This window comes from Felis catus, chromosome C2, assembly GCF_018350175.1.
Source record: "Felis catus isolate Fca126 chromosome C2, F.catus_Fca126_mat1.0, whole genome shotgun sequence".
NCBI lineage: Eukaryota > Metazoa > Chordata > Mammalia > Carnivora > Felidae > Felis > Felis catus.
The window spans coordinates 3,469,150-3,675,491 of NC_058376.1; the positions used below are offsets into that span (position 1 = coordinate 3,469,150).

The 206,342-nt window shown below is 54.9% G+C and overlaps 3 protein-coding genes and 1 long non-coding RNA gene across 20 annotated transcripts; 2 read left to right on the forward strand and 2 right to left on the reverse strand.

Moving 5' to 3' along the window:
- The first annotated feature begins 37,876 nt into the window (after positions 1-37,876).
- On the forward strand, positions 37,877-39,248 carry LOC123379757. The gene is made up of 2 exons (XR_006584637.1): positions 37,877-38,664; positions 38,901-39,248. It is a non-coding gene; the product is annotated as an uncharacterized LOC123379757 (long non-coding RNA).
- Positions 39,249-47,877: 8,629 nt separating this feature from the next.
- On the reverse strand, positions 47,878-125,847 carry SLC37A1 (solute carrier family 37 member 1). 12 transcript variants are annotated; one of them, XM_045036561.1, is made up of 20 exons: positions 125,762-125,828; positions 122,140-122,201; positions 108,283-108,515; positions 98,774-98,855; positions 90,545-90,677; positions 89,769-89,847; positions 86,356-86,491; positions 85,054-85,130; positions 83,839-84,005; positions 78,910-78,947; positions 76,894-76,974; positions 70,148-70,279; positions 67,709-67,799; positions 65,364-65,426; positions 64,959-65,044; positions 63,952-64,000; positions 62,230-62,303; positions 59,545-59,623; positions 53,093-53,190; positions 47,878-48,833 (listed from the first exon to the last, which is right to left on the reverse strand). In XM_045036561.1, exons 3-20 carry the CDS (start codon positions 108,336-108,338, stop codon positions 48,012-48,014), a joined length of 2,343 nt encoding a protein of 780 aa, XP_044892496.1. In that variant the 5' UTR covers positions 108,339-108,515; positions 122,140-122,201; positions 125,762-125,828; the 3' UTR covers positions 47,878-48,011. The 12 variants fall into 12 exon arrangements, with proteins under 12 accessions (XP_044892496.1, XP_044892494.1, XP_044892495.1 ...); XM_045036559.1 differs by lacking the exons at positions 122,140-122,201; positions 125,762-125,828 and adding exons at positions 111,784-111,880; positions 112,514-112,672; XM_045036560.1 differs by lacking the exons at positions 122,140-122,201; positions 125,762-125,828 and adding exons at positions 111,784-111,883; positions 112,514-112,672.
- A 4,370-nt stretch (positions 125,848-130,217) lies between these two features.
- On the forward strand, positions 130,218-149,200 carry RSPH1 (radial spoke head component 1). Of its 2 annotated transcripts, none has more exons than XM_023238700.2 (9): positions 130,218-130,374; positions 132,688-132,801; positions 132,904-133,009; positions 139,887-139,977; positions 140,470-140,605; positions 144,082-144,153; positions 146,591-146,753; positions 147,603-147,758; positions 147,989-149,200. In XM_023238700.2, exons 1-9 carry the CDS (start codon positions 130,321-130,323, stop codon positions 147,991-147,993), a joined length of 897 nt encoding a protein of 298 aa, XP_023094468.2. In that variant the 5' UTR covers positions 130,218-130,320; the 3' UTR covers positions 147,994-149,200. The 2 variants fall into 2 exon arrangements, with proteins under 2 accessions (XP_023094468.2, XP_003991452.2); XM_003991403.5 differs by having other exon boundaries at positions 148,998-149,200.
- A 16,655-nt stretch (positions 149,201-165,855) lies between these two features.
- Positions 165,856-206,025, reverse strand: UBASH3A (ubiquitin associated and SH3 domain containing A). 5 transcript variants are annotated; one of them, XM_006935839.3, is made up of 14 exons: positions 205,868-206,025; positions 204,037-204,090; positions 201,064-201,250; positions 198,665-198,863; positions 195,065-195,234; positions 193,813-194,021; positions 185,364-185,490; positions 180,556-180,655; positions 177,548-177,670; positions 175,807-175,899; positions 173,186-173,330; positions 172,354-172,460; positions 169,707-169,813; positions 165,856-166,393 (listed from the first exon to the last, which is right to left on the reverse strand). In XM_006935839.3, the coding sequence occupies exons 1-14, from the start codon at positions 205,978-205,980 to the stop codon at positions 166,256-166,258; spliced, it is 1,872 nt and encodes a 623-aa protein (XP_006935901.2). In that variant the 5' UTR covers positions 205,981-206,025; the 3' UTR covers positions 165,856-166,255. The 5 variants fall into 5 exon arrangements, with proteins under 5 accessions (XP_006935901.2, XP_003991416.2, XP_003991417.2 ...); XM_003991367.4 differs by having other exon boundaries at positions 169,707-169,816; positions 205,868-206,024; XM_019839345.3 differs by lacking the exon at positions 165,856-166,393 and having other exon boundaries at positions 169,707-170,874; positions 205,868-206,023.
- Positions 206,026-206,342: the final 317 nt, after the last annotated feature.

The window sequence follows — 206,342 nt, forward strand, 5'->3', positions numbered from 1 at the left end:
TCTTTCTTTCTTTCCCCTCTTTCTCGCCTTCCTTCCTTCCTTCCTTCCTTCCTTCCTTCCTTCCTTCACTCCCCTCCCTCCCTCCTTCCTTCCTTCCTAATTCCTTACTTTCTACAGATGCAAGATACTCGGCTTATCTCGTGTAATTCCTGCCCTAGTCCTGGATCAGCCATTTCCCCGGGAGCCCTGGGGCCTCGGCCTGGAGGATGGTGTATGAGACCAACACCCGGGCTGGGTGGGCTCACTGCTTCTGGGCTGCGTCAACTGACAGAGCAAGAAAATATATGTGGATATACTGACCCGTGTGTAGGCACAGACTCACAGCCTCTGTATCTATATTGCGTCAGATGCGACCATACTGGCATCTTCAACTTTAACCCATTACCACACAAAGGGATCTTTCCGGCCCCTCCCCACCGGCCATGGTGGGAAATCTGGCTCCCGCCGCCCTTCATCCTTTGCTTAATTGTTCAAGTCCGGGATCCACGGGTCCTGCTGTTGGGGTGGGCGGGATCTCAGGGCCGGGCCACCCGGATGCAGAGGTGAGGAGGGGGACATCTGACCCTGCAGTGTCCAGCTGGGCAGGCTGCCAGGGTGACCCAGCACATGGCGTGAGCCGCCCGGCTCCGGGACCGCCCCAGGCTCCCTGCCCAGCAGTGTCTGGGGAGTTAGCCTTCTGCTGTGGAGCTCGGGGGCCGTGCGGCTCTTTGTCTGCACCGCGTGCGATGCAGGGCCTGGACGGGTGCCCTTCTCCTGCCCGGGCTGGGGCAGGACTCGGAGTCTGTGGAAAGACTGAGACAGTAGGAAGGATGTTCTCGTGAGAGCTTCCTGTGCGGGCGGCAAGTGGCTCCCATCAAAGGCTAGTGAGGGAATAAATAGACACGCTGGGAAGGGACCTGTCAGACCAGCCAGGGAAGGCCTCACACCCAGGCAGGTATAAAAATGAAGACGATGCTGGCCGAGAAGGAACGCGCACTGATTTAGAACGAAGCAGCGGACCTCTTGGTGGGAGGCCCAAGGTTGAAATGGCAACGTCAGAGCTCACTGTTGAAAGGTAGCCCTCGCCTTGCCCTTCATCCAAAGTGACCTGCCCCTCCTGCGTCCCCAGGCCAGACCCAGCTAGCCTAAGCGGGGCCCTTTGGAGCCCACCTGGTGAAACCCACGGCTTTATAAAAGTATGTGGGGCGGGGTCTGCTCCTGGGGCAGGTCTCCCGCAGGCCGGTGTTAAAGCCTTGCCGTCACTTTGTCCTCCTGGGACCCGCTGGGCCGCGAGCTTGGAGGAGGCTACCCTGCGGGCTGTGGTCGGCCCTCTGTGGGGGGCAGCTGCGGCCAGGAGGCAGTCTCTGTGCTTTGTAGGTCAGCAGAGCCAGCTTCAGGACTTTGCTCAGAAATAGCCCAACAGGACACCTGAGGGTCTTAGTTGAGCATCCGACTCTTGATTGCAGTTTAGGTCATGATCTCACGGTTCATGGGTTCGAGCTCCACGTCGGGCTCCGTGCTGACAGTGCAGAGCCTGTCTGGGATTCTCTCTCTCCCCCTCCCCCAAAAATAGCCCAACACTAACCTTCAGGGCATATGGGACGTCCTTGTAGAAATTAACCCTCAGTATTGGTTTTCTGTTGACACACAAGCTATCATTTGCAGATTGCCCAGTGAAGCCAGCTGTCCTCTGCGTTCCCCTACACCTGTTACAGAGCTGAAACATGGCATCCCCTTGTTGTCACATGCTCCTTTCCCCATCATGAGGATGAGACATTGCTTCTTAACAGAATTTGCAAGTGAGATCACAGAGCTCAGAGATTGATGGTTCTGGGAAGGAGACGTGGGCCATTAGAGGCAGCTTTCCTGTGTGTGTGTGTGTGTGTGTGTGTGTGTGTGTGTACATGTGTGCATGTACCGGAAGATCCTATTCCCAAGCCCATTTAGCACCAATGGGCAGTCGACACGTATCTGCCTTCTGGAGCATGCTGATTAATCTCACCCCGCCTAGAAAACACATACACCCTCCATGACCTACTCCATGAAAACCTCTTAACGGTGGTTTAAGAGAACACACAGTCCTTCAGGAGTCTGGAAACATTCATTTTTATCGTTTTGTAACCCAGATTGATTCCTTTAAGGGATGCCGTTATTAGGCACATGGGTATGGTAATAATAATGCACATCCCACGTTACCAACAAATGACGTCATTTGCCCTGTTCCATAAGGTGGCTTATATCCTGGCTTTCCGCTCATTTTCCAGCTTTGAGAAAGAAAATGGTGCATGAAATGCCATCTAACTAGAAAAGGCAAACATCTTTGGGAAGTCATGCAAGGCTTATTTAGAAATGCTCCTTAACTGAGTTATGGTGTTTGCAGAATGTTATTAATATGCTATGTAATAGCACATTATTAAGGTATGAGTATTACAGAACAAGAAAACCATTGCTTCAGTGGAAAAGTTACTCTGTGGAATAAATATCTAGTAATTTGACAATGTAAACCTTTCCACTGACAGATTTGATGTTCTGTAGACAGAACTTTAATGAATCACTGTTAAATCTACTTAGCTGCCTCATGGAGACAGGAAAAAAAAAGCTATCTTTAAGTGAACAAATAAAACCCAGACGATATGCCCCAGAGCTCTCTGCCTTCTATTCTTTGCTTTAACTGGGGGTGGAGAATAAGAAAAACTGCCACAACCAGTTAGGGCTTCCCTGCCTGCCCATCCCTTGGTGGGTGTGAAAGTGTTCATCCTGGACCCTTGGTCAGAGAGAGAGCTACTTTGCTTTAGTGTGGAGATGGGCTATGGTGACCTAAGAGGCAAAGCTTTCTCCAGGGTATCCGCATCTCAGTGTCATTTTGTGTGTTTCTTCACACAACCTCCAAGAAAAGAAGTCAGAAAAGTTAAAGATGAGGTTCATGTCATTAGCCACAGGCACCTGGTAAAGTGATGGTGGTGCCGAAAGGGATAAGAGAATATATCTTAAATGGGTAGATGGGTGGATGGATGAATGGGTGGGTGGATGGATGGGTGGATGGGTGGGTGGATGGATAGATAGATGGGTGGGTGGTTGGATGGATAGATGGATGGATGGATGGATGGATGGATGGATGGATGGAAGGATGGATGAATGGATGGGTGGCTTGATGGGTAGATGGGTGCATGGGTGGATGGGTGGATGGGTGGATGGATGGATGGACAGGTGGGTGGGTGGGTAGGTGGATGGGTGAATGGATGGATGGATGAGTGAATAGTTAGGTGGGTGGATGGATAGATGGATGAATGGATGGTTGGATGGATGGATGGAAGAATGGATGGGTGGATGGATGGATGGATGGATGGATAGACGGATGGATGGGTGGATGGATGGATGGATGGATGGATGGATGGATAGATGGGTGGGTGGTTGGATGGATAGACGGATGGATGGATGGATGGATGAATGGATGGGTGGCTGGATGGGTAGATGGGTGCATGGGTCATGGGTGGATGGGTGGATGGATGGATGGATAGGTGGGTGGGTGGGTAGGTGGATGGGTGAATGGATGGATGGATGAGTGAATGATTAGGTGGGTGGATGGATAGATGGATGAATGGATGGTTGGATGGATGGATGGATGAATGGATGGGTGAATGGATGGATGGATGGATGGATGGATGAATGGATGGGTGGATGGATGTATGGATGGGTGGATGGGTAGGTGGGTGGATGGATGGGTGGGTGGGTGGATGGATAGATGGGTGGGTGGGTGGATAGGTGAATGGATGGATGGATGGATGAGTGAATGGTTAGGTGGATGGATGGATAGATGGATGGATGGGTGGGTGGATAGGTGGATGGGTGGATGGATGGTGAGATGGATGGATAGCTGTATGGATGCTTGGACGAGTGGATGGTGGATGCTTGGATGGTTGGATGGATAACGGATAGATCATGGACACTTAGATATGTGGATGGGTCCTTGGATGAATGCATGGATGGATGGATGGATACTTGGTTATATCTATGGATGGATGCATGGATGCCTGAATCATGGATCACAGATGTATGGGTGGATGAATTAATAAATACAGATGTTTGGTTTGAGTTGGGCAAATGTCAGCACATTCAATCACAGAAGTCCTGTAGATAGGTGGACACATATTCATGGAGTACTTACTTTGTGGGAGACACAGTGCCAGTAGGAGGCTTACCTTTTAGAGAGTGGGGACCCCTGTGGTTTGTAGAGGGTCAAGAGACCGTCTGAGGAGATGGCAGCTGGTGTGAGCCCAAGTGAAGATGGAGCTGGCCTGGAGCAGGCAGGAGCCAGAGCTTTCCAGCGGGGAGAAGAACTGTGGTAACAATCTGGAGACAACAGCCTGGTGACGATACTGAGTGTCACAAAGACCTGCAAGTCTGCAGCATGGTGCTACAGGACAATGCCCTCTGAGTCCACTCTCTGTCCCTTTTCTTCACCTGTCCTGGGGCTGACCCATGTGAACACACCAGACCCCTTTCTCTTCTGGCTTCTGGTGGGGTTCAGCCAACAGGGAGTCCTTCCAGAAGCTCAGAGTTGGAGGAAGAGGTCAGGGCCTTGGTCTGTGTGACATTGCTCTCATCAGGCTGCTGTTTCCCATGACTGAAGGTCACTACTCGGCTCAAGGTGTCCTACTGTACATGGCTGTCTTCTTTCAGTCTCCTGCTAAATGCTTTCCCCCTCCTTATGACCCCTTTGGGACAGGGTGGTAACAGCTCCAGGTTACCCCCTGGGCTGCCCACACCTTTATAAATAGTCCTTTTCCAAATAACCCCCAAATTACCTTGATTCTGGAGTTGGTTCCTGTTGGGATCTTGACTGCTAATATAGTTAGTACAAGAAGGGGCCTAGAAAATAGATCCTCAAAGTGGGATCTGGGAATGGGTTGGTCATATATTCGAGGAACCCAGGAGCAGTCCCCTTGCCAAGGGAAACGACATAGGTAAACACAGGCACAGTGGCCTCTCGGCGATTCTGATAATCACTGGTGTCAGCATGGACTGGAGGACGTGGGGAGGGCAAAGCACTGGGACAGAAGCCCCTGTTAGGGCAACAGTGATGACTGAGGAGAGTTTAATCTCCTGGCTTCGTCCTACCTCCCTAGAGAAAGGAAAAACTTAGATTACTGGACACGCATGAGATAAGGGCCCTGGTGGGCAAAGAGAGGGACCCCAACACATGGGATGAAGACATGTAAGAGCTGAAAATGTTGAACTTCCAGGTTCCCTGAACCCCGTTTCCCCCTTGAGGCAATCCCCTCCCTTGTCCGAGGACACCAGCCCTGCTCTGCTCCAAAACCTTTCAAGACTAGACTGGGCCAGGTGCCCCCTAAGCTGATGCTGAGTCTCCTTGTTCCTTCTCCCCACTCCAAACACCTCCATTCCCACCAGGTGCAAATGAAAGTGGGGTCAGCTCTCTTGTCTCATGCTTCAACGTGTGTGTGAATCTGTTAAAATGCAGATTCAACTCAGCAGGTGCAGGTCAGGGCCTGGGAGGCTGGTCCTAACAAGCTCCTGGTGCTACCACTGGGCTCCGGACGGCGGGTTGAGCAGCAGAGATGCAAGCTCAACACAGTCCTGCTGGGGAGGGAAGAGGCAGCTTACCCACGGAGCAGGTCAGGACTGTGACAGATGATCAGCAGGAACCAGGGGAGCAGGTGTGAGGGGACTCTGATGGTGTAAGGTCCAGTGGGGATATGAGGCTTACAAAGGCTCACCCAACCCACTGACCTGGGGCAGGGGCGGACGGCAATCATCTGCAGAGCCTGAGTGCCACCTCTAGAGCCTCTGATGTAATGATCTGGAGTGGTAGGGCATTAGGAGTTGTAAACATTCCCCAGGAGAATCTAATGGGCAGCCAGGGCTGGAACCACTGGTTACATGTGGTTAAATGTATTGTCTTCACCAGTGCTCTACTGGATTGCTCATCAGAGCCTGGACTCAGTGATGGCCTACAGAAGGGCCAGGTGAGCCTGTGACTCTGCATTTCTGAGAAGGGTCCTGGAGGGGCAGAGGCCAAGTGCTTACCCATCAGATACAAGTGGGCTCCACTTCCATATCCAAATAGGAAGGGTAGTCATTAGAGTGTTTGGACAAGTAGGATGTGCAGCAGTGGCTAACTGATGACGGAATTACTAGAAATGGAACAGGTGAACAGCCTCTCTCAAGAGGTATGTGTTTAAGGAGGGAAATTCTATCTTCTATCTATTATCTATCTATCTATTTATCTATCTATCATTTATCTATCTATCTATCTATTATCCATATTATCTATCTACCAACTAATCTATTATATCTATCATCTATTATCTATCTATCTATCTATCTATCATCTATCTACCTATCTAATCTATCATCTATATCATCTATCTATCTATCTCAATCTGTTTATGGAAAATTCAAATTCTAAATCGACTGGCAGAGATCCAACTTAAATGACCATAGTAGGGATGTGTGACCCATTACCCAATCTGGACCTAAAGTCAGTTCACAGATCTGGGTGTCTGCACTGATGGAGAGGCTGTCTTCCTTTGAAGAAGGTGTGTTGCAATGAGGCACAGGTGTGTATTGTGGCCCTTTCCTCAAGCCTTCCCTAGCAGTGCCCATGTCCTGGGGCTAGGGCATCGGCCAACCCTCTGGGTGTAATTAGATATCGATACGGAACATACACTGATCCCCAAGGGACACTGTGATCCACTAATAAAAGTGGAAGATTTCGGCTCGGCGATCATGGAGTCTTGGTCCAAGTTCACCTCACATGGAGTCCAGTGGACTTACAGATCCATTCCTGATTATTTCCCCAGACCCAGAATATATAGTAGTAGAAATAAATATGCTTAATTTCTTAGCTTGGGCTGCCCTAATAAATACTACAGACTGGGTGGCGTAAACAATGGACATTTATTTCCCGCAGTTCTGGAGGCTGGAAGTCTGAGATCCAGGTGCCTACAGATTCAGTCTGGTGAGGCCTCTCTCCTTGGCTTGCAGAGATGGCTGCCTTCTCACTGTGTCCTCACATGGCAGAGAGAGAACCGGTTCTGGTGTCTCTTCCTCTTATAAAGACACCAACCCCAGCATGAGGGCCCACCTTCGTGTCCTCATCTAAACCTAATTATTTCTTAAAGGCCCCACCCCCAAATACCATTGCACTGGGGGCTTAGGACTTCAACATGTGAATTTGGGGTAGCGGGGGTGGGGCACAGACATGCGGTCCAAGTATTTAGCAACTGGCCAAATGTCCGTGTTGGTAGAAGGGGGCCCATACCCTCTACACCATACCTCTGGGAAATAATGACTCAAACCCAAAACTGTATCCCTGAGAACCTGAAAAGTTGGGGCACCAGCAGACTTGGGAGATTCCAGGGTGAAGATTCGTACCACGAGCCCATTTAATATACCCGCTTAGCTGGTACACAAGTTAGATGGATCCTAGAGCATGATAGTAGGTTTTCACAAACTTGATTAGAGGTGATGATGACCACGGTTCAGATGTATCTTTACTGGAAGAATCAGCATAGCTACTGGCACCAGACTTGTCTCCGTTGCCTGGAAAATGCCCTCTTTTGTGTTCTGATCAATAATGAGAATCGTTAACAGTCTCCATTTACATGGCAGATTGGAGGACACGCACGGGGGCTCAGCCACATGGTTCTCCTCTCCCCAAAGCTGACCTGGTTCCTACCACCTGCTGAGTGCTGACCTGAGACCAGGGTGGTGTCCCCCATTTTCCCCACTGGGACAAGCTGACTACCTGGTGGCTGGCCGGTTACACCAAGCCCCGCCCCCAGTGCTTCTGAGCATTACCAGTCTTGTTCTGCAGGAAGTCCCAGCCACCCACTCATACTACATCGCCTCCAACGGCAACACATTTCGTGGCCAGCAAGTGCTGCTGCCCCTGAAAGAGAAGATCACCAGCTGGTCATGTGGCCCAACCGTGAAATTGGATACACACAACAGAATTCCATTACAAAATGGAAGTTTTCATGGGAGACCCTGGGCATGAGTAGACCACAAGGCATATAGAAACTGCATGGCAGAGAGCTCGGACTCTATGGGATCCATGAGTCCCTTCATCACCTTTCCCTTGGCCCACACCTGTGGCCACCAGGGGTGTTTCCTATGGCCAGTCAGTGGAGAAGGAGCAGCAAGGGCCTGGCCAAGGGAGGGTCTGCAAGTGGTGCTGGCACCAGCTGGGAATAGTGGCAATGTGGTGCAACCAAGGCACAGCCTTAAAAGACAATGATGAAAGTGCAGAGAGTGAGCTTGGACCACTTCCGTACACCATGCACAAAAATAAACTCAAAATGGATGGAACGCCTAAACGTAAGATAGGAAGCCATCAAAATCCTAGAGGAGAAAACGGACAACAACCTCTGAAACTTCTTACTTGATATGTCTCTGCAGGCAAGGTAAACAAAAGCCAACATGAACTATTGGGACCTCAAGATAAACAGCTTCTGCACAGCGAAGGAAACCATCGGCAAAACTAAAAGGCAACCACCAGAATGGGAGAAGATATTTGCAAACGACATATCAGATAAAGGGCTAGTATCCAAAATCTATAAAGAACTTATCAAACACAACACCCAAAAAACAAATAATCCAGTGAAGAAATGGGCAAAAGACATGAATAGACACTTCTCCAAAGAAGATATCCAGATGGCTAACAGGTACATGAAAAAATGCTCCACATCACTCATCATCTGGGAAATACAAATCAAAACCGCAATGAGATACCACCTCACACCTGTCAGAATGGCTAAAATAAACCACTCAGGCAACAACAGATGTTGGCAAGGAGGTGGAGAATGGGGAACTCTTTTGCACTGCTGGTGGGAATACAAAGTGGTGCAGCCACTCTGGAAAATAGTATGGAGGTTCCTCAAAACATTAAAATAGAATTACCCTACAACCCTGTAATAGCACTACTAGGTATTTGTGCAAGGGATACAGGCGTGCTGATTCGAAGGGCACATGCACCCCAATGTTAATAGCAGCGCCATTGACAATAGCCAAAGTATGGGAGAGAGCTCAAATGTCCATCAAAGATGGGATATATGTACACACACACACACACACACACACACACAGTGGAATGGCATATCACTCAATGTTGAAAAAGAATGAAATCTTGCCATTTGCAACTACGTGGATGGAACTGGAGGGCATTATGCTAAGCGAAATTAGTCAGAGAAAGACAAATATCCTATGACTTCACTCAGACTTTAAGACACAAAACAGATGAACATAAGGGTAGGGAAGCAAAAATAATATGAAAACAGAGAGGGAGACAAAACATAAGAGACTCTTAAATACAGAGAAGAAACAGGGTTACTGGAGGGATGTTGGGTGGTGGGGTGGGCTAAATAGATGATGGGGCTTAAGGAGGGCACTTGTTGGGATGAGCACGGGGTGTTGGAGGTAAGTGATGAATCACCAAATTCTATTTCTGAAATTATCATGCTATATGTAAACTAACTTGCATTTAAATTAAAAAAAAAAAAGACAATGATGATGGAAATCTTCCTGGTGGACGGAACACCACAAAACACATGAAACACATTTAGTTGCCTACTTCATGAGATGTAGAGCTCACTGAAGGTGACAGGTCTCTGTTGGCTCACGCGGAGTGGCAAAAAGTTGGCCAGTCTTCCAGAGATGTGGAAAGAACGCAAATAGAAACCTGATGACGAAGTGTGTCCTGGGGAGATATGTGTGGACCTTGCAGAAAGGGCAGAGTGTGAAGATATTTGTATCCGACATAAGTATCCACCGGGGGATGTGGGGGCATCCCAATATTCAGGGCTCATGGGTGACCCATCTTATGGATATCAGCTAATTTAATCTCCTTCTTCAACCAGCCTCGTGCTTGCTCATTGGATCCATGTAAAAGAGGCAATGTATTTTACTTACTTGCTTTTAAATGTTTGTTTATTCATTTATTTTGAGAGAGAGAGAGAGTCAGAGAGGGTCAGAGAGAGAGGGACAGATCTCATGAACCGTGAGATCATGACCTGAGCCAAAATCAAGAGTCGGACGCTTCACCGACCGAGCCACCCAGCTGCCCCAAGGCAAGATATTTTAAAAATTAAAATGCACAAAAATCCATAATAAACAAAGTATTGAAGTTTCAAATAAAACCTGGCGTACCAGCATACCATATTGGAGCCGGGGGAGGGGGATAAAAGGAACCCCTGGTGTATTACTCTCCTGGGGCTTCTGTGACAAGCTAGGTGGCTTAAAACAAGATAAATATTTTCTCTCCAGGCTCTGGAGGGAGAGTCCGAAATCAAGGTGTCAGCAGGGCTGGGTCCCGCTCCGGGCTCTGAGGGACAGTCTGCTCCAACCTCTGTCCCAGCTGCTGGCTGGGTGCTGGCAGTTCCTGGTGGCCCTCAGCTGTGGCTGTGTGCCTCCTTCTCCACGTCACTGTCCCCCCTGCGCGTCCCACCCCTCTCTTCTCTTCTAAGACACTTGTTTTGGATTTAGGGCCCAGTGTGATGCAGGATGCTCTCATTTCCAGACCTGTAATTTAGCCACACCCCCCCAAGACCCTTTTTCCAAATAAGGTCACATTCATAGGTTCCAGGTAGACCTATCTTTTCGGGGGATGAGACCACCATTCAGTGCACTGCACTTGGCTTTCCCGAAGCAAACGCATCAATAATATATCCAAAGTGGACTTGTTTGCTAATCTGATGTTTTGTTTTTTTTTTTTAATTTTTTTTTTCAACGTTTATTTATTTTGGGGACAGAGAGAGACAGAGCATGAACGGGGGAGGGGCAGAGAGAGAGGGAGACACAGAATCGGAAACAGGCTCCAGGCTCTGAGCCGTCAGCCCAGAGCCCGACGCTGGGCTCGAACTCCCGGACCGCGAGATCGTGACCTGGCTGAAGTCGGACGCTTAACCGACTGCGCCACCCAGGCGCCCCGCTAATCTGATGTTTAATGGAAAGAATTTCCCGGTTTGACAATTTCTCTTAGCTAAGCGGTCATCTTAAATCATTTTTAATTAACTTGATTTGAAATAGACTTATAATAAATTCTGTTTCAATCTAAATTTTTTTTAATGCTTACTTATTTCTGAGACAGAGAGAGACAGAGCATGAGTGGGGGAGGGACAGAGAGAGAGGGAGACACAGAATCGAAAGTAGGCTCCAGGCTTTGAGCTGTCAGCACAGAGCTCGATGCGGGGCTCGAACTCACAAACGGTGAGATCATGACCTGAGCCGAGGCGCCCCAGACGCCCCAAATTCTGTTTCAATCTAAATACACCAGTCGGGTTGTGACTTTTAATACACCTACTTTTCAGCTTTTCGTTGTTTTTCGACTGCTTTAGCGCTCTGGGGAAAAACAACCAGCTACAACTCCAAAAAACATGCGTGTGGGGTCCATATGCTTCCTTTTGTCTCAGGTCTACTCCAGGTTGGCACAGCACTGCTCAGGTATCAAAGGCAGGTGGGGGGCGGCCAGTGGCCGGGCTGGTGGCCCCCAAGGGATGAAGGCAAAGGGGGATGGGCCAGCACTGAGGTATCATTCGGATTAGACTTTCGGCCGCTGCCGTTCATAGTTTGGGGTTCTCTCATGGTTTTGGTGTCTTTCATGGCGGGCACATCTCGTGAAGGCTTCCCAGCTTGGCAGGAATCAGGATCTCACCACGGTCAGGGGCCTCAGAGGCCGTGGGAAACCAGCCAGCTGCCCATCTGATTCCCATGTGGGGCTGGGTGGGTTCCACATCAAATCACCACAGCCGAGGCCCTGACGGTGGCCCAGACAGGCAAGAGCCAAGCCCCCGAGTGTGGGCTCTTCCCCCAAAGCATCCTTTTGGCCGGCCGCCTGGGCCTGGCTTCCTGGGGGACCAGTGATGTCTTTCCCTCAGAGCATCACATAGATGAGGGCACCTGGGACAGACCGCGTGTCACTTCGCGGTCCTCGGGGGGGAAGGAACACATACGCCATTTTACACGAAAACGCGCTGAGAGAATATAATCTGAACAGCTTTCGACTTTGAGCTGCTTCTCTGCCGGATTTGTGAAGAGCGGGCAAATGCCTCCTTTCTGATTTCACAAACTGGGCTCCAGGCGTCAGCAGGAAAAGATCCTAGAAAGCGAAGTATTGTAGGTGGGCCTGGGGACCCCGCTGTGGTGACCTGTTCTGAGGCTCCCTGGCTCTGGTGGAAGCCAAGCTTCTGCGTGAACCCCAATGGCCCTATTTGCAAAAGCGTCTTTGCAGATGTCATTCAGTTAGAGATCTCGCATGGGATCATCCTGGATTTAGGGTGTCATTATAAGGAGGGGACACAGACACCCAGGGAGAATGTCACATGAAGACAGAGCAGAGGGGGCACCTGGGTGGCTCCGTCAGTTGAGCGTCTGACTCTTGGTGTCGGCTCGGGTCACGATCTCACAGTTCGTGGGATCGAGTCCCGTGTCAGGTCTGCTTGGGATTCTCTCTCTCCTTCTCTCTCTGCCTCTCCCCTGCTGGTTCTCTCTGTCTCTTAAATAAATAAACTAAAAAAAACAAAAAAAACACAGAAAACCCAACAACCCAGCCTGGGCATGCATGCGGTGCAGGGTCAGGTGGGCGACCGTCGTTGGGTGGGGCTGAGCCGTAACCCTAAGTGCTGGGCACTGAGGAGGTGTTCGCGGGACCGCGGGTCCCACTGCTTTTTGCAAAGCCCGTTAGAGGCAGGCCCGGCGTGAGGGCTTCCTCTCCCACTGCCCCCACCTGCCGGTCCGGCCCTTGCTTTTCCGGCCGCGGAGTATTACACACACAGAGCTAAGGCTTTGCTTCTTTCCCGTTTCAGTTATCGCCATCTGCACATTTAAAACTTGCCTAGAGCGTTCTGTTCCGTTGCCTGCTTTGGCAAAAATATTTCGCAAAAGCCTAAGGGCTCCACGCGTGTTGGGGGGGTGGAACTTCTATTGCCTCCGGGAAGATCAGCCCCTGAGCCCCTTTCCTCGCAGGGAAGCTGGGGCCACGTGACGGCAGGTCGGCCACGAAGGGGCCCTCACCTAGACCTTGGGTGCCCAGTGCAGGCCAGAAGCAGGGATGAGGGGAAGCCTTCCTGGAGGAGGAGGCAGGAGCTTGGGGGGCCGTGTCCAGGCCCGCGGGGGCATCCGCTGCAGCGTCCTCGGCAGACCACGTGTGGGGCTCCGGCTCTTGCCGGACCCTTGCCCGGTTCTGCCGTCTTCCTGCAGACGGAGCACGTCCCCCGACCTCCCTTCAACACCCCCCTTTCTGATCAGCTCGGCCAGGGTCGGCTGGCGTCCAGAGCCTGGCTGATCCGCGGGAAACAGCAGCCGCCGCTCCCCGAGGACGCGCCACCGCCACACCGTGCTCGTGCCCTGCCTGCGGTCTCCTTCGACACACCCAGTTTTTTCCCCGCTTCCCCCACTTTCTGGACCGCTAAACCGGGAGCCGGAAGTCCCTCTGGCCCCCAAGACCTCGGGAAGGGGCGGGACCTCCAAGCCCCCGCTGAGCGCCGCGGTGACCCGTCGTCTGGGAGCGGGGATCCCCGCGCCAGGGGTCACTCGTGGGGAGGACCACACCGGATTCTCTAGATGCCCACCTTCATTAGTCAGCAGAGGCGCCCGGCCTAGGTCTGGAATGCGCCCTCAGGGTGGATATGAGGGCAAGGCGCAACCAGAACCTTCCCGCACGGCTGGTGGGGGGCGCGTAAGCTGCCACGTGGCTCTGGAACACGGGCCAACGGCACGCAGCGAGCCCGGGAGCCCCTAGGACTCAGCCGTCCCTCCCCCCGATACCTTATAAACCCACGGAAGCCGCGCTCGCGTGGGAGCCGAAGACGTGGACACCGTTCACAGTGCCACGTCCATCTTAGCCCCGAGCGGGGAGCCGCCAAGGCACCCGTGACCGGCGGCATTAGGGACCGGGCCCGTGGCATCGCGGCGGCGGGGTTGACAGGTGCGTTCATGGGGCGAGTTCACAAAACTAGATTCTTCGGAGTTGTGCGTTAGCTTTATGCAGGTTAGACTTCAATAAGGAGTTAAAAGAAGAGAGGACATGAAACTGGGGATGGATGGGTGGGGGCGTGCGGGGAGCTGGGTGTGGCTGGAGCTTGAACTCAGGTTCCCGACACTGCCACCAAGAAGGCAAGGGAGGAGGGAGAGGAGGAGGAAGAGCAGGAGCAGGGGAGAAGGAGGAGGGGGAGGAGGAGGGGGAGGGGGAGGAGGGAGGGGGAGGAGGGAGGGGGAGGAGGGAGAGTGAGGAGAGAAGAGGGGGGAGTAGGGGGGAAGGAGGAGGGGGAGGGGGGAAGGAGGAGGGGGAGGAGAGGGAGAAGGGGGAGGAGGAGGAGGAGGGGGAGGAGTGCTGCTTGCGGGCCCCTGGGCTTGGCTGACTCGGGCCTCCCTCCCTCGGGTCTCAGCCTGGACCCTGGACGGCAACTGGTGACCCTGCTTACCCCGGGGGGTGGGGGGGCCCTCCGCTGCTTCTCCAGCAGGTGCAGCCGACGTCCCGTGGTGCAAGATCCCAGCTCAGGCCCCCTCCCCTCCCCTGCCTTGCCTCGGCCACCTGGTGGACAGGGAAGATGGGTGGCCTCCTCCTGCTCAGCCTCGGATTCTGTGTTTGACCACAGTGAGGACTGGAGGAATAGTGTGCGATTCCCAAGCACGGGCAGGGGAGAGGTACAGCGTGGGGCGGGGCAGCAGGATGGGGAGACGGGGGTGCTCAAGCTGGGGGGGCCGCAGGTGGGTGGCAGGCAGGGTGCCAGGAAAGGGCCCATGAGCGGGAGGGGCTGAGGAGGCCCGGGGAGCTGGGCTGGTGGCAAACGCACTCACTGAGTCCCGATGAAAAGCCCCCAGCCGGGCCCCCCAGTCCGCATCAGCTCTCGTCGAGGGCTCCTGGTCCGAGCGCGTTCACAGTTCAGTGCGTGGCTGGCTCCTTCCTGCATTTTCCGTCTTGTGTTAAATGTGAGGGATTTGGCACTCCCGAGGCTGGCTTTTATACAGAAAACATAATTCAGAAACTGCCTTTCGTTGAAAAAAAAAATCTTCATCTTATCAAAGTGGAGAATTTGAATAACTAGCTTCTATCTTTCGGAATTTAAATAGCTTATATCCTTATATCTAAGTTCAGCTGATAAGTTGGGAAGTAATTCCTTTAACTAGGCCCTTGTTTAATATGAACTGACGTCAAACACCTCTGAATGCACGTGTCAGTTTAGCAAAGTGGCTTTTCTTGCTTCAGCTATTTGATTAACAAACAAACCAAACTTACCTGCTGATCTAATTAAGTAAGAAATTAACCTTGTAGACGCGGAGATTCTCAAGTTCTCTTGAATGTTCCCATGCTGGAATAAATTTAGTAAAATTTCTGCCTAATCAGTCACTTTTATTTTAACTGAACAAAATAAGCCAGGCAGCCCTTGTATTGCAATTACGAACACGGCAAACCCCAAATATCCGTAAATTCTTTAACGTGACCATATGGACTATGAGTTTGAGTTTCTTAAAATTCCTGTACGTGATTCCAAACGTTTCAGCTGTGAAAAGTCCTAAGAGGTGAACCCCTAGAAGGCCACCAAGGAAGCAGTGGCATATTCCCAAACCACTTTGGGGACAGAAGGTCGTGTCTCCATGACGATAAGGATGCTCACTGCATTTGGACATATTGAGCTCGTAGTCTATAAGAGGGGTGGTGTCGTAAAAAAGATCCCTTATTTTATTTTATTTTATTTTATTTTATTTTATTTATTTTTTATTTTTTAATTTTTATTAAAAACATTTTTTTTAAGTTTATTTGTTATTGAGAGACAGAGAGACAGAGCATGAGCAGGGGAGGGGCAGACAGAGGAGGAGACACAGAATCCAAAGCAGTCTCTAGGCTCCCAGCTGTCAGCAGGGCTCAAACTCACAAACTGCGAGATCATGACCTGAGCCGAAGTCGGCCGCTCAACCGACTGAGCCACCCAGGCGCCCCAATTTTATTTATTTTTTAATGTTTACTCATTTTTGAAGGAGAGAGAGACAGAGTGTGAGTGGGGGAGAGGCAGAGAGAGAGGGAGACACAGAATCCGAAACAGGCTCCAGGCTCTGAGCTGTCAGCACAGAACCCGGCGCGGGGCTCGAACTCATGATTTGTGAGACCATGACCCGAGCCGAAGTTGGATGCTGAAGCGACTGAGCCACCCAGGCACCCCAATTTTATTTTATTTTTAAAATGTTTAGTTATGAGAGACAGAGAGCAAGCTGGGGTGGGGCAGAGACGGGGGAGGGGGGGGACACAGAATCCCAAGCAGGCTCCAGGCTCTGAGACATCAGCACAGAGCCCAACGCGGGGCTCGAACTCATGGTCTGTGAGACCATGACCCGAGCCGAAGTCGGACCCTCAAGCGACTGAGCCACCCAGGTGCCCCCATGCATCACCCTTTCTGAACGATGCTTGGGCTTCATAGATTCCCAGTAGCAGCTGCCTCTATACTGTGACCGTAAAGGTCGCACTGCTTGCAGGGACCTTTTAAACACAGGGAGAAGGTTGACTATCAGCCTTTCAGAAACTACCTGTAAGAGGACACAGGCTGGCCCGATGATACAGGGCCGCCGTCTGTATAAAGGTAAAGTCAACACCCCAGGCTTGCTTTTGATAAACAAAGGGAGACCGAAAGACCTCTTGCTGAAGCTTGTCCTTCACGGCTCGCCCTCCTCCTGCATTTCTTCCCTAACATCCACCGTGGGATTCTAGGTTCTGGGGGGACAGGGGCTCGGTCAACCTCCAGGCAAGGCCTTCACTGCCGGCCCAGGGCCTGACTTCACCACTTGGGAGAAACCATCGGCAGGAAGAGGCTAATGTGGTCAGGGTGTCTCAGTCTGCTCGGGGAGGCACAACAAAATCCCACAGACGGGGCGACGTAAGCAGTAGAAGTTTATTTCCTCACTGTTCCGGAGGCCGGACGTCCAAGGTCAACGTGCCGGCAAGTTGGTCCTTGGCGAGAGCTCCCTCTCCGCTTGCAGACGTCCGCACGTGGCCTTTCCTCAGCACGTGCACTGCGGTAGGGGTGGGGGAGGGACCGAGCTCGCTCTGTTCGACTCTCACAAGGACGCTAGTCCTGCAGGATCAGGGCCCCACGCTTAGGACCCCATTTAACTTATTGCTTCCTTTCTCCAAATGCGCCCACCATGCGGTTAAGACTTTAACCTACGAGTTTGGTGGGGGGACTGGGGGGACAGAATTCAGTTCACAGCCGGCTGGTAGTTTAGGAGGATTCACGGGCACAGCAGAGAGGGGAGGTAGTGGAGAAGAAAAACATTTATCGAGTACCTATTATATACCTGGAAGTGTTAGGGGTTTCGTGTACCTTTTTTTTTTTTTCATTTTTTTAATTTTTTTTCAATATATGAAGTTTATTGTCAAATTGTTTCCATACGACACCCAGTGCTCATCCCCAAAGGTGCCCTCCTCAATACCCATCCCCCACCCTCCCCTCCCCTCCCTCCCACTCCCCATCAACCCTCAGTTTGTTCTCAGTTGTGTACCTTTTTTTTTTTTTTAATTTTTTTTTCAACGTTTATTTATTTTTGGGACAGAGAGAGACAGAGCATGAACGTGGGAGGAGCAGAGAGAGAGGGAGACACAGACTCGGAAACAGGCTCCAGGCTCCGAGCCATCAGCCCAGAGCCCGACGCGGGGCTCGAACTCCCGGACCGTGAGATCTCGACCCGGCTGAAGTCGGACGCTCAACCGACTGCGCCACCCAGGCGCCCCTCAGTCGTGTACCTTTTAAAACATCATCCTTATTTACTCTTCTTTCACAATAAGGGAAACTGAGGCCAAGGTGGTTAAAGAAGTGCCCAAAGGTATACAGCTCCCACGTGGGACGTGAGATTCGACCCCGGGTGATGGCCAAGGCAGCAAGCACTGGAAGGGGACATGGCCGGGGGCAGAGGCATGAGCTTGCGGGTGCTCTGGGCACGCCAGGGCACAAGGGCAGGCGGGTTCAGGGTGGGCTGTTTTAAGGGCACACCCGCAGGATCCGGGAGAGGGCCAGGTCTCACCCAGAGAGACCCGGAGAGAAGCCTGAGACCGGATCAGGCAGCAATCGTTGCGTAGAAACATCCGGCTGCCGGGGGATCGCACGGTCTGAGCAGGTGCAAAGGTCTTCGTGAGGGGCTAGGAGGGTGTCAGGTGCTGCTGTCGACCCTTCTTTAGTTACGTGGCCGTGTTGGGGTGCCGTCAGAGTGCCAGAGGGAAGGGGACGTTTGTCGGGGGCCCGACGGAAGCGTCTACAAGGTTCCCTGTCTCAGAGAAAGGAGAGCGCAGGTGCCTGGAATCCACAGAAACTGGGCCCTCACCCCCTTTGTTAAGGGAGAACAGCACAGCCGTTCAAGTCCTTGGAAAACAAGGTGATCCGAGCACAGGCTGGAGCTTACGCAGGAGGGGGAGGGTGGGTTTAAGACAAAGCATTCCCCAAGGAGGCCGAGCCACTTGGCACAGATCTCCCTCCTCAACACAGGGCCGTATCTTCAAACCCAACCAACCAACTCCAACCCAGCATTTAAAAAACCTGTTGTGGGGCACCTGGGTGGCTCAGTCGCTTGAGCGTCCGACTTCGGCTCAGGCCGTGATCTCACGGTTCGTGGGTTCGAGCCCCGCGTCGGGCTCTGTGCTGCCGGCTCGGAGCCCGGAGCCTGCTTCAGATTCTGTGTCTCCCTCTCTCTCTGCCCCTCCCCTGCTCGTGCTCTGCCTCTCTCTCTCCCACAAAAATACACAGACATTAAAAAACCTGTTTCTCAGTCTTTCATGCAGAGGTCAAAACCCAGCATAAAATAATTCACTGCCCAAAGACCCACATACCAAAAGGGGCAAAAATTAAAAGGGGACCCGATCCTTCTGGACAGGGCAGTGAGGGCCTCACTGCCCAGGGCTGTGTCTCCTGTCCAACCACACTCTGGCCGCCACGACCTCCATCAGCCGTGATAACCCCCGCGGTTCAGAGAGGTAAGTGCGTCAACCGTGACAGAGATGCAAATTCGGGGCACTCGGGTGCCCCGGGGTTCCTGTCCTGATGGCCCCAGAGATGGGCAGTACTCCTGCCGGGCATTTCCATCCGCGGTTGGCTTGTTCTGTGAATGTGACACAAGCACCAGATGGGAGAAGGGAGCCGCTCCCGCCGCTCCCGGGCCTGGCAATCCTCTTATATTCATGAGCAGAAGCCGGTTTGACACTTGCTTCCCGGGGAGCTCTCTTCTGTTCTTCCTCGTGGAGTAAGAGAGGCAGACAGGCTTCTCCAACACCGCCCTGTGTGGGGCCCACCCCACAGGGTGCGGGGCAGGTCTGGGTCAAAGGCACATAGAACGGAGTCCGGGCAGGCGGGCGGATTCATCAGGGCTCTGCAGAGGGACAGATGATATGTGTTTAAGATAAGGAATCCGTGCACGTGATCACGAGGATGAGAAGTCCCTGAACCTGTGTCTGTAGCCTGGAGACACAGGAGGCCGGTGGTGAGATCCAGTTTGAGTCCAAAGGCCTGAGGTCCAGGTGGTGTGAGACCCAGTACAAAGCCAGGAAGTCTGATGTCTCTGCTTCAACAGCCAAGCAGACGGCAAGTCTGCCCTCTCCGCCCTTTGCTCTCCATTCAGGCTCCAACAAGCTGGACGGGCCCCCCAGTGCTGGGGAGGGGTCCCCCTGCTTTACTCAGTTCACCAGTTCGAATGCATATCTCATCCAGAAACACCTTTGCAGACACACCCAGAACGATGTTGAACCAAATACCTCTGAGTCCCCCCTGGCCCGCGGCAGTGGACGCACAGCATTAGCCCTGACAGTGGCCTTGAAGCCGGCGGGAGAGGCCCTTCCTGCTCACTGAGCCTGAGCCCAGGATCCATCCACTCCGTGCTGTTAAGAAGCTGGCACCAGCGTCCCGCACTCGGGCAGTGGGGCTGTAAGGGAAGGGGCGTGGTCCTCCCAGCTGACCCAAGGGATTGGGAGAGGATGGTGTGGTGGACCCCTTGTTTCTTGAAACGTGTGCATGTCAATTCACGATTGTGTTCACATGCTTGCCCGGATGTTGCTGCAACATGAACCAGCACGCAGATATGCACCAGAGAGTCATTTAACATCACTTAGGCTCAGGTTCCTAGTCTCAGCAATGGAGACCAAAAGGTGCCCCTTCCCTATGGAGACCAATGGGTGCCCCTTCCCAATGGAGAACAAAAGGTGCCCCTTCCCAATGGAGAACAAAAGGTGCCCCTTCCCAATGGAGACTAAAGTGTGCCCCTTCCCTATGAGGACCAATGGGTACCTTTTCCTTATGGAGACCAATGGGTGCCCCGTCCCAATGGAGACCAAAAGGTGCCCCTTCCTAATGGAGACTAAAGGGTGCCCCTTCCCTATGGGGACCAGTGGGTACCCTTTCCCTATGGAGACCAAAAAGTGCCCTTCCCTACGGAGACCAATGGGTGCCCCTTCCCAATGGAGACCAATGGGTGCCCCTTCCCTATGGGAACCAATAGGTACCCTTTCCCTGTGGAGACCAAAAAGTGCCCCTTCCCTATGGAGACCAAAATGTGCCCCTTCCCAATGGAGACTGAAGGGTGCCCCTTCCCTACGGGGACCAATGGGTACCCTTTCCCTATGGACACCAAAAGGTGTCCCTTCCCTATGGGGACCAACGGGTGCCCATTCACAGATTTGGTGACAGTGCTATGAGATGAGCTGCTTGTCTGTAGGACCCTCCTTGCCCATTTGGTCAGCACCCTTGTGTGAGGCACAACCTAGCCGGGTTTATGCAGTAGGCCTGGCTGTATTGCTATGGCAGAGCGGGAGCAGGGGAGGAAGGTGGTATTTCGTAGTGCATACTTGTAGGAAATTGGAGCTTAATAGGTGCTCCCTGAAGAAGGAGGAGTTAGGGGCTGGCCTCCCGCACCAGGTAACAGTTGAGGATCAGACAAAGCGCTAACAGTGACCAGAAGAGACCAGGATGCCAGCGCCCTGCAGGGCACGTGTCAGAGGCACCCTATCCAGACGTCAAATCTGGGAGCACGTGGGGCTATCAGCGGGCAACAACTCTCTGAGGGCCCCAGGGGACAGGAGCCAGCGGGGGCTGGTGCCCGACGCCAGGATGACAGTCAACCTGAGGGAGGGATATTTGTTTCAGGATCAAAAGGCCCCATCCATTCTCTTCCTTTGAGGTCGTGTTCTGTACGGGGAGGCTAATGACAAGGGAGGTGGGGGTGACCTTGGGAAATGGGGTAACACCAGGGTGTGTGTGCTGGGGACCCTGCTAGACACCACGCGGCTCAGCTTTCCTCTCCCTCGGGGTCAGCCTGTGCCCAGGGCCACAGTCATCACAAAGGACGGCCAGTTATTCATGAGTGTCATCAGCGAAAACAAGAAAAAATGGAAACAATCAATTCAGGGTGTGGAGAAGCCATGCTGGGACAGAAAGGCACACTGCAGCCTTGGCACCAAAAATGGCCAAGGTGGGGACATCAGTGACGTTCCAAATGGAATCCACAGTCTGACTCCACATCCAGACCTTCCAACTCCACTTTTCACTTCAAGGTCTCCCATCGTGTGTGTTTGGAAGGCTTTGGCCATCAAAGGCGTAGTGGTTTCTGTGCTCTGTGGCTGAGGCTGGGCTGGTCTCGGGACAAGGTTTTATAGGGTGCCATGGGGCACAACTCCTACATCTCCTTATTGTGCATCCCGCTCTGTGGGAGAGAGAGGTTTCAGGTTTCTTGTTCTGCAGATGTTGAAAACGTCATTAGGTGCCAAAGACCTTGGTTAATCTCATGTGTGGTATGGGTATCTGTTTTACACAAAATTTCACCTTATATGTCTGTCGATATGAGAAACAGCCATTTCACTATATTGTTTCCGGAAAGAAGTAATAGCTTCTCAAGGGAAATAAGCCAAATTAGTTCGAGAAGTTTGAAAGAGGGGCATCTGGGGGACTCAGTGGGTTAAGCTTCCGACTCTTGATCTCGACTCAGGGCATGATCTCACGGTTTGTGAGTTCGAGCCCTGTGTAGGGCTCTGTGCTGACAGCATGGAGCCTGCTTGGGATTCTCTCTCTCTCCCTCTCCCTCTGCCTTTTCCCTGCTCTCTCTGTCTCACAAAATAAATAAACGTTAAAAAAAATAAAAGAATTTCTGAAGAAGTCAATATTTTAATTCAAGCGAAGATGTTTTGAGACATGTGCTCCAGACCTGGGTGTAAGCTGAGTCCAGGAGAAGACAATTTGTTAGGGCTCAGGGTCCCCAGTGTAGGGTCTTCCAGAAGAGTGATGATTCTCAACTCTGGGTGCCCGTGGATATCTACTGGGGAGTATTTTAAAATGCTGATGCCCGGGCCGCACTCTAGACCAAAGGACCCAGGATCTCGGAGGGCGGGCCCGGGAATCTGTCTTGCAAAAGGCTCACCCTGGGTGGATGCTGAAACCCAGGGCATAGGATTATCTGGGCTGAAGACCAACCACATGGAAGGTTGGGTGATTGCCCCGCAGGGAGGTTGTAAAGTTGACAAACACTAACTGGGCCAATCCCTTCTCGGGAGCATCTCAAAGCAGACAGCTCTCATTAGCTCCTCTCCAACGTGACTCATTATCCAGCCGCCCCTAAATTAGCCTGAGCGCATCCGCATGCGTTTCAGGGAAGCAGTGAGTGGCAGCTTGTCCCAAAATGGAAATGCAGATGACAGAAGCTTAATTGAAATAGAATAATCAGTATTTTTAAGACCCCCACACTTGGAAGCATGGCTTGGGCTGGAATTGAAGGCGACATGGCCCCGAATCACAGCGAGCTGAGCTGAAATGATCGTGACTCAGTGGTACCGACGGAGCGGCTTTGTAGCCTCTGGACTTGTCTCTGCCGGTGTCCCCGACTCCGATCACATTTTACCCCCTTAGCGCACTGCACACGCCTCCAGCGCCAGACTACATCTTACCCATCTCAGAAATCTCCATGGCACCCGACGTGGCATCAGACTCCTGACAGGAACTCAGTGTTTCTTTTTTGAAGAATGAACGAATCATGTCACCAGTGTCTGGGATGTGGAAGATGCCACCAGCCTCCGTGAGGCTGACGGGAGGCACACCTCACCAGCGGCTGAAAGGTTCCTGCCGCCCCGGGATGACCCGAGGAGAGAGACAAATGCCAGTTGGCATTTTCAACATGGCGGCGATCCGTCCTTTACCAAGCTCAGTCACTGGAAGTAGGAACAAGGGAGCTAGGGATGTCATATCTTCAAATTCAACAGCAGTGAGCGTTACAGCTGCTAAGTCCTGCATCTAAGACCTACCTGTATGCAACATCCTTGGGAAGGATGGGGACTGACAGGTGAAGGCCCCATTGGTCCACTCACTCATTCAATCGGCAATGCTCTTTGGAAGGTCAGTGTGTGCTGGGCACTGACCACAGCTTGTCCCCGTAGAGGTCGCCATCTAATGTGGACACAGACTAACACAAACAATTCCAACGCCATTTGAGGGCCAGCAATGGTACACGAGAGGCACGGGGACCCTGAGGATAAACACAGGGCCTGGCTGGGAAGGAGAGTGCCCACAGATGGTGGGCATTACTAATCCAGAGAAATTAGGGCAAGGATAGGAGAGGTCAAGATGGGAGAGACCTTCTCTCTGGCGTTGTGACCACTTACCATCCTGTCTAAATGGTGCTGATTTTAGGAGGCCAGTGGTTTGTGCGACTGGGCCGTATGTCTTAAGGGTGTCTGTGCAGAACCGAAAACCATAGAATTGTCAAACAAGAGGACTGGACTCCTAGTTGACGATGAAGTAGAATAAAACACGTACCGTCTACGAAACTACCTGGAAATGCAGCGAAATGTTGAGTCCTAGGTAAAAGGAACAAGTAGGCTTTTCTTGGTTCCTGAGAGTCAAGAATGGTGGAAGCTGGTTGAGGACATGAGCGGGTCTCTTGCGACCAAGTCAGTCCTGTTTGCTATCTAATCCACGTCTTGTTTCCAGTAAATTCCCAAGAAATCGCTGGTGAGCCATGGATGGCTTGCCCAAGCAGGTGCCTGCCCTGCGCCGGGATGGTGGCAGTTGCCTTGTCAAATGTCTTCGGGTTTCAACGGCCAACATTTCTGTCGGTTTTTCATTGCATTTCACTGGAATGCTAACACCAAGGAAGATGGTCTGAATTTTTGGACGTGATTTAACTTGTCCATATGGAAGACGGTGTGCCTGACAGCAGCTGTTTACGTTTACTCCTCAGATCTGTTATTCCTACCAGATTTCTGCTGCCAGACCAGCGTCTTGTAATCTTTTAGAAGTAGGGCTGCAGAGCAGATTTTCCGCAACATTATACAGACCATAAAAGTACTAGGAAGAAGGCAGGAGATGGGAGTCCAAGGGCACAGCTATGTATTCTGGCACCGTTTTCAGGGAGGCTTTGGGTTAATTCCTGTCAATTCAAGTGGGCAATGATTCCGATGAGCGATGGCCAATCTGTCCTCACCCATAGCCTCCTTTGGACAAAGATGGGGGCTTTCTATTTCTGGAACATGTGCTTTGAATGAAGCACATTCCTGTTGGGCATCTTTCGGCAGGCTGCCCCTGTGACAACAGGTCAGCTCTGAGCACTGTTCCTAAGAGGACAACATTGTTCCCTGCTGGTGACGGGGCAAGGCGAGGGGTTAGACCTCACAGGGCAATGAGCGTTTTCCCCATGTCAGTAGTTGGAGTCAGTAAATGGGCCCGTTTGAGATTTGTGCTTATGCACACTCCTGAATCCCCCACGACAAGAAGTGAACTAAGCCAAGAGAGGGCTGCTGTCTGGGAGTGTGGAGGGACTCCGATCCCTGGAGCCCTTGACAAATGGTCTCCCGGTGGTGGAACCAAACTGCCACTTAAGTCCCCATGTCTCCTTCATAAACGTCTTTCAAGAGGTAACGTCCAGTGGAAAAGATGCGAGCATTGGTACCAAGATACTCTCTGAATGAAGGTCGTGAGCCACGAGGGCCGCGAGAGCGGAATGTCGCGTCCTGAAACCCGTGTGGAGAGAGAGTTAGGGGCACAGTCTCCCCCTCGGACCACGGCAGTGTCCCTCTCCGATGAGAAAAGTAACCGCAAGAAAACTCTTGAGTGACCAAAATCTCTTTAATAAATCCACTGAAGAGTAAAAGATACGAACCATCGTCTTTGGTTGGTCTGCAACCCAGAAATAAACACTTACTTCCGCACGTCGGCTGTGAAGCATAGTACAACCAGGGTGTCTAAGTAAGGAGGCGTGGTAAAGACCACTATTTTTATACTACTATTTAAAAATCCCATGGCCGGTCTTCATTAAATGTTCACTGAAAGAATGAATTAGAACATCGGGCAGTGAACAACTATTTTAGATACAAAAACATCGCCTTTGCACCTAGACCATGGATCGGCACCGTCCAAGTCCCTCCCACCACCTGGTGACGGCTTCCATCCCTTTTTTCCCTGGCTAACACACCTCAATTTTATTTGAGTGCCATTTTCCCTCACCCTGGGATTAAGTATTTTCTGACCCAAGCCAGCCGTAGCCGTCCTGTCCATTTGTCCCTGCGGGCATCTACGGGTTCCGAGTGACTGACTTGTGGCCAGTGAGAGATGCGCAGGGAGTCAGCTGGAGCATTTCTGGGAAATCGTTCTCTCCCTGACAGTAAAAAAAAAAAGAGCTTTGCAAAGATGCCTTTTGTTTCCCGTCCTTCATGCTGGGGACGCTGGGCATGAGAACGTGAGCCATTTTGTAACCGTGTGGGGGACACACACTGACCCCCCCGGGCACAGCAGACTGGAGATGGCGGTTGGGGAGGGGGCTCGGACTCTGGTTCCATGTGTGTGCGTGTGTGTGTGTGTGTGTATGTGTGTATGTGTTGGTTTTGACCTCGGTGTTAGCTGCTTTGCTGAGAGCTTATAAGTCATAGATTTACAAGGCTTCCCTATGTTAGGCTCACCATCTAGAATGAGCCTGGGACACATTTGACAAATATTTGCACGTTAGAGAAATGTCCGTCCCAGCTCTGGAAAGAAAATGTCCCGGGCGGGGGGCTCAAGCAACACATGTGTATCTCTCAGGGCTCTGCAGGCGGCTCGTCCCAGAGCAAGGGGCTGGGAGCTGGGGTTCTGGGTGAGGTCCTCTCTGGGGCCTGCCGATGGCCACCCTTCCGTCGCGCTCACGTCAACTCCTCTCCGTGCCAGGGAGCTGAGGGCTCCGGCGTCTCGTCCTCTTCTTATGAAAACACCGATCTCGTCGTGGGGCCCTGCTTCCAAATATCCTCACCCTGGAGGTCGCAGCTTCAGCGTGTGAGTTTTGTCGGCGCGTGGACGTGGGGCCCATAAGCGAGGGTCTTGAGTAGGAAGATGCGGCGAGATCGACAGTCGCCCCATCCCCGTTTCGGGGAAAACGACGTCGTGCACACGGAGCGTGGCGTCTCCGGCTGCGTTCTCTAGAAGCGGCGCCTGAGGTGGGGACTTCTGTGCAGGTGGCTGGTTGGGGGCGTGCTCCCAGGCACCCAGGACGTGACAGAGGGAAGCCAGGTGGGGTCTCGGCAGCTGAGGGCTGGCTCCGGCCTGACCCTACACAGGCGCCCTGGAGGGACACTGCTCCATAGGCCCCATCGCCCCTTGAGATGCGCTTCTTGGGAACCATCGGCCGGCCCCGCACTGTGGCTAGGGGACGGGGGAGGGCGGTACCCCGGGGTTGGGGGCGCCCCCTTCCGACGACAGACACCTCGCCCCTCGCCCCTCACCCTCCCCGTGGTGGTGGGATGTGTGCACCGACCCGGCAGGGGCTGGGGGTGCGGGGAGCGCTCTCCACCCCCCGCGCCCCTAGCACTGCGCAGACCTGATTGTGTCTGCCTGAGGCCTCTCCATCCCACAGAGCAGCTCCAGGGCCCAGATGGTCGCGGAGTCCGGGGACAGTTAAAGGAGGCTTCGAGGGACAAACTGTACTCCCTCTGCTGCTCACCCTGGGACTGGGACTGACACTCGGGGTCCCCTCCTCTACAGCCCGGTCCAGGCTCTCTGCCGTGGCTTGCATTTCTGCAGGGCTGGGTGGCTGGCTTGGTGGGGCCCAGAGTCACCCTTGAGGGTTTCTGTGTTTCCATCAGGCTGCATTTAAGCACTTGTCTGTTGGCAATGAAAACTGGTCATGAGAGAAGCAAGGCACGTCCCCGGGGTTGGTATGGGCCCCAAACACATTCCTTCCCGCCCCCCGTATATCAGCAGCCCTACACGTCGGTCAGGGTCAGCTGCCCCTCCCCGCACGGTGATGCCTTTGTCCTGCCTGGAGGAGTCTGAACAGTGGCCTGTTTTTCTGGGGTCCCGTCACCCTTTTTCTTATGGTTGCTAGGGAGCCGAGGGCTGAAGGAGCACTACCCACCATGAGCCCCGTCCTGCAGTGGGGGACTGCACTGGTGGGACCCCCCTCGTGGGCGCGTCTCTAGGGCACCTGGAATCGCCATCACCAACGATTACGACAAAAACTTGTCAGTGTCTGCGGCGCGTACAACGTAAAGACGGCGAAGCCGAGGACTCAGGACTGATTCATCAACGAGCCCGTGAAAACGTCTTCCACCTCACCCGTAACCCCGGGCACACAGATTAAAAGAACAATCCGACGCCTTCCCTCATGCTTCAGATTGGCTCAGCCTGTTAAGCGCCCGGCTTCGGCTCAGGTCACGATCTCATGGTTCACGGGTTCGAGCCCCGCGTCGGGCTCTGTGCTGACCGCTCGGAGCCCGGAGCCCGCTTTGGATCCTGTGTCTCCCTCTCTCTCTGCCCCTCCTTCACTCACACTCTGCGTCTATCTCAAAAATAAATATTAAAACATTTAAATCTGCAGGTTGCTTAAAAGGCTCCAAGAAGATTTCTGGATGTTGCCCTTCCGTGTGTGGCCGTGTCCTGGAGGGCTTTCTTTTCGCCCTGTCTCCATCATCCTGTTCCTTTCACGGCTGCCGTTTCGTGAGACTTGGTTCTTATCATTCACAAACGGTTCCATTTCATCTCTGAACTCATGTGTGGTGGCCAATATCACACCCTTTATTATACTACAGAACAGCCTGTGAATGGAAAGATAGAGTTTTTTTCCCGGATCAGAATGATAAATAACGACAAATTATGACCAGTGCAGAGTTGAACTTGGCCACAGACCGGGTGTGCGTGGACATGACTGTGCGTGCAATCACATGTGTGTGTGCGTGTGCATGTGTGTGCGAGAAGGATCATGTCCAGCCTTGGGACAGAGCAGCAGCAAGGCAGAGACCTGTCCCGGCTCTGCTCCCAGCTTCCCTGGACTTCTTGGCGGATTATTTAATCACTTTTTACATCTGACATCCCTAAAATCCCTTCCAGCTCAGGTCTTAGGTTCTGTGACACGCAGGGGTGGGTTGGCCCAGGCACAAGCTTTGGCTGTGGAAGGACTGGTCTGGGGGGACGTGTGGAGCCCGCCCCCAGTGTGGCCCCAGAGGCCATGCCAGGTGGCGCAGACCCGCAGGTGTGGACCGGGCGAGACCCATCGTGACATGGTCATTGCCACTGGGGAGCACCAGGGCCCTCACTGCCTGAATGTGGCCTCTGTCCACACACACAACACCTTCTCTCTCCTGGACTCCTGTGGAGTTTGCCAAGCTGTGTTCAGAAACCAAACTGTCAGGGCGTAAACTCTGTGCGGACCTGTGGTGGGTTATAAGTGTCCCGTAGCCCCTCGTCCCTGTAAGGCCCAGAGAAGTCCCTTTTGCAAAAAATATCACAAAGTTTGGTTGCCCCAAAATAGCCCCTTGGCGGCTGTGGTTTTCTACTGCAGACACTTTGATCAAACTCTGGAAACCATGAGAGCAGAGTTTTACGGACAGAGGGAGACAAGGCCGTGCAGGTGCCGAACTTGGATCGGTACCCGTGGACTGGCCAGCTGTGACCCGGAGGGACTCTGACTTCTGTGAGCCTCATTTTCTTTGGAAAGTGGGAAAAGCCGCACTGACAGGCCAGGGGCTGGTGAGGGTCACGCTTGGCTGGGCAGCTCTAAGGCTCTATAATGATCCTGTGCTCTCTTGTAACGTGTGCTCCTCTTGGGGCACAACAAAACTCGGAAGGCGCTCTGTTTTGTGGACGAATTGAGTGCAGTGGAATGGTCCACTAATGTAAAGCACAGGGAGGGCAATCCTGCCGGGAAAGAGAACTTGGCTTTGTTTGTAAACTGGTAACACAGAAGGAAAAAGGCAAGTGGCAGCATGGTGGGCCCCTAAACGTTGATTCATCCGAGGCGCGGAACTGAAGGGTGTGACTCCAGAGAATCCCAGTCTGTAGATGTGCGACTCTGGGAGCCCTGCCCTCAGCTGTCCCCCGTCTCCTGTCACCTGTCCCCTTTGATACGCTGATGGCACCCCACCCCGGAGCCAATGGAAAGACAGCCAGACTTGGAACTTGGAGAGAGTCCTAGGATTCGGAATTGAAAGGAGGGAAGGAGTTGGAAAGGGAGCACCGAGGTGAGGGAACCGAATAGTTACAGTAGACTCCTCAATGGCCTTCTCCCATTTTTCTCTCTCCCTCAAATAACTCCACCACATCCCCTGCAAGTTTTCTCTCTGTTACCTGGCCTGGGATGATGGGGTCACTTGTCACAACAGGTGCATCTTTAAGAACTTCAAATACAACAGGCAGGACATTAGTGTGCAGAGTCACTGGGGCTTCCTCCTTCCCTCCCTCAGCCCTGAACTGACAAGGCCTGCAAAGGCTTTGGGAGTTTTGTTATTGGGGGAACTATGAGATTAATTGGGCGTGTGGAGCACTTGGCGGGGGGGGGGGACAGGCTGGATGAGACTCTCCAGTGGGTACTGGGGACCCCAGGAAGGCACAGGGTGCCTGGGACCCAAGTGCTCAGGACAGAGGAGATGGACAGATGCCTAAGGCAGGTCCCGTTTACTGCCCTTCCCTCGGGCCCTCCTCCTGCAGGGTAAAGAGGGGACATGCCACACGTCTCTTCCTTGTGCTTCTCCGCCTGTCGGTGCCCCAGATTCCACAGCAGAGAATTCAGGCCACTGCAGGTGCCTCAGGGGCTCAGCCCCGCGGTGGCGCTCTTGAGGGCTAGCCTGTCCTATACGGGAACACACATTCAACCTTAGATAACCTATTTACAAATGAACTTTGGAACACAACCTATTCAGAGTTTTAGGTCAGCCTGTACTCGGGCTTCTCGAAATGTTTACAGAGCCTGAGTTTCCCCCCGTTTGTATTCAGAGTGTAGAACAACACAGCCAGGCTGCCAAAGTGAGCATATTTGAAGCTCTGATCTCTTGGTGTCAGAAGAACGAGTTATTATTGAATTTATGCCGAGAATAGAGGCGTACAGACTTCTGCTTCCAGTGATAGTGAGCTAAGCAATTTGGACCGACTCTCCCTCTGAGGACAACAAGACACATTTGAACAAAATATCTGAAAAAGTATTCTTGAATACTGATGAACGAATCAGGCAGTGAGAACCACAGGGCCAGCACTAGGGAGAAGATAGAAATTTGGAAAGATGAGCCCAGCATCTGGGGCATTTTTTCCAATAGGAGTGTTTGCCAATCATGGAAGAGGCAGCTGAGAGGCCAAGCCAAAGACAAAACTTAGAGTCCAAGGTCCTCCAACTATGGGGGTCCTTGGTAACTCTTCTTCTCTGAGGGGGGATGCTGAGGTCTTGCACCCAAAGAAAAAGGTGAACTGGAAATAAACAAACCCTCACAAAAACTTCAGCCCCGTTTTAAGACATCTGGATATTCCAGGAAAATCTCAGTCCATAAAATTAGATTAAGATGATTCCAAATTGTCAACACAACCAGGTGCCTGGCAGCCACAAAAATCCCCAGAGAAAGTTTTTATCAGCACATTATTGCTACAATTTGTCCCCAGTGCAATGTCTAGCACACAATTTAGAATACGTAAACACACAAAGAGAAAAGACAGTGTTGACAAGAACCAGCAGAAAAAAAGGACAATAAAATTAGACCCTCAGGGGCTCTTCCTAGATATTGGAATTATCCAGGCAAAACATTAAAATAAGTGAGAGTTGAAAGCTATAAAAAATGATGTAACATATATGAAAATATCTGAGCACAAGTTTGAAAGCTACAATTATACATCATTGGAATTAAAACCTCAGGGCGCCTGGGTGGCTCAGTAGGTTAAGCATCTGACTTCGGCTCAGGTCACGATGTCACAGTTTGTGGGTTCGAGCCCCATGTTGGGCTCTGTGCTGACAGCTCAGAGCCTGGAGCCTGCTTTGGATTCTGTGTCTCCCTCTCTCTCTGCCCCTCCCTCGCTCATGCTCTGTCTCCGTCTCTGTCTCTCTCTCAAAAATAAATAAACAATAAAGAAAAAACCCTCAATGGATGGGTTTAGGAGAACATTATTATATCAGCTAATGAGAAAATTAATGAATTTGAAAGTGGGTTAGAAGAAAATATCCAGAATGAAGCATGGAGAGAGACACAAGGACTGAACATACAAAATAGGGAGTCAAAGACATAGAAGGTATGCTATTTATCCGATATGCTACTTATCTTTTCAGACTCCAGCAGATATTTATGAAGAAGATTTAGTAAATATTTGCTGGAGTCTGAAAAGGAGAGGGAAAAAAGAATTGGAAGAAGCAACATTTCAAAAGATACTGGGTAAGAACTTGTGTAATTGAAGAAAGTCACCTAAGACTAACATTTTTTTTCTAAATGTTATTTTCCTATATCTCCCAATATTTGAAATATAAGGAGAAGAATGGCTTAAAACAAAATAGTGGGGGTGGGGGGGACACAAAATAATGGGGGAAATGCCATCTAAACACTCACAAAAAGAAAACTAGTGTATATATACAAGTATCAGACAAAATCGACTTCATGCATGACGTCGTTAGAGACACAAACTTGCTAGAGACCAAGATGGACAGTTTGATTTACCAGAAAGGTGTAGCAATTCCAAATGCACATGCCCTTGATCACATGATACCGAGATGTATTTTAAAAACATTTGATAGAATGAAAATAAATAGAAAAATTCACAATTGCAGTGACAGCGGGAGACGTTGACATACCTTCGTTACTTGTAGGTAACGTGAAAATCAGGAATGATATGAAATGTTTCAGAATATGAATAAACGACATAATAGACATATGTATGGCACACTGCACCAAGAGACTGCTAGATACCCATTCTTTTCAAGCACATGTGAAGTAGTTCCCAAAATAGACCATAAAGTAAGTCTCAGCAAGTTTCAAAAGCTAAATCATGCGGAGTAAGATTTTGGCCCGAATGCAACTAAGGCAATAACAAAAGAACAATAGAAAATCCCCACCCCTCCCCCCATGCTTGGAATTTAATTCTTTAAAAACATTTTTTTAATTAAGTTTATTTGTTTTGAGAGAGAGAGAGAGAGAGAGAGAGAGAGCAAGTGGTGTAAGGGGCAGAGAGGGAGACCCAGAATCCAAAGCAGGCTCCAGGCTCTGAGCTGTCAGCACAGAGCCTGACGCGGGGCTCGAACTCACAAACCGCAAGATCATGACCTGAGCCAAAGTGGGAGGCTTAACCGACTGAGCCACCCAGGAGCCCCTGGAAGTTAATTCTTCTAAAAGCTTAAAGTTCAGGGGAGACATACGAATGAAAAATTTTTAAATATTTTGAGTTGAAAGATAATGGCACAAGAAACCAGCGTCAGAAATAAAGAGGACATTCCTATGGGCACTTATAGATGTAAAAAAAAAAAAAAGAAAAGAAAAGAAAAAGAAAAAAGAAAAAAGAGAAAAGAAATAATGAGAGGATTTTGTGAAAAACTTCATACCAGTAACTGAAAATTTTAGATGAAATAGAAACATTCCAGAAAAATAACTTACAAAAAACGAACACAATAAGGGTGCCTGGGTGGCTCAGTTGGTTACGGTTCTGACTCTTGATCTCGGCTCAGGTTACTCTGCATTGGGCTCTGTGCTGATAGCATGAAGCCTGCTTGGGATTCTCTCTCTCTCTCTCTCTCTCTCTCTCTGTCCTTCCTCCACTCATGCTCTCTCTCTCAAAATAAATACAGATGCTTAAAAAAAACTAACACAATGAGAAATGGAAAATGTGGACAGTCTTACAACCATTAAAAAGATGGATAAATCGTCTCAGTACATGGGGGGGAGAACTATGAAAAATTCCAACAATCACTTGTGATTAGAAATAAAAAAGAAATGAGGGGAGTCTGGGTGGCTCAGTCGGTTAAGCATCCGACTTCGGCTCAGGTCATGATCTCACAGTTCTGGGTTCGAGCCCCGTGTCGGGCTCTGTGCTGACAGCTCGGAGCCCGGAGCCTGCTTCGGATTCTGTCTCCCTTTCTCTCTGTCCCTCCCCTGCTCACACTTTGTCTCCCTCTCTCTCTCTCTCTCTCTCTCAAAAATAACCATTTAAAAAATTAAAAAAAAAAAAAAGAAAAAACTAGCAAACTAGGCTGTGAGGGAACTTCCTGAATCTGATAAAGGGCATGCCAAGAAACTAGAGGGACCATCATAATCACAAGTGGAATGTTAGACTCTAACATTGGACACTGGAAGCAGGACGACGGTGGCGGCCCTCGTCACTTCCGTGCCGTCTCCTGCTGGAGGTCCTACCCAGTGCTGGCTCTTTCGGAGAAGTTGGGCGCCCTGGGTAATTCTCAGGAACCCCGCTGAGGGACTGACTGCGGCAGCTGGTCTTGCCCCTCAGACAGGTGCAGCTTGCGGGCCTCGTTGCTGTTGGTGGGGTCACGTGACTGGCCGTGCCCCACGAGTCATGGATGGAAAAGTGTCAGAGCCCTTATTCCCTCTGGTATGGTTCTCCCAACCTTTCAGGTGGTGGTGGTGGCTATTCCGCCAGCTTGGATCCCGGAGTGGGGGGGTTTGGAGAAAAGCCCCCAAACTACTGCAAAGGGCCCGCAGTAAGAACGAGAAAGAAATCTGTTACTATGAGTCAGAGACGACGGCACTGGGACAGAGGGCTCTGCAGCATCTTGCCCTCGCAATGAAATGCTCTAGCCAGATGATGCCCAGATGATCCACTCAAACACAAGGAGTCCCGGAAATGTTCTCTACAGAAATGAACACAGAGATGCACCCTGAGGTCCCATCTAACATGTTGGCTCCGATGGCAGCAGGTGGGCCGCTGCCTGCAACCCCTTCAGTGACCGTCTCGGCTGTGGGGAGACACCCGGCCCGAGGTCAAGCCTCCCAGGCAGCCCACGTTCCGGGGCCGATCGTGGCAGGGGCTGAAAGCCTTGGCCATTTTGGCCCCAGATGGGACATCGAGCTTCCCTGGGAGCTGGCCGAGACTGTCTTCAGGCTCACAGCTTCCCAGTAGGACAGAGAAAGCCGAGCCACACCCAGGACTCGATCATCACAACAGCCGAGCTCCAAAGAAGGTTAGATCCCCGACCCAACCGAGGCAGGTTGGCTATGCCAAGGCCAGGACCCTGGCTGGGAATAAGTGGGACCCTGGCACTTGGAAACCGGGACTTCCGGGTTGGAACGTCCAAAAATCCTAAACTCCCAATTTCCCCGGAATCCCCTGAGTCTGCGGAAGTGGGCCATCCCATCCTGGTACAGATGCTAAGACCCCTGCTTGCTTGAAGACAACGTAAGATGTCCCCCCTGCGTTCTGTCAAGAGTCAGAACGTCATACCCTGGCAAGGACCCAGGAAAGAGATGTCACCCACTTTGGACTAGGACGGTCCCTAGAAGCGTGGAAAAACACAGGCTCGCACTGAGCGTGACGGGACCCCACGGTCGCCACGGCAGATGGCGGACAAAGCAGTCCCTCCTCCGAGGCACGGGAGGTGTCCTAGGGACACCTGGAATGAGGATACCACCTAAGGCCAAATGCCTACCCGACGGTTCTACTCCAGGGAAGTCCTGGAGGTGACACCATCGACCGTGGCCACATGAAATGCATTCCTGGGAAGAGTACCAGGCTCACTGAGAAGCCAGTGGTGGCCTCCTCTGTAGACCAGGCTCACGGTGGGACAGGCCATTGCAACCAGGCTCACTGAGAGCCAAGGGAACAAAGACATCAGACCCACAGGGACAGGTGTCGGTGCTGGACTGTCAGAAGACAGCCGGGTGCAAACACTGCAGCGAGCGGAAAGGTCACCGAGGCAGCCAAGGGGGGCGTGGCCTGCGGCGCGAGGGACACAGTTAATAGAACACAGCATCCTTAGGGGCAGAACATATGTGCAGCCAGCAAGGGTACCCCTCAGCCCAGACCAGAGAAGAAAGTACGGGTGGATGACCAGAGGGGGAGACAGGTGCCCCCATTAAAGAGTCACGGTCCTTTGCCCTGTTTCCAGATCGGAGCCGTTTCAGACCCGGAACCTGTCGGCTGAAGAGCGGGCCGGATCCCCAGGGGAAAAGAACCACAGCACAGCAGAGCCAGTGAGCTCGGTAACAATGGTCCTCTTCCTTCCCCGAGGAGACTGCTGGTCATTTACTCGAGTAACTGTGCACTGCGGAGGGAGGGATATCCTAGCATCTGAAAGCCTGTTGGATAAAGGGCTAGAGTTTGCACGAAGGGCCCAAAGCTTCATCCCGACTCCCCACCAAAGAGGGGGTACACGGAGGCCAGGTGACAGTTGTGGTCTTGACCAAGCACTGATTTACGATAGGTCCACTGGGTCCCTACGTCTGTCCCAGCCGCTAGGACTTCCACCCCCAAATCATAGGATGTTCAAACTTGGCAGTCGGTAAAACTCACTGTAGGTCCTTGGCCTGTTGGATGAAATCGGCTGTCACGGGGGATGACAACGGAGGCCTCTGCAAACACCCCTGACCCTGGTCAAGACAGTAAATGAAGGCCCATACTGCGTACCCCCGGGTGAGAAGTGGCGTGGAAATCAGTTCCCAGCTTACGGACCTGGAGTTCGCATGGCTGGTGGGCGTGTCTTCTGGGCACAGTCTGTGCCCAGAGGCACCCACCCTGCAGCTGCCCTGACAGGTGTGGTTTCTTCTCCAGAGCAGGTTAACACGGCCTCGGGTACGTGGCTTGTCCCCAGCGGGTTGGCCAGTGCCCTCGGTCCCCACGAGGAAACCGTCTGCATTCACGTGGGCTGCGTAACGGGGCGCATCCCTGCTCTGCCACAGGCGTATGTCCGCTCGCGTGCTCTATGCCCTCAAGCAGCCTGGAGGGATCTGGGGGACCCGGGCGTCTCAAAGAACACGACATCGGTCTAGTACACTGATGACACCATGCCGGTCGGTGATGGGGAAGAAGTGGCAAACACGTCGGAAGTCTTGGGAAGATGTGTGAGCTCAGCAGGTGGAAGTTAAATCCCAAGAAGGCTCAGAGAGGGAGGGGCCGCATCAATGACATCCGTAGGGGCTCCACAACCAGGGGTGCGCTGGGACCACATCCAGAGGGAAGGACCGCCGATCGCACTCTGCCTCTCCCGCCGTGAGGAGCCGCAGACGACGCCTGGCATTTCTCTAGGGCTCCTGGGGGCCACGTGTTCCACACGTGGGCAGACCGCCCCAGCCCGAGGCTGACGGAGAGGCTACCAGCTTTGGGGGAGCCTAGAGCAGGAAGGGGCTCTGCCGTAGGTCCAGGCCGACCGCACGCAGCCCCGAGAGCCTGGCCGTGCGACCAGATAGACCCCGTGTTATCTCGGGCACACGCGGTGGCATCTACGGCAAGCCTGTGTCAGAGTCCCCATGCAGGCCCCCCCCCCCCACCCCGGGCTTTTGGAACAAAGCCACACCGTCCACTGGAGAGACGTCCGTGCCTTTTGAGAAAACAGCTGCTGATGGGCTGCTGGGCCCCGACAGAGACGGGCATCCCATCATGCATCTGGGCCGGCTCGGGGGGAGCTGGGTTCCGTCACATTCTCAGGTTGGAAGGAGCCCGTCATCGGTGGGGATATGCGCCTGCAGCAGGCGCACGGGGCCAGCAGGCTGCGCGTCACCCAGTGACCCCCCCCAGCTCGCTCGGTGGCCCGATGGGGGAGCCCTCCAGTGAAGCAGAGGCGGAGGGGCCCCGCGTGGGCAGACGGTGGCCCATTCACCCCGCGGGGCCGGCCCAAACTGCATGGCTACTGTCCTACAGCCTCCCTCACGGGAGCCTCGCTCCGGGAACGTAGAGATGGTTCTGGGGCGTGAACGGGGCCGGCGAGAAACACGTGAGCGGCTGGACGCACATGTTCCCAGTGGAGGTGGGACGAGGCGACGCCCTGCTTTGCTTTGTTTCTGCCGGTGATTCCGCGGTTTAAAATGGACCCTGCAGGGGCACCTGGGTGGCGCAGTCGGTTAAGCGTCCGACTTCAGCTCAGGTCACGATCTCGCGGTCCGTGGATTCGAGCCCCGCGTCGGACTCTGTGCTGACGGCTCGGAGCCTGGAGCCTGTTTCTGATTCTGTGTCTCCCTCTCTCCCTGCCCCTCCCCCGTTCATGCTCTGTCTCTCTCTCAAAAATAAAAAAAAACATTTAAAAAAATAAAAATAAATAAAACGGACCCCGCAGAGCGGGAAGTGGTGTTTGCAGTGCATCACCCGAGACGAGTGGATAAGCTCCTTCCGGCGTGAGCGCCGATGCCGTTGGCCGTGAGTCCCATGTGAACGCACCAACAATGTATGTGACGTGACATGGGGGTTTTTAAACAGAAGCACACATCCAGCCAGGCTGTGTGTTGATGGATGACGATGCTGTGACCGGAGCCTTGAAGGGACAACCTTGCGTTTCCCTCCCCCACCCCCCCACCCCCGGGAGCGATGGCTCAATGTTTGCTAATTCGGTGTCCACGCAGACTTTCTAGAAGCCAGCTACTGCAGATCATGAGAATTGACTATGTTCTTCCAGGTTTGCGGTTTCTTTGGGGGCGCCTGCCTCTTAAAAATGCAGGTGGCTCCTCACTGCGACTATGGAGAGAGATTCCTGCCCGTCTCTGGAGACTAAAAAGCTCGGGGGGAGAGCCACAGTGTCGCTCTCTGTCCCTGGGTCCTCCTGTAATGGTGCCTGCGGTCCGGGCGGGGGTGGGGGGCTGGGCGTCGCTCTCAGATCCGCTGACCTGGGCTGGCAGCTGTCCCCGGCGCTTCTCAATGTTTTCTTGCTGTCGGTGCGTGGGGAGAAAGCTTCCTTCTCATCCTGCAGGTTTCTGGATTTGTGAATTCCCTACTCCCTTTCGTCCCCGCTCACAAACCAGATCGTGTTCTGAGCCCCTCTTCTCCTTACGGTATCTTTCCAACGGAATCTAACAGCAAGCAGCACAAAGTGCTAAAATCCAGTTTCCGGCACCTCCCTGGAGCGGCCCCTGCAGCGCCGCGTCCTGAGGCGCAAGACCCGCCCCCCTGGGACTCCCGGGCGCCGGCGGTTACCCAACGAGCCACCGCTGCCCACCAAGGGGGACCGTCTTCCCGCCTCTGGTCGCAGTCCTCCCGCGGCCCTCCCGTGATGCAGGTTACACGCCACCGGGACCGTCGGGCTCTGCGTCATGTCCGGGCCAGACTCACGGAGCAGCCAGCCCCTCGGACGCCGCCAGCCGCCACGGCAGAAGGGAAAGAGGTGTGGAGGGCCGCGCTTGGGCGGTGAGATGCCCCAGCCCCAGAGGGACGCGTGTCCCCTCCGCCCACGGAGCGCTGTCGGAACGAGTGGGGGGCCGGCGACGCAGGGGGCACCGGTTGGAAACACTTGGCGGAAAGCACCGATGGCGGCTGTCGAGGACCAAAGAGACGAAGGGCTGGCCGGGAACCCAAGGAGCAGGTGCTTGATACGGTGCCCAGGGTGGGGTACGAGCCCACCGAGGGGCTGCACGGCGGTTGGGGGAGGGAACCAGGCGTGTTGTGCGGTCTGCCCCCTGTGCTGGCTCGTGCCGGCTGCGCGCAGTGGGGTCTGCTTCGCCCCTTAGCTCTCCAGGCCTGCTTCACCCTGGCTCACCCTGGTCATGGCCTGAACGCCCCGAGGGGTCCCTCTGCCGCCTGTCCTCATTCCGGGAACAGGTCCTGGGCTTTTGTCCCGGCTGGATCTGGGAGCCCTAGAAGTGCCACATCTTCCCCGCGGCTGCATTTGCGAGTGACCTGTGGAGGAGACTGGGATCCGTCCTGGAGGGCGTCATTAACACCGGGTCGATTTGTCACCGAATTGAAAGCCCCTCCGGAAGTTCCTGGACCTGATCAAAGCCTACCCCCCGGGCTCCTCTGAGTCATTGGCACTTGGATGGTTTTCTTGCATTTCATACAATTTGGAGGCATTGATTTGATTTATCATTTCCCCCTACTTGGTATTCCAGAGACTTTGTTTTTCATTTCATGCTGCCACTTCTAAAAATAAAGTTAGTGGTAATTTGAGCTTCTTACTCCTTTCTCTTCCCTTTCGACAGCAGGCGATTGGATTATAAAATCCTGCAGTTGAGGAGACGGGCGGGGCCCAGGCACCCCGGGCTCGGTCTTCTTGCTCGTGCCCCTGCCCCCCCATTTGGGTGCAGCTGGCACGGATGTGGTCCCGGCCCCTTCCCCTTATGGGCTGGGTCACCCGGCGGGACTGGTGTCCCCAAGCGGTCCCCAGACCCGGTCCTGGGGGACCTGCCTCGTGAAGTCGCTCGCCCTCTGGGGCTCCGATACTCTGCACGCTGGGGAACAGCGTCTGATATTCGCTCCCACACAACAGAGGGCTGAGGAAAACGGCTGGCTGAGGCACGGAAGGGCACAGTGACATGAATTTAGAATTTGCTTAAAGACAGATCACATTGTATATATATTGGTTTATCCTTTATTTTTGAGACAGAGAGAGACAGAGCATGAACGGGGGAGGGGCAGAGAGAGAGGGAGACACAGAATCCGAAACAGGCTCCAGGCTCCGAGCTGTCAGCACAGAGCCCGACGCGGGGCTCGAACTCACGGACCGCGAGATCATGACCTGGCTGAAGTCGGACGCTCAACCGACTGACCCACCCAGGCGCTTCAGCAAGTTGACTATTTTAAACAGAAGTTAGTTAAGAGACGGCCAGTGCGGGAAGGACACGCAGACCCTCCTCCGTCCCCTTAGAGCAGGAAATAAATCTCCCTTGTGGAAGGTGCCCTCCCTGTCCCAGGAGGAAGGGGCGCATCCTTGTCACCGGAAGTGGGACATTTGGAGCCCGGAGGGCTGTGCAAACAACCCTGGTCACCACCCCAGCCCAAATTCTGTTAGACTTCCTTACTGCCTGAAGCCCCCAAAGTTTTCTTTGTCCGCCAGTCCCTCCCGCGCGGATTGTCTCTTGGTCTAAGAGGTGTGAAAACTGTCCCCCTGGCTCATTCCGTCTCGAGACTCGTTCTCCTCCTGTAATCTGTCTCACGTCAGTTTTGCTCTGAGTGCCGCTGGAAGCCCTGAGACCGAGGGGTCCCCTGTCCTTCCCGGGAAGGGCGCCCCGTGCTCACCGTGGAGGCCAGGGGACAGGCAAGTGCAGCTTCTTATAAGCTGTTGTCTCACGCATTTCTGGGCCCCCCACGAGAAGCCCCCTACTGAGAAGCCTAAACAAGAGAATCAGAGAATCGCAAGGAGGCTGGGGTCAGAGGCGGCTGGCTGGCTGCAGGCTGGGCCCCCCCCCCCTCAGGCTGCCTGGCTTCTGCGGGGTAACCTCTTCGACCCAGTCCCCCCCCCCCCGTTTTTCAGCAGGAGGGTGACGAGGCCTCCGAGTGCCTGGCTGAGCCTGGTCAGCTCCCGCCTGCCCACCTGCGTGCGGGCCTTCTCAGGATATTGCTCATGCTGGAAGTGCGACAGGCAGCCCAGCCCCCCTCCCCCGCCCCCCCCCCCCCGCCAGGGAGGCGCCGGGAGGGGTCTGCAGGTTCACACCCCCCCCCCAAGAGGACCCGGACGCCCCCTGCAGAGGAGCTGTCCTTCCCCAGGTCCATCCCTGCATCAGCTCCGGGGGCCCTCTCGTGGCGGCAGAGAATCTGGGCTGAATTACAAGAAAGGAAACAAACCTGGGTCGCAGCCTTTGGGGCAGGGGATTCCGGGTCCTGCGTGCCCACCAGCCCCAGGCAGAGGGCGGCCCCTGAGTCCTACCGTTACCGGCCCCGCCCTGGTCACGGCCACATCTGCACCCCCTCCAGGGAGCCTGTGCCAGGGGCCCGCGGCCGCCGCCTCCTGTGTGCCCGGCCGGCCCCAGCCCTGCCCCCCCAGTCAGGGCTTCACCCACTGTCCGCTGCACCCTCTCTGAAGCCACTTGGCTGTCTCGGAGCTCAGGCCGCCCCCTCCTCGCCCCTCCCCATGCACCCCCTGCCCCTCCCCTGGCCCTGCTTGTCAAGAGAACCCCAATCCTGGGTACCTGCCGGCTGCCCTGTGTCTGTGAACCCTCTCTCGGGTGGTTTGCTCGTCACATCGCTGAGGTCTCTGCTCGGCTTTCCCTCCTCGAGGAAGGCCATCTGACAGCAGATAATGCTGTGCCCTCTGCCGTGCCCTCACCCCCGGCGACTTTCTGCCAGAGCCGGGCCTCCCTGAACTGTCACTGCCCACCCGTTTGCCCCTTGGGGTCTGTCACCCCTGCCAGAGTGCGGCCTCGGGGGTGCGTGGCTTGGGCTCACCCCGGTTGTCACTGTCCGTGGGCTCACTCAGCGCTTGGCGACAAAGCATTTTGAATGAATGAATGGCAGGTTTACAATCTTCCTCCAGGCTCCTGGGAGGAGCTCCTAGGACAAGGGACGCTGAAAAGGCAGCTCGTAGAGCTGGCGATGTCCCAGGTCCCTGAGGGTGTGGCAGGTGCCAGGCTCAGCTGGGCGGCTACAGCGTCGCCTCTCCAAACGCAGCCCTCCCGGGAAACAGTGGCCTGTGTAGCAGATTCCTTGACTTTCTAGTGTCGTCTCCTACTTTTAAAATTAGCTTTAGGGGCGCCTGGGTGGCTCGGTCGCTTGGGTGTCCGACTTGGGCTCAGGTCACGATCTCACTGTTCGTGAGTTCGAGCCCCGCGTCGGGCTCTGGGTTGACGGCTCGGAGCCTGGAGCCTGCTTGGGACTCTGGGTTTCCCTCTCTCTCTGCTCCTCCCCCGCTCGTGCTCTGTCTCTTTCCAGAATAAATAAACATTAGAAAATTAAAAAACCATTAAAATTAGCTTTTCTACTACTTCTCCCGATTATAAGAATAAGACACGTCCACCGCAAGACATGTAGACAACACAGGAAGGCCCACCTCCGGACTTAGAGTCAGCTCCTTGGAGATGTTCACACGCCTGCCAGGTGCCTCCCAGCAACGCCTGGATTAGCATCTGGCCAAGTGGGCATCGCGGCCCAGCCTCGCTGATACCGAGAAGCAGCCGTGACAAGTCTAGAAGGCGGTCTGCACGTCAGAAGGCAGACAACAAGCTGTGGGACCGGAGCACGGGCCCAGCTGTAGAGGGGATGTTGGGCCACAGACACAGAAAGACACTCAACCCCACTCGCTGACTTAAATGGAAACCACGATGGTCAGGATAACGCGGACGTTTAAGGGCAGGGAGGGCCCCCGGCCTATCTCTGGCGTGCTGGTAATCCTCTATTTCTTGCCCTGGATACTGATTACGTGACCGCACAATTGATAATTTCTGACCTGTACGTAGAGGCTGCCGGGGCTCCCAGGGCCGGGCTCTGGTCCTCACGGCGGAAAAGATGCATTTGTCTGTGGGGTCAGACAAGTCTGTGGAGTAAACACCGGCTCCCTGGCCCTTTAAACGGGCCGCCTGCCTCTCATCCGTCCACCGGAGCATAGGCTTGTCTGGTGCAGACGGCACGAACCCACGCGGAGGCCCAGTCACAACTGTTTTGAGGCCAAAGGACAGGTTTGGGCCAGAGTCATCTATTCATTTTAGGCCACTTGCTTTGTTTGACTCCCAGTAATAAGCCAACCTGTGTTTAATTCTGGTGGGTGTGGCCATGGGGACAGACATGCACGGGGCGTCCCCAGCCCTGACGGCGAGCCCGTCAGGCGTTATCAGGACATCACCGGTGAATAAAATCCAGCGAGAAGGTGGGGGGAAAGGGCCGCTGTGTCGAGGCCTTGGCCTGGGAGGGGAAGGGAGCGTGATATGTGTGTCCACGCAGAGAGAGGCTGTGTGTGGGCAGTGTGGGTGCTTCGCAGCCCGGTTCCTGCACACGTCCCTGCAGTTCCCTGCAGTTCTAGCCCCCATCGGCGCGCCAAGCTCAGCACTGGCTCACGTGTTTTCTCCTCCGCTGCCCCTTGAAAGGTGTGGGATCACTAAGAGCCTTCCCAGCCCCGCATCTCCTGGCCCGTCGACCCCCAGAGAGAAGGGAAGTTTGCGGGTGTTTGTACGGGTGCAGAGAGGCTCTAAGGAGCTCAGACTTCGCTTCTCTCTTCTAGACAGAGCAGCCTCCACCGGCGACATCCGGGGCTCCTACAGTGGCCCAGCAGCTCTCCCTGCAGGCAAGGTGCACACCGAGGGCTGTGTGCCATGACTCAGACAGCGTCCCCCTCCCCGGCCTCTGCGCCCCTGTGGGAGGCACACCGTCCTGCCCACCTGTGTGTCCCGCAGCCCCGATGGCAGCTTTGCCACCGGGGACATGGGGACGTGGGAGAACAAAGCCACAACGAAGGCCGGTGGGTGTGGGAAGGGGAAACCAAAGCTGACCCCACTCGTGGCCTACGCAGAACTCAGGTGTGGTTCCTGGGACAGCGACAGCTCGGGGAGGGCTTCGGGGTCAGCAGACCGGGGACCACTGTCCACGGGGAGGCCTCTCAGAGGAGGCCGGAGGTCATAGAAACGTAGCACTGTGCGTCCACTTAAGACACGATAAATAGAGGCAGTGCTGTTGTCCAGACACTTGGCTCTAGAATTTTGGTGCTAAAAGGTGCCCTGGCTTAAATACAAAGGGCTTGGGGGCAGAGGGGATGGGGTGGGATTACTTGACGGGCACAGGGGTGATGAAAAACTTTGAAACTAGACTGGTGTGGCTGCACGGCATTGCGTGTGCACCAGATGGCACGGGCGTGCGCTCTTGAAGATGCTTAAGTGCGTGTTGTGTGAATTTCACCTCAGTCTGAAACGTACAAATAAAGCGCGTGGGGCCGGAGCACATGCGCCCCTTCTGGTGGACTCCGAGACGTCCTGGGGTGGGGGCGCCACAGCCCAAGACCCCGAAACTCTCCAGGCCGTGGGCACGTTCAATGTCTCTGTGCCTCTACTCAATGCACATCTACCCACGGTGCCTTTAGAAGCGGATCGGGCACGAAATCCAACAGGTAACAGACTGTTGGACTCAGGCCTCAGGTTGGGACTTCACAAGGGGGCCGGGCCATCTGGGGCATCTTCCAGTCAAGGTGCTGCCCGGCCCCGCCCCACCGCCTGGGACTGTGCCTGCTGGCCCTCACCCCTGCCCACCTGCTCAGCTTCCGGGTGAGACCCCCCACTGCCCCCGCTTGGGCTCCAAGGACAGCTCATGCAGCTCCCAGCCGTGAGTTTTGCAGGTGACGCTGCTGTCACGGGATTGTGCCAGCTGGGACTGTGACTCACCAGTTTCATTGAGTCGGGCTTCACATCTGTCTCGTCTGCCAGCTCTGCTGTTTGGTTCGGGGCCCGATGGAGCCCGGCTTCCCGGTCTGGAGCGCCTCCATGGATGAAGGTTTCCGCTGCACTCTGACCTCTGCCCTCGCAAGGACATGGTGGAGCGTGTCTGCGTTAGTTAGCGTCTCTCTGCAGTGGCTGGAAAGGCCAGGCCCGGGGACGGCAGAATGGGGCCAGCAGCCCTGAACCCGCACATCCTAGGCGCACGTCATAAAGTATGAGCCTTTGGTGGCAATGACGTCACACTGACTGGCGAAAGGGTAGCGGAGGAGGATTGAGTGGCCCGGCTTGTGGAAGGCTCACAAGGTCGAACTCAGAGCCTCGAAATTAACCTTCGGTGGGAGGAGCACTTGGAACCCACCACACATAACCTCAACAGGCTGCACGGTTTCAGGGAGGCACCACCAGGGGAAGGGACACCCAATGGACACGCCCCGCCTTCCCAACACCGCCACCGATCGTCAGAGACAAGGCCAGGACCAGCCCATCCCCCCGCCCGCCTCCAGTCCCCGTGCTGAGTCTGGGTGCAGCGTCTGCAGGGCGACGTCACAGGCCTGTGACCCTGAAGCCGCACGGGCCCTGTGCTCAGAAGGGCCCACGCTTGGGGGTTCATGCCTCATGGTCGCTGTGCTCACGTGCTGAATAATGTTTCTGCACTGAGGTTTCTGAGGTCGCAGGTGCTGGGAGGCCCCACGATCTCACCTCCTACCAGCCTCCTCCCACCTCCCAGGGCAGAGGAAAGGAAGACATTTTCTTTAAAAAAAAAATTTTTTTTAACCTTTATTTTTGAGAGATACACAAGTGAGGGAGGAGCAGAGAGAGAGGGAGACATAAAATCTGAAGCAGCCTCCAGGCTCAGAGCTATCAGCACAGAGCGTGTTCGAGCGGGGCTCGAACTCGTGAACTGCAAGATCATGACCTGGGCTCAAAGTGGGACGCTTAGCCGACAGAGCCACCCAGGCGCCCCAGGAAGACACTTTCTATTTCAGTACCTTGAACGGCACTTTTTTCCTGTGTTTTGAACAAAGGGCCCGCGTTGGCTGAGAGATCGGCAGCCTGCACATCGCAGCCCCCCAACCAGGCCCTGCAGGGTTGGGGGGGGGCACCGGGCGTGAGGCTGCTACGGCTCCTTGGGGACACCCCACGGGACACATTGTGAGCAATTCACAGCAGTCCCTGCGTACTGTGCCCCCAGCCTCCGCACCACCGGCCCCCAGCACGTGGCTGCCCCAGTGCCTCCCTGCACGTCTCTCCTGAGGAAGTTCGCGGTATGCAGACCGGCGCGAGCATTACCAACTCCTACGACAATTTGGCACAGTGTCTGTTGAATCTAACAGGCGTCAGGACTTGGGTTTTCCCAGTCCATTTTTTTTCTAGTGATTTTTAAAAATTTTTTGATGTTTTATTTATTCTTGAGAGAGAGAGACAGAATATGAGCAGGGGAGGGGCAGAGAGAGGAGACACAGAATCCGAAGCGGGCTCCAGGCTCTGAGCCTTCAGCACAGAGCCCGATGCGGGACTGGGACCCACAAAGCACGGGATCATGACCTGAGCTGAAGTCGAACGCTCAACCGACTGAGCCACCCAGGCGCCCCATCTAGTGATTTGTTTTTATCGGGTGTCACAGCTGGGGAGGTGGTTGAGGGTGCACTTCCAGGCACGCTACTCCGGACAGGCTCTGCTCCTGCTCTCACCTCTCTCGCTGCCCGTCCCAGCTTGCTTGGCAGTTATCCTGCTGGGCATCCCCCCCCCCCGCCCCACACCCCGCCCTGGATTTGAACAGGAACATCTTAGTGACGCACAGGTTCTTGGAAGGCAGAGTCACATCTCCGTACAAAGGCGAGCATGCGCGCGTCGTGACCAGCTATTGGCGGAAGGACATCTTCTCAGCCGATCGCTCAGGAGGAAATGAAGATTTATTGTTATATTGAAATCGTATACCTTTTTCTTTCTTTTTTTAAATTTTTTTAACGTTTATTTATTTTTGAGACAGAGAGAGACAGAGCATGAGTGGGGGAGGGTCAGAGAGAGAGGAAGACACAGAATCTGAAACAGGCTCCAGGCTCTGAGCAGTCAGCACAGAGCCCGACGCGGGGCTTGAACTCACGGACCGCGAGCCGAAGTCGGACGCTTAACCGACTGAGCCACCCAGGCGCCCCCCTTTTTCTTTAATAGGGGCGGTGAGACCTTCCACTCCTGGGCCCAGAATGTTTCCGCTATGTGCGCTCCTTGCTTTCCAATGTCGATTCTGCATTTCAGCAGGCCTCCTCGGGGGGGGGGGGCCCTGCAGGCTCGGAGCACAGAGCAGCCGTCCTCTGTGGCTTGTGGGAGAATGTCTCGACTTCAGTCCCAGACTCGGGAAAAATAACGGCCCAAAAGCTTCCTGCCGCTGAACCACAGGTGATGGTGGCTGCTCTTTGGGGTGGGGGCAGAAGCAAAGAGGGTCAGAGGGTCTGCTGAAGGCCTCACCCGGGCATTTGACGGGTTCAGGCCTCGGGCAGCAGGGGGCCCCAGAACGTCACGGTGAAGGATTCTCTGTGCGTTAGTCACTATTGGCCCTGCCCGCCTCGGACACGGGCCGTGGGGCGAGCAAGAGGCTGTCCGGGCATAGCGAGCACAGGCCTCGGGGCCCCTGCCGCCCGGGCCAGGGAAGGAAGGCAGAAAGGAGTGACCCCAGCCGCAAAGAGGAAACACAAGACGGAAGGAACCGGAGGGAAAGAGAACCCCATGGGCGGAGCGAACCGTGTGTAAGGCACCGTGCAATCCACTCGGTGCTTGGGCAAGTTTTATTCTAGCAGGCTTTCGTTCTTGAGCAAAGCAAGCCTGTCTGGTGAGGACAACCGCCCGCAGGAGACCCCTCGTCTCTCTGGCCCTTCTCCGCAGAGCCCGCAGCAGAAGCCTCTGCCGGGGCCTTGCGGCCGTGGCCCTTGGCACTGTGGCACGGGGGAGGCCACCACACGGCCCCCGTCACGCAGACGGAGAAGGCGCCTGTCGCCTGTTGTTGGGGAGAAACTCAGAGCCGGCACCGGGCACCGAGCACCGGCAGTTTCAGGGGCGGCCCTGCTCCTCCCCGGGTGGCGTTCGCATAATTCGCAAACTGCCCAGACTCAGCCCCTCCCCCAGCAGGGCGGCCCTGGCTTTGCCACCAACAGCCTCTCCTTCCAGCTGCAGAGCTACGGACCGTGTCCAACCCCGAGAAAACCAAGAACGCACAGTGTTTGGAAGTTTTTTTTTTTTTTTTTTTTTTTTTTAACATGAGGGAAACGTGAGCAGACGTCATCAACATTCTGCTTGAGCTTTTTTTTAAACATTTTCTCTCGGGGCGCCCCTTGATTTCGGCTCAGGTCGGGATCTCCCGCTTTGTGAGAACGAGCCCGTGCTGGGCTCTGCGCTGACAGCGAGGAGCCTGCTTTGGGCTCTTTCTCTCAAAATAAGTAAATAAATCAAAATAAGCTTTAAAAAACCATTTTATTTCAAAGAGCAGACAAGTATTCTGCTAGGCAACAACTGGGAAGACAAATGGCCAAAAACAATCAGAGTTCGTCTTAATAAATAACAAAATGCCATTTATTTTCTTGGATTTCTAGAACACACAGCACATCTTAAATAAATAACCCCACGCTGGTGCCGCGGGGCTGGAGACAGTTCCAGGCGCCTGGCGTGTCGCAGGTGACTCACTGCACCAGGCCCGCCCACCCCGGCCACGTCCTCCCCGAGCCCCGCAGGGACCAGCAGCAGCGGCCACCGTGGCGCTCAGATGGGAGACGCATCCGGGTGTTCGGGCCTGGAGTTCCCAGGGCCCTCGACGGGCAGGCCGATGGCCTCGCGGCTGCCCACTCGTCGACAATTCTCCAGGCCGGTGAGGAGCCGGGGGCGGTGGCGGGAAGTCTTGTGGGACACCTGAGGGCCCCGAGGTCCATCCTGGTTTCTGACCCGGCATCGGGTTTCTTCCGTCCTCCCAGAGTCTGGGCTCCGTGCTGGCTGCGTTCTCGCGCCCGCTGCGGCATCGGGTCCCCGACACGGCCCGTTCAGGTGACATCAAGGTCCCTGCCAGCGCGACACGCGCCCGTTCTAAAGTCCTAGGCTGGAGCGCCCGAGACTCAGGCCGACCTGAGTGCCACCCGCCGGGGACCCGCCCGCCCAGCCACGTGTCCCCCGGCTCCGCCGTGGTGAGGGCACTTCCCACGCGCCTCCTGTCCGCGGTGCTGAGCCCCACGGCTCGCCTGAAACGGCAGCTGGACTTCTCAAGGCGGCTTTGTGTCTTTTCCAGGTGTGTGTGCAAAAGGCAAGGGTCAATCATTCTTTCCAACACAGGATCCTTTATTTGAACTTTCCCTTGACAGACCGTTGGTGAAGGACGGGCCCGCCTCCCTCCAGGGGACTCGGCGGTCAGTGTTCCTTGAACCTGGAAGAGGAGGACAAAGGAGCAGCTGGTGACACAGCCAGAAATGGCACAGGAAGGACGCACAGCCCCCCCCCCCCCCCCCCGAGCCTCTGGAGCCACCTGGGGGTGCAGCCCCGCCCCGCCCCGCCCCGCCCCACCCGCAGCTCTGGGGACGAGGAGGGACAGAGATGGGGCGGGCGGGGGGTGGGGCAGGCTGGCTGTGGGGGCCCCTGTTCTTGTCTCTAAGCTGCAGTTCAAAGACAACACAGAAGGCGATTTCCCTGATGTTTTCCCTCAGCTTCTGAGGAGAGATTAATTGCCACCATCAGCCGCCCCGAGGCATTTATTAGGAAAGGACAAATCAGCATGAACGAGACGAGACGTGGGATGATAAGACAGTGGGTGGGTTTTCTTTTCCTTCCATTTTGGGAGAGGCCAGGTGTGGAAGGCAGGCAGGCAGGCCCGTACTAGAGCTGCTCTCTGACCCCTGACCGGTGGCAGGGGGCAAGGGGAGGGGGCACTTACAGAACCTGGTCCCCGGCCGCTGACCCCGGGCAGCTCAGCTCCTTGTGAATGAGACGAATCAGGAACTGCAACCGGAACAAAGACCAGAGACGGAAGCCGTTACTGCGGGCAGGGACCCTGCATCGGCGCTCTCGGAAGCTCACTTGGGGGCGGCTGTGTGGGCCCCGGGCCCCAGGGCAGGGCTGTGGGCCTGTGAGCCGCACGGAGGCCGTGCTCCTGGAGGTAAGGACAGGTTTCAGCCTAAAACGTCCGGGATCAAGTAACGTTGCAAATGAAACGAGTCCAATCATAAAATACCCAAATTAGGGAAAGCGAATGTAGACCAGGTGACCCACGATCGCGGTGACTCTGGGTGGGGGCCCTGGAGAGCCGCACGGGGGACTCTGAAGGCCAGGTGAGCATCTCATGGGCCCCGGCACCCAGAGGCGGACCAGGCTCACTTTTGGAGCAGCCGCATTTTCTTAGGAAACTCCTGGGAGAGCGCTGGGCCCCGCCGGGCCCCTCGCCCGCAGCCTCCGCAGCCGCCGTGGGAGTAAACCAGGGACAGAGTTCTGCCCCGCACGCGCCCACAGGGCTGGGTCCGTTTACGGAGACAGACCGGTGACCTGGTGCCACACCAGCTAACCGGTTCTGCCTGTGTGGCTGCGGACCCGGTCTTTCCGCAAGCTGACCCCAGCCCCACAGGAGGGCCCCTTCCAAGGCCCAGGAGGGACCAGTGGGCCGAGAGAGGGCCGGCGTGGCCTCAGGTCAGAGCTCCAGGAAGCAGGGGAGCCTTCAGCGCTCGTGGTTCAGGCAGGAGCTCCGAAGAGAAGTGGCCGGTGAGGAGAACGGAGGTGACTCCTTCTGAGAAAGCGCAGTCCGGCTGCCGTGCCTGACCCTCGATCAGTGCGCATACGATCACAGGGGTAAAGCAGGGAAAGTGTCAGGGGCCAAGCATGGGGCTGGCGGTGAGGGGGACGTTCCTGTGGAGCAAGTGGACCCTGGCAACGTGAGCCTCCAGCAGCCCAGCATGGGCCTGCTCGCCTGGAGCTGGGCACCTGGTCGACACACGTCCCGCCGAATGTGCCGTGTTGAGCATTCGCAGAAGACCCGCCATCATCCAAAGCGGATCCCGGACATGAAGGGAAAAGGGAAGGAAGTGACGAGTGTTTAAGGTGGCATGAAACACTGCTGACAGTAGTAATGAACCTGAAGGACAAAGGTCACACTCTTGCCGGGGGGGGGGGGGGGGTGGCAGGACCTGGGCAGCTCAGTCGGTGAAGCATCCGATTTCGGCTCAGGTCACGGTCTCACGGTTCATGGGTTCGAGCCCCGCATCGGGCTCTGTGCTGATAGCTCGGATCCTGGAAACTGCTTCGGCTTCTGTGTCTCCCTCTCTCCCTGCCCCTCCCCTGCTCGTGCTCTGTTTCTCTCTCTCTCTCTCTCTCTCTCAAAAGTAAAGATTAAAAAAAAATTTTTTTAAAAAGGTCACATTGTCGCATGTGACGGAGAGCCGTGTCTGCAGGCAAGCCCAGGGAGGCCCGCCTGCTCTAAGTGCCTGCCCAGACGCCTGGAGCCCCCTGGCCCGGGTCGGCGGGGGTCAGCCCATGGGTGTGACAGCATGGCCACCGGGCTCTGCACACGTGCCCCTGAGAGTCCGGCAGGCCCCAGGTCCGACCCCACAGGGTGACCTGACCTGCTGGGTGCTGGGGTTCCAGCCTCAGACTTGGGGGGTGGGACAGGCCTCTTGACCCGCGGAGAGAAGACGTCTGTCTGGTGTTTAGGCCGCCTGCGGACTCCTCCCGCTGTTCGGTTTGGGTCTCACCTGGCCTGGCCGGTCCAGCTTGCTTCCAGTCACCACTTGCCTGTCTACTATTCTCACATCCTGTTCTCTGTCCTTTCTGAATTCCGACGCGCCACACGTGCCGTCTGGCCCGCAACCCCAGCGCGGCCCGGTGACGGCGGGCCGCTCACAGTCACGTTGGCACGCGTGCGCTCGCCCCTCTTGTCGGCCGCGCAGCCCCGCCTTCTGGGCCCTGAAGCTGTCGGCTGTTCCGTCTTCGACTGTGCTCGGCCCCGTCTCTAGGTTCCTCCCCGGGGCTCCGTTCTGTGCTTCATCCCTGGCGGCGGCCACGGCTTCCGCGCGCTGGGCTGTACCCGGGGACGTCCTTGTCTCTGTGCTCCACGGGCTCCCCTTCTTTGCTCGTGAACCCACGTCCTTCTCGGACGTCTTCAGTACTGCTACGTCTATCTGATAACCATGTTATCTGCAATTTTGGGGGGTCTGACTCTGCCATTTGTCGCGTCTGTCACCTCAGTCACGGTGGACCGTTTCTCTCTGCTGGGCATTAGTGGGGATCCGGCCAGCGGGTTGAGGTTTGCCCCTTGCAAATGGTTTTAGGGTTGCTTCTGCCCAAGAACCAGGCGTATCACGATTCCAGACCAATTTTACTCATTTTTTTGGGTACACATTATGTGTATTTACCTAAGTTCAAAAATCTAAGCTTACCATAGGCAGGTCCGTGGCTAAAAATCCTCAGGGACGACTAGCCCCCTCCAACCTGGTGAACAGGCTGAGGTGGACACAGATCCTTGTCTCTTGGACCCACGTGCTCGCTGGAACCCAGCCCACTGAGGGTCCTGGCCTCCTGCCCCACTCGTGCGGGCCTGAAGCCCCACCTCTGCTCCCCAGGGGGGCAGAACCAGCCGCCCCCCCGATTCCCGCTGCTCTAGCCCGGGTACTTGTCTATGCCGCTTCGACATTCTGGGTCCCATCCCGAGGATACCCTTCCTTTCCACGGGGTTGGCTGTGCATTTAAAAGGACGCATAATGTGTGTTCCCCCGCATTGCTCAGGGACAGTCTTCAGTCTCTAACCAGCCATGATGATGGAAGTCTCGAGGCCACTTAGTTGAAATGATCTGGGACTTAACTAAAGCCCTCGGGCATTTACAAAAACAAATGCTTTGAGGAAGAGCCTCTTAAAAACCTAACAGGCTCCCGAGTTGAAAGCTGGCCCTGGATCCTCTACGACATGGGGGGCTGTGTAACAGCCCTGGAATGAAAATACAGCTCTCAGAGCTGATATTTCCAAATCCTCGACTCACCCTTACAGGGATCAACCTCGGGGTTTTTTCTGGGGAAGCGAGAGGAGGCACGTGGCTTCAGGTCGGGGACCCCCGTGCGCAGGGCGGCTGCAGGTTGAGCGCACGCTAGCCACTCGGGTGAGCACGGCCCGCTTCTGACCGGTGCCCGGGCCTCTCTGTTCTGCAGGGGCCGCAGACGGAAGCTGGGGGCCGGCACCCACAGCCTCTGTTCCTTCTTTCCCACCCCTTTGGGCTCCGAGAGTCAGGCCGCTTTCCCCGGGGCTGCAGGGCGCAGGAGGAGCACTGGGACATGGGTTTCGGCCTGCCGGCTCCTCCAAGTCCCCTCGATGATCCTGTCTTGGGGTGCCATTATTATGCCTGTTTAACCAACGCGGGAGCTGCAGAACAGAGAGGCCAAGTCACCTGCCCCAGGTGCACACACACTCGGCAGAGGACGGGGTTGGGATCCCACGCAGGGAGCCCCTGCTCTCTGCCTCCCCACCATCCTGCCTAAAGCTGCAGAGTGGCAGGCCGGCTTCTGCTCTGACATTTGTTCAGACCAGAAAGAGGAAGGCCTCGGATCACGAGCACTCGGGAAAGCTAGGGTCTCTCACGGGCCAGGCCTTCCTGAGGACCGCACTTCCGTCGGAAAGAGCGTCACCGTGTTGGGACGACAGCCACAGAGACTTACCAGTAAGGCACAGGCGTCTGCAACCATCAACATGTAGAACACGTTGTTCCATCCAGACGGGGAGAGGAGCCCAGCCAGCAGGGGGCCCAGCGCGGCTCCTGGAGGGGGGCAAGCGCACACAGGAGCCGGGTGAGGAAAACGCTGGAAGGCGACTATCCGACACACCCAGGCCCAGCGAGCACACAGCAGGGTGCTCGACGCCTCCCTCACAGTTAAAGAAAAACACGCTGAACAGCACAATCTCATCCCCACCTCCCAGACCGGTGGGGGGAAAAGGCTCGCTCATGCTCAGTCCTGGTGAGGACGCGACGGGCATGGCCTGTTTCTGGAAGCAAATCTAAAAATATGTATTGACCTTAACACGCTCATTCTTTGGATCCAACAATCCCAATTGAAGACTTTATTAATGAAATCTGAATCTAATGCACGATCTCAGATACGCTTTGGTTAAGAGATGTGTCATTGGGGAAATATGAGGTTTGTAGATGCTAAGACTGTGTCAGTGTTAACTTCCTCAGTTGATGATGGGGCACTGTGGTTACGTCAGGGGATCCTTTGCCTTCAGGGAATGCACACTGAATACACAGTTACTGGTAAAGGGGCAGCCTTCCGCAATTTGCTCCTAAGTGGTTTGGGGAAAAGTATGCATATATATAAAGTATGGACGTATATGTACATTTCACTTCCACTGAGCAGGTGCCCACCCTCCCCGACAATGATGGGAGTGCTGGCCGCAGGCCCACACCCCGGCGGGCACTGGGGAGTCTCTGCCTCCAGATTCTAGTTGGATCCCATGACCACGAAGACCAGTGGTTGATGCATCATTCCGTGTGGAAAGGGCTTCTAGCAAGTGCTCGGTGGCTCATCCTTAAATACAAATATACGATGGGCCAGCCCAGCTCACCTGTGTCTGAGGACAGCTCCAAGGTGAGAGCAAACAAGTCGGAAGGAGGGGAACCGGGAGGGAAGAAACAAACTGGGGAGGAGGAAATTCCCAGGAAATTGTAATACCTTCAGATAAGTGACAGAAAATCGAGTTGAGCTACATGACATTCTCACAAAACCAGCAGCAACACTTCACGATTCAGTCTAATAAACGCTGCATCCAAGAAGTGAGAACTAACGAATGTTAACATGATGACAACCAAAACGAAGACTGGCAAGGAAAGTCAAGAACATCTCTGAGAAGGCAGAGAAAAGAGAAAACGACAGGAAGAAAGGAAAAAAAGAAAAAATGCAAGGATCAGCCCACAAGTGTTAATACCTGACGCATCAGTTTTCCGGGACTTAAAGACAGACAGCGGTAAGGGAAATGCGTGAGGAAGGGCACGTGTCTCCAGGCAGGTGAGTCCCCGGGTGCCCGGAGCACAGGGGACAAAGAAAGGCACCAGAGATAAAGAAGCGTGCCCAGAGGTTTTGGGGGGAAGCAGGCTGGGCCGGGGGGGACAACAGACTTCTCAACAGAGACCATGGAAGCTACAAGACACTGGAATCCTGAAGAAGGAGTTTTAGCTCGGGATTCGTATCCACAGGCTGCAGCAGAATCCAGACTGCATGGACTCCCAGCCCTCAGGCTCCGCTTCCCGTGGGCAACTGCTCAGGAAGCCACTGGAGGTCTCCACTAAAGAGGAGCAGACACGGAAGCTGGAAGATGGGTCCAACGCGGGAACGTGGCGGAAGCGGCTGCGGGACAAGGCGTGGGAGCGCTGTGGCCGGTGGCCCCTCTCGGCTGACGGGGGGAAGCCAGGGAGCAAGCATAACCACAAAAAGCTCACTTCTTGGCCTAGAGTGAGTGCTGCGACCCGAGGAGCGGTGTCGACTGAGGGGGCTGGGGAGGGGGTGAGAGCCGAGCCCCGGCCTTCTTCGCAGGAGGACAGCAGTGTCGGGCCGAGGGACGGAGAAGCGTGTAGGCTCGTACGCAGCTCAGACCACAGGGAAGAGCCGACGAGGCTGCATCTACGAGGAGGGAGCTGGCGGGGGCACAGGGACCCGCGTCCCACGTCATAATCGGCCCGTGAGGCTACCTGGCCTCAACAGTTGCATCAAGTGTTACTCTGATAAAATAAAACTTAGCAGGAGGAAACTCGGGGCGCTGTGCAGTCGCCATGTGTGAAACACAGAGGAACAAGGGCTCGCGCCCCACGGGGAGGCGACTCTAAGCCCTGGGAACGCACCATAAACCGTGTCACCGGAACCACAGGGCCGCGGTGAGCTGTGAGAAGACATTGGCCTAGTTACTATTCGCTGAGCTTTGCCCCCGTCCAAACCAGTATTTACCGCTCGGCGTGGACGCATCAGGGTGAGCACTCTGTGAACGGGGTTTTTTGCTGAACTGTGTGCGTTTCCACTCAAGCCTTTCTTTCTTCTGTCTAGTGGGCGGCACTTGGGGGGAGAGAGAAGGGCAGGGATGCGGCTTGCTCCGCCATAGCCACTTCCTGGGCCCGCGGGCCGGGAGCGAACAGCACCGCAGGTGCCGTGGGGGTTGAGGCACCAGGGCCCCGTGGCCGGTGCACCCCGCCCGTTAGTGGTGAGGTCGAGCCGGTCTGCTTGCCCTTGGCCGTCCTTTGTGGGGGAGAACGCGCTTAGAGCTGTGCCCTGGTGTCTCTCCTGGGGGCTCCCCGATGCACACATTCCACTCTCGGCACTTCTGCTCCCTCTTGTTTTGAGAAGAAAACCAAGAAAGATGTGTTTTTCACCTAGTTCACTTCTCCGTCCTGGTAAACTGCCATCCTCTGCTGCAGAAGAGCTGTTGACCCTTCTGGCAGAGCTGCAAGTTAGCCTCAAGATACGGCTTCACGGTGGCAGCTGGACGGACTCGTGGACCGTCCTCTGGGGACAGAAGGCACAGAAGGTGGTTCCAAGTCACACGGCTCATGTGACTGAGCTCAGCCCAGAAGCGTCCCGACTTCTGGCCGAGCATGTCCTCCAGGCCCTGGGAAGTCTCTCGCGGGCCATGGGAATGGGGACAGCGGGGGACCTGCTCCACGTGGGCAGACCGTGCTGCCCTGCAGACGACCGCCCTGGGCACAGCGCCCCCCCTTTCCTGGACGCGTCCCTGCGTTCCCCGAAGGGGAACTGTCTCGGTTTAAACACCACAGGGGTGACCACGGACACTGCCCAGCAAATTCAAAGTCACCCCATGATCCAAATACGGGGCAGGTATGACTTTGGGGAGCAACAGAGGCTCAAGCATGGCCCCCTCACAACGGCCACGTTGCCCCGTGCATCTTAGAACTAGCAGAACCTGCTGCGGGAAGCGAGCTGCAGGGGGCCCTGGGAAGGCGGCTGGAGCAGGGACCGGGGCTCCTGTGACCCAGGGGCGGGCGGCCCTGTCCTGCTGAACCGTGCAGGCCTCTCCGACCCGGCCCCTCCCCTGTGAAGTCAGCACCCCCAACAGGAGGCGGCCTGGCCCCGCGTGGGATTCCGGGTGTGGGAGCCGCCAGGCAATTCATTTTCCACCCGTTCACTGAGTGACTACCGTGCTCCAGGCACCGTCTCCGTGCTGAGAGTACGGCAGAGAGTGAAGCGACTTCCTGTCCTCGGGCAGCTTCCATCGAGGCGGAGGGTGAGGGGACGGCATGAGGCAGGCAGGTGGAAGGTGCTGCAGAGAAGACGCCAGGGTAGAGGGGCCCTGGCTGAGGGTGACAAGGGTCCTCCTTCCAGAGTGTGGGTGACAAGGGTCCGCGTTTCAGAGTGCGGGTGACAAGGGTCCGTGTTTCAGAGTGCAGGTGACAAGGGTCCTCCTTCCAGAGTGTGGGTGACAACAGCCCTCCTTCCAGAGCGCGGGTGACAAGGGTCCACCTTCCAGAGTGTGGGTGACGAGGGTCCGCGTTTCAGAGTATGGGTGACAAGGGTCCGCGTTTCAGAGTGCGGGTGACGACGGCCCTCCTTCCAGAGTGTGGGTGACGAGGGTCCTCCTTCCAGAGTGTGAGTGACGAGGTCCTCCTTCCAGAGTGTGGGTGACAAGGGTTCGCGTTTCAGAGTGCGGGTGACGAGGGTCTGTGTTTCAGAGTGCGGGTGACAAGGGTCCACGTTCCACACAGGCCGAGACGTCTCACTGAAAGGGTGGTGTTATTCCTGAGCAAAGACTCCCAGGGCACAGGGCACAGACATGAGGTTCCCCGAGGGGAGCTCCTCCAGCACGGGGCACAGCTCGTGCAAAGGCCCCGCACGGGGACATGCTGGTGTCTGAAAGCAGCCGCAGGGAGGCCGTACGGCTGCAGAGAGTGGTGGGGAGGACTTCAGATTCTGCATTAGTGAGACAGCAGTGGGCGCCCAGGACAGGACGGCGGCTGTTTCTATGCAGCTAGCACCCATGCCCGCAGGCACCACCAGGAGGGAAACCTCCCACAGCCACACAGAGGGGCGGCCCCGGGGGCAGGTGCAACTGTGCTTCTACTGAGCTGCCTTTGTCTGGCAAGAGCTCGGCTTTACTGCCACGAGACCGTCCCAGATGCCCAGATGCCCCTCCCCACCCAGCTTGCCCTCTCTCTCTCAGTCCCCCTGCTTCGGGTGCCTGGGGCGGCAGGTGACAGCAGGATGCGACCCAGGATCTTCCAGGGTGGCCGCGGGCGTCGCCAGCCAAGCTCCTGAGCGTCAGCTTCCCGCATCCAGCGAGGGACCAGCGCAGGAGGGCAGTGCCTGGAGCAGGGCAGGCCCGTTCAGGAGGCTGCAGGGTCCCTGGCAGGGAGCCATCCCTCACAGAGCATGTGCTCCCTGCACGAAGGCGGAGAGAGGTCAAGAACGCTGCCGTCAGCCTTCTGACTTGTGGGTAAGAACAGGCTTCATGGTTCACACCTGCCCGTCTCTGAGCGCAGGACCCACGCGTCTTGCAGCCCCTCTGTCCTCCAGAGCGTGCTACGGAATGCTCTTCCAGAACTGTAACGAGGCTGCCAACACCTCGATCTCTTATGCCTGGGCACCTACTAGTTTTCCTGCCACGTGCATTTAATTCGGATTCTGTCCATCTCCAAATGGCAGCGGTAAAGTCAGGAGGCCAGTGGCCCAGAGGCCGCGGTGTGCCAACGGCTGGCCTGGGTGAAAGCTGAGTACGCGTTGGTTCACACGGAGGGAAACCACTTCCAGCCAGTCACGAGCCCGTGTTTCCTCTGGAGCCGTCCGACCAGGGTGGACAGACGGCGCCCGCACCCCCCTTCCCCTGGGTCCGCACGTGTTTTTGACCTGCTCGTATTTGAAAAAGGCTGGCCGATCCTTTATTATTCGTCCTAACTCATTGATAAATATATACCATTTATCTGTTTCTGAACGGGGACTGAACCTTCTGAATACTGAAATTGATCGGAACATCATATTTTGGAATTACTTTCTTCTACTTGCAATTTTAAAAATCTGGTTGTGGAAATTCTGTAACGTAATGCACCTCAGATGTTATGGTCGTGCCACAGTGAATCGTCGCTCTGACATGTGTGCCCTTGACCCTAGACTGAGCGTGGGGATGCTCTCCTTACCCTCCTACCCATGACCTGCACCTTAGACCGTTCCTACAGCCTATGGGCTTGTGAGGTGGGCGTTTTAGAAAAGATCACTTTTTCACGGTAACTAATGGTAACTGTTAGAGCCTCTTTTCTCATTAAATGATCCAAACTTGTCAACAGCAATGATCTGAACTCTGTGGTAACAAAATTAATCAAAATGCCCTTAGTTGGTTTTTGCAATAAATTATTAACATAAATTCACACCTTTGCTGAAATACTAACTGAGCTTTAAGTGATTATAAATACCATATTTTTCCATTAGTAAAAATTATTAGTAATTTTTATTTATTTTTACGTATTTATTTTTAAAATTTTTTAACGTTTATTTTTGAGAGCGAGAGAGAGAGACCAAGGGAGGGGCAGAGAGAAAGAGAGGGAGACACAGAATCCGAAGCAGGCTCCAGGCTCTAAGCTGTCAGCACAGAGCCTGATGTGGGGCTCGAACTCACGAGCTGTGAGATCAGGACCTGAACCAAAGTTGTTTGCTTAACTGACTGAGCCAGCCAGGCGCCCCAATAATTTATTTTAAAAAGTTAATATTTTTTAATTTTAAGTAAGTACCACCTTTACGACAAGAGAGACATTCTCCATTTTGTCAAGACTTTGTGTAGGTCTTACGTATTTGGACGAAATTTTGGATTAAGTTCTCTTTGTGAAATTAACTGAGATTATTAAAAAAAAAATTTTATCAGCATCATTATACCACCTAACTAAAAAATAATCTTTGAAGGATTCTTGAAAAATAATCTTTCTTTTAGAATAAGCATTATAACAATACTGTAAAGAGTGTTTCATGCAGTAAAAAAAAACCCAACAACAAAAAAACCCCAAAAAAGGCCAGCCAATACTAGTATTATCCAGACACTTGGAATTCTTGGCATCTGTTAACTAGGATGTGACAATGTGGTTTCCCCTATGACCACAATTAACTTCTTAGCCCTAAAGATAACCACTCACCTACAGACCCGGTCCCGTCAATGATGGCGGTCACGGTGGCGAGGGCATGGGAGTTTCCTTTGAGACTTTTGTGCGTGCCCTAGAAGAGAGGAAAAACAGATGTGAGGCCCATCTCAGCCGCATCAGTGAGAAACCAGCCTGCCCCTCCTTACGATAATTTACCCAATTTTCGAAGCAATTCAAAACGTGGGGCGTTTTCCATCAGAAAAATCTAAAATCTAGTCCGATCCAAACTTACTTTGGAAAAATACACAAAGTTTAAGGGTTTTCCACAGTAAGACACCATCAGAGATATCTGTCCAAACACATTCTGGTTGAGAGAACTCTCAGAATTCTTCAATCAGCAACTATTTTACTTAGCACACCACACCTGCCAACGTGGGAAAGAAGGACACAGACTTGTCCCTACCCCGGAGGGGGGCCAGCATCAACGCCCACGTCCATGTTCCCGCGAGGGGCCTTCTGTGACACGTGCCGGTGGCTCTGCAGTACCTAAAACCCAACCCGGGTAATGGCAAATGCCAGGGAGGATGGGGAAGAGGGCAGGACCCAAGAAACCAGTGTGACGGTCACCAAGTCCTAAATGACAAACGGAAAGGAGCTTTGGTTTTCAAAAAGCAATACACACAAGGCTGGGGGGAGGGGGGAGCACAAACCGAGGCCAGTAAAAGAAAAGTAACTGATTGGGGGAAAAAAGGGCCTGGAAACCTAAAATGACACAAACCAAAGCCTGCAAAAACAGATGCTTGTGAGCGTGTGCACAGCAATATATAAATAAAGCACACACACCAAGTGATAATCACCCATAACCCATGTTTTCTGGAGTCTGGAGTCCCTGCTCTGTCCTTCCTCTGATCCCACAGAGCAGATGACTGTTACTGGTCTGCTGTGGCCCCTCCCAGCATCTGCGCCCCATGCAGGCAGGAGCACAAAGGGGGGCCTGATGTTGGAGGGCCTGCCGCCTGGTGGGACTCCCCAGAGCCCTTCCTCTGCCTCTCTCTGCTGACCCGATGGGACCTCTGGTTGTCCCAGGAGCGGAAGGGCCTGAGGGGCCGGGGACAGCGCTCTGAGCCGATGGGCAGGGTGAGTGTCAGGCAGACACGGGAGAGGAGGGGAAGGGGGCGGGCATGGGGTCCGTGCCCTCGGGGGGCCTGCCATGGCCTCCAAGCAGGAGAAGGAGCGAGTGGCTGGTGAGCTCCGGGTCTGACTCTACGAGGACTGGACAGAAATGCAGAAGAGAAGCAGGGTCACCGGAGACAGGAAAGTTCCAGGGGCCTCAGGGGCCCGTGGGGGAGGGTTCACCGGGCCAGACGCCCAGAGGGCCCGCCATCCTGCCCACGAGTCTACAGGCCACTTCTGGGTTGCTGCTTATGGTCTTGCTTGAGAAAAGTCTTGGGTGCACGTTAGTTTTGCCAAGATGGCACACGGGCCGCGTGCCCTGTGCCCGCTTTCCCTGGGTCACCGCCTTATATGGCTTGCTGTCGCTGCCACAGTCAGGAGCCCAACACTGATGCGTTATGTTTACCTAACCCAAGGACTTTCGTCTAAAGTCTCCTTTGACCTCGTTCTGTGTGGGACACCACATGACTCAGCCGTCACGCCTCCCAGGGCTCCTCCTGCCCCGCAATTCGGCCCACCTTCCTGGGTTCTGACCCCGACAGCAAAGTGCCCTCTGCTGGCGTGTGCGGGACGTTTCCCTCCTGAGGAGTCTGGGAGCGGGTTTGGGGAGGGTGGTCTCAGAGGTGAAGTGACATCTTCACAACACGTGTCCAGGGTGCAGGCCGTCACGCGCCCTGTCACTGTTGGCACTGACCTTGGTCCCCTGGTGGGGCCGTCTGTCAGGTCCCTCCCTGTAGCTATGACGTCACCGTGCACAGCCCGCACCTAAGGACAGAGAGGGCGCTCCCCTCTCGGAGGACAGGGTATCCACAGAAACTCTTGTCTGCGGGGGATTTGTCTCTTCTCTCCCGTTTATTTAAGAAACAACTTTTTAAAGAGGATCTTGTATCTTGGTGTGGGTGTCGGTGCCCGCTACGGACAGTGTGGAATGTCCCTCGTGTCAGGTGCATGAGGGTGACCCGCCCCCACTGGGTCTCTACGGGCATGATCAGGAGTCCGAGATCACCTTGTCAGCAGCCCCCTCCCTCCAGGAAGGACAGGTGAGTTGTTCCTGTGGACCCTAAGGCCCAGGTGGCTCCCCCCTCTCCAAGGCACTGGCATTTCTCGCCATGTGCGTGAACGTGGGCTTGCTTCCTCTCTGGAACAGGTCCTCTGGGGCTCAGGTCCCCGTCCGGATTGGCTCTGCGGAGACTAGCAGAGGGCCAGGCACAGGGGGCCGGGTGAAAGGAGGGGCCGACCCCAGTGCACCTCAGATCTGGGCCCCGGGGGCGGGCTCAGGGGTGCATGGTCACCAGTCCCCGGGGTTAAGCAAGGGCGGCACAGAGGATCGAGCCAGCCGGACTGCTGCCTTCTGACCTCAGGCCTCAGACGGGCCTCTCAAACTCGCTCGACACCCTCGTTGATGGAACGGGGGCAGCACCTCCCTGTATCTGCTTCAGGAGACTCTCAGAAGCGTAGGTATCAGTCACGGGCAAAAAGCCCCGTCTCTAAGACACCGTTTTACTAACAGAGACCGTCTCTGACCAGCACCCGCCCCCGCCCTGCGCCGAGACCGTGGCCACTCACCAGGTCGGCGGACACGGCGGTCGTGATCAGGGCGTACGGCCCGCTGACCAGGGCCCCGCTGAGCAGCAGCATGGCTGTGGGAACCAGAGACCAGAAGGAGGGATTCAGCAGCGGAACGGTGCCCTCTGGGAGAGCCCCCACGGTCTCGGCAGCCCCCGGGCGAGCGCCCTGGTGTCACGCGCGGGTCTGGCCTGAGCGCGATGTGGGCGGGTGCTGGGAAGGAGGCCCGCACGCCTGGGGCGCGGTGACTGCCGACTGCTGGGGCCAGGTGGTGAGCTTCTTCCTTTAAACCTGCCCCAGGTACGCCTGTAAGTCCCAATCACAGGACCTGCTGCTCCGTTTCCTCGACCCTCAACTGGTGGCGACTGTTGACAGCCTGGAGGGACCAGAAGCCCGGTGTCCCGAGTACGGATGTGCCGGGGGTGTGCGAATGCTCCCTGTGGTCAGTGCCGGCTGGCGCTAACCCCAGCCTTGGCCTGCTTTGCAGTGAGAGGGTGTCTGTCTGTCTGTCTCTCTCTGTGCCCGCAGCTGTGGACGGCTGCCCCCGAGGGACACCCGGACACCCAGAGCCACTGAGCTCCCACGGGCAGGGTAACGTGCTTACTTCTAAAGGGCATGCTTTCTAAACCGTCCTCCAGGCTCACTTTTCCAAATTAGCCACTGGTTACCACTCCTCTGTGCAGAAGCTTCTGGACCAGTGGGTCACGGGAAACCCACAGCTCCTCGTGTCAGCAATCTGACTTCTGGATGACTTCTAACGGGATCACACACAGCCTGCCTCCCTCCCGATCACCACTGCTGGCTGCTTAAGACAGAAAAGATATTTACCAGGGCGCCTGGGTGGCTCAGCCGGTTAAGCATCTGACTCTTGATTTCGGCTCAGGGCGTGATCTCACGGTTTTCGAGACTGAGCCCTGAGTCAGGCTCTGTGCTGACAGTGCAGAGCCCGTGTGGGATCCTCTCCCTCTCTCTCTGCCCCTCCCCCACTTGCACACACACACGCTCTCTCTCTCTCAAAATAAATGTAAAAACTCAAAAAAAAAAAAAAAAGAGGGGCACCTGGGTGGCTTAGTTGGTGAAACGCCTGGTTCTGCTCAGGTCATGATCTCACAGTTCATGAGTTTGAGCCCCTCATCCGGCCCTGTGCTGACAGTGCAGAGCCTGCTTGGGATTCTCTCCCCCTTCTTTCTCTCCCCCTTCTCTCTCTGTCCCTGCTCTCTCTCTCTCCTCTGAAAATAAATAAATAAACATTTTAAAAAATCCTTCCCAAGTGTCAGAGCCATATCTGATGGTACTGCTTGCAGGAAGTAAAGAATCGTCCTCCGGCGTCCTGCACCCGCTCTCAGAAAGGCAGCTGGCGGAGGGCAGCTGGGAGTCTGGCCCCTGCCGGGCTCTGGCCTGTCCTCACCTGCTGGGGTGCAGGTCTCGGGGTGGAGCCCTGCCCTCTGCCTTCCGGGGGGACACGTGGCTTCTCAGAGTGCCTCCTCGCGGCCCTGGAGCGGGTGGCCCGTGCTCTCCCACGCTTGTTCTCAATCCTGCAGATGGCAGGCCTCGCTCCTGGGGCAGGAGCCCCCCCCGAGGGACCTGGGACTATCTGGGCCACCCCACAGGCTCTGTTTACACCAGCCGAATGCCTCCACGCTAATTTGTTGCTCTGCTTCATCAAGCCGTGTGGACAAAAACCGCACACAGAAGACAAGAAGAAAGGCCGTGGGGACTCACCTATCGTGGCTTCTAGGCCCATTCTGCTGATGGTGGAGAACATGTAGAGCTGTGGACGGTGTAAAACCAGGGGGACAACCGGTCACTGTGAGCAGCCGGATGCTGCCCGGGCCGGCGGTTCTCAGACAGCTGACCAGAGAGGGGGCCCCTAAGAAGAAGCGGGGGCCCTGCGGCCCTCGCCAGGTGCTGTGAAGCCTGGTGCCCTGTCCCCACGCGCGGGCTCTGATGGCACCTCCCGCTGAGCTCCCAGGGCCGGGCACACGGCTTGGGGCAGCTCTCCCTGGGATCCACGCCTCAGTCCGACTGTCCCCTCCTCGGGCCGTCTGCCTAAACGGGTGCACCTGCTGAGGGGGTCCTGAGGCAGGGGCCACGGGGCCACACTGACGTTTCCTCAGTGAGGTTCTCTGCGGGTCTGCGTCAGGCAGCATCCAGGCCCTGAGACGCCGGACAGCCGGGCCTCGTTCCGGACACAGCCCAGCCGAGTGGCAGGCGGGCACGTGTGTGCCGTGCAGGCCGATGAGTGACGGTACTATTGTTGTGACAATAGAGACAGGCACACAAAGGGAAGGTCACCTGCCCTAGGTCATTGTCACCAAATGCGTTGAAAGCAGTGGAAGCCAGCACTACCGTAGGCAGAGCTGCTGCTGCCTGGGGAGGTGGGGGACCCTAGAGGCTGAGCAGGAGCCTGTGGGGGAGGGGCCAGGGCCAGGGGAGGGGGCACCCAAAGGGGAGCCAGGGATGAATGAAGAGAGTGGCCCAGCAACGTGCAGAGGGCAGGGGAGACATCTGGGGAAGGAGGCTTGGCAGGCTCAGTGCGGGGACACGCTGAGGGGGTTCTGAGGCCACGGCCAGTATCCAGAAACCATGAGTCACAAATGGGGCTGAGCCCGGGCTGGAGGTGACGGTGTGTGTAGGTGGGGGGGGGGGGGGGGGGGGGAGGCGGCTGCCCCTGGAGGCTTGGGGTCCAGACGGGGTGGGGGGTGGGGTGGGATGGGGGCCCGGCTCACCGTGGGGGCCGCAAGCAGAAGCATCAGGCCACAGGTGGAGGCCCGCTTCTCCAGTCGATCTGAGATCACGCCCGCCAGGATCCCACCTGCAATGCAGAGGGGGTGCTTGGGTCCCCGGGGCAAGATCCCACGGAGAGAGAGTGGAATATGCAAGACGGCAGTGAGGAGAGAATAATCTCCCTCTCCACGTCCCTGTCCACCCTCGCCGTCAGCCACGTCCCCGTCCCTCCCCGAGCGGGACTGTCCTCCCAGAGTGACGGCCATACGTCCACTTGGGTGATCCGACGGTTTGGGGAATGCGTGCTCCTCCCGATAGGAAGTCAACTCAGAGGGAACACGGACGCAGGTGTCCAAATGCCACCATCCAAGTTTCCGTCCACGTGCTACAGGGAGGGAGGGACTCACCGAAGATCCCGCCCACGTCAAACAGGGTGGAGAGCTCCCCGGCTTGTCTGGCATCAAGGTGATCTAACAAAACGACAAGTGTCCCCGTGAGCAAGTCACAGCAAAGTAAGACCGTGCGTGGCGCTCCTGTCTCCTAGGCATGACCTGAGCCAAGCCGCAGTCAGGGGTGAACTCGGGGTAAAGGAAAAACAGCAGAGGCTGCTACGTGGGGAGACGCGCAGGAAGGACGAAAGCGAAACGCTCTTCGCCGGAATAGGAGGATCCGCGTGGCTCGGCCTAACTCCCACCCCTCTGGTCCAGTGTCCGTCCCTGGGGTAGCCACAGGTTAGGCGCAGCCCCGAAGGTGCAAGAACTGCCTGGCACAGAGGCTCTGGCACCTGGGCGCACCCTGGGACACTCGGCGGACCCCGAGGAACTCCTCAGACAACGGGGAGGGAGCCACGCTGGGCTCCAAGGGGATTGAGGTTGGCCAGTGCAGGAGAAACGGGCTTGGGACGCATGTGGGACCATCAGTCGAGTCCAGCCTTTCCTGGTGTCCTCAAGGCACATACATCCAAGGGACTTAGCTTCTCCTAATCACTCAGACTGGAAAAGCCAGCAATTCGTGACTGGAGTCCTAAAAGTGTCACCCCTTCTGCAATCATGGGGGAACAAAGGAAGAAAGAAGGTATGATGTCTGTCTACACAGCGTGCGGCTTGCCTGCCCTAATGGGGGTCTCCGGTCTACACTGAGTATGGCTTGCCTGCCGTAATGGAGGGGGGTCTCCGGTCTACACCACGTGCGGCTTGCCCGCCCTAATGGAGAGGGGGTCTCCTGTCTACACTGAGTATGGCGTGCCTTCCCTAATGGAGGGGGTCTCTGGTCTACACCACATGCAACTTGCCCGCCCTAATGGGGGGGGTCCCTCCAGTCTACACTGCGTGCGGCTTGCCCGCCCTAATGGAGAGGGGGGTCTCCGGTCTACACCACGTGCGGCTTTCCCACCCTAATGGACAGGGGGTTGCTTGACAGGGAGCAACTGCCTTCCCTCCTTCCCAGACTCTGTCCCCCATAACGTGGTGGTCCCCTTACTGCCTCATCTGCTGTCCCTCTAAAACTCAGCCCTCCTGCCCCGGGCTCACAGCCACGTCTGATGGACCTTGTGGCCGTGGGGAGTATGTGGTGCAGGGGCCCAGGGCAGGCAGCCCCAAGAAGGGCCACTTTGACCCGAAGACTATTTTGAGTTGAAAGCAATCGAAGCCCGGCAGATTCGGGAACGTTCCTCACCTCGCCCACAACTGCCTACATTCGTGCTGGAAGGCAGAGCCCGAGCAGGAAGCGAGCTCTCACAGACGCTCCTCTGCACCTAAGGGCCTGGTCTGCACAGCGGGGCGGACGCTGTCTCCAAACACCTCCTCTCCCCTTCCTGCTAGCGTCCTCCCCCTTCGGGACCCCCAGAGCCCACCCCCTCCCGGGCTCAGGACGTCCTACTGGCCTCCTGTTGCCTGTCTCTGGAATGTCCACGTCTTTGTGGATTCCCCGTAGGCACCAAACTCCATTTGATTTCCTCCTGCTCATGTGTCTCGTGTCAATTTGACTCTCAGCCCAGCCACAACGACCTTGAAGGGCAGAGAAAGCTCTTCCTCCCTGACAGCGGTCTGTACTCTGTGAACCCCCGGATTCCACATCTCCCCTCGCTGCCACACTCCCCAGAGCCTACATCTCCTGGGGACCCCTGCAAGCCCTGTCCCCCGGCCCCTCTGACGATCCCCGTGCCCTTTCGGCCGTGTCTGCAGCCCCCGCACTCAAGGCTCCTTTAAGAACTGTGGTCACACGCAGCACAGGGAGGGTGACGGTGCCACGGAGCTGTGGGTTCGGTCACATGTACAGCTTCGGCCGTGGCTGGACTTCAGGAACCCAAGACAAGTTGTCAGCTGTCCCTAAAACTAGAGCTCTTCCCCAAGCAGCCATTTCCAGGTCGGATTAGTCAGCCTTTATTATCTCAATCCCCAAGGCCTCCTCCCCGCGCCGCAGCTGTGACGTGAAGTTCCAGGCAGCCTAAATTTAAACGCAGGCCGCCCCAGATAGTTAGAGCCCCGTGGAATTGGCAGCTGCAGCTGGGCTATAACGTGGGCCCTTTAAGCCCCATCAAGGTTATTACGGCCACAGAGCTTTCGTACCCGAATTCTCTTTTTGTCTATACGTTTCTCTAATCACACGTTGTGTGGTTCAAAAGCACGTCTCAAATCCTCGGGCCCCACGCGTGCCCTTTCCTTCCGAGACCGCGGAAGCCAGCGCACGAGAGGGGCGCCGGTCAAGGCCCTGCGTGAACTTAACGTCTGTGTTTCCAGCCGCACACACTCACCCACACTGGTGATGTAGAGTGGGAGCCAAAACAGGAAGGTGTAGCTGACCAGCTTTGCAAACAGCAAACACAGAGAGAACTCGATCACACCCTGAACGGGAGACAGAGAGCCGGTGTTTACCCCAATGTGTACTCTGCAGGTTGACTTACACGTGCGACCGAATTATGAATGACTTCGTTCCCATGCCAACGGCTGGCATCTCTGGTCTGGGCAGCTGCAGACGCTGCAGGGAGAGAGGATGCGGGACCTATAGGGCAGGGTGCCGCCTGGGGATGGGGGAGCGGGGGGGGGGGGGGCGGTCAGCGCATGGGCCCGCGGCCATTCCTGCAGGGCGTGCCCAGAGTGCATAAGACACGACTACCACGCCGCACGGCTCCGGGAACTTAGCGGTGAGAGGAGCTCTCCAACAGCGTGCCTGGAGGGGCCATCTTGTCACCGCGCACCCAGCGCTCTCTCTCCCCGGACCGGAATCCACTGCAAACGACACGGCAGCCGCCCCACACGGAACAGCCTTCCCCCTGCCGCACGCACGGTCGCCCGCACCCTGCCCGTGCTTAACACACCGGGGGTGCTGGGAAGTCACCTGGAAGAGAGACGTAGGCCTCCCCGAGGAAACCAAGGCCTGCGGCCTGACAGCTAAGGGGAGACACCTGCTCGAGTTTAGGTCCACTTTTAGAAAGAGGTGGCATTTTGAGACAGTAATTCAGGGTATCACTGGGAAATCTGGGTGAGAGAAGGGGTAACCCTAAGGCAGCATGTGGGGTGCGTGCGGGAACACCCCCCAAAACTGGGCAGAGGACACAGTTCCCAAGAGATGTGATTTTGAGATTAAAAGAGTCAGGGTCTCACAGTGGCGACCCAATAATGAGGACGTGCGTGTGACCGGCCTCATGCTAACCAGGCGCCTGGCGTGGTGCTCACTGCAGAACGAATGGTCTCACGAAATCCTCAGAACATGAGGCAAGTCCTACACCAGGCGCTGAGCCCGATTCGCAGATGGGGAAGCGGAGGCTCAGAGTGGTTGCCAACTTGCCCGGGACGCCCAGGGCGTCCACAGCTGGGCCAGGGTCAAGCAGGCCGGGGTTCTGAGGCTGCTCCGTCCACAATGCCACATTTCCTATGTGACCGTGGCACCCCGCCCCACCCTCAGCCCAGCATCTGGACCATAAGGAGTCACAGAAAAGTTGCTTGTTATTCACAACAAAATTTTAAAGGTAACTTTTTTTTTTTTTTTTTTAACCGGCATCTCCTACAGGCCACCCACATTCTGGTGACTCTGGGAGTCCCGGCCTGGGCTTAAACGTTCCCCACTGGCTGGAGACCAGCCTCACCCAGTCACGAAAGGGCCTCTGGACCCGTGTTCCCCCTGCCCTCTCTCACTGAGGGCCCACGAGGGTGCGGTCTGGGCGTGAAATCTGCAGCAGCCGGTGACACCCGAGGGCAGGAGCCCAGACGTTTCTAGGTGTGGTCCACGAGGTCTGGCAGCAGCGAGGGCCTGGACATCCTTCCCTGCGTGGGCAGGGTCTGCTGTCTCCCCTCCGCACCTGCTTCTGCCCCGGCTCTGCCGTCCCCACCCACCACGGCTCGCCACGTTAGAAGAACACATCTCCCCTGTGTCTCTGCGAGCTCCCCGGATCCTCTGCTGAGGGAGCCCAGGACTTTAATGCAAGAAAAGTCTAAACCCACAAGAAATCGCACCCCTGCACCCCTCCCCCACCCGTCTGGGGTCACTTCTCCCCGGGCCCCCTTCAAGCCCTGATCACGTACCGCTGCGCCCGCCGGCAGGTGCCACGCACGCCCGTCAGTCTGGAGCCAGGGCCCGCCGCCTCCCCGCGGACCAGCGCACCTGAGCTTTAAACCCCAAACAGGTGCACAGGCTGCACACCGCAGCTGTGCGTCCTGGGGTGGCTTCCTGCCCTCCCCCCGGCTCGCCCTCCCCCTCACCCCTTCCCCAGTAGCACACGTGGCTCACGCGGACTAGCTGTGTTCTCCTAAAAGCACTTCAGAGGGTAGAGAAAATGGAGCGGGCCCACCCACACCACAGAGCGGAAGTCGGGGACAGTGCCTCCCCGGGGCTCTCGGTCAGGGTCTTCGGGGCCAGGGAGGGGCTGGGCCAGGAGGGGCTTCAGGCCCTGCCGAAGCCAGACTTTCTGGTTTTCCAAAGGGGGACGGGAAGCCCTACTTGTCCAGGAAGCGGGTCAACGTCTACTCGGAGGCAACTAACTTGAAACCTTTCAGGCACCGGGTGTGAGGCCGACCCTGCGCCTCACTCAGACCCAAGACCACCTGTTGGCGGCTTCTGGTTTACGCTGTAGATTTCTAACCCCTGGATTATAGAACCATGGACTTTTTGTTTAAAGCTTGATCCACAGGCCAGTTCTCTTCACAGCAGGCGAAAGCGGCCCTTTCAGAAACCCTTCCCAGGCACGCGTACTCACGGGGATTCTCAAGGCCCCTGTGAAGCTGATGGCGGCCATGCTGCCCCCGCCGTCGGCCGGGAGGACGACGACGTGGCTCTGATGGACCGGGTGCTTTCCGTCTGACAGCAGTAGGCACTGGATCTCGGGGTCCTGGCGGTGAAGCCCGTTGGGAAGAAAAGAGACAAGAGGGGTTAGCAGGCATCCGGCTGAAGTGAGGCTGCAAGTCCTAGGGCAGCCGCTGCCCCGCCAGGTCTCGGGGGTGGCCTGGGCCCCCACGTGTCTTTACAAAACGCTACAAACATACAAAATCCTTGGGCCCGGCAATCTAGGATTCTGCCCGTGAAAGACAGTTGGAAAGGCGGAAGAATACGATACGGTGAACGCCACGCCCCCGTTGGGAGAAACGGGTAAAGCGCATCCACAAAAACAACATAATCTGGCAGCAACGGTAAAAACAAACCAACAGCTTGTGAGGTTTTGATGCTTATGTCACATTGAGTAACAAAACATTCCGAACTGCATTTTCATTATGATCTTAAGGAACACTGAACACGTACCTATTTTTCTCTATCGGGGTAACTGGCGGGATCTAATGATGGGGGAAGAGCAGCTAACTTCTAAGCTGACAATGGTTACTGCCAGGTGACAGAATTGCATGTAATTTCTAGGGAGGGGTCAAAAATTCTTCACACGGCCCTGTGTTTTCTAAAGAGCTCACACTGGACCCAGGCGTGTTACCAGAAATTGCATTATTTTAAAATTCATAAACCACTTCCAATATCCTGTGAATCCCGCTTCTGGACATTCCTGCAGGACAAAGTGTGCCTTCACGAAAGCAAAGAACAGTGCTCCCCCGTTCGGGGATGGGGGCCCAGCCAGGGCCGGGATGACCTAAAGACACTCTTCATGAGTGAACCATGAACTGCAAAGACTTCCAAAGCAGCGTTTCTGTGCATGAACACTTTCCACAAAGTCGAACGGTTTTGTCGCGTTTCCCTCGCTATAACCTGTGCAAGTTGGATATTCGGGATTCTCTTCCAGTGAAACACAGAAACTGGAAGACCGGGGGTGGGAGGTGGGGGTGGGGACAGTCCCCGTGGGGGACAGTCCGACGCCCGCCGGGAGCCCCGCGCCTCGCCCTTGGCCCTTCGCCTCGGGACGGCCCAAGATCCACACCTCCGGGAGGCTGGCTTCCGGCCCTGCGTGGCCTGGGGACGAACACACTCACGCGTAAGCGTACAATCTGATGTTTCCGACTGGGGATGACAACCCCCGGTGTGACCGCACATCTTCCCAACCACGGTCCCACAACAGCATACGGACACAGAAGACTTCCGTCTGAGTCTGTGCTGAATACGCGTCTCTCTCCTGAATGATGCTGGCTGTCCAGTTTAGGCCACAGCAATAGCAACCACACGCTGCAGACTCGGGGCTTGGAGGGGCTCCGGCGCTCAGGCTCTTCCCCAGGCCAGTCACCGCAATCTCGGGGGGCAGGCCGCGGGTGAGTCAGTGTGCAGTCAAGGCCGAAAGCTGGACAGGTTTTTTTTTTTTTTTTAATTCTGAATTTTCAGGTGTGGATTATACACTCAGGAATCAGTCCCGCAGCGTGTGGTGTCACCAATTTCATGAAGACTCTCCCCAAACCTATACAATCTCATATATCTCATTAAACTGCTTCTTCCTCTAAAATTTAAAAAAATGCGTTTTTTTTTTAAATTTTTTTTTTACGTTTATTTATTTTTGAGACAGATAGAGACAGAGCATGAATGGGGGAGGGGCAGAGAGAGAGAGGGAGACACAGAATTGGAAGCAGGCTCCAGGCTCTGAGCCATCAGCCCAGAGCCCGACGTGGGGCTCGAACTCACGGACTGTGAGATCGTGACCTGAGCTGAAGTCGGAGGCTTAACCGACTGAGCCACCCAGGCGCCCCTGCGTATTTATTTTTGAGAGAGAGACAGAGCACGAGCGGGGGAGGGTAGAGAGACAGAGGGAGACACCGAATCCGAAGCAGGCTCCAGGCTCTGAGCTGTCAGCACACAGCCCGATGTGGGGCTCGAACTCACGGACCGTGAGATCATGACCTGAGCCGAAGTCAGACGCTTAACCAACTGAGCCACCCAGCCGCCCCGAAACTGCTTCTTTGAATAAAAGATGTAAAGCACTTGCTAACGAATGAAGACTCTAAATTAGAAAATGTATGAAAAAATTTTATAGGAGAAAATAAAGATTTTCAGATGAGTTAATACCTATGTGTAGCTGTCGATACAGTTACTATACTCTCTTAGTAAGATACTGTATGTAAAATTTTAACTCCAGTATCATGAACACAGTGTGATATCAGTTTCAGGTGTACAATGTGGTAACTCAACACTCCCACACGACACTCGGTGCTCATCACAGTAAGTGTCCTTGTCAATCCCCATCACCGGTTTCCCCCATCCCCCCACCCCCATCCACCTCCCCTCCGGTGACCATCAGTTTGTTCTCTATAGTTAAGAGTCTGTTTCTTGGGGTGCCTGGGCAGCTCAGTCGGTTAAGCATCTGACTCTTTTTTTAATTTTATTTTTGAGAGAGAGAGAGAGAGAGACAGAGAGAGAGAGAGAGAATGAATCATGACCCGAGCTGAAATCAAGAGGCAGATGCTTAGCTGACTGAACTACCCAGGCACCCTAAGCATCTGACTATTGATCTCACGGTCGTGAGTTCAAGCTCCACCCTGGGTTCCACACGGGGCTCCATGCCGGGTGTGGAGCCTATTTAAAAATGAAAAAAAGTCCATTTCTTGGTTTGTCTTTCTCTCTGTTTTTTTCCCTTTGCTCATTTGTCTTGTTTCTTAAATTCTACATGAGTGAAATCCTATGGTATCCGTCTTTCTCTGACCGACTTCTTTCTCTTGGTATAATACTCTCTAGCTCCACCCACATCACTGCAAATGGCAAGATTTCATCCTCTTCTATGGCTGAGTAACATTCCGTTGTATATAATACACCGCATCTTCTTTATCCGTTCTTCGGTTCATGGACACTTAGGCTGCGTCCGTGTCTTGGCTGTTGTAAGTAATGCTGCTATAAACATAGGGGTGTGTGTATCCTTCTGAATTAGTGTTTTTGTATTTTTTGGGGAAATGCCCAGTCGTGTGATCGCGGAGTCACAGGGTAGGTAGTTCTACTCTTAACTTTTTGAGGAAGCGCCACAACGCTGTTCCAGAGCGGCTGCACCAGTCTGCATTCCCACCAACAGTGCACGAAGGTTCCTTTTTCTCCACCTTGGCCAGCGCCTGTTGTTTCTTGTGTTGATTTCAGCGGTTCTGACAGGTGTGAGGTGATACCACGTTGTAGGTTTGATTTGCCTTTCCTCCATGATAAGTGATGTTGAGCATCTGTTCGTGTGTCTGTTAGCCGTCTGGATGTCTTCTTTGTGTCTGTTCATATCTTCTGCCCATTTTTTAATTGGATTATTTGTTTTTTAGGTGTTAAGCTGTATAAGTTCTTTATATATTTTAGATACTAGTCCTCTCTCAGGTATGTCATTTGCAAATATCTTCTCCCATTCGGTAGGTTGCCTTTTAGTTTTGACGGTTTCCTTTGCTGTGCAGAAGCTTTTTCTTGATGAAATCCCAATGGTTTATTTTCACTTATGTTTCCCTTGCCTCCGGAGACACAGCTACAAAGGAGTTGCTGTGGCCAACGTTAGGGACACATGCCTGTGTTCTCGTCTAGGATTTTTATCGTTTCAGGTCTAGGACAGGTGTTTTGTAAACACAAAAACAGACTCACAAGTGGATGAGATTCAGCCAGATAAAGAGAAAACATAGAGGGAACAGACCCTGCTCAGCCAAGAGAAGAAGAGCGCCTCTAACTCAGAGCAGGAATTGTACACAGAAACCCGCCTGGTCACAGCCCTTCCTGGTTCCGTAAAGCGTGTCTGGATTGCCCGCTGGGCTGGAGAAAAGTCTCGGATCTAGCCCCTCAGCTCTTTATCTAAGCAAGCTTGGTCTTTGTTGGGAAGGGCCTCCTGCCCACACCCACTCATCTTTAGTCACAGCCTGGGGGCTCCTACCTACCAAATTCCAGTCCTTGGCAGTGTCTGGAGGAGACAGAGGGAAAAAGGGAAGTCCTGGTGGGTTTTGTAAGACAAATCCGGGGGTGGGGCACCTGAGTGGTTCAGTCCCTTGAGCGTCCGACTCTTGATTTTGGCTCAGGTTTTAATTCCAGGGTTGTGGGATCGAGGCCCAAGCAGGGCCCCTCACTGAGCATGAAAGCCTGCTTGAAAGTCTCTTTCTCTCTCTCTCTCTCTCTCTCTCTCTCTCTCTCTCTCTCTCTGCTCTTCCCCTGCTTGTGCTCTCTCTCTCTCTCTCTCTCTCTCAACGTAAAAAACAGAAACAAAAGCAAAAAGACCCCACAACAAACAGGGGAGGAAATCTGCCTCCTCCTTATAGAGCCAGAGACCCACCGGGCGGACCGGACATGGGAAGCCGGGCACCAGGAGCCCCAGGGGATCTGACGGCACCAGCAGGGGCAGAGCTTCCTCAGCCAAGGCAGCCCGCTCCTAGGCTCAGGACTCAGAGGGCAAAAGGGCTCCATGCGATGAACACAGACGCGCACACACGGCGGGCGGAGGGGAAGCGTGCAATGCTGCCCCGACAGAAACCGAAGCCCACGGCACGCCCTGTGCTCCCGCAGCCACACCGAGGAAGGTCTCCCCCAGAGAGCGTGGATTCCCACTGGTGCGCCACGTGGAATCACCTTTGACATTAAAACGCCCACTCAGTGCTAAGCATTGGCTGAGCCCCAGACAGCCAGAAAGACCCTCAGAGAAGCTGAGGATGACGGTGACGTGGGCCGCCAAGGGTGACAAATTCCCACCAGCCAGCCACAAGCCGAGCATCACAAAGACCCCCATGGAAGAGGGTCCACCTGGCTCGTGATGCCTGAGCCTCTCCCTCTTTGTTCGAACTCGCCTCCCCACGCGCCCCTGGCTTCACGTCTTTTCTCGCCAAGTTGCTAAGAATCACGCGTGGCCCAGACGCCACGGTGATGAAGGTGATGAGGGGGTGGGCGCTGCTCAACTCTGGGCCCCGCGGATCCGAGCTCGGTCACTCCGGGAGAGGGGACAACAGGGTGTCCTGCCAAGCTGGAGGGACATCCTGCCTGGTGACCCAAGAGCCCCCCCCCCCCACTTCAGTGGGTGCCGCGTAAGGGACATGGGACCAAAATCTGCCCGGTCACGGGCACATCAAGGCCAGCCTGCGGTGTGGCCGGGCCGGAAAAGACCCGCCAGGGCCTCTAAACATGCCACTGTCTCTCTGGTGGCACGTTGGTCAACGGAAGGCAAGAGGGAAGTTACGCTCAGAAGACGTGGTTAGCCGTACCGGGTGGCACGCTGCCAGAACACGCGGGCTGGGGGTCTCGCCTCAGAGGAAGAGGGGAGTCTTCAGTAACAGCCAGAGGGGAGTCACAGCCACGTGGACATCGGTTAACATCTGGTGGTGTGGACCGACTGTATGCGTTCCTCCCAAATTCCCGTGTGGGACCCCGAGCCCCGAGCGGTGGGCAGAGAGGTCACGATGGGATCAGCGCCTTGTGAGAAGACGCCCCGGGAGCCCGCGTCTCTCCCCGTGCTCTGTCTCTGAGCATCCAGGGAGAAGGCGGGCGTCTGCGGGACCCCAGACCTGCCGGTGCCTTGATCCTGGACTTCCAGCCTCCAGAAACAACTGTTTGAAACGCGAGGGAAAAATGTGCGTCGTTTAAGCCGCCCAGTCCGCGGTATTCTTGTTCCAGGGGCCCGAACTAACACACCCAATTGTTGACATGCACACTCAGGAGAGAGTAGAGAGTTTACAGGACTCCAGCGGCATTTCCCCCAACTCCGAGAACCAAGACGTGCGAGACGTCATTTTTCCCTTTTCCGTTATCTCAGCCACCACAAATAAACTTCCTTAGGCAGTAAAGAAAAAAAAAGTAAGAAGCCCACGTGGAGCATGTATCCTTCTAGCTGTTTGATTGAAAAAGAAAACAGCTTGCTATTTCAATGACTAAAACGAATCCAAAATGCCCCTATGGCTCAGTGTGGTCAGTGAAGCCGAGCCATACGAGAAAGTTCTTGGCAGTATCCTGGAGGGAGGAGGCCCACCGGCTGCATCGAGGCTTCCCTTCTGAGGAGGACCAGGCAGGCAGCTGAGCACTCGGTGCCTCAGTTTCCTCCTCTGTAACACGGGAGTGGCAGGGCAGAGGGCTAGGAGATGATTTTACGTTATCTCTTGGGCCCACCTCACTCGCCAGCCCTCCCTGTGTGGCCCCTGAACCCCCTGGCCCAGGTCCGCTCAGGCCCGCCCCCCTTCACGGCTCTGTCCACGCCCCCTGCTTAGGGATGGCTCCCCACACGAGGCCTGAACCAGCGCCCGCTCACCCGTCTCGGCGGGCTCTGTGCCTGGCATTTAGCTGCTGCAGGAAACTGCTGGTTTCCCCTCTGTCCCCCACCCGCCCCCCCAGAACGTGAGTCCACGGGAGCAGCGGGGACGGTGTGACTGCCGCTCAGGGCGTGGCCTGACGCGGAGCGCGCCTGGGACACGGAACGCTGAGCACAGCCGTTGAATGAGGGCATCGCTTCCGAATTTGATTACAGACTTAAAGTAAGTCCAGCCTGTTGCCCAAAGAAATCGCGCAGGGGCAGGCTCAGGTCTCATGCAGGAAACTCGAGGCCCAAGTCTGTCACCGAGGCAGGGCTCGGATTTCCACAAGGCGGCGGGGGCTCGTTCGACTCACCAGGGGCTTGTTCTCGTCGTCCACGAAGACTTGCTTCTGCAGCCTGAATCTGTGTGCGCCGTTCTCGTGGCCCCTCGAATGCTGGGTCAGAAGAGCAGAGCGTTACAGCGATTCCCGAAGGGACAGCGGCAACCGCAGTGGCCACCCCAGAGCAAGGGGCACCGTGCAACACGTCCCAGGACAGGCGCCGGGGGGAGCAAGACACACGACTAAGATAAAGCAACAGGTAATCGGGGGCTCTGGACCCTCAGACAAAAGACGTGGAAAGAAGATCTTTCTTGAAGAATAAGCCAAGACTGAGGGATAAGGAAACGTAAAAATGCTGATTATGGCAACCTAATTGTCCTTACTGGCTTTGACAGTTTTCAATGACAGATGGAAAGGCCTGTAGAAACGATACAGGGCAGTGCCCTTCTCTAACGAGTGCGGAACAGAGGCCCTGCCGGGGTCAGCAGCGCGATTCAGGGCAGGGCGTTTTCACGGACACTAGTCACTGCACAACCAAAAACCGATCCTTACGAGCTTTGAAACGGAAATTCATGCTCGCGGCAGGAAAATGGCTTTTAAAATGTTTTACAATATCGGGGCGCCTGGGTGGCGCAGTCGGTTAAGCGTCCGACTTCAGCCAGGTCACGATCTCGCGGCCCGTGAGTTCGAGCCCCGCGTCAGGCTCTGGGCTGATGGCTCAGAGCCTGGAGCCTGCTTCCGATTCTGTGTCTCCCTCTCTCTCTGCCCCTCCCCCGTTCATGCTCTGTCTCTCTCTGTCCCAAAAATAAATAAACGTTGAAAAAAAAAATTAAAAAAAAAATGTTTTACAATATCAACTATAGGTTTTTTTTTTAACGTGTTAACCTTCCTGAAGGTCGTGATTTTCAAAATCGGGTTTGTTTTCATTCAATAAGGCACCGGAACCCCTCTTTTCAGATTGTGCTTAAAGACTCCAAGTATTAACAAGAGGGAGTCTCTGGCTCCCTCTCTTGCATGGCGGCGGGCGCTGTCCGGAAGCAGCGGGCCTTGGCCGTGAGCGAGAGGAGCTCCTGCCTGCGCGGTCACCTCCCACTGGGGAGACCAGCGGCAAGGGGTAAACGAGATGTACTGGGTAAAGCCGGGTAGAGTAGGAGGCGGTTAATCAAGTCAGTGATGTGCCCTGACTTCCCAGGCAAAGCGTGAAACACGGGTTTGGGAGGAGCAAGGGCGCAGTGTTTGAGGAAACTGATGAGCAGTGGCTCAGAGGGGAGAGGACGGCGTCGGGGGCCAGCCTGGTGGACGTGACGTCCCAGGAGCTGGCCTGCCCACAGGGGGGACAGTGGTTCCCCGACTGAGACGGGGACAGCCGGGGCCCGGCTGTTTAGGGGGTGAGGTGGAGAGATTGCTGGGTCGTGGCTCGTCTGAGACGCCTCTACGGGGGTGGCAGGCGGGCAGTGCCCCGTGTGACCGTGCTGCTCAGGGAGAGGCCCCGCTAGGACTCCACACCAGCGCACAGGGGGTGCCGAGGCAGGGCCCGAACGTATCTCCAGCAGTGAGAGCACAGAGGACGGGGGAAGGAAGAGGCTGGGGTGCTGACGCATCTGAGGCTGCAGGGACCCTGGCGGGCTGTTTCGACGGCCCAGCGTGGGCCGGAGGGAAGGCAGGAGGCGTGCACGTGAAGTCAGCGAGGGTGGCCCGCGGGGACTGCTCCACGGTCAGCGGGGAACTGGGCGTGAGGGCCACAGGGGCTCCACCCAGGGAAGGGACACCACCTGCCGGGCGCGGCAGAGGAGCAGGGGCCCGGCCTCAGGTCAGCCTCTGGGGGGGACGTCCCGGCCCGGACTGCTCCAAACTTCTCGTCTGGGGGTCTGTCGCCACGGTCATGACTAGCCCTCTCCTGGCACTGCCAATACATCGAGGGTGGGACCCTGTCCACACTTGGCTACCCACTGACACCGCACAGAGCAGCCAGACTGGCGGCGGTCGGCAGACACCTAGCCGACGGCACGCGGTCCTGGCAGACGCGAGGAGTGGAGAGGGAGTCCTTACCGCCACCAGGGAGGAAGAGCAGGCGATGTCCTTGGGATCTGAAACACCAAACAGAGCAACGTGTGAACCCAGGCCTGAGAGCTTCCACCGCAAGAAATGAGACCGCCACGAGCCATCTGATACTTGAAGGGAAAGACGGCTGCCCGGCGGGGTGAGGCTGCAGCTGGTCAACCCGCCAGGCCGCCCCACGCCCCCTCTTTCCGTCCCCGGGACCACGTGCTCCCCCAGTGCCTGTAGCATGGCAGAGGGAGCCACCGGCAAAGGGAGACCGTCACACGTGTGAAAACGTGGGACATATAAAAATAAGCAGAGCACATGTGTGCTATGATGACAGGCCATGGAAAAAGCACGTAAGGACAGGAATCAGAAGGAACTGTAGAGGTGGGACAAGCCTCTTTGGAGCAGCTGGTCACTTTCAACATATGTGATGGGCTCATTAACATTACAGAATGAATTACGAATAAGAGTTAGTGGGGACCAAACATCTATCGTGATTAGAGCAAAATGCCTTTTATCGAAATGCGAAGAAGGAAGGACAGGTGCAAAGCCACAGAGCCGACAGCCAGACTCACAGCCTCCAGGAGCTGGGGGACGTGGACCCCCTGCTTCGGAAGCCAGACGGCCGCCCTAATGGGATACACAGGTCCCTTGCTTCGGAACGGCTTTGAAACCCAGATGGCCGCCAGGACCCCCTGCTTTGGAACCCACACACCGCCTTAAACAGCCCAGCCCTTCCTCCTACCCAGAATCCGGGTCTTAGTGTAACTTTTGGTGAAACAGCTTCACTGCCTTGAAACACAAAGAGCGACGGGGCTTTCAACTTCCCACAGCTGAGTTCCCTCTGGGGACACGGGGGTGACAGCCACGGGGGGCCCCACCGGACTGAACACACATTCTGCTGGACCAGCAGCTCTTCCACGCCCGCCGTGCGTGGCCGCTTGGCACTGGTGGTCCTGGTGGCACACCTGAGATGTGCCGTCACTGCTTATAGAGATGTCAGCGGTGCGCAGGTGGCTTTCCCCAGGGAGTCCTCTGTGAGGTCCCCAAGGGTCAGTCAGGGGTCGCCACTCCTCATGAGGCTCGGCCAGTCCCCACGATACGGCCTTCACTGTACGGGGCATCAGCACAAAGGACACTCGGATGGGACACGCCGGAGAGTGGCTTCCCAGGCCGACCCAGAGGGGCCCGAGAACGGGGAACCGAGAGGGACCCCGGTCACGAGAAGGGTGGGGAGGGAGCGGAGAGAAACCAGCAAGGTGCACGTCGACTGGTCTCCCCTGTGTCGAGGGCTCTGCCGGCAGCATCGCCCGTCCTGACAGCTGGCCGTCATCACCGTGCACACGGAGCCTCCCGGTCACGGGGACAGAACACGGTCCCCCCTCCCCTGGCAGAAAGGCCCCAGTTTTGTTCTGCTGTGGGGGAGGGCAAGCGGCCTCCTTTAGGCTGACGTGCCCTGCGTCCACATGGACCCGGGCTGACGGGGGACATGCGAAGACAGGCCTCAGGCGTGAGAGCCCGGCCGGGGCCCGGGCGAGGAGGACGGGAAGGGTCTGAGCCTGCACGCTGGGTTCTCTCTGCTCACGCCAGCTCATGCGTGGCGCCTGGGGTCCCGGCACGAGGGAATGTCAGGGGACCACAGAAGCACCTTGTCCCACGAGGCCGGCTAGAGGCGCCGCCTCCAGAGGAAAGTCAGCGGTCAGCACACGGCAGTGCCCGTCAGAGCCGCGCGCACAGAGGCCCCCGACCACGGCTGCGGGGAGACAGGGTGCATGGCGGGGGCAGGGGGCTTCCCCAGACAGGGCGGCATAGAGTAGAGAGGCCCACTTGGGGGTCGGGGGGGCTGTACTGCGGGATGAGGTCCCCTGCCGATAGGTACGGATGGCAAGTCTGGCCCGCGCGCCGGAGCGATGGGGTCACGAGCCCTGTCGACCTCCTCCTGGCTCCCGTCGGGGGGCCTCCTCGGGGGCTCCGACATCCCCGGCAGGAAAGAGAAGGGCCTGTGGGGACAGGGGGGCCAGAGGCAGAGCGAGGAGGGGTGGAGGCCGCCTCACGTGCGCGGCGAGGGCGGGAAGGGGGGCTGCGGTCAGGGGAGTGCGCGTCCCACGAGCAAAGCCAGTCTTTCACTTCACCGGGAGAAAGGGGCTCACGTAATGGAGCGACGGTGGCAGAGAAGACACCCATGTGTGGCGTCTCTCAGACGCTTTCTAAGAGAAGAGTTCCCACAGCCCCAGAGATAATCTCTCGTCTCTGGGTCCTAGGGAACCCCGGTCTGACAAACAGACTTAAGAAAAACCTACACTCTCTGTTGCAGAAAACGTCTCTCAAATGCATATTGTCTCTGTGACAGAACATAGCGTTTACAACAGAGTTTGGTTTTTTTAATTATCACCTAAATGACAAAAAAACCCTTTTGAACCGTATCCACGAGAACACATCCCAGGGACCTAAGAGGTCTGTGGCCAAAGTGCGAGAAAGTCTGAATGGGTGAGCAGGCACCTGTTTCACCCCAACCTCACCGTCTACCGTGTGACCTGGGGCAGGGCACCCACGGCCCTGGAGGTCCACGCGACTATACCTGCAGCAAGCCTGGCACGGTGCCGGGGACACAGGAGGCACCTGCTGTACGGTGACACAGAATGGTGACACAAGAAGGGCCACTAATTACTCAGAGGGCGTGAAAGATGACTCAAGTCCAGGGCACAGAACAGGGTAAGCCTCGTCCGAAGGCAGTGCCGGGCGAGGCGGGGTGAGGGTGGGGACCAGGTGACTGATCTGGCTCTGGGGGCAGGGGGGGAGGGAGGGCAGGTTCCCCAAGAAACCTGCCCCAGACCGTGAAGGGTGTGGGAGCAGGAGGGCGGGTGTGGGGGGGCCGGGAAGGGGGAGTGGGCAGACACCACGGGTGGAGCAGTGGAGGGGAGGCACAGGGGCTCGGCCGAGGGCCCGTGTCGCCTGTGGCGAGGGCGCAAAACCGCCTGGACGGGGCCGGGGACACGGGCTCCGAGTCCAGGCCTCCGTCCCCCAGCACCGCCCTGCCCAGGGTGCCTCAGGCCGCCCCCGTGGTCAGCACGTGGCCTTTCTCCTCAGGTCAAGGACAACCCAGGAGCAGGAGAACGAAGTGCAGGTCTGTCCCCAGGGATCTGTAAGCCTCCGGACAACTTCCTGGGCAGGGTCCCCGGCCTCATGGCTCGGCAGGGCCGGGAAAGCAGCTCGGGGGTCACCGCAGGCGCGGGACCGAGAGGGGGCCCCCGACCAGGGCTGGTGGGAGGGCAGCTCCAGGAGAGCCCTGCGTGGACCCTCTCTGCCTTGTCCCGCCCCCTCGGAAGACACAGGAGTGGTGGCTCCGTGGGAAGGGGGCTCTCGCTTTCCTATGGAGGACGAACCACAGCTTCCTTGTTCCTGGAAATCCTGTCCTGAGTGGCCCTGCCCAGGAAAACCGACCCGAACGGTGCTACGATCCTGGCCGGGCTGGCAGATTAATCGCTCCTGCCACACACCCCATTCCGTGTCACATTTCCTCTTTCCCCCTAAACCACCCTTCCTTGGTTGGGGAAGAGAAAAAAAAGGTGCCGTGGACTCTAGACTTCGGGCAGGACACACCCGGGGGCCCCTGCGCACGAGCAAAGAGGACGCGCATTGTTCTCCAGATGACTAATGCGTAAGGGACACTCTGGAGAGCCCCGGGACCGAGCTCCAGGTGCCAGGGAGCCAGCGTGGAGGACAACAGGGGACACGGGGACCTTTCCCGGAACTCCGTGGTACCCAAGCTATGGCTGCCCGCCACAGGCTGGGTATGTGGGTGAGGCGGCTCTAAACCCCCGTCTGTCTCACGATTCACTGGTCCTGGCCACGTGGACGTGTTGCAAATAGTGTCCTCGGCCCCGGAGGAGGAGGAAGAGGGGGTGAGCCGCAGCCGCCCCTCCCTGCGCCCGCCCGCGGTGCACCCCAGGCCTCAGCGGACCACGGCCTCGCTCTCACTGACAAGGCTGGCCTGGAGCCTCACACCCGCACAGCTGATGATAGTCACTTTAAGACGGAAAGGTTACCTTTAGCACAAGAAACAAGAAGTGAGAAGCTGGGTCAAACAGACCTCAACGTCCCGGGTGACGAAGCCGGCAGCCCGAACTCAGAGCTGAAGTGACAATGAACGCCCAGCACGGAGGGCGTAGCCGGGCTCCTGAGGGTCCCTACCTGGGAGTCAACAGTGGGGAGCTGTGCTGCACCGTATGATTTTGTTTTCCCTGAAGCCAAATCAAAGAAGTAAATGCCAAACGTGACCCCTCAGAACAGCTCGTGGGACGGGGACGCCTCAACACCCGACACTTTCGGCAGCTTCTCTCCCACTGGGGGTACTGCCAGGACTCCTTGTCCCTGCCGGATCTCTACTTTGAAAACTGATTTCAAATTCAATCAAGTCAGAAGGGTGGTATTGAGTCTAGAGTGGGGCAAAGAATTTGAGTTTCTGGTAGAACACTCTTCACCTGATTAGGACATCCGGTCTTGGGTTGTGCCATGACTTGGTGACACTGTCTAAGGTAGATCTTATCAGAAGACAGACAAGCCGGCGAGGTACCAGTCTGCGTCGGCAAGACAGGTGAGCAGGTGCGGCCACGCGGGCTGGGCACTGCACCCCGGCAGGTGAGCAGCGTGGCAGGCCTCGGGCAGACGTGACGTTGCCGGCACCGGGCCAGCCACATGCACCTTGTGCCGTGGGGCAGGAGGGCAGGTTGGGATGGGAGGAATCTCAACATCAGTTACTCCAGAAATCAGGAGACCACAGAAAACCCAGCCAGACCTGAAGACAGAAGGCTGCCTGGCAAGGGGAGAGCCAGGGCGACCGCGGGCCCACGAGGGGCCAACACAGCCCGTTCTCTTAACAACTCGCCCCGTGAGGCCCTCCCGGGGCGCCATGTCCAAGGCCGGGGTACTTACGTTCGATGAGAAACAGAAAGCACACAATCCCCATCGCTGCCACGATGGCCCCGGGCACGATGAAGGACAGGCCCCAGCACGTGGACACCCAGTAGCCGGCAATCAAGGACCCCAAAATGTTGCCCACGGACGTGTGGGAGTTCCAGACCCCCATAATCAAACCTCGCCTGCAACACAACAAAACACAAGACGGCCAATGATGTCGAGAAGCTTCAGTGGACCAGCAGGTGGAGGACAGACGGTGCCTACGACGGGTGCGAGGAAACATCGAAATCAACGGGCAGCGCGGATGCCGCTCCCGCAAGGTTGTCTGGCGGGACACGCGTCAGGCCGTGGCACTGCACGCCCCTCTCAGAGCTTTGTTATTCTGTGCTTACGAAGAGGAAAGAAGCCTTTCCCTGACCTTCTTGGAAGGCCCCACATTTACATTTGTGCCTCCGTAACTGAAATACAATCATCTGGGGCACCCGGGGGGGGGGCTCAGTCGGTTGAGCGTCTGACTCTGGATTTGGGCTCAGGTCATGATCCCACGGCTCAGGAGTTGGAGCCCCACATCCGGCTCTGGGCTGACGGCTCGGAGCCTGCTTGGGATTCTCCCTCTCGCCCTCTCTCTGCCCCTCCCCCACTCATGCTGTCTCTGTCTCTCAAAACTAAAAATAAACTTTAAAAACAAATACGATCGTTTGAGGAGATGCCCCATTAGCAAAAGTTCACGTCGAGGACCCCACCGGCTGAAGGATCGAACCCGGGCTCACGGCGGTGGGTTCTGGCCCTGCTTCCCTGCTTTCCCCATGGCTCCCAGCGCTGTGTGCTCTCGGGCCTGGCCACGCCGTGCGCCATGCAGAAATCACGGACCGTGGGCCCATCGCCAAACACTGAGTGCAGCTCAGGACCTGTCACCCTTCCAGGTGCCTTCCTGTCTTGGGACGATATACTTATTGCTTCACAAGACCCGGGGCCGGGCCCTAAGCTCCGTGTTTCTGCCAGGCTCGCGGGTGACCAGCTGCGCAGAACGACACGCTCCCCCAGCCCGCGACAGGGACAAAGGCCCACCTGAATCTCAGAACCCCAGAGTGTCAATCATCTTTGAGAGAGCAGACTAGCAAAAGTGGCTTTTTCTGCAGCGGATCTAAAGAATGACTAAAAATGACGTGGTCTGGTTTGCGTCAGAATCTTAAAAAATAAATGGTGCTGAAAGCGGGTGCCTTTTCTCACCTTCCTTTTCCGAACCAGTTGCCGAGGCAGGTGACGACGCTGGGCCAGCCGGTGGTCTGCACCAGTCCGTTGATGATCTGTGGGCAGGGGCAAAGGAGGGCTGACGGCAGGCGGGGAAGCGCACGCGGCCGTCTTCAGGCCAGGCTCACAGGCGCTCGCTTCCCCGGTTCTTTGCAAGTTTGGGTGCACAGCGGGGACTCCCACAGCAGCAAGGCAGCAAAACCCTCCTTGATGGGAGCCTCAACAGCCACGGATGTGTTTTCAGCCACACACACACACACACACACACACACACACACACACACGTGCATGGAAATCATAGATAAGTGCTTTCACTTCTGTGGCCTGAGCCTCTGAGAGAAGAACGGGCTGGACGCAGAGCTCGGGGAAGCGTTTCTCCACGTTTCAACAGCGCCCGGGCTGACGCTCTCAGAAGGTTCAAGAAGCGCGAGCAGGTCTGCTTTAGTCTCCGGGGCATCCAGGGTCAAGGGCACGACAGGAGCTGCCCTCCTTTGCCCCCTACAACGTCCCTGGGCCAGTCCGGCTTGCCTTCCCTCTAGGAACAAGCTGGGACTCTGGGAAGCTCTTTTCCTTCCTAATTTTTTATTTTACTATAAAGTGTGAATCGCTGTTGTCATTAAAACAGCCAAACTTGTTCAAGTCCAACGGCAACAGTTGAAAAGCAAATTCCGGACAGTTGGCTTTGATGATTTGATGACACCCTCAGGCTCTGGAGAGCCTCAGAGACTGGGCATGAGCATTTTCATCATTTCTCACTTGTGGTCGATGTTTACCCAGGGTGGGGCAGGGCGGGGCAGTGGCAGACCAGGACAGATGGGCCGGCAGGAAGGGCAGAGCCCACGGCCTGGCTCTACTCCCCTTGGAGCGCGGTGAGGCTCTCTCCTCTCCGCCCTGCTGACCACCCGCAACGCCGACCTCCCGCCAGCAGCTCCAGAGTGCTCCCTTCCTCCCACCCCTGCCACCCTGTGTCCCTCCATCGAGACAGGTCAAATGGGCCACAGGACACGAAGTCTCCCACACTCGGGCGGCAGGGCTCCCAGGCTCCCTGCCTCAGTGCCCAGCGGGGGGCTCGGAGGGGGAGGATTTAAGAGGCAGGTCCCAGGACTAAGGGAGGCCTCACAGCTACTGCAAGGACAGAGCTTCCTGTGCCAGCACCGACCCCAACGGCAGACAGGACCCCGTGCACCCCCACCCCCAGGCAGCCTTCTCTCGTGGCAGAAAGGCCCAGTCCGATTCCTCACGGAAACCCCACCCGTGGGGAGCCGCGGACCCAGACCTCACCTGAGTTACCACGTAGAAGCCGAAACTGTGGATGTTGTAGAAATACCCTAAGCCAAACAGGGCGGTAAAAGCACCACTGGCCAGCATCCCAGAAGTCAGGTAATACCGAATGGGCAGGCGTTCCCCTATTATGCCACTGAGGACGGAGAAGAAAGTAGCGAACATGAGAAAACAAACACACCCACAACGTGAAGGGTCCGGATCTTTCCGGATGTTTTCACGCTGTTCTCCGAGCTTTCAGAACTCCTATGCGCTACAGTTTCCAGGAAGATTTCATCACAGCTGTCTCCAGTGGAGCACTTATTAACCAGAAATTGGCAATTGGCAACATCTCTTAGGACTTTATTTCTAGTAAAAGCCACTAACCGTCAAGTAATAAACCTCAAACACTATGACTTGCCTGTGACGGTTGCCAATTAAAACAACCAAAATCTCGTCCTGCTAGTTAAACGTGTTTTTCTGTAAACAGCATCCAGTAACTGTGCCTAGTGTTCAAACATCTGGAAGGGCAGATGTAGGCGTGTCATGAAAGGGATCAGTTGTGGCCTCGGTTAGTCGCTCGCCCCCGAGCTGTCACCGAGTCCCCTGCGTTAACACGCCGGGCTGGAGGGGCTCTGCCAGCTGCCTTCCGGCTGGCACCACCGTGACCTGGTTTGAAGACAGACAGACTGGAGCGTGAGGTCGGGGACAGGGGGCGCCACGCTCCTCTCCACCGGCAAGCTGGCCCAAAATGAGCAGCCGGCTGGAGAGCTCCTTCCCAGAGCCGTCTGGCGCTCCGGTGGGGTCGCTGTGGGTGAAGGGCCCGGGGCAGGGTGGCCTCTCACCGCCTTAGGGGAAGGGCCACCAAGGAGCAACGTGACAGTGTCGCTTGTTCGGTGCACAAAACCCAGAATAATCCCAGGTAACTGGGAGGCTTTTGCAGCCATGAGAAACCACGGGTCACATTTTCTTCCACGTGGCCGTTAAGGGATTCGGATACACAAGAAACTTAATGGAGAGTGACCCCGACCTGGCCGTGAACAATGCTCTGGGAACCATCTCCACGATTCTGTCTTTCATCTCAAGAACCAACACACTAGAAAACCTGTCCTTCTGGAGTCCCCAAATAAAGCCAATCTACCTAACACCACACCGGTGACTGAGGCAAATGACTAAGGCAGAGGAAGTAACTTAAAATTAGAAACAGGGGTGCCTGAGCGGCTCAGTCCGTTGAGTGTCAGACTTCAGCTCAGGTCATTGATCTCACAGTTTGTGGGTTTGAGCCCCGCGTTGGGCTCTGTGCTGACAGCTCGGAGCCTGGAGCCTGCTTCGGATTCTGTGTCTCCCTCTCTCTCTGCCCCTCGCCTGCTCACACTCTGTCTCTGTCTCTGTCTCTGTCTCTGTCTCTGTCTCTCTCTCTCTCGAAAATAAATCAACATAAAAAAATTAAAAAAAGAAATTAGAAACAACATTCAGGTCAGATTTTAAGCTGGGGAGAAACCGGTCACAAACTCAAGAGCATTCTAGAGCTAAGCAAGTTCTCTGCTTCAACCCGCTGACTTCAGAGGAGAGAAGAGGTGTCTCGGAGGGGCTGGCTGACCTGCCTGGCGTCACAGGACAGAGCTAGTGCCGTCGGCCAGGGCTGACACGTGTTCTCCAGTCTTGCTATATGACACTGGGCCCAAATTTAGTCTCTGCTTCCAAGTCACTAAAGAAAAGGCCTGAGGGAACGGCCACCATTCCACCTGACATCCGATTCATACCGGGACCAAAGGCCAGGGCGCACCTGCTAGGAAGGTCTGGGCTGATGGAGGCGCCCCCGTATGCGGTTCACGCGACATACAAACGATCCATTTCCTGAGCCACGTGCCGCAGTGTCACTAAAGGGCCATCCAAAGAAGCAGTGTATGCCTTTGTTACAGCCACGAGTCTACTCCGGATTCTACACGAGGCAGAGTTTTGTTAGTAAACCCTCACTGGTGAGTTTCATGACATGTTATCTTTGCTGATACATAAGCAACAGTAAGACCCTCTCATTCAAAGCCTTCTTAACCTCAACCCTCTTGACCCGTGGGGTCGGGTCACTCTGTGCCGTAGCATGCTCAGCGGCCCTGGTCTCTGCCCACTAGATGCCAAGCACCCCTTGTCGGGTTGTGACACCAACCTTGTTTCCAGATCCTGCTAAGTGTTGCCTAGGGGACAATATCACGCTAAGCTGAGAACTGCATTTAAATACTGTTTTCTAGTAACTGGGAAAAACACAGTCCAACCTTTGGGCTTTTTCTTTTTTTTTTTTTTTTCTTTTTTTTAAGCTTTATTTATTTTTGAGAGAGAGAGAGAGAGAGAGAGAGAGAGAGACAGAGCATGAGCAGGGGAGGGGCACACACCACAGGCTTCCGTATCCAACCTTACACATTCGGTCATTCAAACCCGTTCTGCAGGGCTACGCAAATGAAACACAGACGGGCCGTCCACTCCACCAACAGAAAGTGCCTGACGGGGCACCACCCCCACCCTGCACTGGGGTCCAGGGGCAGGTCTGGATGATGCCACACTCTGGGTGGATATCACAGAGAAGCTAACCGCTCACAGGTGTCCCCAAGATGTTCAAAGCTCTGAAGATCACTGGGTCTCTGAACATAAGCCCCTTGAGCTGAAGGCCTTTAGTCCCTATAATTTTTTTTTTAAAAGCCGGCTGGACTGACACGATACCAGTTTTTCATCAGCCAATCACATATCCTGTTACCCACATAACACTTCCACCTTCCTGGGTCGATGCAGGACGGGGTGAGAATCACATGTGACCGACGCTGGGAACACTCCACGGGCGGGCTCTGCTCTGCGCATTCTACACGGATTAGCTCATCCTCTCCTGCCATGATCCGGGGAGTTAACCACTGTTGTGCCCATTTCGCAGAGGGGAAACTGAGGCCCAAAGAGGGGCAGCACTGAGTCGGATTTATTCCCAGCTGCGTGTCTCTGGGGTCCGTGCCCCAACCACAGGGAGGACGGTGAGGTGCTGTTTGGGGCGAGCTGGGCAGCCAGGGGGACGTGCCCAGCACACACCCTAAACTGCGGTGACTCTAGTGATCTGGGTCACGTGAACAGATGGTGGCCCCAGGGACAGAGGAGAGGATCACTCTGCACACGATCCCCGGGAGCTACCAGCACCCTGTTCCCGGCGACCACCCCACGGCAGGGTTAACGGTGCCTCCGAAAGCCCGGGGCCCTGAGAGCCGTCCCCGGACGGCCCGCCCTGAGCAGCACAACATCCGGGGCGTCTACACGCACCGCTTGGCGGTCTCGTGTTGATCAGCCCTGCAGCACACTTTACCCTCCTCTCTGAGAAGAGCCGGGGTGGTAAGCAACTCGCAGACATATCCTGCGGCAAACGGACGAGAATGACGAACATCTTGAGAAGCAGGCAGACCTACCTCAGGTACATGCCGATGGCGTATGCGCACAGGAACGAGTAGTCCAGGGCCCCGAGCAGCTGCTGGTAGTTGTCCTGGTCTACACAGGGTGAAAATCAGCAGGAAACAGTGAGTATGGACTACTTCCACTAAATACCAGTCCGTGTTCTGGGGCCGGGTGATAAAGTGCACATGCCTGCTGTCTACACTTGGGCAGCAGACGCAGGAGAAAGGGACGGTTTTGAACACAGAAAGTGTGGCAGGACATCCGGTTGGCTTCTGGACAAAGGGAAAGAAAGTTGCCACATTCTCAAATAATCCCTAACTAGACGTCATCTGGATTAGAGAAAATCCCCCACTGTGCATGGGGAGCCTGTGGTTTTTTATTCATTTTGCCTCCCGAGTTAATCAGGCTTTTCTGCAGCAGCCCCGGGCCAGCCCCCGCCCCACACCTCTGGGGGCTCCGTCTCCCGTCCAGCACGGTCCCCGCTCGGCAAAGCCTGGATCTCAGCCCCGACAGATGCAAAATACAAGTCCTCTTGAGCAGACTTCCCCAGAAAGAGGATCTCCCGGGCGTCAGCAGGTGCCGCGGGCACAGTAGCTGCGGGAGGCGGCGAGCGGGTGACAGGACAGAGCTGTCCCCGGACAGGCAGTCACGTCCGGGAACATCGTTAGTGCCGCCCACATCGGTGAGGCTGCCTGTCGCTTTCAGGACTGGCTGTCTAGCCACGCGAGAGGCCGCAGGACGGCGCGCGTCAGGATCGGGATGCACGGGGGTGGACAGACGGAGAACTCACCAAACGGGGCCCAGCTGCAGTCAGTCTCGTTGTCTGGTGGCTGTTGGCGGGGGGTGTCACTGGCCCTCTGGCTCTGGCTGCTGAATTCGACGTCCCCCTCGTTCAGTGCGGTACAGTACCTGTGGAGCTCACCCTAGGACACCAGCAGAGACAGAGAGCGCGCTCAGGCCAGGTTCAGGGGCTCGCGGCATTGGAACAGCCGCCCCCTCCTTTCGGTCTTCCCAGGGCAACCACGCTCTGGGGGAGCGAGGCCCCTGCCGGGGCGGTCTGTCTGCACGACCCACCGAATGCCTGCGGTGACCGGGGCTGCTCGGGCCTCTGCCGCTCCCAGCCCCGAACTCACACACAGCCAACACGGGCCCGTGACGGTCGGGCGGCGGAGACGACCACGCAGCTGAGAGCCGCCTGCTGCCAGCCCGGCACCGCCTGCCACACTGCGAACACAGCCTCATCGTGCCAGATTTACACCCGAGTAAATGCCCCGCGAAGCCGGAGAGCAAGGCACAGGTCCAAGCAAAGAGGAGGATGAACCTCCCATCAGAAGAAGCCTGACGTGAGGAGCGCAAAGGGCAGACTCGGTCAGTCACTGGAGGACAGAACCTAGCCCCAGGTGGCAGCGGTGACACTCACTCACCGGCAGGAGGGCCGCGAAGGGGGCGGGGCACGCGGGGCCTGGAGCGGGAGCTGGAAGGGGCCAGACCCTAACCTGGGGATCGTTCGGGCTTGCGCATATTTGCCAGGCTAGACACTTCAGATCTGCGGGTGTTACCGTGTGCAAATCACGTGCCTCAGTAAGACAACAGCACAGCTGGGGCACAAGGCCACCGACCCACCAAGTTGTCCGCGGAGCCAGCATGCAGGCCAGGGGCAGAGGAGTGTAAGGCTCGGGAGCCCTCTGGCTGACAGGTGTAGGGGCCTGAGGAAGTCGCTCCCACCTGCCTCAGTGTGCCCGCCTACAGACAGGGCTGGCCCCCCTCAGCCGCAGAACTTAGCGGGACTGGTGATGCTGTTCCGGGGCATGGACGCACCAGGGAGGGCCGGAGGAGTGGGCACCGGGTCTGTGTGCAGGGCACAGGGGACGCGGGGTGCTCCTTACAAGAGGACCTCCCCTTCCAGAAAAGGGCCCGTCTTGCTACGGGGGAACCTCCACCTGTCTACCAGTCTGCCTTTCAGCCCCACAGTCCATGTCTCCCCTCCCCAGGCGCCCCTGCCGCCTGCTGTGCATTTTCTGGGTTTTTCTGCTTCCAGGGGCTCAGATGAAGTAATCCCCCAGGTGTGAGTGAGGGCAGAAAGGAGGCAACCACAAGGGCAGGGAGTGGCCCTTAGTGGGAGCAGGGCGCCAAGCGGCGTTCTTCACGGAGCCGCAGCGTGAAGGCAGGGGTCTGGGGTTCACGAGGAAAGCTGGCCCCAGAAAGAACAGCGGCCACACGTCCTGCCCACCGCCTCCTTCCCTGGCACCCGTCTCTTCCAGAGGAGTCACCAAAGAGGCTCCTGCGAACGGCTGCCCTTGCCAGGGCTGTGGTCAGCCTGGGCTGGACGCCTCCTGGCTTTGCACGGACACACGCCACCGAGGCCTGGCAGGGCACATGGGACTCAGCCACTCCGTGGTCCCGTGGCTTGTCATCAGCACTGGGCGTTCTGCTAGCATTCAAACCTCGCCCTAAAAGTTCTCCGCGGGCTCCGCTTTACCAACTCAGTCGAGTCTTTGCAAGACAGCTTTCCTCTCACCCTCCCGGGGCCGGAGGCCGGCTGTGCTGGCCTGGATCTCGGAGTCCCCCTGCCCTGCACACAGCAGGCGGCCCTTCCCCATTCCCCCGGGTTCATACTTGGCTCCTCCTCTCCCCGCAGAAGTCACCCTTCCCTGGGCCAGACCCCGTGCCTCACCGCCCTCGCTGTCCATCCGTCGCTGAGAGAGCTGCAGGCAGGCCGGGCGCTGACCCGCCTGCCGAGACGGAACGAGGGAGGAGGCGGCCGTGGGCCACGGCTCCAAGCGGGGCTTCCACATCCCCTGGGACCAAGAAAGATGAGGAAGGATCCCTTCCTGTGTCATAAACAAGCAGAAAAGGGTTTCATCTTGGTTGTCCTGTGATGAGGGGGACTCTGAGCGGGGACTCTGGTGCCACGGGGCTGGCCTCCCGCTTCTCCCCTGGACTCTCAGAGGGCACAGCGACTTCACCAAGGCAGGGGGCCCCCCACTCACTCCAGCCTCCGGCGGCCGCGCTGAGCTCTTCCCCAGCCCGCACCCTTCCCACCGGAACCGCGATCTCCACCCTCCGGGCGGCCGAAGGGCTGCAGGAGAGCCAGCAAAGACTTCACGCTGGTCTCGAGGATGCTTGTTTCTATCGCCACGTGCTGGCTGTCAGCCACCAGCTTTATTCCCACACCCGGTGTGTGAGGGAAAGGAAGGATGAATTAGGCCAAGAGGATCTGATCAGAAAAACCCTCAGCAGGGGAACGAACGGGTTCATACCCTGGTGTGACAGCGACGGGGGGCTAGTCCTTGGCCCTTGCCAATTTTTAAGCGAATGTTTCCACAGGTAACAAAATTAATGGACGTGTGACACCAGGCGGTCATTAAAAGCCAAGCAATCAGGAGACTTTGTGGCCTGGAGGCTCCAGGTACACGACCCTCCAGGTTATTTACCGCTGCCCACGTGCCACACGGCGGGACAGCAACAAAGTACACAGCAAGTGCCACGGGGATTGGAAGGTGGGGGCGGGGGTGGGAGGGGCTGGTGTCCGCAGGATGGGGGGACACGGCAAACAGCCACGAAAACAGCCACGGGGCCACAAGGCGGGTGGGGGTGGGGGAGGGGCAGGCAGGGGTGGGGTGCGGGTGCTCTCTGTCCCGTCTGCAGATGCATCTCCAGCCCTGGCCCCTCCCCCAGTGCCCCTACCAGTGGGCAACAAGAGGGAACCACGCGGGATCAGCGGGCAGCATGGCCTTTCCGAGGCACCGACGTTCTATGCGCGCTCACATCCACGCAGACTTAGGCACACATATCTGTACGTGGACGCACATTTACTGAAGACTGTTGTTTAAGCCTCAACTTGAGCCACGAGCCTCATACACTCATTCATCCCAACTGTGGGGGGGGGGCACCTCCTGGGTTCTCAGGTCTGCCAGGCCCCAGTGATGCTGCTGGTTCTGGGTGACTGAGCAGAAAACCAACCGGGCGGGGACCAGGGCGGGGACCAGGCCGGGGTCAGGAATTCAGGGCGGTGACGATGGGGACAGCAGGTCAGAGTGGGATGCCGGCCTCGTCAACGCCCCCAGGAGAGGGGTCGTGGTTGTGCCCCCTGTAGACGGCACAGTGAGAGCTTAGATTAGAGCACGAGTGCATGCGTGTACGTGTGAGTGTGGACGCAGTCCACATTCAGGGACACGTGTGGTTAGCTCTCTGTGGTCCACCAGGTGGTATGGGCCCGTTCACTTTAACTAGTCCTTTACATTCCTTTTATCAGGCTTTGGGTTAAAAGAACCTGCCAAGGCATTATCCAGAGGAAGTCCTAAAGGAGAAAGGAAAGTTCTGGTACCTGTGGCGGTCTGAATGCCTGTGTTCCCCCAAATCCCTGTGTTGAAACCTGCCCCCCGCCCCCGTGATGGAGTAGGAGCGGGGGCCTCTGTGAGGACGGCAGGTCCCTTACGTGAGGACACAGGGAGGCGGCCATCTGCAGGCCGGACCCTGCTGGCACCCCGATCTGGGACTTCCAGCCCCCAGGACTGAGAGCAGTACACGTCTGCTGCTGGTGAGCCACCCAGCCCACGGAACTTGCTAGAGCAGCATGAGCGCGGGGACAGGCTGACCGTGGGAAGGGCGGCGGGCCCTGCGTGTGCTCAGCTGGTCTGCGGGAACCACTGGCACCACAGGACTGCACCGCCAGCCCACACCCGCTGCCACAGGGGCACGGAAAGGGGGCGGGGGGCTTTCTGCTCCTGTGCATCCTCTAGTTTTCAGAAACGGAACCGTTCTATATAGACGTTAAGTACACCTTCCTCTCCCCTCTCAAAATAGCTCTAGAAATCTTCCTGTGTCACCTGGTCTGGCTCTAATTAATTATCGTTTTGTTTCTTAATACTTGTTTCTTTACTTTTTGAAGTTTATTTAAGTAATCTCTACACCCCACGTGGGGCTCGAACTCACGACCCCAAGATGGAGAGCCGCACGCTCTTCTGACTGAGCCGGCCAGGCGCCCCTGTGATTCTTTTAAGTGGCTGCGTATATCAGCTTATGGACTGGCCATAATTTACTCAGACTTTCTTCGCCTGCTGACTAGGGTCACATAATATGCAGGATTTTTCCTTTTTCTTTTTGAAATTGCAAACACTGCCACAGTAAAGACACATTTGCAGATTTTAAGTATGGCGGCGCTTTCGGTTAACGGGCAAGAGTCCCAGCGCGGCTGAAGGGTGCATACTCTATCTCGGAAGAGATACGGTTCACAAAATGGTCCCCAGAAGGCGGGAGCCCGGCGTCCCCATTGCCAGCGCCTGGCCGCCTCCCTGCCCTCGCTGCCGTGACGAGGGCAAGTGTTTCGACAGCGGGAGTGATGCGATCAGGGGCCACTTTCACTCGCCTTCATGACCGCTCTCGCCCGGCCACCGGGTGTCCGTGAACGACCCCACCCGCCATCCCCTCTGGCCGGCCGCCTTCGGGCTTGCCAACTCCACACTTCTAAGATGGACATACTTTCGCTCTTGGAATTTTACTTATTCTTCCCATTTAATTCTTTTTTTTTTTAATGTTAATTTTTGAGACAGAGAGAGACAAAGCATGAACAGGGGAGGGGCAGAGAGAGAGGGAGACACAGAATCTGAAACAGGCTCCAGGCTCTCAGCCGTTGGCACAGAGCCCGACACGGGGCTCGAACTCCCGGACCGCGAGATCGTGACCTGGCTGAAGTCGGACGCCCAACCGACTGCGCCACCCAGGCGCCCCCCCCCATTTAATTCTTTAATGTACCCATCTATTTGTATAAGACAGAGACCCCACTTCATTCTTGTAGCCGAGTAGCCAGCTGTGCTCATGCCTTTTGCTAAATACGCTACACTTTTCCCAGCACCTCCGTCGACCACGCCACGTTTCTATTCTCTTCTACTGACCTCTTGGTCTACTCTCAGGCGTACCATAAAAACTTGATCACGGTGGCTTAATTTTTTCCTTGGTCATTAATTCTTGCACATTTTTCCACATGTATTCTAGGGAGACTTGGTTCAGTTAAAAAGACACTGCGGCAGGGCACCTGGGTGGCTCAGTCGGTTAAGCATCCGACTTTGGATCTGGGCTCAGGTCACATAAGTTTGTGGGATCGAGCCCCACGTTGGGCTCTGGACTGACAGTGTGGAACCCGCTTGGGATTCTCTCTTCCTTTCTCTCCCCCTCTTCTGATCGTGCTTTTTCTCTCTCTCTTTCTGTCTCTCTCTCAAAATGGATAAATGAACTTAAAAAAACAAACGTGGGGCGCCTGGGTGGCGCAGTCGGTTAAGCGTCCAACTTCAGCCAGGTCATGATCTCGCGGTCCATGAGTTTGAGCCCCGCGTCAGGCTCTGGGCTGATGGCTCAGAGCCTGGAGCCTGTCTCCGATTCTGTGTCTCCCTCTCTCTGCCCCTCCCCCGTTCATGCTCTGTCTCTCTCTGCCCCAAAAATAAATAAACGTTGGAAAAAAAAACAAAAAACAGAAACAAACGCTGCTGTGTTCTAATGAAGCCCGCACACCGGGACACTGGCCGCTCTACCCACAGCGTGCACCGCGGCCAGCTTTCCCGGAGGTCTTCTGTCTGCTGCTGAGGGTTTCCCACCTTCCTTCCTACAGGCCCTGTGTGTGCAGGGAGGGCCGGATGCTCACACTCAAACCAGTGGGTGTCCCCGTTCCCGCGGGGCACAGGGCTCCCTGCAGCTCCCCAGAGAAGCCCCCTGCCCTCAGGTACGCTCGGGCCCACGGGGGCGGCGCGTTGGGGAGAAAGAGCCCCCAGCGGCACCCAGTGCCTGGAGCAGGCCCTGCCAGTGCCCAGCCTCGCGGCCTGAGGCCGGGCTGGGACAGGATGTGGGAAGGGGGAGGGCTGTGCCCCTGGCTCTCAGTCACTGTCAGCTTTGCTTTCTCTTTGCTCCACTAAAATCAGAGACAAATGGAATGTCTCAACGGTGATTAAAGGCGAGTCCAAACAGAGTAGCCTAAACCTGACATATGTCCTGTCACTCTACAGATGAGAACCGTTCTACAGAATGAGAATGAGAACCTGTCACTCTACAGAATGAGAACCGTTCTACCTGGTGACCAATTCCAGGTAAGCAAATATATTTTAATTTTGTGTTGCTTATAATGTGTTAGGAAATACAGGCTGCAGAGAATTCAAACTATTCTTTGTGTCCCCAGAATCATCCCTACTTCTCGTTTTACAAAGAAGAGGCCCAAGCACGTGAGCGCTTTGTCAGGTGTTATAAAGCTTAAGTCGCTGCAGGTAGTGGGACAACCTTATCCACCTGAGAAGAAGAAACCTCAGCTCAGCCCATCGAAGGTGCTAAGCCTGAAAATCCGCGTGCGAAAGAAAAGCCGGGTGCGAGGCTGCGGACGTACTCAGGTACTCCACACCCTGCGGGCCCGCGGCACAGAGGTCGAGAGCAGAGACCCTGCGGAATTTGCTGGAGCTGCGCCACCCTGCACGAGGGGACTGGGCTCCCGAGCCCCCAGGCCTGCTGCGAGGACTGTCAAACGATGAACAGGGCACCCTGCCCTGCCACGGGGCTCAGCAGGCGCCCTGACGGATGCAATGCTCACATAGGAGTTGATGGGACACCGGCTCATCAGTAAGCCCCAAGCTCCCGGCGGGGAAGCTGGGAGGGTGCCCCACAACAATGCTACATCCCTTCCTGGCTGAGCAGAACCCTTGTGATAGCACATCGAATCCAAGTGTCCTGTCCCGCCACGGAGGTCCTGTGGCGGCCGGCGCCCCCTCCTGTGTCCTCGCACGGAGCTTCTGCCCCCTAGGCGGGGCTTGCCGGTGAGAGCCCACCCTCCCTACTCTAGGCGTTTGCCCCCCACCCAAGGTCAATGCTGAACCCCCAGCAGCTCCTTCAGCCCCACGGCGCTCACCGGGACCCCTCCAATGGCCTCTTCCATTCTTAGAACTTGCCTTTCCTTGAGCCGTATGTGCGCTTCCCTAACAAGGAAGACAAGGAGTGAGTGGTAGCATTGAAATGTAGTGGCTGGTCCTTGGTATGATTTTAGAGTCCCTGGTTGGGTGCATCACATCCCACCATCTCTTGTCCCCCCACAGTCATTCAAACTTGGTATATCAAAAACTCCAGTGACGTGAAGGGCACAGAAGATTCCTGCTAACTGGGGGTCAAGGACGAACTGTAGGATCCTTTGAGTAGATGGATGCTGTTTAACTAACACCCACTGGGCGTTACTGGAGAGCAGGGAACACAAAACTGTCCACAGAACGATGGCCGTGTTCGGCATTCCCTGTCCCGCTGGCCTGAAGGCCTCTGGGCGGGAAGGGAGGAAGTGTGGCTACAAAGGTCAGAATCACGTTGCCCGATCTGCGTCCCTGCCCAGGACCAGAGGGTGAGGGGGCAGGCAGTCGAGTTCTGACTAAGCGATCTTTGGCAACAAACAATTTCCTGTTGCTTCTACAACCAAGAGTCAAAAGCCTTGACAGTCTATAGGCAAAATGATGTCGTTCCTGTGAGGGTAAGAAAATTATCTCGCTCCTTCCCCAGTTTAAACTGGCTACTACGTAGGACTGTCTACTTGAATCTTCTCTTCTTGAAGTCTAGTTAAGTGCCCTGCTGAGCGTCACCTGGTGCTCACCCTCACTCAAACAGAAGCTCGTGGCTCTAAGAATAGCGGGGCCACCACGGCCAGGCTTAGGATCGGAGCACAGTGACGGGAGAAGCACCTTGGGGAACGATTTCAGATTAGATGTGTCTGGAGGGAAAAATTCACGCAGGACAGAATAAATACTTAACGAAGTTTTAGAAATCTGCAACCGTCGACTAACGCGGCACCTCTGAAGTTACAAACCCTAAAAGCACTTCGAAGACGTTCATTTCAGAAAAGAGAAACCAAGGAGGATAACTTGCTTCTAAACCGTCTGTTTCCTCCACTTGTCTCACCACCACCTCCCACCCCCTCCCTCGCTCCCAAACCCGTTCCTAAAGTAACAAGTTCCTTATGGAAATCATAGGCAGGACATGAAACGGGGTGCTTTTTATGATTTCTTACCTTCACTATGCTGATAGGCTTTCGGGATAAGTGGAAACTGGCATACAGCAAAAATGTCAAAACAAAAATGAAGGCTCTGTACCTGAAACACAGAACAGAGGTGGGGGGTGACGTAAAATGATACAAGATGCGTTAAGAGTACACTGTGTTTCCCTTGCCTCCGGAGACATAGCCAGAAAATGAAGTTACTGCCTGTGCTCTCCCGGGATTTTGATGGTTCGGGTCTCATATTTAGTTTTGAGTTTCTTTTCGTGTCTGGCGTAAGAAAGCGGTCCGGTTCCATTCTTCTGCATGTCACTGTCCAGTTTTCCCAGCATCATTGGTTGAAGACACTGTCTTTTTCCCATCGCATATTCTTGCCTCCTTTGTTGAAGATTAATCGACCACACGTTACGATCGTGGATTTATTTCTGGGTTTTCTACTCTGTTCTACTGACCTATGTGTCTATTTTTGTGCCGGTACCGCACTACTTTGATTACTACAGCTCTGTAGTGTCTCTTGAAATCTGGGATTATGACGCCTCCAGTTTTTTCAAGAGTGCTTGGGTTATTCGGGGTCTTTTGCGGTTCCGTACACATTTTAGGAGTGCTTGCTCTAGGGCTGAGAAAAGTCCTCTTGGTATCTGATAGGGTTTGCGTGGAGTCTATAGATTGCTTTGGGTAGTACAGACATTTTAACAATGTTTGTTTTTCCAATGCATGAGCGTGGAATGGCTTTCCACTTCTTTGCACGATTTTGACTTTCTTTTGTCAATATTTCATAGTTTTCAGGACACAGGTGTTTCACCTCTTTGGTTAAGTTTATTCCTCAACATTTTGTTGGTTTGGGTACAACTGTAAACAGATTTGTTTTCCCAATTTCAGTTTCTGCTCCTTCATTATTAGTGTATGGAAATGCACCAGGGGCACCTGGGTGGTTCAGTCAGTTAAGTGTCCAATTCTTGATTTTGGTTCAGGTTGTGATCCCGGGGTCATGGGACCGGGCGCCACGTTGGGCTCTGCGCTGAGTGTGGAGCTTATTTGGGATTCTCTCTCTCTCTCCCCCTCTGCTCTGCCCCCTCCCCACCTCATGCTCTCTCTCAAACTAAAAATAAATAAAATGCTCTAATTATGCTAAAAAAAAAAAAAAGAGAAATGCAACAGTTTTCTGTAAATTGATTTTGTATCCTATGACCTTACTGAGTTCATTTATCAGTTCTAGTAGATTTTTAGTGGAGTCTTTCGGGTTTTCTATATATTCTATCATGTCATCTGTAAACAGCGAGAGTTTTGTTTCTTCCTTACCAATCTGGATGCCTTTTATTTCCTTTTGTTGTTGGATTACTGAAGCTAAGGCTTCCAGTACTATGTTGAACAACAGCGGTGAGAGCAGACATACCTGTCTTGTTCCTGACCTTGGGGGAAAAGCTCTGTTTTTCCCTACTGAGTATGAGGTTCGCTGTGGGTTTTTCATATATGGTCTTTATGATGTTGAGGTACGTTCCCTTTAGACCTACTCTGTTGAGGGTTTTTATCATGAATGGATGTTATACTTTGTCAAATGCTTTTTGAAAGCATTTTGACATGCTTTGAAATGATCTTATGTTTTTTATACTTCCTCCTACTGATGTAAGGTATCGTGCTGATTGTTTTGCGAACACTGAACTACACTTGCATCCCAGGAATAGATCCCCTTGATCATGGCGTATGATTTTTTTGATTTATTGTTGGATTTGGTTTGATGCTATTTTGTTAAGGACTTTTACATCTATATTCATGAGAGATACTGGCCTGAAGAGATAAAAATCCTTAAAGAGAGGGGTGCCTGGGTGGCTCAGTCAGTTAAGTGTCCAACTTTGGCTCAGGTCATGATCTCACAGTTTGTGCATTTGAGCCCTGTGTTGGGCTCTTAGTGGCAGTGTGGAGCCTACTTGGGATTCTAGCTCTCTCCTCTCTCTCTGCCCCTACGCCAGTCCTGTTTTCTCTCTCTCAAAATAAGTAAACTTAAAAAAATCCCTGAAGAGAGCATAGGCAGTAATTGCTCTAACATCGGTTATAGCAACATCTTTCTAGATGTGTCTCCCAAGGCAAAAGAAATAAAAGCAAAAATAAACTACTGGGACTACATCAAAATAAAAAGCTTCTGCACAGTAAAGGAAACAATCAAGAAAACGAAAAGGCAACCTACCGAATGGGAGAAGATATTTGCAAATGACATATCTGATAAAGGGTTAGTATCCAAATATATGAAGAACTGTTACAACTCAACACCCCAAAAATGAATAACCCAATTTAAAAATGGGCAGAAGACATGAACCGACACTCCTCCAAAGAAGGCACCCAGATGGCCAACAGACACATGGAAAGAGTCTCAGCATCACTCACCATCAGGAAAATGCAAATCAAAGCTACCCTGTGATATCCCTTCACACCTGTCAGAATGGCTACAATCAACAACACGAGAAACAACAGGTGTTGGTGAGAATGCGGAGAAAGGGGAACCCGGGTGCACTGTCGGTGGGAATGCAAACTGGTGCAGCCACTCTAGGGAACAGTATGGCGGTTCCTTCCGAAGTTAAAAATAGAACTACCCTATGACCCAGGAATCACAATACTATTTACCTCCCAAATACAAAAACACGAACTCAGGGGAATATGTGCAACCCTATGTTTATAGCAGCATCATCTACAGTAGCCAAATTATGGAAACAGCCCAAGTGTCCACCAACTGATGAATGGATAAGGTAGATGTGGTATACGTATACACTGGAATATTACTCAACCATAAAAAAGTGAAATCTTGCCACTCGCTTGCAGTGACATGAGCGGAACTAGAGAGTATAACGTTAAGTGAAATAAGTCAGTCAGAGAAAGACAAATATTATACGGTTTCACTCACATGTGGAATCTAAGAAACCAAACAAATGAATAAAGGAAAAGAAAAAAGAGAGAGAGTCAAACCAAGAAACAGACTCTTAACTATAGAGACTGATGGTCACCAGAGGGGAGGTGGGTGGGGGCAAGCGTGAGTAGGTGATGGAGATTAAGGAGGGCACTTATCAGGATGAAAATAAGTAAGTAAATAAAAAAATACATACATACTAAAACACTGTAACTATATTGTATTTTAATGTACTTAATGTGTTTTAATTTTGTAACGTTTTTATTTTATTTTTTGAAAGAGAGGGACAGAGCACAAGCAGAGAAGGGGCAGAGAGAGAGGGAGACATAGAATCTGAAGCAGGCTCAGGCTCCGAGCTGTCAGCACAGAGCCCAACGCGGGGCTCAGACTCACAAACCGCGAGATCATCGGCTGAGCTGAGTCGGACGCTTAACCAACTGAGCCACCGGGCGCCCCTATACTGGATGCATTTTAAATTGTCTTATGCTGCATATTGTTCATTCAGTCCTATATCATTATTAATCCTGTATGCAGGATGGCCATAATATCACATTTAAAAAATCTGCCACTTTTGTCCAAATCGAAGCTATTCAAATATTCGTTAAAAAAAAGACTACAAAGAGAAATCTGAGATGCGGAACACAAACAGAGTCCATAAAGTAGACAGAAAGAAACCGTCATCTAGTCCGTAACAGAATTAACTGCAAATTTCTTGTAAGCCTACTATCCCGGGTGTTTCAGATCCTGTCTATTTTTTACTTTTTTGTTCCTGTGCAACTTGGTAGAAGGACACAAGAAATGCAGGAATATAAATACCCCAGGCACCTCCACGAGAAAGTCAGCGATGCGGACATGCGACGATCAAGGCCGATGACGTAGGAAACCCTGGCCTAAAGCCCTGCTGCTCTTCTCGGCTTATACGGAAAGCAAACCGAGAGTAAGACTGAAATGAATCTGAATCAGAGACTCAAGAAAAGATAATTGTGTAAGAAGATAAAAGTTTTTCCAGCTTTAGAGTTTGAACCACTTTCTACAAAAGTATTTCTCAGAGAGGGAGACAGGTGAGCAGGAAGAGTATTCGGCAAGAGATGAGAGCAGGGGCCTCCACCTGCTCTCAGGTAGAGGCAGGCCCCTCGTTTCGGGAGGCGCAGCCCCAAGCCCTGAAGAACCTGCCTGTTTCTGGTCTGAAAAGGCCAGTGAGTTTCCAAAAGAGTGTCCACTTTGGCGGGTAGTGACCTCCGGTGGAGGCACGGGTGACAGAAGGGGGCAAGTCGGGGCTCCACCTCCACAGGGACCCTGACCTGCCCCCACCTGGGCACAGGGCTCCCTTCTCCAGTCTCCACAAGGAGTATGGACACCGGTCTGGGACTGAGTCAGCTCCAGCACCTGCCGGACCAGAGTCTGAGAGAAGCATCTGGAGCCTTTGAGGATGCTATATAACACCGGTTCACGAGCGTGTTATCAGCAGGAGAAATCCGAATGTCATCGTCATTCCGCTCAGGAATTTGACAGAGTGGCTTTTGGGTTCACGCTCTCTACTCTCCACCCAGACATAAATGGAATATTCTACTTACAAATACTTGATTTTTATTAAATACATTAACATGTTTATTCAATAGAGTAAAAAAAACCCAGACATAAAGAGCTCCTCGGTTCGTCCAGATAACATCTGAAGAGCCCGGGGGCCCTACCCTACCCTGCATTCCTGGATGGTGCAGTCCGTCCAGGTTATTGGGACTTACTGGACGACCCGGGCCTCCACCCTCCGCCTCGAGGCTGCTGTCCTCCCTCCCTGGGCCTCCAACTTCACTCCCCGGGCCGCTGCCTCCTTCCCTAACTGGCAGCTCTACAGTGGGCACTCCCCAGCGCAGGGCCTGGTGGGTGAAGGTCGTTCCCCTGACTGCCCCTCACTGGGGGATGCCCCCTGAGTACAGGGGCCACAGAGGGGAGCTGTACGTGCTTCCAGACCAATCTGAATTTTCCGTGATGCATCAGCGTCTTTGGGGAGGGGACATGCCGAGAGGCCGGCAGGGTTCTCTGAGAGAAGCTGTCCCGAAGTCAGGGCGAAGGGTGAACATACACGGCAAACTGGAGTTTTCTTGGAGATGGAAACTGTGTCTCCCAAAAAGGAAAGCCGTATCTTTGATTCAGCCAGTGTCAGGGCGGACGGTCCTTCCTCCCTCTCTTTCCTCCTCTTGTTTACGTGGGACTTGGGGAGGGGGAAGAGCCCGCAGCAGAGGTCGACTTTTCCCCTTCCAGAAGGCCTGGCCACAGCAGCCACGTCACTACGACTGTCCTGGAGAGGGAGCAGACGCTCGACTTCCTCGGGGTTACCCGGGGTTATGGGACCCAAGTCCTACGCGGCCCTCCTGATTCCTTTTCCCACTTTGCAGTTCTACCCTCCTTTTTCTGTCTTTATCGTTTACGAAACAAGATTGTGGATGGTTATTTGTTCTATTATCCACTTTGTACTGGGTTGAATAATGTCTCCCCCCCCCAGCCCTCCCTCCTCCCAATTCAAGTCCATCCAGAAACCTCAGAATGTGACCTTATTTGGAAATAGAGTCCTGGGGCTGTAATTAGTTGAGGTCACACTTAGCTCATGTGCGACCTCAAATCAAATGAGATCCTAAATCCAATGACTGCTATCTTTATAAAAGGCCGTGTGAAGACACAGGGACAGGCAGGGCAGAGGGCCATGTGACCGCAGAGGCACAGCCAAGCCAAGGACTGCCAGCAACCACAGAAGCCAGGAGAGGCAGGAGGGGGCCTTCCCTCCACCCTGCGGACCAGCCGACACCTGGATCTCTGACTTCCAGCCTCCAGGATGGTGGGAGGAAATTTCTGCTGTCGGGAGCCCTACAGTTTGTGGTCCCTTGTTACAGCAGCCTTGGGAGACGGACACCATCCCATGCTTTTATTTTTGTGTTGTGTTACACACAGGCCTGTGGACATTAAACAGGAACCCTTACAAATGAGCTGCCTGACACTTTCGTTCCTGGCTGTTCCGCCTGCTTTTCGTAGGGACGTCTGACGGTGGCCTCGTCCGCGTCTATCGGTACCACGAGAACAGCGTGCAGGTTAACACCACGTCTCTAGCAAAAACAGAGCACGTCTCGGCAGCGACAGCCCAGGACAGGTGTGCACTTCCAGAGTCTGCCTGGACACGTTCTTGAATATCGCAGGTGTCCCCAGATGGATAGCAGCCTGCTGCCACCTGAGAGATTCGGGGCAGAGTATCCGTTTCCTCCTCTGAGTGTTATCGCTCTGAGTTGTATGCAACTAATGACGCATACTTTAGACGAGGGTAACGGAGCAATTCGATTTGGCACAGACACCAGTCCACAGGCTTCATCTGGAAACAGTGAAACCGCGCCTAGCCGTGATGGGAGTCCTTTTCAGAGCATCCTAAAGCAGAGGCAGGATGTCGGTGTGGTGTTAGCAGTGGCCACTTGGCTAAGGGGCAGTCTGCCCCTGTCTGTCCCTCAGGGAGAGCCACACCTTTTCTAAGCGATTAACGGAGGAACCGTGGGGACATACGGGGAGACCACACGGCCGCCCTGTCCCTCCCACCTCCTCAACAATGTGTGCACGGAAGCTTCAGGCTTGAAGCAGTGATCCTGAGGGTCACGGGACGGCGGTGTGCCATCGCAGGCCCGGCTGCTCTACTTAGCGGCTGGCATTCCACTTGGGGAGGGGCTTCCTCTCTCCCGTTTGTGCATTCACTTACTCATTAGATTCTTAGTATATCCAATGGGCTATCATCCATTCCTAGTATCATTTATTTTCTTTTTTTTTTCTGGAGAGAGAACTTGGGCACGTGCGCATGAGCACGGGAGAGGGGTGGGGGGAGACAGAGAAAGAGAGAGAGACTGATTGATTCTTAAGCAGGCTCCATGCTGATGGACGGTGGACTCGCTGCATTTCAAGAGTACTTCTGCCCGAGGTTCACTCTACTCAAGACCCTCAAGACTGAATGTCCCGGGGGCTCCGGGGGCGCTCAGGCAGGTGAGCGTCCGACTTCGGCTCAGGTCACGATCTCACGGTCAGTGGGCTCAAGCCCTGTGTCGGGCTCTGTGCTGACAGCTCGGAGCCTGGAGCCTGGTCAGGATTCTGTGTCTCCCTCTCTCTCTGCCCCTCCCCTGCTCACGCTCTGTCTCTGTCTCTCAAAACTAAACATTTAAAAAAAAAAAAAAGTAAAAAACAAAAAAGACTGAACGTCCCAGGAGAGACCAAGAGCCCATCCTGGGTCCTACCCTGCCTCCCGGGGGACGTGGGCTGTGTGAGAACCGCCACGGGAACAGAGCCTCAAGGGCCTCCGCTGGCCACCATAACGGACCCGAAAGCATGAGACTTACCCACCTGCTGAGACGGGGAAACTAAAGGGACCCCATAAAAAACTGCTCTTTTCTGTCTTTTTCCTGTTTCTAGTTTTTTGCTAAGGCCTACACCCCCGCCTAACACACCTGTTACAGAACAGGTAACATATGTCCTCCTTGTCAAGGTCAAGGAGTTAATGACTTCTTTGGAGTCTTCTTCGAGCACAAGAGATGACATCTAAGGAGTGACTGGGCGGGTCCTCATCAACGGCATGAATGTTTTTCCAAGACTGCGGACTCACCAAGACCCCTGGCCCCAGGGCATCAGTGACTGGGTCTTTGTTCCCGGATTTTGAGAAGACATAGGCACTAGACCACCATCAATAAAAACCCCAGGCCCCAAGCAAACAGGAGACTCCCTCCTCTTTCCTCTCCGAGTCTCCCAAAAGCTCTGTCTGCATCCACACTCTCTCCGTATCTTTAATAAACTCTCTTTATTACTTCCTCTCGGCTCACGTTTCATTTCTATCCCGGGTGAAACCCAGAGCCCTTCTTGGCTGGTCCTGTGGGCCCCCCTCTGGGTCCAGGGACCCAGCCAGCCTGCGTCACTCCCACAACTGCACATGAAGGAGGGAAGTCAGGTCCCCAAAGGACATCAAGGTGCTGTCAGGAAGGGCAATGCGTGCTGGGAGAAAAACATAAAGCCCTTCGGAGCAATCTTAAAGCCAGCTCTCTCCTTTTACAGGGAAGGAAGCTGGGTCCAGAAAGGTTCAATAACTTTTGAAGGTCAGAGAGCAAGTCTGAGGCAGAGATGGAAGTGATACTCTATATCCTTGCTACCCCAAGTGCTGTCTACGGACTCCGCATCCCCTGGGAGACGCAGATTCCCTGGCCCCACTCCAGACCTCCCAAGTCAGCAACGCATTTTAACAAGTTCTCGGGGTGATTTACACGTGCGCTAAAGTGTGAGAAGCTCTGTTCTACCCCTGCCTCAACCTGAAAAAAGAAAAAGAATTTGTGACATTCAGGGGGTCTTCCAAGTTCTTTGTGATATCCTTGTAATTTTCCTCTGGGAGTTTAAACATTGTACCAAAAGAGAGCTACAAAACAGACAAAGAAACGGAAGAGAAGCACCCGGAAGATGAAGGGTAAGTGTGTAAAGCCTTGTGGCCGGGTTACTGGTAGGCATGAAATGAGTTGACACGGGAACCACTCTGGAAAGGAGGCAAATGTCCGCAGTCACACCGGAGACCCCGTGGGTGCCCACCAACCGGCAGGGGCCTGAGAAGCAGCGAAGAGTGCGATGCCACCAGTGGGCTGTCGTGGCAGAGAAGAAGCGTCCAGAATACACCGCTATGGCATAAGAACTATTTTGAATAGAAGGCATTTGAGTTTCCGAAATCTCTTACCCGCCCGAAAGCACAGCCACCTAGAACAACTCAAGTGTCACAAAACCCTCCCTGGGCACAACCAGGGGAGACGACCCTTCTTACTGGAAATGAGAAGGAGCCACAGCACTATCATATCTCTCACCTAGTCCCTAAGGGCCCATTTCACCCTTTCCAGAACATCGTTGGTTTTCCCGCACGTCTTCTCCTCCTCCTCTTCCCTTATTAAGATGGCAAATGAGCCCTTTTGAGTCACACCCTTCTGCAACCTCCCATACATATGTGATCACATTTGTCTTTTGTGGTTTAATTCGCATGCCCCCAAAGAAAGAACCTAAGAGGGTATGGGCAATCTTGTTCCTTCCCAATAGAGATCAGCAGGGAAGAGAAGCCTTTGAGAGGGCGGGCCAGACGATGCAGAGCCTGACTCTAGGCTGCCCTCACTCTCTTCTTCCTCCAAGGAGCCTGGGGTTCCTGAACCCACCATGAGAAGGACACGCCAGGAGAGGTCGCTCTCAGAACAGAAAGTGGTGTTCGGGTCTGCATCTAACTTGTTTGCGTCTCTTTTTCTCCCAGTAAGTTCTGCCCCAGCTAAGCCACTCGCTGAGTTTGGAGTTAATGTACTCATTTCACCCGCAGCCCTTTTGTTTTTATTTCGCTCCTGCCGGGAGCCAGTGGCCATTTTTCTGTGCAGACTGCGGTCATTACGGAAACTACCGAAGACCGTGAAGGGGTCCGAACACTGTCACCACCAGAAGCGAAGACGGAAGACGGTTTGGCAACGATCCTGGTCACGTCTGCACCACTGACAGGCCACTCAAAGGTCGCAGGGAGGCCGGTCGCCCACGGGACTTCCTAATGCCACCGGCCGTGCAGTGTCACCGGCACAGGGCAGCGGGCCTGGCTGGTGCCAGCACTTACCACTGGTCCCGGGAGAAGGAGATGATGAAGCGGATGCCGGCAGGGAGGGGAGCCATTTACGCCGCACTGACCACGGAGCTCCGGTCACAAGGCAGGATGCTTCCTCCACAGGCTCCTGACCCCGGCTCCAAGGATTTCCCTCCGGCCGCTGCGGCTCACGCGGACTGGAAAGTGCGTCGAGGCGTCCTGCTGGTTCTCGCTGGCCCTCTTCCGTCCGGCGGAGCCTCGGCTCTCTACAAGGAGGACGAGGAATGGAAAAGTCGGCTGTTGTGACCGGCGCACACCGGTGGGGTCCCGGCTGAAGGAACACCCTGGACGGCTGCCGGCCAGCCCGCGGCAAAGCTGGACGTCCAGCACGACGGGGAACTCCCGCCGTGAGCGCTACAAGGCGGACACAGAGCGTCCACACTCGGGACGGCTTGTTCCAAGATCACAGGAATGAGTTTCACCCGATGTTCTGATGAAGCCTCAGGCGACCCAGGGCTCGCCTCCATGTGGGAGACGTCTACAGATCAACCCCTTGGCTCTTAACCACGGTACTCCTCAGAGCTAATATCGGCCTTCACAGGAAGCCCGGTTGTGCCCGGTGGCTACACCACGTGCTCAATTACCAGGGCACGCAGGACCCCGGACACGCTCGATCCCGCCCACCGCGGACCAGGCCACGTCTGGGCCGCGCTAACAGAGAGGAACGCAGGCCTCGACAAGACGGCAGATCAGCAAACCGATCGCTGAACTGTGGCCGTGCAACTCAGTGGAAACACACCGAATGCCACGGGAAGGAACTCGACTGCGCATCTGCCTCTCCGTCCTCATCTCCTGTGGTCACCTCAGAGACCCCCGGCACCCCAGGGAGATCTGTCCCCCGTCCCAAAGCCAACCTCATGACCTGTGTTATTTTCCAGTCTATCCGCTACGCTCGGCAACAAGGAGTCTTTTGGACCAACGCATTAAACAACACGGTACACGGTGCACTGCAGGACCCTGGCCAAAAATTCACCGGCTGATATACTTTTTCAAAGAAAGCTACTTTGAGTAAACCTTAATCTCAATCTAAAGCAGCTGAAATTTATTTAACGTCTTCAAGCAACTTCCTCGGGATAACAAACAAGCAAAGCAAATAGGAGAGTCGGAGCACTCCAACTAAGTTCCTCAGTGCCTGGGCGTCTCCTCCTCTCTCATTCCAGCCCTCCCTTCTCCCTTCTTCCTCCGCACACCTTCTTCAAGGATCTCCCTGCACGACGGTAGAGAAAAATTCAAAATCCTTGCTGAGTTTTCATCCCAAAAGCCCCGACCCTGAACCCTCCACCCAGGGAGGCGGTGGAGAGGTGAGTCTGCTCCAGCCAGAACTGTGCCTGAACTTCCGCCAGCCCGCTGCACCACCCCTCCCCGCCCCGCCCCCCCCGCCACCCCGCCTTGGGCTGGGTGACCCAGGGCACGCTGCTTAAACTGTCTGCTCCCTTGCGGTCCCTGCCTAAAAGATAGGGATGATGGCACCTACATTTTAGGGTTGTTATGAAGAGGACAGGAGATTGTCCGTGGAAAACCCTTCACACAGGGCCTGGTGTGGAAGATGCTTGGTAAACAGCAGCTAGTGTTCTTGTGAACATGGATGAGGGAGGCCCAGGACTGCCGGGGACGGCCCCGCTCCCTTGACTGAGGTTTAGAACTTCACACGCAGCAAGGGCTCAAGAGATGTGTGAAATGTATCTCCACAAATGCTTCAAAAATGTTTTTGCTCAAAATCTAGATTTACAAAATATTTTACTAAAACTCTGCTCAAAACGAGTGGGCCCCTGCTTGAGCCTAAATCTATTTTGAGAAACAATCTTGCGACAATGACCTCGTAGTGAACGATTTGATTTCAACTTCACAGTGCCTGAAAATGGATGGTCAGAGTGCAATTTCTTCCTCTGCCCAAACAGTGCTTCTCTAGGCACGGCTTATCTAGGAATATTCTATTGTCATCTGAATCAATCAATCAACCAACCAACCTCAATTCTGGTAAAACCTGTAATTTCAAAAAAAAATTAAAAAATCCAAAAGGCACTGGAAAACAGCAGGGGAGGAAAACGTCAATCTCTTTTTAAAACAACAGCGGGTTTTTCCCCTGTACAGTGGGTCAAAGCCAAGTAATATAATTCTCATAGCAAGTGCAGTTAAGCTGCATAAAGGTAGTGATTTTACACGCGAGATGTTAAGAGCTCAACTTAATGAGGCTCCTTCCTCCAGAGCCCGGGCGGTGCCCACTGAGAAGCATTCCACGGAGAGCCGGCCGAGCCCTCTGAGGTTCACGGCGAGGACTCCTGTAACCACCGTGAGGCATGGCGCTCCCTTCTACGGAGGACAACAGGGACAGATGGCTCGCCGGGGCTGGACACTGGGCAGATTCAGGTCCAGATCCTCTCAGCCCTGTCCTCCCTCCCACCTCGCTTCCTCCAGGCTGTCCTGTCCCCTCCAGAGAGCACAGAAGAACGAGGCAAAGCACCTGCTTGACATCCTGTGTTTGGCATGCAGCCCAATCACGTAAAAAGGAGACAGACTTTCCCCCCCCCCCGTCGTTCTTTCCAGGAGCCCCTGGAACTCAACATTCGGGAGAGAAGTCAGAATGTCCAGTGTCACTCTATCACCAAAGACAGCAACTTCAGGACCCCCCGCCAACTCTGTTAAAATCTGCCACAGGCACGTTTTTACACCCGCCTTCTGGAAGAGCCCAACCCAGCCAGCTAGGAGAGGAGTGACCCGAGGGAGACCTGCGTTCCCCAGGGCGGCCTCAGACCCTCCACTGGTGGCCCGGCAGTGGCTCCGTGCGCTCTTCCATGCAAAAATAAGGAGACTGAAAGGAGGTAATGGCAAGAGTAAGGCGGAAAGGGTCTTTCCAGAACTGAGTGCTGCTCTAAACGATCTACACAACCCTGAGCACATTTTAAATGACCTACTTAAAGACAAAGTTTTAAAAGTGGGCCTTATTTTGAGACAAACATGGATGGCAAGTGCATGCCCCTCCCCCAAAAAAGTTTTTCTTTTTTCTTGAGAGAGAGAGAGAGAAGGAGGGGAGGAGGGGAGGAGGGAGAACGAATACAGCTTCCTTGCCAGAGAAAATACTTTCTGCAGTTGGTACTTTAAAGGCTCTATTCCATATTAAAGATTAATGACAATGGCCACTGTGTGTTTCCCGGGGTCTAAACACAAAAAAGGACTCCTCTACCTGTACCACTGTCCTTGCCTCCACCCGCAGACAGAACCCCAAAGGCGGTGCACAAAACAGAAGCTGCAGATGCCGGTTCAAGACTCCATGGTGAGACACTGAAGGTCTGGAGCCTTGACCCACAAGGACACCAGCGAAGGGGCCTGGGAGGAAATCTAACACAGTCACCAACTCAAACAACTTGACAGGATTTCAGATCCGAGGCAGGCAGCACGTTCCCGGCAGCGAGCTCAGGGAAGCCGGAGGAGAGGCAGGCGTTACAATTCATTCCCCTTTTAAAAAGAAATTCCGACCTGGGGGCCGAGGGCTGGGGCTTTCCAGGGTCCTCCGTTCAAATGCAAATCCGGGCGGTCCGCCGCGGTCGCCGGGTCACCGGGATGGGCCGCGTGGCTGCTGGGGCGGGGAGGGCCGGAAGGTGGGAGAAAGAGGAAAAAAGAGCCCGATGGGTGGTGGTCGGCAGGTGGGGGACGTCCCGGCGCTCCCCTCTCGATCCACAAGGTCGCTGTCACTCGCGTCGGCCGGGAGGCTCACGAGCCCGGGAACCAGCCGCGCCGCACGCAAACCGCCCAGAGGCCCAGGGCGCCGGCGCCCCGAGCCTCCGGGACGGCTGTTCCGCCGGCTCCTCCCCGGCGGCCGGTCCCGGGGGAGGCGGACTCGGCGGCACGCCCACGTCCCCGGCGCGCGGCGGACAATGCGCGGGGCTCCTCCCGCGGCGGCCCCGGTCCCCCAATGCCAGCGCGGCCTGGGCGGGGTGGGGAGGGGGGGACCCGCAGGACCGCTCGGCCCGTCCCTGCCCCCACTTGCCCGGGGTCCCCGCGCCGCTCGGGTCCCTCCGGACGCACGGAAGGAGTCGAGACTCCCGGGCCCAGGCCAAGGCCAAGCACAAAGGCCGGCGGGGCGGGGGGCAGCCGGCGCGCCGGGACCGGCCCCGCCGCGGCAGGTGCCGCGCCGCCGCCAAGCCCGAGGACGCCCACCCCGCGCCGCTCTCCCCGCCCAGCCCCTACCCCTGTCCCCGTGCCTCACCTGCGCCGCAGCCCGACCCGGCCGCCGCGGGCGCTTCCTGCTCGCGACTTCCTGGGGCGGCGCGCGGAGGCCCCGCCGGCCCCGCCGCCCCTTTCACTTTCCTGCGGGCCGTGGGGCGCCGGGGCCGGGCGGCGGCGGGCGGCGCGGCCCTCCCTCTCCGGCTCGTCCCCCTCCTCCGATCCTCCCCTCCCTCCCGCGATCCACGCCTCAGCCCCGGCCCCGGGGCGCGTCCAGGGTCCCAAACAGCCCCGGGGGCGCCCCCACGCGAGCGGCGCTGCCGGCCCGCCGGCTGCTGGGGCCCCCCGGCCATCCCCCGGGCGGTATTTCGGCGGCCGTCCTGTGTCCTTGCACCTGCCGGCGGGCTCACAGGCATTCATTGGCTTGTTCTCCACTGGCCAACGGGGAGCCCCCCCTGGGCCCTTAGTCCTCAAGGCAGGTCTTGCCGACCAGCAGCAAAGAGACAAAGCGACGCGTCCCGCGGGAAGGCCCAGCGCTAAAAAGGGCGTGCCTCGGGCCACTGGCCTTTATTCCTATCGTCCCTTCTCAAGGGTCAGAATCAGGAAAGTAGCATTGTATTAAGTGAAAGTGGGGTCCACGGAGAGCCTCTGCTGAGCCTTCTTCTATCACGTCTGGACGCGCACGACCCACGGCAGCTCACAGGGTTAGCCGGACAAGCCCAGCCTGGCTCCAGTCACCTGCATCCGTTGCACTTGCTGGTGTCTTCACACATGGTCCCCGTCCCCCCCCCCCCCCAACAATTGTTCTCTGCATCCCGCTCTCACTTTTGGCCCACAACTGACCTTGGGCAGCCGCCAGAGGGCCCCATGACGTTCCCACAGCACCCACAGAGCACCCTCTGTAGGCACAGAGCACCCAAGCCCAGCTCCCAGAGGAGCAGCTCCCAGGAAGAGCAAAGCGCAGCAGAAAACACATCTTGCAGATGAAATTCCAGGAAGTGGCTGCCCCCAGCTAAAACTAAGAACAATGCTTAGGGCTAAAACAATCCAGGGCCTCCCTGTGAAAACCTTGAGGTCTGTAGGGACAGCGGCCCTCACCGACCTGCCCTGCCCCACCCAACATCTCCCTCGGGCCAGCTCCCTCCTCCCCTGCCCGGCTCACGGTTTCCCCTGGGGCCCCGTACTGTTTCTAGAACACGGTTATCCTTTTCTGTCGGCTGAGTTGACTTGTGTCCAATGCACGGCCTACTTGGCTTTTGCAAAGGTTCTCCATGCAGAAAGGAGACCTGCCGGCTGCAGGTGGCCCCGGGGTTAGGCCACAGGACACCTGCTGGGGATGGCCGCAGGCCCCTCAACGTCTCTCTCCCTTTGGCAGGGTCTCTGTCTGCCAGTCCCTTCTCCCTTTCCTGACTCTCCGTTCTGAGTGATCCCCAAACCCGCGCAGTGTGGCTCCCAGCTCGTCCTAGGTCACCCCTCCTCTGGTACTCCTGCAGGGTCTGCTCAGGGCTCCTTGTCTGCCGCTGAACGTGTGCATCAGCCGTCCCCTCCCCCCACTTCTAGGCTCTCCCTCAGGCACCCACTCTCCCAGCTGCACCAAATCGCCCTCCTGAAGCAGCTGGGGTCCTGTCATTCCCAGCGAAAACCCTTCACGACGCCCCTTGGTCCGCAGGAACACGACCTGGTCCTTCAGTGGCGGGACAACAGGCCCGACCCGCGCTTACAGCTTCCTGCCCGAGCTTTGTCGCTTCCGAGAGGCGTGCTTTCTCCCACACAAGGCCATTTCTGCCTGGCCCTCCAACCTCAGCCGGTCCCGGTGGGCTCGAACTCTGCGAGCTGGATCCACTCTCTCCGTCTTCCTAGTCTGCGCTGCGTTTCCTGGGGGCAGTAGAAACCAGTTCGTCCTGACTTATCACCAGGAACTGGTCCCAGTTATTTCTAAATCTACCTCCTGGCCCCCGGCCTGGGGTTGGAGAGATTCTCAGGGTCCAGCCCTGACTCAGAAGACACCAGTCTCTGTTTGCCAGCCGCGTGAAGGAGTGCGGTGCCACAGGGATGGCGTCTCCTGACGGTGTTCACAACATCTCCTCTCAGAGAAAGTGGTATTTGTATGGCACCCGGAAAAACCGGAGGGAGCCGGGCGGTCTTCATGGTGTTTGCTGAGAGTGTTAGTCTTTTAATTTTAGAAATGACGACAATATTTATCTTTTATAAAATATTAATCGGGTATGCGATCATAAGAAACACCTAAAAATGTATTAGGGGAGATAATCAATTTGTGTCAAACTCCCCAAATAAGACAGGTCACACTTTGAAATGAAAACCTGTGATTGCTTCACGATGAGAACGCACCAGGCTTGACGGTGAAGACGCCGCACGCAGGTTCTGGACGGAGGGCGCAGCTCGCACGTCACCACTGAGACGCTTTCTTTGTGCGACCAGATAATTTTAAAGCCATTTGTTGCCATCACAGATCTTACAACAGTTGAAATTGTAAAGAATCTAACAGCTCTTCCTTCTCTTTCATTGACACGTCATGTGGAAATTTCTTAGAAGAACAGAAAGAATTCCAATCCAGTTGGACTTCTCATATCCAGCATTTCCAAATCGTGACCAGGCGCGCCAGGCCACAGAGGGTGTGCCCTCGGGGGCCACTGACACAGCCGAGGGCCAGGGCTCCACACGGACGAACCCAGGGCGGCCAGACTTGGGGCTGGTCAGCTGAACATACCTCGCCTGGTGGGGGGGGGGGTGGCCTCTGCTTTAACCCCAAACTTCCATGCTTGCTGTCAATGTTTTGATGCTATTTCGGTGAAAGAGCCACAGACCAAACGAGGGGCAAGCTCTTTCTTATCCAACAGATGCTTACTGCTTGCCTAGAGCGGCCAGCCCTGTGCCAGGCACTGAGGCCTCCAAGTCAGCAAGGGGCCTTGACTCTGAAAAGTTCACAGAGCAAGAGGCCGGGCGCACTCCAAAGCAAATCGACGTGAGCGTGAGGAAGGGGCATTTCTTAGGGCCGCCGTGACCAAGTACCTCAAACTGGGTAGCTTCGAACGGCCGAAGTTTATGGTCTCCCAGCTCTGGAGGCCGGAAGTCTAAGATCAAGGCTGTGCTCCCTCTGAAGCCTCCAGGGAAGAATCTGCTTCGGGCCTTTCTCTTAGCTTCCGCGGTTGCCGGCAATCCTCGGGGTTTCTCAGCTAGCGGACGCCAGGCTCCAAGCTACCGGTCGCCGCGCTGCGTCTCCACGCCTCCCCTCTTATGAGGACACCAGTCGTTGGATGTCGGGTGCACCCCGCTCCAACATGACCTCAGCTTAACTATTTACATCTGCAGCCTCACTTCCAAGTCAGGTCACGTTCTGAGGCTCCAGGAAGGACAAGGATGTGTGCGGCAGGGGCAGAGCCTGGTACGGGGGGCGTTCCCTAAGCTCGAGCAGGGCACAGGGTGCAGGGAAACTAATGGGGGAATGCATCCTTAGGCTAGCAACATCAGGAAGCTGCTGGCACGGCAGGCGGAGCTGAGGCTGTGGCCAGAGGTGCTCGGCAGGAGGGGGCTGGGGCTTGGGAGCGGGGGTGACTGCTGTCTGGCTGTGGCCTGGCAGGGACCGAGCAGGGAGTGAACAGTCCTCTCTCTCAAGTCCTACTCTCCCACTGACCCAAGCCAAGAGGCAGGCAGAGGCGACAGGGCCCCACTGCCACAGCACGGCTCTGGGAGGCAGAGACAGACGTGATGCTCAGAGAGCACCCGGCTAGGGAACATGTCACACAGATAACCAGCGATCACAGCACTGTTACACGTGATAACAGGGGGCATACAGGGTGCAAGAGAGCCGCTCCTGTGGCTGTCCAGGCCCGAGATATGGCTGCTGGGGAGCACGGGTTGGAGAAAGATCTACGAGACCAGAGGAAGGAGGCAATGGAGAGATAGGAGCCAGGGCTGGCCCCCACATGCCTGACTTGGGCAGCTAAGTGAGTGGCAGAGTCGTTAGGGAGACATGGATGTGGGACACAGACTTGGGGGGCAGGCGGGAGAGGAACATATTTGTACTTGTTGAGCATTTGGCCCAGGGGACCCATCAGTGCAGATGCTGACCGGGGCTGGATGTGTGGTTTTAGAGTCTCTGGAAGAATCCTAGGCTGGTGGGGGTGGCTGGGTGTGGACAGCAATGCACAGCAGGGGAGAAGCTCGCCCAGGCAGGAGGCTAAGACGGAACCCAGGGAGGCCAACATTTAGGGGCCGGACAGAGAGGAGAAGCTGGAAGTCGCGGACACAGTGGTGGGAGAGGCTGGCAGGCGGTGACGTCCAAGGGCCCGAGGAAGGCGGTTTCCAGAAGGGGAGGGAGAGGGCCAGATGCAGCACAGGAGTCAGAGTTTACAGGCTTGGCCCAGAAGGTGGGGACTGAAGCTTCCAGGGGGGCGGGCAGACCTTCGTAGGGGACTGAGTGGGAGCAGGAAGCAGAGGCCACATAAAGCAGACAGACCATTTCAGGGGGGTTCGCTGAGCCTGGGAGGAGAGAGAAGGACCCAAAGCTGGAGGAGGACCCCGGGGAGGAGGATGGGCACGTTTGAGGCGTCTGGACGTTTCCAAGCACAGGTGGAAGGGGACAGGACACGAGAGTGAAGCCCGTGGGCCCATCATGCACTTCATCCACTGCCAACACGCGGCCGACTGCGCCTCCTCCTTCTGTCGACCCCCTTCCCGTCCCAGGACCATTCTGCTGCAAATCCCAGACACGGCCGTATTTCATCGGCAAATTTTCAGTTTGTATCTCTAAAAGATAGGGTTTTAAACACCACCACAACCCCATCGTCGTGGCTCCCCAAACAAGAATAATCCCCATAACAGCATCAAATACCCAGCCTGTGCTCTCTCCTCCCTGACTCCCTACGTTCTCACTATTGTATTTGTTTTTAAAGTGTGTCCATTTGAGGGAGAGAGAGAGAGGGAGAGAGAGCAAGGGAGGAGCAGAGAGAGGGAGAGGGAGAATCCCAAGCAGGCTCCATGCTGCCAGTGCCAGTGCAGTCCAACTCGGGGCTTGAACCCAGGAACCGTGATATCATGACCCGAGCCTAAATCCAGAGTCAATGCTTAACCGACTGAGCCACCCCGGCAGGCACCCCGCTATCGTGTCTGTTTTTAAATGGGGTTCCAAACAGTCCACACGCGCCTTGTCCTGATGTGTCCCCCAGGTCTCCCCATCTGGAGGTTTGACCTGCACCTGTCTCTGCCCCCGCGCTCTGGTCGCAGAGTCCGGGCCATCTGTCCCGCAGCCTCCCACACCGTGCGGTGCAGATTCCGTCTTTGCGATGTGGTCCAACGTGTCGTTTTTGCTCCCTGCCCTTCCTGAGCTGGGTGGCGAGGCCTCGAGGCGGGGGCAGATTCAGGCAGTGAGGAGCACAGCCAGTGTGACAGCAGATGTCCCCGGCCCGAGCCGGTTACTCACCGGGGGTGAGAATCGCAGGAGCAGTGAAACTGTGAGGTCCTCATCCCGTGACGTCTTCCTGTGGGCAGCACGCGTCCACAAGGACGGGCCTCCCCTCACCGATTATTTAGCTCTGAGGCGCGGTGCATACAGGCAAGGAGGAGTAAATGCGGAACTCCTTAGTGGCCAGGTTGCAAAATAAGGTGTAGGTCTTCTAGCATTCTTCCCCACGTCACCAGTTTCTTCCCGCTTCGTTTTGCCCTTTTGTTACGCGCACCGGTGGCCGGCGCCTGGCTGTGCTCTGACCCGCTGCCCTCGCCCCCCTCATTCACCCATTCCGGCCTCTTCCCGTTGGCTCCCGACTCCTTCCGCCACGACCTGGTCCCCCCGATAGCGTCCTTGCTTTCTAGTGTGACAACACGTTCTGGGCTCACCTCACACGTCTGCCCCAGACCCGGAACCAGCCACTTCTCTCAGGAGACGCCCGTCCGACAGAAGCCGCCAGAGGGAGTGGGAGTCGATGCGCACAGGACAGGGGGCTGTCAGCTTAAAGGACACAGGGCCCTCCAGGGGCAGAAAGACAGGAATCCAAAACACGCGCGGAAGAATGAGCCTCGGGATGGGGACGGGACAGATGGAGACAGAGATCATTTTGTGGGCGGGAAGGCGGGAGGTGAGAGTTATCTGCTCTCCCTTCTTGCGGAAGGTGAAGTCGGGGGCTGAAAGTGAAGAGGGAGGAGGTGGCCTCTGGTGTTTGGGGACAATCCAGAGGATTTAGCGGAAGGGCAGCAAACGCTGGGGGAGGGCAGCAGGTGCCGAGAGACAGAAAATAACGAGATCACGAATTTCTATTGGTGCCAATCTGTGCGCGTGTGACCCGAGTGACCCCGAGGGAGGACGAGGGTGGGCAGATCCAACCTGAGGGGTCAGCTTTTGTCACCCCCCCAATTTGCAGGGAGGAGTCACTCCACCTACTGGGAGGTTCTGTCCTTCGTGACCAAGAACGGGAGAATGAGACCCTACTGTGTGTAAGATGAGCCCTGTGCTCGGGGGCTGGGGTTGCGATGAGAAGTAAGGCTTAAAACAAGGACCTCCTGTCCGAGAGAGCTCGGTGTCTGCGGAACCGGAACCGGGAGGCGAGGCCAGGATGCTCCAGGGAAGGAGCAGAGGCAGACGTTCCCAGAGGAGGCCTCCCTGGAGACAGCTCTGGCGATTCTGGGCTTCAGAGCTTAAGGAAATGCCTCAGGCTTAGAAAGCATCCAAGCATTAAGCATTATTAGAGAGGTAAAATCCGCGGGGCTCACTTAACTCGGAGAAGAGAAGCTTCATTTTATCTCCACTCATCAAAAACTCAGAATTCTGGCAGCTCTGGGGCGCTCGGCGGTGAGCGAGGCGATCTCTGCTCAATTATCTGCGTTGCTGCTGACGAACAGAGTGGACGGCGGTGGCCCGTCCTTACTGGAGGGGCACCCTGGGAACATCACCCTACCCTCCCGAGCGCCGGCTCTCACCCATGGTTCCCTGGGGCTGACGTGAGGGCGAAGGAGGTCACGTGTTAGGATGGCGCCTGGGTAGAGGTTTTTTTTACCTGTTTGTCCGCCGTGAATCCTTAGCACCTAGAGTCAAGCCTGGCACACAGGGGGCCCTGCTGAACCCTTGACGCTGACTGGTCACGAGCGTGCAGTGGCTCAAATACTGGCAAACACAGCACATCGGCATGAATGCGTAACGGTTCCCGGACACACACTGGGCGCTGGGTAAGAGGGGACTACAAAGTCCCTCTGCGCAGCTTATTTTGTGGGTTTGCCAGTTTCTTCTGAAAATGGAGCTCGGGGCACCTGGGTGGCTCGGTCGGTTAAGCGTCCGACTCTTGGTTTCAGCTCAGGTCAAGATCTCACAGTTTCGTAAGTCTGAGCCCCACGTTGGGTTCTGCGCTGACGGTACGGAGCCTGCTTGGGATTCGCTCTCTGCCCCTCCCTAATCACACCGTCTCTGTCTCTCTTGAAATAAATAAAGAATCCTAAAAAATGTTTAAATTAAAATAAAATGAAAATGGAATTTGATTTCCTGCCCCCGACCTTTAATGTAAGTCGTGTTAGGGTTGGGCTGGGGGGCCTAGAGCTAATGGAGGTTTTAAAGCCAAATGTGCTACAGGGCGCCTACGTGTTCCTTCACAGCCATCCCCCTGCTGGCAGACACGGGCGCATCTGTGACGGGACGTGCAGTGTGCCACGTCAGTGGCCGGGTACCAAAGAGGGGCCTGGCTGCCCGCGCCCAACTTCCTCCCGCAAGCATGCTCCTCGCGATCGCCGCTGGGCCGATCAGCACTTACTGGATGTGCCACTGTGGAATGTTCCTGAACGTGTTTATACCTCAGTGTTTCCTCCTCTAAGGCAGGGTCACTGAGCACTTCTCTGTGTGTAAGACACTGTCCCTGTTACACAGAGGGAAAGGACAGGGCGCTCACCATCTAGCTGGCATGAAACAACAGAGAACCTCAAGCCACGAAACCCCCAAATCCCCCCAAAGATCCTTAAACAGGTTACACATTTTCTAGTTTTAACTTAAAAGTTTAAAAAGTGTTTTAGAAAAAACAATCATGCATTTTGTTGATATCCCAACTTTTGTGAATCAAACAGGATTCTGAACATCCTATGGAGCCAATCAAAGGAGCGCACTGGTGAGATGAAGTCGTCTTCGCCCAACTGACCTTGCTTAATAGACGTGGGATTTTACATTTCCATCCCGTTTCGGTGGGGAAACTTCTAGGGTCCCCACACTGAGAACCTGCCCCTTTTGCCAGAAACAGCGGCAGTGGCACGGGTGGCAACCAGGACCCCCGGGGTGGCCCACAGGGGGTCCCAGCCAGGATTTCAGTGCCAAGTTGTAGTGTTCACGTGGTGTTTCAACCCTCTGTGGCTCTCCTCTTTGTGGAGGGGGAGGGAAACGATCCTGCAGCTCTCCTGACTACTTACTGTGCTTGGCCCCCAGCCTTTTAGAGGCTTCTCCTAGCAGCTGGATCATTAAAGACCAGGCCCGGAAGGGAGAGACAGACATAGTCACACGCAGGTATACCGGGGCCCGAAGCAGAGGCGAGGCTCGCACCCAGAGCCGAGGAAGCACTTTTGATGGTCGCTCCAGAGTAGGGATTGAAGGGGGTGCCCAGAAAAGACAGCTGAAAAGGTATTTCCTTAAAAACGTAAAGGAGTATAATCTCCTCAAGGAACGCTCCGTACCTCCTTCAAACTTGTATTAAACATTTCCACTCATTCTTTCATCAAAACTTGACTGAATGAAGATAATTTTGACATCCTCAAGGCAAAACGTTGTTTGGTCATTTAAAACACTTCTGAAGTGGGGCGCCTGGGTGGCTCAGTTGGTTGGGCTGTTGACTCCGGCTCAGGTCATGATCTCACGGTTCGTGGGTTTGAGCCCCAGCGTCGGGCTCTGTGCTGACAGCTCAGAGCCTGGAGCCTGCTTCGGATTCTGTGTCTCCCTCTCTCTCTGTGCCCCTAACCCACTTGCATTCTGTCTCTGTCTCTCTCAAAAATAAAAATAAACATTAAAAAAAAATTTAAAACACTTCTGAAGAAGCTCGGACACGTGTGCCATAGAAGGTACATGGTAATGGCAAGTGAGAAATGAAAGCATTCCCATCAAGTACAAATATCTGTGCATTTAAAAAGCCTGGAAGGATTCACGCCAAAATGCCAGGAACGGCCGGACCTGGGAGGCGAGGTTCCTGGTCGTCTTTCCTTTCTTCTTTATACTTCACTGCATTTTACCCACTTTGCAAAAAACACTTAGTAATTTTTAACAATTAGAGCCTTGACCCTGTGTCAGGCTCTGTGCTAGACTATGGGGGTCAAGGCCCTGGGAGCACTTAGGGAGGCAGACCTGGAGGCACCAGTCACGATTGTGGCAGGAACGCAACAGAAGGGAGGGGGCCCAGGGGCTCGAAGCAGGTAGGAAAGCAGCCCCCCAGGAGGCCGCGTCTGGGTAGGGTATTCAAGGTGAAGAGAAACATAGAATCGGGAATCGCGTTTCAGAAAGACAGAACAGCATACACTGATCTAGGAGGGCGTCCTGGAGAAAAATGATCTAAAAAATTAACAGTAGCTCATGTAGGTGGAGAATAAGCCTTTGGCGGAAAAGTGCTTGTCCTCACGAACACTCCGGGAAATACAAAGTAAAAGCACCATGAGATGCCCTTTTGCCCATCAAATTAGCAAAGGAGAGAAATGACTTACAGTAGGCACGGGTTCTGTGGGCAGCAGTCGCCGGGCTGGAGAGCGGGGCGGGGCCGGCCATTCTAGGAGGCAACACGGTAGTGCGCATTTAGTCTCCACGTTCCTCCCTCTGGTCGGTGAACCCTCAACCCGCACACAACCAAATCCCACACAGGTGGATTTGAGGTGTGGACAGAGACCTATGCACGCAGATATTCACCCGGATACATTTCTTCATTTGGGGGAGTGGGTTCAGGGTGACCACTGCATCATTTTGCTACATCGCTGGCATGTGGGAACACATTATTCTTCCGGATTCTTCCGGACGGAGCGAAGAGTATGTGGTCAGTGATTTAAAAGCCCGAGTGAAATACACACGTTCCATTTCTACAGCACGGGGCGTTTCCAGAGAGAGCATCTCATCCTCATTATCTTTGGTTCTCATGACCTTTCTGCAAGTTGGGCAGGACAAGCCTCGTTGCGGCAGAAGTCACTCAGCTCACAGGCTCCTCCCTGCACCTTGCTCAGAGAGCCTGATGCATCCTTAAGTCCTGCAGGGTGCAGCCCCTTGTCCCTTGAGATCTCCCTCCACCATCACTGGCCACACCAACGTCATCTGTGACGGCAGAGTAGGACCAATCTTACATATCCACTAGGACAGGGGAGTGACATCTTTTTTAGAATAGGGGTCCAAGATGAAGCCACAAAGCATCCGAGTTTTGGTAATTTTTTTTTCATAGCATGGATTAATTAATGTTGAATTTGTCCTAAATGGTCTGCACATTTTCCTCCTTTCCTCAGAGCCCCCTAATACCCAACCCAGGGGCCCTGCACACACACACACTGCTACAATTACTTAACTGATGTATTGAGAGGGCCCCTGGGAAATCAAGCCTGATTTCAGAGCGGTAAAAAACCCAGCTCATAAAGCAGAAGAAAAAGAGAATAAAAACTGGATGTACTTTCCTTTTCTTTCTCTTTTCCAAGTGTTGCGTAACTTCCAGTGCTGTTGCAAAATGATACCTAACATTCAGTTTGATCAGCTTGTGTTGACCGAACCCTTACCGTGTGCTGGGTGGTGAGAGCAGAGCACAGAGGAGCCGCAGCTCTTCCCCTGAGTTGCTGTCCAGCAGACAAGGCCAGTCTGCACAATTTCCAGACATCTCGCCTCCACCCCGGCTGACTCCACTAACCTCCCCGCCCCCCCCCCCCCCATGCACATTACTGAATGGTTTCGCTTCCTGGGTGGTCAGGAATTCGTTTTTGTCTCTTGATGACACGATTCTCAACATCCCTCATTAAAGCACATAACTCAGGCAGGTGTGTCTGTTTGTTTCTTCTTTGCTGACTGCCATCTGCATGAGAGAGGCGTGACTTCAAACTGTTCCAAGAGCCACTTGCGCTTAAGAATCTACAAGTCAAGGGCAGCCTGGGCGGCTCACAGTTAGGTGTCTGATTCTCAGTTTCCGGCTCAGGTCATGATCTCATGGCTCGTGAAGTGGAGCCCCACCTTGGGCTCTACGCTGATAGCACAGAGCCTGCTTAGGATTCTGTCTCCCCACCCCCCCCCCCCCGCCCCTCTCCTGCTCACACTCTCTCTCTCCAAATAAAGAAATAAATGTTAAAAAGAGAACCTACATGTCTATATATTTCCAGAAACTGCAGTCTCTTCCTGCCCTCAGGTGTATTAGCACTAATGAATACGAGCATTTAGTGAAATCTCTTCATCACAGCCTAACTCTGATCCTCACAATTACCTGGCTGACACCTTGGCAGTTTGATCCCTCTTTAGCAAGAAACGACAATTGAAGATAATTAAGATAAATTGGAGTCAAAAGTTCACCAAAGACCTACCGATAGAAGGTGCTTAGCTTACTACACAGTTAACACAGAATACTTATTAATAATAGCTTGCATTTACCAAGCACTCCCCACTGGGCTGAGCTCATTAGAAACATTTTATTCAGACATGGCAACGGCCCTAAGAGGGCAGTTAGCTAGATCTCCATTTTAAACATGGACAAACTGACCAGAAAGAAGTAAACAGAGCTAGGGTTCCAACCCTGCATCTGACTCCTATTCACTAAATGTCATTAAAAGTCTTTTATTTTTATTTTTTTTAATGTTTATTTATTTTTGAGGCAGAGAGAAAGAGAGAGAGAGAGAGCGCCAGCAGGCGAGGGGCAGAGAGGGAGGGAGATACAGAATCCTAAACAAGCTCCAGGCTCTGAGCTGTCAGCAGAGCCTGACGCGGGGCTTGAACCTACGAACTGTGAGATCATGACCTGAGCCAAAATCCGAGGCTTAACCAACTGAGCTACAGGCGCCCCTAAAATCTTTTATTTTTTAAAAAAAGAAGTTGCAATTCCTGTTTTTAAACTATCTGTTGGGGGGGGGGCTGGGTAGCTTAATTGGTTAAATGACTCGACTTTGGCTGAGGTCATGATTTCACAGTTTGTGAGATCGACCCCTGTGTCAGGCTCCACAATGACAGTGCAGAGCCTGCTTGGGATTCCCTCTCTCCTGCCCCTCCTCCACACACACTCTCATCTCTCTCTTTCAAAATAAATAAACTTAAAAAAATCCGTATAAAGTATCTATCTAGGGGTGCCAGGGTGGCTCAGTTGGTTGAGCAACTGACTCTTGACTTTGGCTCAGGTCATGATCTCACAGCTTGTGAGATCGACCCCTGTGTCAGGCTCCACACTGACAGCGTGGAACCTGCTTGGGATTCTGTCTCTTCCTCTCTCTCTCTGCCCTTCCCCCTCCTTCTAAAAAAAAAAAAAAGTTGCAATTCCTATTTTAAAATGTTTATTCTTTATTTATTTTTGGGAGACAACGAGACAGAATGTGAGTGGGGGAGGAACAGACAGAGAGGGAGACACAGAATCCAAAGTGGGATCCAGGCTCTGGGTGGGATGCGGGACTTGAACGCACAAACCACAAGGTCATGACCTGAGCAAGTCAGAGGCTTAACCGACTGAGCCACCCAGGCGCCCCCGCAACTCCCGTTTTTAAAATAGCTATACATCTACATCCGTATACCCACATATCTGTATCTACGTACCTATATCTGTACATGTATGGTCATATGTGGGTATACTTGTAACACATGCATACGTTTCCAAGAACATAAGCAATTTTAATACACAGCCTGACGTTTCCATAATTGAGATGGGTCTGAGTTCATTTTGTTGCTTATTCTCTGAGCGGCTGCCGCACAGGCAACACAACAAAACAGGCCTGCCGGCATGCCTCCCACCGTCCTCAGTTCTTAGGGCTTCCCATGCACGGTCCTGAAGAGCTCAGAAGGGACGGCTCCGGGACTCCCCCAGTTGCCATGGCAACCGCCAGGCCTCCAGCCCTCCGCTCGGAAGTGGGTCAGAAAGGTGTGCACGGTTGGGTAACAGACCCCCAGGAGGGCTTCCAAGAGCCCTCTCCCCCCGCTCGGGAGCACCCCCACGAGAGGGGCGCGGGGCACCCGCTCCAGTCGGGCCCCTGTGCTCCCGTTCTTTGTTTTGGAGGAGGGCAGGTGGGTAGAGAGGCGGCCTCCGTCACCCACACGGGGGAAGGGGCAGAAGAGGATTTCCTACCCGAGAAAGGGAGCTGGGCGGACCCGTGGGCGCGCCCCGTCCGCACTCACCCGAGGCCCGGCCGGCCGCGCCCGCCCGTCTTCACGGAGCGCCGCCTCTGCGCAAGCTCGCCGCGGGGGTGGATGGGAAATCCCTCGTGGGGGATGATGGGAAGAGCTCCCAGGGGGATGATGGGAAACGCCTGGTGGCGGGTGGCGGGGAGGGCCGGCTGGGGCGCGACGGGAGACCCTTGCGGGGGAATTACGGGAAGGGCCTCCCTGAAAAGGTTTTGAAGGAGCAGAGGAGGATTTCTTCCTTTTTTCCCCTCCTGGTGATGGCCTCACCTTTTTGCCCCTCGTTCCCCCCCAAAGAAAGGCAAAGGATGAGTTAAGCGAGCATTTTGAAGGCCTTCGGAGTTTGAGGGCGCTGCTCTTGTGATCACCGGGCACTTCGGGGTCACCTGGGAGTTAGGGGTCAAGCTGCCAGGAACCGGCTTGGCCCGATGAAGTCTTCCCGGGACTCCCCAGGTCTCCTGCGAGGGAGAGAGCCTGATCGGAGCCAGGGAACGCTTCTGGAAGGAGGAGTTTGGATCAGGTCCCGTGTTGCTGTGGGAGGCTGGGGAGGCGGCCCTGCTGTCACCCGGTATTGCTTTATTTGGACACTTAATAAACCTGCAGTGTAGTGAAATTACTGTAGATTGAAAGATGGGGGGAGGGGGAACTCTGACTACTGTGCGTGGGACAAAAGTTGTAAATTTTAGGGTTCACCAGTGCTATGGCCAGATACCCAGCTGCTTACTAACGATGTGATCCAGAACAGGGTTTGTTTATGCCACTTGCTGTATTTTTTCCAATCTAAAGCGTATTGAGCCAGTGGTTCTCGGCTTGGTAGATGGTTAAGGCCACTCCTCAAAAACCATAGTTACTCCTTTAAATCAGAGACCTGGGAGGCAGTAGGGGTATGAGCCTTGAATCCCGCTGGCTCTATGATCACAAGCAACGACTTTACTTCTCTGTGGCTTCCTTAACTGTATGGTGGGGGAATGGCAGCACGGGTTTAATAAGATAATTCATATAAAACTCTTAAAACACCACCAGCCCAGGGGCGCCTGGGTGGCTCAGCGGGTTAAGTGTCTGACTTAGCTGGTGTCATGATCTCGTGGTTCGTGAGTCTGAAGCCCACATCCGGCTCTGTGCCGACAGCTCGGAACCTGCAGCCTGCTTCGCATTCTGTGTCTCCCCCTCTCTGCCCTTCCCCCCCTCAAAAATAAATAAACATTAAACAAAATTAAAAACAACAACAGAACACTGCCAGCACAAGTTGGAACTTAGCAAACCGTAGTTACTGTCATTGTTAGAGCAAATCTGAAAGTTGAGTTTCCGACAGTTTCACATGCGTAAAGGCAAAAATTTATTTCCGTTAGTATTATCATCACAGATTTCTAACATTAAAATATTGTTGACGTTTTTTATTATGAAAAGACACAATTGTAGTCAGTGTGGCAACCGTCAAACACAAAGTAGATCTTAATCATCTTTATCCCAAACACCTGACTTTTTTTTTTTACAACTTTTTTTCTTTGCAACTAACAAATAATGTTAATTGTAGGGTCTTGTGTGTTAATCAGCTTGTAAATTGTTTCTTTGTTCAGTAAATGATGTGTTTGGGCCTGAGATTTGGTTAAGATCGCCATCTTCCATTCTGTCACTGTTTCTGAAGGAAAGGCCTGCAAAGTGTGTGTGACCTGGGAGATCTGTGGATGTTTCCCTTCTTGGATGTGGCATCCACAAGGCTGTCGGGCAAGATCAAACTCTGTTTCCTCAGCCACTCCTCCCCTACTCTGACAGCAACAACAAATAACACACCTTGGGGTGGGTGTGTGGGGAACTTTCTATGAAGGATGTGTGATTTCTTGGTAATATTTTTGTTGTTAACATGATGTAGCTATCACAATAAATGACAATACATTCATAAAATATTATCTTTGGTCCCTGTGGCGGCTCTTGGAGATTAGAAGGGCATATTCTCGTCAGTTTACAAAATAGGAATCCGAGCCTCAGAGGGCAGCTGAACTGCCTGAGGTCACCAAAGCCATGGGGACCCAGAATTGGAACTTGGGCATTCTGGCTCTAGATGAGTACTGTTTCCACTGGACAATGATGACTTTAGGACTGGTCTCCCCCCTCTCCCCATTTAGGTCAATTTTTTTTGAGTACTTAAATGGGTTTAAAGAAATAAAACTATTGGGCTATTGTTATTGCTGAAGGTACTAAATCTCAAAAAGCAACAGTATTTAGATTTAAGATGACACAGTTATTTGTATAACTTGCAAAAACACATTAGAAATCAGATATACAAATGTATGATGGCCAAGTCGTATAGAAAAATAGAACTCTGATGCACAAGCTACAGCCCAGGAAACCAAACCATTATTTATAGAAACCAGCCCAAAAAGCCAGTGTGCTGTAAGTCAGGCTTGTCGGCAGTCAGTCCTCTGTCTCTACCAATTGGTCTAGGAGCAAACCATAACTTCTGTAACAATTGGCCAGGACTTGATTAATAACTGAGCAGTTCCTGACCATTTTCCCTACTTCCAGCTTAGGACCAACCAGAGGGAGTCCAATTTGCACTGATAACCGATCATTTAGGGATGTCCCACTGATGAGGTTTGGGAGTGATGGTGGGGTCCAGAGCTGACGGCCAAGAAAGAATTCTTGAAGACGTCTTTGGTGCAAAAAGGTGGTTTTGTTAAGACAGGACCCAGAAAGGAAGAGCTGCCCCAGACCCTGAGAAGAGACTGGTTATATACTTGGGAGTTGAGGGAGGTAAAGTCAAGGGGAAATTCCCGGAAGGATTTTCATATGCTAAAGAAGACTCCTAGGATATGGAGGCCTAGCTATTGTCAAGCTAAGGTTGTTTTTCCCTCTAGCAAAGCATTAGCATTAAGACAGCAGGGAGTTCATGGAGAGACGCTGGACTCTGCTGGCCTCAAGTGGTTGTCAATGGGCTGCAGGTTAGAAGGAAATTTAATCTTACCTGCCATTTCCTTCTGCCTTTGTTCCCATATCACCATGGAGGGGTGATGTTGGGGCTCCGGGAAATGGAGTCTTTAGGTTTCTGGAGATTAGCTATTGATAAGATTGCCTTTTTCTTGTAATTTACTAAGATATTTGTAAATAGATGGAGACTCAGGTCGTGCGGGACGATGATCTCTACCAGTTAGCCATTAGTTTTCCGCTTTCCTTTGTTCTTGGGCAGCCAGGAGTGCCCGAGGACTGTTACACAATCCCACCTGGGGGTGGGGGGTGTTTGCGAGGTGTCAGCTTGCCTTGTGCTCGCTCATCACCGCTTCTAGTTAGCTGCCTACAGCTTCCCGGGCCAACAGCCTCTGACGGGGCGCACCTGGAGCCTCCCTGCTCTCCACTGTCAGCTTTGCCAAATCCCCTGCCTGCCTGTGAATCTCCGCCAAAATGCAAATGATGGTGGCTGAGTCCCTTGTTGTAGCAAGCTCTGGATAAATAGTCTTTGCTTGTTCTCATTTGGGTGGTTTTTCTCTATTCACACCACAAGGTAGAGATTCTTTTAAGTGCAACTGATGAAGAAAGACCTCGACCATAGTTCCATCTCACCAGGCATCTAAAGGCTCAGGTGGACTGATTTCACTGGCTCGGCTGAGCACCGGCTGTGGGAAAAACACCTTTCTAGGTGCTGTGGGGGCCGATCGCTAGATGGATGGGTGGTAGCTAGGTAGATGGATGGATGGATGGATGGATGACAGGTGGGTAGATCATACATGGAGCTGAAGTCCTTTCCTCCTTCGGGTATAAAGGGGACTGCACCCATGTTCAGGGTGGAGATGGGACGTCAAACCCTGCAGGGCATCAGTGTGGAAGCGCCTCTGCGAGGAGCTGACTCCTTGCGCTTCAGGAGACGTTTATAAACATGAGAAAAGATCTCAGCGGACACATGTCTCTGGACTGCTAACGCTGAAGGGCCAGAAGGGCCCAGACAGGTGAGGAAGAGCGGGCAGGGCCCACGGAGGGACTCAAGAAGCCAAAGGGAGGGGTGGGAAGGGGCCATGCTCAGCGCGAGGCAGAAATGAGGCCCTCTCGAGAGCTGGCCCGGTGTATCTTCTGTGCACCAACTCTTTAGGGCCCTGGTCCAAAGGTGGCTCCACGTTACAGGATCACCCAGCCTCCAACTAAAGAGTCCGGGACCTGTCACATGGGGTCCAGGTAGGAGAGCTGGTGGGTACCAAGCCCATCCCAAGTCCCGCCCCCTCCCTCTTCCCGGGCGGCGATTGGTCGAGGTGGCCCTCTCGTTGCTATGACAGCACCGAGAGCTTCCAGTGGCTCCGCCCCGCCCCTTCCCGCCCCAGGCCACGCCCCCTATCTTCCCGGGCCACGATTGGTCGAGGTGCCCCTTCCCGTTGCTATGACAGCACCCGAACGCGGCCTGTGGCTCCGCCCCACGCTTCCCATCCCTCCGCCCGCGCTGGGGGGGGGGAGGGGGGGGGGAGGCGGGACGGGCCGCGTCTCCATGGCGACGGCGGACGCGGCTGTGCGAGCAGCGTGTACCTACCTACCAGAGACGCGCTGGTGGCGGCGAGGACCGAGACGGGGGCGAGGCCATGTCGGACCTGGGCTCGGAGGAGTTGGAGGAGGAGGGAGAGAACGATCTTGGGGTGAGAGCTCCGGGTGTACGGGGGGGGGGGGTGCTTCCCAGGCGCACCCCCGGAGGCCGACCACAGTCCCCCGGGCGGCCCAGCCAGGGACGGGGACGCGCCGGCCACCGCGGCCTGGAAGTTGGCGGTGAAAGGTGAAACGCTGTGACGTCTCTGGCCACATCCCTTCTCGCCGCCTCCTCCCTTCCCCAGCCCGCCTCCCATTAAAGGCAAAGATTTCCAAGTCAAAGACTTGGGAAGCGGCCTCGACCCCGCTGCCGCAGTCCACCCATGCAGTCTCCTTGGTTGGCGGCGTCACCCCGACCTGCCATGCTGCTCTGTAGTGGAGCTCGGCTGCTTGGGATCAAGGAGGATGGAGGAAAGTTCTTCCTGGCAACCCTGAAGAAACGCTCAGAGGGTCTCAGACTCAGCGAAGGCTTCCTGCAGGCCCGGAATGCCTTGTGCTTTCTTCAGTGTGGTGGGAGGTGACCCGAGTCTCTGGCATTATTCCCGGGTTTGGGCAGCAGAGAGGCGGTATGGGGTGCACATCCCACGATGTGAGCTGGGTGCAGGGTGGGCATAGGTGTGTGTGCGTGCGTGTGTGTATCTATCCATCTCCATATCCACAGATTAACCGTCTAACCCAGGGGTGATCATTTCTTGGCTGACAGGCTGGGAACCCCAGCCACGGTGCGTGCGTTCAGGGCACAGAGTCGAGATAGTTTCAGAATTAACTGAAAACCTAGCACCTCTCCGGGGCCGGATGTCTTGGTGCCTGTTCACACCTTCTGGCAGCTCTGTGCGCCCATCTCTCAGCCTCTGCCCCATTTTCTGCTCAAGACTAGCACCTCCATCGCGGGGAGCCGCCTGGCCAGGTCGGAGAGCCAGAAGTGCCTGGAATCTGCACGCTGTCCCCACAGCCAGCGGCTAGTGCTAACAGCACCGCAAACCACAGGATTTGCGCTGCAGGGTCCCTCGTGCAATGAGGCCGAGTCTGGGACACCTCCTGACATCCCCATGCTGGGTGGCCTCCTCCTTCGTATCTGTTTCCCCGTCCCCTTTACCGGTTCCTCGGGGAGGGCTTATAAAAACCACTTGCTCGGGGTCTGCTTCCGGGGGAGCCCGACCTACAACATCCGTCCAGGAAGACTTCAAGTTTGTCTCTTCAAATAGCCCTGCTGGTTTGTCACGTTTTAGTGCCCGCAATTTGTAGCTTCAATCACAGCTGGGGTCGTTTTAAAGGGTTCCCTTCCTGTTTGGTCACCCCACTGGCTCAGTAGGGGTGCACTGGGAGGTCTTTTGAGCAGACCTCAAAAGCTTTTATACATTTTGATTTAGACTGACCCCGCAACAAGTGTGTAAGATCATGCCATTTTTACCTTCTGTCCTGAGCACGGATTTCTGAGCTGGATCATGCTGGGAAAGGGGGTCTGAAGCCCCGGCAGGAACTTGAACTTGTGTTTGAACTTGTGTTGTAATAAGTCCATGCAGATGCGGGTCTATGTCAAATCGTTACTCTGTGCCTTGGCCCTTTTATTATCTGTTATGTGCACTCTGCCCTCGTGATCAGGCGCTGGAGGAAGGTTTATTTTATGAAGGGTCAGAGGAAACAGGTGAATTGCAAGCTTGTGTTATATATACATGTGTGTGTGTGTGTGTGTGTGTGTGTGTGTGTGTGTGTGTGTGGAGAGAGAGAGAGAGAGAGAGAGAGAGAGAGAGAGAGAGAGAGATTTACTTTTCAGATACGTCATTATTTCCATATGAGTCTATGGGTGTTTGAAACTCAAATCTCTTGATAAGGAAGTTAAACTAAGTGGACTTAGGGACTCTTGTGACAGTTGAGTCCTGTTTACGCCTCAGCTCCCCCTTGCTGCTTCCTCTCCCACTGGCCCCTCCTGAGACCACGTGCGCCCAGGGAATCGTTTGAAGGAAGACTTGCCTTTGCATTTTAAGTCCTGGATTGTTGAAGGAAGCACCAGGGAGGTACTTGTGTGACCGAGGACCGATTCCACCCACATATGTTAGTTCAAACACGTTGCTATAAAGAACGCAACTTGGAATGCCTTGAATTTTGTTTACAGTGTGAAGGGTTATCATGATAAATTACAAGCTCAGACGTGGCAGAGAGAGAGTGAGGCTTCCACCAGCGACAGGTACTAAGTGTGTTACCTTGGACAAATGCCCCATGTCGCCCAGGTGCAGTTACCTACCTCACCTGTAAGATGGCGCTGAGGATTGGGAGGGCGTCAACGAACCACTATTTACAAAATGCTTTAACATATCGTTAGTGCTGAACACACGGTAGCTGTGATGATCCCGCTTTCTTCTGCCCAGGAGTACGACGGGGAACGGAATGAGGCAGGTGAACGGCACGGACACGGGAAAGCAAGGCTGCCCAACGGGGACACATATGAAGGGAGCTACCAACACGGTAAAAGGCACGGCCAGGTCAGAACTGGTGACGTGAGTGGGTCGTTTTCTCTGGTGAATACTCTATGGGTGAGTACTGAATTCAGGAATGATATGAATTATGTAACCAACGTGTTTCAGGGGATCTACAAATTTAAAAGCGGCGCTCGATACATAGGAGAATACGTTAAAAACAAAAAGCATGGCCGTGGCACTTTCATATACCCAGATGGATCAAGATATGAAGGTAAGGGGCGCCTGGGTGGCTCAGCTGGTCAAGCCTCCAGCTTCGGCTCAGGTCACGATCTCGTGGTTCAGGGGTTCGAACCCCGCATCTGGCTCTGTGCTGACAGCTCGGAGCCTGGAGCCTGCTTCGGAATCTGTGTCTCGCTTTCTCTCTCTGCTTCCCTCCCCTGCTCCCACTCTGTCTCTCTTTTTCTCAAACATAAATAAAAACATTACGAGATGTGAAGGTAAAATGCACTCACCAAGCAGATGTTTGTGCTGTAGTGGTGTCCCCTGGGGACTGGACTTGGCTGTGGATGCTCAACTGTAGGAGAGGGCTTAGAGTTCTCCAGATCAGTCAGTCACTCAACAAACACAAGCTGTGCCCCTGTGTTCACAGGGTTGACACAGAAGCCAGAAAGCCTTAATTAGTGAGCTGCCCTCCCCCCCCCCCCCGTGGGAAATGTGGCCGTCGCTGCGGCCAGCACACTCTCTTGTGAGCCCCTGTGCTGAGGCACGGGGGGCCGCACAGACCCCCAAGGGGTCCGGACCCATGATGTTAGATGCCCTGTAGCTTTCTTCTCCTTGAAGCTGCTTCTGCTGTTTTTCTCTCTGACCATCCCCTCTTCTGCTGAACACACGGGTTCTTTAGACCTGGTGGTTCCCTCGATGAAGGCTTCTGGTCCGGGGACCCTCTGCCTCGTCAAGCTGGCATTCCTATGTCTGGCGATTTCTCAGCCGCCAATGTTATGTCTCAGGAAGATGCTAATCCCCTTATTTCCGAGACCCCCACTGCAGCCCTCACGCACCGTCACCCCCCACGGTGACTACGGTGTGGATCTGATCGCAATGGGAGGGGGGCGAGCCTGGGGGAGAGACACAAGTGGAGCGTGCACGTGAGTCTTCAGGAACCGTGCAGGGGCCCGTGTTCCGGACTTTTTCTGGGAAGAACTTATCTAGTTTTCCAAGGAGACCCGTGACCCCCAACCCCGGAGCTATGGTGACAGGTGTGACCTTGCGCGGGGAGCCTCGCTCCTCGTCTGCGGCACCAGGACTGAACGGACGAACGCAAGCAGGACAGGGCACCTGACAGGTGGCGAGCGCTCAGTGTGCGGCGGACTGGGAGGTGGCATCACCTCCCGACGGGCGACGCCACGTCCTCCGGGTGCGAGCCACAGCCGCCTGCCCCGTTGGTGAATGAAGGCAGGGCCCCGGGATTCTACAGCAACCATCCTGCCCGCGTCCGAGATGCAGGTGGTTAATGCCTCCCCGTCAGAGGGGGCATTTCTGCTCGTTCCCTATTTCTCGGAGGGCTTATTCCAGAAGGAGCACCATCTGCTCTTGGAATCGACTTTCAACAATTTAATTTATAGAGTTCGATCGAATTCTTTCCAAACCGTCACGAGCCTGATCTCATTGCCGTCATGTTCTATTTTCACGTAGACGTTAATACAGCTGGAGCCACACACAAATATAGAAAAGAAAAGATACTCAGAACGAGAGATGGAAGGAGTTTCTAACGTGACCGTCTTTGGAAACAGCGGCGCGTTTTTGTGTCTCCCTGTGGCTTTGTCTCTTAGAGGGTGCAGGGTGTAGTCACTACTCGGGGAGTTCTGCTCCGAGGTCAGAAGCTGCAACATCAATCTTAGCTCAGGGAGCAAACAACCTTCCGGCCACAAAGTCCGTGTGAACCCATGGCCGAATTCGTCACGACTGAGCGTTGGCTGACTGCCACCCTGAGGGACACAGAGTGGTTTCCCGCAGGCTAGCGAGTGCGCTCAGCCTCGGCCCGAGGTATGGGGCGTATTCCTGGTCTCCGAGACACCGAGCTGAGCCTGATGGGGAGCCCGGGGACGGAGCGGACACTCCCGGTTTGCGGGGCCACTTGAGCAGAGGCAGGGAGACGGGGGTGCTTGGCGAAGCAGGGGATGGGGTTGGAGGGGTGAGTGGGTGCCAGGCTTTGGAGGGGCCTCTGGACCACCCGCACAGATTGTGAGGTGAGGAGAGGGAGGGCCGATGAGGGCTGGGGAGGAGAGGGGGCTCCCGTCTCCAGTGCTGGTCCTGCTCCCGGCCGCAAGGAGCGAATAAAGACGATGATGTCTAGCAACAAAGTCGCAGAGAAACAAAGCGCCATGATGACTTGGGGTCGGCTCTTCTGGAAGCTCTCAGGTGGCAGGAGCCGGAGGGAGACACAAATGCTTGGCCGTTGGGGTGCCTGTGGAAGAGAGCCAGAGAAACCCGGATTTTCGTCTCAGCCCCGCTGTGTGGCTTTGGGCAAAGTGCATGATGTCTCTGGTTGCCGGGTGCCGTCCCTGTAAACGCATGTTTCGGTTATGACCCCTGTTCCAGGAGGCCACCTTTCCCACTTCCGCACCGTTTACTGCGGCCGGGGTACCGGTGGCTGGGCCGGGTCTCCAACAGGTGAATTGGGACTTTAAAAAGAAAAAAATATTTTTTTAAGTTTATTTATTTATTTTTGGAGAGACAGAGAAAGTACGAGGCGGGGAGGGGCAGAGAGAGAGAGAGGGAGGGAGACAGAATCCCAAGCAGGCTCCACACTGTCAGCGCAGAGCCCAACGTGGGACTCGAACCCACGAACCGTGAGATCATAACCTGGGCCGAAATCGGGAGTCGAACACCCAGGTGCCCCTAGACTGGGACTTTATTAAAAAAAGCTTCCTCACCATATCTCGCTGGCTTGAAATTTGGTTTGCAAGTTAATTCTTATTCTTTTTTTGAACATTTCCTGTAAAATACTTCACACACTTTTCTTGCCACGCTGCCCTGGAGACCAGCTCCCTCGGCCAAGAGAAGAGGACGGAATTGCTTCGTCAGTCGTGGTGTTTTGCTGGGAAGAGACCAAGGGAGGTCTTGGCCCCAGGGCCGGGCTTGGTCAGTTCCTGAACGTTCACAGGAGCCAGCTCTGCCCGCTTGTCCCCAGAACCATGTGCAGCCCAACCTTGGCCACAGTGCGAATACTTACACCGCAGAAATCGGTGTATGCTACACGTCTGCCCTCCTCCTCCTCCTCCTCCTCCCTTTCTCTTCCTCCCCCTCCTCTTCCACCTCCTCCCTGTCCCCTCCTCCCCCTCCTCTTCCCCCTCCTCCCTGTCCCCTCCTCCCCCTCCTCTTCCCCCTCCTCCCCTTCCTCCCTGTCCCCTCCTCCCCTCCTCCTCCCCCTCCTCCCTCACCCCTCCTCCCCCTCCTCTTCCCCCTCCTCCCCTTCCTCCTCCCCCTCCTCCCCCTCCTCTTCCCCCTCCTCCCTCTCTTCCCCCTCCTCCCCCTCCTCCCCCTCCTCTTCCGCCTCCTCCCTCTCCTCCCCCTCCTCCCCCTCCTCCCCCTCCTCCCCCTCCTCTTCCCCCTCCTCCCTCTCTTCCCCCTCCTCCCCCTCCTCCCCCTCCTCTTCCCCCTCCTCCCTCTCTTCCCCCTCCTCCCCCTCCTCCCCCTCCTCTTCCCCCTCCTCCCTCTCTTCCCCCTCCTCCCCCTCCTCCCCCTCCTATTCCCCCTCCTCCCCCTCCTCCCTTGCCCCTCCTTCCCCTCCTCTTCCCCCTCCTCTCCCTCCTCCCTCTCCCCTCTTCCCCCTCCTCCCCCTCCTCTTTCCCCTCCTCCCCTTCCTCCTCCGCCTCCTCCCCCTCCTCCCCTTCCTCCTCCGCCTCCTCCCCCTCCTCTTCCCCTTCCTCTTCCCCCTCCTCCCCTCCTGCCCCTCCTCCCTCACCCCTCCTCCCCCTCCTCTTCCCCCTCCTCCCCTCCTCCCTCTCCCCTCCTCCCCCTCCTCTTCCCCTTCCTCCCCCTCCCCTCCCCCTCCTCTTTCTCCTGTTCCTTCTTTTATTTATTTTCTTTTATTATTTTATTAAATTTTTTTTTCTATGTTTGTTTTTGAGAGAGAAACAGAGCATGAGCAGGGGAGGAACAGAGAGAGAGGGAGACACAGAATCCGAAGCAGGCTCCAGGTTCCAAGCTGTCAGCACAGAGCCCGACGTGGGGCTTGAACCCACAAGCCGCGAGATCATGACCTGAGCCGAAGTCGGACGCTCGTCCGACTGAGCTCCCCAGGCACCCCCTTCCTTCTTCTTTTAAACTGGTAATTTACAAGGACACAACTGCCCCTTAAAAATCCGGACAAGTCCAGGTACCTGCGTGACTCAGTCGGTTAAGCGCCCGACTCTTCGATTTCTGCTCAGGTCATGATCTCACAGTTTGTGAGTTTGAGCCCTGCGTCTGGCAGAGAAGAGCCTGCTTGGGATTCTCTCTCTCCCTCTCTGCCTGCTCCTCCCCTGCTCTCTCTCTCTCTGTCTCTGCCTCTCTGTCTCTCAAAAAATAAACTTAAAAATTTTTTTAAAAACTCCAGACAAGTCCTCTGGGGACTTCTGCACACTCTGTCTATCCTCGTGGCTACGCTAGGTGCAAACTGTGTTTACTGAATTATTTCAGTTTGGGGATTCTCCGTTCCTTCTGCTCATGGGGTTCCTGACATATGTCATACCATGGAACCCAGTCCTCTTCCTTAACTATTACCAGTTGCCGAATCCTCCTCTCCGGGCAGGCTCGGTTCACTGGCTCGGTTTGGGAGCTGCTTCCCAAAAGCACAGCTCTTTCTTCTTTGTGGTGTCTGCCTCCTGCCCAGACGAGGGCAGGCCCTCCCCGTGGGCTCTATCACCAGCCCAGCTGCTGGTCTGTCTCACAGAGTGCCGAGAACCCTGTGGGACTGACAGAGAGAACGCGTACAAGTTCCTTTTGTAGATGTGTTGGTGGTCGTGGTGAACATGGAGTTTATTCACGCAAACATGTATTTCTTGGACGATCAACGTATTCTAGGCATGTGAATTCTTCTTTGTGTGGAAGCGGGTCCAGGTTTCCTGTAAGCCGGAAGCTTATACAAGTTTTGGGGGCTCTATTTAAGAAAAAGAATATAGGGGCGCCTGGGTGGCTCGGTCGGTGAAGCATCCGACTTCGGCTCAGGTCACGATCTCACGGTCCGTGAGTTTGAGCCCTGCGTCGGGCTCTGTGCTGACCGCTCAGAGTCTGGAGCCTGTTTCAGATTCTGTGTCTCCCTCTCTCTGCTCCTCCCCTGTTCATGCTCTGTCTCTCTCTGTCTCAAAAATAAATAAACATTAAAAAAATTTTTTTTAAAAAAAAGAAAGAAAAAATATAAAATTGGCATCAAAGTAAATTTTGATTTGTAACAAGAAATCAAAATAAATGTAAAGATTTTAAATACTGTGACCATTACAAAATCTGAGGAAGTAATATATAAATTTTTATTTTGTTGCTATTTAGTTATTATTTATCGCTATTTTTAACAGAATTTATCATCAAAGTGGCTTACATACAACACCCAGTGCTCAACCCAGCAAGTGCCCTCCTCAATGCCCATCACCCACTTTTCCCTCTCCCTCACCCCCCATCCACCCTTAGTTTGTTCTCTGTATTTCAGAGTCTCTTATGGTTTCCCTCCCTCCCTCCCTGTTTGTAACTATTTTTCCCCCCTTCCCCCCCTCCATGGTCTTCTGTTAAGTTTCTCAGGATCCACATGAGAGTGAAAACATATGGTATCTGTCTTTCTCTGCCTGACTTTAGCATAACACTCTCCAGTTCCATCCACGTTGCTGCAAAAGGCCAGATTTCATTCTTTCTCATTGCCACATAGTATTCCATTGTGTATATAAACCACAATTTCTTTATCCATTCGTCAGTTGATAGACATTTAGGCTCTTTCCATCATGTGGCTATTGTTGAAAATGCTGCTATAAACATTGGGGTACGAGTCCGCTATGCATCAGCACTCCTGTATCCCTTGGGTACGTTCCTAGCGGTGCTATTGCTGGGTCATAGGGTAGATCTATTTTCAATTTCTGGAGGAACCTCCACACTGTTTTCCAGAGCGGCTGCCCCAGTTTGCATTCCCACCGACAGTGCAAGAGGCTTCCTGTCTCTCAAATTCATGTCTGATGTGCCTGTAGCTTGCCTTTCTAGCGAAGAATGGAATGTCTGTCTGACAACAATTGTGTGATAACACTTTCTAGAGAGAAAATAAGAGAACTCTATCTCTGGTCTTTGATCAAAAATCGATAGAAATTGGCTTTTGAAACAAATTATTCCCTGTCTAGAGAAGAGTCGTTCAGCTTAACAGCGTGTTATTAGCAATGCCGTGTGAGTTTTCGGGATAGCTGTCGTCTTCGGAAATCTGTATTAAGTTTCTTTCATCTGGGGGCTGGGAGGTTTGAGGACATTGTTTGAGGACGCTGTGAGTCTCCCAGGGCAGGGATCAATCTTCAAGAAGGGGCAGCGGTCACTAGCTACTTTGCTGTGGTCATTCTGGTAGAGGTGTTACGAATTTTATGGTATCTTTGCCGGTTCCAGTATTTCAGAAATCAGCGGGAACCTGCTCGGAGGTAAGTCGGCGGGGACAATCAGTGAGGGAAGAGTCCACGCACGGACGCTGGTTGGCAAAGGTGTGGCGTCCAGTCATGCGGAGCAGGTGCACAGGTGGGGCGCCCTGGGCGCCCAGGCTGGGAGAGTGTGCGGGAGTCTGGCGAGGAAGGAGGTGGGAAACGGCACGAGATGGTTGCTGCTGGATCGGTAAACCCATACAAGCAGAGGGAGGGTGGTGTGGGGACTGGTGGCGGCCGGGTGGACAAAACCCTGGTTTGAGTCCTGGCCACGCCACTGACCGGCCGTGATACCTGCTGTCGGCACACGCGGGTGACCGCGGCCCACGCGCCCAGACCTGCACGCGGTGAGCCCCTGACCCAGCTTCCCCTAACCAGCCCCCGACTCCACGCCATCCAGCCAGAGGGGCAGGGGGACAGCGGGGAGTCACGGCGGGAGGTGAGGGTCGCAGCAGGTGGCGGCTGTCCCTCCCTTCTCACCCGGGCCTGCTTTTGTGTCGTCCCTTCCAGGGGAGTGGGCGGATGACCGAAGACACGGTTACGGCGTCTACTACTACGTCAATAACGACACCTACACTGGAGAGTGGTTTGCTCACCAAAGGTGCGCGTTTTCCCCTCAGCTCGGTAGACCTACTTACGTAACGAGAACAGGATGCTGTCTTATTAAGAAGCAGAATCATGATAAAAGCCCACTAGCCTGCTCTTGCCAGGCAGTTCAAACCCCTCATGGCTGTAAGGTGAGCACGCCGGGTGGCACGTCACGGGGCAGGTGCACGTTGTGGGGAGGGTATGTGGTCTTTCGTCCGAGAGCCCCGGGGGACAAGGAGGGCACAGAAGAACCCTCCTGGGGACACGGCCACAGCTCCCAGAAGCGCTGCCTCTTCCCCGCGTGGACCGGCCGAGCTGCGGGAAGGTCGTCCTTGCGCAGCCGGCGATGCCCCTCCCGCGAGCGGGCACACAGGGCAGGAGCGCGCTTGGACGGGGCGCAGACAAGCCACATAGGGGCCACACCCAATTTTAACGTCTGTCTCAGAAACCCGGGCGGTTTTCCCCATGTCGGAACAAAGCGCGCTGCGCTCTCTGTCTTCACCAGGCACGGGCAAGGCACCTACTTCTACGCCGAGACGGGCAGTAAGTACGTAGGCACCTGGGTGAACGGACAGCAGGAGGGCATGGCCGAGCTCATTCACCTGAACCACAGGTACCAGGGCAAGTTCTTGAACAAAAACGTAAGTCACTGGGCAGCAACGTGTGCCCCCTCCCCCCGTCTGGGTACATATGTGAAGGAAGAACCCTAAAATCTCAGGGAGTCCTCCCGCCCCCTCCAAGTACAGCGAGCAGGTGGCCGTGCCTCTCCCCGGGCCTCTGGTGCCTACAGAGGGCAGCGTGGAGGGGGGCAGAGTAGAGAGCGAAATCCTCCCTCCCCCCCCCCTCCCAGCAGCGATCCAGCCAATCCTTGTAACACGGGGGCATCCTTCCTCTCCTACGTGCTCCCCGTCATGGCTAGATCGGACGTGAAGCATCTCCTGCGGTCGCGCGTGCGGGTGTCTGGACTTTCTTTGCCCCGGGAGGCCCGGGGCCGGAGCCCTGGGGAGGCCGAGCCGTGCGTGAGCTGGCTTCCTGCAGGCTAGGCCACCCACCCTGGGCCTGGACTCGGGCGTGCCCGCGTTCAGTCTGCAGTGCTCGCCACTGCTTATTTCTGTCTGGAGGGCTCCGCGGCTTTGCCGAGCCCTGGTGGGGATACAGAGAAACCCCGGCTAATTCAGCACCCACCACGCTGCCCTCCCCCGTGGCTTCGAGCAGGCGTTGGGCAGAAACTCTCCCTGGAGAGTTTCCCGAGCAAATTCAAGGTGTTGGAAGTTGACGTGGGGAATATTTAACTGATTCCAGTGAGCCGCCTCAGACTCTCTTAAAACTCAGTTTTCATTTTCGTATCGTTCATGCCCTAACTTTCCAGATTCTCCTTTCCAGTGTTTGTAAAACAGCACATTTCCCCCAAATCTATATGCTGCATATATGTAATTATACGGAATTCCCGGCAAAATTCTCTTGGGACATTTTTTGGCATGGGGAGGTACGTGGAGGGAAAGAGAAGTCGGCAGGAGTTAATCGGGAAGAGTCAGTGAGGCTAGATGAGCCTGGAGGACAAGGGCTTTGTTCTGTCGGGTAGTGAAAGTGTGCTAGAAACACAGGAGTTCAGCTGACCCTTGAACAGTGTGGGGTCAGGGGCGCTGACCCCCACACAGTCGAAGATCCACAGATAGCTTTTGACTCTCCCAAAACGTGACTGCTAACAGCCTGGTGTCGGCTGGACGCCTTACCAGTGACACAAACAGTCGATTAACACACACTTTGTACATCGTAGGTATTACACACTGTATTCTTACAATAAAGTAGCTACAGGAAAGGACACGTTATTAAGAAAATCATAAGGAAGAGGGGCACCTGGGTGGCTCGGTCGGTGGCACGTCCGACTCTCGGTTTCAGCTCGGTTTCATGGTCTCGCGTTTCGTGGGTTCGAGTTCCACGTTGGGCTCTAAGCTGACAGCGCAGAGCCTGCTCGGGTCTCTCTCTCCCTCTCTCTCTGCCCCTCCCCCGCTTGCGCTGTCTCCGTCTCTCTCAAAGTAAGTAAATAAACTTAAAAAAAATTAAAAAAAGAAAACCACAAGGAAGAGAAGATACATTTACAGCGCTTTCCTGTATTGATTGAAAAATATCCTCGTGTCAGTGGACTCATGCAGCCCAAACCCACGTTATTCAAGGGTCAGCTGCCCATTCCAGTTGTAGGGCACCCAGACACGTGGCCCCCTCTGCTGCCCACCTGAGCTCCAGCCTCCAGCCCTCCCTTCTTCCCCTGCTTCTTCTCCCGGGGCCGTGTGACCCCCCCCCACCACGTCTTTCTGTGCAACCCACATGCACACACTTACATACGTGGGAAAACATTACATCAGGACATGGAAACATACACATTTGCGCATTTGGGGATATCTGTGTAGGTTAGACCCTGCAATCGTGGAGTCCACAAATATTGACATTTTAAGTTGTGATCGATGCTGCCAACTTCCCTCCAAAGCTGTGCCAGTTTGCACTCCCGCCAACGGCAGTCTTTAACTTTTTTGCAAATCCGATAGATAAAAAAATGTTTTCACGTTGTTTTAATGCGCTTTTCCCCGATTCCTAGTGAAGTCCAGCAACCTACACCCTTTTGCTACTGGCTTGACTTTTCCTCAGAGAATCACCTGTTCCAATCCTTGCCTGCAAATTGTTAAAACAAATTTAAAGCTGTGATAAATGAAACTGCGATACGTGAGTGGAGAAATACAGATCAGTGACGTGGATTAGAGAGTCTGGGGACAGATTCAAGTGCCTACAGTAATCTAGCTCTGGAAAAGGGCGTCGTTTTAAGTCAGCGAGGAGGACCCGACAGGGACAAGTGAAAGAGTGGTCCCAGGACCCTTGATAACCACTGGGGGTGGGGCAGGGAAGCAATGTCAGGGTTCCCCCTCTAGCATTGGATGGAGACATGCGAGGACACGAAGAAAGGTTTAAGCGTGAACAAAGTCACAGAAAAAAAATAGGCGAATGTTTATTAACTTTGAAATGAGGAGGACTCTCTAAACAGAAGTAGAAAAGGAAAACCCAATAGAGCTGGTTGATAAAAATAGCCCCTTATAGATTAGAATGCACTATAAAGAAAATTTAAGAGGGGCGCCTGGGTGGCTCAGTCGGTTGAGTGTCCGACTTTGGCTCAGGTCATGCTCTCGTGGTTTGTGAGTTCCAGCCCCGCATCGGGCTCTGTGCTAACAGCTCAGAGCCTGGAGCCTGCTTCAGATTCTGTGTCTCCCTTTCTCTCTGCTCCTCCCCTGCTTGTGCTCTCTCTCTCTCTCTCTCTCTCTCTCAAAAATAAACATTACAAAAATTTTAAAAAATTTAAGAAATACACGACCAATGGGGTTAGGGTATTTGTAACATTAATATAAATATAAAGCACTTATATCAATCAGTGTGATTTAAGTGGCCAAAAAATGTTGAAAAAAAATTCAACCCTACTAATAGCTTAAAAATGTGACTTCATGGTGAGATCCTGTTTTCTATATGTTAAAAAAAAATGTAAAAGTAGAACAAAATGTTAATGCCCAGGAAAAAACAAGGGTTTGAGGACAAGGTGTTCTTGAGTGCTGTTGTGGGAAGGGACATTATTGGAGCCTCATTCTGGTCAATATATTTAAAAAAATACGTGTGTCCATATCTTTTGTGTGTAAATATGTGCACAGTGTATGTGTGTGTGTGCACGTGCTGTTGCCCAGAAATTCCACTTCTGGAAACTTCCCCGCGGAAAATGTCAAGAGGGGACATAAGATGTGACTCCGCTTATGTTTCCTGCAGTGGCCTTTGTCCAAGAGGCCAAATATCGGCACACCAAATATTAGCGGAGTAAATGGGTGAAATAGACTATATTAACTCTTGTTTTTAATAGTTTTTTAATGTTTATTTATTTTTGAGAGGGGGGAGGGGCAGAGAGAGAGGGACGGGCAGAGAGAGAGGCCCTCGGCAATTCCGTGCGCCACGAATACAAAAAGGCTTTCTTTAACCCGCACCGGCCTTCCCGCGACGTGACTTTGGGCGGGATTTCTGCAGCAGGTGCACTGGACGTTGGGCGGTGAACTTGGGAATGAGGTGCTTCTCGGTTTCCCTTTGCTCGCAGCCCGTCGGCCCTGGAAAGTACGTGTTCGACATTGGATGTGAGCAGCACGGGGAGTACCGTCTGACAGATGTGGTACGTGGCAGACCGCAGACCGCTTCTCTTTTCGTGGGCGACCGAGCTGCCCCGTGACGTGGACCCTACGCCCCGACGAGGTCGGACGGGAGTGGTGCCAGCCCTCGGCATCGTTCACGCTCTCCTCCTCCTTCTGGGCGTGCGGGCGTTGGTTTGGCCCCCAAGTGCCAGGACCGAGTGGTATTGCATCACAGTTCTCGCTGGAGCCTGTGCGTAGCTCTGGCCCCGAGTCGGGGGGCTGTGGTCCCCCCAAGTCCGTCCAGCGACACTGCTCCCCGCGTGCGGCAGGTAGCTCTCCTAGTTTTGTCTTTTTGTCCCTCTCCGGTACTCAGCAGTAATGCTGATGCGACCTCGGTGCTCCCTGGTCGAAGCGGAGATTAGCCCCGAATGATGTCATTAGCAGGCGTCCGTGTGTGTGTGTGTGTGTGTGTGTGCGTGCGCGCGCACGCTGGGGGAGCGCTGTCTGTGCTGGATTTCCTGTCATTGTCACCTGATGGGGCCTGTAGGTAACAGGCACTTTATCTACAGCCCCCCCCCATGTCCCCTGGGCACCCCCATACCCAGCCGCTGCTCAGCCCCTCTTTTCCTGCTGGGCTCCACTTCCTGTGTGTCAGTCTCCCGGAGCCCCTGGGTCCCCCAGACAGCCTGTGGTTCCCAGAGGTCTGCAGAGTGAACGTCCACCTTCTCTGCAGTGGCTGGGATGCCGTATGAGCCCACAGTGACCTGTCCCCTGGCCTTATGGCCCCTGCTTGCCTTCACGGCCCCTTCGGACCAGCTGACACGGACCGAGGTGGGGCCAGCATCCTAGCTCACCACCCAATATGAAACGGCCCAAAAGCTCAATTCTGTTGCTAAAACATAGGCCCCGCCCCCACGCCCAGCAGAGGACGCGTCGTCTGAGCGAGGGGCTCCCAGAAGCCGACGCGCCTACCGGCAAGGAGAGGGGTTTGACGCGTCACCCCCACGGGGTCCGGCCCCCCGCATCTACGTCTGCGCGGAGCCCCGTGCGCGCGCAAGTGCAAACGCAGTTAATTGCTGTGCTGTTGGATCGTGACAGCGACGTGGCGCGTGCTCGCTGGGCTCTGCCTGGGGCGGAAGCCTCTTACCCGCCCCCCGGAGGAACCCCTGGGCTGAACTCATTCCACTGCCCCCCCGAATCTGGCCTTTGTGGTCTCACTAGTGGTGGCACAGTTATTTTGCTTTGTGAAGTAGTAAACACTAGAACAGCTGCATCGTGGGCGGTTGTAGTGTGTCCGGGGAGAAGTTCTCAGAGGTCGGGGCCTCTAAGTAGGGGAAAGTAGGAAGAACATTCTAACAGCCCTAAGGGGGAGAAATAGTGCCGTAAGCCCCCAGACTGCTCCTGTTCGGGAATAAGCCCACGTCCGAGGCCACCCTTGTGCCTTCTGGGACGGTGACTGGTCTGTGATGAAGCAGAGGAACCCGGGTGTCATGGTGCACGCAGGACGCGAGCCGACGGGGGCTCCAGGGGCAGTCCCCCGGGCCTGGTCCTGGGCCTGCATCGTGGGCATCACCGGGGCCTCCACTAGAAGCGCAGGTGACCGGGCCCCACCCCGATGTCCGGACGCGGCCGCTCTGAGCCGTGTCTTCACGGGTCCTCTGCTGATTCTGGGACGGTTCCCTTTGCAGCACGGCCGTCCTGGGGCATGGGTGCCACACGACACGGGGGACGGGGCTCAGATATTTTGAAACTGCCTCCTCTATTTCCAAGTGACTCAGCGGAATAGGGAGGTGGCTGTCACTCTTTGCCATAAGTATCATCCTGTATGTGACAGTGACGCTTTCCACACTTGTGGGCTGATATTCAGACCTTTGGAATTTCGGGATAGCTATAAAGCTGGGGAGGAGCTGGTCTGCTTGGCCCGGTGGGCGTGTGCCGGCCGCTGACCATTGTCGGGATTATACACTCTTACAGAAGACCCCACGTTTAGAGGTGATCAGCACTCGGTCTGTTTTCACAGAATTCCATTTTCCCTGCAGAATCCTCAATTCTAGAGCTTTTAGTGTTTAGGCCCTTTCATATTATATGGTTGTCTCAGGACCCTCTCTGTCCCGTCCTTACGGTGATGGTGGTCTTGTTACATATAAAGAATCTGGGAGCTGGAAAGTGTGGCCAAGCGCTGGAAGGCGCACTGAGCCTGGGTCAGTTCCCAGCTGTTCCAGTGGGAAGGCTTGGGAGTGTCGGGTCTGAGAGCCACTGCATGGGGAGCAGGCAGGTGCCGTGTGGCGATGCCCGTCCGCACCTCGTCCTAGCGCTTCCCAGACCCACCCTCCAGCCCAGATCACCACCAGGGCCAGCTGGCAATGGGGCCGACCCCTGAGCCGTGCGGTGACAACGCCCGAGTGGCCCCTCACTGTGAGCGTCCCATGGCGAGTTCACAGAGACATCAGTAATTTCACATTTTCAAACTTAAAATAGGAAAGAGGAGAAGAGGAAGAGGAGGAGGAGGTGACCCTGATGACCGTCGTTCCCAAATGGAAGGCCACCAGCATCACAGAACTGGCTCTGTGGACACCGACCCTCCCCGAGGAGCAGCCACCTGTGGACGGGACCATCCAGGAAGAGGCTCCAGGACCCGAGGGTGCGGGGTGTGGGGGAGGGCGCCTCGTCTCCGTGGGCCGGTGGCCGGTGGCCGGTGGCCGGTTGAGCTCTGGGAGTCAGACTCAGCCTGTTTCGTGTGCAGGATGTAGTCAGGGGGCTGGGAGCCTTGGGGGTTGGACCCTCCCGGCGGGGCAGGAAGGAGCAGTGGCAGAGACTGGCTGGAGGGACAGCCTGGCTGGTTCCACGGGAAAGCCCTGTGGTTAAGAGCCCCCCCCCCCCCCCGCCCCCCGCCTTGGTCAGCGACTGTCCGTGGGCACGAGCTTGGGCAGGGCCAACAACAGCTGGGCGGCAAGTCCTTCCCGAGGAGGGTGCGGCCTCTGTGCCCAGCCCGGGGTCTTCCTGAGAAGCAGCCACCGTGCCGTGGGACGATGAAGAAGGTGACACCGTGCAGGGGTCCTTGCGTCGCAAGTGATTGAAACCCAAACCCAAACTGGCCCAAGTGAAATTATACTAACGCGCTGGGGTCCCTACTGCTGTGGGGTCGGGGGTGGAGGTGCCTCCCCGGGCCTGGTGGGGTCAGGCCTCGGCTCTCTGGTCTCTGCTGTGTGCGCTCCTTCCCCTTTGGAGAGCGGTGCTCACCGACTTCATCAGATTGTGGCCCCATCAGCGCTGGAACCCTGGGGGACAGAGCGTGTCTTGTCAGTGGGGAGTAGAGTTCCCTTTCTGCGCCCCTCGCCGGGGAGCGGGACAGGCGCTCCTGGTGCAGGCAGGACTGGGTGACTTCGGGAAGGGAGGGGTCCCCGGAGGGGTGGCGGGCGCCCTATCAGCAGGAGGCCGCCTGAGACAGGCCGCAGCCCACACGACAGCAGTTCTCATGGCTCTGTCTCAGGTGGCGGGGAGCCCGCGGAGGACGACCAGGCTCTGGCGGACCTTTCCGAGGGGGAGGCTGACCTCACGAGGCCTGGGGAGGACGACGAAGACGCCACCAAGGAGGAGGGGCGCGAGGACGGCCAAGAGGAGCTTCGATACGGCGCCATCGACCAGGGTGAGCTCTGTAGGTCTGCTTGGGGCTGCAGGTTCCTGGAGCCTTTGAAGGTCTTCCGAGAGCTGTGGGCACCAGCAGTCCAGGGAGGGCTCTCTTCAAACCGGATTTCTTTTATCTGATTTAAGGCGGGTGTGTTGGCGCTGAGGGGGCCGGTGGTCTGGGAACGGCCGGCTCTAGACGGTGGTTGGAGGGCCAGGGGCCCTGCGCAATTTTGTTTGTCTCTGTTGCAGAGTAAGAGTAAATGTCTTTCCCGGTTTTTTGGAGATACCTGAAAAGATGAACTCCCGTAAATCAGGTTTCAATCTAAATGCTTGAGGTGCACAGAGCGTTAGGCTTTTGTTGGCAAGTGATTGTAAGTGCTGCAGGGCCACACCCGAGAAGCCCGCGCTGGCATCGGGTGGCCCGTGGCTAAGGGGCGGCCCGGTGACGTCTCACTGGTCCCCCTGCCTCCTGCATGTGGACCGGATGCCCCGGGGTTTGTGAGGGCGGAGTAGGCTGCGTCCGTAGAGCATGGAAACAGCACGGAGAGGCTGATACGGAGCATCCCCGATGGGCTGACCGGGTGCTTCCCAGGGGAGCCGAGAGGCACTGAGGGCCCGACGGGAAGTGAGCGGAGAAGCATGTGCCATGTGCCCGCGTGTGCCTGTGCACGCCTGTGTGTGCCCGTGTGTGCTTGTGTGCTTGCGTGTGCCCGTGTCTTCCTGCCGTGTGCCTGCGTGCACAATTACCCAAACTCGAGACTTGACGTGATTTTGACAGTGTGTCTGAGGTTCACCCTGCTCATCACTTCTGACATGTTACAGAGCCCACTTCCCAAAACAAGGTAACTCTCGATTTCATGAAGCATTCAAGGTAACATCTTTCCAGAATGTAGCAAGTCCCTGCTTTTCTTTTGATTGATGCAAAGGCCAGATAGTGACCCCTCGCGCTTGTAAAGCTGCCCGTGTTCGGACGGCGTGTGCGGGCAGAGACGTTCCCGAGCTCACGCTCGCCGACGCGAACATTCTCAGCCTGGACTTGGAATACAACTTTGGCTTAATGTATTAACCGGTGCCAAAGAAAAAACCCACCAGCGTCTGTGTGAGATAAAATTGAACATTCCTTTTTTTTTTTTTTGCCCGAGAAAGGCTTAATATTTATGATATTATTCACTGCAAAAGACCTGTTAGCTCACAGAATTTCAAGATGGCAAGAGGGACGTGGCATATACTCATGTTTCTTTGTCCCCCCGCCCTCCAGGAAATGTTAATTTTGAAGAAGAGGAAAGTAAGCAGGGAGAGCAGCCCGTGTGAGGGGAAGCAAACGGGAAGAGTAGCAGAACGCGTCACAAACGCGCTGTTACTTGCCCGCTGACGCGAGTCTATCCAACTATCTTACTAGTTGTTTATATGGTGCAATATAGTGACAATACGAATAAATTTCTTCCTCATCCTTTGCTTGTGGAGGAGCTTCTGCTTCCAGTTCTTTAAGCCCGAAGTCGCCAGGTTATTCTGCTGTGTTTGCCCAGGGGTCTTTTCTCTTGGGACAAAGAAAGAGGTCCCACGACCCGGACTCCGCAGAAGATGGTTCATGGCAGCGGCCTCCTGGCCGAGCTCGTGGAGTAACTACTCACCAAAGCTTCTCTCTCAGGCCTTCCTCGACAGAGCCAGGAGGACGCCTGGAAAATAACCCCGTGTGCAACGTGCACGAAGCACAGAGTGACGAATAGACTATGGGCTTGAGCGAGAAACCATCGGCTGCCATCGGAGGGGGCGCTCCTGGCCATCCTAGGGCTGCAGCATCCCAGTGTGGGTTTCGGGGGTCCCTGCGGATGGTTGAAGGGCACGGCTGTCCACAGGCGTGGCTCTGGCCTGTGGTGCCAACTCTTCGGGTCCTCCGGTGGGCCGGGGGCTAACATGTAGACCACGAGCTCTCTGTCCCAGCCCCTCCTGACTGCCCAGCACGGCTGTGAAGTCCTGAGCTCCCAGAGGAGCCCCTGTCCCCTGTCTACCCCAACTCCACGAACAGCATCTGTCTTCCTCCACCCCCAGAGTGGCTCGCAGGGGGGGTCTTCATCACCCCAGAATGGCGTTCGTAGCTGGTGCGCCCGGCGCCGTGCCCTGCATCTGGTCATCCGGTCCCCAGAGCGGGGAGCCTCTTTAAGAACAATGCATTATTAACATGGCCTCCGAGCCTCTCCACAGAAACGCACACAGCATTATGAATCTAAAATTACACCAAGGTGGATACTGTTCTAGGATAAGAAATTTCAAAAAAAAATTACCCACTCAGAGGCCAGCGAGTCCACAAATAGCACATCTAGAAAACTATCGGAATACGGTGTGAATTCGCCACACGCCCCGAGCCTGTCTCTTCCTACGACGATAATTTTGCAAGATTTCCTGCAGGGAGATCAGCAAGGTCATCACTTTTCCCTTGAATGCGGTTTGTAATTCCTGGCGGTTGATGGGCTAGAGCATTGCCCCTGCCATCCCACATCTCTTGGCTCACAAAACTGCCTTCGACTGTGCGCTATGTACAGGCGGTCTGATAGATCCTACTGGGCGCCGAAAATTGTGCACGGCGCATCATCAAGTTCCCGACGGGAGAGCGTCCTGTAGATGAAGTGACGTCCACACTCTAGAGCCTGGTGTCCCTCAAAGCTCGTTCCTCCACTCCCACAGACGTGGTGCTGGGTCCACGGGACAAGGGCAGATGGAGACCTGACCTTTGACCCCATACCTATGTGTCAGAGTGCAGGGTAAGTCACCCAAATGGGTGGCAGGAGTATTTCCGGAAGCTATTCTGGAGCAGCATGCAAGAACGGAACCACACGTGGGAGTTACTACAAACCAGTAACACGCATGTATTCCAGAAACCCACACCTGCCAAATCCATCCCCGATTGGGCCCTCCCTTAGCGTGTTCTTTTTTTTTTTTAAGTTTATTTATTTTGAGACAGAGAAAGGGAGAGCACAAACAGGAGAGGGGCAGAGAGAGGGAGAGAGCGAGAATCCCAAGCAGGCTCTGTGCTGTCAGCACAAAGCCCGACAGGGGGCTCAGTCCCGTGAATCCTGAGATCGTGACCTGAGCTGAGATCAAGAGTCGGACGCTTAGCCGACTGAGCCACCCGGGCGCCCCATCCCTTATCATGTTCTAAAAGTGCTGTGATGGCTGTATTGCCACCCATCACCAGGGGACAGGTGTCAGAATGCCTCAGAGGGAAAAGAGACAGAGGACTTAGATGGTCATGGGGAAGATACTTGTGCCAAATGCACAAGAGCCTGTACCTGTGAGAGCACACCGTCAGGGTGTGGAGGGACCTCGGGCTCGTGAGCCTTGACACCCTTTATTGGGCGCAGTCCCTCCCACGTTGCTGGTTTTCAGGACGGAGCTGCTGTCTGCAGACTATTGCAGCCCCTGGTTGTGTCTGGGCTCTCTTAGCTTGTTCTGCTATCCCCTGTATTTCTAATTTCTAGAAGTTATGGCCAAAGGCTTGGTGGATTCACCGTTCACGAACAGTTAGCTAAATGCACTGTTTTTTGCTGTTGTATACTTCCTGTGTCATCTGATCAGAAGACACAGTGTGGCTGGCTGGCCCCTGCATTAGCTCTGCCACCCTGCACTGAGCAGCCTGACCCCTCTTGTCCCACGCAGCCAAAAGCAGCGTGTATGCTGTGAACGCTGACATCGTACGACCTTCTGCTCTCCATCCTCACCGCCCAGTTTCAACACCAGCTCCTGATCATTGTCCGAATCTGTTTTATTGTTACCTTACTTTCTCGTGGCTGCTGTCTCAGATCACCACAAACAGGGTGATTCAATCAACAGACGTCTATTCCATCACCGTGCTGGAGGCTGGGAAGTCCAAACCTGAGGTCTGTGCAGGGCTGTGCTCCCTGAGGAGCTCTAGGGGAGGACCTGTCCTTGCAGCTCCTGGTGGGTCCGGTGCTCGGTGACTACCCTGATGCCCCCTCTTCCATCTCACGTCTCCCTCTGCTTCTCTCTTGCAAGGACCCTTGTGATTGGATGATCCGGGACCACGTCCCCATCTCAGGTCGCTTGATTTAATCACACCTGCAAAGACCCTGTTTTCAAAGAAGTGACATTTACAGATTCCAGGGATAAGGACCTGAAATCTTTTGGGCCACCCCTCAGACCATTACAACCATGGTTTAAACAGTGGGTTTCCTTTTTTTTTTTGTTATTAAAAAAAATTTTTTTTAACATTTATTCATTTTTGAGGGTGAGAGAGACAGAGCACGAGCGGGCGCGGGGGGCAGAGAGAGAGGGAGACACAGAATCTGAAGCTGGCTCCAGGCTCCAAGCTGTCAGCACAGAGCCTGATGTGGGGCTCAAACTCACAGACTGTGAGATCATGACCTGAGCCGAAGTCAGATGCTTAACTGAGTGAGCCACCTAGGTGCCCCCGGATCTCTCTCTCTTTTTTTTTTTTTTTGAGCGATCCTTGTGGCCTCATGGATTTTCACTGAGTCAGTGTGTTTCAACCCAGTGCAATCCTCATTCTTTACTGTGCTGAAACGGACGGCTTTGGCCACTGGTAGCTCCTCGTGCTTACTTCTGGTCCTTCTGACACAACCCCATCAGTCCTTGAAAATTTTATTACATTTTCCCAGTGCTTTTGATGTTTTGTAATTTATTTTTATATAATTCCAAACTTACAGAAAATTTGCAAGAAGAGTAAAAGGAACTTGTATTTTCTTCGCCCAGACTCCGGATTTGTTTCCATCTTGCCCCGTTTGCTTTAGAGAGAGCAAAAGAGAAAGAATAGTGTGTGTGTGTATAACTGTATACATGTGGTTCCATGGTCACGCTTATCCGAGGACGATGTGTTCCCAGACCCCCGCACATGCCTGAAACATGGGTAGTACCTAACTCCACATAGACTATGTTCTCCCTATACATACACACATACATATAATAGAGTTTAACTTATAAATCAGCACCGTAAGAGATTAGTAACAATAAGTAATAACAACATAGAACAATGATAATCTCTAATGAACGTTATATGAACGTGGTCTCTCTCTCTCTCTCTCTCTCTCTCTCTCTCTCTCTGCACTCCCCCCTCCTGTGATGATGGGAGATAATAAAATGCCACGTGATGAGGTGAGGTGAGTGTCGGAGACGTTGTGACCTAGCGTTAGGCTACTGTTGACCTTCCGATGACACATCATCTGCTTCCAGATGGTGATGGACTTTCGACACAAAATGAACAAAACGTTTAATTGTTTTAAAGTTTATTAATTTTGAGAGAGAGAGAGAGAGAGTGCACAAGTGGGTGAGGGGGCAGAGAGAAGGGGAGACAGAATCCCAAGCGGGTTCTGTGTCACCAACACAGAGCCCGATTCAGGGCTCAGGGCTTGAACTCGCAAACTGTGGGATCATAACCTGAGCCGAGATCATGAGTCAGATGCTTAGCCGACTGAGCCACCAGGGGCCCCTGCCTCCTTGTCTTCTTGTCAGAGTCCTTGATGTGCAGGACTTTGAAGCCAGGCGAGTCTAACTGGGCAGATGTACCCCCGGCTCCTGGATTCTCCGCTCACTTTCCAAGGCTGTGGCTGCCTGAGCCCAGCCCTCTGGCTCTTCAGACTGGACAGGGGCCGAGGTCGCTCTGCGTGGTTGCAGCGGGTACGGGCTGAAGCCACATGAACGGAAGTCACCCTTACCAGGTTTTCCTGCCGCTGTTGGCTCTCCTAGAAGCTGGCTGCTTTTCGTTCACTGTCCACTGGCGCCGGGGCCTTGTTTTGTACCCTCTGCAGAGCGCGTAGCTATCGTCCTTGGGAAGGCTGGGTCGTGAAGGGGCTCGCCAGGTATGGAGCCTGCTGCGTGTGACGCTGGGGCCGAGCACAGAACTGTTCGCCAAATGTCTTTATCACAAGCGGAACAATGGCGACATTCTTCTTGACCTCAGGATGGAAACGGTTCCTGTCCCCTGGCCTCCGCCAGCCTTACGGCTTTGTCTCCGCTGGAGCCGTCCTGGCGGCCGCTCCCCGCATGTTTGCCCTCCTGGGTGATGCTCTTGGGGCCCCATCTCAGAGAAGTTCCTGCACCTGCCCGTTCTTCTCCCTGACAGTCCAGAGGGATGGCCTGGGCCCTGGCCAGGCCAGCTCTTCTCTCTCACTGGGGACCCAGCCTCCCAGGGCTCTCCTGTCAGATGCACCCCTGTTCTTCCCTGCTGACTTGGTCTGGTCTCAGTTTGGGCAGCAGGTAAGGTCTTCCTGGTGACCAGCCCCCACCTGGGAGCCATCCTGAGCCACCTCATTCGAATAAGAGATGCTCCCGACACCCCGGAAATTCCAAGGGACTTAGGAGCTCAGTTTCAGGACCCAGGGTCAAACACCGAGTATCTCTCATCACCTAAGCAATTATAAGGGTTTTAGGATTTTAAAGAAGAAAAACTCAACCAAGTAACTTTATTTATTTAAAATTTATTTTATTTTAGAAAGAGAGAGAATGTACAAGCAGGGGAGAGGGGCAGAGGGAAGGGGAGAGAGAGAGAGAACCTTAAGCACGCTCTACACTCAGTGTAGAGCCTGCTGCGGGGAATGATCTCGTGAACCGTGAGATCATGACCTGAGCCCAAATCAAGAGTCGGATGCTTAACCGAAAATGTAAAGGTCTAATTGGCTTTACTGGCGGGTTCGTGAATGGGGCAGCATCCCACCTGCCGAATGGACAGGAGCTCTGAGCAGTTGTACGGAACGGAAGGCTTTCGGGGGCAGAAATGGGCGGGACCAGGAAGTTATTAGCAGAAGGCAAACCATTGTCTGAGGCAAGGTCACTTTCCCCTGGGAAGGCAGGGGGGTCCCATCAGGCAGGCCACCCGCTCGTGCTGATCAGAAAAGCCCAGGCCCACGGTTCCCAGTCCCGCCGCGGGGGAAGGCTGCAACTCCTGTCAGGTCGGCATTAAGCCTTGGTGGCGCTCAGCTACGACTTTGCACGATTTCCCTCTTGGCGAATACGAGGTGAAGGTGACCTGTGTTCGCCATTTTTAGTTTATCAAACTGAAGTCCGATCGAGCCCGAGCTTTCGCAAATAGTGAAACGTGGATTTCGCTGTTTCACCTAGACTGTCCTCGGGTGACTTTTTCTCAGCGCCCTTATCTTCTGGTAAGGAGAGCTTCCTGATGTGGTTATTTTTACAATGGCCCCGGTAGTGACCACCGCCCCACCGGATACTGTCCTCTGAGAGGGGGACCCCAGCAGGAAACGGATGACCCTCTCCAACAGGGTGATTCAAGGGAGCACTTGGTAAAGGGAGGGCCTCCCTAGAGAGGTGTGAACTGGGTGTAGAAAACTGGCTGGGAAAAAGCCATCCGTCAGGTCCCTTCTTAGCAGACCACGGCTTCTCGTACCCAAACAGGTCACGCAGCACTTTGAAGGTATCTCCTTCGTGTCCAGGGACCCCATGGACACCGAGCCAGCCACACAGGTGGCTGGATGCTACTCCCACTCTGGGATCCCATTATCCCTGCTGACATCAGAGTTCAGTGCAGGGGCTGTGCCCCCAGCACCCCCTCCAGGCCGCAGAGGACAGCCCGGGGCTCACAAGGACTCCCATGCAATCTTCTTGTCTTCGGGGCCCCCAAAGGCGGAAGGTTATGACGAGGCAGTGGCTGAGTCACTTGCAGAGAACAAATCCATTTCCCCACTTCTGCGTCCCTGAGCCTTCGACCTCTGTCCTGGACAGCAGCCCAGGACCTCAAACAGTCTGCCCTCATTAATTCCACACCATCCTTGTTCAGGCTTCAGGTAGTCAAGCTGGTAACTCATTGACTACGCCTTCGGGGCTTGCGGCAACGCGTACGTAGATCCCAGGCGAGGGCGCTTATGTCGAACATTTCAGCAAATCTCGACTAATTCCACCCTATTTGGTCTGCCGCTTGCTCCCGGGTTCCTGCTGGCGTGCTGGGGGTACCCGACGTCTTCCCCTGTGTGGGCAGCCCCCTCTTGGAAAGGTCTGTGCCCCCCGACCCGGGCTCCGTTGACCTCAATTCTTCTCTGGGGCTGGAGCGATGAGAGGAGGAGGGGGCCCTGAGAACCGACAGCAGATCAGAGGAAACTTCCCCAGAAGCAGGTGTGGAAAGGCTTGTGTAGCAAAGAAAGGGTGGCTTCCTTCTCTGGGGGAGAGCAAGGGGGAAGAGTAGAGGGGAAAGGGAGGAGGGAGAGAAGGGGAGGGGAAGAGAGGGGGATGTTTCTCTACCGACAGGGGAATTTGCACTTTCAAATCTTCAGCCTCTCATCCGCTTCTGCCCAAATGTGTCCACGACGTGTCTCCACCTCTCACTCCCTTCTAGCACCTTCTCCTGGAAGCGATCTGACAGGGTTGAGCATTTGATGGGCTCTCAGCTCCTTGCCGCCCTCCAGCCCCATAAGCAGACCCATGTCCTTGGCACATCTACCCGGTGACAAGCGGAGGAGGACCCCTGAGTCCCCGTGCTTGGTCTTGTTTGTATGCCCACGGTTTTTCGTCTCTCTCTCTCTCCCTGGGCGTGTGCCCCCAGGGCCATGAGACGCCAGGTGACTGACGGTGCAGTCTGTGTTATTAGTTGCTATGGTGACAGCCACAGCTAAAGTGAGCAGTAGGGATGCTACTGCTCGCCGTGGGTGACCTACTCCCTGTCCCAGCCAGCGATGGGGTGACCGCAGCTGGTTGGTGTGGAACCTGATAATGGGAGAAGCTCTTTCTTGACCCACTCTGGTACCGATGACTTTATTAGTCAAGGCCGCGGCAGGAGTGAATGCACGAAGGTGAGGATAGCTTGACAGAAACCTCGTAAGGGAGTGAGCTGTGGAAATAGATACCCCAACCCTGCCCTCCTTCCGGGTGCCACCCCCCCTCCAGGCTCCCCATGGCCCCGAGGACACAGGAGCCTGGGTGATGTGTCCACGCAGGTCAGCCTGGAGACAGAGAGGCAACTGGAAGTCCTCGAGCTCACTGCCTACCCAGCCCTTGGCCCAGTACCCAGCCTGGCACAGTGTGGACCCCCAATGATGCATGCTGCAGGAACACTTCTGGGGGAGGAGGAGAAAATGACCATCAAGTGAAACACTGTCCGTGCCTCCAGCTTCCCTGTGGTTCGGATTTTACCGACGGGCAAATTATGTATGTGTCTAGATAGTTATAAAGTCACGGGACCGTCTTCCCCTCATACGGGGGTCTTGCCTTTGAGCAAAGCTGACATGAACACCTGGTGGCCAAGTTCAAGGGGCTGATCTTCGTAAGGGATTTGCGATAGGATTCCTTTACAAAGCAAGTCCCCCTACAGCGGTGGTTCTCAAACTCCAGCGGGCGAGCACCAGAATCACCCGGCGGGCTTGTTAAAACACAGGTTACTGGGCTCGACCCCAGAGTTTCTGACTCAGTGAGCCTGGGGCGGGACTTCGGAGGGTACGTTTGTAACAAGCTCCCAGGGGATGCAGGTGCTGCCAGTCTAGGGACCCCACTTCGAGAACCACCTGCTTAGGGCCTTTCTGACGTGCCTCGGGGTCACGGTGGTCAGGACCCACGAGTTGACGCGTCTGGGTGCCGGGATTCGGGCACCAGCCTCACAGCCAGCCAGCTTCACGACTGCCTCTGCATGTGATGTGATTTCTTCATCCTAGATCTGAGTTGCCTTGAGGATTCGGTGAGATAACGCAGGAACCTGCTTATCACAGCAGCTCCAAGGACTGAACCTTTGCAGTCCTGCCGTCATAAGACTCAGTCCGCTCAAGTTCGTTTTATACAGCAGTGGCCCAGAACACATCTGCTGAACGAAACGGACTTGAAAGCGGTGGCCTGGAATCCGGATTGTTAAGAGTGCGTAACACAGATTACACGACACTATTGGATTTCGTTGCCTTTTGCAGATGCAATACAAATGTGTTTCATGATGCCACGAAGTTCGGAACGTTGGCAAGTCGCCAAGTATGTTAAGATCACAGAGGATTATAACGGGGCTCCCGTAGGTTTATCACCACAATGAAAACAACTGCGGAAATGGATGATAAGCCATTATACTCTGGGGGTTTCCTTCGCTGCTGTCCCTAGGACCCAGCAGGGCCAAGGACCAGGTCGGATTTACAAGGAGGGGCCCAGTCTGGTCTGAACGGGGAACAGGGGGTAGTTTTCCCTGTGAGTAACCCCGGGCTGTACCTGCCATACTCAGCGCACCGGGGTTCAGTCTGGGGGCACCTGTCTGAGGCTCGTTGGATCTCTGGCTCATACGAAATGGTGAGTGTTTTTGCTCGAGAGTCCTCATTGGTTTGTCCTGCCCAGGCTCCTGCCTTGTGTGCCGGGCTGTGGCATCAGAGTACACGCTTGGGGTGACATTCACGACCCAGTGACAGGGGCTGTGCTGGGCAAGGTGGGCACGCCCCCTCCATCTTCCCTATCATGGTCCCACCCACCTGCCTGGAGACCCACCTGCCTGGGGACCCACCTGCCAGGGGACCCACCTGCCAGGGGACCCACCTGCCCGGAGCTCCTGCAGGACAGGGTCCGAGCCTGCATTTCTGTTGCCAGGACCTCGTGGTGCGCTGCCCACAAAGACACCCCGTGATCGCCTCACACAAGCCGCGTGGCTTCCTATGAGGCCTTGAAGGGTGAGGACAGCTTTCCCTCCAGCAGTAAGAATATGAGTTCACTTATCTCACGCAATAAACAAAGCAAGAGGAGGACTTAGGGAGATGTTCAGGTGACCAGCTGTGACCTGGGGGACAGTAGCGGGTGTCTCTAACAAGACAGTGTCCCTCCCCGTCACTGTGTCCCTCTCTGCTTTATTCTTCCTCATCTCCTCACGGTATATGGCATTGTGTACACTTCGGGGCAAACGGCCCGGCTCCTCGTTGGTGGCACGCAGACCCCCTGGGGACGGTGCTAACGGCAGCTTCCGGTCCAGCAGCCTGGCAGGGGGCCTGGGTCTCTGGTTTCTTTTTCTAAGTGTGTTTATTTTGAGAGAGAGAGAGAGAGAGACAGCACAAGTGGGGGAGGGGCAGAGAGAGAGAGAGAGAGAGAGAGAGAGAGAGAGAATCCCAAGCAGGATCTGAACCATCAGCACAGAGCCCGACACGGGCTGGAACTCACGAAACTGTGAGCTCATGACCTGAACAGAAACCAAGAGTTGGAGGCTTAACCGACTGAGCCCCCCGGGCGCCCCAGAAACGGCATTTCCAGCAAGCTCCCAGGTGATGCCCAGGGGACCACACGCTTGAGAAGCAAGGTAGCCAATGACTTACGGGGCCTTCCTCACCTTTGCTCAAGGCTGGTTCTATTTCTCCGGATACTGTGCTCTGGGAGCCCCATTTTTTAATCATGTCAAAGTGAACCAGGGCACAGGTTTCTCCCTCTCTAGCTGCACCCAGACCAGGGAGAGCAAAGCGGTCCAGGGCTCACTGAGGGCAAATCAAATGTGCGTTTCCCCAAATCAATTACTAAAATAAGCTGTGTTGCCTTTCCAGGAGGCGTCGGTGGGGAAGTCTGCCTGTGGGTGTGGCTGGTTCACAGACTTCTCCTTTGGGATTTAGGTTCATTTTGTGCTGTAGCTTCTTTGGAAAATACGTTATTTATTGCACTGACGAATCTTTACCTCATTAGGGGTGGCACACCATGAAAGATGAGTTGAGAGTTAAAAGAAATATGCTTTTGGAGAGAGAAGGAGACATCTGACGTTTCCAGATCGTTTATTTGCCGAACGACTTCTCAGAGAACTTGCAGGTTTCAGCAAGAAGAGGGGTGTGTGTGTGTGTGTGTGTGCGTTTCTTGGCTTATTCTGTGGGCTCGAGTTTTAGGAGCATATGGTCCTCAACAGCTGCAAGTAGCATCTGCTTGGAACCAAATGGGGATGAAAAGTTAGCGATTCCGGAAATGTTCCGCGGCAGCTTACAAACACCTTTTGACACAGCCGGCTTCTGGTTACACTTTGTGATGGAGCATCTGTGAAATCCCTCACGTCTCTAAAGATTCCGTCCGACTTAATAGTCCAATGCCCGCCTGCAAATTCACTGTCAGTAAACCTGACGTGCTGGCTTCGTCTCGCCTTGGCGGAAGTGTGTGGCTTCCTGGCGTGGCTGAGCCAATGCCGCCAGGAGAGGCAGAGACGTCCAGTTGAACAGGGGGGTGGGGAGGCAAGGAGTCGGGCTGCCTGCAGGCTTGGTCCGGGCGCCAGAGTCGCTGGCTGCTGGGGGGAGCTTGGAGGAGGCATAGCCTTGGAGGGATCCCACGTGGCCTTTCGCCCACTCTCCTCCCCAGCACTGCTACCCTCCCAGATCCAGTGTCCCTGTTTCCCTCTCCTGGCCCTGCCCGAGCCCAGATCGCGGCCCCTCTTCCCTCGCCCCGATCCCCACTGGGGAGACTGTTCACTTCCTTGGCGGGGGAAGGGGGCGGAGCCTGAAGCTCATGCTGTGTTGTCCCAGGTCCCCGGCAGGCCTGTCCAAGCACCTTCTCCCTAAAGGTGACCTCTCCCCACAGAGCCAGGTTCATGCTTACTGTCAGCGGGGGGCTGAAGTCGGCTCACACCCGCTCATGAGAGCGGATTCCTACATTTTCAGGCATTTTCTAAACGAGCTGTTAAAACATTGGTGGCTCAGGATCAGCCACGGTGGGGGTGGGGGGAGCAGGTACACCATGGGGACCGGCCGACACCGCACACACTCCAGATCAGGCCACCACGGCTCACCACTCGGAAGATTCTTCCGGGACAGAGGATGGGAGGCTGTGACCCGGCTGGCCTGCAGCTAAAGTCACAATGGGCGAGAGACAGAATGGGGGCCCAAGCCCAGGTGTCCTGAGTCCCAGTGTGATTCCTTTGCCCAAGATTGTGGCTGATGTTCATTTATGTTGACCGATCACCGTCTCCCTCATTAGCGGAACTGTTTGCTGCAATTCCACAAATCCTCATGCCTGCACCGGACGGGGCTGACAAGACTCCTCTCTCAGAGCATCTGCGGTGCTGGGATCGTGCCCCCCGCCCGAGGACTCTGCAGGCTCTGGATGATCCTGGCACACTTTCGAGATCGAGAGTCTGGGCGGGGGGCTTCGTCAAATCAGGCTCTGCTGTCATCCGGATGCAGGCGCCACGGCAGAGCGGCCCCCTCCTCAGGCTGGCCGGCGCTGTTCTTGGTGGCCCTGGCAAGGTGTCCCCACCCAGGCTCACGTCTTCACCCGCATGCTTCCGAAAGCCTGGTTCGTGCCTGGACGTCCTCCGTCTTCATTTCATGGAACCCTGCCCTTCGGAACATCACGAGCCGCTCGACTCAAGATATAGGCATATTCTGGGGCACCCGGGTGGCTCAGTCGGTTGAGCGTCTGACTTCGGCTCAGGTCATGATCTCGCGGTTCCTAAGTCTGAGCCCCACATCGGGCTCCCTGCTGTCAGTGCAGAGCCGGCTTCGGATCCTCTGTCTCCCGTCTCTCTGCCCCTCCCCTGCTCATGCACAAGCTCTCTCAAAAATAAACATTAAAAAAAAAAAAGAGGGGAACCTGGGTGGCTCAGTCGGCCGAGCGTCTGACTTCGGCTCAGGTCACGATCTCACGGTTCATGAGTTCGAGCCCCGCGTCGGGCCCTGTGCTGACAGCTCGGAGCCTGGAGCCTGCTTTGGGTTCTGTGTCTTCCTCTCTCTCTGCCCCTCCTCCGCTCATACTCTGTCTCTCTCTCTTTCTCTCTGAAAAGTAAATAAACATTAAAAAAAAAGATACAGACTTATTATTTTTTTCCTGGCTTTTGTCCGTAATAGTGTGTAGATTCAGCCAGGGTGTGAAATAGTTATTCCAGGCTCCCCCGCGCACCTGTGCCGTCATGTGTGTGCCCGAGGGCCTTGACACACCACCGGGGACCAGGGCTCTCGGCACCTGTACGAAGGGGACACGTCAGGGGTTTTCAGCAGGGGACGGTTTTGCTCCCCCGGGCATATTTAGCAAGATTTGGAGGCATTTTTGGTTACTGTAACTGTCAAGGGGGGGGTGCCATTGGCATCTCACTGGGTCAGGTCCAGGGGTGCTGCTAAACCCCCCACGATGCCCAGGACAGCCCCCCACAACGAAGAGTTGTCGTCCCCAGAAGTCAGCGGTGCTGAGATTTCGAAACCCTGGACACACAGCTTTGCAGGTGAGTCGTGATCACAGGGGCTCCGTGGTCACTTTGCAGATTGGCGCAGGGAGACGTCGCCTTCCGGGGGTCGAATCTTGCTGCAAAGGAACACGGTGCACCTGCCCAGCCAGTGGGCCTTCTTCCGTGCCCCTCGGTGTCACGTTTATGTGCTCAGGTGTTCCTACAAGCGTGTTCCTGGGCATTTTACGTTCTGCTGTCAGTGCTGGGCAAACGGGCCGTTCCCGTCACCACGTGTCCTGGCGATGTCGGCGTGCATGACACCCACCAACGTCTGGGCTTTATGTTTGAGCTCAGGCACTTCCTGAACTCGCTTCCTGTGGCTCTAGGATTTCGGTTGGTTTTCTTGGGGTTCCAGGGCCGTGGTCTTGGCGTCTGCAAATATAGACGGCTTGCCTTGAGTGTGCGGGCTGGGGGGAGGGGACTCTGGGTGGGTGTGGAGTGAGACCTGTGCTGCCCACCTCCGTCCACCACGGCTCCTTGCACCGATCTGGGGCTCTGAAGGGTGCAGCAGGATTTTGTGAGCCCCTGAGACCAGGTGACAAAGTGGCTCGGAGTCAGAGCGGAGAAGCCCGCTCCCTCCAGCTGGGCACTGGAGGCTCTGGGAGCACTGGGTGGTGACCCCAGGTGGGTTCCTGGCCTTCTTCCCGGCGGGCAGGCTGGCTAAGGCAGCAGAGGCTTCTGGAACAGGGGGGGCTGGGAAGGGCCGTGGGCTCTGCGAGGAAGCTGGGGGGCTGTGTCACACAGACTCCTTCCTGAGCACCGCAAGCCCCCTGGGGGCTCCCGGAACGCGTGGAGCGGGGACAGAGGAACCCAGGAAGCACCGCGACAAAGCTCTTCCCCAAGGTTGGAGCAGGAGGCCACGCAGGTGACCCGTGTTCTTGCCTTTGCCCCTCACGCTAACCTCATCTGCCCACACGGAGTCGGACTCTTATGTTTCATGCTGAAAAGCAAGGACAAAAAGAAAAAGCAAAGGTCAGGAGAGGTGGTGCACGGAGATGGGCATTTAATAGGCTCGGGTGATGGTGCCGTTTGCCACGCACCCTGTGCTGAGCTGCGCGATGTGGCCCGTGCCCAGCTGTCCAGAGCTGTACCTTTTTTTGGTGTTTATACTGGTACTTTCACGCACCGCATCGTCCTGGGGCTGCGGTGACAAAGTACCACAGTCTAGGTCTGCCTCCCGCGGACACCGGCCAGGTTGCATCAGGGCCACCCTAGCGACCTCACTTTACCTCAATCGCCTCTTTAAAGACCCGGCCTTGACCTCCTGAGGTGCTGGGGCCTGGCCGTCAGCTATGAATTTTGGGGCACACCATTCAGCCTGCAAACTTCGCCAACATGACTCACGTCTAAAAAAAGCAATCTCACATTCGGTTCTAAGATAAGACTCGTTCCAGGGAGAAATCACGATAGCTGTTTCTTCTCGGGTAACACGGGGGAGGGTGTTTGCCAGGGGACGGTGGCCCCGGGCCTGTCACCACACACGTGTGTCTCTGAGGCACCAGGTGCCCCATCAGAGCAGGCTCAGGCTCCTGGATCCTTTGCTGCTGTTTCTCCCCCTCTCCTCTCCCCCCTGCTTTCATCTTTGAAATAGCCCGTGGTGGGGCGGAGGGGGGCTTTGGTGACTGTGCACAAATTATTCGCCACATCAGGGCAGGCAGCAGACGCGCGGGGAGCTCTTTCTAGGTGTGTTTTTTCCAACCTACAGCTGAGGAAACCAGAGATGACATGGGTGGCCCTGATTGGGGCGGGGGGGGGCGTCGCGGTAATAGGGCAAGCATTTCCAGAGGACGTCAGCAGGGGTCAGTCTAGGCTCACAAACGCAGGGGTGCTGGACAGACCCTCCGAGAGCTTAGGGGATCGTTCTGGGTTTGCGGGCTCCTTGCTCGTAGAACTGAAAACTGGAACCAACTGACGATAAACTTCCATTCCCGCCCTTCTGCCAGGCGGCTCTGTTCTCAGGGTCCCGTGCTTATGATGAGGCTCGTTCTGGAAGCCAAAAGTGACAGAACTGGGCTTTCCTGTGATTGTGTCAGAATGAGGGGCTAGCGGGGACCAGAATTCTAGAATAGAAAGAAAATGGCATTTCTTGCTATTTTTGTTATAGGTTTTTTGTTTAATGTTTATTTTTGAAAGAGAGAGAGAGAGAATGAATGCGTGAGCAGAGGAGGGGCAGAGAGAGAGAGGGAGACACAGAATCTGAAGCAGGCTCCAGGCTCTGAGCTGTCAGCACAGAGCCCAACACGGGGCTCGAACCCACAAACTGTGAGATCGTGACCTGGACTGAAGTCAGATGCTCAGCCAACTGAGCCCCCCAGGTGCCCCACGTTTCTTGCACTTTGGCCTTGGAATCTGAGATTCAAACCCATCTCTCCGTCCCTCACCCACCCCCACCAGCAGCCCAGCAAGGAGGAGGGTCAGGGGCTTGTGACCCAGAAGCCTCCCTCCTGAAAGGGTAAATCCAGACACCTTGGGACCGCCCCAAAGAAGGGGCCACTATTTAAATGCCATTTGCTTGATTTGTAAGGTTTTTAATCATCATCATGATTAGTAGTGTCTGGGTGGCACCAGGGGGTATCCGGGAGAGAAAACAAGGAAATACTTCTTCCCAGTCACATACTTGCTGCAGAGAAAGGGGCGGCCGTCCAGGTGCTCCGAGGCACGATGGACCCGTAGGAGGTGCCCCAGGGCACCCATTGGCTTTCTGGTCAGTTCCTGTTGGAACGTGTGCAAGGGTGTTTCCCCGAGACTGTGTTGTCGACCAGATATGGGAGCCGCCTGTGAGCCGGCTGCCCTCTGCTCTCTCTTCTGTGTCACCCTTAAACTGCTTTATGTTTGGAGACAGAAAAATGATGTCACGAGTAAGTAAAGCAAGGGACAGACACTTTTGTCTTCCTCTCCACAGTTAGACTCCAAAGCCTATGTGTGTCCCTTGGGACGTGGCGCTTCCTGTGCGGCTTCCAGGGTCCACTCTGGGTTCACCCTCTCTGCTCCTCAAGAGCTCCACGGACTGCGTGGCCCCAGCCTTGCCCGGGAGACAGCAGGGGACAGCTGGGGACGGGGCGGGCACTTCCCGGAGAAAGGCCAGGCACGGGTCAGCCACGGTCCCCCGTCGCGACAATGAAATGTCAGAACTGGAGCGCGGTGGGAGAGCAGGGAGTCCAGTCGGGCTCACCGCACCGTGGTGGGATTTTGTCTGGGGCACCGAGTGCACTGGCGGTGGGGTCCGCTGTGACCAGTGGGTGGTGGGGGGAGAGACTCCCATCAGCCACCTGGACCAGCTGCTTCGGAGTCAGAGGCACCCCTGGATTTGCAGCATCCTGGCAGGTGTCCCCGTGCCGGTGGGTGTTCCTGTGAGTCAGGGCAGGCCACGCCCCCCCCCCACTTGGCCAAAAGGGAGAAAAGGAAAAGCTGGGGCAGGCCTGCACGAGGGAAGCGCGTCTCCTCCTCATACCGGGGCCCCCGTACGAGCAGCCCCATGTGTGGGGTGTGGGGGTGACAATTGTCCCCAAAGACATCCACATCCCAATCCCAGACCTGCGGCTGTGTCCCTTACAGGGCAAAAGGGACCATGCAGATGGGATTAAGCTGCAGATTTTGAGTCAGAAGGTCGTCCCGGACCGTCGGGAGGACCCTCCATAACTGCAAGAGACCTTACCGCAGGGGGCTGGGGGTGTGAGGGTGTGAGGCAGTGCAAGCCGAGGGCAGGGACAGACCTGAAGACGCTCCGTGTGCGGATGGAGGCGGAGAGGGCAGGGGTCTCTGCAGCCGGGAACGGCCAGGAGACGGACCCCTCCCCCCCCCCCAGCCTCTGGGGGCCACGGAGTCCGCTGACCTGTCTGAGGAATCCCGACCTGCAGAGCCGGAACGGAACTGATTTGCGTGTGTGTGTTCAAAAATGCGTGTTGTCCCTGACCGCCGCTCCGTGGTGACTTACTGTGCGGCGATAGAACCGGTACCCGGGGAGCGGGCATCGCGAGCTGCGGGGCCCTGATTTCCAGTCGGTGGGTGGTTTCTGGTGAGATTTTATTGCATGTGACGCCCCCTTTGGGTCTGCGTAGACATAGCCCAAAGGGGGTTGAAACAGAACTGGGAGAATGACGGGGAACCCACGAGCCACCGTGGGCAGGTCCTTCTGTCCTTTGTGGTGGGTCACGGTGACCTGCTTCCCTCCGGGCCACGCGGCACGTCCACACCTTACAGGGTCTGAGCTCGCAGGACAGAGGTCCACCTGCGGCGGCTACGAAGTTGGCGACAGGTGGCTGAACGTCCTGGGACGTAAAAGTGCGTCTTGTGCGTCTACAAATCACACTGAGGGGGCGTCGGACCCCCTCAAACGCCGGCACCGCCCAGCTCCGCCGAGAGCTGGGCCTCCTCGGCACGAGCCGCGCAGAGCACGAGCGAGTCTCTTAGCTGCCCGGGATCCAGTTCCTCCAGTTGAACGCGGAGTTCGAGCCGTGGGTCAGCGTCTTCACGGGAGGGCTCACCAACTCCCATTTTCCTTCCTCTTTATTTTCTTCGCAGAAGCACATACCCAGAGAAGGAATCTAGGACAGAGTTTTCAATCACTTGTTAATATCTTGGAGGAGGTCGATCGATTTTATAGTCGCTCTAGACCCAACAGACAGGCCCTGCTGGGCCAGGGAGGTGGGCACGATGGGCCCTCGCTGGCACCGCTTCCTGAAACATGATGCTGGCGCCTCACACAGCCGTCCCCAGCGGGGCCGCGCCCCTCGCTCCCACGGACCAGGGCGATGTCTGCGGACCAGCAATAAGCTGGTGGCACTGGGGGTGCTGTTGGCATCTAATGGGCAGAGGCCAAGGATGCTGCTGATATCCACGGTGCCCAGGACGCCCACGGCCCAGAAGTACCCTGCCCGAGGCTCAACGGTGCCCAGGCTAGAGCTTGAAGAGTGACTTACATTCTCAAAGTTGGCATCGCAAAAAGATATAGGCGTTTTCAGAGCCCAGGAAAAAAACCGCAAAGTGAGACTTTAGACCTTAATCCCTTCATCTGTAAAATGAATGTGTTTGTGGAAATCTTTGTTTTTAAGGCTTTGTTGTTGCTGTTGTCGTTTGCATGTTTTGCTTTCCTGTTTTTCTTCTCTCTTTTGATGTCTGGAAATTTCTTGGTGAGACAAAATTTGCAGAAATTCCAACATGCGGTGGGGGTCCACGTGGATGATGGCGCTGACTCAGGATGACTCTCTCCTACTTAGAGAGACTGTTCATGTGTGTGCGTGCGTGTGTGCATGCACGTACATGTATGCACACGTGTGCATGTACCTGTGTGTACACCTGTGTGCACTTGTGTCTGTGAGTGTATGTGTGTGCATGTGCACATGTGCACATATGTGTGTGCATGCATACATGTACATGTGTACCCCTGTGTGCATGCACATATGCATGTGTGTACCTGTGTGGGTGTATGTGTGTGCACGTGTGCATGTGCACATGTATGCGCACACACATGCATGCACATGTGTACACGTGTGTGCATGCATGTGTATGTACACACGTGTGCATGTACCTGTGTGTACACCTGTGTGCATGTGTGTCTGTGAGTGTATGTGTGTGCATGCACACATGTGCGCATGCATGTGTATATATGTGTGCATGTGCACGCATGCATGTACATGTGTACCCCTGTGTGCATGTGCGTGTGTGTGCATGCGTGCACATGTATGCATGCATGTATTTATGTGTGCAATGTACACACGTGTGCACGCATGCATGCATGTGCACATGTATGTGCATACACATATATGCGTGCACATGTGTACGTGTGTACCTGTGTGCATGTACCTGTGTGTACACCTGTGTGCATCTGTGTCTGTGAGTGTATGTGTGTGCATGCACACATGTGTGCATGCATGTGTATATATGTGTGCATGTGCACGCATACATGTACATGTGTGCCCCTGTGTGCATGTGCCTGTGTATGTGTGTGCACGTGTACACCAGTGTGCATGTGTGTATGTGTGTGTATGTATGTGTGTGCATGCGCACATGTGTGTGCATACGCATGTGTATGTGTGTGCATCTGTGTGCATGCATGTATGTGTGCGTGCATGTGTATGCACGTGTGCCTGTACAAGCGCACACATGTGTGTATGCATATGCACACATGTATGTATGTGTACACACATATGTGTATGCATCTATGTGCATGCACATGTACACCAGTGTGGTTGTGTGTGTATACGTGTGAGTGTATGTGAGTGTATGTGTGTGCATGTGCGTGTGTGTGTACACGGGGAGGCAGCGTGATGGGGTGGGCAAGGGGAAGGTTGTGAACGATCCGTTTCCGTCTGCCCTCGATTTGAAGGCCCGTGGCTCCACAGAGCCCCTTGGTAAATTTCTGCTGTGTGCAGGCGAGTGCAGCTTATTTGGGGATGGGGTGGGGTGGGCACCAAAGTGTCAGTATAAAAATGTCAGAGGAATTTGGAAGTTCAAGGCTGGCCAAGGGTGGGGGCAGTGGGTGGGAATGGGGCTGCAAAGACTAATAGGGCTTTGGAACAGCCTCCACATGCAACGGTCAGCAGCTGGCATGTGCGGCGGCCATCGTGGGGGTGACCTGGAGCCCCAGGAGAGGGGGGAGGGGCGCGGGAGCAGGAGCGGGCAGCATGGGAGCACAGGGGAGGTGGACAGGGGCTAGAGCGACAGACGGGGAGCAGGTGCGCGGGGGCCGACCAGGAAAACCCCAGAAAAGTGCATCTTCACCCAGTGTGGCCTCGAGCCCTGTACTGGGAGAGTGGTAGTCGGTGGCCCAGGACCCCTAAGGGCTCGGGAACATCTGGGTCACAGTTGGGAAAGCCCACCTCGGGGGCACTCTGAGGGGCTTCCACTCAGGTCCAGAGGAAAGTGAATGGGAAGAGAGAGGGTGCACGCAGGTATCGCTCTCTGACTCGCCCCCCGTGAGGGAGGACCCGGCTTTCTGGCAGGCAGGGAGGGGCTCCGAAAGCCGGGAACTTTGCGTAGGCACAGAGCCCGTGTGGGCCGGGCAGGGCACGGGGCTGCCCCTCTGCAAACAAGCTGGGGCTGGTCGTGGTCCTGTGACGATTTTGCACGAAGGAACCAGCTCAGGGGCCCATCACCCATCCCAAGTGTCGTTTATGCCACTGTACTCCTGGCCTCAAGGTCACTGGCCAATTAGTTTGATAAAAAGGCCAAGGACAGTGGGCAAGTCTGGCCCTGAGTAGATTTTCGGTGCAGGAGCAAGGGGTGTGTCTGAGCCCCCAGTTTGCCTGCCTTGAGTCATTTCACTGGGTGACGGTCAACAGGTCGGTGCAGACCACTCACTACCCTTCTCTACACATCCGTCACCTGTTAGCTTTTCTTGTGAGTGTTTGCAGAGCCCCAGCCCGGCCCCGGACACGCCGGCCGTCACCACAAGTGCTTGTGTGTTCCATGGTGGGCTGACTCCAAAGGCGAAGGGTGGGGGTTCCTTTCTGTCCTCGAGCCCCCCACCCCCTGCCCCTGGGTCCCCAGAGCAAGCCAGCCCTGCAGTTGTCCTTTGTCCTTGTATCCACATGGCTTACTACTCACTGGACCATCTGGTCCACTACAGGGACTGCCTGTTTCTTATTTTTCGTATTATCTGGGCAGCAAATGGCCAAAGTTGCCATAATGATGATAAAGATGACAAACCGCTCCCATCAGCCCCCCACCCAGGACCGCCCTTTGTGTAAGAGCAGGTGCACACATTCTCAGGACACAGGGTGGGTGGGGTGGGGGGCGTCCCTGCTGCCCCGGGTTGTCTGGACTCCTGCTTTCATTCTGAGAGGGGAGCGTGATGGCCCCGTGTGCTCGGGGTGCTTGACTTCACGGCCCGAAGGGGAGGAAGGGGCGGGCACATACCTTTCTCACGAGCTGGGCGAAGTCTCCGCTGTCGCGGGGAGGCAGCCCAAGGAGCGGGCGGGTGCAGGAGTCCAGCGCTGAGCCATGGCCCACGATCAGGATGACGCCTACTGTACAGAAAGGGACACCTCGGAGTCAGAGCCGGCACGGACAGCGCCTTCTAGTAGAATGAGAGTCCCCAAAGTCGTCGGGTGGAATCACCCCCGGGGTACACAAAGCCTTGAGAGATCCCGGGTCGGAAGCGGTGCGGCAGGTAACCCCGAGTTGCGGGTCCCCCATGCGTGTGCATGGTCCCTGCTGTATCACGTCCTTGTGCACCTTCTGGGGGCGGCCGCGCCTGTCGGGAACTTCGGGGATGGGACTGCGCTGTGACCTGAGGGACCTCCTCTTGCGGGATGTGGTGGCTGCCTCCCAGGCTGGGTCCCTCAGCTTGAGAGGCATCAGCCACCACGAGCCTGCTGATGCCTCTCGCTTCAATAACGACACCCGAGTCCACGGGTGGAGCGAGTCTTCTGCCGGCGGGCGTGACTGCCGCGGGGACCGGTCACAGCTGGGGGGAGCTGGCGGGTCCTGGTGGGTCCACGAGGTGCTGTGGCCGGCCCCACAGGATCCACCTGGAGGAGGCAGTCGGGTGGAGAGTTTCCCCTGAAGGTTCTGGCCGACACAGAACAATTCATTCTTGCTGCTTCCTGACACTGAATTCTCCAGTGTGACCGAAGCCCTGATGTACTATTTCCTGTTAATTCCGCTCTCACATCTCTGGCCTCCGAAGTCACGGTGCGGTGGCAGCCGGGATGCCGCCTGGGAGGCAGACGCACGGCTTCGACTCTGGGCCTGTGCTCTCGGTGCTCGGGTGACGTGGGCACGTAGGCTTCAGTCCTCTGGGCTGCAGAGTCATGGGGTGTGCATGGAGGTGACGCCAGGCTGTGCAGGACGGTGACCAGTTCACAGATAACGTCCGCCCGGGGACCAGTGGGGTCGGCTCTTACCCTCCAGCCCGCCTGGAGTTATTACTCCTCCTCTGTCGCTGGCCACACCTGTCGCACTCCCGCCTGCCTCATGCTGTCCCCTCTCCGGCACCGCTCACCTTCCAAATCCGACTTGTCCTGTCCCTCAAGCATTGCATCCTGACAGCCTCAGCCACACAGGGACGGATGGGCTGTGTTCCCTGCGGTGAGCGTCACAAGACAGTGTTCAGAGGGGTTGGAGCTGATTGAGCAGATCCCCATCCCTGTTCCGGAAGGCCTCACCCCTGTAATGGGGGGAGTGTCCTCGGAAGGGCAGAGCATCCTGTGGACACTGAAATTCAGCTCAGGACGGAGGCTCAAACTGGAGCAGCTGGACAGCGGTGGCCTGAGGACGGGCCCCCGTTGTACAGCAAAAGGCCCTCACGTCACCGTCTGTCCTGAGGCCTTCTGTCGCAGTAACTGTGCGTAACAGGAGTCTGAGAATCAACCAAATGCCACTAAGGTGTGGCTTCCGGAAGCACATTCCCAGGGTGCCAACCGGTCAAAATGGGCCATTTGTAAAGCAGCCTCGTGGCCGGCTGCGTTTGGGGGAGCTGGGCGCGGCAAGGTTTGGGTCTCTTCCTACAGGATGTGAGGGAGCGTGTCCCCCTGGCGCGTTGGGACTGTCCGGGGAGGCCAGGTGCTCAGCTCTTCCCTGAGAGCAGAGACGGTCTTCCCTCATCAGCAGACATCTCTGCCTGAGTCTGCGGGATGAGGGACGAAGGATAACCAGGTGGGGAAGCGGGTCTGGTGGTCTCTCACTGCCTCGGAGACTCTTCCTCGTGTTATTCAAAACTCTTAATATTCTGGATGTCATGCCTTTCCCCAACAATCTCCAAACTCTTTGAGGGCAGAGCGCGTGCCTTCTTCGCTTGGATTTTCCCCACGATGTTTTATTTGGTCTCTGACACATCGCTGATGTTCAGCGTGCTAACTTAAAATTCTAAAGGGTTACGTGTCAACTTTTACCACGGATGTTTTCAAATATCCCCCAATAGGCTCACGGGTGGGTCTAACGCATCCCGGAGCCGCAATGGTGTGACATTGGCACATCGCGCACCATCCGTGAGCTACACCGCCCCTCCCCCGCTACCCCCGCCATCCCACCATTCCACAGACTATACCTCAGTCTGCCCCTTCACGTGACCGCTTCCCACCCTGCCACGCCCAGCCTGCCACCGTCACACCTAACAGAATTCACACGGTTTCTCAGCCATGTCCACATTCAGACTCCACACTCAAATTCCGTATTCAGGTTTCTCTCACGGTCTCAACCATCTACATGTACAGATGTTTTGTTCGAATGTGACCTGACATCTGGTTCGCGTTCCATTCTTAGTCTCTTGTTTCCTAGGAAGCGGACACGAGCGGTTTGTGTTGACCCTGCCACCCTGGATCCCATCGGCTCTCGGTGACAGAATCGGGACCCCCCCCCCCGGATGGTGGCAGGTATGTGGCCACGCGCCCGGTGACTGCAGAGGCCTCTGTGTGACACTGTTGGCTGGGGAGGGGGCGGACGAGGTTGGGGCTTTCCTAAACTCTAAAAATTGGCCAGTTTCCACCCCAGAGGTAAGACCCCACCTCCCCGGGGGGCTGCCCATCCCCAGGGCCGGGGGCTGGGGGACGCGGGAGGCCCTTACCGTCCCGTGGGCGGATGCTGGTGATCCATCCGACGCTCACCGCACACCTGTTCACATACTCGTCATAGCTCTCGGCCGGCATGAGGGAGGCGAGGGGAAACGCAGGCCTGGAGGAGGAGACGGGGGTGGCTGCCACGCCGGCCTGCTGGCCGTGTGGTCAGCGGGAGAAGGAGAAGCCCTTCCGGGAGGGCGGGGCTCTAGGACCACGTGACAGTCCAGCGTGGGCCCCAAGCAGGCCGAGGGCCGACGTTCGATCTCTCTAGCAAGTACGCTCACTGAGCCCCAGGAGGGTTTGTGACGGCAAAGAGTGGGCCGTGGCAGAGAAGGACAAACCGTGTCTCCTGGACCACACCCTGGCTGGGCTCCCGGAGCCCGCGTCTCACGAGGCCGACCGTGGGCTTCCGTGTCCAACCGCGTAGAGTCGGTTTTAGCGAGATTCCTGCTGACACAGGGAGCCGGAACCCCCACCCTTGGTGTCTGCTCCTTCTCAAATCCTGAGCAAACCCCGCCTCCCCCGTCACCCGCAGGTGATGCCTGCGCACGCTCTCTCTGGCCTGCCTCCGCGAGGCTACTGCTGTGGCGGTGCACGAAGAATTGCCCCCCCCCCCCCACCGTCCCATCCCTCAGTAGCGTCCCACCTCTGCCCTGCTCCTTCACTAAAATCCCTCACTTGTCCCCATTATGTTCAGAGCCAGGTCCAGTCCTGGTCCCTGGTCACACCCCCAGGGCAGTGGTCCCCCAAATACAGTCTTTAGTGCTGTCGTGAATGTTTCTTCTTGAGCAGGAGCTACGAAGGTGCCCCACCCCGGCAGAAAGGGAGGGAGCGACCCACCTGTAATCCATGCTGACGTTGAAACCTGCCTCCTGCAGCTCGTCCAGGGTCATGAGGGTTGGGGTGGTTTTGCCGGACTCCCATTTGGTCCATTCAAAGATGCCGGGTTCCACTCTTATCTTAATTGTTTTCTCCAGTTTGAGCTCTGGATCCAACGGAATACAAGCGTTTGTAATCCTCAGTGTCCAGATTGGTTTTATGTGAGTCTCTTAAACAATACTTTTTTAAAAAAATGTGGGGTTTTTTTCCCTTGGCAAATATTGTTCTGTGATTACTTACAGCTGTGTTATTTCTTTTTTTTTAAAGTTTATTTATTTATTTTGAAAGGGAGAGAGAGAGAGGCAGAGAGTGGGAGAGAGAGAATCCCAAGCAGGCTCCGAGCTGTCAGCGCAGAGCATGACTTGGGACTCGAACTTATAAACCATGAGATTATGACCTGAGCTGAAATCGAGAGTTGGACAGTTGGCCAACGGAGCCACCCAGGTGCCCCTGCTATGCTATTTCTAAGAAAGAACCCACCAGATGGTTGAAAGGCATCTGAGGAGCGGTGACTCCTGTCCATAAGGAAGGGGACAGAGTCTGCCTGGCCTGCGAGATGCCACTATCAGTGGGCTCACCCTGATGGTCCCATGTATCTCTACAGCCAGACTAGCACTGGGCCTCATCATTGATCAAGAGTGAGAGAACACCATGTCGACCAACCCAGCGATCCATGGAAAAGACTCGGCCAATCGAGGAGCACACTAGTCACCACTGAGGCGCCATCTTGACAGACACCCAGATTGAGGAGAAGGTGAAGGGTGAAGGGAGCTGTCTCTTGGAACACCCAGACTTCTCCCAGCTACCCTTCCCGAGAATTTCCTACCTCGACCAAGAGAACACCTATAGCATAAGGCCATCTCTTTGAGTCGGGGAAAGAGGGCTTGAATGCTTTTATTTGAAATGGAGAAAATGTCATTAAGCTCCAATGCTGGAAATAAATCAGTTCCCCAAATGTATTCCAGGTCCACGGAACAAGTTCCTTTGCCAAAGCACATTTACGAAAGGGAGTTACACGGTCTAACCAGGCTCCTGAGTTCCCTCCAGCCTGTGGAGGGCCTGTGTCCAGTGGGAACAGTTGGAGAGGTTCCCAAATGGTCTTGGCCACTCCTTCTGTGGAGCCATCTTGCGGCCACTTTGTTCTGTGGGTCACATTTTGGGAAATGGTCCATCTGGACAGTCACTGACATGACAGTGAAACTAAGGGTAGCATGTAAGCCTCTCAGATGTCAGTCTGAAAACAGGTCTGTCCTGTTCCAGGACCTGTGAAGAAGGTTGAGCGCCCTCATTTTCCTGAACGACCCAGAATTTATACACTTGGACTTTAAACAGCATCATGACAATAAAAAAAGATGTTCTGCATATAGACCAAAAGTCCACGAGACATCGTATTAGAGACATTGACGTTATCATCACCGGAGAACATTTCTGAGAACTTTGTAGTTTACTTGTCGAGCCCACCCGTCATTAGCTCTAGCTCTCCACCTGGTCCTCCACATCTGCCCCTGCAGGAAAGCCCCGGGCCCTGTGGTGGCTGGGTCTCCATGTAAAGTCAGTACTCAGTGACCACCCTCTATCTCTCTGATAGACATGTCGTGCCTTCTGTGCACCCCAAGCCTCCAGAAGTCCTTCCCTTTCTCACTTCCAGCTGGTGGCCTGACCCCCACTGTCTCTAAGAAAGTAGAGGCAAGCCCCCTCCCCCACATTAGCACACCTGCTGTGTCTGTGTCCACGTCTTCTGCCCTCTGTCCCATCACTGTGGGGCTTTGGCCTGTGCTCCTGCACTGCTGACTACATCATGTCCACTGCCCCCCGCCCCCTCCCTCCAAGAGGGCAGGGCAGGGCTCCAGCAGCAGACGAAGAACCAAGGCCCCCAGAACAGGCTGCACTTCTCTGGCAGGAACTTTTTCCTGCAGGCAGAAGCTGCTAAAGGTGGTCTGGGGGCTTCCTAAGGGACATCAGCCTTCAGTGGTGCTGGACAGCTCCCAGCAGCTGCTCCCCTCGCCCTGGCTAGAGTCATGAGCTTGGCCCTCAGAAGGGACCACAGCTGTTGCCAGCTCTGTGGGCTTTTGAAACCCCTCCTCAGATGCTGTTTTGAAAGCCACATGGCAGGGGCGCCTGGGGGCTCTGTCAGTTAAGCGTCCAACTTCGGCTCAGGTCATGATCCCACGGTTCGTGGGATCAAACCCCACGTGGGGCTCTCTGCAGTGACAGTGCAGAGCCTGCTTGGGACCCTCTCTCTCTCCTTTTCTCTCTGCCCCTCCTCTGCTCTCTCTCTCTCTCTCTCTCTCTCTCTCTCTCTCTCTCTCTCTTTTTAAACATATGTTAGATACAAGCAGATGCAGGTGGACAGTGTGATGACAGGCTCCTGCCACTCGATTAGAATCCTGGCATTCCAGAAATGTTGAAGGGCTCAGTGTCTGCTAACAGCTCTCGGAGGACTGGTCCAAAACTGTCTTGCGACTTCTGTGGCCATTCATTGCCACTCATCCGATTCTGACCCCCATTCCCTTCCCTCCCCCCTTTGGAGAATAACCATGAGGTCAGGGCCACCTGCGATGCTCACTGCAGCTCTTACCGACCTTCCAGGATGTGTTTGGCTGTCTGCACACAGCGGAGGGCTGGGGAGGTGAAGACGGAGGTGATTCTGATGCCGCTGTCCAGCAGTGCTTCTCCTGGAAAACAGCAGGTGCAAAAACCCCTCTTCATAATTGTAACCTCCCATGGGGAGGACTCTGAGGGCGGGCTCGCTACCCGAGGTAGGCAGGATCTTAAATGGCCCCGAGATTTCCAGCCCCTGGTGCACCCACCCGTAAGGTCCCCGTGAGTGTGGCTGGAGGCTGTGAATGTGGGAGTGTTGTGTCCTACGGCAGAAGCGAGATAATTGCGGGTAAGCCTGACCCATCCGGGCGAGCCCGTTAAAAGCAGAGATTTATCTCTGGCTGTCACAGAAAAAAAGTCAGAGAGTCCAAGGTATGCGGATTCCGCATGCAAGATATTCCCTACTGCAGGCTTCGGAGATGGAGGGGGCCATGTGGCAAGGAGTGTGGGAGCTGAGAAAAGAAAGCCCTTTGGTGATGGCCAGCAAGGGAACCAGGACTTCAGTCCTACGACCGCAGGGAACCGAATTCCCCCAACAGTCTTTTGGGGGAAACTGCAACTGCTTCCAAGAGGCTCCGGATGGGAGCTCAGCCCCGCTGACAGTTGGAGTTCAGGCTGTGAGATCCTGAGCAGAGAGGGACAAGCCCGGAGCTCACATTTCTTCTCGCAAAATTAGAGGGCCTGGCCCCTGGGAAAGAAGGGGACCTTTTTAGGAAATGCACGGTGTCAAGCTGGCGAGGCTGTAGGGGAGGCTGTCACGGGCTGGATCGTACCCCCCAAATTCATCTGCGGGGGTCCTCATGCTCCGTTCCTCAGAGTGTGACCTTCTTTGGGCACGGTGTCTTTATAATGGCAGTCAGGTTACTATGCGGTCACTGGGGGGGGGGGGCTCCAGTTCAATCTGACCGGCGTCCTTCTCAAAGGGGGGAGTTTGGACACAGCCATGATGGGCACAGAGGGAGACGAGGAGGCAACGGAGGCGACGTGAAGACCCAGGGAGAAGGCGGCGTCTATAAGCCCGGAGGAGGGGCCTGGAGCAGCCACCCTCAAGGCCTCGGGAGGAACTCAGACGCCTGGCTTCCAGAACCGCAAGAGAACAAACACATTTCTGCTGATGGAGCCACTCCACCTGTGGCACCTCATCAGGGCGTCCCCGGAAATGAGTGCAGAGGTCAAAAACTGCCCGCACGGACACCCCTTCAGAGACCCTGAGCTCCTTCCGGTAACCAGCAGTGTGCAAGCCCACACACCTCCCTCATTTCTTGATTCGGGGTCTTTTCATTCATAAAATGAAGACCAGATGAACCCGTTGGCTTTTTTGGCTCCAAAAAGTCAACCATGTGGGACCAGAACCCCAGACATAAAGCATAAGCCCAGATTGACAGATTCTGAAGTAAAATCAGAGAGGATATGTTCTTTAAAAAAAAATTTTTTTTTAGTGTTCATTGCTTTTTCCTCCCCTCTCTTGTATCTTTCATTCCTTCCAACCGCCCCCCCCCCCCAACTATCCATCCTGGGTCAAACCCCTGCATCTGCACTTACTAGCTGTGTGGCTTTGTGCAACTTCCTTAACCTCTCTGTGCCTGAGCCGCTTCCTCAGCAGAATGGAGTTAATGCTAACACGGACCTCTGCAGGCATGTAGCAAGGGCTCAGTATGCATTAGTGATCATCATTGCTGTGATTAATGTTACTATTTCTACCAGAATGATCCCCAAACATACCTGCCATGCGGGACTGGAAAATTCCACACGATGATAGTGGAGGATCATTTTCAAAGTCTTTGATTCCACTGCTCCTTCTGGGCAGACTGCAAGGGAAGTTCAGGTCTGGCCGGTAGTATTTCCCTGAAGCATAAATAATCACCAGGCGTTCAGGTCCACCGACTTAGTGCAGGTTTGGAACCCCCAAGATCACGACCCACATTGGAAGCAAGGTTATCATTTAAATTGTTGTCATCTGTGTTTTTTCTTTTTTCTTTTTTAAAAAATTTTTTAATGTTTATTTATCTTTGAGAGATAGAGACAGAGACAGAGTACAAGTGGGGGAGAGGTAGAGAGAGGGACACAGAATCCAAAGTAGGCTCCAGGCTCTGAGCTATCAGCACAGAGCCCGATGCAGAGCTCGAACTCACGAGCCGTGAGATCATGACCTGAGCTGAATTCAGACGCTTCACCGACTGAGCCACCCAGGCTCCCCTCATCTGTGTTTTTTCTTAAAGGTGCTCTGCGATGTGGAGTCAACCGTGACACATCTCTTCAAATGCACAGGACACAGGTGTCAACCCCAGAAACCTCGAGACCCTCTGTGTCCCCTGAGGTCTCCTCAAGAAGATTCACTCATACAATCTTCTTGATTAAGAAAGGAATGTCTCCATTACTGACTGAGCTAAACTTGATAGACATCTCAAGTTGGCATTAATTACGGAAGGGAAATTCTACCCATCCCCACAACTGACAGTGTGTTACATTGTCCCCGGGGACAGAGTGCACATGGCCAGAATGCTCCTTCAGTCGATAGCTGGAAATCTGGTGGATCCGTGGGGTCTCCCCTCAACCCTCCAACCAGAGGCTGCAAAACGCTTACCCTGCCTTTGACCTTGAGCTCTATGATCTGACAATCCCAGGTGCAAATCCTGGGACCACCAGTTACTAGTTGTATGATTAGAGTCAACTGACTTACTCTCCCTCATTAGTGAAAGGGAGAAATGATAGAGCTGTTACAACGAATCAGTGTGGCAATGCCCGGATCCCAACGCCTGGCTCAGGGGAGGTGGTCGATAAGTGGTAAGCTCAACCTCATATTGAATTATTGATTACCCCTACAGAGGACACTATGCCACACCAAGCCCTCACGTCCTCCCAAGCAACCCCAAACCTTCCAGCTGCTGGTAGTTTCTAGCAGCCCAGCCTCCTTTCCTGAGACCTGCTGCACATCCTGGGGTAGACCCTGTCGTTAACCCTGCCCGAGCACACCAGCCCAGCCCTCCACATGGCCTCCTAGCCCTTCACAAACACAAAGAGGCAGCTTGCTACTTTGAATGCCTTGCTTTCATGCATGACTTTCCTGGAAGCTCCCTCCTTGGCATTTCCATTGGCAGAGACTTTGTTTGGAGAAAGGCTTTCATTAAATGCCAGAACATATCTTGTGTTTTCTGGGGAAAGTCGTATTTGTTTTCTTCCCAGAGAAGGTCCCTTGATGGTATTGTTAACCTGTTCCACGTAGGTCTTTTGTCCTCGTTGACGCTTTATCTGTGAGAAGCAGAGAGCGGAGCTCAGAAGAGGATAAGGATTGGAGCAAAGTTAGGGTCTGATGGTGTAGAGCCTCACAGATGGAGGGGGGTCAACTGGCTAGCACCACTGAGAAATGAAGGGCCGTATGAGGGCCAGAAGTGAGCAGAAACGAGGAGGAAATCTGGGGTCCGAGGAAGGTCTGGCAGCACCCCCTGAGTACCCCATTGTAATTGATTAAACAATGTAATACGCAAAGTTGGGACAAATTAGACTGTCAGTATTGACGTTATCAAGGCCTGCTCGGCCTGTGGAAAGAGCCACCAGGAGCCTCCTTCCAGCTGGGACTATCCGGTGTCTTTTCCCTGTAGATGACTCAGTCTTTTGTCAATATTCTTCCTCTTTCCATGATGTCCAATGAACATCTTTGGCGCTGGTTGTTTTGTGTCGGTTCTCACACCGCCACGGCCACACGCACACTGACGTGGTGTGCGATTTCAATCTGTGGTTTCAATAATTGTTGTATTACAGGGAAGTTTCTTCTCATTGCACGTCTGAATGTCAATTTGTCCTCACAGCCACGTGTCATCCTGTTGTCTCTTTCCTGAGCCTTTGCATCTGTGATTGATCTTGTTTTATAGAGACAAGCATAGCATCACTTCCGTAGGGTCTTGTAGATATGTTTGGCCATGATGTAATCCGTTCAGAATTTTCCTGGTGCATGCTGGTCATCTGCCAATGGTTTCCCCTACTCATTTCCCCCTTTTCTTATCCTGCTGGGCTCCCAGAGGAATTCCAAAAGAGCTTAGCTAGACCAGTTACTGTGAATGGATTTTTATCACTCTGTTCATTCAGTATCTTCAGTTGTACAATTATTTGTGGCTTAGATGTTGTGGCATGCTGGCCTTTCCATTCAGGGATGTGCATTGGTATAGATGCGTATCATTGTGGGTGGGCTGTATTTATAAGCACTGTCCTTCGTTCCTGGTATCCAGTGGGTGAACTCGGGATAAGCAAGACACACGTTCAAAATATGTCCATCAGTTGAGTTGCACAGCTAAACATCGCAGGGAAGCGACCACAGCAGCGAAGATTATCTCAGAGAGATACAGCAATGAGACTGAGATAGGGTTGTGCCAGCAGCTGAGGGTTCAGAGACCGCAGGTCACAGTGACACAGTGTCAACTCAATGCTGCACTCGCTAACCAACTTGCCGCGTGTGCGTCCAGAATAAAGTCGACTGTCCATGGGTCACACCAGCTGATTGCTTACTGTTGATAGCCATTCCCCCATCTTCCACAAAGCATTTGAGGTAAGATACTTACAGACAGTGTGCACATGTAGAATATCTCTGGAGAAAGATATAGCACGTACCCCTCCCACATATACTATAACCCTGAAGAATGCTGCCACAGGGGACCCGGCTCAGGAAACGGAGAAGTGATGTCATTTGTTAGATCTATATACTTTCTGGGGCTAGATCCTGCCAGGATGTTACCTACCATCAGGAGTGGAACACTGTTGCAGCCATGACTTCCCGAAGATTTGATCCACTCTCTCCCCGTGGCGCACCACCAACACACTCTTCCTCGCTATTGTGGCCTGAGATGGTGGAGGAAAGACATGGGCAATTTAACACCCCCATTCTTAGACTTACTCAATGGGCACCTTCCCTCGTCATCCCACAGGTAGCCTAGAAACAGAGTCTCATCCTTCCTTGCTCAGGGACTGTAGCCCATTTCACCAAAGTCATTGCAATGAAAGAAGGTTGGGAATTGAAGGTGGGAATCTCTTTAATTTCTGGCCACTTTCTGTTTCCTGGGCATTATGACATTATAAAGGGAAAGAAAACCCACAGGAATAACCTATGCCATACATCGCACATCAACTTGTCTACCTTTCTGTTTCTTCTAGGTCCTTACCCCATGTCCCTCCAGACTGCTCTCATGGGACACCACAGGCTGGGGGCTATTAGCTACAGATCCTTATTTCCTATAGTTCTGAAGGCTGGAAATCTGAGATCGGGGTGCCTGGTGATCTTCTGGGCTGACTTCTTGCTGGGTCCTCACATGGGGGAAGGGGCAAGGGACCCTTGTAGTGTAGGGCTAACCTGTAGCCTTAACAAATAACAGCTTTGTTTTAACACTATAGGTTAAAAGATAACAGCCTTATCCTATCAATCAAGGGAAGGATTAGTGTTTGATTGGATGGGGACAAGGGCCTGTTTGAACTGTTTCCACCTGGGAACTATTCTTTTGTTCTGTTCCCAGGTGATAATAAGATGATGTGGTGGGCTATAAAAACTTTGTACCCCGGCTGTTCGAGACCGCACTCTGGTCAAGAGTGTCGGTCCCAATCGATCGGTTTGCCTTGCCTCTCACTGCAATAAACTTTGTTGTGACTGTCACTGGTGCCCGTAGCATTCTGTTTCAGGAGTCGTGTGGATGCAATGGTATAAGGGCACCAATCCCATCATGAAGGCCCCACCTCCCCTCACCTAATCGAGTCCCAGAGGCCCCACCTCCTAATGCTAGTACATTGGCAGTTAGGATTTCAACATACAAATTTTGGGGGGACGCAAACATTCAGACAAGAGTATCGCTCCATAGTGACTTCTTAGGACATTATCTCTATCTATACATATATATTATCATATAATAGATACTGTGTATTTTCTCTGCATGTAGATACTGCTGTCAGCATCCCTGGGGCCTAGCATACTGGGAGCATGCATGTCAGAGACTAGGACACAAGCTTCAGTTCACAGATTCCCCACGTAGGGACCTTGGATCTCATTGGGACCAAGGGAAAAACATAGAAAGATGAGTCACAGAAGAAGATGAGAGGCAGAGGTGGCAAGTCCTACCACAGCAGGAGGGCTGGGGGGACTTCAGGTAGGACATGGAACTTGGTCATGCCTGGAGCCAAGGTCACCGGGGATGGTGGGCCAAGGTCACTGGGGATGAATGGGCCAAAGTCACCAGGATGGACTGGCCAAGCTCACCAGGGATGGTCAGAATGAGAAGGGCACTGGGCAGGCAGCTGTAGCTGGTGGTCAGCTTGTCTTTGCCCAGTTCCTTTTCCGCAGATGGACCCTTTCCTCCTGCTTCCCATCTTTGGCCTCATAGCAGTTTGAGGCTGGGCTTAGAGGTGAGAAGGAAGGAGCTGATATTGTGTGTTTTTGCTGCAGAGTGGAGTAAGGAAGGGAGGCGGCAAGACATGGCCCTCCTCAGCATGGAGCCCCATCACCAATCCCCAGGCCCGCTCTGATTTCTCCCAAATCCTAGAATGGAAAACGCAGATGCCTTGGACACCCAGCACCCTGGAGAGACAATGACACATCTGTACCCCAGGCAATGCTACTGGCCGTTCCCTTTCAGATTTGATTCTGCAAACAGAGTGGAGCCTGGAGGGTCTGCACCAGCTGCCTCCTTTCTCAGCACTTCTCTGAGTTTGTCGGCAGGGTCAAGTGGCACCATGTGTTGGGACGTGCTGAGAAGGAGGTGGCGGGCAAACACCACGTGCCTCATGGAGTTCTTGGGGCCAGTACCACGGACAGCTCCTGCCAGACCCTCGTCCCTCGTGAAGTCCACAGCCACGCACAGTCTCCAGCGGCTTAACCCGCTGGCCATTCCTGGCCAGTCTGTCTGCCTTCTGATGTGTGCATGAAATGCGTTGCTTGTGAGCCCGTGGAACATTCCAAGTCTCCATGCACAGGTTCTCAGGGCCTCTGGGCCCATGCTCCAAAGTGGACATATGGTCAAAGCAAAGCCAATATTATGATGGTCTCTTAATACAGGGTGCAGACGTTTGGTTCTGGAGGCAAACACCCACCTTCTCGGGTAGAGCACCAAAGGGAGGTTGGTCTTGTCTTCCACTTGTGAAGTATGGTTGATGCTTATTTCCACCAGGATGCCTTTCCCCAGGAGGATGAACATTAAAATGTCTCATCCTTGCCCCCTGTCTGCAGGCAGATTGCAGGACACACAGGGCTCCCAGCCTTAGTCTGCTTACTGAGTCTCCAAGTACTGTTGATCACTTTGGGCTGGGGTTTTGAGTTTGGAGCATCTTCTTCCCTGGGTTTTTAAATTTGGAGCATTTGAAATTTGAAATGCAGAGCTTTGCAACAGGCGTATCAAGAAAAAGTGCAGGGTCCACGGGAAGTGGAATGACCTTGCTTTGGGGGTCCAGGAGATACCAGGGCCGTGTCACCTCTTTAGACACGAGGTCCCCGGGTGGAGGTTAAGTGTTGCTGCTGTAACAACGCATCACCGCCTGGAGGCTGAGAGCAAAAGACATGTGTTCCTTCAGAGTCTGGAGGCTAGAATTCCGAAGTCACCATATCAGCAGAGCCGTGCTCCCTCTGAGGCTCTAGGGGGTGATCCTTCCTGGCTTTCTCAGCTCCGGGGCCCCAGCAATCCCTGGATTTGGCTGAGACACTTCAGTCTCTGTCCCGATACTCAACACAGCCTCCTCCTCTGTGTATCTGCGTGCTCTTTTCTTCCCTGTGGGTCAGATCCCCTGTTTCTCCCTCTCCTAGTGGCTGCTGTGATTAGATTTAGGCCCCCCAGGACACTCCCCATCAAGACCCTTAGCTCAGCCCCACACGCAAAGACGCTTCCTCCTTATAAGAGACCATTTGCAGGTTCCAGGGATTAGCTCCCCATATCTTTGGGGCCGTTCTTCAGCCTACTGACATACATTCACCAAAGCTGATGCCACTGTATTCTCTCCTTACCATGCCGGGGGGGGACCTCAGAGCAGGCGAGGAGCATTCGGCTCGCAGGGAGACGTCTGTCGGGCTTTCGCCCATTTAGAGCCGCGGCAAGTTCAGACACAGGCCAATCTGTGGGCCGACCCTCCCGTTCCAGCTTCTCCCGCCCTCCATCTGGAAAGGGGGGCACGGCCTCAGGGAGCCCCACCCCAGTCCATGCCCTCTCCCCTGCAGCCTACCAAGGGGGACAAGTCCCGCCTCCGCTGTGCCTTCCAGAGTCTGGGCAGTCTGGGTAAAGGAGCCCCGGTTTTGTCTGTCTCTGGCTCCCAGCCAGCGGCCGCTCTGCCCGGGGCCGCTCTGGAACTGGAGATCCATCTACAGGGGACAATCTGTGGCCTCCCCAGTGCCCAGCATCCTGTGCTCAGCTCTCGTCTGGACCAAGCCCACCTCAGCCTGGAGGCAGCCTCTGAGGGGCTGGTGGCTTCTTAGGGAAGGAGGGCGAGTTTGGATTTAGGGTGATTCGATCAAGAGTCCCGATGAGGGTCTTCATTTGGTCATTTGGTGATTCATCCAATGAGACTTACAAACCAGGCCCTGAGCCAGGTGCTGAGGACACAGGGACAAGCCAGACAGCACAGGCCTGCTCTCTGCGCAGGAACAGACTCTCAGCACTAAGGGCCTGGCCTGTGGTGTGTACCTTGTTTCCCGTAGTCCTCCAAAACAACCAAGTTCAGGGGCGCTTACGTGCCTGAGTGGCCCCCGCAAGCTTCCTCCCCTCCATAAGTCTCAGTCTTCCCATCTGTAAAGTGAGGACAGACATATCCCATGCTGGCTGGAGGTGGCCGGGATGAAGTCCTCGCGCAGTGTGGGGGCACAAGAGGCGGGGCGTGGAGGGACCACTTTGGAGACTCCTCGGGTCAGAGAGGCACCCCCACTGAAGCGGGAAGTGGTCAAGGGCTGGTTGCACGTGCTGCCCTGCCCCCTGGGGCTTCCTGGGAAAGGAACCAGAGGGCCAGCCTGCCCATCGCCCTGATGGCGTCGGGGACACCATGTCACTTGTGTGCTTTGGAGGAGGGGCTGCCTGCTCCGAGGAGGTCCTGCGGGCAGCCTTCACCCATGCACGTACGCCTTGCGGGTGGCAGGGCCTCCGTGCCCTTGCTGTGCCCCAACGCCTGGCCCTGCGGCCTCTGGCCCTCACGATTACCGAGCACCAGCATCCTCTCTCCCAGTGCAGACTTGAAAGCTCAGAACCTCCAACTTTTGGGGCTCTGGGGGAGGCGGCTTCTTCAGGGTCACACAACTTGCTGATGAGATCATTGGTATTAGAGTCCGGGATTCTGGGTAGGGCTGTGTCCCTGCGTTTTCCCTGCCTTATGTCCTGGCATCATTACTGACAGAATGACAGACACATGCTTTGTGTTCTTGCAACGCCCAGCAGGCTGCCGTGAGGGGCTCGCAGCCCGGCTCACAGCTATGGGGTGTCCATCCCTCTGCCCCCTGGGTCTGTAGCCGTACCCGAGGGCCTGAGTCTCCCAGGGAGTTGACATAAAGTGTGGTTTCCCTTCGTTCACCTTGTAAAGCAGGGAATTCTGTCACCTGTAAAGCCTGGATGCTGCTAACGTCCCTCGGCGTCTGTGGAGGGTGCGGTTCTCCGTTTCGCCTGCTGCTGGCTTCCCCGTCCTTTCTGGAGGCCAGGTCCATGGCCAGGCTGAAGGTGTACGTCCTGTGGAGGAAGAAACGAGGGTGCTCTTGTCATGAAGGCATTGGGAAGCGACTTGCCCGCATCTGGTCACACGTGTGTGTGGGAATGCTCACGACAAGATGGGCAGGTAAGGTCATTGTCGAGGACACAACACAATGGTGTGTTCAAGGAGCTCAGTGCTCAGCGCATAACAAATCCCGAGTAAATCCTGGTTGTCCGTCATGACTGTCGCCACCGGTTATGGGCTGAGCCGTGTCTCCTTGACATTTGGAGTCCTGACCCCCAGTACCTCAGAGCATGACTTTATTGGAAACAGAGTCTTTAAAGAGGTAATTACAGTAAAATGTGGTCAGCAGTGAGGCCCGATTCTACATTATAAGAAGAGACCAGGAGGTACAGAGAAACACATGGATGCTGGCACAGAGGAAAGACCATGAAGAAGCTCCAGGAAGGTGGCCGTCTACACGCCAAAGAGAGGGGCCTCTGGAGGAACCAGGCCTGCTGACACCCTGATCCTGGACTTGCAGCCTGTGACCCTGACAGAATAGATGCGGGTGGTTTCCACCCCCGGGTCTGTTGTGCGGTAGGGTGGTCCAGGCAACCCAGTACCACGTCCTCGTAGATTCACCTTCTGAAATAGCCAACAGTGGGAAGATAGGTGTGGTTGGGATATAAGAATGAATAAGCAGTGAAGAGACACATTAAGATCTAGGGAAACACGGAGGAAAGGGGTAGGATGCAGGGAAGAAATCGCTACCTGTCCGACCAACCAAGAGAGATGCTGTGAGGTGGACACGCCTCCAGGTGGCCTGGGAAGGACGGAGGGGGAAAAGTTACAGCTAAATAGAGTGGGGTGAGCTCCTCAACATGAGAGGGGCCATGCAGGTGCCCCAAGTGAGTGTGTCTGGAAGGAACAGGGAGAGCGGCCAGAGGAGGACAGAGAAGGGCATCTACCTGCTCCACGAGCAAGAAACTGGCCAAGTTCCCTATCGGAAATTCATTTTATCAAAGGAGAAATCATGTTTATAAATTCTATGTTGAAATAATCTACAGTCGGGGCACCTGGGTGGCTTAGTCAGTTGAGCCTCTGACTTGATTTCGGCTCGGGTCACGATCTCATGTTTTGTGAGCTCAAGCCCTGTGTCGGGCTCTGTGCTGACAGCGTGGAGTCTGCATGGGATTCTGTCTGTCTCTTTCTCTCTTTGCCCCTCCTGTGTGCATGCTCTCTCTCTCTCTCAAAATAAAAGTAACAAACTTAAAAAAATAAATATAAAAATAACCTATAGTCAACAACCAAATAATCCAACTAAAAATGGGCAGAAGACACGAACAGACGTGTCTCCAAAGAAGACGTTCAGGCGGCCAACAGACACATGAAAAGATGCTCATCATCACTCATCATCAGGCAAATGCAAATCAAAACCACAGTGGTCTATCACCTCACACCTGTCAGACTGGCTAAAATTAACAACCCAAGAAACAGCAGGTGTTGGCGAGGATGTGGAGAAAGGAGAGCCCTCGTGCACCATTGGTGGGAATGCAAACTGGTGCAGCTGCTCTGGAAAACAGTACGGAAGTTCTTCGGAAAGTTAAAAACAGAATTACCCATCGATCCAGTAATTGTGCTACTGGGTATTTACCCCCCAAACACAAAACACGAATTCAAAGGGATATGTACACCCCTATGTTTATAGCAGCATTATCTACAGTAGCACGGAGAGAGCCCAAGTGTCCACCAGCTGATGAATGGATAAAGAAGATGTGGTATATAGATACAATGGAGTATTACTCAGCCATCAAAAAGAATGAAATCTTGCCATTTGCAACAGCGTGGATGGAGCTGGAGGGTATTATGCTGAGTGAAATCAATCAGTCAGAGAAAGCCAAATATCGTATGACCTCACTCATGTGGAATTTGGGAAACGAAACAAATGAGCAAAGGGGGGAAAAAGAGAGAGAGAGAGAGAGAGAGAGAGAGAGAGAGAGAGAAATCAAGAAACAGACTCAACTGCAGAGAGCAAACTGATGGTCACTAGAGGGGAGGTGGGTGGGGGATGGGTTAATAGATGATGGGGATCAAAGAGTATACTTATGATGAAATTAATTAATTAATTTAATTTTAAAAATCTACAATCTGAGTGGAGAAGAGGAGCAGTAGCTAGAAAGGGAAACAAGAAAAAAAGGGCTTGTGCTTGAGTTTGTTTTTAAGGATAGCGGCGTGTTTGTTTGGTGGCGGGAATGACGGGGGGAGAGTCTTGGGAAGGGCAGATGCTGGAGCGGAGCCCTCGGAGGGCGTGGGATGCCTGGGGGCACGGGGTGTGGGGCGCCGTGGGCCCCTGGGCAGGAGTTCCCAAAGCCCGGTGTGGTCTGATGGGGGAGAAGGGCACGTGGGCCCAGGCTGCAGGTGGGCGGGTGACCTGGTGGCCAGAGCTGGTGGCCTCTCTTCTGACTGTTCACCTGTCACTGTGGCCAAGAGTGACCTTCACTCTTCAATCATCTGGAGGGCGGACACCCGGGTCGCAGCCGGTGTGGTCACGGAGGGAGAGAAGGGGAGGTGATGTGCTCACGGGGATGACCGATCAGGGCTCATCGTCCTCATTCCTGTGCTCCAAAGAGCATTGCTCTCCTCCTGACCTTCCGACTGTAGTGTACTTCATTGTTCTTAACGCCCCAAACCCTTAAATTCTAAGCCTTTAATAGTCAGTGTTAAAGACCGATCTACTAGGTCTCTGATTAAGACTCCTTCTGGGGGCGTCTGGGTGGCTCCGTCAGTTAAGTCAGACTTCGGCTCAGGTCATGATCTCACTGTTCGCGAGTTCGAGCCCCACGTCGGGCTCTGTGCTGCCAGCTCGGAGCCTGGAGCCTGCTTCGGATTCTGGGTCTCCCTCTCTCTCTGCCCCTCCCCTGCTCGTGCTCTCTCAAAAATAAACACACAAAAAAGACTCCTTCCACTACTTGTATGCTTTCAAAGCTCCCCTCAGTGTAGAAATCAGAAATACATTCATTTAAAGTGCATTCTACCTGACATGATTTTCTGCTTCCGTTCAATTCTCATCTTTGTCGGGAATGGAGTTCTGTGCATGAGGTGAGGCCACATAAAATACCGTTCGTTTTATGCCCGTTTCTTCCTCTGCTTCTGATGTGTCGAGCAGTTTGTAAACTTCCTGACGGGCCAGGTTCCCCACTCTGGTATCTGTTTTGTGCCACTGATCTGTTTTTCTCTTTCCCTCAATCCAGGACTATATCGTCGGTTTATAATAGGTTTTTAACATCCTAGAGTAACTATCTCTTCTCATTATTTTTATTTTTCAAAGTTTTCTCAGCTCTTCTCCTGTACATTCTTCCAGACAAACTTTTCAACCATTCGGTAGAGTTCCAGCAAATGATTCCGTTGGGATCTTTTCCTGCAATTTCATTAAACCTGGAAGTGAATCTGAGAGGAATCGATACATTCACGATTCTTCTTCCTCAGTCATGAACGTGGTGTGTTTGTACTTCCTCGGCCTGTGTGTGAACGTCTGTATTTCTCCCATACAGACGTCATGTCCCCGATTCACCCGCAGTCACCGCTAGCCCCCACAAGTTCATGCTGAGACCTGACCAGGGCCAGATTCTGGGGCTCCCCGGGAGCATGCCCCCTGCACCCCAGGCTCTGGCCACTGGCCTCCCACAGACACCGCCTCGTGCCCTGGACCATTCATGCCTGCGTGGCGTTTTGATTTGGCGAGTGCACTTCTCAAAATGTCTGCAAGTTGTACCTTCTATTTTCGGGTTGTTGCCCTGCCTTGTGCTGGAAACTCCCACTGGCGGGATCCAGGTCACATGGATTTCTTCTGCTCATGTATTGTCACAGTGTCGGTGGCCAGCTCCTGAGAGGTGCGGGCTTTTGTTGGCCATAAGTGGACCAAGAACACTGGAATCCACGTCCAGACCGCTGACATTCTCCCCTCCTCCCATAGCAGAGGCCCCATTCGCAGTCTCCTACTGACAAAGGAAACGTCGTGGGTTTCCTCTTCCGGGGCGGGGGTGGGGGGGAGGGAATGGCACATCCTGCTAGTGCTCTTCTACCTCACAGACAGCGAAGCCTCCTTATCTATAAATAACATCTGTGAAGTCTACAGTCGGAGAGAAAACCAAATTGTTTTTTACCTGTCTGTCAAACGCAAGTTTTTTTTTCAGAGTAGCCTTCACACCCAGGGCAGAGCCCAACGTGGGACTTGAACTCACGACCCTGAGTTCAAGACTTGAGCTGAGGTCAAGAGTCAGACGCTTAACCGACTGAGCCACCCGGGCCCCCCAACAAAGGAAATATAATCAAGATTACAACGAGAGGAGAAAGGAAATAACTGAACATTTAAATAGTTCAGATTTTCTCTTGAACTTAAGAGAACTACTTAATGGCCAACTTACACCATGAAAATAGATGGGCTTAAATTCGCCGTGGCTTTTAAAAAGGGCGTAACTGCAGTCTGTGGGGTTGTGTAGACCACATCCTCATAGTAGATTCCTGGGACAGCTATAACAAGGCGCCGCAGACCAGGTGGCTGCAACCACAGACATTTACTGTCTCAGGGCTGGAGTTCAAGGTCCAAGATCCAGGTGTGGGCGGGGCTGGCTCTTCCTGAGGCCTTTGTCTTGGAGGTGTGGATGCTGTCCTCACCGTGTCCTCATACAGTCGTTCCTCTGCATGTGTCTGTGTCTTCATCCCCTCTTTGCACAGGGACACTGGTCAGATTGGGTCAGGACAACCTTAGGGACCTCATTCTACCCTAATCACCTCTGTGAAGATCCCGTCTCTATAGTCACGTTCTGGGGTGCTGGGGGCCAGGACTTCAACATAGAAATTTGGGGCAGACGATTCAACCCATGACAGTGCCTTTGTTACGTCTGAGGTATTTGCCACCGACTCACTCTGTGGCTTTGGAAATTACTGGACAGGTGTGGCTTTAGTTTTGAAAATCTTCTCACCCTGCCCAGAGGACAAACTGTTCTCTGAGCTCTAACCTTCAAAACCTCTGTGCTGTTTGTTCTAGATTATGCTATATCCATTCTTTTACATAGAGCATTGAAAACTACTCTGAACCAGGAAGACATTCCCTCATCGTATCATGCTGGTCCCCTCTGATCTCCTTCTTCAAGGCCGTGGACAGATTTTTGGGGGGCGATTTTGTTGCCCAGTGAATCCAAAGACGCCTGGGACCATTTCGAAAAGGCTGGCATTGTATTGGTGATGGGTGACTGATGTTTCAATCGCCAAGCAATGAACACACCTAGATGTGCATAGGTAGAACATACCTATGCAACCTCATACCGAGAAGGGTGTCTCCTCTGGCAGGTAGGGGCTGCTCCTGGTGCACGTGCACATCTGTCCTCGGGCACTGTAAGGCCAGTGGTTGCACATGCCAAGTGGGAGTCCTGAAAGCTCCCAGAGGGGATGGGGGTGCTTCCAAAACATGGCCAGTCAGACACACCATCGCCGAGCCTACTACGACTTATTTTTCTCTTTTTTTGTTTCAATTGTTCTTAGTATTTATTAATTCATAAGGGAAACGTGCCTTTAGGAAAAATAGTCCCAGAAGTGTCAGGGGTAAAGTCCAGAATGGTTACGTTGGCCACAGGTGGCTGGAGGATTAATTGTGAAGCAAAAAATGTAGGAGCCCAAAACTCATCTTCTACAGAGTTTTCGCCATGTAGTTCTAGAAATACCTCAGTTTGCCAACTTCCTAGTGGCAGTGAAGCTCTCACATCCTGAGCAGGGAGTGAAGGACCTGCCTCACCCTTCCTGGAACTGCGACGGTCAGTTAGGGTATAACCAGAATCTCCTGATTTCTTAAACAGTTCACTGGACTGGATGGTGGATGGAGTTGGTTCTCAAGGGAAACAAGTGTTTCCTTAATTGTGTGACATCATCCAGCCTCCCCACCTCCCTGGGCCGCAGTGTCCTCGACTCTCCAGGACAGGAGGCCCTATTGGATTATCTCTGCAGTCCCTTGTGGCACCAATGGCCCATGACTTTGTGGTAGCCCACAGGACCCATGGCCGTGTCTGCCCTCACATGGTGGTGTTTCTCGCAGACAACTGGTCTACCGCATCTTGGTTGGCCGTGACCATTCTGTGGAAGCTGTGTCCCTTTTGCATCAGGTGTGGGAAGGGATCTCACAGCATGCATGCTGGCTGCAACCTAGCCCTGGATTTGTCTGACTTCTCCCCCTTTATTGTCTCTTTGACCCCATGTCCTTATATTCTTTTCTTCAAATTTAAAATGGATGAATTTATATTTTGAATAAGTAATATATATATATATATATATATATGGTTCAAATACTTACAAATCATGGATGGTAGAGAGTGAAGTCCCTTCCCCAAGTCCTTTTCTCTTCCCCAGCCCCTTTCCCAACTCCCAGGGGACCACTGTGGGAAGTTTCTAGAGATTCTCTTTTCCGGGCAGTGTTTAGGCACAGGCATGCATATAAATCCATATTAAGCACATATATGTACAGACAATGGTTTTTTACTTTACCCTTCCCCACAAATAGCTCTGTAATATACACTGCGTTCTGCAACCTATCTTGGATTTTTCCATATCAGCACGTAAAATACTTTCTTGTGACCCTTTTTAAAGACTGCAAGTATTGTGTTATACGGATATATCCTAATTTATTTCACTAATACATTGTTTCATGATTTAACGGTCTCTTTTAGGGGAAGTTTAGGTCGTGGTGGGAAGCATACACACACCTTTTCCTGGCTATCCAACCAAACACTAAGCTGGGTGCTGCTGTGCAGAGATTTTGCAGATGCTATTAAAGTCCCGGTCGGCAGACTTTAAGTTAATGAAAAGGGAGATTATCCTGGGTGGGGGGTGGGGGAGCTTGACTTCTTTCATTGGAAGGTCTTTAAAAAAGGCTCAGGGTTTCCTTGAGCTCAGCCATTCCAAATAGCAGCTGTGCCTGCAACCATTCCCCCACCTGCCTGGGGGTTTCCTCCCCGATTGTCAGAGGCAGACAAGTGCTTCCATGAGTCATGGCTTCCAACGTTTGTGGTCCCCTCCCTCCCTTCTTGCCTGCCTGTCCTTGCTTAGCTAGCCCCAACAGTCACACACGGCAATTCCTTAAATGTGTGTGTATGTGTGTGGTGTGTAACACGGCCATACATTATAATATAAATAATATAATGTAAATAGACATTATTACATTATTAATAAATAATTTTTGTATATTAAATACAAAATGTTCTATATTTTATAAGTGCATGTCTATTGTATGTGTGGGTATGTATATAAATTACTGCTTCTCTGGCTGAACCTTAACTGCTCCTCAACTTGGTATTAAGCGTGGGGTGCTGCTGTGACAAATACCTAAAATACGGGAGCAGCTCTGGGACTGAGCCGTGGGTGGAGGTGGGGAGAATTTTGAGACACACGCTAAAAAAATTACTTTGGACAGACTCTTCGTGGTCTTATGGATGCTGGTGAGAGTCACACGTTCCAGGAAACTGGAGGAAGGGGGATCCCTACCATGTAGTGGCAGCACGTTGAGTGAAGTTGGTTGCGTCGCTAAGAATATTTCCAAGCACCGGCTTCCTTGTGTTGCTCACAGTAACATATGTGAGGAAAGAGATTAATGGAGGGAAGTAAATGGGACAAAAGGAACCGGTCCCTAATGACTCCGAGCAACCCCAGCCTCTCCAGACGAGGCTAAAAGTGCTAAAATGAAGAGATTCTCCAGCTGAACGCAAAGAAGCCACCAGGAGCCCCACGGCTTCTGGGAGATGCGTTCTGCCAACACCACGTGAGCTTGGGGGAGGACCCTGGGCTTCAGGTAAATCCCCAGCTCCAGCCGAAACCTGAATGTGGCCTCGAGAGACCCCGAGCTAAGCCGTGCCCGGATGCCTGCTGCAGGAAAAGTATGAGGTAATAAACGTGTGTTGCTTTAGCTGGGGAGTTCACGGTCATCTGCTACAGAGCAGTAGAAAACTAGTAATGGACCTTCGGACTTGACAATTGACACGCTGAGCCGAAGGCTAGGTAAAGCCAAGCTCAGGCTCTCTGATATAATCTGTCAGGTCCATAACACGGAAGTTTTTACAGTCGTTTCGGGATTACGATCTCAAAAGCCACATAGAGCAATTCATGCTTTCTGAGCATTATTTGCAGAAAACCATGGATCGGCCAAGATATTTACCGTATACCTGCAGGGATAATGTCACCAGCATGGAGAAGGCAATTTTCTTCCCAGTGATGGAATGGTCTACAAGCACGTGGCAACCACTGTTTTCCGAGGGACGTTCTTGGCTGCTAATCAGAGAGAAGACGTTTGGGCTGCCGCTAGAGGCAGTACTCACCTGTGCTTGACCCAAGTGTCAGACTCATTGGCTTGCTCCGTGTAGTTCTCGGGCAGGAAGCCCCGGCAGCCGGTCCGCTGGGAGGTCCCAATCACCCAGCCCTCGCTGGTTTCCTCCTGCTGGGTGGGGTCCACGAAGATGTAGTCGCCCGGACTTAGTGTCAGCTCGTCTTCGTTCTGGGGTTTGTACTGAAATAGGGCCCTGAGGGTCTGGAAAAGACGCGAGCGTTTTCATGTCTCAAACCTGGGCTGGGAAAGATGGCAGCACGAGAGAGATGACATCTGCCCTTTGCCCCCAGGCTCCCCGGTTGTGCTCTACGACTCCAGGGCCTGTCCAGGTGACAGATAGTAGCCGATGACAGACTATGGCACAGAATTCTTTGGATAGGTTTGGAAATGAATTCTGGTATTTACCTATCATCTATCTATCATCTGTCTATGTATCTATCTATGTATCTATGTATTTATCCATCCATCCATCCATCCGTTTATCTTATCTATCTAATCTTTCTACGTACGTATCCATATCTACCTATCTCTCTAATCTACTTATTTATTCATATCTATTGTCTATCTATCTATCTATCTATCTATCTATCTATCTATCATTTATCTTATCTACCTGTCTAACCTACCATCTATCTATCCACATCTATCAATTATCTATTCATCTATCTACCTATATCCATCATCTCTTATTACTACTTATTTCTAACATGAAAGATCTTAGAGCAGAATTAGACGTTCACATCCACCTCCCTTGGCGTAAGGTTATTTATAGCCTTTCATACAACACGGAACACGGTGGATTCATCCATGCTACTTCCACGGGTCTGAAAGGAGCACTGCATGGTTTCCATCTAAACCATCCATCTCGGGGGAGGAAGTCTTGTGTGAGGTTTCACTGAAATCGTCGTTTAAGCAAATTAATAAGCAACACCATGTACTCATAAATTTTTGCAAGAGTCCACTTTTTATTGCCAGAAATGGTACTGGTGTTTTTTTCAAACTTTTTTGTGTCTGCCAGTCATACATAAAAGAATACTAGTTCTAAATTTGCGCAAAAATAGAAACGATTTTTAAAAAAATAGTAGAAGGACTTCCTTTCCCTGAAATACCTCCAGAGGAGGAGGGCTCCTGGGGGTCAGTGCTCTATCTACCGGTGGGCCGCCTTTGGCTCCCTTGGAGAGTGTCCAGTTCAACCGCCTGGCCAGGGCCACTCCGGCCGAGGCTCCCGGCCTGGGTTCGCTCACCTGGTAGTGCACGAAGCGCATGTCTCGGGAGTACAGCACGGCGGTCCACTGGCAGCTGTGGCCTGGGTGGATGGCTCTGGCCAGCTGCTCCAGCGTCCTCTGGTGGTGGGGGTAGAACTTGTGGGCCAGGGTCAGGTGCAGCTGCTTGGCGCAGGGCTTCACGGTGCAGTCTGCGAAACCAGGTCAACACGAGGATGGTGGGCGCTTTTACCCCCACCGTGGGCGCTGCGTGTGTGTGGGGTGGTTATGCATCCACGACGGCTACGTGCCCAGGGCTGGTATGCGAAGCCTGTCTGCCTGGTGCCTCCTGCCTCTGCCCCCTCCTTCCCCCCAGATTGTGCCATTTCACAGAGTTCAGCTTAAAAAGTTTTGTAACGTCTATTCATTTTTGAGAGAGAGAGAGAGAGCAAGTGAGCATGAGCGGGGGAGGGGCAGAGAGAGAGGCAGACACAGAATCCGAAGCAGGCTCCAGGCTCCGAGCTGTGAGCACAGAGACCGACGCGGGGCTTGAACCCATGAACCGTGAGATCATGACCTGAGCTGAAGTCAGACGTTCAACCGACTGAGCCCCCCAGGCACCCCCCAGAGTTCAGCTTATAGAGGACATAGCTGGGTACTGCAAATCCTATAAGGAGGAGGAAGGAGGAGGGGTGGAGATACAGGCCCGGGTGTTTGGAGCCTATCAGTTTGCAAGCCAGTGGCCCGAACTTCTGATCAAAGTGGATGTAGTCACAGCTTCTCCGTTCATTTTCCGGGGCGCACACACTACCCAGCTGCCTGGACTCGTAGCCTTGAACTCTGGGCCGATGGTTTTGGTTCTGCTGCAGAGTCTCGGGAAGAAAATGCCACAGGGAACCCAACTGTGTCAAACATGATGGCATCTCTCACATTTCGCTCACTTTGGCGAAGCAGGGAGCCCTCGGAGTGGTCGGTCCCTGGTGTCATTGGGAGGCCTCTGCCCTGGTGGATCCTGCCCTCCTGGTCCTCATTCCAGGGCCCTGAGGTCAGCCAGGATCCGACGGCCTCTGGGCCACAAAGTAGTTTGTGTTTGGGGGAGGCGGTGACCGACGGGAACGCAGACTTTGGTGCCACGTAGGCCTGGCTTTAGAGCCACCCTCCTCTCCTGGTGGGGCGACCTTGGGAAGAGCTTGCGTTTGCACAGCAGCGACCTGAGGACGGTGGGGGCCACCTGCTGGGGCGGCGCTGAAACCCGTCTCTTGATTCACATCTCCGGGAGTCTTTTCGTAACTACTGGTTACCGGCCACCTCTCCCCCGGGCAACGCATACCAACAGACAGGCCCCGTTCTCCCCTGGAACGTGGCCCGGATGTTGCACTTGCTTCCTGGGCCCAGACCTGGTGGCCCAGTGATGTCTCCCATCCGCTACATGAGACTTCAGCGGCAAACAAGAAACCGCCGAGGCGAGAAGCATAAATTGAGAGCACGTGTGGGTGGCGGGGAAATTCTTTTCTTGGGTGCTTCGGCCGTGGGCGGAGGACCACCTGGCCACGTGAGTCAGTGTGGCCCGGGAAAGATCCACGCCGGTTGTCATCCGTGAACCACACGTGGCTTCTGCGTGGGCCCTTGTCTTGTCCGCCCTCCCCAGCCTCTGCCTCTGGGGGCGTGTCTCTGGGGGCAGACACAGATGCCCTGATGGGGACACACTGAAGCTGGCCGGCTCCCCCCAGCCCTTTGGGGTCAGGCCAGGGCACAGGCGTGGAGGGCAGGGCGAGAGCTGTGGGGTCGGAGCCTCCCTGGCGGAGCCCAGGGCCGGTCAGCCTGAACCCGGGTGGGGCCGAGCAAGACCGAGCTGGACTGAGGTTCTTGCTCTGACCCCCGCTTAGGGGACCCTGTTGCTTTCCGGGGGCTGTGGTCACAAATGGCCACAAACTGGGGAGCTTAAAACCACACAAAGGTGCTCTCTCGCAGTCTGGAGGCCAGAAGTCTGTAGGCGTCCGCAGGGCTGCGCCCCCTCTGAAGGCTCTGGGGAGGCCCCTCCCTGCTGCACCCAGCTCCTGGGGCTCCGGGTGGTCCCTGGCGTGTGGCCGCATCCTTGCGTCCCTGTGTCCTCCCCATGGCCTCCACCCCTGTGTCTCTGTGTTCTCTCCTCTCTCATAGGACCACTAGTCGCTGAATTTAGACCCCACCCTCCAGCCTGGCTTCCAGTCTGGCTTCATTTTAACTAATTGTGTCTGCAGAGCCCCTGTTTCCAAATAAAGCCTGTTTCTAAGGTTCAGGGTGGACAGGAATTTCAGGGGACACGATTCCCCCGCGCCAATGACCTTGAACAGGAATGTTCCCCTTCGCCGGCTTCGGTCTCTTCATTTTTAAAATGGGGCCAGTGAGACCCAACTGGGGGATGCAGTGCGTAAGGGAGGTGCCCTGTGTGCCTTGAGGCGAGGGGCTGATGGGGCAGGGCAGGACGAGGCCACCTTGTCCTTTTGGCCGCAAGGAGACTAAAGAGCCGTCACCTGACTCTTGTTTCTATAAAGGACGCCAATCCACAGAGCCACGGGGTAAGCTGCTAATCGTCCAGCAAATAGGACCCCGGAGCCCAGAGGCCAGCCTCCAAGTGGAAATCCGGGATTCAGTGACCTCCTGGCGCGGCCAGATCAGAAGGGGCCTGGACACCTGCGGAGGGGAAGGGTGGCGTCTCTCCACCAGGGTGCCGGGAGCCACCACAACACTGTACTGACTTCCTGTGTCAGGACCGAGGGGGAAACTCCACAGAAACAGGCTGCGTTGTTTGAAGGGCCAGAGTCTTCGCCGATTTGCAGAGAAAGAGCGACTTCTGGGGCTGATGTGACTTGATGAAAGCCCAGCGCTAACCAGAGACGAGGGAGAGACGCTCGTCTTCTGAGGTCAAGTCCAGAGTCCCTCCCGTGAACCCCAGCGGATCCTGTCTCCGGACCAGCGCAGGGGTTGGGGAAGAAGGGAGGCTCAAAGCTTCTCAAAGTGAATCTCGACCATCCTTCCCCAAGAGGCCATGGAGAAAAGACTATGGTCTTCCCTAAAACATCAACAAAAACCAACTAGGACTTGTGTTTTACACACAGCACTGACCCCGGGAGGGCATCTGCCCGAGGCGGGCATGGGGCTGGGGAGCCTCGGACGTCCCCGTGTGGGAACCAGCCTGTAATCCACCGTCATCACGTGACCACTCGAGGTCTCCTCCTGGGACAGCTTTCCAGGCAGCTGGAGCGCACCCAGTGTTCTGAAAACCCGTATCGATGCAGACAAAGGTATTCCCACTTGGAGAAAAGGTGGCCTCTGCTTTCAGAGTCTGCTTTCCTTCTCAAGGACATCCTGGCTCATTAGATTTAGCTCCGGCTAAGCTGTTCGGCCCCAGAGCCAGGCCACGTTGGAGGAGCTGGCTGAAAAGGGAGAGGTGGCGATGGAAACGTCCTGGGCCAGGGCGTCTGCGTCCCCTGAGCCCAGCCCAGCCGGCGGCAGCAAGGAGCAGCCCGCAGCCCGCAGCCCGCAGCCCGCTCCCCCTGCGGCTGGCCCGCGGCGCCTGAGGAGCAGAGCACGGCCCCGGACACAGAGCAGTCGGTCCCCGTCAACCGCGCCCTTCGTGTGCAACTGGCCAGGGCTGCCTACCTGCCAAGACAGCCACTTCCATGGCGAACGTCGTGGCGAATTCCCGGATGACGTCCGCAGGGCTGTCGTTCACGAAGAAGCCCAGGTAGCTGATGGAAGAATGGAGAGCCAGAGGGACGACCAAGGGGAAGGAACCCCGGATCCTGTCCCCGGCTCTCTTTAGAGCCTCGTACAGACACTCCACTTTGTGGTCCTCGCACTAGGGGAGAAGAGACAAGGATGTGCTTTTCAGAAGGGCAGCTATTAGCTTAGTTGATTCAGATCAGGCAGCCCCGCGAGCCTATTTGTGGCCACAGTGCTGGAACGTGATTCTCTCGCCCCCGCGTCTGGGGCTATGGATTTGTTCTGCACCCCGCCTCGGTTTCTTAGAGTTTCCAGGTAAGATTCCTTTTGGAATGGAGTGTCCTCTAAGGGTCCAGGTTGGAAACGCCTGTCACCCTGACTTACCTCTCGTCCCTCTGTGTCATGTTGACTCAACCCACAGCTGTGCTCAGCTGTTCGGACTTCTGGAGGCTTCTCCTAGACTCGGAGGCAGCCACAGTGCATGCACGGCTCCGGGCCCCCTGCTCAGCCTGAGTGCCAGGCTGCGGGCACTGGCCGGACCCTCACCGCCCTTCCCCACTCCTGGTTCCTGGGCTCAGCGCTGCCCAAGTGCCTCCTGGGCTTGAAGACCTTCCTCCATGTGGAAGACTCACGTGGCCACGTGGGACCGCGGTGAGACCACAGTGAGACCACGGTGAGACGTAGACCCTCCCCCACCCCCCCAAGCAGGAAGTTAGCCCAGCCCTGTGCTTCCTGGCACTGGCTCCCCGCGAATTTCCCACGGCACCTTTCATTCTTGTACGAATCAGCTGCATTGTAGTTTTAAGATGCATTTTCACGTCCCCCCTGACCAGCGGCTCGCTAAACTCGTCCCTGTGTGTTGCGTCTTTGTGGCCCTCGCGGGTCCTGGGAACGCGCCTGACGCACGGACGGCATAACCCTGAATAAATGACTGTCTGTCCACAGCGTGTCTCTCGGTCTCAGGTCAGTAGTCTGGGGGCACCGGGTCGTGTATGAACAGAGCCGCAATGGACACCCGCCCGTGGAGGCTGGACCTTTTCCTTTCGCAGCGTCAAAGGCAGAGGCTGCATTTCCCTGTCACTCTTTTGCCGGAACGGCTGCTCAGCCAGCCAGGCAGGGTGGGACGGGGCTGGGGGTTGGTGGGCGGCTAATGCAGGAGAAGGGAGGTGTGTGTGTGTGTGTGTGTGTGTGTCTGGACATGGACGTGGGAAGAGGACCTAAAGGCCCAGGTGGCCCCCTCGCTGGAGTGATGAAGCTTGGCCCATTCGAGGGTTATTTTCATCACGGGCTCTGGCTGCTTCCTTTCCCTGACGAGCTCCTAAGGACAAGCTGGAAAACAGCTTGACCGTCACAAACGCCGTTGCCGGCAAAGTAGGGTGACCCACGCGCCCCAGTGTGCCCGGGACTTTCCTGGTTTTAGCACTGAAGGGTCTGTGCCTTGGGAGCCCCTCCCCTCAGCCCCTGGCAAACCGGGGTGACCGTCAAAGGCTCCCGGGGAATCTGCTGGAAACATTCCCGGCGGAGGCTCGCAGCCCCCTTCCCCTGCACGCCGTGGAGCCTGGCACGGAGCGCTCCTCGGGCCCTGGCGGGGCCCCTGAAATGAGTGGGCCCCTTAGAGCTTGCCGATGGCAGAGGTGGCCGGCTAGGGCGTCCTCTTCAGGTTTGTCTGGTGTGAAGCCACACAGGAAGTGGCTGTCGGCCCCTCCCTCTCTCTCATGCCCACCTGCTTCTCTGCTGAGTGGCCCAGGTCCTTCTCCCCTTTCCAGGACCCCTGTGAAGCTGCGTGTTGGGCCATATTCTAAATCAGGGCCGGTCCCCACAGAAGCAGGGAACGGTTCCGCACTTGCAAGGGCCAGCAGCGACCGTTCTTTAGTTCATCCGTCACACATTTCCGCAACACCCGCTCTGAGGCACTGTGCTGGTCTCGGGGCACAAAGGTGAGTGAGGCGTCCACCTTGTGGTGATTCAGCCTCGTGGGGGCTGCAGGGCTGCACCGGACACATGGTCACGCCACATGGACAGTGCCACGAGAGATACACGCCAAAAGATGACGGGAGCACAAAGGGCAGCAGCCCCTTCTGCCCGGGGAGCTGGGCGAGACTTAACAGAAGGAGGGGATAAGTGAGTGGGGTTTTGCGGAATGCGTAGGAGTTGACCGGATGAGGCTGAGGAGGAAAGTAAAGGGTGTCCCACACGAAGAGGACGGCTAATACTACAGTCGTGGGAAGTAGATCACGTGGCTGCCCTCAGTTGTATCCAACATCGCTTAGTTATCTCAGGGAAATGGCTTCAGCGGCCTGGTAATGAGCATTAAAGGCGTGTTGGGGCCGACTCACCGTGAAGAAGTCACAGAGCGTTATGTGCGGGAAGATCTCATGAGCTCGGTTCTTCGTGCACTGACGCTTGCTCTCTCTCCAGAACTCTTGAAGTTGTTCCAACAGGGACCCCGTGGGGCAGAGGAACAGGGCATACTCCTGGGGGATGGGATCGTCCAGAGAAGGGTCGTTGCGATGACAACGTAGCCTGTAACAGAGAACAGCGCTGTCACCCGAAGCCAGGACAAAAGGACCCTTCCCCACGGAGGGCAGCAACTCGGAGGAACAGGCCGTGCCGAGCGCGTCCAGCACCCACGCTGCACCCCCAGCCCCTCTCGGGCGGGACTCAGCGGGCCCAGGCCGCGGAGCAGCTCAGGGGCCGCCCGAGTCTCGGACCTGCGTTAGTCTGACTCCCAGGCCAGAGACCGAGAAAATGAGAGAAGGTGACGGGAGACCTCAGCACCTCTTCAAGCGATCTTTGGGACCCAGCCACCCCCCTTAGTGTTGAGAACAATTTGCAGAAAAACTTCACATTTTAATTGTAGCAGACTTCAAATGGAGTGTAAAAGTTAAAACTACAGAAAAAAAATAGACGAAATTTAGGTGGCTATTACATATTTTCTTTGCATTCAGAAGCTTACTTTAAGGACAAGGAGACATGACCTACAACCCCAAATTCAAGTTCATTCTCACTAACAAAAACAAGAATGGGGACAACCCCAAGGTGCTATTTTGCTCATCTGTCAAACTAACAAAATGCCTTTGAAAGGATAAAAGTTACGCCCAGTGGTGTCAAAGGGGCAGCGAATTTGCGCAAATTTGTGTGTACATGAGCAAATTGCCAGGACGCACCAAGAGCCTTAAAATACCCATTTCATCTGACGATTCTACAATTCCATTAACATTTCTACTTCCAGAAATTTCTCCAAAGCAGGAAGCAGACGGTATACCTAAAACTGCACGCATATTTTATTGTACGGTTACGGGTCCCGGTTAGGAAACATGAGATAAAGGACGAGGAGTGTATTTACCAGGTATTCATCAGGATCCACAGTTTTGACAACTTTCTAATGACTCAGAGACGTGCCCGGGATGTGAAAGTAAGTTTAGCGGGCAGTGTGCCGCCCCTCGAGGAAACACTAGTTTCGCACAGATACAGTCTCCTTAAGAGTAAAAACAAATACCAACAGGGGGCGCTCTGACCCTTTATCCTGACCCCCTTCCCCCCGCACACACGTGTCCTCTATTGTCACTTTGCTTTTTCCTCCTAGAAACCCAAGTAACAAATCCGTAGATAACACGTCCTCTATTGTCACTTTGCTTTTTCCTCCTAGAAACCCAAGTAACAAATCCGTAGATAACACGCGTGTGTGTTTTGCGTAAATCACAAGCTGCTGCCTAAATTATTCTGCAGTTTACATTTTCTCCGTCGACCCCGTTTTTGTGCTTTATCCACACTGGCACGGAGGCATCTGGTTAAGTGGGTCCGAGTGACCCTTCGAAGGGCTGTGGGTGCCCGTCACACTCGCGGGTGATATTTCACTCATCCGTTCCGCTGCTGGACACTTAAACTGGTTTCTCTTTGAAAAATGTCATGGCGCTGTAATCAAGATCTTGGCCCGTGTCTTTTTAGGCCCTTTGTGTGTTTCCACGGCATGTACTTGGACGTGGAACCGGGCGGTCGGCTGCGATTGCCACCGGGACTGTGAGAGACCGCGTGTGGACGCTTGAAGCTGCCCTCTGTTTTTGACGGCATCTGAATTTGTGCTCCCCTGATTCGGTAAGGTCGCCCCACTGCTGGTTGAGCCTAGGGGACCCCACTGCCTCCCCGGGCCTCGGTGGGACTCGTGGTCTGGCTGACCTATTGTAACCAGGGGGAAGGAACCGTGGCCCTTGAAACCGTGGGTTTCATCTGAAATTCAAATTTGGCGACTGTCTTTAGAGTTAGCCTCACCCAGAGGCTTCTGGGTGTTTCCCTTTGCCTGGGAGACGGGTTGCATGTTTTGTCCTTGGCCTAGAGGTTCTGGGGGAAGAAGGAGGTCCCCGCTGAGGACACACTGGCCCCTCAGAGGCCCACTGTCCTCATTTGCCATCCTGCTCCGGGGCGGGCACCGCAGCTGGGTGAGACCCGGTTTTTAGTGTTTGATTTTCGATGTGGTTTTCCAGAGCAGCGCGTGAGGGGACTTCCCGCCTCAGGACAGAATGATGGCATCATGGCACATTCAGGCGGGACCGGGGGTTAAGAGGACCTGTGATCCCAGAGCAGAAAGCGGAGGCCCGCGACAGTGGGCGGCCTGCACAGTCGCTAGCCGGTTTGTGGCAGAACCTCCTGGCACCCTGAGCTCCACACCCCGCCCCCCACCACCCGGCCCCCTTAAGGTGCAACGTGCCGATGCCTTAGGCGCCATTCGGGGCCACCAGTAAATTCTCTCCCCATCCGAGGGAGCCTGAGAGAGTGGTGGCCTGTATTTTATGTCGGAAGAAATAGCTCTTCCCTATTTACTCAACAAATCGCGCGGGTTTCTTCCTTCTTTGACAGTCACATGTGGATAAACTCAGATTTTTAAGTGAAGAAAGGCTTGTTCCAAGTTCAATCTCTCTACTTTGTTTTTCTTTTTTTTAATGTGTATTTTTGAGAGAGAGACAGAGAGAGTACACACGTGAGCGAGGGAGTGGGCAGAGGGGGGCAGAGAGAGGGGGCCAGAGGATCCAAAGCGGGCTCTACACTGAGAGCAGAACTCGACAAGGGCTTCGGACTCACGAACCGTGAGGTCACGACCTGAGCCGCAGTTGGACGCTTCATCTACTGAGCCACCCAGGTGCCCCTGTTTTCCGTTTGAAATGCGGGCTCTTTATTCCTTTCCCCGGGTGCTGGTTGGGCAGGGTGCCTGCCCAGGGTGTATGGGGCCCTCCCACGCCCACCCCGGGGAGCTCTCGAGGCCCGACCAGTTCAAGCCAAACACCCTGCACACCCGTGGAGGCAGCCGCACTCACCAGTCTGACGCCTCTTCCGCTGTCTTCCTTCCAGTGGCCGCCAGAGCCTTCAGCCTACAGGAGAGCAGACCGGGAGGAGCATTCAGACCTTGCCTTCCCTTCTTTGGGGGTGGGGGGCATGGGAGAGGCAGGGCTAGCACTGTGGCACATGGGGCCCGGGCTGGGGGCCCCACGAGGGCCTGCACTGCTTAGACTTTGAAGCCGGATGCCCTGACCAGGCCTCCGTGCGGCCTCACCGTGATTTCTGAAAACGCGGACCTGCTCACACCCGCCTGCTCGTTTTCCTTCGGGGGCTCCCACCTCCAGGAAACCTCCCCCGAGCCCCCCCACCCCCAGCCTGCCCACATAGGGCCACCCTGCCTCGTCTATGAGCTTGTGTCTGTTTGCCTCCTCTACCAGCCTGCAGGGTCCCTGAGGCCCAGCCCTGTCCCACTCATCATTATAACCCAGGACATACAGACACTGGGGTAACTGAACAGGGCCAACTTGGACAGGATGGAAGGAGGCTAAGGTAACTCACTCAGGAATCCAGCCTGGAGACAGCTGGAGTTGATCAGCGGACCCACGTGACGCTGCTCAGAGCTGCTCTTTGGTGAATACCGACAAGGATGATATTGGTTTAAATCACAAGGCATTCTGAGCATGAGTCCAGCTTCGAGAACATCATAAAGGGTGGGCTTTAGAGGTGCCAAGAATAGGGCCCCACCCCTCCACCGCCTGTGTTCTCTGGCTTCGGTATCCCTGGCTGTACCCGGGGGAAGGTGCCCGGCGCGGGGCCTGGCACACGGCTCCGCTGCCCATTTCAAAGGCCCCCGGTTTATTATCAACATAAAGCGACCAAGTTCTGGTTTGGATTAGAAAAGAAAAGGGTGAAGTTTGGGGCGCCTGGCTGGCTCCGTTGGTTAAGCGTCCGATTCTGGCTCAGGTCATGATCTTGCAGTCTGTGGGTTCAAGCCCTGCGTCGGGCTCCATGCTGGCAGCTCGGGGCCTGGAGCCTGCTTCATATTCTGTCTCTCTCACTCTCTCTCACTCTCTCTCTCTGCCCCTCCCCCGCTCATGCTCTGTCTCTCAAAAATAAGTAAACATTAAAAAAATTTTTTTAAAGAAGAAAAAGAAAAGGGTGAAACTTCAAAGTGATGGCAGCTAGTTTGCTCAGGGCTTTGTTATAACGTTTCAGGAAACCTTGGTCCCCAGTCCAAGGAGTGAATAAGTCTGAAAAATCAGTATCCCATGTGCCAACCATAGCTCATGGCTTCTGGGGACTTTGTCTCTCTCTGACAGGGTGGGTCCTACGATGAACATTTTCTGTACGGGGACCTCCTCCTTGGGTAAGCAGGATCGATCAACACTGTTCCGGTAGTTTCTTAACCACCTCTTTTCACCAGCAGACATTGAAGAGATCTTGCCTACGGGTGACTGGTTCCCCCGCACCACTTAGAAATATTTCCTAGGTGGTGGTGCCCTCCACTGCTCCCTTCGGCCTGGAGTCTGAAATGCCTCCCAGGGTCGTCTCGGTCCCTGAACCACAAAGAGGCTGCCCAAGCCCCTCCAAACCCTAAGAAATGGGAGTGCCCCCATAACACATGGCTTCCGACTTTCACAACTTTTAGGGTCCCTCCACCAGCCAGCCAGCACAGTTTGACCAAAGGGCAAAGAGTATGTCATTTATAAAAAGCAGAGAAGGGCTGTATTTTGAGAGTGTATCTCGCTCAGCAAAGCGCACCCCTCGGGCAGGAAGTAAGTGCTCTGAGCTGCCTGCAGTTCTGTGGTGGGGGCAGAAGCGTCAGTGGGCCGGGAACGCACGTCCAGCGGCCAGCAGGACAGTACTCACGCGGTGTGTACCGGGAAGCCCATTCCCAGAAGGGGCTCCAGCAGCAAGGACGGGCCGCGGACCTTGAGCTTGTTGGAGACCTTGGCGTAGAGCTGAGTCTCCCCGGCTGCCATCTCTTCCTGCCTGTGGACAGAAATGAATAGATAAAGCCAGAGAGAGAGACACACGCAGGCAAGGCTGAGGGTGTGAAGAAAAACCTCAAGCCCGTTTTGATCTCTCTGACAAAAGCTAATATCCTGTTTGCATGAGATGTTGGTTTTCAGAATGCTCTCTGCAGGGTGCTGGGGCGCCATGTCCACCGGCCCTGTTTCCACATGGGGTTCGCATTCTGGAGGTCCAGCCAAGGATCAGCCCCTGACTCAGTTGGCCACTGGGGCCACCAGCCATGGGCCCCGGGCAACCCCAAGCCCCCTTGCCTGCAAACGAGATGTTAAACAACACGCCATCTACTGTCCCTGCGGGCTCTGACATTTTT

Coding starts and splice junctions, on each gene's coding strand:
- UBASH3A (XM_003991367.4), bottom strand. CDS start 205,980: ATGGCAGCCGGGGAGACTCAGCTCTACGCCAAGGTCTCCAACAAGCTC. Junction 201,251..204,036: donor GCGGAAGAGGCGTCAGACTG/GTGAGTGCGGCT, acceptor TCTCTGTTACAG/GCTACGTTGTCATCGCAACG. Junction 180,656..185,363: donor GCAGCATCCAGGCTTTACAG/GTGACAGAATTC, acceptor CCACCATCTCAG/GCCACAATAGCGAGGAAGAG.
- RSPH1 (XM_003991403.5), top strand. CDS start 130,321: ATGTCGGACCTGGGCTCGGAGGAGTTGGAGGAGGAGGGAGAGAACGAT. Junction 132,802..132,903: donor ACGGTAAAAGGCACGGCCAG/GTCAGAACTGGT, acceptor AACGTGTTTCAG/GGGATCTACAAATTTAAAAG. Junction 144,154..146,590: donor AGTACCGTCTGACAGATGTG/GTACGTGGCAGA, acceptor AACTTAAAATAG/GAAAGAGGAGAAGAGGAAGA.
- SLC37A1 (XM_045036563.1), bottom strand. CDS start 108,338: ATGGCTCCCCTCCCTGCCGGCATCCGCTTCATCATCTCCTTCTCCCGG. Junction 70,280..76,893: donor ACGACGAGAACAAGCCCCTG/GTGAGTCGAACG, acceptor CTTCACCGCCAG/GACCCCGAGATCCAGTGCCT. Junction 48,834..53,092: donor CAGACGCCTGTGCCTTACTG/GTAAGTCTCTGT, acceptor CTCCTCTTCCAG/GTTCAAGGAACACTGACCGC.